At 42.2% G+C, this 239,059-nt stretch overlaps 2 protein-coding genes and 1 long non-coding RNA gene across 7 annotated transcripts; 1 reads left to right on the top strand and 2 right to left on the bottom strand.

Annotated features, from left to right (window-relative positions):
* Positions 1 to 43,488: 43,488 nt before the first annotated feature.
* LOC138918112 (uncharacterized) lies at positions 43,489 to 45,614 on the bottom strand. Its single transcript, XR_011427101.1, has 2 exons — positions 44,295 to 45,614; positions 43,489 to 43,870 (listed from the first exon to the last, which is right to left on the bottom strand). It is a non-coding gene; the product is annotated as an uncharacterized lncRNA (long non-coding RNA).
* A 36,075-nt stretch (positions 45,615 to 81,689) lies between these two features.
* On the bottom strand, positions 81,690 to 141,451 carry LOC138917981 (ATP-binding cassette sub-family D member 2-like). Of its 5 annotated transcripts, XM_070237095.1 has the most exons (13): positions 141,297 to 141,451; positions 138,659 to 138,878; positions 135,240 to 136,775; positions 133,523 to 133,703; positions 124,955 to 125,076; positions 121,425 to 121,593; positions 120,594 to 120,688; positions 97,873 to 98,015; positions 96,751 to 97,065; positions 88,376 to 88,479; positions 87,417 to 87,508; positions 85,125 to 85,238; positions 81,690 to 83,439 (listed from the first exon to the last, which is right to left on the bottom strand). In XM_070237095.1, exons 3-8 carry the CDS (start codon positions 136,446 to 136,448, stop codon positions 98,004 to 98,006), a joined length of 1,788 nt encoding a protein of 595 aa, XP_070093196.1. In that variant the 5' UTR covers positions 136,449 to 136,775; positions 138,659 to 138,878; positions 141,297 to 141,451; the 3' UTR covers positions 81,690 to 83,439; positions 85,125 to 85,238; positions 87,417 to 87,508; positions 88,376 to 88,479; positions 96,751 to 97,065; positions 97,873 to 98,003. The 5 variants fall into 5 exon arrangements, with proteins under 5 accessions (XP_070093196.1, XP_070093193.1, XP_070093194.1 ...); XM_070237092.1 differs by lacking the exons at positions 96,751 to 97,065; positions 97,873 to 98,015 and having other exon boundaries at positions 86,039 to 87,508; XM_070237093.1 differs by lacking the exons at positions 96,751 to 97,065; positions 97,873 to 98,015.
* A 46-nt stretch (positions 141,452 to 141,497) lies between these two features.
* Positions 141,498 to 215,815, top strand: LOC138918160 (regulator of DNA class I crossover intermediates 1-like). The gene is made up of 14 exons (XM_070238357.1): positions 141,498 to 141,648; positions 158,631 to 158,670; positions 167,495 to 167,633; positions 172,447 to 172,579; positions 172,981 to 173,029; positions 174,578 to 174,766; positions 176,602 to 176,621; positions 178,330 to 178,521; positions 189,803 to 190,332; positions 190,611 to 190,680; positions 191,732 to 191,792; positions 206,689 to 206,752; positions 210,294 to 210,376; positions 213,318 to 215,815. Exons 1-14 carry the CDS (start codon positions 141,626 to 141,628, stop codon positions 213,780 to 213,782), a joined length of 2,058 nt encoding a protein of 685 aa, XP_070094458.1. The 5' UTR covers positions 141,498 to 141,625; the 3' UTR covers positions 213,783 to 215,815.
* Positions 215,816 to 239,059: the final 23,244 nt, after the last annotated feature.

Genomic DNA, 239,059 nt, shown 5'->3' with positions numbered 1-239,059 from the left:
GCTCTGCACACAAATATTATGTGGCCCTCGACAGGCCCCTTCCCCTGAACCGGCCTGAGCTTCAGGCCCACGACAGGCTTCGTGAAAACCCCAACGGAACGCAGCCTCGAAAAGAGGGAGACCTGCACTCCTCAGAACGCCTCGAGACCAGTGTCCTTATCGACTTCGCGTCTGTCCTGCCAAGAAGCCGAGACCACGGGTGGCGCTTCAGCGCCCGACTCCCGGGCACCGCACGCCCAGGCTGGCCCCGTGCCCGGCACACACCGCCCGTCCCACGAACGCCTGAAGCGCACGAAGAGGCCCCCTCGCTCCCGGCGCCGCACAGCTGTCCCGCGACCTGACGGGCACCTCTCGGCGCACAAGCCTGTTCCTCAGGTACACGCTCGCCTCCCACCAGCCCCCAGGCCCACGCCCCCCAGGTACCTCTCTCAGATGGAATCCTCTTCGCAGGCGCCCTGGTCGTCCGTGTCCGGCGAGCAGGAAGAGCGCGAGCTGAAGGAGGGCCTCCTCAGGCTAGCGGCCGTGGCTGTGGAGGGCCCGGGCTGCTGTGCCCAGCGGGGACACGGAGCGGCGTCCACGGACGCCGGGGGAACGGACGAGCCCGGCCCGGGAGAGAGCAGCACAGCGTGGCCGGACTCCGCCGGGCTCGGCTCTGGGCAGGCGGGCGCGGCTCGCCGACGCCTCCCACGCCTCCCAGGACGGCGGCCCAGCAGCCGCGCGCTCCTCTCCTCTCCTCGCGCGCGCGCGCGCGCGCGCCGCCCAGACGCTGCCCGGCCGTTGCCCCGCCCCCCCTCCGGCGGTGGACTGCGGACAGCGACGGGGACACCCTCCTGGGAGAACTCCTGCGGCCCCGCCCACACGCTTCGGACCTTCGCGGAGCGGGAAGGTGCGCTGACAGGGACGCAGGGTCCCCGCTACGCTCGCTCTCGGGGAACTGCAGCCTCCTCCCTCGGCTTTCACTTGAAATGTCAGACCCGAAACCATGCAACGTCTACAAGCAAACATAGGCAGTGTGCTCTTTGACATCAGTCTTAGCAGCCTATTTTCAAGTACCACGTCTGACTGGGCAATGGAAACAAAATACAAAACGAACAAATGGGACTACATCAAAGTCAAAAAAAATCCTCTGCACCGCCAAGGAGACCATCCACAAAACCAAAACACAACCTAACAACTGGGAGAAGATTCTTGCAAACCGTATATCGGATAAGGGGTTAATATCCAAAACACAGAAAGAACTCATACATCTCAACAGCAAAAAAAATCAACAGCCCAATTAAAAAGGCGGGCAAAAGATCTGAGCAGTGATTTCTCCAAAGAAGGTATCCGGATGGCCAACAGGCATATGGAAAGGGACTCAACATCATTAGCGATCAGAGAAATGCAAATCACAACTACAGGGAGATGTCACCTTCCTCTGGTCAGAATGGCTCTAATTGACAAGACAAGAGACAAGGGTCGGAGAGGATGTGAAGAGAAGGGAACACTCCTGCACTGCTGGCGGGAGGGCAGACGGGTGCAGCCACTATGGAAAGCAGTATGGAGTATCCTCAGAAAACTAAGAATACATCTACCATATGTAGGATCCAGCTAGCCCACTGCTGGCTATTCATCCAAAGAACTTGAGAACACCAATGCAGAAAGACACATGCACCCCTAGGTTCACTGCAGCATTATTCACAACAGCCAGAACTTGGAAGCAACCTAGGTGCCCATCAAGGGAAGAATGGATAAAGAAGATGTGGTATGTATACACAATGGAATGCCACTCGGCCCTAAGAAATGATGAGATCCGGCCATTTGTGACAACGTGGATGGACCTTGAGGGTATTATGTGAAGTGAAATAGATCAGAGGGAGAAAGTCAAACACCGTGTGATCTCACTCATAAGGAGAAGATAAAGACAACGACAAACGCACACAGAGCAAAGGAGATTGGGTTGGTGGTTACCATAGGGGGAGGGGGGAGGGGAGAGAGCCAAAGGGGTGATGAGGCTCACATGTGAGGTGACGGACTATCATTAGTTTTCGGGTGGTGAACACGATGTAATCTACACAGAATTCAAAATATATTACAACGTACATCTGAAAGCTATATCATCTTAGGATCCACTGTTACTGCAATAAAATAAAATAAAATAAAATAAAATAAAATAAAATAAAAAAAAGTGTAGGAGCCTCAAGAGGCTAACAGGCTTTTGAAAAGTTATTCCAGGGAGTTTCATGGCTTAGCTCAGGGCGGCAGACACCAGCCTGAGACACAGCTGTGACACAGCCACTAACTTCAACTAAACTATATTCCGACTGGAGGGAAATCAAAACTACTGTCATCATAATTGATTGAAGGCTTCACTTTGTGCCAGATCCTGTGCCGACTGCTTTGCACCAACTGTCTCATTTCATCCTCACATCCCAAAGGTAGGTTACCGTTATTCTCCCCATTGTCAAGGTGAGGAGGCGGAAGCAGAAAGATGGCAATCTGCCTGGAATTCACAGAAGCATTCTCTAGGTAATGACATGACTTTTGGACAAGATTGCAAGGTTTAACACATTACAGTGGAGATGCAGATCCCAGTATCACAGAACGTGAAACACACCGAGTCCTGCCAAATGGATTAAAACACTAACTATGGATCCTCACAATCTCTTGGCCTGTTTTCTCAGATGAGGGAAAACCCAGCGTGAAAAACCGTTGAGGAGATGTCTGCAGAGGAGGACTACGTCTGGTCTTTAAAGCCGGGAACGATCCCAGTAGATTCTGAGTCAGTGGGTCCAGAGTAGGCCTTGAGCGTCTCTGTTCTTTTCAAAAGCCCCACAGGCTACACTTCCGTGCCCTTGGCGTTGGGAAGTACAGTCATGCCCTACATCGGGACGTTTCAGTCAACAACGGGGGTCCCATCAGATTAGTCCCATATGGCCTAGGTGTGTAGGAGGCCCTGCCATCCAGGTTGAGGAACTCTGTGGTGTTTGCACAGTCTCGAGATTGCCTGACCATGACACACTCCTCAGAACTTATCCCCACTCTTAAGCAAAGCATGACTATACTGCCTTGGATTCTCCGCGGTCCCAGACCCTGCACTGTTTAGATGACTGCACACGCACAGGGCACCTCGTCTGAGGCAGAGAGCCGCTGGAATCACAAAAGCTCTCGACAGAGAGTCAAGGAAAGGCGTGCTCTGCTTACACGACTCTCTACTTTTCTCTGGGTCTGAACCATTTCATAGCTAATCTGCTTTTTTGAACCGAGCAGCTTCGCCGAAAAAAAAAAAAAAAAAAAAAAAAAAAACGGTTACCAACAAACACTAGACAAACCAATATAGAGAATACATATTAAATAAGCCTAACCCTACTATACTACTGGCTTTTATTTCCCTGGCATAATTTGGACAGCATTAGATGGTTTTACTAAGAGCAGCCCAGTCGAGGGAGATTACTTCTAATTCCACAGTGCTGCAGATGCGGTCAGTAGCAACCGCAAGCCGGAAAGGAAGCAAAACAAAGTTGGGTGTAATCCACTCAAGTTCACACGTTTCACCAGGGACAGCCTCCAAGCCTTTAAGACTTAGGTATGCATTTATCCATTTCTTTAATCAACCACTACTAACGCCTACTAAAGGCCAGACACTGCTCTAAGTACTTTACGGATATGAAATATCCTCTCACCTTTACACTCACCTATGGAGGGTGTATGATAATCACCCCCGTTTTACAGATCAGGAAACTGACACACAGAACGGTACAGTAACTTGCCCAAGTTCACACAGCCCGTAGGTGGCAGAGCCAGGACCCATATGACAGAGTCTGGCTCCAGAGGCCACGTTCTGAATCACCACGCTTAGTCTCCAAAAACCTAGAGAAAGCGCCAGCCTCAATCGAAAAGTTTTGTTTTCCCCACCCTACAGTCCCTACGCGGCGGCCCCAGTCTCCAGGGCATTCTTTCAGCTCCTCTGACAGGCCATACTCCTCCCTTGGCCTGTCCCAACACTCTCCCGCACAAGTCCTCCTTGTCTTTTAGGCATCTGCTCTCAGCTTCAACATCACTGCCTAAGTCACAAAGTCTAACAGTAAAATGCCGTATTTCTCAACACTCAACACAAAATTGCCTTTACGTATCTCCTAGGTAATTGGTTGCTGCCTCTCTGTCCTTTCCAACCAGGCTGTGAGGTCCAGTACGTCAAACACCCTGTCAGTCTTGCTCACCAAGTGTCCAGGCCACCGAACACGCACCGACCAGAGGAAAGGAAGGACTTGTCCCAAAGTCAACTCTCCAGACTTTCTGTGCAAGGAGGGAACGAACGGAGCACCCTCCAGCCTCACGCTTTCTTTTCCAGACTTTCAAGTGTGGGGCACATACCTGTGCTCACAACGCTCCCCGGACAGCCCCCACTGCACCCCTAACAGGTAGACTTCTGCACAGCCAAGGGCTTTGGAAAGCACTGGCTCTGCACACAAATATTATGTGGCCCTCGACAGGCCCCTTCCCCTGAACCGGCCTGAGCTTCAGGCCCACGACAGGCTTCGTGAAAACCCCAACGGAACGCAGCCTCGAAAAGAGGGAGACCTGCACTCCTCAGAACGCCTCGAGACCAGTGTCCTTATCGACTTCGCGTCTGTCCTGCCAAGAAGCCGAGACCACGGGTGGCGCTTCAGCGCCCGACTCCCGGGCACCGCACGCCCAGGCTGGCCCCGTGCCCGGCACACACCGCCCGTCCCACGAACGCCTGAAGCGCACGAAGAGGCCCCCTCGCTCCCGGCGCCGCACAGCTGTCCCGCGACCTGACGGGCACCTCTCGGCGCACAAGCCTGTTCCTCAGGTACACGCTCGCCTCCCACCAGCCCCCAGGCCCACGCCCCCCAGGTACCTCTCTCAGATGGAATCCTCTTCGCAGGCGCCCTGGTCGTCCGTGTCCGGCGAGCAGGAAGAGCGCGAGCTGAAGGAGGGCCTCCTCAGGCTAGCGGCCGTGGCTGTGGAGGGCCCGGGCTGCTGTGCCCAGCGGGGACACGGAGCGGCGTCCACGGACGCCGGGGGAACGGACGAGCCCGGCCCGGGAGAGAGCAGCACAGCGTGGCCGGACTCCGCCGGGCTCGGCTCTGGGCAGGCGGGCGCGGCTCGCCGACGCCTCCCACGCCTCCCAGGACGGCGGCCCAGCAGCCGCGCGCTCCTCTCCTCTCCTCGCGCGCGCGCGCGCGCGCGCCGCCCAGACGCTGCCCGGCCGTTGCCCCGCCCCCCCTCCGGCGGTGGACTGCGGACAGCGACGGGGACACCCTCCTGGGAGAACTCCTGCGGCCCCGCCCACACGCTTCGGACCTTCGCGGAGCGGGAAGGTGCGCTGACAGGGACGCAGGGTCCCCGCTACGCTCGCTCTCGGGGAACTGCAGCCTCCTCCCTCGGCTTTCACTTGAAATGTCAGACCCGAAACCATGCAACGTCTACAAGCAAACATAGGCAGTGTGCTCTTTGACATCAGTCTTAGCAGCCTATTTTCAAGTACCACGTCTGACTGGGCAATGGAAACAAAATACAAAACGAACAAATGGGACTACATCAAAGTCAAAAAAAATCCTCTGCACCGCCAAGGAGACCATCCACAAAACCAAAACACAACCTAACAACTGGGAGAAGATTCTTGCAAACCGTATATCGGATAAGGGGTTAATATCCAAAACACAGAAAGAACTCATACATCTCAACAGCAAAAAAAATCAACAGCCCAATTAAAAAGGCGGGCAAAAGATCTGAGCAGTGATTTCTCCAAAGAAGGTATCCGGATGGCCAACAGGCATATGGAAAGGGACTCAACATCATTAGCGATCAGAGAAATGCAAATCACAACTACAGGGAGATGTCACCTTCCTCTGGTCAGAATGGCTCTAATTGACAAGACAAGAGACAAGGGTCGGAGAGGATGTGCAGAGAAGGGAACTCTCCTGCACTGCTGGCGGGAGGGCAGACGGGTGCAGCCACTATGGAAAGCAGTATGGAGTATCCTCAGAAAACTAAGAATACATCTACCATATGTAGGATCCAGCTAGCCCACTGCTGGCTATTCATCCAAAGAACTTGAGAACACCAATGCAGAAAGACACATGCACCCCTAGGTTCACTGCAGCATTATTCACAACAGCCAGAACTTGGAAGCAACCTAGGTGCCCATCAAGGGAAGAATGGATAAAGAAGATGTGGTATGTATACACAATGGAATGCCACTCGGCCCTAAGAAATGATGAGATCCGGCCATTTGTGACAACGTGGATGGACCTTGAGGGTATTATGTGAAGTGAAATAGATCAGAGGGAGAAAGTCAAACACCGTGTGATCTCACTCATAAGGAGAAGATAAAGACAACGACAAACGCACACAGAGCAAAGGAGATTGGGTTGGTGGTTACCATAGGGGGAGGGGGGAGGGGAGAGAGCCAAAGGGGTGATGAGGCTCACATGTGAGGTGACGGACTATCATTAGTTTTCGGGTGGTGAACACGATGTAATCTACACAGAATTCAAAATATATTACAACGTACATCTGAAAGCTATATCATCTTAGGATCCACTGTTACTGCAATAAAATAAAATAAAATAAAATAAAATAAAATAAAAAAGTGTAGGAGCCTCAAGAGGCTAACAGGCTTTTGAAAAGTTATTCCAGGGAGTTTCATGGCTTAGCTCAGGGCGGCAGACACCAGCCTGAGACACAGCTGTGACACAGCCACTAACTTCAACTAAACTATATTCCGACTGGAGGGAAATCAAAACTACTGTCATCATAATTGATTGAAGGCTTCACTTTGTGCCAGATCCTGTGCCGACTGCTTTGCACCAACTGTCTCATTTCATCCTCACATCCCAAAGGTAGGTTACCGTTATTCTCCCCATTGTCAAGGTGAGGAGGCGGAAGCAGAAAGATGGCAATCTGCCTGGAATTCACAGAAGCATTCTCTAGGTAATGACATGACTTTTGGACAAGATTGCAAGGTTTAACACATTACAGTGGAGATGCAGATCCCAGTATCACAGAACGTGAAACACACCGAGTCCTGCCAAATGGATTAAAACACTAACTATGGATCCTCACAATCTCTTGGCCTGTTTTCTCAGATGAGGGAAAACCCAGCGTGAAAAACCGTTGAGGAGATGTCTGCAGAGGAGGACTACGTCTGGTCTTTAAAGCCGGGAACGATCCCAGTAGATTCTGAGTCAGTGGGTCCAGAGTAGGCCTTGAGCGTCTCTGTTCTTTTCAAAAGCCCCACAGGCTACACTTCCGTGCCCTTGGCGTTGGGAAGTACAGTCATGCCCTACATCGGGACGTTTCAGTCAACAACGGGGGTCCCATCAGATTAGTCCCATATGGCCTAGGTGTGTAGGAGGCCCTGCCATCCAGGTTGAGGAACTCTGTGGTGTTTGCACAGTCTCGAGATTGCCTGACCATGACACACTCCTCAGAACTTATCCCCACTCTTAAGCAAAGCATGACTATACTGCCTTGGATTCTCCGCGGTCCCAGACCCTGCACTGTTTAGATGACTGCACACGCACAGGGCACCTCGTCTGAGGCAGAGAGCCGCTGGAATCACAAAAGCTCTCGACAGAGAGTCAAGGAAAGGCGTGCTCTGCTTACACGACTCTCTACTTTTCTCTGGGTCTGAACCATTTCATAGCTAATCTGCTTTTTTGAACCGAGCAGCTTCGCCGAAAAAAAAAAAAAAAAACGGTTACCAACAAACACTAGACAAACCAATATAGAGAATACATATTAAATAAGCCTAACCCTACTATACTACTGGCTTTTATTTCCCTGGCATAATTTGGACAGCATTAGATGGTTTTACTAAGAGCAGCCCAGTCGAGGGAGATTACTTCTAATTCCACAGTGCTGCAGATGCGGTCAGTAGCAACCGCAAGCCGGAAAGGAAGCAAAACAAAGTTGGGTGTAATCCACTCAAGTTCACACGTTTCACCAGGGACAGCCTCCAAGCCTTTAAGACTTAGGTATGCATTTATCCATTTCTTTAATCAACCACTACTAACGCCTACTAAAGGCCAGACACTGCTCTAAGTACTTTACGGATATGAAATATCCTCTCACCTTTACACTCACCTATGGAGGGTGTATGATAATCACCCCCGTTTTACAGATCAGGAAACTGACACACAGAACGGTACAGTAACTTGCCCAAGTTCACACAGCCCGTAGGTGGCAGAGCCAGGACCCATATGACAGAGTCTGGCTCCAGAGGCCACGTTCTGAATCACCACGCTTAGTCTCCAAAAACCTAGAGAAAGCGCCAGCCTCAATCGAAAAGTTTTGTTTTCCCCACCCTACAGTCCCTACGCGGCGGCCCCAGTCTCCAGGGCATTCTTTCAGCTCCTCTGACAGGCCATACTCCTCCCTTGGCCTGTCCCAACACTCTCCCGCACAAGTCCTCCTTGTCTTTTAGGCATCTGCTCTCAGCTTCAACATCACTGCCTAAGTCACAAAGTCTAACAGTAAAATGCCGTATTTCTCAACACTCAACACAAAATTGCCTTTACGTATCTCCTAGGTAATTGGTTGCTGCCTCTCTGTCCTTTCCAACCAGGCTGTGAGGTCCAGTACGTCAAACACCCTGTCAGTCTTGCTCACCAAGTGTCCAGGCCACCGAACACGCACCGACCAGAGGAAAGGAAGGACTTGTCCCAAAGTCAACTCTCCAGACTTTCTGTGCAAGGAGGGAACGAACGGAGCACCCTCCAGCCTCACGCTTTCTTTTCCAGACTTTCAAGTGTGGGGCACATACCTGTGCTCACAACGCTCCCCGGACAGCCCCCACTGCACCCCTAACAGGTAGACTTCTGCACAGCCAAGGGCTTTGGAAAGCACTGGCTCTGCACACAAATATTATGTGGCCCTCGACAGGCCCCTTCCCCTGAACCGGCCTGAGCTTCAGGCCCACGACAGGCTTCGTGAAAACCCCAACGGAACGCAGCCTCGAAAAGAGGGAGACCTGCACTCCTCAGAACGCCTCGAGACCAGTGTCCTTATCGACTTCGCGTCTGTCCTGCCAAGAAGCCGAGACCACGGGTGGCGCTTCAGCGCCCGACTCCCGGGCACCGCACGCCCAGGCTGGCCCCGTGCCCGGCACACACCGCCCGTCCCACGAACGCCTGAAGCGCACGAAGAGGCCCCCTCGCTCCCGGCGCCGCACAGCTGTCCCGCGACCTGACGGGCACCTCTCGGCGCACAAGCCTGTTCCTCAGGTACACGCTCGCCTCCCACCAGCCCCCAGGCCCACGCCCCCCAGGTACCTCTCTCAGATGGAATCCTCTTCGCAGGCGCCCTGGTCGTCCGTGTCCGGCGAGCAGGAAGAGCGCGAGCTGAAGGAGGGCCTCCTCAGGCTAGCGGCCGTGGCTGTGGAGGGCCCGGGCTGCTGTGCCCAGCGGGGACACGGAGCGGCGTCCACGGACGCCGGGGGAACGGACGAGCCCGGCCCGGGAGAGAGCAGCACAGCGTGGCCGGACTCCGCCGGGCTCGGCTCTGGGCAGGCGGGCGCGGCTCGCCGACGCCTCCCACGCCTCCCAGGACGGCGGCCCAGCAGCCGCGCGCTCCTCTCCTCTCCTCGCGCGCGCGCGCGCGCGCGCCGCCCAGACGCTGCCCGGCCGTTGCCCCGCCCCCCCTCCGGCGGTGGACTGCGGACAGCGACGGGGACACCCTCCTGGGAGAACTCCTGCGGCCCCGCCCACACGCTTCGGACCTTCGCGGAGCGGGAAGGTGCGCTGACAGGGACGCAGGGTCCCCGCTACGCTCGCTCTCGGGGAACTGCAGCCTCCTCCCTCGGCTTTCACTTGAAATGTCAGACCCGAAACCATGCAACGTCTACAAGCAAACATAGGCAGTGTGCTCTTTGACATCAGTCTTAGCAGCCTATTTTCAAGTACCACGTCTGACTGGGCAATGGAAACAAAATACAAAACGAACAAATGGGACTACATCAAAGTCAAAAAAAATCCTCTGCACCGCCAAGGAGACCATCCACAAAACCAAAACACAACCTAACAACTGGGAGAAGATTCTTGCAAACCGTATATCGGATAAGGGGTTAATATCCAAAACACAGAAAGAACTCATACATCTCAACAGCAAAAAAAATCAACAGCCCAATTAAAAAGGCGGGCAAAAGATCTGAGCAGTGATTTCTCCAAAGAAGGTATCCGGATGGCCAACAGGCATATGGAAAGGGACTCAACATCATTAGCGATCAGAGAAATGCAAATCACAACTACAGGGAGATGTCACCTTCCTCTGGTCAGAATGGCTCTAATTGACAAGACAAGAGACAAGGGTCGGAGAGGATGTGCAGAGAAGGGAACTCTCCTGCACTGCTGGCGGGAGGGCAGACGGGTGCAGCCACTATGGAAAGCAGTATGGAGTATCCTCAGAAAACTAAGAATACATCTACCATATGTAGGATCCAGCTAGCCCACTGCTGGCTATTCATCCAAAGAACTTGAGAACACCAATGCAGAAAGACACATGCACCCCTAGGTTCACTGCAGCATTATTCACAACAGCCAGAACTTGGAAGCAACCTAGGTGCCCATCAAGGGAAGAATGGATAAAGAAGATGTGGTATGTATACACAATGGAATGCCACTCGGCCCTAAGAAATGATGAGATCCGGCCATTTGTGACAACGTGGATGGACCTTGAGGGTATTATGTGAAGTGAAATAGATCAGAGGGAGAAAGTCAAACACCGTGTGATCTCACTCATAAGGAGAAGATAAAGACAACGACAAACGCACACAGAGCAAAGGAGATTGGGTTGGTGGTTACCATAGGGGGAGGGGGGAGGGGAGAGAGCCAAAGGGGTGATGAGGCTCACATGTGAGGTGACGGACTATCATTAGTTTTCGGGTGGTGAACACGATGTAATCTACACAGAATTCAAAATATATTACAACGTACATCTGAAAGCTATATCATCTTAGGATCCACTGTTACTGCAATAAAATAAAATAAAATAAAATAAAATAAAATAAAAAAGTGTAGGAGCCTCAAGAGGCTAACAGGCTTTTGAAAAGTTATTCCAGGGAGTTTCATGGCTTAGCTCAGGGCGGCAGACACCAGCCTGAGACACAGCTGTGACACAGCCACTAACTTCAACTAAACTATATTCCGACTGGAGGGAAATCAAAACTACTGTCATCATAATTGATTGAAGGCTTCACTTTGTGCCAGATCCTGTGCCGACTGCTTTGCACCAACTGTCTCATTTCATCCTCACATCCCAAAGGTAGGTTACCGTTATTCTCCCCATTGTCAAGGTGAGGAGGCGGAAGCAGAAAGATGGCAATCTGCCTGGAATTCACAGAAGCATTCTCTAGGTAATGACATGACTTTTGGACAAGATTGCAAGGTTTAACACATTACAGTGGAGATGCAGATCCCAGTATCACAGAACGTGAAACACACCGAGTCCTGCCAAATGGATTAAAACACTAACTATGGATCCTCACAATCTCTTGGCCTGTTTTCTCAGATGAGGGAAAACCCAGCGTGAAAAACCGTTGAGGAGATGTCTGCAGAGGAGGACTACGTCTGGTCTTTAAAGCCGGGAACGATCCCAGTAGATTCTGAGTCAGTGGGTCCAGAGTAGGCCTTGAGCGTCTCTGTTCTTTTCAAAAGCCCCACAGGCTACACTTCCGTGCCCTTGGCGTTGGGAAGTACAGTCATGCCCTACATCGGGACGTTTCAGTCAACAACGGGGGTCCCATCAGATTAGTCCCATATGGCCTAGGTGTGTAGGAGGCCCTGCCATCCAGGTTGAGGAACTCTGTGGTGTTTGCACAGTCTCGAGATTGCCTGACCATGACACACTCCTCAGAACTTATCCCCACTCTTAAGCAAAGCATGACTATACTGCCTTGGATTCTCCGCGGTCCCAGACCCTGCACTGTTTAGATGACTGCACACGCACAGGGCACCTCGTCTGAGGCAGAGAGCCGCTGGAATCACAAAAGCTCTCGACAGAGAGTCAAGGAAAGGCGTGCTCTGCTTACACGACTCTCTACTTTTCTCTGGGTCTGAACCATTTCATAGCTAATCTGCTTTTTTGAACCGAGCAGCTTCGCCGAAAAAAAAAAAAAAAAACGGTTACCAACAAACACTAGACAAACCAATATAGAGAATACATATTAAATAAGCCTAACCCTACTATACTACTGGCTTTTATTTCCCTGGCATAATTTGGACAGCATTAGATGGTTTTACTAAGAGCAGCCCAGTCGAGGGAGATTACTTCTAATTCCACAGTGCTGCAGATGCGGTCAGTAGCAACCGCAAGCCGGAAAGGAAGCAAAACAAAGTTGGGTGTAATCCACTCAAGTTCACACGTTTCACCAGGGACAGCCTCCAAGCCTTTAAGACTTAGGTATGCATTTATCCATTTCTTTAATCAACCACTACTAACGCCTACTAAAGGCCAGACACTGCTCTAAGTACTTTACGGATATGAAATATCCTCTCACCTTTACACTCACCTATGGAGGGTGTATGATAATCACCCCCGTTTTACAGATCAGGAAACTGACACACAGAACGGTACAGTAACTTGCCCAAGTTCACACAGCCCGTAGGTGGCAGAGCCAGGACCCATATGACAGAGTCTGGCTCCAGAGGCCACGTTCTGAATCACCACGCTTAGTCTCCAAAAACCTAGAGAAAGCGCCAGCCTCAATCGAAAAGTTTTGTTTTCCCCACCCTACAGTCCCTACGCGGCGGCCCCAGTCTCCAGGGCATTCTTTCAGCTCCTCTGACAGGCCATACTCCTCCCTTGGCCTGTCCCAACACTCTCCCGCACAAGTCCTCCTTGTCTTTTAGGCATCTGCTCTCAGCTTCAACATCACTGCCTAAGTCACAAAGTCTAACAGTAAAATGCCGTATTTCTCAACACTCAACACAAAATTGCCTTTACGTATCTCCTAGGTAATTGGTTGCTGCCTCTCTGTCCTTTCCAACCAGGCTGTGAGGTCCAGTACGTCAAACACCCTGTCAGTCTTGCTCACCAAGTGTCCAGGCCACCGAACACGCACCGACCAGAGGAAAGGAAGGACTTGTCCCAAAGTCAACTCTCCAGACTTTCTGTGCAAGGAGGGAACGAACGGAGCACCCTCCAGCCTCACGCTTTCTTTTCCAGACTTTCAAGTGTGGGGCACATACCTGTGCTCACAACGCTCCCCGGACAGCCCCCACTGCACCCCTAACAGGTAGACTTCTGCACAGCCAAGGGCTTTGGAAAGCACTGGCTCTGCACACAAATATTATGTGGCCCTCGACAGGCCCCTTCCCCTGAACCGGCCTGAGCTTCAGGCCCACGACAGGCTTCGTGAAAACCCCAACGGAACGCAGCCTCGAAAAGAGGGAGACCTGCACTCCTCAGAACGCCTCGAGACCAGTGTCCTTATCGACTTCGCGTCTGTCCTGCCAAGAAGCCGAGACCACGGGTGGCGCTTCAGCGCCCGACTCCCGGGCACCGCACGCCCAGGCTGGCCCCGTGCCCGGCACACACCGCCCGTCCCACGAACGCCTGAAGCGCACGAAGAGGCCCCCTCGCTCCCGGCGCCGCACAGCTGTCCCGCGACCTGACGGGCACCTCTCGGCGCACAAGCCTGTTCCTCAGGTACACGCTCGCCTCCCACCAGCCCCCAGGCCCACGCCCCCCAGGTACCTCTCTCAGATGGAATCCTCTTCGCAGGCGCCCTGGTCGTCCGTGTCCGGCGAGCAGGAAGAGCGCGAGCTGAAGGAGGGCCTCCTCAGGCTAGCGGCCGTGGCTGTGGAGGGCCCGGGCTGCTGTGCCCAGCGGGGACACGGAGCGGCGTCCACGGACGCCGGGGGAACGGACGAGCCCGGCCCGGGAGAGAGCAGCACAGCGTGGCCGGACTCCGCCGGGCTCGGCTCTGGGCAGGCGGGCGCGGCTCGCCGACGCCTCCCACGCCTCCCAGGACGGCGGCCCAGCAGCCGCGCGCTCCTCTCCTCTCCTCGCGCGCGCGCGCGCGCGCGCCGCCCAGACGCTGCCCGGCCGTTGCCCCGCCCCCCCTCCGGCGGTGGACTGCGGACAGCGACGGGGACACCCTCCTGGGAGAACTCCTGCGGCCCCGCCCACACGCTTCGGACCTTCGCGGAGCGGGAAGGTGCGCTGACAGGGACGCAGGGTCCCCGCTACGCTCGCTCTCGGGGAACTGCAGCCTCCTCCCTCGGCTTTCACTTGAAATGTCAGACCCGAAACCATGCAACGTCTACAAGCAAACATAGGCAGTGTGCTCTTTGACATCAGTCTTAGCAGCCTATTTTCAAGTACCACGTCTGACTGGGCAATGGAAACAAAATACAAAACGAACAAATGGGACTACATCAAAGTCAAAAAAAATCCTCTGCACCGCCAAGGAGACCATCCACAAAACCAAAACACAACCTAACAACTGGGAGAAGATTCTTGCAAACCGTATATCGGATAAGGGGTTAATATCCAAAACACAGAAAGAACTCATACATCTCAACAGCAAAAAAAATCAACAGCCCAATTAAAAAGGCGGGCAAAAGATCTGAGCAGTGATTTCTCCAAAGAAGGTATCCGGATGGCCAACAGGCATATGGAAAGGGACTCAACATCATTAGCGATCAGAGAAATGCAAATCACAACTACAGGGAGATGTCACCTTCCTCTGGTCAGAATGGCTCTAATTGACAAGACAAGAGACAAGGGTCGGAGAGGATGTGCAGAGAAGGGAACTCTCCTGCACTGCTGGCGGGAGGGCAGACGGGTGCAGCCACTATGGAAAGCAGTATGGAGTATCCTCAGAAAACTAAGAATACATCTACCATATGTAGGATCCAGCTAGCCCACTGCTGGCTATTCATCCAAAGAACTTGAGAACACCAATGCAGAAAGACACATGCACCCCTAGGTTCACTGCAGCATTATTCACAACAGCCAGAACTTGGAAGCAACCTAGGTGCCCATCAAGGGAAGAATGGATAAAGAAGATGTGGTATGTATACACAATGGAATGCCACTCGGCCCTAAGAAATGATGAGATCCGGCCATTTGTGACAACGTGGATGGACCTTGAGGGTATTATGTGAAGTGAAATAGATCAGAGGGAGAAAGTCAAACACCGTGTGATCTCACTCATAAGGAGAAGATAAAGACAACGACAAACGCACACAGAGCAAAGGAGATTGGGTTGGTGGTTACCATAGGGGGAGGGGGGAGGGGAGAGAGCCAAAGGGGTGATGAGGCTCACATGTGAGGTGACGGACTATCATTAGTTTTCGGGTGGTGAACACGATGTAATCTACACAGAATTCAAAATATATTACAACGTACATCTGAAAGCTATATCATCTTAGGATCCACTGTTACTGCAATAAAATAAAATAAAATAAAATAAAATAAAATAAAAAAGTGTAGGAGCCTCAAGAGGCTAACAGGCTTTTGAAAAGTTATTCCAGGGAGTTTCATGGCTTAGCTCAGGGCGGCAGACACCAGCCTGAGACACAGCTGTGACACAGCCACTAACTTCAACTAAACTATATTCCGACTGGAGGGAAATCAAAACTACTGTCATCATAATTGATTGAAGGCTTCACTTTGTGCCAGATCCTGTGCCGACTGCTTTGCACCAACTGTCTCATTTCATCCTCACATCCCAAAGGTAGGTTACCGTTATTCTCCCCATTGTCAAGGTGAGGAGGCGGAAGCAGAAAGATGGCAATCTGCCTGGAATTCACAGAAGCATTCTCTAGGTAATGACATGACTTTTGGACAAGATTGCAAGGTTTAACACATTACAGTGGAGATGCAGATCCCAGTATCACAGAACGTGAAACACACCGAGTCCTGCCAAATGGATTAAAACACTAACTATGGATCCTCACAATCTCTTGGCCTGTTTTCTCAGATGAGGGAAAACCCAGCGTGAAAAACCGTTGAGGAGATGTCTGCAGAGGAGGACTACGTCTGGTCTTTAAAGCCGGGAACGATCCCAGTAGATTCTGAGTCAGTGGGTCCAGAGTAGGCCTTGAGCGTCTCTGTTCTTTTCAAAAGCCCCACAGGCTACACTTCCGTGCCCTTGGCGTTGGGAAGTACAGTCATGCCCTACATCGGGACGTTTCAGTCAACAACGGGGGTCCCATCAGATTAGTCCCATATGGCCTAGGTGTGTAGGAGGCCCTGCCATCCAGGTTGAGGAACTCTGTGGTGTTTGCACAGTCTCGAGATTGCCTGACCATGACACACTCCTCAGAACTTATCCCCACTCTTAAGCAAAGCATGACTATACTGCCTTGGATTCTCCGCGGTCCCAGACCCTGCACTGTTTAGATGACTGCACACGCACAGGGCACCTCGTCTGAGGCAGAGAGCCGCTGGAATCACAAAAGCTCTCGACAGAGAGTCAAGGAAAGGCGTGCTCTGCTTACACGACTCTCTACTTTTCTCTGGGTCTGAACCATTTCATAGCTAATCTGCTTTTTTGAACCGAGCAGCTTCGCCGAAAAAAAAAAAAAAAAACGGTTACCAACAAACACTAGACAAACCAATATAGAGAATACATATTAAATAAGCCTAACCCTACTATACTACTGGCTTTTATTTCCCTGGCATAATTTGGACAGCATTAGATGGTTTTACTAAGAGCAGCCCAGTCGAGGGAGATTACTTCTAATTCCACAGTGCTGCAGATGCGGTCAGTAGCAACCGCAAGCCGGAAAGGAAGCAAAACAAAGTTGGGTGTAATCCACTCAAGTTCACACGTTTCACCAGGGACAGCCTCCAAGCCTTTAAGACTTAGGTATGCATTTATCCATTTCTTTAATCAACCACTACTAACGCCTACTAAAGGCCAGACACTGCTCTAAGTACTTTACGGATATGAAATATCCTCTCACCTTTACACTCACCTATGGAGGGTGTATGATAATCACCCCCGTTTTACAGATCAGGAAACTGACACACAGAACGGTACAGTAACTTGCCCAAGTTCACACAGCCCGTAGGTGGCAGAGCCAGGACCCATATGACAGAGTCTGGCTCCAGAGGCCACGTTCTGAATCACCACGCTTAGTCTCCAAAAACCTAGAGAAAGCGCCAGCCTCAATCGAAAAGTTTTGTTTTCCCCACCCTACAGTCCCTACGCGGCGGCCCCAGTCTCCAGGGCATTCTTTCAGCTCCTCTGACAGGCCATACTCCTCCCTTGGCCTGTCCCAACACTCTCCCGCACAAGTCCTCCTTGTCTTTTAGGCATCTGCTCTCAGCTTCAACATCACTGCCTAAGTCACAAAGTCTAACAGTAAAATGCCGTATTTCTCAACACTCAACACAAAATTGCCTTTACGTATCTCCTAGGTAATTGGTTGCTGCCTCTCTGTCCTTTCCAACCAGGCTGTGAGGTCCAGTACGTCAAACACCCTGTCAGTCTTGCTCACCAAGTGTCCAGGCCACCGAACACGCACCGACCAGAGGAAAGGAAGGACTTGTCCCAAAGTCAACTCTCCAGACTTTCTGTGCAAGGAGGGAACGAACGGAGCACCCTCCAGCCTCACGCTTTCTTTTCCAGACTTTCAAGTGTGGGGCACATACCTGTGCTCACAACGCTCCCCGGACAGCCCCCACTGCACCCCTAACAGGTAGACTTCTGCACAGCCAAGGGCTTTGGAAAGCACTGGCTCTGCACACAAATATTATGTGGCCCTCGACAGGCCCCTTCCCCTGAACCGGCCTGAGCTTCAGGCCCACGACAGGCTTCGTGAAAACCCCAACGGAACGCAGCCTCGAAAAGAGGGAGACCTGCACTCCTCAGAACGCCTCGAGACCAGTGTCCTTATCGACTTCGCGTCTGTCCTGCCAAGAAGCCGAGACCACGGGTGGCGCTTCAGCGCCCGACTCCCGGGCACCGCACGCCCAGGCTGGCCCCGTGCCCGGCACACACCGCCCGTCCCACGAACGCCTGAAGCGCACGAAGAGGCCCCCTCGCTCCCGGCGCCGCACAGCTGTCCCGCGACCTGACGGGCACCTCTCGGCGCACAAGCCTGTTCCTCAGGTACACGCTCGCCTCCCACCAGCCCCCAGGCCCACGCCCCCCAGGTACCTCTCTCAGATGGAATCCTCTTCGCAGGCGCCCTGGTCGTCCGTGTCCGGCGAGCAGGAAGAGCGCGAGCTGAAGGAGGGCCTCCTCAGGCTAGCGGCCGTGGCTGTGGAGGGCCCGGGCTGCTGTGCCCAGCGGGGACACGGAGCGGCGTCCACGGACGCCGGGGGAACGGACGAGCCCGGCCCGGGAGAGAGCAGCACAGCGTGGCCGGACTCCGCCGGGCTCGGCTCTGGGCAGGCGGGCGCGGCTCGCCGACGCCTCCCACGCCTCCCAGGACGGCGGCCCAGCAGCCGCGCGCTCCTCTCCTCTCCTCGCGCGCGCGCGCGCGCGCGCCGCCCAGACGCTGCCCGGCCGTTGCCCCGCCCCCCCTCCGGCGGTGGACTGCGGACAGCGACGGGGACACCCTCCTGGGAGAACTCCTGCGGCCCCGCCCACACGCTTCGGACCTTCGCGGAGCGGGAAGGTGCGCTGACAGGGACGCAGGGTCCCCGCTACGCTCGCTCTCGGGGAACTGCAGCCTCCTCCCTCGGCTTTCACTTGAAATGTCAGACCCGAAACCATGCAACGTCTACAAGCAAACATAGGCAGTGTGCTCTTTGACATCAGTCTTAGCAGCCTATTTTCAAGTACCACGTCTGACTGGGCAATGGAAACAAAATACAAAACGAACAAATGGGACTACATCAAAGTCAAAAAAAATCCTCTGCACCGCCAAGGAGACCATCCACAAAACCAAAACACAACCTAACAACTGGGAGAAGATTCTTGCAAACCGTATATCGGATAAGGGGTTAATATCCAAAACACAGAAAGAACTCATACATCTCAACAGCAAAAAAAATCAACAGCCCAATTAAAAAGGCGGGCAAAAGATCTGAGCAGTGATTTCTCCAAAGAAGGTATCCGGATGGCCAACAGGCATATGGAAAGGGACTCAACATCATTAGCGATCAGAGAAATGCAAATCACAACTACAGGGAGATGTCACCTTCCTCTGGTCAGAATGGCTCTAATTGACAAGACAAGAGACAAGGGTCGGAGAGGATGTGCAGAGAAGGGAACTCTCCTGCACTGCTGGCGGGAGGGCAGACGGGTGCAGCCACTATGGAAAGCAGTATGGAGTATCCTCAGAAAACTAAGAATACATCTACCATATGTAGGATCCAGCTAGCCCACTGCTGGCTATTCATCCAAAGAACTTGAGAACACCAATGCAGAAAGACACATGCACCCCTAGGTTCACTGCAGCATTATTCACAACAGCCAGAACTTGGAAGCAACCTAGGTGCCCATCAAGGGAAGAATGGATAAAGAAGATGTGGTATGTATACACAATGGAATGCCACTCGGCCCTAAGAAATGATGAGATCCGGCCATTTGTGACAACGTGGATGGACCTTGAGGGTATTATGTGAAGTGAAATAGATCAGAGGGAGAAAGTCAAACACCGTGTGATCTCACTCATAAGGAGAAGATAAAGACAACGACAAACGCACACAGAGCAAAGGAGATTGGGTTGGTGGTTACCATAGGGGGAGGGGGGAGGGGAGAGAGCCAAAGGGGTGATGAGGCTCACATGTGAGGTGACGGACTATCATTAGTTTTCGGGTGGTGAACACGATGTAATCTACACAGAATTCAAAATATATTACAACGTACATCTGAAAGCTATATCATCTTAGGATCCACTGTTACTGCAATAAAATAAAATAAAATAAAATAAAATAAAATAAAAAAGTGTAGGAGCCTCAAGAGGCTAACAGGCTTTTGAAAAGTTATTCCAGGGAGTTTCATGGCTTAGCTCAGGGCGGCAGACACCAGCCTGAGACACAGCTGTGACACAGCCACTAACTTCAACTAAACTATATTCCGACTGGAGGGAAATCAAAACTACTGTCATCATAATTGATTGAAGGCTTCACTTTGTGCCAGATCCTGTGCCGACTGCTTTGCACCAACTGTCTCATTTCATCCTCACATCCCAAAGGTAGGTTACCGTTATTCTCCCCATTGTCAAGGTGAGGAGGCGGAAGCAGAAAGATGGCAATCTGCCTGGAATTCACAGAAGCATTCTCTAGGTAATGACATGACTTTTGGACAAGATTGCAAGGTTTAACACATTACAGTGGAGATGCAGATCCCAGTATCACAGAACGTGAAACACACCGAGTCCTGCCAAATGGATTAAAACACTAACTATGGATCCTCACAATCTCTTGGCCTGTTTTCTCAGATGAGGGAAAACCCAGCGTGAAAAACCGTTGAGGAGATGTCTGCAGAGGAGGACTACGTCTGGTCTTTAAAGCCGGGAACGATCCCAGTAGATTCTGAGTCAGTGGGTCCAGAGTAGGCCTTGAGCGTCTCTGTTCTTTTCAAAAGCCCCACAGGCTACACTTCCGTGCCCTTGGCGTTGGGAAGTACAGTCATGCCCTACATCGGGACGTTTCAGTCAACAACGGGGGTCCCATCAGATTAGTCCCATATGGCCTAGGTGTGTAGGAGGCCCTGCCATCCAGGTTGAGGAACTCTGTGGTGTTTGCACAGTCTCGAGATTGCCTGACCATGACACACTCCTCAGAACTTATCCCCACTCTTAAGCAAAGCATGACTATACTGCCTTGGATTCTCCGCGGTCCCAGACCCTGCACTGTTTAGATGACTGCACACGCACAGGGCACCTCGTCTGAGGCAGAGAGCCGCTGGAATCACAAAAGCTCTCGACAGAGAGTCAAGGAAAGGCGTGCTCTGCTTACACGACTCTCTACTTTTCTCTGGGTCTGAACCATTTCATAGCTAATCTGCTTTTTTGAACCGAGCAGCTTCGCCGAAAAAAAAAAAAAAATAAAAAATAAAAACGGTTACCAACAAACACTAGACAAACCAATATAAAGAATACATATTAAATAAGCCTAACCCTACTATACTACTGGCTTTTATTTCCCTGGCATAATTTGGACAGCATTAGATGGTTTTACTAAGAGCAGCCCAGTCGAGGGAGATTACTTCTAATTCCACAGTGCTGCAGATGCGGTCAGTAGCAACCGCAAGCCGGAAAGGAAGCAAAACAAAGTTGGGTGTAATCCACTCAAGTTCACACGTTTCACCAGGGACAGCCTCCAAGCCTTTAAGACTTAGGTATGCATTTATCCATTTCTTTAATCAACCACTACTAACGCCTACTAAAGGCCAGACACTGCTCTAAGTACTTTACGGATATGAAATATCCTCTCACCTTTACACTCACCTATGGAGGGTGTATGATAATCACCCCCGTTTTACAGATCAGGAAACTGACACACAGAACGGTACAGTAACTTGCCCAAGTTCACACAGCCCGTAGGTGGCAGAGCCAGGACCCATATGACAGAGTCTGGCTCCAGAGGCCACGTTCTGAATCACCACGCTTAGTCTCCAAAAACCTAGAGAAAGCGCCAGCCTCAATCGAAAAGTTTTGTTTTCCCCACCCTACAGTCCCTACGCGGCGGCCCCAGTCTCCAGGGCATTCTTTCAGCTCCTCTGACAGGCCATACTCCTCCCTTGGCCTGTCCCAACACTCTCCCGCACAAGTCCTCCTTGTCTTTTAGGCATCTGCTCTCAGCTTCAACATCACTGCCTAAGTCACAAAGTCTAACAGTAAAATGCCGTATTTCTCAACACTCAACACAAAATTGCCTTTACGTATCTCCTAGGTAATTGGTTGCTGCCTCTCTGTCCTTTCCAACCAGGCTGTGAGGTCCAGTACGTCAAACACCCTGTCAGTCTTGCTCACCAAGTGTCCAGGCCACCGAACACGCACCGACCAGAGGAAAGGAAGGACTTGTCCCAAAGTCAACTCTCCAGACTTTCTGTGCAAGGAGGGAACGAACGGAGCACCCTCCAGCCTCACGCTTTCTTTTCCAGACTTTCAAGTGTGGGGCACATACCTGTGCTCACAACGCTCCCCGGACAGCCCCCACTGCACCCCTAACAGGTAGACTTCTGCACAGCCAAGGGCTTTGGAAAGCACTGGCTCTGCACACAAATATTATGTGGCCCTCGACAGGCCCCTTCCCCTGAACCGGCCTGAGCTTCAGGCCCACGACAGGCTTCGTGAAAACCCCAACGGAACGCAGCCTCGAAAAGAGGGAGACCTGCACTCCTCAGAACGCCTCGAGACCAGTGTCCTTATCGACTTCGCGTCTGTCCTGCCAAGAAGCCGAGACCACGGGTGGCGCTTCAGCGCCCGACTCCCGGGCACCGCACGCCCAGGCTGGCCCCGTGCCCGGCACACACCGCCCGTCCCACGAACGCCTGAAGCGCACGAAGAGGCCCCCTCGCTCCCGGCGCCGCACAGCTGTCCCGCGACCTGACGGGCACCTCTCGGCGCACAAGCCTGTTCCTCAGGTACACGCTCGCCTCCCACCAGCCCCCAGGCCCACGCCCCCCAGGTACCTCTCTCAGATGGAATCCTCTTCGCAGGCGCCCTGGTCGTCCGTGTCCGGCGAGCAGGAAGAGCGCGAGCTGAAGGAGGGCCTCCTCAGGCTAGCGGCCGTGGCTGTGGAGGGCCCGGGCTGCTGTGCCCAGCGGGGACACGGAGCGGCGTCCACGGACGCCGGGGGAACGGACGAGCCCGGCCCGGGAGAGAGCAGCACAGCGTGGCCGGACTCCGCCGGGCTCGGCTCTGGGCAGGCGGGCGCGGCTCGCCGACGCCTCCCACGCCTCCCAGGACGGCGGCCCAGCAGCCGCGCGCTCCTCTCCTCTCCTCGCGCGCGCGCGCGCGCCGCCGCCCAGACGCTGCCCGGCCGTTGCCCCGCCCCCCCTCCGGCGGTGGACTGCGGACAGCGACGGGGACACCCTCCTGGGAGAACTCCTGCGGCCCCGCCCACACGCTTCGGACCTTCGCGGAGCGGGAAGGTGCGCTGACAGGGACGCAGGGTCCCCGCTACGCTCGCTCTCGGGGAACTGCAGCCTCCTCCCTCGGCTTTCACTTGAAATGTCAGACCCGAAACCATGCAACGTCTACAAGCAAACATAGGCAGTGTGCTCTTTGACATCAGTCTTAGCAGCCTATTTTCAAGTACCACGTCTGACTGGGCAATGGAAACAAAATACAAAACGAACAAATGGGACTACATCAAAGTCAAAAAAAATCCTCTGCACCGCCAAGGAGACCATCCACAAAACCAAAACACAACCTAACAACTGGGAGAAGATTCTTGCAAACCGTATATCGGATAAGGGGTTAATATCCAAAACACAGAAAGAACTCATACATCTCAACAGCAAAAAAAATCAACAGCCCAATTAAAAAGGCGGGCAAAAGATCTGAGCAGTGATTTCTCCAAAGAAGGTATCCGGATGGCCAACAGGCATATGGAAAGGGACTCAACATCATTAGCGATCAGAGAAATGCAAATCACAACTACAGGGAGATGTCACCTTCCTCTGGTCAGAATGGCTCTAATTGACAAGACAAGAGACAAGGGTCGGAGAGGATGTGCAGAGAAGGGAACTCTCCTGCACTGCTGGCGGGAGGGCAGACGGGTGCAGCCACTATGGAAAGCAGTATGGAGTATCCTCAGAAAACTAAGAATACATCTACCATATGTAGGATCCAGCTAGCCCACTGCTGGCTATTCATCCAAAGAACTTGAGAACACCAATGCAGAAAGACACATGCACCCCTAGGTTCACTGCAGCATTATTCACAACAGCCAGAACTTGGAAGCAACCTAGGTGCCCATCAAGGGAAGAATGGATAAAGAAGATGTGGTATGTATACACAATGGAATGCCACTCGGCCCTAAGAAATGATGAGATCCGGCCATTTGTGACAACGTGGATGGACCTTGAGGGTATTATGTGAAGTGAAATAGATCAGAGGGAGAAAGTCAAACACCGTGTGATCTCACTCATAAGGAGAAGATAAAGACAACGACAAACGCACACAGAGCAAAGGAGATTGGGTTGGTGGTTACCATAGGGGGAGGGGGGAGGGGAGAGAGCCAAAGGGGTGATGAGGCTCACATGTGAGGTGACGGACTATCATTAGTTTTCGGGTGGTGAACACGATGTAATCTACACAGAATTCAAAATATATTACAACGTACATCTGAAAGCTATATCATCTTAGGATCCACTGTTACTGCAATAAAATAAAATAAAATAAAATAAAATAAAATAAAATAAAAAAAAGTGTAGGAGCCTCAAGAGGCTAACAGGCTTTTGAAAAGTTATTCCAGGGAGTTTCATGGCTTAGCTCAGGGCGGCAGACACCAGCCTGAGACACAGCTGTGACACAGCCACTAACTTCAACTAAACTATATTCCGACTGGAGGGAAATCAAAACTACTGTCATCATAATTGATTGAAGGCTTCACTTTGTGCCAGATCCTGTGCCGACTGCTTTGCACCAACTGTCTCATTTCATCCTCACATCCCAAAGGTAGGTTACCGTTATTCTCCCCATTGTCAAGGTGAGGAGGCGGAAGCAGAAAGATGGCAATCTGCCTGGAATTCACAGAAGCATTCTCTAGGTAATGACATGACTTTTGGACAAGATTGCAAGGTTTAACACATTACAGTGGAGATGCAGATCCCAGTATCACAGAACGTGAAACACACCGAGTCCTGCCAAATGGATTAAAACACTAACTATGGATCCTCACAATCTCTTGGCCTGTTTTCTCAGATGAGGGAAAACCCAGCGTGAAAAACCGTTGAGGAGATGTCTGCAGAGGAGGACTACGTCTGGTCTTTAAAGCCGGGAACGATCCCAGTAGATTCTGAGTCAGTGGGTCCAGAGTAGGCCTTGAGCGTCTCTGTTCTTTTCAAAAGCCCCACAGGCTACACTTCCGTGCCCTTGGCGTTGGGAAGTACAGTCATGCCCTACATCGGGACGTTTCAGTCAACAACGGGGGTCCCATCAGATTAGTCCCATATGGCCTAGGTGTGTAGGAGGCCCTGCCATCCAGGTTGAGGAACTCTGTGGTGTTTGCACAGTCTCGAGATTGCCTGACCATGACACACTCCTCAGAACTTATCCCCACTCTTAAGCAAAGCATGACTATACTGCCTTGGATTCTCCGCGGTCCCAGACCCTGCACTGTTTAGATGACTGCACACGCACAGGGCACCTCGTCTGAGGCAGAGAGCCGCTGGAATCACAAAAGCTCTCGACAGAGAGTCAAGGAAAGGCGTGCTCTGCTTACACGACTCTCTACTTTTCTCTGGGTCTGAACCATTTCATAGCTAATCTGCTTTTTTGAACCGAGCAGCTTCGCCGAAAAAAAAAAAAAAAAAAAAAAAAAAACGGTTACCAACAAACACTAGACAAACCAATATAAAGAATACATATTAAATAAGCCTAACCCTACTATACTACTGGCTTTTATTTCCCTGGCATAATTTGGACAGCATTAGATGGTTTTACTAAGAGCAGCCCAGTCGAGGGAGATTACTTCTAATTCCACAGTGCTGCAGATGCGGTCAGTAGCAACCGCAAGCCGGAAAGGAAGCAAAACAAAGTTGGGTGTAATCCACTCAAGTTCACACGTTTCACCAGGGACAGCCTCCAAACCTTTAAGACTTAGGTATGCATTTATCCATTTCTTTAATCAACCACTACTAACGCCTACTAAAGGCCAGACACTGCTCTAAGTACTTTACGGATATGAAATATCCTCTCACCTTTACACTCACCTATGGAGGGTGTATGATAATCACCCCCGTTTTACAGATCAGGAAACTGACACACAGAACGGTACAGTAACTTGCCCAAGTTCACACAGCCCGTAGGTGGCAGAGCCAGGACCCATATGACAGAGTCTGGCTCCAGAGGCCACGTTCTGAATCACCACGCTTAGTCTCCAAAAACCTAGAGAAAGCGCCAGCCTCAATCGAAAAGTTTTGTTTTCCCCACCCTACAGTCCCTACGCGGCGGCCCCAGTCTCCAGGGCATTCTTTCAGCTCCTCTGACAGGCCATACTCCTCCCTTGGCCTGTCCCAACACTCTCCCGCACAAGTCCTCCTTGTCTTTTAGGCATCTGCTCTCAGCTTCAACATCACTGCCTAAGTCACAAAGTCTAACAGTAAAATGCCGTATTTCTCAACACTCAACACAAAATTGCCTTTACGTATCTCCTAGGTAATTGGTTGCTGCCTCTCTGTCCTTTCCAACCAGGCTGTGAGGTCCAGTACGTCAAACACCCTGTCAGTCTTGCTCACCAAGTGTCCAGGCCACCGAACACGCACCGACCAGAGGAAAGGAAGGACTTGTCCCAAAGTCAACTCTCCAGACTTTCTGTGCAAGGAGGGAACGAACGGAGCACCCTCCAGCCTCACGCTTTCTTTTCCAGACTTTCAAGTGTGGGGCACATACCTGTGCTCACAACGCTCCCCGGACAGCCCCCACTGCACCCCTAACAGGTAGACTTCTGCACAGCCAAGGGCTTTGGAAAGCACTGGCTCTGCACACAAATATTATGTGGCCCTCGACAGGCCCCTTCCCCTGAACCGGCCTGAGCTTCAGGCCCACGACAGGCTTCGTGAAAACCCCAACGGAACGCAGCCTCGAAAAGAGGGAGACCTGCACTCCTCAGAACGCCTCGAGACCAGTGTCCTTATCGACTTCGCGTCTGTCCTGCCAAGAAGCCGAGACCACGGGTGGCGCTTCAGCGCCCGACTCCCGGGCACCGCACGCCCAGGCTGGCCCCGTGCCCGGCACACACCGCCCGTCCCACGAACGCCTGAAGCGCACGAAGAGGCCCCCTCGCTCCCGGCGCCGCACAGCTGTCCCGCGACCTGACGGGCACCTCTCGGCGCACAAGCCTGTTCCTCAGGTACACGCTCGCCTCCCACCAGCGCCCAGGCCCACGCCCCCCAGGTACCTCTCTCAGATGGAATCCTCTTCGCAGGCGCCCTGGTCGTCCGTGTCCGGCGAGCAGGAAGAGCGCGAGCTGAAGGAGGGCCTCCTCAGGCTAGCGGCCGTGGCTGTGGAGGGCCCGGGCTGCTGTGCCCAGCGGGGACACGGAGCGGCGTCCACGGACGCCGGGGGAACGGACGAGCCCGGCCCGGGAGAGAGCAGCACAGCGTGGCCGGACTCCGCCGGGCTCGGCTCTGGGCAGGCGGGCGCGGCTCGCCGACGCCTCCCACGCCTCCCAGGACGGCGGCCCAGCAGCCGCGCGCTCCTCTCCTCTCCTCGCGCGCGCGCGCGCGCGCGCCGCCCAGACGCTGCCCGGCCGTTGCCCCGCCCCCCCTCCGGCGGTGGACTGCGGACAGCGACGGGGACACCCTCCTGGGAGAACTCCTGCGGCCCCGCCCACACGCTTCGGACCTTCGCGGAGCGGGAAGGTGCGCTGACAGGGACGCAGGGTCCCCGCTACGCTCGCTCTCGGGGAACTGCAGCCTCCTCCCTCGGCTTTCACTTGAAATGTCAGACCCGAAACCATGCAACGTCTACAAGCAAACATAGGCAGTGTGCTCTTTGACATCAGTCTTAGCAGCCTATTTTCAAGTACCACGTCTGACTGGGCAATGGAAACAAAATACAAAACGAACAAATGGGACTACATCAAAGTCAAAAAAAATCCTCTGCACCGCCAAGGAGACCATCCACAAAACCAAAACACAACCTAACAACTGGGAGAAGATTCTTGCAAACCGTATATCGGATAAGGGGTTAATATCCAAAACACAGAAAGAACTCATACATCTCAACAGCAAAAAAAATCAACAGCCCAATTAAAAAGGCGGGCAAAAGATCTGAGCAGTGATTTCTCCAAAGAAGGTATCCGGATGGCCAACAGGCATATGGAAAGGGACTCAACATCATTAGCGATCAGAGAAATGCAAATCACAACTACAGGGAGATGTCACCTTCCTCTGGTCAGAATGGCTCTAATTGACAAGACAAGAGACAAGGGTCGGAGAGGATGTGCAGAGAAGGGAACTCTCCTGCACTGCTGGCGGGAGGGCAGACGGGTGCAGCCACTATGGAAAGCAGTATGGAGTATCCTCAGAAAACTAAGAATACATCTACCATATGTAGGATCCAGCTAGCCCACTGCTGGCTATTCATCCAAAGAACTTGAGAACACCAATGCAGAAAGACACATGCACCCCTAGGTTCACTGCAGCATTATTCACAACAGCCAGAACTTGGAAGCAACCTAGGTGCCCATCAAGGGAAGAATGGATAAAGAAGATGTGGTATGTATACACAATGGAATGCCACTCGGCCCTAAGAAATGATGAGATCCGGCCATTTGTGACAACGTGGATGGACCTTGAGGGTATTATGTGAAGTGAAATAGATCAGAGGGAGAAAGTCAAACACCGTGTGATCTCACTCATAAGGAGAAGATAAAGACAACGACAAACGCACACAGAGCAAAGGAGATTGGGTTGGTGGTTACCATAGGGGGAGGGGGGAGGGGAGAGAGCCAAAGGGGTGATGAGGCTCACATGTGAGGTGACGGACTATCATTAGTTTTCGGGTGGTGAACACGATGTAATCTACACAGAATTCAAAATATATTACAACGTACATCTGAAAGCTATATCATCTTAGGATCCACTGTTACTGCAATAAAATAAAATAAAATAAAATAAAATAAAATAAAATAAAAAAGTGTAGGAGCCTCAAGAGGCTAACAGGCTTTTGAAAAGTTATTCCAGGGAGTTTCATGGCTTAGCTCAGGGCGGCAGACACCAGCCTGAGACACAGCTGTGACACAGCCACTAACTTCAACTAAACTATATTCCGACTGGAGGGAAATCAAAACTACTGTCATCATAATTGATTGAAGGCTTCACTTTGTGCCAGATCCTGTGCCGACTGCTTTGCACCAACTGTCTCATTTCATCCTCACATCCCAAAGGTAGGTTACCGTTATTCTCCCCATTGTCAAGGTGAGGAGGCGGAAGCAGAAAGATGGCAATCTGCCTGGAATTCACAGAAGCATTCTCTAGGTAATGACATGACTTTTGGACAAGATTGCAAGGTTTAACACATTACAGTGGAGATGCAGATCCCAGTATCACAGAACGTGAAACACACCGAGTCCTGCCAAATGGATTAAAACACTAACTATGGATCCTCACAATCTCTTGGCCTGTTTTCTCAGATGAGGGAAAACCCAGCGTGAAAAACCGTTGAGGAGATGTCTGCAGAGGAGGACTACGTCTGGTCTTTAAAGCCGGGAACGATCCCAGTAGATTCTGAGTCAGTGGGTCCAGAGTAGGCCTTGAGCGTCTCTGTTCTTTTCAAAAGCCCCACAGGCTACACTTCCGTGCCCTTGGCGTTGGGAAGTACAGTCATGCCCTACATCGGGACGTTTCAGTCAACAACGGGGGTCCCATCAGATTAGTCCCATATGGCCTAGGTGTGTAGGAGGCCCTGCCATCCAGGTTGAGGAACTCTGTGGTGTTTGCACAGTCTCGAGATTGCCTGACCATGACACACTCCTCAGAACTCATCCCCACTCTTAAGCAAAGCATGACTATACTGCCTTGGATTCTCCGCGGTCCCAGACCCTGCACTGTTTAGATGACTGCACACGCACAGGGCACCTCGTCTGAGGCAGAGAGCCGCTGGAATCACAAAAGCTCTCGACAGAGAGTCAAGGAAAGGCGTGCTCTGCTTACACGACTCTCTACTTTTCTCTGGGTCTGAACCATTTCATAGCTAATCTGCTTTTTTGAACCGAGCAGCTTCGCCGAAAAAAAAAAAAAAAAACGGTTACCAACAAACACTAGACAAACCAATATAGAGAATACATATTAAATAAGCCTAACCCTACTATACTACTGGCTTTTATTTCCCTGGCATAATTTGGACAGCATTAGATGGTTTTACTAAGAGCAGCCCAGTCGAGGGAGATTACTTCTAATTCCACAGTGCTGCAGATGCGGTCAGTAGCAACCGCAAGCCGGAAAGGAAGCAAAACAAAGTTGGGTGTAATCCACTCAAGTTCACACGTTTCACCAGGGACAGCCTCCAAGCCTTTAAGACTTAGGTATGCATTTATCCATTTCTTTAATCAACCACTACTAACGCCTACTAAAGGCCAGACACTGCTCTAAGTACTTTACGGATATGAAATATCCTCTCACCTTTACACTCACCTATGGAGGGTGTATGATAATCACCCCCGTTTTACAGATCAGGAAACTGACACACAGAACGGTACAGTAACTTGCCCAAGTTCACACAGCCCGTAGGTGGCAGAGCCAGGACCCATATGACAGAGTCTGGCTCCAGAGGCCACGTTCTGAATCACCACGCTTAGTCTCCAAAAACCTAGAGAAAGCGCCAGCCTCAATCGAAAAGTTTTGTTTTCCCCACCCTACAGTCCCTACGCGGCGGCCCCAGTCTCCAGGGCATTCTTTCAGCTCCTCTGACAGGCCATACTCCTCCCTTGGCCTGTCCCAACACTCTCCCGCACAAGTCCTCCTTGTCTTTTAGGCATCTGCTCTCAGCTTCAACATCACTGCCTAAGTCACAAAGTCTAACAGTAAAATGCCGTATTTCTCAACACTCAACACAAAATTGCCTTTACGTATCTCCTAGGTAATTGGTTGCTGCCTCTCTGTCCTTTCCAACCAGGCTGTGAGGTCCAGTACGTCAAACACCCTGTCAGTCTTGCTCACCAAGTGTCCAGGCCACCGAACACGCACCGACCAGAGGAAAGGAAGGACTTGTCCCAAAGTCAACTCTCCAGACTTTCTGTGCAAGGAGGGAACGAACGGAGCACCCTCCAGCCTCACGCTTTCTTTTCCAGACTTTCAAGTGTGGGGCACATACCTGTGCTCACAACGCTCCCCGGACAGCCCCCACTGCACCCCTAACAGGTAGACTTCTGCACAGCCAAGGGCTTTGGAAAGCACTGGCTCTGCACACAAATATTATGTGGCCCTCGACAGGCCCCTTCCCCTGAACCGGCCTGAGCTTCAGGCCCACGACAGGCTTCGTGAAAACGTAGCCTGGAAAAGAGGGAGACCCGCACTCCTCAGAACGCCTCGAGACCAGTGTCCTTATCGACTTCGCGTCTGTCCTGCCAAGAAGCCGAGACCACGGGTGGCGCTTCAGCGCCCGACTCCCGGGCACCGCACGCCCAGGCTGGCCCCGTGCCCGGCACACACCGCCCGTCCCACGAACGCCTGAAGCGCACGAAGAGGCCCCCTCGCTCCCGGCGCCGCACAGCTGTCCCGCGACCTGACGGGCACCTCTCGGCGCACAAGCCTGTTCCTCAGGTACACGCTCGCCTCCCACCAGCGCCCAGGCCCACGCCCCCCAGGTACCTCTCTCAGATGGAATCCTCTTCGCAGGCGCCCTGGTCGTCCGTGTCCGGCGAGCAGGAAGAGCGCGAGCTGAAGGAGGGCCTCCTCAGGCTAGCGGCCGTGGCTGTGGAGGGCCCGGGCTGCTGTGCCCAGCGGGGACACGGAGCGGCGTCCACGGACGCCGGGGGAACGGACGAGCCCGGCCCGGGAGAGAGCAGCACAGCGTGGCCGGACTCCGCCGGGCTCGGCTCTGGGCAGGCGGGCGCGGCTCGCCGACGCCTCCCACGCCTCCCAGGACGGCGGCCCAGCAGCCGCGCGCTCCTCTCCTCTCCTCGCGCGCGCGCGCGCGCGCGCCGCCCAGACGCTGCCCGGCCGTTGCCCCGCCCCCCCTCCGGCGGTGGACTGCGGACAGCGACGGGGACACCCTCCTGGGAGAACTCCTGCGGCCCCGCCCACACGCTTCGGACCTTCGCGGAGCGGGAAGGTGCGCTGACAGGGACGCAGGGTCCCCGCTACGCTCGCTCTCGGGGAACTGCAGCCTCCTCCCTCGGCTTTCACTTGAAATGTCAGACCCGAAACCATGCAACGTCTACAAGCAAACATAGGCAGTGTGCTCTTTGACATCAGTCTTAGCAGCCTATTTTCAAGTACCACGTCTGACTGGGCAATGGAAACAAAATACAAAACGAACAAATGGGACTACATCAAAGTCAAAAAAAATCCTCTGCACCGCCAAGGAGACCATCCACAAAACCAAAACACAACCTAACAACTGGGAGAAGATTCTTGCAAACCGTATATCGGATAAGGGGTTAATATCCAAAACACAGAAAGAACTCATACATCTCAACAGCAAAAAAAATCAACAGCCCAATTAAAAAGGCGGGCAAAAGATCTGAGCAGTGATTTCTCCAAAGAAGGTATCCGGATGGCCAACAGGCATATGGAAAGGGACTCAACATCATTAGCGATCAGAGAAATGCAAATCACAACTACAGGGAGATGTCACCTTCCTCTGGTCAGAATGGCTCTAATTGACAAGACAAGAGACAAGGGTCGGAGAGGATGTGCAGAGAAGGGAACTCTCCTGCACTGCTGGCGGGAGGGCAGACGGGTGCAGCCACTATGGAAAGCAGTATGGAGTATCCTCAGAAAACTAAGAATACATCTACCATATGTAGGATCCAGCTAGCCCACTGCTGGCTATTCATCCAAAGAACTTGAGAACACCAATGCAGAAAGACACATGCACCCCTAGGTTCACTGCAGCATTATTCACAACAGCCAGAACTTGGAAGCAACCTAGGTGCCCATCAAGGGAAGAATGGATAAAGAAGATGTGGTATGTATACACAATGGAATGCCACTCGGCCCTAAGAAATGATGAGATCCGGCCATTTGTGACAACGTGGATGGACCTTGAGGGTATTATGTGAAGTGAAATAGATCAGAGGGAGAAAGTCAAACACCGTGTGATCTCACTCATAAGGAGAAGATAAAGACAACGACAAACGCACACAGAGCAAAGGAGATTGGGTTGGTGGTTACCATAGGGGGAGGGGGGAGGGGAGAGAGCCAAAGGGGTGATGAGGCTCACATGTGAGGTGACGGACTATCATTAGTTTTCGGGTGGTGAACACGATGTAATCTACACAGAATTCAAAATATATTACAACGTACATCTGAAAGCTATATCATCTTAGGATCCACTGTTACTGCAATAAAATAAAATAAAATAAAATAAAATAAAATAAAATAAAAAAAAGTGTAGGAGCCTCAAGAGGCTAACAGGCTTTTGAAAAGTTATTCCAGGGAGTTTCATGGCTTAGCTCAGGGCGGCAGACACCAGCCTGAGACACAGCTGTGACACAGCCACTAACTTCAACTAAACTATATTCCGACTGGAGGGAAATCAAAACTACTGTCATCATAATTGATTGAAGGCTTCACTTTGTGCCAGATCCTGTGCCGACTGCTTTGCACCAACTGTCTCATTTCATCCTCACATCCCAAAGGTAGGTTACCGTTATTCTCCCCATTGTCAAGGTGAGGAGGCGGAAGCAGAAAGATGGCAATCTGCCTGGAATTCACAGAAGCATTCTCTAGGTAATGACATGACTTTTGGACAAGATTGCAAGGTTTAACACATTACAGTGGAGATGCAGATCCCAGTATCACAGAACGTGAAACACACCGAGTCCTGCCAAATGGATTAAAACACTAACTATGGATCCTCACAATCTCTTGGCCTGTTTTCTCAGATGAGGGAAAACCCAGCGTGAAAAACCGTTGAGGAGATGTCTGCAGAGGAGGACTACGTCTGGTCTTTAAAGCCGGGAACGATCCCAGTAGATTCTGAGTCAGTGGGTCCAGAGTAGGCCTTGAGCGTCTCTGTTCTTTTCAAAAGCCCCACAGGCTACACTTCCGTGCCCTTGGCGTTGGGAAGTACAGTCATGCCCTACATCGGGACGTTTCAGTCAACAACGGGGGTCCCATCAGATTAGTCCCATATGGCCTAGGTGTGTAGGAGGCCCTGCCATCCAGGTTGAGGAACTCTGTGGTGTTTGCACAGTCTCGAGATTGCCTGACCATGACACACTCCTCAGAACTCATCCCCACTCTTAAGCAAAGCATGACTATACTGCCTTGGATTCTCCGCGGTCCCAGACCCTGCACTGTTTAGATGACTGCACACGCACAGGGCACCTCGTCTGAGGCAGAGAGCCGCTGGAATCACAAAAGCTCTCGACAGAGAGTCAAGGAAAGGCGTGCTCTGCTTACACGACTCTCTACTTTTCTCTGGGTCTGAACCATTTCATAGCTAATCTGCTTTTTTGAACCGAGCAGCTTCGCCGAAAAAAAAAAAAAAAAACGGTTACCAACAAACACTAGACAAACCAATATAGAGAATACATATTAAATAAGCCTAACCCTACTATACTACTGGCTTTTATTTCCCTGGCATAATTTGGACAGCATTAGATGGTTTTACTAAGAGCAGCCCAGTCGAGGGAGATTACTTCTAATTCCACAGTGCTGCAGATGCGGTCAGTAGCAACCGCAAGCCGGAAAGGAAGCAAAACAAAGTTGGGTGTAATCCACTCAAGTTCACACGTTTCACCAGGGACAGCCTCCAAGCCTTTAAGACTTAGGTATGCATTTATCCATTTCTTTAATCAACCACTACTAACGCCTACTAAAGGCCAGACACTGCTCTAAGTACTTTACGGATATGAAATATCCTCTCACCTTTACACTCACCTATGGAGGGTGTATGATAATCACCCCCGTTTTACAGATCAGGAAACTGACACACAGAACGGTACAGTAACTTGCCCAAGTTCACACAGCCCGTAGGTGGCAGAGCCAGGACCCATATGACAGAGTCTGGCTCCAGAGGCCACGTTCTGAATCACCACGCTTAGTCTCCAAAAACCTAGAGAAAGCGCCAGCCTCAATCGAAAAGTTTTGTTTTCCCCACCCTACAGTCCCTACGCGGCGGCCCCAGTCTCCAGGGCATTCTTTCAGCTCCTCTGACAGGCCATACTCCTCCCTTGGCCTGTCCCAACACTCTCCCGCACAAGTCCTCCTTGTCTTTTAGGCATCTGCTCTCAGCTTCAACATCACTGCCTAAGTCACAAAGTCTAACAGTAAAATGCCGTATTTCTCAACACTCAACACAAAATTGCCTTTACGTATCTCCTAGGTAATTGGTTGCTGCCTCTCTGTCCTTTCCAACCAGGCTGTGAGGTCCAGTACGTCAAACACCCTGTCAGTCTTGCTCACCAAGTGTCCAGGCCACCGAACACGCACCGACCAGAGGAAAGGAAGGACTTGTCCCAAAGTCAACTCTCCAGACTTTCTGTGCAAGGAGGGAACGAACGGAGCACCCTCCAGCCTCACGCTTTCTTTTCCAGACTTTCAAGTGTGGGGCACATACCTGTGCTCACAACGCTCCCCGGACAGCCCCCACTGCACCCCTAACAGGTAGACTTCTGCACAGCCAAGGGCTTTGGAAAGCACTGGCTCTGCACACAAATATTATGTGGCCCTCGACAGGCCCCTTCCCCTGAACCGGCCTGAGCTTCAGGCCCACGACAGGCTTCGTGAAAACGTAGCCTGGAAAAGAGGGAGACCCGCACTCCTCAGAACGCCTCGAGACCAGTGTCCTTATCGACTTCGCGTCTGTCCTGCCAAGAAGCCGAGACCACGGGTGGCGCTTCAGCGCCCGACTCCCGGGCACCGCACGCCCAGGCTGGCCCCGTGCCCGGCACACACCGCCCGTCCCACGAACGCCTGAAGCGCACGAAGAGGCCCCCTCGCTCCCGGCGCCGCACAGCTGTCCCGCGACCTGACGGGCACCTCTCGGCGCACAAGCCTGTTCCTCAGGTACACGCTCGCCTCCCACCAGCCCCCAGGCCCACGCCCCCCAGGTACCTCTCTCAGATGGAATCCTCTTCGCAGGCGCCCTGGTCGTCCGTGTCCGGCGAGCAGGAAGAGCGCGAGCTGAAGGAGGGCCTCCTCAGGCTAGCGGCCGTGGCTGTGGAGGGCCCGGGCTGCTGTGCCCAGCGGGGACACGGAGCGGCGTCCACGGACGCCGGGGGAACGGACGAGCCCGGCCCGGGAGAGAGCAGCACAGCGCGGCCGGACTCCGCCGGGCTCGGCTCTGGGCAGGCGGGCGCGGCTCGCCGACGCCTCCCACGCCTCCCAGGACAGCGGCCCAGCAGCCGCGCGCTCCTCTCCTCTCCTCGCGCGCGCGCGCGCCGCGGCCCAGACGCTGCGGGGCTTTTGCCCTGTCCCACCTCTGGTGATGAACGTGGACGCCAGCATACCAACCAACCACAACAACAGAAACCCATCACTACTGTCTCCCTCGGGATGAGATCAGATATTAAAAGCTTGCTTCCTCTTCATTCAGTTGTGGACCCAATGGGTGTCACTGATAAGCAAAGTAGAAATGACCTTGAGAGAGGCTGAGGTGGGCAGTTTATCCAAGGGGAGAGGTTAGGAGATGAAATACACCACTTTCTTTGACTCATCCTCAGCCTAGAGGGTATTGCACGCCACTTAACATGCATAGTCGTCGGGCTCAGCAGCATACACAGTCCACACGTGTGTGTGGGTAAGAAGTGTCAACGACACACAGTAGAAGGTGTAGATCCCATCGGTCTAGATGAGGAGGCTGAGGGGGACTGGAAGATGGTGGAGGCAGATGCACCAATACACCTCTGTTGATCGATGAGCAAAGAATTCTTGTGTTCTTTGCTGAGCCTCTGATTCAGAAAAACTGGTGATTCAGAGGACTCTGGTCAGTTTTTCATTGTGGGGCCACCCCAAAGGCTTCCCTCAGGCAGGGCCAGCTCATTCCATTTAAGCTCCTGATCAAGGGGCTGAAACTTTAGGACATAGCAGTAGAGTCTGGAAATGGTGAGCTTAACCATCTCAAGCTGCATGATGCTTCCAAGTTTGCGACTGTACTGGGGGAGCCATGAACAATGTTCCAGCCAGAGAAGGTGGCTGCTGGCTAATCTGCCTCCTCTGACAAAGTCAAGAAAAGAGAAACTGGAGTTTCGATCCCTGTGAACACTAATATTGGGAGAAAAAGCTGGGCATGAACCATGGCCTTTCTCCCCAAGAGGCTCAAGTGGACATTTGCTGCCTTGGCTGTCCAGGATTGCTTTCTTCTCGAACAACAGCTAGAGTTTATTCTGAAGAACTAAACTCTCCTTTCAGTCCACTTGTATCACATGAGGCTCCATGCTTGGCACAGGGGGCAGAACCTTACCACGGCCTGGCAATGATACCCAGAACACCCCAGTGATACTTTAGGAGTGTGTGTATGTGTGTGTTGGGGCAGGGGAGGGCGGTGACCAGGTGGGTCCCATCTGAACGAATCCAAGGAGTTGAACCAAACCAGGAGTTACTAAGTCTGGAAGAGCTCTCTTTTTGGCCAGACTTGAACCTGGGAGGATGTACCTTTCAAGCTACTGAGAGCCATCTTGCCATCTCATATAACCTGAGAATGATGCTAATGGGGAGGCTAACGGAGTCTGGGGCACCATATACACAATTAGTGGTGACCTGAGTTTGGAGTGTAGTAGCTGACGGGAAAATCACCAGCGCCTGTGGAAATAGTCAGTTAGAAGCAGCTAAATTCAGAAAGATGAAATAAGCTGTCATTGGGTAGTTGCAACTTTACTCCTGAGCTAGGCGCCAACTATCCCTCCCTTTCCATCACCACCTGGTATACCTCAGTCAACCATTTTCTTCCTTCCCTGTGTTTCCGTTTGCCTAAGTTTTGACCTGTGATTTGCTCCCAAGCCTTAAGTAGCTCTAGTCTCTTGGAAGACCAACTTTCTTCCATTGAACTGCTGTTGCTCCTTTGTCAAAAATCAGTGGGGCATATTTGTTGGGGCTATATCTGGGTTCTTTGTTCAGTTCCATTGATCTATGTGTCAATCCCTCTGCAAATATTACACAGTCTTGCTTACGGTACCTGTATAATAAGTTATGAAACTGGGTAGCTCAATTACTCCCACTTCCTCCTTGTCAGAGTTGTTTAAGCTATTTTAATTCCTTTCTCTTTCCGTATAGATTTTGGAATTACTTTGTCTCTAGCTACAAAACCAATTTACTGGATTTTGATTGCATTAAATCTGTATAACAGTTACGGAGAATTGACATCTTTACTATATTTTGTCTTCCAATTCAGGAACATGGTATCTTTCTCCACTTATTTAGCTGTTTCATTGCTATTGTCAGTGTTGTGTAGAGTTTGCCATACAAGTCCTGGACAAGTTTTGTTGGATTTACACCTAAGTCTTTTATTTTTATTAGTGATCCCAAGTGCACTGTTAATTTTGTTATCCTGTGCACATGTTCATTGCTAGTATGTAGAAATACAACTGACTTTTACATGTTTATTTTCTATCCTAGCATATTGCTGAACTATATTATCATTTCTAGGAAGAATTACTTATTAATTGAATTTTCTTTTTTGAGGAAGATTGGACCTGAGCTAACATCTGTGACCATCTTCTTCCACTTGATATGTGGCGCACCTGCCACAGTATGGCTTGATAAGCGATGCATAGGTCTGTGTCTGGGATCCGAACTGCTGAATTCTGAGCCACCGAAGTGGAGTGCACCAACTTAACCTCTATACCACCGGGCCAGAGCCAAGAATTATTTTTAATAACTTCTTGTGGCATAAAGCATGAAATTAAGATTCAATATTCTGACCTGTCTTGACATCTGATAAATCAAGGGGACTTCAAATGGCCTAACTGCAATTCCCGACTCCTCTTCCCCCTATTCTCCCACAGATAAGGTCCCCTGGCCAAACACCCCTTCTCATCACAGGGAGCAGACACAGCGCCTGCTTGTTCCTGACCTCAGGCTTCAGTTCCCTATCACAGAATCATTCCAACAAGCCCACCACACCCTCCTGTGGGAACCAGGGCTCACCTCACCCTCTTGTTACCACACAGTCCTGTTCCTACCCAAACCTCTGCTTGTTCCATCTGTTCCCAAGTGCAGTCCCCGTGTGGCCCTGCATGGTGTGTGATGTCCTCCTCCTGGGGCTGTGAGAATATGTGATAAACTTATAAACTGCTGTCCATTCCACCTGTCCACTGTTGAGTGTACTGTGTTTAGCCACCCCCATGAGTCTAGGCTGGAAAACTCCCTCTCACCAATGGAGTGAAGTGACTAAAACAGTTGGCATCACAAGGAGGATGGCCCAACCTCACCTGAGGACACCTGGGCAGTGCTCACTAACTACTCCTTTGCTAACTATCGGGGTCGTTGGCAGCAGTTACTATCTGGGGAGTGAGGGCCCATTGCTGGCCAGCTTGGGCTTTAGCTCATGTTCTGTTCTCTCAAGTGGATGCTGCCATCTCTTCCCCACCCCAGTGTCTCATTCTTCCCCAGAAAGTGAGACCTATTCTTAGTTGACTCTATCCCAGAGTAAGGTGCCATCAGGTGTGGCCTGTGTCTGGCAGGTGGTCTCCCAGCCTCCCACCAGAGGGCAGCGACAACACAACCTCCTAACTGGTGGATGCTTGAGTTCCATTTCCTGAATCTCAGGCTGAGGCTCCTTAGTCACTGTGTCTCGTCTGATGACCATCAGTGGCTGCTTGGGGCGGTCACAGAGACACTGTTTGGGAAAGTGTCCCCCCAGCACAGTCCTGGGGATGACCCCTTGTTTGGCTTGAGGAAAGGAGAAGGCCATGACCCCAGAAAGATTTCAGAATGACTCCCTGGTTCCCTCCAGAGTCGGGGCTGTTCAGGCAAAGGCAGTGAGCTCACCCATCTCCTGTGCTGCTGCTCATGATGCTGCTGTCAGGGGCTCTCCAGACCCATAAGGATTTCGAGGTCCACGAGCATGGGAGCCCATGGCCCAGCACAGATCGAAAAGAACAAGTGCCTATGGGGGAGCATGTGGTGTTCTACTTCTCTCCCAATGCGAAACTCTGAACGAGCACACTTGGGCTGTGCTTAGCTTTGTTCCTGACCAGCATGCCAAAGGACTAATCTGGTCATCAAGGGGCTCGAGGCCCCCACCTTGGCCATAGACAAAATGACCTCCTGGATGTGGACTTCAACACTGGGGAGATTGACCGGCATTCCTGGAGGGAAAGAACACTTGTCTTTGAGGCCTGACACCTGGTTCCTTTCCACATAACCACCCTGAAGGTCTGTCCACATGTCATCCGATGGAGAAACACAAACCCTGTGACTCTCCAGGCAAAAATATCCCGAGGGAATAAGTACAGAGAGAAGGTGGGGGGAGGGAAGCAGTGCCCAGCGGGGAGAAGGTAGGGCTGCAGCAGAAGATGGCTTCCACCCCTCAACGTCTGCATGGTGGGGGCCGTGGGCTCCTCCAATGCACTCTGTCACCTAAGCCGGGGTGGCACAAAACTCTGATCCTCAGGGTTATGAGGAAAACAATGCACAGCACCCCTGTGGCACAGTGAAGGTGTTAATTCGAACCTGATTTAAATACAACCATTGCTGTGAGAGAGGCCCTAACCCTGATGCTCCCGACCTGAGCTTCTCTGGATGGAAAACTGATAAACAAGAGCAGAGCAGAAAGACAATCCCCCAGCCCCAAGTGCATCCTGTGACCATCAGACCAATCAAAAGATAAATACAGGACAGAAACCTGGATACGTGCGGAGGAAGCAATCACACAAAAGAACTAATTCCAGAAAGGTTCACAATTTGGCCCAATTAGCAATTGAACATTTACTAGACTAATTTATATGGCAAAAAGATAAAGGGTTCTGACTGGCCTTTGTGCCTCCACAACATAGTTTCTGAACTAACCTTAACATTTGCTAACATGCCCTAGTTCGTAAACCTTCATGGACTTTACACAAGGGCTGAAATTATGGTTATACCTAGTGAAATGAGTATGTTTTCTAGTTTCTGTATTTAAGGCTTTGACATCTGAGGCCTCGGCAACCTTGGAGGAACTGCCCTGCCAGGGTTAACTAGTTGCTACAGACAGTAAATGACTCCTCTGAGCAATCCTTTCATACGTAATCATCTAGAGTCAACACCCTCAACCCCCTCCTCTCTGAGGCTCTTCCACTCTGGGCCACTCTTCCCTTGCCCTCGTCACCCCAGGGACGGGGACCAGACAACCAGGGACACTGCTGTGCCCTGAGCCCACTGAAATGATTCAAACCAGCCAAGCCAACACCTGCTCACCCTGCCTCACTCCTTCCTTCCCGTGGAATCCACACGAAAGGCTCTCGCCCACGTTTTCCCCTCACTCCTTCTGTCTCCTGACCGACCCTGGTGCTGCCCTGTGTGGCCCTCCATGGTGTGCCCTGCCTTCTGTTGCTCAGAATCTGTGAGGAGAGAAAACTTCTTCCTTCGTGACAGTTATTTCTGTATCTTTGTGTCTGACTGTACCTGATGGAAATAAATCCTGGTACACTTAAACCTCCTGGGCACAATTACATTTACACGTGGCTGAATATTTTGCTATTATAGATTTGGTTAATATGCTCTGTTCAGAGCCTGTTTCAACATCCTCCCAGCCACAGTTTGCCATCACCTCTGAGGGGACATGTTTTTGCCTTGTTACCCACAGGGACTAAGCCGTTCTGCTCTCACAGGCAGTCTTTGCAGACAAGACCTTCACCGGATCCCCCTTTCTCCAGGAGTACAGGCATGACATGACTTTTGTGACCTCCTTCGAGGACATTTGTTTGACACACTTGTGAAGGATGTACAATCCAATATCATGTAATCCCTTTTTGCTTCTGGAGGCAATATAGTCGTTGTCTACAAATTTTACTTAAGGCCATTTATGCTGTGACTTATAAATGAGCCCAGCTTCAGTGGGGACCCCCTCCAACAAAGGACTCTAGGAGCTGTCCAAATTAAAATCAACAGTCCCTCCCACTAGAGCCCTCGGAGACTCTTGTGGGGAAGAGGCTTCGGCAACCTCCTCTCAGGCTTCCTGGAGTCTCTGGAAAACGCAGGATGTGCGTAAGTTGTCTGTGGGTTCCTGATGCAAGAAGCCCGCCTCCTTGGCCCTGCATTCTGCCATATTAGAGCAGCAATTACTGGCCACGCACTGGCCTCTTCTGGAAACAGAATCTCTCCCAGATGCTGAGCCTCCATCCCCAGCTGCCTATTATCACTTTAGTCCTGGAAGTAGCATCCAACAAGTGCGGGAAGATGGGGCCGGCCCGGTGGCACAGCAGTTATGTGCACACGTTCTGCTTCAGCGACCCGGGGTTCGCCAGTTCGGATCCACGGTGGGGACATGGCCCTGCTTGGCATGCCATGCTGTGATAGGGGTCCCACATATAAAATGGAGGAATATGGGCACGGATGTTAGCTCAGGGTCAACCTTCCTCAGCAAAAAGAGGAAGATTGGCGGCAGTTAGCTCAGGGCTAATGTTCCTCAAAAACAAAACTAAACAAAACAAAACCAAGTGCGGGAAGGTTACCAAGGCTTCCTTGCAACAGGATGGATCCAAACCTGGGCCCTGTGGCATGTGCGACCTGCCAGATGGGGTGCCCTCCCCTGTCCTCCCTCCATTGCCAAATATGATGGAGCTGCAGGATGTCACCTCTCCCACAGAACCTTTGGCTGCTTGGGAATTCTCTTGGGATCAAGCGAGTGAACATCAATGAAAGTTCATACACTCAAGGTTGTCGATGACCCCCTCACCCTCCTGGTCTAGTGCCAACATTGTTTCCCAGGGAAGCATTTTTCCTCCTCCCTAAATGTCTCAGATATCACCAGGGTGTAAGACGATGTCAAGGCATGAGAGAGACAACTGTACTGTGAAGCCTGAGATGAAGATTCAATATGAAGTGTTGCTTTGAAACCTGGTAAACGAAGAGGGCCTCAAATGGCCTACCTGCAAGTTTCCCTCCTCCACAGCTCCCAGAGATAAGATCCCCTCGCCAAACAACCCCTTCATCACAGGGAGCAGGCATGGGTGCTCCCCAAGTAGTGGTCTCAAGTTTCCTGCTCACCTGTGAAATTATTCAAATGAGCCAGTCCCACCTTCCTGTGGGAACCAGGGAACACCGCACCTCTCCTGTGGCTACAAAGACTGTCCCCCACCGCCTTGCGTATTTACTCTCTCCCCAAGTGCACTTTCCTATGTGGCTCCATATGGTGTAGAGTGTGGTCCCATAGGCTGCCTGTGTAAATAAATAAGAAATTGCCATTGAACTCACCTGTTCAGTGTTCGGAAATCCCCATCAACCTAAGGTGCATAGGAATCCATCCCTCGCCATCTAGGTCAGGCAGAGGAAAATTAAAGACTTCCAGTGTGCACTGGATTGAAGGAGTTACCCTGCCACCATGAGGCTCCTGGGCTTGAAGTCATATGACTCAGAACCTGTTTGGGGTCTGCAGAGAGTCTCACGTGGTGGGAGGGTGGCCCGCGTGTGGGTGAGGAGCAGGGAGGAAGGCTGCAGGGGCGAGGCCTTGGAGAGTCTGCTCCAGTTTGGCCTGCAGGCAGTGGAGAACCCTGGATTCCTTTCAAGCAGGGAAGCGATGGGACCACACACAAACTCAGGTCCGGGTACCCGATTTCGCAGCCAAGCCAATCAGTGAGACGTTAGGGTTGCAGCAAGGAAAGAAGTTTATGATCAAGAGGCAGCGAGACAAGGAGGTGGGAGTAAAACTCAAACCCGCCTCCTCAAAGGGAAAACAAAATGTTGGGGCATTTATCTGGGGTTCAGGGTAGGGGTGGGACCAGGAGAGTGCTGGGGGTGAAGCTTGAAGAGTCCTCTGCTCAGGTGCGACTGTCGCTCGTATTTCTTCGTGGGTCACAAGTGCGAAGTCAGTGGGGTTCGACGTGTTGCACGCCGAGGATCTCTGTCCGTGACGCGGAAAGTGGGCGATCCGTCATTTCAGCTGGTCCAAGCCTCTGCATGACGTCCGGTTGGGCGGGGGCCGGGGGGCTGCCATCAAGCTGCTCTCTGATCTGCCGTCTTCCTGTTGTTCTGCAAAACAACCTCAGAAACTTTGGTTACTTTCTTGCCCACGTCCACCCCTGTGGGGGCCGGGCACCGTGGTGTCAGTAAGGGCAGGGTTTTCCTCTTGGGTCACCCTCCCAACAGTGTGAAGGATGGATTCAAGTGGGGAGGGGGGGGCAGTGTGCCAGGAGGCCAGCCGGCAAGATCAGTAAGGAGTCTACTGGGCTGGTTGCGTGCAAGAGACAGGAAGGCATGCGGCAGAGCAGCGGGGACAGCAAAGAAGCGAAGGCACTTGGCCCCCCTTTGGGAGTCGGTAGGCTGCGAAGCGGGTGAGACAGAGAGCTCAAGCATGGCCCTGAGGCCTCTCGCTCTTGGGTGATGAGATGGGCAGAGGTTTTCTGAGGTGATGAAAGGAAGGTAAGAGGAGGGGGAGGGTTTTGTTGGAGGATACCGGGCTCCCTTTTGGACGTGTCGGTTTTGAGAAGCCTTTGGACATCCTGAGAGGTGCGTCCAGCAGACAGTTAGAGAAAGCAGCGTGGAGTCAGGGGCAGGGTGACGTCAGTCGTACGCACTCAGAAGCCCTGGGCATCCGGGGGCGAGTCGAATCGTAGGAGCACATGAGCTTGCTCTGAGACCCGAGTCGTTCCTGTTCCCTGAAGACCGTGCCTTCGAGAACAGAACCCTTTGAGAAGTGGTCAGGAGGAGAAGCCGCAGAGGAAAGTGAGACAGAAGGGTCTGAGGTTAGGAAGGGCACCTGGGGAGGGGGCCATCCCCCAGAGAAAGAGGGTGGAGAGAACTTGCAGAGACTGAAGACGTGGGCAGCATTCCTCACACACCACAGAGAGTTTAGGAAGACGAAGGAAACGAAGGGCGTGCCCTGGCCTCTTGCTAGGTCGTGACGGCGACGAGATTTGGGGAGTCTTTCGAGGAGCTGCTGAGAGACAAGGCAATGACTAGATGGCTGACGAGGAGTCGAGGTCTTTTGGCAGCAGCTTAGCCGTGACAGGTAGAGAGAGAAGGCGGTGGTGGAGGAGCAGAAAGGAGAGGTGTGGATGCTGGGAGAGACTTGGGTGTGCTCAGCGGCTTAAGGAAAGAGATGGGTCGAAGAGAAAGCAGCTGGCAAACTGAGGGAACGAGATCTTTGGGGGAGGCTGAGCAGATGGTTCCCAGGGCACCCCACGTGGAGCCAGGACCCTGGAACTGCCAAGCTGAATCCCTCTTCCTGGAAAACCAAAGGGAAAGGGGAGGGGTGGGTGGAGAGAAGTAGAGGGACGTTCAAACGGGGGTGGGGGGGTGAGGGAAACGGAGAGTTCTTGACTAGCTGGCCTCTGATCTCTTTGGGTACCGAACGGTATGAGGACGATCCCGCTTGAGGCAGGCGATGGAGATTTGGAGGGGCTGTTGAGGAAACGGGGTGGGGGGGGTTGACCACAGCCCTCTGATGGGCTTGGGGGCAGAAGCGGCTTCCATGACCATCGCGAGGCACCGGTTCAGTCAGTCGGTGTCCATCCGGACCACAGACCACAGACCCCTGCTTTGGAAAACAACAAGATGCAGTTCGTAAACCCTTGCAAAGATCTCTGACGTCTGGTGACTGGCTTTTCAACCAAAAGCGAGTCAGGGAATAAGATCCTCCCGTGCTTAGGAGTTTTCCTGTCTGTCCCAGAGGCCGGAGAGCACCCGAGGGCGGTTTCCCAGGCAGTGGAAAGAGGAGGAGGACCGAGCCGGGGGAAACCAAGCTTTCCTTGTGAAGTTTGGATGCCCCTTGCACGTTGGTGCCCTTCCCCTTTCTTCCTACTGTCCTGGGAGTGGGCGCCCTCTCGCGCTTTCTGATTCTGCAGCACTAAGGCAAGTTAGGTTCCCGCTCCCCGAGGGAAAGCTCAATAAACGCCCCCCTCCCCCCACCCCCACCCTTCCCACCCACCCACCCGCCCGCAACCCCCCCACCTCCCAGACCCACCCCCCACCCCCCACCCCACGCCCCCCAGCTCCTCGGAGACAGTGACAGCGTGACAAACAGAATCAGAAGAGTCCTTGGCCCACAGCCTGCGATCCCACCGGTGCTGCGCCTGCTCTCCAGAGAAGTGACGTCCGCTTTAAATTGGGTGACTACCTGCAGCGACACCCTTTTGAAAGCGTGAACCACAGCTGTTTCTTTGAAAGCTCCAGTAAAGCCACAGAGAAACCTGTGACCTTTAGCACAAGGCCACTTTGTGCTAAGGAACCCGCAGCGAGGGACCGGCTTTCCTGAAAGCGCCGTCGTCTCCTCTGCGGCTTGGGGAGCCTCTAGGGCTTGGACAGGCCTTGGAGCAGCCCGGCAGCACTCTTGGCGGGTGGCAGCAGCCAAGGTGTGCCCGTGCGCACGACGTCGGTCACAGCGTCTAAGAGAAGGTGCCCAGACCCTCCGGTTCCGGGGCCGGGTGGGTCGATGAGAGACACGGCTGGGGAGCAGGGATTCCCGTCTGATCTTCTGGGGGTGGCTGCGAGGGTGGTTCTCAGAAGAGCTGGCACGTTCTTAGCCAGTCTCTTCCTTGTGGGTGCTTCGGGACGCTTCCTGGGCTGAGCGGGGAGCTGTCGAGGTGGAGAAGCTCCCTGAGACTCAGCTTCTAGAAAATTCACAAAAAGCTCTGAGAAGGAAGTCTTGAGCTCGGATTGCTGGTTGGGTCTCCGAGGCGTGTCGGGGGCACTGCGGGATCCGAGCCACCCGGTCACCCATCCGGTAAGGCCGCCCTGCTCTTCCTGCAGCAACTGCTCCATTTCCTCCCTTTCCACACCCAGGGTGCTTCCCATCTGTCGGAACGCTTCCCGGCGTTCGTGTCTGGTGCTTTGCAAGGCGTCCGTGAAGAGCTTTCTCAGGAGGGCCTTGTCTGCTTTTCCTTCCAGGGTGCTCACTAAGTCGGTCCACTTCTTTTGGACGTCCTCCAGCACTTCCTGTCGGGCCTCGTCTTGTCGCTGCAGTTCTCCGATCTGTTCCTCCTGCAGGCGCGAGGCAGCTTGCGCTCTCTCCAGCCGTCCCTGCAGCGACCTCAGCTTCCCTTCCAGACCGTCTGCCTTTTGCATCCATTCGGCCAGGACCACCTTCAGGTTGGCCAGGGCTCCGGCGTGCTGCTTCTCTGCTTCCCGGGAGGCGGACAGCTGGAGGGCAGTCTCCTCTTTCTGCTCGGTGACGGCAGTCAGTTGTTCCTGCAGGGACCCGACCCGGGCAGCGGCCCGCTGGCTCGCCTTCTGCATGGCGTGGGAAGATGACAGGAGCCTCTCCTCTAGCGCTGTGACCTTCCTCCTGAGTTGAGCCGCTCTGTCTTCTGCCAGCCGCGCTGCCCGGAGATGCCAGTCTTCGCATTCTGAAGCCTGCGTCCGAGACCTCCCCAGCTCCTGGCCTAAGCGTGCTTCCTTGTCCCGCAAAAGGTGAACCTCCTCCCGCAGGGCGCAGTTTTCCACTCGTTCCTGTCTCAGCGTCAGCGCCACCTCATCTCTCTCCTGTTGAAAGAGAATGCTCTTTTCCTGCATGGAGGTCACTGCATTGAAAAGCTGGCTGAATTCCCCAGCCCGGCCCTGTTCTTTTTCTCTCAGGAGGCACTCAAAAGCCAGAGCCTTCTTCTTCACGGAGAGGCATTCGAATTCCTTCTCCCTCAGCATCATAGAGAGGCGCATGTTCGTCTCTTGTAAGGCTTGGTTTTCGGTGTCCTTCTCCCTGGACCTTTCCAGCAGCTTTGCATTTTCCTGTTTGACTTGGCACGCATCCACTTCCAGATGGACTATTCTCTCCTTCAGGTTTGTCACCGCCTGCCTCAAAAGTTCGTTTTCGCTCGCTTGGGTCGTGAGGTTTTCCCTCAGAGAGAGGAATTCCTCCCTCTGCGCCTCGATTAAGAGCTCTCTGTCCTCCAGCGTGTTCTGTAAAGCCTCTTGTTTCTCCTTGAGCCGCTGAATTTCGGAATCCGTCTGTGCGTGTCGTTCTCTCTCCAGTTCCGAGGTGGCGGCCATCGCCTCGGACAGTCTCTGAGTCTCCTCCTGGAGGCTTCTGATGGCTGCGTCTTTTTCCTCCGTGGCTCTCCTTAAGGCTTCCACCTCTGCTGGCGGCCCTTTCGAAGACTCGCCCAGCGCCTCGGACTTAATTGCCTCCTGAGAGCCGGCTGCCTCGCAAGTCCGCGACGATATGGCGGGCGGCTGTGATGACGTGAGGTCGGGTGGACCCAAAAGAACCTCCTTGGCATTGCAGAGCTGCTCTAGGCTGAGCTGCATCTGTGCCAGTCTCTTCCCCAAGAGCCGGAGTTGGGTCGCATCCCCTTGAGGACGGGGGAACGGGGCGGCAGAGTGCATCTGTCGCCGACACTTCTCCTCGCTGTCCACTAAGGCCCGCGCCTCGAGTGGTGGGAGTTCTTTCTGAAGTTGGGATGACTCCCGCTGCAGATTGTGCACCTCGGTCAGCACCAGCCGCTGCCACTCCTCCAGCACGTTGACCCGCTGCTTCAACGTGTCCCGTTCCCGGAGAAGCTCCTCCAGCTGATTCGCGTCCATGCCCCGAACCTCATGGCCAGCGTTGGACGTTTGCCAGATGGTCAGTAAAGTCTGACATTTCTGGCTCAAGGCATCGATTTCAATGTCTTTGGCTCGGACGAGGCGTGATAAGTGCCAGATCGCTTCTTGAAACATGTCCTCACCGCCGCTGTCAGATCGAGGGCGCCGTGTCTGATTTTCGCCTCGCAGCTTCCCGAGCTCTGCTTCTTTGGCCACCAGCAGGTTCATCATTGTGTGATACGCCCTTTTCAGGTGGCTGTTTTCCCTCACCTTCTCGTCGAAAACGGCCAACACTCGTTCCCTTTCCAAAGCATATGCTTGCAGTTGCTGCTGGAGACCCCCCGCGTCCTGGACGGAGGCAGCCGAAGCTAGGCGAGCGGGAAGGCCCTGGCTCTCCCAGTCTTGCGCCTGGATCGTCTGAGTTCGTGGACCGGTCGCATCTTCGTCCGGCTCATCAAGCTGCTCGGTCAGAGGGATCGTCTTTTCGGTCCTAAGTTTCATCTCCCCTTCTGCCGCTTCTCTCCCTTTTCCTAAAGGTTCGGTTTCAGCTTTGGCCCCATCATGCTTTTCACTTCCGTTTGGCCGACGAAGACCCGCCGCTCTCGCTCCTTGACAAATCTCAGCAGGTATTGTCTGCACGGGCTGGGTCTTCTCGGGCGACGGGGTTTGGATGTGTTCTGTGGTGTTCTGCGCGGTCTCGCTTTCCTCCTCCTCGGCTGAAGAGAGCTGAGCGCGTTTTCTAGGCATGGGCTCGGGCGCCTCCTTAAGATCGCCCACTTGCCGTTTCTGCTCTTGGCAAGATGGAAGGCGTTGTGCCTTCCTCTGCTTTTGCTCTTCAGTGGTCCTTGGAGGATGCTGGGTTTCCTCCTCCAGGTGACCTTCGATCCCTTTCAGTGGAGACACCTCAGATTCTAGTTGTGTCCCGGCGTCGAGGGTGTTCGGGTCAACCACAGGAGCGGCTCGAGCCCGTTGTCTCCGTGGCTCCAGTTCTTCCCTCAGGTGACTGCCTTCTTCTTGCAGGGAGGCGAGCCCCGTGTCTCCTTCCTCGAGGGTTTCCCGCAGAGTTGCGGTGTCTCTCTGAGCTGGAGTTGCCGGTCTCTCCTTCTCGGGTTGTCCGGTCGCCTGAATGGCTTCCGTCTCCTTTCTCCCCGAGTCGGGGAAGTCTGGCAGCTTTTGCGTCCCCTTCCTCAGCACACCTCTGGTGAAGTCAGAGAGGTGTGCGGGGAGGGAAGCCACACTGCCGCCCCCTCGCCCCAGGGAATGGCCTAAGCCGGAGCCGAGGCCGAGGCGGCCAAACCAGGAGGCCATCGCTGCGGGTCACAGCACTGACCTGGTGCGCTCCGCGAAGAGCGTCCAGCCCAGTCGGACAGTCCCGCCAAGTGTCAGGGCCCCGGTGGCTGCGCGAGGCTAAGAGTCAAATCACAGCCAGGCGTTGCTAGGCAACGGCGGGCTGGCGGCCTGGGGGCGGGGCCTGGGCGGGGCCTGGGCGGGCCGCGGGCTCCAACCGTTGGGCTCGGGCTCCGGGAGGGGAGGGGAGGGGCTGCCCGCAACCGCGAGGCCGGCCGCCTGGCCCTCACCCATGGCCACCTCCTGACCCGCGTGGCCCGCTCCTCTCCCCCCACCCCCCACCGCCAGCCCCGTGGGCCTCCGCTCAGCCCCAGGGCTTCCCACCGCGGCGGTGGGCCCCCTTCTCCCTCTGATTCAGTGCCGCCCCCGGGGGCCAGGCGGCCCTCCTGCCCCCTGGGGCCGCCCGCCAGGACCGCCGCGCTGAAGGCCGCCATCCCCACACCACCGCCACCTGTGCGCGTGGCAGCGCGTGTGGGCAGAAAGGACCCAGGGCTCTGACTGCCGCCAAGCGCCTCCCATGCTCCCTCCTGTCCTGCAGCCGGGGATTTTCCCAGCCGGCTTGGAGAACCCTCTGAGGGCCAAGGTACGTGGGGACCCGCCTCCACCTGCAGAGTTCCGACGAGTGTGTTTGGACACACGTCAGCCCCCTGCGCGGAAGCACGACCCTCCTGAGCACCCTGACCATTGCCATCCCCCACACAGTCGCCGCGGTCCTTGCCCCGCCGCCTCGCCCCCCTCTTCCTGCTGCCCTGCCTGGAGAAGCGGTCCCCGGGAAGAGTCTGGGGGCTCTCGGGCGCCACAGGCGGGCTGTGGCACACCGCGTGCACGCTGTGCGCCCGCTTCTGTCAGCGCGGGGCGGACTCTCGTAGGGAAGGAAGTCTTCCCCATGCATCGAGCGGGCGGTGGAGCGGGGAAAGGACCCAGAGGTGCTCGTGGAGCGCGCGGCCCCCAGCCCCGCTGAGCCCGGCGGAACGTCGTCCTCGGGGCCCGACTCGAGGCCGGCGGCCGAGGCCCGGCTGCGCGCCATGCCCTGGGCCTGCCGTGCGCTCCTGCCCTGGCGTGAGACGCGGGGGCAGCGCGGCTGGCCCCGCCGGCCTGGGGACCCGCCGTCGCAGCGGCCAGAAAGTCCCGGTCAGCCAGCCCCGAGCTCCGCGGGCCTGGGAGCCGGGCGCCGCCGCCGCCGCCTCGACTTGGCCAGGCGGGAGCAGCCGCCAGGCCGGCCCGGTGCGCGCGCCACGAGCCCCGCAGGCCAGGGGAGCCGCCGCCGCCGCCAGGTAGTGACCGTTGCACTGCGGGAGGCCGCGGGCCCACCAGAGCGTGGGCAGGTGAGGGCCCGGGTAGGCAGCCTCCCTCCGTGCACCCGTCGGGGTCTCCACCGCCCGGGCCCCGCCCCCGGGAGCAGGGACCTGCGCCTTCTCCTGTCCTGCCGGCGACCCTGGCGCCCGTGCTGGCTGCATGGGGCCACGAGTCCCATTCCTGGGGCGCGTGCCGCAGCACCGGCGATGGTGGCGCTGGGGGGGGGGGGGCGCGGGGCGGGGCGCGGCGGGGTGGCGGGTGCTGGGACCGGATTCTCAGCCTTGGGCTCCAGCGGGGCGGCGGGGGGCGGCGAGGAAGGAGTGGCGTGGGGTGGTCGTGCGGGCAGGGCGCGCCGCGCAGACCCTTGAGGTCCAAGTGCAGACAGAGGAAATCAGTAAAGGGGCTTCCAGCCTGTGGGATCCCCTCGGTGCGTGCGTTTCCCTTGGGCCTTCAGGGAAGCGGGAGGCGGTGCTGCCTCCAGCCCAGGGAGAGGAGGAAGTAGCGGTGCCAGTTGTTGACCCCGCGAAATTTGGAATCAGGAGCAGGATGCAGGCGCCGGGCGCCAGTGAAAGGATAAAGGGTTCTCCCGATCCTCTTCCTCAGTTAAAGGGATTGTCTTTTGAATTTGAAGTTTCATCTCCCATTCTTGCTCCTTTCTTTCTGTTTCTAATCTTTTACTTTCAGCTTTACAGAAACTATGCTTTTCACTTCCACTTGCTATGCAAGACGCTGAACTTTTGTTTTTAAAAAAATCTCAGAATGTTCTGTTTGAATGTCCTGGGGTTTTTCAGGCAATTGTGTTTTGATTTGTTCTGTGGTGTTTTGCAAGCTGTCCATTTCCTCATGTTTGGCTCAATAGACTTGTGTGTGTTTCCTATGCATTTGCTTGTGCTGGTATGTCAGATCATCCTTTTCCTGTTTCTGCTCTAGGAAAGACGGAAGTCGTTGTGTCTTCCTCTGCTTTTGCTCTTCGGTTATCTTTTGACCATGTTTTGTTTGCTCCTCCATATGACCTTTTATCACATTCGACTCAGAGCCCTCAGATGGTAGTGGTGTAACAGCATCCAGCAGTTTAGGATCAACCACAGGTGAGGCTGGAGCCTGTTCTCTCAGTCGCTCCAGTTCTTCTTTCTGGTGACTGTTTTGTTCTTCCAGGGAGGGAAGCCTTGTGTCTTCTTCCTCTAGGGTTTCCTATAAAGTTTTGGTGTCTCTCAAAGCTGGAGTTTCCAGTCTCTCCTTCTCAGGTGGTACAGTTGCCTGAATGGCTTCCGTCTCCTTTCTCCCTGAGTCAGGGAATTCTTCCACCTCTTGCATCCCCTTTCTCAGCACATCTTTGGTGAAGTTAGTGATGTGTTTGGTGAGGGAAGCCACACTGCTGCCCACTTGCCCAAGGGACTGGCCTAAGCTGGAACCGAGGCCACCAAACCAGAAGGCCATCACTGTGGTTCACAGCACTGACCTGGTGCACTTCTCAAAGAGTGTTCAGCCCAGTCGGACAGTCCCACCAGGTGTCAGGTCACTGGTGACTGCATGTGGCTACGAGTCAAAGCACTATGAGGCATTCTCAGCCAATGCCAGCTTGTGGGAGGGCCCTCCAACAGGGAGGGTGTGGCTGTAAACTCTGAGGCCTTACCTGGGACCTTACTAATGCCTCATCTACAGTCACCCATCCCTCCAGGTGCCTCTGTTCTTCCAGAAGACTTCTTCCAACCACCGTGGTTGGGGCTCTTCTCCCTCTGCTTCAGTGACTTTCCCAGTGCCAGGTGCCACTCCTGCCACTTCACTGTCAGCTGCCATGATAGCTGCTCTAAAGGCTGTCATCTCCAACCTACCTCCACCTGTACATGTGTGTGCAGGTGTGCTAATAGAAAGTACCCATTGCCTCTGAGCTTTTTACTATGTGTTCCATACCGTCCACATTGTCCTTCAGCTGCTTATCTTCATGCCACAGTTTTTTTTTCAATTTTCATTAAATTGTACATAGTGATGCACATCCGCCTTAAGATTGCATCTCAGTACGCTTTGACAAATATCTATACCTGCGGATAAGCACAACCCTAGTGAAGACACTGAACATTTCCGGTGTGAAATAGGAAACCAAACAGGTCACTTATGTCTAAGGGCTTTAAAATGGAGCCAGAAACCCATTATGGAAATGGGTCTTATGCACGTCCTCATTGGGCAGAATATGATCTTTTGAACTCAGTCAAGACTCAAATATTCTGAGAATCCTGCAATAAACCTGCAACTTGTCACAGTGACAGACTTTTACCTCTTTGTAGTCAGCCTTAGCAATTAATTATGTTTAGTCAAAATTAAGTTTCTGTCACCGACTCCAATTAACGTTCTTTGTAATGCAAATCTCCCTCTTTTGCCTTTAAAAGCCCTGGTTTCTTAGTCCCAGTGGGATGCTATTTCCAGTTGCTTCTCAAATCTGTGTACCCCTAATTGTAATTCTTTGAACCCAAAATGAACGCCTTTCTGCCTCTCAGTTTGGCTCTTTGCTTTGATGTTAACATACACGTGCCAGGAGTAGGACCTGAAGCAATCTCCCCTTTGTGGACCGGCATCCTCAGGAACCGGATATGGTACCTACACGAGCCCCTTGTGCTGACGGTTTCCAGGGACCTGTGGCTCCTGCAATTGGGAGCCCTCCCACGTTCTGACCTCCTTCCACTTGGTTGAGTTCAGTGTCTTTTTGGGGATGGTTGACTGCCTATGAGACAATTGTCTCAGTGCCAGTGTGGCTTTTTTGGCTCAAGGTCATTGCCCCAGGAAGGACTTCCCTTGCAGAGTTTTCTCCCCTCTGCTTGGTGAGCACTCTGACATAATTGATGGGTTTCCCTATTGTCATTCTTACTGTTTTGTTTGCCCCCTTTTCTTTAACATGGGACTTTTATTTCCTGAAGTTCCTTGAGAAGTTCCTCCCTCAGGATCTCCAGCTGGTTTTCTGTTGAAAACATATGGTCCCTTCTCTTGTAAATTTTAATCCCAGTGAACCAAGATTACTAAGGATGATTTGCAATTACAACTGGCAATAGAAGGAACATCCTGATTTGATACTATCATTTGATACTATCATTTAAAAGTGCATGCAGTTAAAAGCAAAGGCTTCAAAATTCCACAATAGTTTTATTGAAAGTTTGGTTGTGTAGGTACCTGAAATTGGCCACCCCAAGATATGTCTCTTTGGCATCAGGATTATTTGAAGCTGATTGCTTTTGATAAACTGGGAGAGGGAAGAAGGCTCTGAGGAACGGAACTTGCCCTTTGTTAGGACACGTTTACATTTGTAAGGTAAATCTCCATCTGTAAAATGTGCCTCCCTCTCTGTACCAGGAAGGAGAAAGGAGATGCCCTTCTCTCTAGAAACTCTTACAATATCAAAGGCAAGGACCTAAATCTGCATTTTATTGTGCTAGTCTGGTAACCTCCTGTAACTGACTTCCCTCCCCCTCCCAATGTTGACATTTCTTTAAGGATTAAGCATCTTTCCTTAGGCTAGGAACTGATTGCTGCACTCACCTGTGACCACCCAGCTCCAGACACTAGACTTGCCTCCGGCTACACCCACCGAGATAGCAGACCCACTACCTGCTGTGTCCATCAAGTGCCGACAGGGCAATCTTGCGACTATTGTGGGAGGGACATTTCAATCATATGTGAAACACCCTGTTTGGGGGTATATAACCACTATGTGCACCCCACTTTTTCGGTGCCCTTTCTTCCTTCAGGAAGAAAGGCCCTGGGCCATGGTTCCTTATAAAGCTTTGTTTAATTTTCTCTTGCTTTTCTGTCTCATGTGAATTTAATTCGTTCTCTGGCCAGACGAACCCACATTTGGGAAGAGGAAATGTCTTCCTCCCCTACAGTTTTGGCGTAGTCGGCAGTATAAAATTTCACTGGCTGAACACTGCTTGCTCCTGGACTGCTGCGGCTGAGAGATCCCGGACCCCTGACAAGAGCCGGCAAGAGGTAAGAGTTCTTACCACGTCAGTCTCCCAGATCTCTGCCTACAGACTCCAATGGAAGCAAGAGTGGTGAGCTTTTTGCTCTTCTAAATTTAGATTAGCAGGAGAAAATGTTGGTGAGGCTAGTGACAAATAAAAATGGCAAGTAATAGGACATATTGGAATATATGAGGAAGCCATTTGGTGTAAACCTAATTAGGCCTGACCTTGTCTTTCCAAAAGGGCCTGACCTAGGCCGTTGAGCATGCATTGTATATCTACTTTAGAGATTCACTATGGCAAAAGCAAAGGCCCTTGAGATAAAGGTGCAACTTCCCTTCCCGTCCCAATGTTGGCGTCTCCTTAAGGATTAAGTATCTTTCCTTAGGCTAGAAACTGATTGCTGTGCTCACCTGTGACCGCCCAGCTTGAGACGATAGACTTGCCTCCTGCTATGCCCACCAAGATAGCAGACCCACTACCTGCTGTGTCCATCAAGTGCTGTGCCGACAGGGCAATCTTGTGACTATTGTGGGAGGGACATTTCAATCATATGTGAAACACCCTCTTTGAGGGTATATAACTGCCCTGTGTACCCCCACTTCTTTGGAGTGCTCTCTTCCTTTGTGGAAAGACTCTGCCAGGTTATAATCCTAAGATTTAAGCTCAGAATAAACTCACCCAAATTTTCACTTATAGATTGGTTATGGATTATTTTCATCAACATGAGTCACTAATAAGGGTAGGAGACCTGTGATTTATTCTGTGAACTGTCCTGCTGAGGTTGTGTGCCCAGCATAGGAACTGTTGTGTGACTCTTATCTTGATAAGCCTGTGGAAGAGGCCGTGAGGGCGACGTCTGATCTCTTCTTTTCTTTGTCTGTTTTGCTCATCATCTCTTCTGTTGTCACCAAGTCGAGGTTAAGTTCAGGCTGGACCTGACCAGAACCTGGACCTTCTGTAAAATCGAAAACTTGGGTTTCTCTGTGCCTTTGTGATGCAGTTGGACAGGTAGATCAACCTAGAATGTAATTTGAGTTACAACCCAGTTTCTGGGAAATCAAGAGCAACTGTGCTTAGAAAATCCTTGCAAGACTGGAAATACTGCTCTAGAGGCAGTTTAGATTCCACCCAGTTCCTTTATCTCGAAAAGGATTATCATCTCCCCTCTCCAGGAACTACTACCTAGCCAATCATTAATTCCTAAGACTGAAGAAAAAAAAAGGGGAGGGGAAGAAAAAACAGCTTCCAAATTCTTTTTGGTAGCAATCTTGAGTTCTGCTAAGTTAAGTGATAAAAATCTGAGTATCTGGGTAATTTTTGGATTGGATAGAACAAACGTTGCTAAACATCTAAGTTTATCTGCTTTTGGTTTTTATTGCAGAGATGCTAAAAGTCTTTGGGCCTTTTACTGTAAAGTGATGTGTTCCTAGAAATTATGAAGTGTTTAGAATGCTGATATAAAAGACAATTCATAATTGCTTACCTTTTTAGTGTTTACTAGGGTCTGTTAATGGTTAAAAGTTCTAGTTAACATATATAATTAAAGCTATTGGAAATTAATAAGGAAAACAGCTCTGCATTCAAGGAAAGGAAGTTTTCAGTAAAGGTATAAAGAATGGAAATATTTTTGTTTGGTTGGTTAAGAAAGATAAATTTGTCCTAATGTACTAGAAGGGAAGAAAGAAAGCTTGGGACAAATTCTGAAGGCAAAAAGAAAGTTATAGGAGGTTTGTGAAAGAAATTCTGAAAGAGTTTTGTACCTGGTCAAGTTGGTTAAGATTGAAATGAATCTGATTAAGTAAATGGGTTTTAATATGAAAAAAGGTAAACTGGTACAAAAATTAGAATTTGGCTCTCTCTTAAAAGGATAATTTTCTTAAACTCTTAGTCTGCTCTTGATAACGAGATTATAAAAGGTTTTTCCTTCTGAGTAAGTTTACAAAAGATCTATGTTTTGTTGTATCTATGTTTATGTTTCCTAGGTGCAAAAGACAGAGGTCTCTCTATTGTGGCTTTTTTTTTTTTTTTTTTTTTTTTTGCTGTTGATACCTAAGCATTGTTTCACAGTGAGCATTGTTTAAATAAGTGTTTTAAAAACCTTTTGATATTTTTGCCAAGCTTCTCTCTCAAAAAAAAAATTATTCAAGTCCTAAATAAAGGTTTTCCTTTGACCTGAATGAAGGAAGAGAATTTCTCTGAGGATTTTCAGAGGGCCCCTGAGATTCTCAAAGAAATTTGCTCTCTCTTCCTATAAGGTGAAAAATACTAAACTACTTAGGCTTATTTAGTATGTTAATTTACATTGGAAGCATTATCAGATAAGCGATGATAATCTTTCTTAAGTGGTATTATGTGGGTAAATGCTATTGATATAGATGTCTTAAAATTATATAGCATTCTTGAAATTCTGATCTGTCCTGGTTATCGGTCATAACTCCAGTTATTATCTTAAAGTGTTGCACGTCACAGAAGTAGCCAAGTTTCTTTGTCAATTGCCCTTTTGAGTCTTTTGTCCACTTACAGATAGTTGCTGTTTTACTCTGATGCTTTTTGCTTTTGCAAATATGTCTTATCTTCAGAGACATTCATGGAAAAGACTCCGACACTTACTCTGGATTACAGTTTTCTGATAAACTTTCAGATTGTAAAACTGAACTGGGTAAGAAATTACAGAAATCTAAAGGAGAAACTGATGACCTGGTAAAACTGCTAATAGAAGATTAAGATCAAGAACAGATTGTACAGGACTGAATGAACTGAGGGTGATAATTTTTGTGACTCTTACTTGAAATATTGTTGATTTTTTGATGTTTTGCTTTGTTTTCTCAGATTCAAGAAAATCTTTTTCTCTTTTCTCTTATGCTAGCTATGACTTATAGCAATTTAGTGAAATTGAGTGAAGTTATACCTTTGTTAGCAAAACTGAGACATTTATCTTTTTCTCCCTACCTGATCCCTCGAGAGTTTGGAAACTCTTTGTGAGTATGGTTATTTCATGGCAATATAGTTATTTGCATACGTTCAATAAGAATCTGTTCTCCTTATAACAGGACATTGGTTATCTTGCCAAGCTTTGACTGGAATGTCATATTTGAGAAAAACATACAGACTTGGATATGGCAATACTGCGTTTGAGGAATAAGGTTGACTTTCTGGAAATAAAGCCACTTGGAAAAATGAGCCTGGTACCTTGCTTTACAGAGAGATTCCAGCAATCTTACCTGATAAGTAAGGAAGCTTGCTTATCTGGCAGGTGCAAGGAACCTCGGAATATTTGGGGGACCTCAAGAAGAGAGGAATTCACCCAAACCTAAGGTATTGCAGGCAAGGCCTGATGGCACAAATCCTTGGCTTGGCTTTCCCGGCCTCAAGAGGTCTTTACAGTTCAATCTGAGATTCCTCATAAAAATTCCAGCAAAGCAAATTTAAGAGCCTATCTGATCAATTGCTATTCTTGCTGCACTTATGTAAATAATTGGGCCAAGTTTCATGAAACTAAACTTATATTGCAAACCAATTAGTCTTCATTTGACTATCTTTGGTAAAAATGAGGGTGATTTTAGAGAGAAGAATTATGTTTCAGTGAAAAAACTATAATGCACATTTGTGGATATTAGATCCTAGTTCTGTTAATTGTCTTTGAGGCTTTTTCTACCTGTGAGCTGGACTGGATCCTGAATTCTTCTACTGAAATATCTGGTTACAAACCTCCAAACTAATGTTTTCAATTTTTCCCTCATTTTCTTCTGGAATCATTGAGAATTGAACATGCTCTTTTTCCTGAAACCTTGCAAACTGAAGCTGAACGACGTGATAGAAACTTAAGAGAGATTCCTGTCTGTTGCTGTGTAAGCTGGAAGCCACTCACAAAGATACCTGAATGCCCGATGACGTCATCAGAGACCTTTCAAGCTACAAAAAGATGCTTTGACTCTGACAGCTAGAAGGTTTCTTGACTGCCTGCCCCCTGGAGGCAGGAACTAATTTATAATTTGCTCCAACCAATAACCTTGTTACCTTGCTTCCAACATCACAAGGGAGAGAAGACCACGACTGCATTCTATTGTTTAATTTGGTTTACAAATGAGTCTTACTTCAATGATAAGTGAGGATGTTACACTGTCTAACCTCAAGAATGCCTGCTACTTTCTGTTAACTCTGCTAACCCAGTAAAAGATTTCCTTCTACAGGCTCAAGAAATTGCCACGGAACAAGAGAAACAGATATGGCAGTCAAAAGGGGGAATTATTGACACCCCCTCGCAGATGTGGTTCGGGCCCAATAAGAAACCCACTCCATGGGTCACAAGGCCACTTTCCCCTTCCCAAGGGACCCTTTGAGGTATGGCAACTGGACTTTGTCCAAATGCCACCATCTCAAGGATATAAATACATCTTGGTAATGATTTGCATGTTTTCACATTGGATTGAGGCCTTTCCCTGCAGAAGAGCAATGGCTTTAACAGTAGGTAAATTACTATTAGAGAGAATAATTCCTGTTTGGGGAATTCCTACTGAGTTACATAGTGACTAGGGAACTCAAATCTGTTTGTAATGTTTGGCCAATATTGCAGCATTTCCACTGTGCTTACCATCCTCAATCCTCAGGATTGGTAAAAGGAACTAACGGCACAACCAAAACTTAATTGGCAAGCTTTCAGAAACATTTACTCTCTCACGGCCAAAAGCTCTTGTGCTAGCGCTCTTTAATCTTAGATCTATACTTTTTGTAAACATCGGCTGTCTCATTTTGAAATAATAGTAAAACAGCCTATGCAATTGGATGAAGAAATATATGAACCAGCTTTGCTTAAGGGATGTATTACATTGTTTTCATGGTCTTATTGTGGTGCTTAAAAGAAATGAAAGATTTGTAGCTGATTCTTTCACAGAGAAGTCCCAGAACTTAAGGATCATGGACTGTAACCGGAAGAATTTATGTATTGAAAGAGACATCAAATAAGTCTCTTTGCAGCCCTATTGGAAAGGACCATACGAGGAGGAGAAGAAGACGACATCTGTTTTAGACAGCTGTCCCAAGACTCCGGACCAGGCCTGTATTGCCAACCTTATATCTCCTTATTTAAACATTTGTTATGCTTAAACTGTATACCTATTTTATAATTTGTTTGGAATGCTATCATACTTAAAGTGATTAATTTGGAACAGACTGATCTTGAAGGCCAGGAATTTATCGAGTGACTCCTAATGGAACTCAATGGTTATGTGGAACAAATCTTTGGCCTTGGCTACTGCCTGGATGGCTAAGACACTGCACCCTGAGCTTCCTTTAAAAGCAGGGAAGGAGTCAGGCTGAGTTAAAACCTGATGTCAATCTCCCTTTCTTAAGGCCAGATGGGCTTGTTCAGTGTTACACTGGTATGGCTATATTTGCAGCTATATTTGCTTCTTCTTTGCAATTAAAAGATGTCATTATTACATTTGGAATCTCTGACTAAATTTACTCAAGAAGCCCTTAATGATAGTCAAGCAGGAATAACCTTATTCAAATACTGAAATGTCTTTAATGAGAAGGGCTGTCCTTCCAAACAGAATGCCTTTAGATATTCTTACTGCATCCCAAGGTGGTACATAGACAATCACTCAGACTGAATGCTGTGCTTTTATACGTCATGAATCTTCCAATGTGTCATCTCTGCTAAAGTACATGAAGAAGCAGGTGGATACCTTATGCGATCCTGCACCTAGCTTGATTTGTTTCGTTGGCTCCCTTTTCAGTATCAGTTCCCTTTTTTGATCCGGATTGGAATTCCTATTTCTATTATTTATTGGAATCCTTGTACTGGTCATAATATTCAAACTAATTGTTGTTTTCTTTACTCAGGGTTGTAAGAGTAGCATACAAACTCAAGTAATGATTGCTCAACGGCTTGCGATGGTCGATCTGTCTTATAACCCTGGACAAATGTCCTTTTCTGATAGGGACTATGACTAAGAATTCATTTCAGACTAATCCTTTCAAATACGTTGAGTTATTATTGTTACTGTACTTGTTCTATAATCATATACAATGTAAATGTGAACTGTCATAGAAAAGCACATATACAGTGTTTGTGCAACAATCTAAAATTAATTGGAAATTACATGACATGAAATACTTCCTCTGTTAATATATATATAACTCTATGCTTGTCCACTATTTCCCCCCAACGTGGTCGGCTAGGCAAATAAATGAGCTCAAAGCCTAGCACCGAGGGACATGATGGACCCAGGGCAGGCAGCAACCACCCTGGCGCCGAGGAATAATATTTTGATCATAAATGCTTTCTATCGAAAGATTAGAGATGAAAAGGGGGAAATGACAAATAAAAATGGCAAGCAATAGGGTATATTGGAGTATATGAGGAAGACATTTGGTATAAACCTAATTTGGCCTGACTTTGCTTTTTCCAAAAAGGCCTGACTGTGGCTGTTGAGCACACATTGTATATCTGCTCAGACATTTCCTGTGACCAGAACAAAGGCCCTTGAGAAAAAGTTGCATCTTCACCCCCACATTAGCATTTCCTTAGGGATAAGCATTTTTCCTTAGGCTAGGCACTGATTGCTGCACTCACCTTTGACCACCCAGCTCACCTGTGACCACTCAGCTGGAGACAACAGACTGCCACCCTGCTGTGTTCACTGAGACAGAAGACCTACCTGCTGTTTCCATCAATCGCTGTGCCGACAGAGCAGTCTCGCGACTATTGTGAAAGGGACATTTCAATCCTATGTGAAACATCCTGTCTGGGGGTATATAACCAGTCTGTGCACCCCACTTCTTTGGTGCCCTTTCTTCCTTTGGGAAGAAAGGCCCCAGGTTATAATCCTCAGATTTAAGCTCAGAATAACTCACCCAAATTTTCATTTATAGATTGGTTATGGATTATTTTTCATCGACAATAGAAACTAATCTAAATGTTTGTCAAGTTAATGTGATATAAAATAATCTTTGGTAAATAAAAGCTTGTCTAAGTTTGTTGAGTTAATTAAAATAGGCATGTCCTGAGAGTTCCCAGCATAAAATAGTAAACTTGTTGTACCTAGCTTTACTAAAAATCAAACAAGTTTACATTATCTCTGCTACAAAATTTGTCAGCAGAAAAGTGACGGCTGCCTTTGTCTAATGTCTCGTGAAGTTTTTGTAGGTAATGTAAACAACATTATTAGGAACAAGTAAAGTAAATGATGTAAGTAAGATAAAAGTTTTTAGCTGAACTTTTTAATAATAGTCATGTGTTATGGTGTAAGTACTTAAAAATAACTTCAAAACCTCTTGGTAACTTGAAACCTCAGAGTTTTACTAAATTAAGCTAAATGCTAGAAATTTATTGAGTATCTTGACCATTTCTAGATAAGATAAAATATTAAAACATTAATTACTAAACATAGGTTTATCTACTTTCAGCTTCTGATTAAAAACAAAAAACCTAAAAGATGTTTGGGTCTATTAGTAAACATGTCTTGTGCCACACTGAAAAATGTATGCTAAAGGAAATGTATGTTTTCAGTAAAAGAAGGTATAAGGAATGGAGATGCTTTAAGAAAGTAAATTGGTCCTAAAGTCAAAGTGGTTATGGGAAAGAGGAAAGAACAAACTCTGAATATGAGTAAGAAAGTCACTGAAGGTTTGTGGAAAAGGAACCCCGAGAAAAGAAGTTTTCCGCCTAGTCAAGCTGGCAAAGATTGAAGGAATTTAATTAAGTCAGCGTTTCTAAGACCAAAAGTAAGCTGGTGCAAAATTAGAAACTTGGCTTTCTCACTGTTATAAGGATGAGGTTTTCTTGGGCTTCTAGTCTGCTCTTGATGAAGAGATTATGAAAGGCTTCTCTTTACATTTGATAGTCTGCCTAAAAGGCAAAAAAGGGATTTTATGTTTTCAAAATCATTTCCCGTGTTGCTTTTATCAGGTCTTTGATTGCGAGAGCTAAGGGTTTTCTTACGGCCATTTAACTTTCTCTATTTGTCTGAAAGTCTTTGTCACATGGTCGAAGGCATAACTGAGTATTAGCTCACAGTGACCTATGATCCTATTTGACCAAGGGTTTTAAAACTGATTTGAGATTTTTTGATGAACTTCTGAAAATCAAATTCTAAATGAAGTCTTTTTCGACCTCTAGTTAACTTTGGGATTTTTCAGAGGATCCCTGCAACATCTTAAGGACTCGTTCTCTCTCCTTATAAAAAGAGGGATATGATACTAATTAGGCTTATTCAATAAGTTAAATTACATGGGAGGCATTTTCAAATAAGAAATAACATTTAGGCTTCTTTATGTTGTATTTCCATAGGTATATAAATATTCTAGAAATTATGTGAAATTCCTACAAATCTGATATGTCCTGATAGAATGTTATCAGTCATAACTCTAATTATTATCTTAAAATGTTGTATGTCACAGAAATGACCAAATTCCTTTCTTAACTGCTGTATAATGAACCCTTTTTAAGTTCTTTCTCAGTTAGAGTTACTCTGACAATGGTTCATAGAAAGGAAACTCATCAGACTTAACTGGGTCTCTGTCATCAAAATTGAGGCCCCCCTGCGAGGACTGAATCTGAGCATCAGGAAAATGCCCTAGCTGACTTTCGTGCAAAGGCAGCAACATCAGAATCTGTAGAGACTGGCATGTGTGGATGAAGTCTACTCTGTCTCTGCAAAGAATAGCCCCTCATTGCCAGACTTTCATTATCCTGACGTGTTCTTGTAACACGGCAACTGTCTGGTCCTGAATCAGAGGAATTAAAGTGTGTAAATAGTGGCTGTACATAAACAAACAGTCAGGGCTATGGGAAACCCCAAACAGCTGCTTGGTTCTGGCTTCCTGGCAAACCCCACTTTTGGGTTTTTGCATTCCTTTCCCCACCATAGTGCATTAAGCAAAACTCTATCCCTAGAGGCCTCACATCTCCTCCCCCTGGCCCGTTTGAGTACTTGCAGCTGGATTTCATTCAGCTGATGCTTAATATGGGTTAGCAGCGTGTTCTGGAGTGGAAAGAAATCTGGGATCTTTGCAGCTCCTTCTGATCCGATCTTCCCGGGCCTTTTATGTACTTGACATATTGTGAAGTCCTAGAATATCAAACAGGGGATGTATAGGCAAGGGAAAACCCACTTTTACTGAGAAATAAATGAATCCTAAAAGGATGTGGTCATACAGCATCATTCTTATATGTGAAGGCAGCATGTGTCTCTAACCTGGAATTCCCTTTGTGGCTGCCGTTCCCACTGTGGGCATGGCAGACCCTTCAGGGACTGGACGTTCGGGCACAGGGTCCTAGGATCAGTATGTGCACCTCACATTCCTGTCAGACTACAGATGATTTGAATACATCATTCTATTTATGTTTCTCACATATTGGTAGATGCCACAGTAATTAATCCACTGAAAATTCATTTAAAACTATTATTGCACTCTGTCTGCCTTGCGTGTTCGTGTGTGTGCATTTTCTCCAGCACAGATAGTAAAAGGACAACAGGCCCACAGTCCCTTATCTAACGTCGTTGGGGTCAGATGAGTTTCAGAATTCAGAATTTTTCAGATTATGGAAAAGTAATAATGTGTACATGTCGTTTTTATATAATGTCTCCAGCTGGGTCTGGGGCAGCAGCCCTTAGCCAAACATGTTAGCATTTCTGTAGCAAAATATATGAATGTATCTCACACCGAATGGAATACATAGAGATGATAAATAGCTTCATGTCACTTCAGGTCCAGTTTCGCTGCCTAGTGACGTATAAAAAGAACTTGTCCTTTAGATTTCAAAATGCTGGATAAGGGAGATGGACCCGTCTTACTTTCAGTAATGTTCCAATAGACAGAGCCTGTGAACTTTTTAGACTTTTAGTGCTGTTTCCCATACTCCAGGAAGTTGGAAGCCACAATTACATTCTGTAAGCAGGGGTCACAGACTCAAGTGCCAGGGCAGGTAAAATTAAGAAGCCAAGTGGGCGGTTGGTTACAAGACAGTAGTGAGTGTGAGGACTGTGATGAGCTAGTGGGTCCGTGTCCATCTGCAGGAGCTGGCTGCTCTCAGCTCTAGCCACTTGTTGCCGTGGGGAATGTTCACACAGTGTAGCCACATCTTCCCATGTTCACCGATCCCCCAGAATGCTGATTTCCACGTAAAGTTTCTTGACATTTAAATGTTGTCAACTAAAAAGAAAAATCCCCTGTGGAGGCCAAAGAAAACATATCTGCAAGCTTTCTCTGGCCTTGGGCTGCCTGCTTTGACCTCTGCTCTGGAGACTAATTCTCCCGAGGTGAAAGGCTGGACGGTCGTGTTTAGGTAATGAGCTGCTTCTTGAGATGGGGATGGGACGTGTGTTTTATCGTGATTCATCGTACTTTGCATATAGGTTAGAAGTTTTTGAGTGTAAAAGACTTCACAGTAAAAAGAAAACATGAAAAAGTCGATAGACACTTTGCTTTAGAATTGCCTTATTTTCTAGCCAGTGGGAAGTTTTCTTTTTCACTTGTGAATCTGAAACTTTCAAGTTACTTATCTTGGAAAAGGGAATGAAAGCCCCAAGTTAAAAAGGAGCATCTTTGTACAAAGTTTGAGTTGAGGGAGTTTAGACTATAACGTCCCTGCCTTTCCAGGGCCCTCGTGATGGGAAGTGATATTGCGTATCCACCCTTGTATTGGGACAGGGAAGTGTCCTTGGTCTCCTCTCTTTTCAGACCACACCCCTAGGTGATGTCAGCCCCATAACACCACCTCGTGGCTGATGGCTCCCAGTTTTCTGCCTCCAGTCCTGGCACTTCTTCATCCTTACATTGATCTCTGCCTTGGACGTCTCCCTTAAATGTCCTGCTATCATTGAACTCCTGAACTTCATCCTGAAATGGGCCTCCTTTCCCGGTATTCTCTGGTTTATATGTCGGCCACCTTTGGCCTGTTGCCTTTTCTATGAAAAAGGTTTATTGGTGCCCCGTCCAGCACTAAGCCGCACAATTGAGTAGTTGTCACGGGGACCGTATGGCCCGCAGAACCTATGCTATGTACTGTCAGGCCCTTTACAGAAAGAGTTGCCGACACTTGCCCTAGTGCATTGTGTGCCCCAGTGCCCACTAGTGCACTGAATGTCACCACACCTCCTGGGTCACCTGTCAGGCAAATAAATGTTCAGAACTGCACAGAAATTCTTCTAAGCACCTACCAGGTACCTGTCTACTGTCAGTGTGAACATTTGTAAATCAGCCAGCTTGGATTTCACGTGGTCATTGGATACTCGCAGATGCACGGGCTGGAGTGGCCGCTTGAACCCCTGCCCAGCTGTTCCTTGAGGAAATTCATCAAAGTGTTCTGCTCTGCTAGATCTGGTGAGGGCTAGCATAGAGGGAGCCGGGCACAGGCACGGGGTCTCTGAGATGTGCTTGGGGCTCAGGGAAGGCTTCTCTGACATGTGACACTTGGGCAATCTTGCTAACAGGCAGGTAGAGATGCGGGGCGATAGAGAATTCCAAGAGGGAAGAAAAATTCTTAGGGGACACCTAACACACTGGCAGTTTTATCCTTTAACTTAACATTTTTTGTCTATGGATTGGAAAAACACAATATCTGATTCTTAGCAGCAGAAAAACTCTACCCAGCTTTTATTTTTAAGTTAGGTAGTGAATGGCTGTGTATAGATCCACATGTTCTCGAGTCCAGAGTGACTGTGGTGTTTAACTCAGAAGCCCCTGGATGCATTTCCATCCAATAGAAGGAGTAGGTTGGTTCTTCAAAGCTTTAAAAAACTTTAAAAGCAGCACACTCAACTTGTTTTGCTTAGCGTAAACTCATGGCCATCTTTCCCCAAAATAGACAGTTTTGTTGTAGGACGTTGAAAATCTCTTGAGGCATCATTTCCCACACCGTTACTTGTAAGTTCTTTAATTTTCATTATACTTGTTCATCTTCTCTTACAATCTTTTCAAAACTCTGACTGCTTTTGCATTTTTGGACATGCTAGGATTCATAATACTCCCCAAACCACCACAAGATGGCAGGACACAAATATATGACCACCACTGACTGTGAAGACCAACTGTTGGAGACAGGCAGCATTGACTGGCTTTGTTCTCATATGGGCAAGACCATCATTCGAAAGCTTCTGTGCAAGTTTGGGGGGATCACAGCTGGAGGACCACTGCAGTAGAATTTGGGGAGCCCTTCTAGGCAGAAACCTGAGAAAACTGGTGCTTTAGGAAGACAAGTCTGGGGGAAGGTGGAGTGAGGATTGTGGAGGAAGGGAAAGAGGAGAAGGTGAAAGGAGACCAGTGAGGAAGCTAGTGCAACAGGGTAAGAGAGAGGACGACAGCCAGAGCGAAGACAATGGCATTGGAGACTCATTGGAAAAAGTATTTAACACCATATGTAGTGTTGAGGACAAAGAAGAAAGAAAGAGACCAGTCGAGGAGATTCAGGTTATGGTTGGATGTTATTTGTTGAAAAGGTAACAGTGGTTCTTCATTCTTCCATTGTTTTAAAATGCTTCTGTTTTTAAACTTATAGTTCCTATATCTACCTTTTTGCTGGCTTCCTCTTCCAATGACATGACATTGTGTGTGTGTGTGTGTGTGTGTGTGAGTTTCAAGACCACCCTGTGTGAGTATCTGCGGATCTGTAAAGTGGTTTAAATCTGGGAGAGCTGCTGTCCTTCAGCTTTTCTTTTTCAGTTATTCTCGCCTATTTTCACGTCAAAATGAATTTAGGTATCACTTCTTTTCTAGTTCTTAGAAAAATTCGTTCATAATTTTGGTTGGTTTGGAGCTCATTCATCCAAATATTTATTGGGTTTTTGCTAGGGGCTAGGTCCTGAGGATACAAAAATAACTAAAACTCAGGCATTTATGGTTTAGTAAATCTGTGAACTAAGCCTTGGGGAGAATGGACATCTTTACAACATGACACATCTCTTTATAGACACAAAGCTTTTATGTGGTTCATAAGTTTTGTTGTTATTGTTGAGAATAGTACCTAATTAGGTTAGCTGGTGAACATGGGTGATATTAACGTTTGTATATATTTATTTACTTTACAACGTATTTAACTCATATTGATAATTTTGTTACTTCTTTGAATTTCTATGTATATTATCTATGCTACGTTTTTATTTCTTCTTTTCCTATTATTTATTTCAGTGCCTTCTTTTTCATTCCTTCTTTAATTGGTTAGACTCTCCAAACAAATGTGTAGCATATATTTGTTTGTAGCAATATTGTATAAAGGGCATGTGATTGCCCCCCTATTGGGCATTCCAGAAAAGTGATGAGGACTGTGTAAGTCCTGCTGAAATGCAAATGTCTCATCTGAATGGTTCCCTATGCAAATCTACAGGCATTTTTCCTCTTTTTTGGGCCACATCCCTTTTAGTATGTCTGAAATTTGAACCTCATCCTGTGTCAGTCATAAGATTGGCAGGTGATCTTAAAGGCAGAATACTGAATTTCTAGTCATCCAACTCTATGGAGAAAATAGTGCAGTGGACTCAGATGAGGAAGGAATTGGAAGAGAAAGTTGAGAAATGGTGAGAGGAGTTTAAATGGCGCATATGTGGCAATATGTTCAGATAACTTCTAAAGAGGTGGTCAGCAGGTCACACGGCAGTGGACTTCTTTGGAGTCTTTGAATCTTAGAGCCGTCTTTAGGAATAGAAACCTTGTTTCCCGCTGATTTAGATGGAGCTCTGACAACCCTCTCCCCAGAAACAATCATCTACACTCAGAAATTGGCATATCATTTTATGGACTTCCTAGACACCCTCAAGCCCATGGACAAGAACCCCAGGGTCAAAGAAAATCCATTTACGTGTTTGGGATCTCAAGAAGCCTACTCGTTATCGGAGATGCTTAGCTACAGTCCCTATGCTGGGAACTGGTCTCTAGAGATATGCTGTTTATGGACGTGTACGTCCCACGTCTCTGTGTGTGTTGTCCTCTAGCCTCCAAAACACACACTTGAGGTCAATATGAGAGCCTTCCCCCAAAACACAGAAAAGCAATGGACCACATATACTGTGGTGTTCCCCTAAGATTAGTACCATATAGCCTAGGTGTGTAGTAGGCTATACCATCTAGGTTTGTGTAAGTGCACTCTATGATGTTCACATAACGACGAAATAACCTAAAGGCACATTTCTCAGAATGTGTGCCTGTCATTAAGCGACGCATGACAGTATATAGTGAGATCGTAGTGAGAAGATGGATCCTATATGACCACTAAAGAGAGCACACTAAGGAGATCCCGGGTCACTTCAACCACTGTAACGTACAAATACAGAGAGCACACCACCGTGCATTTGCTCTGGAGCCTCTGATGCCGTCTGCACACAGTAGCTGACTATGCCGCAGTCAAACCAAGAGCTCAGGTGAGCCCAGCAGTGTCACCTGAGCTGTATCTCTTGGGCAGGAAGATCAGAAGGTACACGGGTCCTACAAACATTTGGGATCATATCTAAGAAATCTGAATTTAGTTGCCAGCTAGGGCCGCTGCTGGGAAATGACAGCTTCCATCACCTGGACATCTTGAGAACTCCTGATCTGGTGGGAATTAGAGTTCAGGCAAAACTCCATTTATCAGCGGTGACTGGGGCATCATCGCAGACTGACAATCTGAAGAATGTGTCCAGCCTCACTCATCAGGCTGTCCTGATTCCTTAAAGCTTTAAATGACATCTCCTTCCTCTCGGATCAAAGCCGAAGTCCCTTGCATCACACACTAGGCTTGGCAAGAGCTGGTTCCTTCTCCTTGTTCACTAGGTTCCAGCCGTACCAGCCTCCTTTCCATTTCTTGAAAACGTCAGGACCCTTCCTGCCTCCAGGCCTTTGCACACTCTGTGCCCTCTGCCAGGGGCTCAGAAGGGCTTTGGCTAACCTAACTCCTCTTCGCTCTTCAGATAGCAACTCAGATGTCATTCTTCTGGGAAATGTCTCCACACACCTAAAGGAAAATTTTTCTTTAAGAAAAGTTTTCTTGTTAGTACCTATCGCTTGTCTCCACAGCAGTGAAGTATCTTTATCGGTGTCGTCCTCTTGCCTGTTTATGATCTGCCCCCACCGCTAGCCTGTAATCTCCAAGAGGGAAGCAGCTGTCCAGGATGCTTCCTCTGCTGTGGTATCCCTAGTGTTACACACAGTCCTCGGAATATAAAAGTACTCAACAAATATTTGCAAAATGTCTGAATGAACCTTCAGAACACGCTTGCTCACGTTAAAACTAATCATCGATGAAACTGGAGCAGCTCAGTCCAACTCGACCCATCGCTGGCCCATAGCCAGGGCTCAATGAATATTTGTTGACCAACTGGCCAGTGTGGAAGGAAGTAATGGGAGATGTTGTCCAGACAGGCTTATTGCCCTTGGTATCTCCTTTCCAGTCCACCTCCTCAGCCGCAAGCATCCCATAAACATCTGCAACCTATGGTCCTCTGGGATGCTCTCCAAATTCTGCCTCCAGGACACACCAGCTTTGTTTGGCTTTCTCCATGTTGCTGATTATCTACTTTAGTTCCCCTTCCTTCTCCTTGTATGCTTGGTGGACCTGACGATTCTATTGCTGTTCCTTCGCTCTGCACTCTGCCACTGGAAACAAGTCCACCATCCTCTGGGACTCTGATATCAGTTCTTTTCTCTGTGTTCTGAAGCCCTGGACTAGTCCCGCTTTCTTGCTCGACTGGTCTTTAGAGACCACAGTCCAGACCAGAGAGTTCAAACATCACTCACAGGAGGGGAAGTCAGATGGTCATCATCTGCTGTGATTCCTATTGCTATTTTGGACATTTAACTGGTCATCAATTAACTTATAAAACCAGAAAACAGACTGGCCTACTTTATAAGTGTGCATCCAGGCAGAGCACTCAAGCCAGGCCTCTTTGTCTGGCCAGATGGGTTTTTGTGGATGGGTTACCTTGGCCAAGGGCCGCTGCAGGCATTGGCCGGTTATCATCCTCCAAGTGGCCAAGTGTGGTGTTGGCTTCATTTCCCGACAGGGACTTGTCTGTGGGAAGAATTGTGAAGTGCCGGGGAAACCAATGGCCGTGGCTTCCTGGGACCCGGGAAAGAGTTAGGGCTCCTGCCCCCATTGCCTCTCGGCACTTCCTCCTGGGCACATGGGCTGCTGTGCAGGCACGGTGGCTTCAGGCATATGCAACCCCCAATCCCAGGCATTAGCTGCAAGCACCTCTTTGTTTTCAAAAAGCACATTCCTATTTCTCCAGTTTGGACAAAATACACAGAAGAACCTGATGTGAACTTCTAGGGCAACGGGCTTCAACCTTCACTGCATATTAGAACCGACCGAGAAGACTGAAAAATTCCGGAGCTCAGCCCCATTTAGGCCAATGAAAAGCGACTCCAGGCCTCAGTGTCTGGACGGCTCCTCAGGTGATTCCAGTGCCCACCAAGTTGGAGCCCTGCTGACCCAGGCAGCGCCTCTACCAGTCGCTTGTGCATAAGAATCCTCCACAGGATGCATTACAACACAGCTTCTGAAGCCCCAGCCCCAGAATGTGGAGTCAGTGTTTCCAGGGCTGGGCCTGAGAGGAGGCGTTGTTAACGAGCCCCAGGTGATGCTGCTGCTGCCTGTCCACGGACCACACACTGAGCAGCTCTGTTCCAGAGCTTTGCTACTCAGTGCGCAGTCCGTGGAGCAGGAGCTCGGGCATCACCCAGGAACTCATTAGAAATTAAAAATCTTGAGCTGTCCCAGACCTGTTACATCAGCATCCGTGTTTTAAAAAGGGCTCTAGGAAATCTAGTTGCACAGCAAGGATCGAAAAGCATTATCACGTAGGGTGCAGACGTGCAGACCCTGGGCCAAAGTTAGCTAGCAGATGTATACCACCTGGCTTGCACAGTACTTTTAAAATTTGGAATTAATTTACACTTTAAAATTGGGATTTCTGACTTCTCTTGAAAAACTGGAAGATCTAGCAATACTGGGCGTCTGTTCTCACGTGGTGACAACTGGAGACAGAATGGACGTGCTCCAAGCTGCTGCAGAATGACTTCGTTCACTCAGGGTGTCTGCAGGGCCTCTGCTGGCCCTGACATCTGCAGCTCCTGGTTCATGCCCTCCCCTCCCCGGTCCCTCCCCAGCCGGATGACTGCTCCCAAGCATTTTTTCTTGAGCCCACCTACTTTATCTCTTTGTACTTCACTCTACTCATCTGTAAAATGGATCGATAGCACCTATTCAGGGTTCTGATCTGGATGAAATGGAGATGGAGGTCACGCTTTAAGGTCCATACCTCTGTTTTACACACGAGTTGTTCCTATAACCAGAGTTTCCCGGAGCAAGATCCCTGGACCAGCAGCACTAACATCAGTGGGGGAACTAGTTAGAAATACAAACTTTCAGGCCCCACTCTAGACCCAAACGCTTGATGAATTACCAGGCATTTCAGGAGAGAGTGGAATTCTGCGTGGATTTCACCAGGATCAAAATCCCATCATGAGCTCCATAATTATGTGGAGAAAGTTCAACCAAGATCCATGGGTGACTGATGTTTTGCAGGTGAGAGAGACCAAGGGAAAAGGCTAGTGTGTGTGGGATGGAGCCTCCACAGCTTACTTCCTCCGGCAGCCCGACACCTCCCAGCTGCAGGCTCACCTCTGCACCCATCCTGAGCCAATGAGCTGGGCTGAGACTTGGTGTCTGGATAACCCACCCTGAGTCTGGGCGTTCACAGGCTCATAAGACAGACTGCTGCTAGTTTCACCACATCAGCCCAATCCACATAAAGCGTCTTCTGCCTCAGTTTCCCTAGCAGGCATTTGAGATCTGAATAGACAGATCCACAGCCAATGCCATTGCCATCTGCCTGTGCTGACTTTGGGTACTGCCTGCTGCCTGGGCTCCCCTGATCTCACTCTCTCCATTGGATTGGGCTCCTCAGGTCACGCTATTTCCTCAGCGGAGCCTGAAACTGCCGCCCCCGTTGAATCACTGTACATTTGGGACTGGGCCAGCTCTAGAGTGAGGTCAGTTTCCTTGACCCCTGCCTCTCCCTGTCTACACTGGCTGAATTCCTGGTGTCCCAAGATGCCTATGACCAGAGCCTGCCCAAGTAATAGCAGAGAACTGGGGACATATGGCCTTTGGAAGGGAAACTGTGATGTGACCACACACTATTCTTATGGTAAGAGACGTGGCTGCACAGAAAGTTCACACCAAGATCTTCTTTTTCTTGGTCAGGAGCAGAACATGCATAGAAACAGCAGTGAAAGCGAGGCTGGGAGAGAAAATGGTTTCCTAAAGGTGACGATAGGTCCGTGTTGGGCTGGATTGCAGAAGGATTCCTCAGGAACTGTTGCTCTGGCAGTTTTTAAAGAGTGAGTCAGCAAGAATGACTCTGCCTCCTGGGATTCATTAGGTTTAATACTGATGAAAACAGGGCTGGACTATGTAATTTTTCAGAATTACTTCTAAGCAGAGGAGTCAGGCAATAATGATATTAATAATAATAGCAGGATCATCTTTTGAGTGACAGACACTCTTCTAGGTTGTTTCTATACATTCTCAGGGCTCAGCAAACTTCTGCCATAAAGGGCCAGAGAGTAAATATTTTAGGTTTTGTGGGCTACATGGTCTCAGTTGTAATGACTCAAGTCTGCCCTCGAGACACAAAAGCAGCCACAGATAATAAGTAAAAAGATGCAGGTGCCTGTGTTCCAATAAAACTTTATTTATAAAAACAGATTTGGCACACGAGCTGTATTTGCTAACTCCTGCATTATCTATTGACTCCATGATACTGTGAAGTAGGTACTTTTACTATTCCTCGTTTTGCAGGTAAAGGAACTGAGTCTCAGAGAGATGAGGTAACTCGCATGAGATCCCAGAGCAAAAAGTGGTTTCCAACTCAGTATTCCAACTCAAGATTTCCTACACTATCATGGCTGGGTGAACACTTTCATGCCCAGAGGAGTTTCATCATTCTGGCTCCTCATGTCCCAAGTTCAGTTCTTCAGTTATTTCACAATTATCGGGCAGCCTCGACACAACTCTCATGGTCTATCATTTCATTTAACTATCAGGATGGCTGCAGGAGGTAGTTCCCATTTTCCCATTTCGAGCCTGTGGTCCCCAGAGGATAAGGCAGGATTGTCAAGGTCCACCCTAAGAGAGCAGCTGAGCTTGGAGTCAGACTCGGGGCTGTCTGAGCCTAAGTTCAGTGATCTTCCCTCCAGACCTGTTGTCTCCAGATTTTTAAAATCTTTCACAGTTTGTGAATTATCAAGTTGTACATGCCTTTTGTACAGGAATTGGAGTGATCATAAAGTTACTGACAAAAAATCACTCATGATCCACCACCCCAAAAATAACCTTTGCTACTAATCTGACGCTTTTTCTCTATCTTGATCCATGCTCATTCTCCCACACGATGACATACTAAATGAAACATTTCATATAATTGTTACTTATCACATAAGATTGGGGGCATTTTCTTATGTTATAAAATTTTAAGAAAATCACCATTTTAATGATCACATATTTTTTCATCATTGGATATAAGAATTTTTTAACAATTTAGATACTTTCTATTTTTCTTATCATAAATGCTTTGATAACATTCTTGTACAAAAGACTATGAATCTCCAATTATTTCCCCAATTTAAATTCATAAAAGGAGAATTATTGTTCCAAAGGGTATTATGCTTTAGAAGTTCTTTATACATTATTGCAGATTGGATTGTTTAGAAATTTGTGCTCATTTAGAGTCCCATCAGTAGGTCAGATATATCTAAGCCCAAATCAACAATTTTTTTAAATTAGATAATTTTGTGGGCTAAACTATTACAGTTCTAGTTTGATTTTTATTAAGTAATGAGGCTTTGGGGTTTCTTATTGATTTGTCAGAGTTCTTTATATATTAAGGACTTGTTTTTCTGGCAAATATTACTCCCAGGTTTTTATTCGCCTTTAAAATAAAAATAAACTCATCTCTATTAACTTGTCACCTTATTCACTGCAAAGCATACTCAGATCATTAGCATTCAACACATTCAGCAGCAAGAGGAGTAGGAACAACAAAGGTTTCTTCTGTGAGTAGAATTTGCCAGGCGGCTGGGAATCGCAAGCAGAGGCTTAGCTGCAACCCCCATCTCTCTGGTACAGACCGCAGACTTGCCGGGCTGTGCTTCCACACGTGTGACTCCAGGGTAGGAATCAGCCAGGACAGGAGGCAGCTCGGAGACACAGAGAGGACCTTTGAGGCTCATTATAAGCAGTGAGCAAGGAGCTGTCTATGTTCAAAGAACAGCCGCAAGGCACTGAGCACCTCACCATTCTTTCAAATAAGGACAAGGAGGAGAAGAACAATGTCATGAAAACCTCTTTTAGAAGACTATGAAACTGAAGGCTGGCGAGAACTTCATTTTCATACTCTTGGGTGAAGGGAGAGAAAAAAATGCTTTCAGGCCTGCCGTTTTCTCCCCTCAATCCTCAAGATTATTTTGAGGAAAAATAGTCCTTCATGTCCGGTAAATCCCTTCTTTGTGAACAATAATATTTCACTTTATGTTAGACTGGGCTAGGGTGGCATTTCCAATCTTAGCACTAATGACAATTGGGGCTGGATGATTATTTGTTCCTGGAAACGAAAGAATGAATAAGTGAGTGATCTAATAGTTTGTACTTAAATATTTGAAGAATTGTGATATGAGAATTCACCTTTTGTCCCCCTTGTCGGTGCCTACAGCTGAATTAATTACAGGGAGAAAGATACTGGGATCCGTGTGAGGAGTCTCTGCCATAATGACAACTAGGCAACAACGGAATGGTCTCACTCCAGGATGAATAAGCTCGTGCTCACTGGAGGCAGTCAAGGAGAGGCTGGATTGTTCTCAGGCAACATGCTGTGCAAGACACTCACACAAAAGATGGGGAGTTCACAGTTCAAGGGCATTTTCTATCCCTGAGAATCTATAAATCTGTGTTTCCTGCCATCTTTCTTTTTTAATATTTCATATTCAGGTATTATTTCCCCTACAGGAACTTATGTCTTTTAAAACAGAAGATAAACTTTTCTAGAGTGCTCAAAAATCATCACACACACTGCAAAAACTGGCTTTTTGGGAGCTCCACAGAGAAAACATGCTTGAAGAAGTAGAGTGAGGGATTTTCTGCAAAAAGTGACTGCATTTCCCCTAGCCGAGGACGGGAAGATTTTCATGGTCCCTCTCAGATACCGTGGGGTTGACAATGGGCAATGGAGCCGGTTCACTAGGGGGAAGGGCGCAGCAAGTGTGTGGGGGGGTATACCGCCCTCCTAGACAGCGTCCACAATCAGTGCTGCAGATCTTTGTTGACATTCCAGGCCTACCCCGAACTGAGGTCTAGCTTCCTGGAGCCCTGCATCTTCTGAAGGGCTGGCTCCTTTTCCTCTTCCCTCCAGAAGCCATGGTGACCAGAGGCATGGCTTAGCAGGAGCTATGTTTCAGCAAAGGACATGAGTCAGCAGAAGATGTAAGTCAGCAGGACCCATGGATGAGCAGGAGCAAAGGGTCAGAAAGAACCGTGGATCTCTAGAAACCATGAGTCAGCACGAGCCATGAGTCAGCAGAGGCCACAGGTCAAAAGGAGACAGGTTTCAGTAGGAACTTTTGTTCATCAGGAGCCATGGGTCCATAGGAACTACTGTCAGCAGGAACCGTACATCAGCCAGAGACAGTCAGCAGTTGGTGGTGAGGTAGAGGATAATAGACACACAGGAAGAGGGCAGCACTAGACTTTGAGGTGGCTGATGCCATAAGCAAAAGCTACAGGGTACCAAGCAGCTCAGGAGAGAGCATTTAGTAACAATAGGATCGATAAAATGTAGAGAGTCAGTCAGTCACCGTTATGACGAGGTGGGGAGCAATGTGTTTCAGAGCAAGGCAGCATAGCCTACTGTCTGTAGGAGCATGGAATCCTGGATGAGCTGAGCTTAAACAACATTCTAGTCTCTGTGAGAACTGGCAGCTTGGCAATTGAGGTTCTTGTCTTTCCTAATTTCCCAGGTATCCTTAGCATAAACCCCTATTACTAAGTATGTCTTTAGGTTGGATGCTAAAAAGGGAAATTCTTGAGACAAAGTATAAAGAGTTATTTTTTTAAGGTTCTTAGTATATATTGCTAAACGACTTTTCAAGGATTTGTATAAATTTGCTTTCTCCCACCTTCTAATTAAAATACTTATAAAAATGTATTCCGAAAGGTATGAAATTTTAAGGCAGGCTGAAAGCTGTTAGTATAGTTATCTATCAGGAGAAATTTCGAGTATAAAAAGTTCAGGTAGATGCTTGACGTAGAGCGAGAGGGCAAAGGAGACTGATATTTGCCATTGTGACTGTGCCTCTCTACCATGTGAGTCAGAACTCTGGAGTTTCAAGGGAAAGAATCCAATTCAATTAAGACTGGCTTAATTCAATAAAATAATTTCTAAGGGCTTGTAGCTTGCACATCTAGACAGTAGTGGGGTAGATTTCAGGTGCAGCTGGATCCAGGAGCTTGAAGATGTCAGTCACGACAAACACATCAACTCTTTATGATCTGCCCCAGCTCTGATGGTTGAAAGCCCTGACTGGCCAGGTCAGGCCCCTGTCATGTGCCCACTCTTGGAGCCAGATAGATGTTGAGGGAATTCCTGACCCCCATGCCACTCCAAGCTACATGACTTGGAATAGATGGTTTTTAAATGGAGATCAAATAGGCGAATCAAAACAGATGACCACAGGCCCATCTTACGGACATGGGGTCTTCAGGGCACCCTTCAACTGGGGAGAAGCTGCATTTGAAAATGTTCAGAATGACTTGAACCTTCCCATCAGTTATTTCCATTTCATGTACCTTCTAGAATCTAGGCTATCATTTTCAATGTTACAATGTTACAGGCTGGGGAAGGAGGGGATGTACTTGCCTGTTACATCCAAGATGTGGAGGCCACAGAGATAACAGCCTGTGCCTGGAACAGCCATAGGAACAATGCGTGGAAACTTCTTTGAAGCGTCATTTTAAATAACAGCATAATAGTCTGGTACTTTTTAAAGATTTTATTTTTCCTTTTTTCTCCCCAAAGCCCCCAGGTACACAGTCGTGTATTTTTAGTTGTGGGTCCTTCTAGTTGTGGCATGTGGGATGCCGGCTCAGCATGGTCTGATGAGCGGTGCCATGTCTGTGCCCAGGATTCAAAGTGGCGAAACCCTGGGCCACCAAAGCAGAGTGTGCGAACTTAACCTCTCGGCCACGGGGCTGGCCCCATTCCTTTTGTAACTTAATAAGAATGTTTGCCTCCTTTATGTATTCAACTACATAAGTCTAACATTTTTTTACCAAATGATTAAGCAATTATCTGCAAATTATTCTCCCCACAAACGTGAAATGCCACTTTTATCCGATTCTAAACTTCCGTATCATTATCTTTGATCTAATTCTAGACTCTCCAGTCTGTTCCATTGATCTGTGTATTCCTACGTCACCGGTTTGCTGTTGTAGAATACACAGCAGTATCTATTCAAAGCTCCTTCCCCCTCATTTTCCCCTCAAAATTCTCCTGTTTCTGGCATAACATTCGCACAGATGACAATTAGGAACTTGTCATCCGGGTCCAGAAAGTCCTATTGGGATTAAGATTGGAGAGGATGAAGACTTTCCATCCAGGATTTGGATATCTATTTTTTATTTATTCAAGTTTTTGCACACCTGTCAGGAAAATTTTATAACCTCATTAAAGAACAAAGAAAAAACTATTCTTCTGAAGTTCAGGTCATTCAACTCTGACCGCCTATTCTTTGCATATCCCTTTCATCGGATGACATTCTAGACTTTGCCTGGTTATTTATTTAATTCTTGGCACACATTTTTCCTCTCCGTCCCAGCCCCGTCGTCATCTGGGCTGGTTTCACTGGCCATGCCATGCATCTCAGACCTGGGACTCCCTCATCTCCAGTAACCTGACCCTCCACTCCAGCTCAGCCATCCACTGACCAAAGCAGCCTCCAGCTGGTCATCACGCTCACACTCTTCCACTCTAAGTTACTAATTCAAGCACACAAACTTCCTAAGCTTCCAATTCACTGCCTCAAATATTTTTATTACTATGCTCTTTCACTTCTTAGGTACCACCAGTTCAGTGTTTCCTGGAGCCCTCAGGGCCCATTCAAGAGAAAGAAATCACACAACTTATTTGAACAGAAACAATTTAATACTAAAAAGTGTTAACTGGTATTGAGAAAGGAACAGGCAAAATTCTAACCTTAAGGGAGGGTGCAACTGCAGGAAGCAGCTAGTACCACTAGAAAGGGGAAAACAAAGGGAAGAAGTTGGGCGTGTTGAATCATGGAAGCTTGGAGGAGGGCCCATGGGCCCAGGGCCCAAATCTCAGAGGAGGGGCACTGCTGGCTGCTGCGGCTGCCTTGGAGAGGGTGCCATGAAGCTGCTTCTGAGAGGCTGGAAGAGCTGCAAACTGGACTCAACTGCAGCTTCCAGAAGGAAGCGTCACTGACAACATGGTGAAGCATTGCAAGGGGGATGGTCACAGCAACAATGGGAACACGGGAATGAGCAAGGCCCTTCTCCCACCTTCAGCCTTGCAATCATCCTCTAGTGTTCTCTGTCTCTCTCTCTCCCTCTCTCTCTCTCTCTATTGGGACAGTCTAATAAGAAACCGGCTGGCCATGCAGAAATGTCATTTTCAGATTACCAGTCCCAGCTCCAGGTGAGTTTGAAGCTGGGGCAAGAACTTAATAATGAACCAACTCTGACTTTCTTTCCATCCATCATCCCGGCCTGCCTTCACTTGCTTGTCTGTCCAGCCTGGATTAACCGTCCAGCACTTCAGTTTACTCTCTGGCTGGTATCATAAACTCATTAGCTTCCAGAGAGCAGACTGGTATCACCGATCACCAGCCCAACACTGCCCGACATCTTACCACATTTCTCCAGGCAGCTCGTTTCCCTGCACTCTGCAGACTGCTTTAAATCTCTGCTCTTCTCAAACTTCCACCTCCCCTTTTTTCTTTTGCTAGCTTCTGCCTCAAAGATAGAAACTTCTTCTCAACTCTCTGCTAACAAGCCAATAACTGCACCCACCCCCACCCATCCTGTCTCCTCTCTCAGAAAGGTGGTGCTCTTCTGTGTGAGGCCATCACCTGCTCCTCTTTACTGCATCCCATTTGCTTCTTTCTGGGAATTTGAAGATTCACCTTTCCCCACTTGATTCTGTATCTTTGCTCTCTCCCTGTTTACCAGGTCCTTGCCTTTGGTGTTTCATAAATTTTAACTTTAGTCACTAATTTTTGAACAAATTACACTCAGCAAAATGGTAAAGCCACTTTAGAAAATAATTCGGGAGTTATTGTAAAAATAAACATACCATTATAATATAATTCAGCAACCCCACTCCTGGCTCTTTACCCCAGACAAAGGAGAACACGTACACACAGAAATCTGCGTGTGAATGTTGATTGCAGCTCTCTCTTCACAATCGTCAAAAACTGGAAATGATACAAGTGCCCTTTGGTGAATGCATAAAGAAACTGGTACGTCCATACAGGGGGGATACTGCTCAGCAATAAAAAGGAATGAATCGTTGAGACACACAACAATGTGGAGTAATCTGAAATGCATTTTGCCAAGGAAAAGAAGACAGACTCGGAAAGGGATTTACTGTGTGATTCCATTTACACGACATTTTGGAAAAGGTGACATTATAAGGACAGAAAAAAGATCAGCAATTGCTATCAGGAATTCTTTTGAAATTAGGTAGATAAGCCTTTTCCACTAAAAAAATGCTCACAAAAGGCTCTTTCGGATCTTACCCTCCCCTGCACGCTACTGCCACTGTGACTCTGACTTTCATAGCAAATTTTATCCAAACAGTTTGTCTACACCCATCTTTTCCACTCCCTCTCTTTCCATTCACTCCTCAAGCAACCTCACTCTTGCTCCAGCATTGTCAAACTCACTGAGCATTTCTCTGTACTCGTCTCTCTCATCCTTGCTCAGTAGCAGCCCCAAACAGTTGACTCTCCCCTCTTCACTCAGTTTAGGGAAGAGGCTTCCTGCCTAGACGGGGCAAAGTCAGACTCTACCCTTGAGTCGGCTCTGTCACTGCCCCAGCGTCTGCCACAGTTCATGCCACAGGCTAGGAATGAACCAGTGAACATTTCTGGAAAGGAGCTTTGGGACAAGTAACTAGAAAAGGTGGCACTATCCCAAGTTTTCAGAAAAATTCTGTTATCTCCACTGCCTTGCACTTTATGTTTCCTTGTAAAGACCTTCCTACCGTGTATCCTCAACCATGGAAGAACAAGACAAAAATGAATTGTAATTGCACAAAAACTCACAAGGGTCTCTTATATATTTATTTAAATTTTCCCCTCTAAATACATTTCCCAGAAGGATGGACTTCTTCTATTGAACCTTGAAGGAGACGCCTTTTCGTCCCTGGGACGGGTTCAGATTCTGGATTTGTTGCACGTTCTGTGTATCTTCTTTGAAACATTGGTGCTGAACCACCGAGCAGCAACATTACTCATTATCCTCAGGGTGTAAAGCAGTCGAAGAGTCATTAAGGACTCTCCATTTGGAAAGCAGCCACTGCCCAACAAAGGGCCTCTTCTTGCCTCAGCCAGGAGGAGAGGCACAGTCAGGGCCCTGGGGCCCTCTCTGACTCGAACCCGAGCATCACTGATGTCCTGGAGACTCCACTAAAGCAGGCGTACCCCTAATCTCACCCAGTGACAAAGCTGAAGCAGAAGTCTGCTGAAGTGCCAACAGTTTATTTTTATCTTTTCTTTAATAAGAACTTGGTAGGCTTTTCTTTGTTTTAGGACATGGGGCTACTATAGGGCAAGAAGGTGGAATTGGCTTAATCATGCAGCAGAGCCAATGGGATTTAAGGGACCTAAATATCCCCCCATCAGCCTATCTTCCATGCCTAAAATTCCACTGTGGAATATACATTAAGTACCTTATGACATTAAGGAGTTGTGACCTAAGAAAAACAATGAGAGGGAGGGAAAATTCATTGAACCTGACATACTAACTAGATCATACATGCAAAGTGCTCAGTACAGTGTCTGAAGGATAAAAAGGAGTCATAAATAGTAGCTGTTATTTCTATTACTAATAACTGCTGGACCGTTCACTAAGCCAATGTTTCTTGACCATCTACTTGGTGTTAGGATACCTTGCTAGATGTTGATAAATTGCCAGAATCTCTGTCTCAAAAGGCTCCTGTGATCAGGGCAAGAAACCCCTCAGATAAACAATTAGAATTCACCCTCACATGTGCTCTCTCTAATAGGACATTGAGTACCAGGTGGGAGTGCAGGAGGGAGCAGCCTGCGCTGCTTGTGCAGATGGGACACTGTGCAAGAGAGACGGGTCAGGAGGAACATTTAGGGCGCTGCCAGGTGAGAATGAGGGGAAGGGTGTACTGGGCTAAGACTGCATGCAAAAGGCAAGATGACATGAAAAAAAAGAAGGCAGGAAAACAGAGGAACAATAATGAGTTCAATGTGTTCAGAGCACAGATTTCATCAAGGGCTAGAGAAGAAAATGGGATTGGAAAAATATCCTAAAGGAGGAAGTGCTATGCCTGGTGAACGGACTTAACCCAGTAAGAAACATGGGTCCAAGTGCAGATTTTTAAGCAAGAACACAATAAAATCTACTGTTTGGAAAGACACATTCATTGATATCAAAGGACGGGGGTCAGCAAACTATGGCCTATGTGCCTAGTCCAGTCCTTTGTCATTTTATTTTCCAGCTCATGAGCTAAGGATGATTTTTGCATTTTCACACGGTCGAAAACCAATCAAAAGAATGTATTATGGCACAGGAAAATTAAATGCAATTTAAATTTCAGTGTCATCCATAAAGTTTTAGTGGAACACGGCCATGCTCATTTGTTTACACCTTGTCTATGGCCACTTTTGTGCTAAACAGCAGAGATCATTAAAAGTATTTACCATCTACCCTGCACAGAAGATGTCTGCCAGCCTCGGGTTAAAGGATATAGCTTAGAGCAGAGAGAGAAGAGAAGGCAGGGAAGCCAGCGTGAAGGGCAGAGGGAGAAGCTTCAGCCATGTTTCTCCAACCTGAGTCATGTACAAATCCCCCTCTGAAACTGCTCCAGGAGCTCTAGTGTCACTGGAATTACTTTTATTCAAACATAAATTAAATATTTACAAACAGACATCCTGGTAAAACTTCCTTATTCTTTTAGCTCTTACACAACTCTAAAACCAAAACAAACTTAAAAATCAAGTATAAACAAAACTACAAGACCAGTCCATTTCACGTTAACGTCCTTAATTTAAGGTGAGGGACGATGTCTTTCGGCTGCAACCAGATGTCTGCGTCGAGGTCCCAGGCCAGCCCCAGATTCATCTGAGTGTGAGTGCAGGTATCTGCTACCACGTCTGGGTGATGACAACGATCTCACAACCTTCTCTGGGTGCAAGCACTCCACATGCCTTCATTCACGTAGAATGGCGTTGGCAACATTTCTGTAAAGGGTCAGATAAACATTTTAGGCTTTGCAGGCCCCTGCTACAACCACTCAATTCGCCATCATAGCTCAAAAGCCCTCACAGACAGGCCATAAACGGGTGAGCACGGGTGTGCTCCAGTCAAACTTTACTGACAGAACAAGCAGTGACCAGAATTAGCTCAGAGGCTCTGGGTCAACCTTTGTTCCAGGGCAAAGTGGAAAACTGGTGGGATTTCTGTTCAGCTGTGGACACACCCTCGACAGGCCAGGAGACCGCTGTGGAAGGAGGAGTCACTGCCACAGCCACCCATCGGATGTATTCACAATGACAGGCTACACGCTGGACTGGGGCCACAAGCCTGGACAGCAGACAGAGTCACAGCACTATCACCTCTTCACTTCACATCTGTATTCAAACCAGCTCACAGCAAGAATGACTATCTTGCCACTTCCCTTGGCCCAGAATGGGGTTTCCACCCACCGGCCCTCAACCTCAGGAGGCTCAGAGATGCCTGCAGGTCCTCACCACTTGGTTCCTGCTGGGACATCCAGAAGGGCTGGGTAATTATGGACTTTGCACATTAGCCACCAGAGTCCAATGCATACTGACAGAGTCTGAGCGCCATGCCGTTATAGTGCTGAAACTCAAAACGCAGTAAGAAAGGAAACTTGGCAACAGTCTTTTTAATTTGGTACCTTTTTACCCACACTGCGAGGCATTTGGGATCAGAGTTCTGATTCTCTTTATGAAGCTCTTCTATATACAGAATCACAGCCTACCTTTAACTTGGAGCCTGACACTCTAGAGAATTTTATTATTATTATTACGCTTCAATTTTAGACAAAAAACACATTTTGAAAGAAAAAAGTGCCAAGAAATACTATAACTTGGATAAGAAACAGTTTCATTTATTAGAGTCTTTCTTGTAGGGAAGAAACCTTCCCCACACATGTCCCCTTACATGGCTACTCTTCTCTTCCCAAGACAGTCAATTCAGGGAAAAAAGAGGAATAAAATCTAACTCTGGGGGCCAGCCTAGTGGCATAGTGGTTAAGTTTGTGCACTCTCCTTCAGCAGCCTGGGGTTCACAGGTTCAGATCCCAGGAATGGACCTCCACATTGCTCACCAAGCCATACTGTGGCAGTGTCCCACATACAAAAAATGGAGGAAGACTGCCACAGATGTTAGCTCAGCGACAGTCTTCCTCAAGCAAAAAAGAGGAAGACTGGCAACAGATGTTAGCTCAGAGCTAGTCGTCCTCACAAAAAAAAAGAAAGAAAGAAAAGAAAAGGAAAAATCTGATTCTGGTGTGGGCGTATAAACTCGTCATCCTGGTGAACGGATGGATGGGTGGCTATTTACCAACCAGATGAGGAGGCTGAGTCCTCCAGTGAGGCTTCGGGTGTGTTCTCCTGGGTGTTCCTGGACAAACTGCACTCCATTGCTCACGACCATCCTTACACAGGCCAGGCTCTATGCCAGGCACTGGTTAATTAGAATGGAAGACAAGAGGGGCCTTGCCCTCAAGGAGATGGCACTGGAGTGGGCACCACCAGAGTCTTAGTTTTAGTTACATGCTTACTGTGTGCCAAGCACCATGCCAAGCGCTATACACACAATTTCTCTGGGAATACTAATGACACCCCCATTGAACAGACATGATCATCTTGTCTTTACAGATAAGAAAACTGAGACTCACAGAGGTTAAGTGACCTGATGAAGGACAGACAGCCAGTCAGCGGCAGAAGCAGGTTTCGACCCTGTGTGGCCTAATCTCGGAGCTTCTGTACTTCCTCCTGCAGAAGCTGGACACCTAAACAGACAATTCCACAACATCCATTATCCTACAGCAGGGAGAGCTGAAGCAGGGGCTCTGGGGGCAGGGGACTTGTGAGGGTGGTGGGCTATTTAGAGTACTCTAGAACAAACTGATTAGGACACATGACTCATGGTTGGGACCTGAGCAAAGCCCAGCTTCTGAACCCAGTGGAGCACTTTGCTAAACATCCCACTTTAGAGCACTCGGGACTGTCTTGGAGGGAAATAAAACCACCAACCAGGCTTTCCTTCCAGAGATCCCCGTGGCTAACTGCCTCACCTCTTTCAAATCTGCTTTCAAACATCATCTTCACAAGAAGCTACTCAACCACCTTATTTAAGCTGTACCCTGACCCCTCACCATCGCTCGGATCTCTTTCCCTGCCCTCCTATTTCTCTGTTGCACTGTTTTCACCTTCCAACCTATGGTACTATGTAACTCACTTATTCACTACGTTTACTGCTTATTCTTATTGTTTACTACTCGAATCCTTTCTTTAGAACATAATGTCAACGACAGGAGGAACTGGTGTCTGTTTTGTTCACCACCAGATCCCAAGTCCCTAGAAGAGTGCCGTGTATACAGCAGGTGCCAATAATATTTGTTAAATTAATAAACGAGTGAAGGAGTGTTGAAAAACAGACTGCGGATGTAAGACTGGGCTGAATGAGTTTGGCAGCCCTTCCCAGCCCTGGCGTTCGGCTCCCACATACAGGAAAAGCATCCTTCCATTTGGGATTCAGGGACACTGGAAGCAAGTTCTCACCCGTCTAGATACATGACTGAGGTCTCACCGGGATTGTGCTTTCGAATGTGGATGAGACCTTCATGTTCAGTAAACTCTCATCCTTGGTCTCCCGTGCTTGTCTTCATTCTAGTCTTGTGCTCTCGTGACATGGGCAGTTAAAGAAGAGAATTTAGGGGTTGCCCTTTGACTGAGTGGTTAAGTTCATGTGCTCTGCCTTGGCAGCCCAGGGCTTCACCGGTTCAGATCCTGGGTGCGAACATAGCCCTGCTCATCAAGCCATGCTGAGGTGGCGTCGCACATGCCACAACAAGGGCTCAAACTAAAACATACAACTACGTACTGGGGGGCTTTGGGGAGAAGAAGGAAATAAATAAGTAAAAGAAGAAGACGAGAATTTAGTGCACACAGCAAAATCCCCCACATCTCAATGGCAGGCAGAACAAACTCTGTGATTTGAGTATTTTTGTGAAAATTCATAGGAGTGTCTTTGTGTCTGAATTAATATAATCTTAAAATTTACAAGAATCCAGTTTCCTTTTTATAAGGTTTCTATAACACATGTGTCAAGTGTCTAGTTTTGAAAGGACCTCCTAATTATTTCACTTACAACTTCCTCTGGGTTAATTATGGGAGTCTAAGAGTTGGACGAGGGGACAAGAGTAATACAGTTCTTGACATGCCATCTGAATGCAGGCTGAATGCGGTCTGTAACAAAGCCTTCCGGTTTTCCTTTTACTTATTATGTTGTCTTGTCCCCTTATCAGGGTGAGGAACACTCCACTTCTTTACAGGTTCAAACTGAATTCCAAATTCTGTCTGGAGCACATTTGGGTTTCTACCAGGCCCACTTTCTATTTCAATCCGAGGGGTGGGAGAGATGGAGGGTACCAAAATTTATTCCTGTGTGCTCAAATGTGATCAAACCTCGAGCTCTCACTTGACAGTTAATGTCAAAGAACAACTTTAGCGTCGTCTCTTTCGGTATTCATTCCTTTTTAACGCACATCCCTCTGGTTTCCAAAGCCAGAAAAATCTGCGGTTCATTCTAGATTATTCCCCCTGCCCTAACCCCTTCCCTGGCTATCATTTTGTCCTCAAGTTCTGCCAGTTTACATCTAAATATTTCTTGAATCCGTCCATTTCTCTCCATCCTCACTATGGCTGCCTCGATTATGGCTGCCACACTGTTCTGCTGCTAAGGTCCAAAATCTTGAATGAGGCCTGTAAATAGGGTGACCAATTCATCCAGGTTTGCCTGGGACTGTCCCAGTGTTAAATCTGAAAGTCTTACACGCCAGGACCCTCCCCCTGGTCCTGGCCAAACTGACACTGTTGGCACCCTCCCTGTAAGTCTTGGCAACTCTCTGCTTCCTCTGTTCACTGCAGCCCCACTCACCTTCTTCCAGTGACTTGGACTTTCTTACCTCAAGACCTTCACACGGGCTGGTTCTCTCCCTGGATTGCTTCTGCAGTCACTCTTTGTCTGGTTAACTCATCCTCCTCTCCCAGATGCTGGCTGAAATGCCACATCTTCAGATAGCCTTTCACGACCCAGCACCCAATCCCAAGTTAATTTCTGACCTTGCTCCAGCCTCTCGCTGTATTCTTTACTTTGCCTTCACATATCACAATTAGTGGATTATATTTTGTCTGTGTAGTTACATGTTTAAAGAAGCACTTTCTTCGTTAAAATTCAGCTCCTCAAAGGCAGACAACGTGTCTGTCTATACAGCTGTTTGTCCCCAACACCTTGCCCAGGACCTGGGAAGTATCGAGCCCTCTATAAATACACTTTCAATACATTTACTTTGTACATGTTTTCCTTTTCCCCTGATTAAACTTACAAGACCTCTTTCTATCCTCCCTCCATCCCTTCTTGCCTTTCTGGTCTCTTGCTGTCTCTCCTTTCTTGCTCTTTCTTTCTTTTCAAGAAACAACTCTTGGAATTAAGTGTTAATGCTACTGTTTTTATGATTTCTTGAACCAATATTTTCTGCTTTTATCAGTATTATTTCCTTCATCTAATTTTCTTAGGTATATTCTTTATTTTACTTTTTGAGCTCTCAGGCCCATTTGCCAGCTTTCTCTTCCTCCCACCTGCTTTAGCTAGACTGAGCCTGCACTTTTCCTCAAGAGACAGAGCTGTGTCACTTCGTCACTCTTTTGTCACCCGTTGTTTTCTCTGTGGGATATGCCCTTCGTTTACTAATCTAACAAATATTTAATGGCTACCTCCCCACCTTGTCTACTGAACTAATAATTCTTTAAGATCCAGCTCAGCTGTTCCTTGACTGTAACCCTTTCCTGCCTCCACCCCCACTGAGTTCATCCGCTGCTCTGTGCCACACCCGTACCTGGAGTGGACATCCGTTATAGTACTTACATTGCGTTGTAACACTTTATTCATACTCCATCTTTCCCACTGAGCTCTGAGCTCCAGGATGACAGTGTCCGACCTCTGTGTCTATTTTGGAGGAGGCTGAGATTCTGGAGGAAAGGGACACACATAATTAGCATGGCTCTCTCTACAGCTTCATCCTCCTAAGAACTAAACAGACCTTCTAAAAAAAATACATAGAATAAGTCAACAGGAAAATAAGCAAGGAGATGAAGAGACAGAAAAAAATACTGAGTCAGGGACCATGTACATTTTCAACTTGATTAGATAATACCAAGGGAAATTTCTTTATTGGAGGAAAGAAGAAAAACAAGAGAGGGGCAAATACAAAAATGAATTTGATGTAGATAAGAGAGATTTTGAGAAAACTCACACTGATGGACTTGGTCCCCACAAAACATGATTTTGCCGAGTTTGGCAGTGGGGATGGAATACGGACCTTGATCAGAGTGGAACAGGTTTGGAGTACTTTAAGAATATGTTGTGGTCAACCAGTGAAGGATTGAGGACATCAGAACCATCAAAGGGCCAACTAGATAAAGAGCAAATAACTCTTGTGATTTTATTCGGTGCGGCCTCACATTCTAGATATTGAAGGGGGTCATGAGTGGCATGGCTGAGGATGGGAAGGCAGGGGTCATGGAAGTTCACAGAGGCAAGGGCATCAGGGATGCTCACGAGAACCAGCAAAGTGGCTAACCTTGGGGTGAAATAAGCAAGGCCAGAGAGGTGTGAGCACGGAGATCCTGAGCTAGACAGACAATAGGTTCCAGGGGAAAACAGAGCTGAAGAGGTGGAAGGAGAAGTCACTGTGATCAGTCGTGAGGATTTCAGAATTCACACTAGGTTTAGGGTAGGTCCACATCAGGGTTTCATCCTCTCGCTGGCCAATGACATGCTTTCATGCCATTTGATGGAAATGAAATACAAACTATGAGATAGTAAAAGAAGAAAACCGGCTAAAGAGTTTTTCAGTCCCTGCAGTGTCTATCAAATCCAATGCCAAGTACTATTCAGGTCTTATAACCTCCCTTGTTCCTGTGTTCTGGCTCCAGTCAGGACACCCCTGGGCCCAGAGCTCCTGAGGTTCATCTGGTGATGGGGCAGGTGTCAGAGCGACTGTCCTAGCTTTCACGGGAGCCTTTGTTCAGGGGCAGCAGGGAGAGAGGGGCCCCTCCTCTTTAATGGTGCTATCAGAACATAGGCTTCTTTGATCTTGTCTGGAATACTGATGGATAAAACTCTCTATGCATTTTATAGGAATATAAAACACAAACAAGAATGATTTTTAAACACATGAAGCTTTAAGCTACAGATTTGCAGACACATTTTCCCCTTCCTTATTGCCTATCTCTAGCCTTTCTGGGAGGAAACACACATCTTGGTGTTGCTTTCTTTAAAACAAGAGAAAGGAGTCAAAACAGTTAATCTCACATGCTTCCCATGATAGGGAAAAGGCAGCACACGCTGCTGTAGGGGAGACCTTGGGAGCAGAGCCAAAGTAGAGGATTTTCCCAATGGGTCCCCATAATGATGCTCTTGGAGGAGGAGAGACTCAGAGTCACCCAAAGGTCCAAGGCGAGGCCAGGCCCATGAAGGATTCAAGTGGATGGAAGTCATGGTCACATCCCATGAGGAGCCCAAGGAATCATAGCCAGAAGATAAGGGGTGGAGGTGGCCCTGAGGTTAATGACAGGAGAAGACATAAGAAGGATAAACGTACAGGGGCCTACGGTCAAGGTTGGAAACTTCAGCAACTAAGATGGTGGTGTCATAAACAGAAAAGAAAGATGCAGAGAGAAAAGCAAACCTGCACTGGAAATAAGGAATCGGCGGAACTAGTCTGCCTGAGACTATCAGGACACGGCTTCTTCAACTGCGGGTGCGAGAAGCTGGGAAAATCAGAGAGGGGATCACAACCCTGATCACCTTCAAATTCCAATTTAACAGAACCCAAGCTCCATCTTCTTCCTAAGACAGCACATCAGTGCCTCTGTATCCTTAATTGTGCATCTGGAAAATAGATTCTAAAGCAGCCATTGTGGTGGCTGACATGGAGGGCCTACAGTAATCATGTGACAGCTGTGAGAGCTTTGGTCTTGCAGACCCTCAAACACCTGCCATGTCTTTCCCCCACCTCTGCCCTTCTGTTGGGCAACATTCACAGTTGGAAAGATTTAAATCCCTTCATGTGAGTTACTGCACACATGCCAAGTAGATGCTCAGTGGTCACCTCGTTCACTCACCATCTGCCAACTTTGTAGGATGTGTGAGTTGAGTTCATGCCTCAAGAAAATGTCACAATTGTTAAATCTCAAGAGTCGCCTCCAGATAATCTAAATTTTAAGTATTAAATGTGTAAGTGACACAGGACTGGTGTTTAAAAACATTTGCATAGGAACTTAATTCGAAACCATCCTGTGGGGCTCAGGCCATTGAGTCAATGTCTCCAGAAGCTCTGGCTCTTCAAACATGAATTCCTCCTGTTTCATTAGTTTGTGCTATTGCTGTGGCTCCCAAGGGGTTACCTTTGGGACAAGAGACTTAACCATGGCATTGAGCTTTCAACTGTGTAGGAAATAAACTCAGAAACACCCATCCTTAACCAAATTTGTTTCACTTCAGGGAAAGAACAGATATGGGGTTCTTAAAAATTAACGAGCGGCATTGATATTGAATTTTAGATTAAATGATTTTACTAAAGCCTCTAAAAAATACCCCTTTTTAGCAGGTCAAAGAGCTCTGCTTCAGAAATGACAGCACAGCCTCCCGGTGAACTGCTTGTGTGCAGTGTCTCTTTTTCTTCTTCCCCTTCCACCTCCTAGAGAAGCTCTTCAGGAGCCTCAGACGGGGGGCTGCTGTGCGGCCAGTTCTAGGGGGACTATTCACATCCGAGTCCATTCACGTGAGTCTCCATCACTATTAGAGGTGCAGGGGTCAGAGAGAAAACTTGTCCTCGCTGTGTAAAAACACAGACAAACCTCTTAAAGAAAGCTTTCTCAGTGTCTTAGGTCAGGCTTCCCAGAAGCAGGGCCTGAGACAGTGATTCTGGTGAAAAGGATTTATTGGAGGAGGGCTCTCTGGAGGGGGTGCAGTGTGAGGGAAGCAGCAGACAGGAGAAGAAAACTAAGCAAAGGGGCTGTCTCAGCTGGAGACTAACTTCTCCCTCGTATCCCAGAAGGCTCTGGTCCACCTTGAGGCCAGGCTTCCGGCTTTTTGTGCCCCAGTCAATCATTGGCCACTGACTGTCCTCTGCGGCCAGGAGTAACCTACCAGGCAAGGCAGCTCCATTTGAGCAATGAATACTCACAGCAACTGAGGAAAGAGTGTGCCACCAGTGAAGGGGACCCGGGCAGGGCACCAGCAGCATCCACTAGACTTGGGGAAGGAAGGGAAGATCAGAAAAGCAGAGACGGCCTCTCCGAGCAAGCAGCATATAAGCTGAGTCCAGAAGGATAAGTAAGAGCCAGGGTAAGTAAGAGACTTGGAGGAAAAAAGCACGGAGAATGGTGAAGGGAACAGCACTCGCAATGGCCCTGGGGTAGAAAAGAGAATATGGACCTCCTTTCCTCTTCATCCAAGGTGCTCTGGCCTCTGATTCTGGGTTGGAGGGAAGTGTGTAGTGGTATTCCTGTAAGGGAAATGCAGGGCAGGCAAAGAGTTTTGTAATTTGGGCTTCTGCAAAGGACCCAACAGATTTGTGGAAGAAAACATTATGAGTAAGCACTGGGCCCTGAAGATTGCTGGTCTCACCTTTCACGTGCTCTCATCTCTGTACAAAAGTATATTTATCTGTTTTAGGGAGATAAGTGAAGATTTCTTGCCTGGAAACTTTACAAACGTCCAGGAAGGCCAAGCTCTTGGTCTGCAAGGGTGTAGCGTCTCCTGTTCTCAAAAGGGTAACATGGGCCATCCCTCCCAGGTATGACATCCTATGTGCCATCTAATGATTTGTGGCACCCAAAACTCAATGAAGATAGAACATAGACAGACAGATAGATGGAAGACCAGGGTGTTCAAATACAGTTTTCTGGCATATGAATTCTGAGACATCAAAACCTCCCTAGGAAAGGAAACTCCTGAAGTGTCTAATGAAGTGGAAGGCACTGGGAAGAACCGACCCTGTGTCCCCTCAGTGTCCCAGCAGGGGGTGTTTGGATGAGCGTATTCAACTCACCAGGAACCGAGCAAGGCAAGTGGCTGCAAAGGGGCAACTGGTAGGTGAGAAGGGCCTCCATTTTGTTTGCAGATAAAAGCTTCCCAGGACATATTTCTTGGATAGTGAATAAAGAGCCCATTGAGGGCTGGCCTCTCACCAGCCACTGTAAAGACAAGCTGAGAAGAGAAGAAACAGAGAAAAAGATAGGATAACAAAGGGGGATAGATCGATTTATGGGCTTAGAGCTCCAAATTTAAACATGAGATATGAGAATTTCAACTAAAGATGGTGATTTGGAGACTAACATATACGAAGGTCCTTAAAAATGCCCCCAAAAACCATCTTGTATTTTAAAAAGAATGAATCCGTGGTAATGCTAGTAAACTGGAATGGCAGTCAGCTGGAGGACATCTTGAAGAAATCCGAGAAGACAGAAAGCAGATAGATCTGACTGATGAAAACAGATCACAGAAAGATGTAGACCAAAACGCTGGAGAAAAGAGGGACCCTTCCCACAGGGGTCCTTTGAGAGCTCCAAGCTCCTAGTCCACAAACATCAAGGACAGAGATGAGACAGGGCACAAGCATGAAGGTAACTGAAATTAATCACAGGCCAAGTCCTCCCCCAAGGTCTGTTTCCTGACTTCACATCTTTCCCCTCTCTCTCTCCTTTGCTCACCAACTCCAGCTTCATTGACCTTCTTTATGTCCTTTTAACACGTGAAGTATCTCCCCAGCTCACTGCCTGTTCACTTGCTGTTTCCTGTCTGGAACAGTCTACCTCCAGACTTTCACATGGTTGGCTTTTCCCTGTCATTCAGGTCTTGGCTCAAACTTTAGCTGCTCAAAGCATTCTTCTCTGATCACAGTATCTAAATGAGATCCCAACCCCAGCCAGTCACATCACCCTGCTTGCTTTCCTTCAGAGCATGTGTGAATCTCTGAAGTTGTCTGACTCATTTATTTCTTTGTTTCTCGTCACCTGAGGACAGAGGCCTTATCTACTTTGTTTATCAGAGTATCTACAGTAGCTGGAACATCAATACAATGCGGTGTTTGTATCAGATAGCTCTTGCTGGGTGATAAACTACCCCAAAACTTAGTGGTCTCAAACAACAACTGCTTATTTAGTTCATGATTTAGATCAGTTAGGCAGTTCTTATCTGCGTGAACTCAGCACAACTCTCCCAGGCTCTGTATCCCAGGCATCCATGGTCAGCTGTAGATTGGCTGCTGGTTGGATAATCTAGGGAAGTCTTTGTCACATGCTATGTGTCTGGCAGGCTGTTGGTCAGAGCAACAGAAGCAAATGGGCCACATGTCTCTTGTCATCCTCTTGGGCTTCTTCACAGGAGTGTTACTTTTTTTTTTTTGAGGAAGATTAGCCCTAACTGCTGCCAATCCTCCTCTTTTTGCTGAGGAAGACTGGCCCTGAGCTAACATCCGTGCCCAGCTTCCTCTACTTTATATGTGGGACGACTACCACAGCATGGCTTGCCAAGCAGTGCCATGTCCGCACCTGGGATCCGAATCGGCGAACCCTGGGCCACCAAAGCGGAACGTACACACTTAACTGCTGAGCCACCGGGCTGGCCCCCAGGACTGTTACTTCTGATAGCTCAGAATTCATATGGAAAAAAATGTATTTTTAACTTTCCTGTCTTTTACTTATTTTGGGTTTCTTTTGAGCAAGATTATCCCTATGCTAACATCAGCCACCAATCCTCCTTTTCTTGCTGAGGAAGACTGGCCCTGAGCTAACATACATGCCCATCTTCCTCCACTTTATATATGGGATGCCTGCCATAGCATGGCTTGATAAGCAGTGCGTAGGTCCACCCCCAGGATCCAAACTGGCAAACCCAGGCCACTGATGTGGAGTGCACGAACTTAACAGCTATGCCGCCAAGCTGGCCCCTTACCTATCTTCTTTATAAGGGCAGCAAGAGACAGCAAGTCCAGTGTGCAAGCGGTTTTCAAGTCTCTCCTTCAGGTCACTGTTCTAGAATCCCAATGAACAAACTAAGCCACAGGGCCAAGCCAGATTCAAGGAGATGGAGAAACAAATGCCACCTCTTGCTAGGAGGGGCTCCAAAGTCACATTGCAGAGGGGCATGGACACAGGATAGACAGAATTTTCAGCCATTTTGGCACTCTTATCATACTGCTCAATATATGTGTGTGTATATATGTGTGTGTGTGTGTGTGTGTATATATATCTATATATATATATGTATGTATGTATATATGATGAATATTTTTGATTTAAAAGACTGCATCTGGGAAAGCTGGGCTAGTTGGACCACATCTCTCTTCCCTGCCCTCCTCCCAAATATATACAGCAGACAGCAGAGGCTTTTGGCCCCCACATAAAAATCCAAGCTGTGCAGGCTAAAGAAAGTGACCTGCTTACATGCAGATGCCTCATCATTTGAGTGTAGGACCATGAATGGGAAGCAAAGCAGAGTTTAAGGAAACTCTGGAACATCCAGCAGGCACCTTAATGAAAAAGGAGAGGCAACACAGCTTTTCTCAAGAAGGAACACATCAAGATAATTCACTGCTCAAGTCAAGTCCTCCCTTTTTTGACTTGCTCTCCACAGCCGCTGACCCCCACAACTCTGAACTGTCATTTTCCAGTTATGACACCAGACCCACCAGTACAGGCTCATCCAGGGAGCAGTTTCTTGGCAGAGAGATCTACACAAATCCAAATGGAACTCCCACCGCTTAACAGCCTAGATCTTTATTCACAAACAAGAACTAACAGCCAAGGGTCAACAAATGTGAAGAGAAAAAATCACATACGTGACTCACATTAAGATTAACAAGTAAAATAATTGTGTTTTTAGGAAATAAAGATCATTCAGGAAACAAAACAATGTTAAAAGAGTAAGAAATGACTCTAATGAGATAGGAAAGATGGCACATACAAAAGTAAGAACAGACTGCTGCTGCAAAAAAGGAGTAATCAGAGGATGAAAACGAGTGTCTGGGAATTAAAAATATGTTTGACACTAAAACAATTCAGTGGACAGACTGACTAAGAGAATGGGGATGGTTAACAACATGTCAGTGATCTGGTGATAAAGTCAGTGGAATCTTGCAGACCAGAGCCAAAGGCAGAATGATGGCACGTAGGAGAGAAATGTGAAGCAGCATACATGTCTGCCCTTTCTTTTATCGGGGTTCTGGAGGCAGAGAACAGAGGTAATAAAAGGGAGGAAAAATTCAGTAGAAGATAATTTCCGTGAGACAAAGGCTACAGGGGTTTCTGAAGGCCCCCTCCTTTTTTTTTAAGGAAGATTAGCCCTGAGCTAACATCTGCTGCCAATCCTCCTCTTTTTGCTGAGGAAGGCTGGCCTTCAGCTAACATCCATGCCCATCTTCCTCTACTTTATATGTGTGATGCCTACCACAGCATGGCTTGCCATCGGTGCCATGTCTGCACGCAGGATCCAAATGGGTGCATCCCAGGCCACCGAAGTGGAACATGTGCCCTTAACCACTGTGCCACCAGGTCGGCCCAGAAGCCCCTTTTATACGGGCACTAATCCCATTCCTCAGGGCTCTGCCCTCATGACCTAATCACCTCCCAAAGGCCCTACCTCCTAATACCATCCCATTGGGCCTTAGGATTTAACAAAGGAATTTTGGGGAGACACAACAGTTAGGCCACAGCAACGGGGCCAAAGAAAATGGTGTCATGAACTTTGCTTTGGGCATCAGAAATACTAGAAAAAGGAGGTGCTATTTCTGTTCCACTGTGAAGGACAAATATCAATTCCCACTGAGAGGCAAGGCATTACAGGCAGAAGGAAGAGAATATGAGCAGAAGTAGAAAGGTCTGAAATTTCCTGACAGGTTTGGAGAAAGAGATCAATAGTTTAGTGTGGCAAGAGTCTGAGATCTATGGCAGGAAGTGAATACACATGAATCTGAAATGATAGGATTGTACCAGATTGTAAAGAGCTCACATGCTATTCTGAGAGGCTTTTCTACCTGACACTATACATAGTTGGGAACCCTTGGAGAATTTTATGCAGCAGAGCGACATATTCACAGTCTACTTAGCTCAGAATCATGAATAGCAAGTGGGTACTTTCTGATGAGCCATTCCCCAGACTCACCTAGATGTAAAAACTCAAGAGTAGACAGAGAATTTCAATAGCACTAGGAACCAGAAATATTTCACCATTACCTGCTAGAAAACCGGAAGATCTTCCATGAGTTAAACCTTTAAAGCTTACAGTAGACTGGTGGAACCATTCATGGTAAAATATTTCAAGAAATGTCACAAACATAGACTTTCTTTCATCAGAGCGAAGGAATTCAAATTTCCCTCAGTATGGAAACTATTTAGTAGAGGATTCAGAGTCTTTAACACCCTCATCCAGCATCAGTCGTGAGCTGAAACGTGCACGTGGAAGGAAAGGAGCTGTGGGGCGGCCATGGTGAAGTTGTAGCTTTTAGCCACGAATGCAGAAACAGCCCATCCAGGAATGAGTTTTAAATACTGTACAAAGACAATAAGGTAGTGGTATCTCAATATCTCTTCTTAGACATCAGGTGATTATTTTAAAGAATGAGTGACTTTTTAAACTAGAAAGTTTCATGACACTTGGCTTAAACTAGATATCTGGCGGCCAGCCCCAGTGGCCTAGTGCTTAAAGTTTGGCACACTTTGCTTCGGTGGCCCAGGTTCGGTTCCCAGGTATGGACCTACACCACCCATCTGCCATGCTAATGGCAGCTCACATACACACCCACAAAAAACCAGTGACATCCGTCATCATGGTGGAGTGAGCTCTTCCCTTAGACTCCCTCCCGAAGACACAATGCAAAGGACATTCATAAACCAACAGAGAACATTCAGACAACACAACAGACGTCTGAGAGACCCAGGCAGCCATACATTTGAAGGTGGAGATGCTGTACCCCCAGGAGGAAGTGGAAGGAGGTAAGGGGATCTCATCTTCCTCCTTGATGGTGATCTAGGGCACAGGACTGCATGTGGCTCTGTGAGGAGAGCGGGGAGGGGAAGCTCTCCGCAGGAATACCTTTACTCTTGGAGCTGCCTACAGCTGTGGGAAAGCCCCACACAGAGGAGGCCAAGGAATTGCAGGGGCATCTTTCTCAAGCAAGCACCCCAGGGGGGGAGACAGCAAGGGCAGAGCAGAATGCCCCCAGGATTCTGCATGCAAAACAAAGCACCTCTCCCTCCACCTGACACACCAGCTCAGCCAGAGGAAGGGACTCCTACCAGAGTGCATGCACATACATTTCTAAAGCAGCAGCAGTGAGTGGGCAATGGCAGACATACCCAGTCAGCATAGATTCCAAAGGACAGGCACAGATGCCAGGGATCGCAGTGGGCTCAGAATACACAGCTCTTGCCCCTCCCACTGGTAGCACGTAGAATCTGCGATCAGATACTTCCACTAAGGGGAAGCACTAATCCACCCCCTGAAATAGTACAAAAAGACACTTTAATACTCCAGACCAGAAGGAAAATGACAAGCACCCAGAAATCAATCTTGTCCTGAAGGCACAAAAATTTACAATCTAAATGAAAGACAATTCAAAATAGCTATCATTAAAAAACTCAATGAGTTACAAGAAAACTTGGGAAAGCAGTTCAATGAAATCAGGAACAAAATTTAATGAACAGACAGAATTCTTCACAAAAGAGACTGAAACTATAAATAAAAACCCATCAGAAATGTTGGAGATGAAAGACACAATGAATGAGATAAAGAAAAATCTGGAGTCCTTGAATAACAGGGCTGATTTATGGAACACAGAAGCAGCAGCTTGGAGGACAGAAATATAGAAATGCTTCAGAAGAAGGAGGTGGAACTATGATAAAAAAGAAATGAAAAAATTCTCCCAGAATTATCTGACTCAATTAGGAAATGCAACAGAAGGATTATAGGTATGCCAGAGGAAGAAGGGAGGGAGAAAGGAACAGAAAGCTTGTTCAAAGAAATAATAGCTGAGAACTTCTCAAACCTGGGGAAGAAACTGGATTTACAAGTAAAAGAAGCTAACCGAGGGGCTGGCCCCATGGCCGAGTGGTTAAGTTCGCGCGCTCCGCTGCAGGTGGCCCAGTGTTTGGTTGGTTTGAATCTTGGGTGCGGACATGGCACAGCTCATCAAAACCACGATGAGGCGGTGTCCCACATGCCACAACTAGAAGGACCCACAACTAAGAATATACAACTATGTACTAGGGGCCTTTGGGGAGAAAAAGGAAAAAAATAAAATCTTAAAAAAAAAAAAAAAGCAGCTAACCGAACTCCTAATTGTATCAATGTAAAAACACCTTCTCCAAGGCATATGTTAGTGAAACTGGCAAAAGTAAATGACAAAGAAAAAATATTAAGGGTAGCAAGGCAGGAGAAAATAACCTACAAAGGAACCCCTAGCAGGCTTTCACCGAATTTCCCAGCAGAAACCTTACAGGCTACGAGAGAACAGAACAATATCCTCAAAATTCTGAAAAACAGAAACTTTCAGCCAAGAAGACTCTATCCATCGAAATTATCCTTCAGATATGATGGAGAAATAAAAACTTTCCCAGATAAACAAAAGCAGAGGGATTCATTGCCACAAGACTCCCTCATACAAGAAATGATCAAGAAGGCCCTCATATCAGAAAGAAAAAGAAAGGGTTTAAAAAGCCTTGAGCAAAGAGATAAATAGGCAGATAAAATCAGAAAACTGCAGTTCTCTATCAGGACAGGATAGCAACCAATTATAATATTGAAGATAAAGGAAAGGAACACCTCAAAAATAACTGTAATCTCATCATTTTAATCACAAACTCACATCAGAAAACGGAAGTTACAACAAAAGCAACTTAGAAGGGGATGAAGAAAGGAATGGAACCTGCTTTAGACTAAGGAAAGAAGAGGCCATCAGGAAATGGAGATTTTTTAGATAAACCTCATGGCGACCACTAAACAAACAATCAGAACAGAGACACAAAGGATACATACGGAGAAAATCATCCTAGAGAACTACCAAACTAAACTGGTAGTCTGAAATACAAAGGACAAGAAACAAGGGAAATACAGAACGACCAGAAAACAAGTGATAAAATGGCAGCAGTAAGCCCTCATAGATCAATCATCACTCTAAATGTAAATGGATTGAATTCTCCAATCAAAAGAGAGAGAGTGTAGGCCCGGGCCAGTGGCTCAGCAGTTAAATGCACATGTTCTGCTTTGGCGGTCCAGGGTTCGCCAGTTAGGATCCCAGGTGTGGACATGGCACAGCTTGGCAAGCCATGCTGTGGTAGGTGTCCCACATATAAAGCAGAGGAAGATGGGCACGGATGTTAGCTCAGGGCCAGTCTTCCTCAGCAAAAAGAGGAGGATTGGCAGCAGATGTTAGCTCAGGGTTAATCTTCCTCAAAAAAAAAAAAGAGAGAGAGAGAGAGTGGTGGGATGGATTAAAAAATAAGACCCAACATTATGTTGCCTCCAGAAAACAGATCTCAGCTCTAAAGACAAACAAAGGCTCAGAGTGAACTGATGGAAGATGAGACTCCAAGCTAATGGCAAACAAAAGAAGCAGGTGTTGCCGTCCTTAGACAAAACCGACTTCAAGATTAAACAAGCAATGGAGTGACATCAGCATCATGGTGGAGTGAGCTTGCCCAGCACTCTCTCCCCTCCAAGATACAATAAAAAGGAGCAACCCTATTCCAAAAGAAAATCCCCTAAAAGCACAAAAATCCTCGGAGAGTCACGGCAGCCACACGACAGAGGGTGGAGAGTCTGGAGCCCTGCCTCAGAGGAGCTGGCACAGGATAAGAGAGAACTCTGCTCCCTCCCCTAAAGACCGTGGTCACTGCCAGGGAGGCTCCATGACAGAAGGAGTGGGGGAGGGGTTGCGCGTCTGTGGAATCACCCAGGACTCCCTAGGGCCCTTGCGGCCTAAAGGGAAGCCCTTTAACAGGGCAAAAGCTTTCACTCAGGGGTGACCTCATCAAGCCAAGACCACAGGAGACGAGATAGCAAGAGCTGATCGGGAAACCCTGGACTGCATGCAGGAAAAAGTGCCCTGCCCCTGACCCGCACTGCGCGGGGCCATCTCCGCTGAAGGTGGAGGGCTCAGAATACACGGCTCTCGACCCCCATCCATTGGCAACATGCTGTAACTGCAACAAAATACTATCACAATGGGAAAAAGACTCATCCTTCCAGCATCAGGCAATTCATCAAATCTCCAGACCAGAGAGAAAATAAGCACCCAGAATTCAGTCCTGAGGATGCAGAAATAAGTAAACTAAGCAACAATGAATTCAAAAGAGCTATTGTCAAAAAACTCAATGAGGTAAAAGAGAATACAGAGAAACAATTCAACGAGTTCAGGAGCTAGTCCACAAAACAGATTGACACTATAAAGAAGAATCAATCAGAAATATTAGAGATGAAAGACACAATGGAAGCTATAAAACAAAATACAGATTCCCTGAATGCTCGTGTGGACACCACAGAGGAGCGACATGTTGAAATGCTCCAGACAGAGGAGGAGAGAGAACTGAGACTAAAAAGAAATGAAGAAAGTCTCTGAGAAATATCCAACTCAATGAGAAAATACAACATAAGAATTATAGGTATTGAAGAAGGTGAAGATAAGGAGAATAGAGCAGAAAGCGTGCTCACAGAAATAACAGCAGACAACTTCCCAAATCTAGACAATGAGAGGGAAACCTGTCTGGAGGAAGCCTTCAGATCTCCTAGATGTGTCCAAGTAAAAAGACCTACTGCAAGGCATATAGTAGTAAAAGTGGCAAAAATGAATGACAAAGAAAGAATACTCAGGGCAGCAAGGCAGAAGAAAATACCCTACAAAGGAACCCCTATCAGATAAGCAGACTTCTCTGCAGAAACCTCACAAGCTAGAAGAGAATGGAATGACATATCCAAAATTTTAACAGATAAAAATCTTCAGCCAAGTATACTCTAGCCAGCAAAAACATCCTTCAGATATGAGGGAGAAATTAAAACTTTCCCAGACAAACAATGCTAAGGGACTTTGTAGCCATGAGACCCATCCTCCCACACCAAGAAATCCTCAAGAAGGCCCTCATACCTGAAAAAAATGACAAAGGGGAGAGGGGGGGTCACAAAACACAGAGTAAGGAGACCAACAGATAGACAGGATCAGAACAGGATAGCAAATATTCAACTACAGCATTAGGCTAAAGGGAAGGAATACATCAAAAACAAAGACAATCTTGTCACTTGAACCACAAACTCATGACACAAGTTGGAATAAGATATGAGAATAATAACTTAGGAGGCGAGGTGGAAAGGGACTGAATCAGTTTAGACCAAGGAAATAAGAGGTCATCAGAAAAGGGACTATGTTATGCACGAGATTCTGAATACAAACTTCAGGGCAGCCACTAAACTAAAAAGCAGAACAGAGACACAAAAAAGAAATAAGGAAAAAACAAAGACATACAGCATAAAAAACGGCATAATTCAATGGGTAGACCAAAACGCACAGGATGAGAAACAAAGGAAATGCAGGAAAACTGGAAAACGAGTGATATAATGACAGCATTAAACCGTCATACATCAATAATCACCTTCAATGTAAATGGACTGAACTCTCCAATAAAAAGACACAGAGTGGCAAGAGGGATTAAAGAACAAGATCCAATAATTTGTCGCCTCCACAAAACTCATCTCGGCTCCAATGACAAGTACAGGCTCAGAGTGAAGAAGTGGAAGACGAGACTCCAAGCTAACAGCAAACAAAAGAAAGCAGATGTCGCAATACTTACATCAGGCAAAGTAGACTTCAAGACAAGGCAGGTAAAGAGTACAAAGAGGGGCAGTATACAATGATCAAAGGGACATTCCATCAAGAAGAATAATAACACTTATAAATATCTATGCACCCAACACAGGAGCAGCAAAGTCCGTAAAGCAACTGTTAACAAACCTAAAAGAAGATATTAAAAATAACACAAGGGAGGATGGAAGACTTCCTAACACATTCTACAAGGCCAGCATCACTCTGATACCAAAGCCTGAAAGGGACAGCACAAAAAAGGGGAACTACAGGCTAATATGGCTGATGAACATAGATGCAAAAATTCTCAACAAAATTTTGGCAACCTGAATTCAGCAATACGTCAAAAGGATCATACATCATGATCAAGTGGGATTCATACCAGGGACACAGGGATGGTTCAACATCCGCAAAGCAATCAATGTGATACACCACATCAACAAATTGAAGAATAAAAACCACATGATCATCTCAATAGATGCAGAGAAAGCACTTGACAAGATCCAATAGCCATTTATGATAAAAACTATGAAAAAAAATAGGGATACAAGGAAATTACCTCAACATAATAAAGGCCATATATGACAAATCCACAGCCAATATCATACTCAATGGGCAAAAGCTGAGCGCCATCCCCCTGAGAACAGGAACGAGACAAGGATGCCCACTATCATCACTCTTATTCAACATAGTAATGGAGGTTTTGGCCAGAGCAATTAGGCAAGAGAAAAGAATAAATGGAATCCAAATAGGTAGTGAAGAAGTGAAACTCTCACTGTTTGCACATGACATGAGCTTGTATATAGAAAACCCCCCAAAATCCACTGGAAAACTAATACAAATAATTAACAACTACAGTAAATTTGCAGGGTACAGAGTCAACTTACAAAATTCAGTTGCTTTTCTATATTCCAACAACAAACTTACAGAAAGGGAACTCAAAAATATAATTCCATTTGCCAGCGTACCTAAAAAAATTAAGTACCTAGGAATAAATTTAACCAAGGAAGTGAAGGACTTATACAAAGAAAACTATAAGACATGAGTGAGAGAAATTGATAGTGACTTAAAGAGATGTTAAGAGACTCCTTGCTCATGGATTGGAAGAATAAACATAGGTAAAACGTCCATACTACACAAAGCAATCTACAGATTCAATGCAATCCCTATCAGCATCCCACTGACATTCTTGACGGAAACAGAGCAAGGGATACTAAAATTCATACGGGGCAAAGATCTCGAATTGCTAAGGCAATCCTAAGAAAAAAGAACAAAGCTGGAGGTATCACAATCCCTGACTTCAAAATGTACTACAAAGCCATAGTGACCAAAATGGCATGGTACTGGTACAAAAACTGGCACACAGATCAATGGAACAGAACTGAAAGCCCAGAAATAAAACCACACATCTATGGTCAGCTAATCTTTGACAAAGGTGCCAAGAACATACAATGGAGAAAAGACAGTCTCTTCACTACTATCTCATGACTACGTACTTAAGCAAAGAACTGGAAATCAATGATTCAGAGAGACTTATGTACCCCTATGTTCCTTGCAGCATTATTCACAACAACCAAGACACGGAAGCAAACCAAGTGCCCATCAACTGACAACTGGATAAAGATGTCATATACGTGCATACACACACACACATATATATATTTATACACACACACACACACACAATGCAATACTACGCAGCCATAAAAAAAGACAAACTTGTCCCATTCACAACAACGTGGCTGGAACTTGAGGGTGTTATGTTAAGTGAAATAAGCCAGACAGAGAAAGGCAAACACCATGTGATTTCACTCATCCGTGGAAGGTAAACACACGAACAAAGAGAACGGTTTACTGGTTACCAGAGGGGAAGATGGGAGGGAGCTGGGTACAGGGGTAAAGGGGCACACTGATATGGTGATGAACAAATTATAACGGACCACTGACATTTCACAATGTTATAAACCCTTTTGACCTCAATTAGAAAAAAAGAGGAAGATTGGCATCGGATGTTAGCTCTTCATCAGCAGAAAGAAATAAAAATAAAAAAAATAAACTAGAAATGTGGCTCAAGGCTGTGCACATCACCGAGTTCTCCAACGTCAGAGCAGGAACAAGGAAAAGATCACACAGCAACCTGATAGGAACTAAGTAGAAATTACGTCTAACTAATAGGAAAAGGCTGTCCATTTCTCGCTCCTCCATGAATACGCCGACATGGAAATCAGAACATATATCTCAGCCATATGTCTTTGTCTTATTTTTCTTCAAGACTGTACAGCATGAACATAGAAATGTTCAGCTGAAGAGTCCTTGAAAGACTTCTATTTGAGGAAACAGAACTATATTTTAGAAAGTTTCTGCTGTGTTTGTGTTCTCAGGAAAATTCAGGAAACTGTTTGCTCTATGAAGCAAGAAACGAAAACTTGTATAAGTTGAGGGACTGAGATGTAAAGGGACAGGGTGGCAAGGGAGAAATAGACAAAAAGATAAAGAGGAAGTATTTGGGAAAGAATAAAATTTCCCTTGAGATTACATGCAGCTTAGAAACAATCAAGATCAGTTTTTACATCACTGGGAATTGAATCAATGATGTTGAAGCCATTCTTGAGAAACTCTCTCAGAAAGAAGGAGATAAAGGAAAAGAGAGAAAATAAGAAGAAGATTCCAGAGATGGAAAAATATTTTCAATAGAAGAATGATTGGCATGTCTGAGGGAGAGAGCAGAGCAGATGAGAAAAATAATCTTTAAACACATCTCAGAAAAAACTTTCTGCAACTCAAGGAGGGCCCCGATCATCAAAAGGAACACATCAGATATGAGGACAAATTCATGAGAAAAAAATATGACCATAACACATATTGAGAAAGTTTTGGAACTTCAAGAATAAATAAAATTCTCTAGGGATTTAGGAAGAAAGAGAAAAAAAGGTCACATTGGAATCAGACTGCTCATCTGCAATTCTAGGATACATGGAGCAATGAGTGTGGACAGAGATGAGGGACAAAACTGTGTGAGATAAGCATTCGATACCCAATCTCTCACCCATGAGCGAAGACAAAAACAAAAGGATTTACACTAATGTGCAAAGACTCCCAAGATACACTATTCCATCTAGCAACAATACTAGAAACACAGTTAAAAGATGAGTCAGACTCAGAAAAAATATGAGCAACACGTAAAATAGACAAATGGTTAATATCCACACTGAAGAAGGAGCTCCCAAAACCCAACTAAGAAATTGCTAAGGGGTAGGAATAAATAATTGACTGAGAAAGAAATACAGATGACCAATAGGCAGCAAGGACACAATCCATCAATTAAAAATGAAACTGGCATCGAAATACCATCGGATCAAGAAAACAACAGAAAGAACATCACGTGTGGGAAAGGCCTGTGAAAATCAATACCGGGAAGAACTCTGGGAGAGCCTTCAGGGTCTGGAAGATCAAGACAGCTCCCTGAATCCAAAACTCTCCACAGTCATACAATCGACCTCCTCCAAATCATACAGTCAACAAGGAGAACCAACGAAGCCACATAGAAGCAAGCCTGTAGTGTCACAAGATGACCAAGACGACCACAACCTTCAAATGACCTGCAAGTTCAGAAAGAAATGCCGACTTCCAGCCCAGCTCCGACCACGACTGAAAGCCTTTGGCAGAGTGGAGGATTGCAAGGTTTAAGACTCCATGGAAAGGACAAGGTCATGGAGGAATCAGATAAAACACATCAAACCACCCTCAAAAGAGGAAGTCCAACACTACCTGCTGAAATACGCAACACAGGCGAAGGACTCGGTAGTCCTGGGCACTGGTCACGAGCACGCTGCTGCAAGGGGAAAGGCTCTGGAGGTGGCAGCCTTGGAGAAGCACTGCTTCCAAGGGAGAACCAGAAATTGGCAAAAGAGGCGGTGCTCCTCCGAGACGGGGCCATAAGGAAAGAGGATGGAAGGAAAGAAAAAAGAAATAGGAAGGATTTTGCACAAAGGAAAGAGAAACAAAATATACCCCTTAATTCCCGATTGCGTTATGTTTAAAGAAACTGCGCTTCACCATCCTGACAGAAGTGGGCTCTCTCACACTAGGAACCCTGTCCATACAACATCCAGGAACAGGAAAAAAAAATTCCATACAAAGTTACTGTAAGAAGAAAAACTGAATCATAACATTTCAGTCGTTCAAAATTTCTCCTCTGCTCCTCCAAAAACATGAAGGAGAAAAAATACAGCACAACACTCCACATTCAATTATTTCAAACACGCATTGGAAGATGTTAAAAAAAGAAAAACAAACATCTAGAATTAGAAAGCCACATATTAAGGCAGAAACGGACACAGCACAGAAATACCGTGAGATCCGATCAATTTCTTTTAAAAGGCAACAACAAATAAACTAAAACTAGAAGGTGCCTTAACAATCCCGTACAAGAGGGAGAGCTGCACTCCTCAGAACCCATCGAGACCAACGTTACTCTCCTTCACGTCTGTCCTTCCAGCAAGACTTGGTTCCAAGGAGCCAAGACCATGTGTGCCGCTTCAGCGCCCGACTCCCGGGCACCGCATCCCCGGGCTGGCCCCGTGCCCGGCACACACCGCACGTTCGATGAACGTGAGCGCACGAAGAGACCCCTCGCTCCGCGCGCCCCACAGCTGTCGCGCGACCTGACGGGCACCTCTTGGCGCAGAAGCCTATTCCTCAGATACAGGCTAGGCTCGCCTCGCCTCCCACCAGCCCCCAGGCCCACGCCCCACGCCCCCAGGCACCTCTCCCAGATGGAGTCATCTTCACAGGCGCCCTGGTCGTCTGTGTCGAGCGAGGAGGAAGACCCGGAGCTGAAGGAGGGCCTCCTCAGGCTAGCGGCCGTGGCCGTGGAGGGCCCGGGCTGCTGTGCCCACCGGGGACACGGAGCGGTGTCCACGGACGCCGGCGGAACGGACGAGCCCAGCCCCGGAGAGAGTAGCGGAGCGCGACCGGACTCCGCTGGGCTCGGCTCGCAGGTGCGGCTCACGGACGCCTCCCAAGACGGCGGCCCAGCAGCAGCGTGCTCCTGGGCGCCGCGGCCCAGATGCTCCCAGGCCGTTGCCCCGCCCCCTCTGGCAGTGGACTGTGGACAGGGACACCCTCCTGGCAGAACTCCTGGGGCCCCGTCCACACGTTTCTGACCTTCGCGGAGTGGGAAGGTGCGCTGACAGGGACGCAGGGTCCCCGCTACGCTTGTTCTCAGGGAACTGCAGCCTCGGGTTCCTCCAGAGGCCGCGGAGATTCTTACGGCTGACCAAGAACTTTTAGACAGAAAAGCATGAAACAGTATGTCTGAATTACAACTGAGCTGATGACCACCAAGGCAATGCAGAGAGTGTCATGAGGACATATAACAGGGGCAAGATCTTGACTGCAGGTGTCAGAAAGGCCTCCTTGAGGGATCCATATCTGAGAGAAACCAAAAAACCATGGAGTCATCTTTGACTCCTCAGTCTCCCCCACATCCAGTCAGCACATAATATCAGCTCATTTGCTCTTCAAAATGGACCCAGAATCTGACGGACTCTCAGAACTTGCTCTGCTACCATCCTGATCCAAGCCACAACATCTCTGACTTGGAATATTCCAGTACCACTCACTCATCTCCCTTTTCTAGCCTTGTCTCCTACAGTCTATTCTCCACAGAGAAGCTGACGTGATCCTGTGAAAACTCAAGTCACGTCACCTCCTTCTCCAGTTCAAAATCCTCCAATGGTGCCTACCTCAGAGGAAAAGTTAGGGCCTTACAAGAGCCTACAGCATCTGTACCCACGGCCACCCAGATTCCATCTGCTACTCTTCTCCATCTCACTCAGGCTGGCCTTGTGGCTCCTGGAACAGGGGAGGCCAGCTCCTGCCTCAGGGCCTTTCTGCTCTCTGTTCTCTCTGCCTGGACACCATTACCCCATATATCCACAGGACTCACTCCCTCACCCTCCACAAGTCTTTCCCCAGCATTAACTTCATTGGGGCCTTCCCTGGCCATCCCATCTCCAGTCACAACTCCTTCCAACACTCCTACTGCATCTATCACCACCTGACATGCCAAATATTTTCCTTATTGTCTTTCTGGCTGTCTCCCTCCTGGAATAAATGCTGCCTAAGAGCTCCAGTTTTGTCTGTTTTGTTCACTTCTGTATCCATGCTAGAACACTGTCTCCAGAAACTGAGTAGGCACTCAAAAAAGAGTGTTGAGTGGCTGCCTCCATCTGAGAGATGACGTGGAAGCACTGCGGCAGGGAGGGTGGGAGAAAGCATTGCGGGAAGAGGGAACAGTGTGCTGACAGGCGCCAAGGGAGGCAGGAACAGGGCACATTTGAAGAACAGAAAGGATCCCTTAGGGAAGGGGGGAGTGGTGTGAAGGGAGGCTGGAGAAGTAGGACAGAGCAGGCAGGGCTGTGGAGACCACATAAGGAACTTTGGTCTTTTTACAGCAGCCACAAGAAACTAGTAAACTAGGGAGTGACAGGATAAAATATACCCTCTACAAACCTCTGGATTCACTATGAGATATGGGTTTGGAGGAGGGAAGAGTGACTCGGGTCCTCAGTCACCAGACTAGTGCCATAGCTCAGACCACAGGTGATCTTAGCTTGAACTGAGATGGCGGAAGCACAGGTGGAGAAAAGGAGGTAGGTTCCAGAAATATCGAACAAATAAAATCAACAGGTCTGGGTGACTGATCACATAAGGTGGTACACCAAAGGGCAGTTCCAAGCTGACTCCTACATTTGGTCCTTGGGAACTGAATGAACAACGGCCCCATTCACTGGGTTTTGGGGTGGGGTAACAAGGAGGAGAACACGTGAAGATGATGTGAGAGCACAGTTTTGGAAATCATGAATTGGAGATCATTCTGAGACATCCTAACGGATCTTCCCAACTGGCAGTGGGTATCCAGGTGGCATGATCAGATGATGAAAGGTGTGGTGTGTCATGCAATGTCCTGTAGGCTTTTACCTCATGGCTGATGGGGCATCAAAGGTTATAACTGACAAAGTGATAGGATAAGATTTGTGATTCTGCTAAATCACCCTGGCCACAGCATGATCACTGGGGTGGGGGAGGGGGTTAGACCAGAAGCAGGTCCAACACCAAGGCCGTGGTGCAATAGAGCAGGTGAGAGAACAGACCTGAGCAAGGGCTGCAGCGGTGGGCAAGGGAAAGAGCACAGACCTTCCCTCTGTCACCGCCCCATCTCCCCTGCAGCTGCTGGGAGTTTCCTACAACACACCCCAGATCATGTCAGTTCTTCCACTTAAAACCCCTCACGACCTTCCATTAGCCTTGACACCTTCTACATCTCATTCTCTGACAACCTCAATGGAATTCTCTCTTGCCACCCATTCCCCCACCCGATGTCAACGTCTCCTGACACACTATTCTGCTTCAATCTGCATCCTGTTTAGCTCATGCTGTTTTCTCCTGCCTGGCAAACACCTATTTATCTTTTTAAAACTCACTTCCTCCTCTGTGAAAAGAAGAAAAGCAGTGCTGACATCCAGGAGCTGGTCCGGTACCATGAGCCAGGCTTTCCTGTTGTTAGAAGCTGGCCTCGTGCTCACACAAGCCATGCTGTTCACCTGTTGGACATAAACTTCTCACAGACACCAGCACAAGGTCACGCTGCGACAGGGATGACGTGAGACAAAACAAGACCACTTCATCATTTTGCCTAAACAGACAAACACAAGGCCGTCGTGCCATCCAGAAAATACCAAACATCCCTCTCTCCTGACTGCAGCGAGCAACTGTGGCTTCTTTATGAATTACGGCGTTTGTCTCACTCTAGTCACAACTCCTTCTAGAAAGGATTGATTGAGCTACACGATCACAGAATTGTCCCTGCCTCCTCTCAGCACCCAGTCCAGAGCAAATCCCTGCTTCCTTGAACCCTCCCCAAACTATCCAACCAAAGCCCAAATCCTGTAAGTTCTTTCTAACGCCCTCATCCTGATAGGCTCCAGAGTTCCCTATGATGTGAGGCCTCCCTCATTACAAAGAGTAATTAAACCCAACTGGTTTACCTACTGATGTGCTTCTGGTGGTCTTTGCTGGAGGACATGGCAACTCTAACAGTAGGATAGGTTGGTTAAGTTTCTTGGAGGAAGCGAATGGAGTTCCAATCTGAAGGCTTCTATTTTCTATGTTAAGCGTACTCAAAACATCACCCATATTATTTTGAGAATGAAGGGTTGGGGGGAATAAATCAGAAGTTTGTGGAAAACGTCTGAATTATATATTCTGGAGCATGGGAGAGTGACTTGACAAGAGAATCCTACTAGAATGGTCAGGCTCTGTGAGGGCATAGGTGAGGTGGGGTGATATGAACTCAAAGTAGTACCCAGCTTCCCCGCTCTGAGTCCTAGCTCCAGTACTCAAGACAAAAACGGGTAGTTTGGTTTTGGGTTTACTGGGACTGAAGGGCAAGGGAGAGGAAGGCATTGCCAAGAGAACTAATCATGGATAGACTATGAAGTCCAAGCTCAACTGAGAGGTAACAGCATAGAGGAAGCATCTAAAGGATAGAGTACACCATGGAGGGCCTGAGGAAAAATATGCTGAGGGCCTAGCTGAATTAAGTGACCAAGCAAGCTGGAAAGAAGAGATCAGGGCTGGAGGGTGCTGCACTGCTCATGTGTGAGGTGGTGCAGCATCAGGATGCAAATCCAGGGTATTATGGTGGGAGTGGGGACAGGTGGATGAGAAGAGGTCAGCAGTACAGATGAGGTATTGAAGAAAATGAGTACCCCGTGTGCAGGCTCAGTCCTCCGCATGCACACTGAAGTCAACTAGGATGACAGCAAGAATTGAGGCAGAGAGGAAAGCTGTGGGCCAGGAGATCAAGTCTTCAATGAAATAGGGGACTAATTAGGCAGAAAAGAGTAATGAGGAGGAGAGGATGATCCAGCTGGGGACTATGGATCTCAAAGAAATGGTGTGGGAGGACAAAGAGCAGAGAGGACATAAATCTCGTACCCCCTAATCCTGAGATCTGCAGGCACCACTTGACGGGGCTTCAAGAAAAGGATATTCCGTAGGAAGGGCCAGGGCCAAGGCAAAGAGAGGGAGGGAAGGGCTAAGAAGAGGCTGAGGAAATAGAGGAGGCTGGCGATTATGGAGTGGTAATTTCGAGGACAATGTGAGGCTTTGGGGGGTCAGTGTTAAAAAAATTAAAAGAGTGGAGAGCTGACTTAGGGTCGCAGCATGATGGGAAGATAAGGAGACGAGAGAATGGGAAGTGGGGAGAATTTAGCTATCATGGTAAGCACTCAACAGATATCTGCTGAAACAAGTGGAATTATTAGGCATAAATCTAGTGTATCCAATCTGAAGAGTCCTAACTATCAGACTGTAGGAGTGACAGCACGAGGTCATGATGATGATGACGGTGATGGTGATGGCGACGGTGACGGTTTGAGGATGATGGGGGTGGTGGTCATGACAATAACTACCAAACTTGAACACCTACTGTGTGCCAAGTACTGTTGGAAGCACTCCACATTTAATCCTCACAACCCCCATGAAACAGATGACCTCAATAGGGTCCCCAGATGGGCTCTGTACCAAAGGAGGGATAAAATGAAAACAGAAGTAACAGAAGTGTAGAAGTGGCGGATCTTGTCAAGATGGCGGTGTAAGCAGACTCTGAACTCATCTCCTCCCATGAACGCAACCAGGTTACAATTATTTTTGGAAAAATTACCCTGTATAGAAAACTGAAAACTGGATAAAAAGAACCCCCACAACAAGGGACAGTCCTGACAAAGGCAGAAGGGCCAGAAATTCCAGCTGGAGAGAAAAAAGTCACCTTTGGGAGCAGTGGAGTTTCTCAGCTGGCCAGGAGAGAGCCACCCTAGGGTATGCAGCCCTCCCGGGAGGGGTGAGGTCCAAAGCAGGGGCCAATACTACTAAAAGCATCCTTTAGACTCAGCACAACTGAGACGAGGGTCTTAGTATCTGGCTTCGCTGGCTATTAACTGCAGCAGGGAATACCCCCAGAAAAGCTATCAGATGAAAACTGAAAAGACTCGGGTCTTAAAGGGCCCATGCACAAACTCACCCGTCTCAGCAAACTAAAATCACCAGAGAGAAGGCTGACAGTCCTTTGGTGAAAACAGACTCACCTGGTGGGCTCTGTGGGCATCCCGGTGAAAGGAGAGACCTCTCCTGAGACTGAGACATTGGTGGGGGCTATTGTTCTGACATGGTCCAGGCATGCTAACTCAGACCCCAGCAGACACCACTGAGGTTCTTCCCCTGGCCTGTTAGCCCAGGGGGCTGCCATACCCACTAGAGCACAGATTTAATCCAGTTCAGCCAGGGCAGGCAGGCAGCCCTAGGGACCTGCCCCACCCAACAGCAAACCCTCAGGCTACTTGTCAGCCTGCATTGGCTGAGTGTCTTGATCCCCTACAGGCAAAAAATCGGTTGTGTTTCTATACGCTAACACGAAGTAGCAGAAAGAGAAATTAAGAATACAATCCCATTTACAATTGCAACAAAAATAATAAAATACTTAGGAATAAACTTAACCAAAGAGGTGAAAGATCTGTACACCGAAAACTGTAAAACATTGTTGGAAGAAATCAAAGAAGACGCAAAGAAATGGAAAGATATTCTGTGCTCTTGGGTTGGAAGAATTAACATAGTTAAAATGTCCATACTTCCTAAAGCAATCTACAGATTCAACACAATCCCTATCAAAGTTACAGCAGTTTTTACAGAAATAGAACAAAGAATCCTACAATTTATATGGAACAACAAAAGACCCCGAATAGCCAAAGGATTCCTGAGAAAAAAGAACAAAGCTGGAGGTATCACACTCCCTGATTTCAACATATACTAAGAAGCTCTAGTAACCAAAACAGCATAGTACTGGCACAAAAACAGACACACAGATCAATGGAACGGAACTGAGAGTGCAGAAATAAACCCACATGTGTATGGACAGCTAATATTCGACAAAGGAGCCAAGAGCATACAATAGAGCAAGGAGAGTCTCTTCAATAAGTGGTGTTGGGAAAACCGGAGAGCCACATGCAAAAGAATGAAAGTAGACCATTAACTTACACCATGCACAAAAATCAACTGAAAATGAATTAAACAGGATCCTTGGCCCCGGCGTGAAGGACAGAGAATGCAGCCTGGGGAACCAAGCGTCGCTGTTAACAGTCAGTCTGGGTTCAGTTCCATTCAACAAATGTTGACTGAGCGCTGACTCAAGGAGGGAACTGTGCTGCGGGCTTCGCACACCTGCTCGCCTTTGTTGTGAAGCAAGGAATGTGCGGAAAACTAGGGAGCGGTGAAAATGGACTAGAGCTACCGGTTACAAGCATCAGCGGCTGAATTTCAGGAACAGCATATTCGGTGAAAGAAAGAAATAGGACATTCTGGTAAAGTTCAAACCAAGCAACAAAAACGTCGTTTAGAGAAACATACATCTACGGAGGAAAAATACTATAGAGAAAAGGAAAGGAATGAGGGGGAATAAACAGCAATGAGGATCTGTCACCTTGAGGAAGTGGGGAGGGTAGGACACTGGCTGAGCGAAAAACGGGAATGGGGAAGGAGTACAGAGACACCCCAGTGATTTCTCCAGTTGGGCTCTGATCACTTGTGTTTGTTTCACAATTCTGCATACTGAAGATGTTCACAACGCATTTTGTACTGGACTTACAGTAAAATAGTTCTAAATAAATAAAAGAAGTATGCTTGTGCATTTCATTTCGCATTGGGTACCAGGGAACGCACAGACTTAGAGTTGAAGAACCTGAGATCACGCACACACGCAGGCAAAACCACCAACCAAGCAACCAACCAAGCAACCAACCACAACTTGAACGTCAGACCTGAAACCATGAAACTTCTACAAGAAAACATAGGCAGTATGCTCTGTGACATCAGTCTTAGCAGGCTATGTTCAAGTACCACGTGTGACTGGGCAATGGAAACAAAGTACAAAATGAACAAATGGGACTACATCAAAGAAAAAAAATATTCTGCACCGCAAAGGAAACCATCCACAAAACCAAAACACAACCTAAAAACTGGGAGAAGATAGTTGCAAACCGTATATCGGATAAGGGGTTAATACGCAAAATACAGAAAGAACTCATACAGCTCAACAACAAAAAAAATCAACAACCCAATGAAAAAAACGGTCAAAAGAACTGAGCAGTGACTTCTCCAAAGAAGATATCAGGATTCCCAACAGGCATATGGAGAGATGCTCAAGATCATTAGCTATCAGAGAAATGCAAATCAAAACTACAAGGAGATGTCACCTTACTCTGGTCAGAATGGCTCTAATTAACAAGACAAGAGACAAGTGTTGGAGAGGATGTGGAGAGAAGGGAACTTTCCTGACTGCTGGTGGGAGTGCAGACTGGTGCAGCCACTATGGAAAGCAGTATGGAGTAGCCTCAGAAAACTAAGAATACATGTACCCTATGATCCAGCTAGGCCACTGCTCAGTATACATGCAAAGAACTTGAAAACACAAATGCAGAAAGACACAGGCACCCCTAGGTTCACTGCAGCATTATTTACAACAGCCAAAACTTGGAAGCAACCTAGGTGCCCATCAAGGATGGAATGGATAAAGAAGACGTGGTATATAGACACAATGGAATACTACTCGGCCATAAGAAATGATGAAACCCGGCCATTTGTGACAACGTGGATGGACCCTGAGGGAATTATGTGAAGTGAAATAAATCAGAAGGAGAAAGGGAAACACCGTGTGATCTCCCTCATGAACAGAAGACAAAAACAATGACAAACACAAACAGAGCAACGGATGTTGGATTGGTGGTTACTGTAGGGGAAGGGGGGAGGGGAGAGAGCAAAAGGGGCAATGAGGCTCACATCTGAGGTGACAGACTATAATTAGTTTTCGGGTGGTGAACACGATGTAATCTACACAGAATTCGAAATATATTACAACGTACATCTGAAAGCTATATCATCTGAGAATCCACTGTTACTACAATAAAATAAAACAAAATAAAATAAAATAAAATAAATTAAAATAAATTAAACTAAAGAAGTGTAGGAGGCTCAAGAGACTGACAGGCTTTTGAAAAGTTATTCTAGGGATGTTTATGGCTTAGCTCAGGGCGGCAGACACCAGCCTGAGACACAGCTGGGACACAGCCACTAACTTCAACTCAACTACATTCCGACTGGAGGGAAATCAAAACTACTGTAATCATAATTGATTGAAGGCTTCACTTTGTGCCAGATCCTGTGCCGACTGCTTTGCACCAACTGTCTCATTTAATACTCACATCCAAAAGGTGGGTTACCGTTATTCTCCCCATTTTAAAGGTGAGCAGGCGGAAGCAGAAAGATGGCAATCTGCCTGGAATTCACATAAGGATTCTCTAGGTAATGACATGACTTTTGGACAAGATTTCAAGGTTTAACACATGACAGTGGAGACGCAGATCCCAGTATCACAGAACATGAAAAACACTGAGTCCTGCCAAATGTATCAAAACACTAATTATGGATCCTCACAATCTCTTGGCCTGTTTTCTCAGATGAGGGAAAACTCAGCGTGAAAAACCGCTGATGAGATGTCTGCAGAGGAGGAATACATCTGGTCTTTAAAGCCGGGAACTATCCCAGTAGATTCTGAGTCAGTGGGTCCAGAGTAGGCCTTGAGCGTCTCTGTTCTTTTCCAAAGCCCCACAGGCTACACTTCCGTGCCCTTGGAGTTGGGAAGTACAGTCATGCCCTACATCAGGACGTTTCAGTCAACAACGGGGGTCCCATCAGATTAGTCCCATATGGCCTAGGTATGTAGGAGGCTCTGCCATCCAGGTTTAGGAACTCCGTGGTGTTTGCACAGTCTCGAGATTGCCTGCCCATGACACACTCCTTAGAACTTATCCCCACTGTTAAGCAAAGCATGACTATACTGCCTTGGATGCTCCACGGTCCCAGACCCTGCACTGTTTAGATGACAGCACACGCAGAGGGCACCGTGTCTGAGGCAGAGAGCAGCTGGAATCACAAAAGCTCTCGACAGAGAGTCAAGGAAAGGCGTGCTCTGCTTACACGACTCTCTACTTTTCTCTGGGTCTGAACCATTTCCTAGCTAATCTGCTTTTTTTAACCGAGCAGCTTTGCAAAAAAAAAAAAAAAAAAAGGTTACCAAGAAACACTAAACAAACCAATATAAACAATACATATTAAATAAGCCTAACCCTACTATGCTACTGAAAAGGCTTTTATTTCCCTGGGATAATTTGGACAGCATTAGATTGTTTTACCAAGAGCAGCCAAGTCGAGGCAGATTATTTCTAATTCCACAGTGCTGCAGATGCGCTCAGTAGCAACTGCAAGCTGGACAGGAAACAAAACAAAGTTGGGTGTAATCCATTCAATTTCACACATTTCACCAGGGACAGCCTCCAAGCCTTTAATACTTAGGTATGCATTTATCCATTTCTTTAATCAACCACTACTAACGCCTACTAAAGGCCAGACACTGCTCTAAGTACTTTACGGATAGGATAGGAAATATCCTCTAACCTTTACACTCACCTATGGAGTGTGTATGATAATCAACCCCGTTTTACAGATCAGGAAACTGACACACAGAATGGTACAGCAACTTGCCCAAGTTCACACAGCCCATAGGTGGCAGAGCCAGGACCCATTTGACAGAGTCTGGCTCCAGAGGCCACGTTCTGAATCACCGCGCTTGGTCTCCAAAAACCTATAGAAAGCGCCAGCCTCAATCGAAAAGTTTTGTTTTCCCCACCCTACAGTCCCTATGCGGAGGACCCAGTCTCCAGGGCATTCTTTCAGCTCCTCTGACAGGCCCTACTGCTGCCTTGCCCTGTCCCAATACTCCCCCGCACAAGTCCTCCTTTTCTTTTAGGCATCTGCTCTCAGCTTCAACATCACTGCCTAAGTCACAAAGTCTAACAGGAAATGCCGTCTTTCTCAACACTCAACACAAAATTGCTTTTACGTATCTTCTAGGTAATTGGTTGCTGCCTGTCTGTCCTTTCCAACCAGGCTGTGAGGGCCAGTATGTCAAACACCCTGTCAGTCTTGCTCGCCAAGTGTCCAGGCCACTGAACACGCACCGACCAGAGAAAAGGAAGGACTTGTCCCAAAGTCAACTCTCCAGACTTTCTGTGGAAGGAGGGAACGAACAGGGCACCCTCCAGCCTCACGCTTTCTTTTCCAGACTTTCAAGTGTGGGGCACACACCTGTGCTCACAATGCTCCCCGGACAGCCCACACTGCACCCCTAATAGGTAGACTTCTGCACAGTCACGGGCTTTGGAAAGCACTGGCTCTGCACACAAATATTATGTGGCCCTCGACAGGCCACTTCCCCTGAACCGGCCTGAGCTTCAGGGCCACAACAGGCTTCATGGAAACCCCAACGGAACGTAGCCTCGAAAAGAGGGAGACCTGCACTCCTCAGAACGCCTCGAGACCAGTGTCGTTACCGACTTCGCATCTGTCCTTCCAAGAAGCCAAGACCACAGGTGCCGCTTCAGCGCCCGACTCCCGGGCACCGCATCCCAAAGCTGGCCCCTGGGCAGGTGCCCGGCACACGCCGCCCGTTCCACGAACGTGTGAAGCGCACGAAGAGACCCCCTCGCTGCCCGCGCCGCACAGCAGTCCCTCGACCCGACGGGCACCTCTTGGTGCACAAGCCTATTCCTCAGGGACACGCTCGCCTCCCACCAGCCCCCAGGCCCACGCCCCTAGGTACCTCTCCCAGATGGAATCATCTTCGCAGGCGCCCTGGTCGGCCGTGTCCGGCGAGCAGGAAGAGCGGGAGCTGAAGGACGGCCTCCTCAGGCTAGCGGCCGTGGCCGTGGAGGGCCCGGGCTGCTGTGCCCAGCGGGGACACGGAGCGGCGTCCACGGACACCGGGGGAACGGACGAGCCCGGCCCGGGAGAGAGCAGCACAGCGCGGCCGGACTCAGCCGGGCTCGGCTCTGGGCTGGTAGGCGCGGCTCGCCGACGCCTCCCACGCCTCCCAGGACGGCGGCCCAGCAGCCGCGCGCTCCTCAAGCGCGCACGCTTGTGCCGCTGCCCAGACGCTGCCAGGCCGCTGCCCCGCCCCCCCCTCTGGCGGTGGACTGTGGACAGCGACAGGGACACCCTCCTGGCACAACTCCTGCGGCCCCGCCCACACGCTCGCTCTTGGGGAACTGCAGCCTCCTCGGGTCTGACTTGAACGTCAGACCCGAAACCATGCAACGTCTAGAAGAAAACATGGGCAGTATGCCCTTTGACATCAGTCTTAGCAGCCTATTTTCAATTACCATGTCTGACTGGGCAATGGAAACAAAATACAAAATGAACAAACGGGACTACATAAAAGTAAAAAAAAAGCTTCTGCACGGCAAAGGAAACCATCCACAAAACCAAAACACAACCTAACAACTGGCAGAAGATACTTGCAAACCATGTATCGGATAAGGGGTTTATATCCAAAATACAGAAAGAACTCACACAGCTCAACAACAACAAAAATCAACAACCCATTTAAAAAGGCGGGCAAAAGATCTGAGCAGTGATTTCTCCAAAGAAGGTATACGGATGGCCAACAGGCATATGGAAAGGGGCTCAACATCATTAGCGATCAGAGAGATGCAAATCACAACTACAAGGAGATGTCACCTTCCTCTGTTCAGAATGGCTCTAATTAACAAGACAGGAGACAAGTGTCAGAGAGGATGTGGAGAGAAGGGAACTCTCCTACACTGCTGGTGGGAGGGCAGACTGGTGCAGCCACTATGGAAAGCAGTATGGAGTATCCTCGGAAAACTAAGAATACCTCTACCATATATATGATCCAGCTAGCCCACTGCTGGGTATTTATCCAAACAACTTGAAAACACCAATGCAGAAAGACACAGGCACCCCTAGGTTCACTGCAGCATTATTCACAACAGCCAAAACTTGGAAGCAACCTAGGTGCCCATCAAGGGAAGTATGGATAGAGAAGATGTGGTATGTATACACAATGGAATGCTACTCAGCCCTGAGAAACGCTGAGATCCGGCCATTTGTGACAACGTGGATGGACCTTGAGGGTATTATGTGAAGTGAAAGAAATCAGAGGGAGAAAGTCAAACACTGTGTGATCTCACTCATAAGTACATGAGAAAAACAATGACGACCACGCACAGAGCAACGGAGATTGGATTGGTGGTTACCATAGGGGTAGGGGGGAGGGGGAGAGAGCAAAAGGGGCGATGAGGCTCACATGTGAGGTGACGGACTATCATTAGTTTTTGGGTGGTGAACACGACGTAATCTACACAGAATTCGAAATGTATTACAACGTACATCTGAAAGCTACGTGATGTTAGAATCCACTGTTACTGCAATCAAGTAAAATAAAATAAAATAAAATAAAACAAAATAAAGAAGTGTAGGAGCCTCAAGAGGCTAACAGGCTTTTGCAAAGTTATTCTAGGGATTTTTACGGCTTAGCTCAGGGCGGCAGACACCAGCCTGAGACACAGCTGGGACACAGCCACTAACTTCAACTCAACTATATTCCGACTGGAGGGAAATCAAAACTACTGTCATCTTAATTGATTGAAGGCTTCACTTTGTGCCAGATCCTGTGCCGACTGCTTTGCACCAACTGTCTCATTTAATCCTCACATCCAAAAGGTAGGTTACCGTTATTCTCCCCATTTTAAAGGGGAGGAGGCGGAAGCAGAAAGATGGCAACCTGCCTGGAATTCACATAAGGATTCTCTAGGTAATGACATGACTTTTGGACAAGATTTCAAGGTTTAACACATGACAGTGATGACGCAGATCCCAGTATCACAGATCATGAAAAACACTGAGTCCTGCCAAATGTATTAAAACACTAATTATGGATCCTCACAATCTCTTGGCCTGTTTTTTCAGGTGAGGGAAAACCCGGTGTGGAAAACCGTTTAGGAACCTTGTATAGGCTCTCAGTGATCTGTAAGTTTAATTTTCAACCTGGCAATAAAGCAGTAGACATCAAATTTCTCTTTATTTCTGCTTTGTGAGGAAGTAACTGCTTCTGTAATTTAGCCACTGTGCATACCTTTCTTGATTTCCCCTCCTTTCCATATGCTCCTCCAAGTATTTAACAAATGTACATGAATTCTGTGTTGTTTTGTATTAGTGTGATGGCAACAATCAGAAGATTTTTGAATATCATCTTACTTTGAAGTTTAGCCTGGAAGCCACCACTTCTCCCGTTGGTGTAATTATGGGAACATTTTCACAAATAATTCCACGATCCACATCAATAACTTTTCCTATAAGTTAAGGAACGACTTAAGTTACAAAAGCTATCACACGTTATTGTTAATTACGTAAATAACTTAAAGTATAATGCAACATAGATAAATTCGTTATAAAGATAATTCACAGTAACAAATCAGAAAACCAAGTGAAATATAGATATCTATATCTAAAGAAAAGTTCAGTGTAAATTTGGACATTTTGACACATCTACTTGGAAAATCTTTCTCAGAAACATTACTTACCAATAATCTCATGTCAACATCATAATGAGAGCAAAGCTAAACTCTATCTGATATAACCCAGCCATACTCTTTACAACTACTTGTTTCTCTAAATTAACCTTTCTTACAGAAAAAACACGGTGCCCCAAAAAGGGAATTAAGACATTTATATATAATTTTTAAAAATATGATAACCAAATAAGTTTAAAAACATAGGATGATGAAGAACAATATGACATTAGTTCTAATTCTGTTATTTGATTTTTAAAAGCAAACAATTCATTCTGCCATATGTGCAGTTTCCAAAAATAATTCTAGAAATTTTGTTCTAAATAAAGGTAACAATTTTTTTTAATGGTAATGTTAGTCACCACTCCTCAAACGGCAATACTAAGTTTAGGAATAACTATTTAAATAAATAAATGTTGGTTTCTTTTATCTGTTAAAGACTAGCTTCTAAAAAACTTTAGTTCTGTTGATAAACACTTAAATACAGGAAAAATACAAAAACATTTGAGTCTAATACCTTTGATTTCCAACATATCACTGAGGGATAATTCTATGTTAGCTCCATTCTTGCTATGGTTTTCAGACTCTTGCATGACAGCAGTTCTCTTATAAATGCCTCTTTTCACTTCATCAAAGACCCAAAACATATTGTACGCTCGAGCAGTATAGCCTGCTAATTCAGTGATCTAAAACCAACACAGAGAAATAAAATAGAGTTAATATACTCAAGACAGACTTAAAAAAATATGCAATCATATAAGCTTTTTGATTTAATGTTAAAGATCCTATTTTATTATACATGAAAAATAAATAACATATCTGATAACTAAAACAAGTAACGGTACAAAGCTTATCAAGAGAGCAACATAGCAACGTGTCAATGTAAGTTTGATTGGGATTATAAAACACATAAAAAATTATTCATTCAAGTCAGGGTTAAAAACGAAATGTAAAGATTTCAGAATATTAGTGAGACTTAAAAATCTTTGGTCAAGGGGCTGGCCCCACGGCCAAGTGGTTAAGTTTTCACGCTCCACTTCAGCGGCCCAGGATTTTGCTGGTTTGGATCCTGGGTGCAGACCTAGCACCGCTCATCAAGCCGTGCTGAGGTAGCATCGCACATAGCAGAACCAGAAGGACCTACAACTAGAATATACACTATGTACTGGGGGACTTTGGAGAGAAGGGGAAAAAAAGATTGGCAGATGTTCGCTCAGGTACCGATCTTAAAAAAAACAAATCTTTTGGGGCCAGCCTCGGGGCCGAGTGGTTAAGTTTGTGCGCTCTGCTTCAGCGGCCTAGGGTTCACCAGTTGGAATCCTGGGCACAGACACGGCACTGCTCATGAAGCCATGCTGAGGCAGCCTTCCACATAGCACAACTAGAAGGACCCACAACTGAAAATACACAACTATGTACGGGGGGCTTTGGGCAGAAAAAGGAAAAAATAAAATCTTCATAAATAAATAAATCTTTAGTCAAATTTCTGATTTGACTCGTTTAAATGACAGATTTCATTTCCAGAAAATTAGAAATTTTGTGAAAAGCTTAAGTTCATTCAATGAAATTATGATCCTTTATTTTGATATCTTTTTTCAATTTAAAATAGGTTTTAAATAGAAGAAAAATACATTATTTTCTTATTAGAAATGAATGTTTCTGAGTCAAATTGATTGTCAAAATTCCTAAGCTTGGCAGAGAAAATATCCCTGCTAGAGGATACCAAAATTGGGAGTGAGCTCAGTGAAAAGCTTCAACTCCTTTTCAGTCCAAATTCCACAATTCAGCTTCTTTTCAAGCCAAACATGATTTATATGCCCAAAGAAAAACATTAAATATGACTTTTTTCTAGGTGAGATTAAAGATAAGATGAGATAAATCTCTGCTTTAGTCCATAAGGCTCAATAGAGTGGTACCTTGCTCCTATCCTGCCAGTGATCCAATTTAGGCTGAATCTCCTGCTGTTTTTCTATTAAAAGAACACCTTGTTGTCAGGGTACTGTGAAAGGTGACTCATCTCCTGTCAAGACCATCTTTCTCAGTGAAAAGGAAAGCACAAAAACCATTCCCTTACAGAAATGCTTACTAGGAAACTGGTACCAATAAGCGAGGCAGGTCACTAGTAAATGTCTCTTAAACAATAAATTGTGGAATAATACAACAATGCTGACATTTGTGTAAGATTTTTGTGTGTGCAAAACAAGCAGTAAAAGAGTGCATATTACTGTCAAAAGCTTTCTACCGTGTTTCGACTGTGTGAGAGGTCTGTAGCTGGATTAGTATCGCATTTCTATATGTTAATGTTATAGCTATTTAAAGGGTAATTTCTCAAATGTTATCCACAAAAATCTCCTGAGTTCTCAAGCAGAGGAAAACAGAGCTAAGGATTAACAAAATATGGATTCAAAAGAAACCTGGCTAAATATATTTGCATAAAAAAATAAAAAGTCCAAAACCAAATGTAGAGGTCAATTAAAGAAAAGCAGGAGGCAAGGAGTTAGTAGACCAGGATGCAGGGTGGAGTGGGCCAAGAGTGTCTGAAAAAACCTGAGAATGTGACTGTAGACAAATTACTTTGGGATATAAGACAGGGGGTTTGCCCTTGAACTCTAACTCTAAAAAGGACCCTTGCTCCCTCTGGAGCTAGCAGAGAATGCATGATGCTTTCATGTGCTGTCATAGCAGCAATAAGATTCTTTAGAAGTGAACATTCTGTGATTCAAAGCACAGTCAGCCAAAATAAAGCAAAATGCAATCAGTTTTTGTGTCGGAGACAATGTAGAAAAACTAATTGATATTCTTTCTGTGACTTAGATACCAAAGTATTTTAATGTGAGATGGCTAAAATTTTGATTTGTCATTTAATTTTAATAAGTAATTTATTAATCAAAAAACCTATCCTCAAAACTGTGTCTTCAGATTATCAAAATTACTATTTGAAAAATTTTTTTAAATTGAGTTGGTTTGGTACGTGGCCCTAAACAACTGGTTTTACTTTTATTTTTTTAACCCAATTCAAGAAATCAGTTGTTGAATGAGACTGAAAAGTTTTGTGGGTAAATCACAAACTTTGTAACTCTTTTATATGGCTTATTCGAGGCTGATTTAATAGGCAGCTAAATTTATAAAGATGCTCTGGCAATTTATATTGATACAAAAGCCACAAGAGTAATTAATAGTGAGAATGTCTGTCCATGGGAATATTATGTAACATCTGAACTGAATAAAATGATTTCCAGTCTTAACACTGTGATATCTGCAGGTCTTATTACCATTCTTTCAGCAAGTATTTATCGACCACGTACAACATTCCAAGCATTAAAATGGATATTAAGAATGTAAAGCTGAGTAAGACAGTTCCTGCTTTCCACTCAGGGCCTGGTGCAGGGGATAGTCAATTACAATGTGGTAAAGCACCAGGTGTATTGTGAACACAGAGAAGGTAGAGCCAGACTCTGCAACGAAGGCGGGAAGAAGGTGGAATCACAAGAGGGTTTTAGAGGTGGTTGCTGAGGCTTGACTTGTCATGAAGGATGAGTAAAAGTTTGCAAGGTATATAAGTAATATTATTGGCTAACATTTAGTGACTGCTTAATATGTATTGTTTTAAACATTCTACATGTATTAACTCACAACAACCCTACAAAGTCAATGCTATCATTATCCTTATTTCACAGATGATGAAACAGACACAGACAGGTTAAGGAATTTGAGTAAGTTCATATAATTTGTAAATACTGGAGCAAGAATTTAAATTTAGGCACTCTGGCTCCAGAATCCACACCTAGGGGTGTGGTTTTTTTTTTAATTAAAAACAAATATGTCATACTATAGACAGAAAAAGAGGAGTTATAATTGAAAGTGTAAAAATTAAAGGGTATTAGCAGCAATATACTTGGGAGGGCTGCCTTTTATCTTGATTATACTCTTAGCAATGTTTGGTAGAGAAAAATGTTTCCAAAATACTAAGTATATCTTGTAATTTACATTTTGCTTGATTTTCATATATCTTATTTTAATCAAATTGATGACGAGAAATGCAAGTACCTCTTTGTATGAAGACATAATCCTTTCAATAGCATCAGCTCCAGAGGCCAATAAATTTCGAGCAGTAGTAAAGGCTTCTGTCCGTTCACTAACCATAGCTTGTTTGGGGCCATCCTCTAGATCTAAAAGCAAATTACAAAACTATTGAGTTTTTTCAAGTAACTAAATGTTTTATTTTATACAGATGAAATTGTGGCCAAAACAACCACATGTAAATTTTTCATTAGTACCAGCAATTTCCTAGAAACTTAATGAATTATTGAAAATACAATATTTGTACTAGATTTTATTTAAAGCTTTCTTTTGTTTCATTATTTTTTTAGAAGGAGACTTGGAACAAAAGTAAGTCTATAGGAATTATGACTATTTTCATTTAGCATTCTTTTAACTTTTTCCAAATTCAACTCCCTGCCCTTATTACAGCTAGGCAATCAAATACTATGGATTTGGTCAATAAAATACTACTAATAGGAATACAAGCAAATATTTCTAGTGTAGTTCCTTTAATAGAAATGCAAGTTAGCTGACCCTCATAATCCAGCCTCTGTCTACCTGTTTCAACCAACCCTCACTCTACAGTCTAGCGGCAGCCCAAACATGCAATACTCTATTTATCCTCTGCTATTTGCATACATGATTTCTTCTGACTTCAATATACTTCTCTTCCTTCTTTGTCTAGCTCTTTCTTCAAGAGTTAACTCTTTAGTAAAGGTTTCCCTAGAAACTTTTGCTGGCCTTTCCAATGGACTTTAAGTTTCTTAAGGGTCAAGAATGTGTGTTCTATTCTTTATTCCTAGTACTCAGCAGAGTCTCCAGCACATAGTACTCCTTAATGTGTATTGAATGGATGCATGGATGCATGGATGGGATGGACAGATGAATGAACATCCTAAATTACTGTCAATGCAGAAATACGGTTAAGAGGAGTCAGACTAGGTTTGAATCCAGGCTTTACTACTTATTGGCAGGTAGTAAGGTAAGTAGAACTTGCCACTTATCCTCTCCATGCCTATTTTCTCATTTGTAAATGAAGGAGACAATAATACTATCTCAAACAATTCTATCTCAAAGAGTTGTTTTAAGGTGAAATACAAATGAAGTGTTAGTCTAATCTATGGCCTATAATAAGTTCTCTAAATGTTAGCTGTTATTATTTTCTCTAGTTATTATCGCATATCTATTTAATTTAGTCTCATTCTTCAAAATTATTCTCTCCAAGTCATTACTTTAATCTTTCCAACAATTTGAGTCTCTATCTGGCCCGTCTATAGATTATTTCCAAAGTTCTAAATTAAATGCTGAAAATTAATGAAGAAATTAGAGTGATATAGATAGTCATAGTCTAACTTTGATATTTATTGTTCTCTGATTTATCTCAGTGCAAAGGTTTTTTTTCTCCATATCAGTGCAAATATTTAACTTGTGCCCTATTAAGACTACCAGATAATTTCATATTTACTTGCTCACAGACAGCTCAGCTGGGTTTGAAAGAGATCCACGCATAATATAAGGTAAAATGCACTCAGCAGATATTTACTGAACACCTAGATATGCAAGAAATTAGGCAAGGTGCTATAGGACATGCAAGGATAAATGTGATTTTCAGACTCTTTCCTTAGGGAGCCTATAGTTTGGTAGGAGAGAGAAGATAAGTTCCCAAATAACTATGCAGGGCAGCCTATGAAGAGAGTTAATGGGAGGTGTTTAGAGGAGGCAAAGATCATTTCTTGCTGCAAGAGACAGGAAATGCTTCATGGAGGAGTAGACTGTGAGTGAGGCCTTGAAGAGCACATATAATTTCAATAGATCATAAGTATAGTATAAGCAACAGGACAGAGAAGGGAAACTTCAAGCAATGCCAACTGAATGATAAACAGTCTGATCAAGTTACAGCATGGGTTGGTGTCAGGCACTGATTTCACCCGAGTACGAGAATCACCATGAGTTCATGGGGTCCTTTTACAATAGTCTAGGGGCCACCCGGTGGCCGAGTGGTTAAGTTCCTGAGCTCCACTTTGGCAGCCCAGGGTTTTGCTGGTTGGCATCCTGGGCGCGGACACGGCACTGCTCAGCAGGCCACGCTGAGGTGGTGTCCCACATAGCACAGCCAGAGTCACTCACAACTAGAATATACAACTATGTACTGGGGGGTTTTGCGGAGGAGAAGAAGAAGAAGGAAAAAAAGAAGATTGGCAACAGTTGTTAGCTCAGGTGCCAATCTTTAAAAAAAAAAAAGAGGACAAATAGTCCAATGTGGTTCCTCCTAGCCCTACTGTTGTCACTGCTCTAGAGGACTCCTGTTAGCCCCCTTGAAGTGAGTGAGTTTCCCTGAGGAATGAAAAAAGAAAGGCTTTGAGTGCTGGTATAAGTGAGGAGTAAAAAATGTGATTGAATAAATAGACTGGAAACAGAATGTAGATATTCTTACATTTAAATGTGTGACAAAATTTAGATAGACACAAAAAAATTACCGAAAGATTCTCAGCAAGCTACCAAAATAGTGAATTGCTGAATGAGTTAAAGCACTAAGAATAGTTTTGGCTCATAGAGAATCTGGCTGGTGATCTAAAATAATCATGGGATTTTATGAATTTGGGTTAAAAGCAGTTTAAATAGTAGCTTTTACTGACAGTCTCTGTCAAGAAGTAAAAACACTAGCACAGATGAACTGGTGTTTGACATGGCATGGTACTTTCCACGTCGCTTTAGCAGATTAATGCCTATTGGGTTTTCTTCGTGCTTTTAGCAACAAAATTACAAATAGCTCTGGACAGATTTCATTTGACTTTTATTCTACGGATTGTTCTTTGGAAAGTACTGTGAGAGCAGTGCCAGTAGTATTTTGCCATGCACACAACAGCCAACTGCATAACCTCTGTGAGAAGGGTAGATTCCTCAGTGTCAGAGATATAAATTCATGACCTAAAGCACTCACCTATTTTGTATCCCAGATCAACACATTTTATCTTCCTCACCAAATATTTTGAATACGTTGTCAAAAGTGCCTCACTTAAGGATTTAATATTTAACATTATATCTTCTCATTTTACTGCTATTTTCAGCTCTGCTAATAAAAGGATATATTGAAACACGGTCACATCTGTTGCTATTTCACTGAAAAGGTGAGAAAGGATTTAAAACTAAGGTTATGTAATACATTTGTCAAAACCCATAGAACTGTATAATACAAAGAGTGAATCCTAATGTAAACTATGGACTTCAGTTACTAATGTATAAATATTGGTTCATCAATTATAACAAAGGTATCACATTAATACAAGATGTAAATAACAGGGAAATTATGGGAGGAGGGGAAATTTGGGAACTGAACACTTTCTGCTCAATTTTTCTGTAAACCTAAAACTATTCTAAAGAAAATTGTCTATTAATTTTTTAAAAATTAAAAAAGCAGGCTACCCTTCTGTACTTTTTTCTTTGGACTTACAATCTGAGTTTATTTCTTGTCATTTATGTTTTATCTTTGCCACCTTGACAAATCTCAATCTTACCCTACCTCATACCATATATAAACATCAATTCTAACTGATGATCTTAATGTGAAATGAAAACCCAATAAATTTCTAGAAGATAAAATAGGAGAGGCCTGGCCCAGTGGTGCAGCGGTTAAGTTGGCACGTTCTGCTTCTCGATGGCCTGGGGTTCGCTGGTTCGGATCCCGGGTGCAGACATGGCACCGCTTGGCAAACGCCATGCTGTGGTAGGCGTCCCATGTATAAAGTAGAGGAAGATGGGCATGGATGTTAGCTCAGGGCTAGTCTTCCTCAGAAAAAAAAAGAGGAGGATTGGCAGTAGTTAGCTCAGGGCTAATCTTCCTCAAAAAAAAAAAAAATAGGAGAATAACTCTATGACCTTGGGTTAGGCAAATATTTCTTAACCAGGACAAAAAAAGCACTAACAACAAAGAAAACGATTGATAAATTGAACTATATTAAAATTATGAACTTCTCTTAGATTAGACACTTAAGAGACTGAAAAGGCAAGAATAGAGGGGGAAAAGAGATTTGAGTGTGTGTGTGTGTGTGTGTGTGCGTATCTGACAAACTACTCATTACAGAATACACAAGAGCTTTACAAATGAACAAGCAAAAACCAGATAAGCCAGTTTAAAAATGAAGAAAAAACTTATCAGTACTTCATAAAAAAGGCTATCCAAGTAGCCAATAAACAAATGAAAAGTGCTTAACCTCCTCAGTCATCAGAGAAATGCAAATTAAGACTACAATGAAGCACGCTTACACACTCATAAGAATGCCTAAAAGGAAAAAGACTCACATCAAACATTGACAAAGATGTGGAGCAACTAAAACTCTCATACGTACTGCATGATACTATTTATATAAGGCTCAAAACCCAGCAAATACTAATGAATGATCGGTAAAATGCCTGCCTTTGCTGTGGCATGGGGGCAGGGGCAGGAGGAAGTGGGGATGGGGGTAGGAGATGAGGATAAGACTGGGAAGGGGTTTCTGGGATGGGAGCTTCTATGATGAAGGTAAGGTTCTGTTTCTTCTCAGTGGTGCTTACGTGTATGGGTTGACTTTGTGACAGTTCACTGAGTGGTACACTAATGATTGTGCCGTTGTGGGCATGTATGTTATACTTTAAAAATTATAGCTCCTGACACGAATAGCTAATTACAGCTAAAAAGTATGTCTTTGATATGTACTGATAATTACTGTGACAATAATTGGTCAACAAGAGAGTAGTCATATGTAAACTGACCCAAATACAAAATTATATTTCAACAATTTGGCATTTGAATATGAGACATACTCCTGCAGCAGGAGCTATGGAGATCATCTTGTTGGAAGTACATTTTAGGAATAAACTATCACCCATGTTATGAGGGTTATGGTAGAGTTCAATTCCATTCCTAAGAGTGCTTTCAGTTGCTACTTCTGATGTGCCACCTCACGTTAGCAGATCACCAACATGTGGACGCTACTGGCAGTGCTGGTGGCTTAGGTGCTCTCTTCACTGCCTGTCAGGTGTCTGTGATAAGGTCTGGCAGAAGGGACCTATAAGTAGCTTTCCCTGGCCTTGCCCAGAACTGCTTTTGATATGAAGAGAAGAAAAGTGGCCTATAACATTAAAAAATTGAGATACAGCTCCCAGGTAACTATTTTCTTGACATAATTTCAGTCTTTCTCTTAATACAAAGCAAAGAAAGGGGTAATGTCCTCTAAGAAAATACAATAGAAACTATATATAATTAACTATTTCAATGCCTCTATTTCAAGCATTAGCTCCCACGATTGCTTGGTCTCAAACTAAGTTAAGTCCCTTATAGACTAAGTTCCAATATAGCTAAATGGAGGTAGCGTGATGAAGGTAAGAAAAGTAACACACTAGGAATCACATAATGTCTTCTATCCTTAGTGCTTCCACTAACCATCTGTGTGCCCTGAGGCAAAGCTGGGACTCCAGACTAGATCACCTCTAAGCTCCTCATATGAGTGAAAATGGCATGATTCCACATGCAATTTTGTAATGTGAACTTGAATATAAACATAATCCTGTCCTAACCATAAGATTTCACTTGAAGTTGTAGGTGGGTGGTATAACAAATCTACTACAAAACTATTTTTCTTTTCTCCTCCAAAAAAACTATGCAGGCTCTTCCTCCTATCTGCACTTTTACCTCTGACTTCCTAATCACTTTTAAATGTCTTGCTCTCTTAACAACAATAATCGTGCCAGCAAATGTCTATTGAGCATTTTCGATGAAGCAGGCATTGTTCTAAGTTTTACACATGTACTCTTCTTTAATCCTCCTAACAACCCTGCTATGATTTCTCCCATTTCAGAAATGAGGAAATTGAAGCACAAGAAGGTTAAATGACTTGCCCATAGTCATAGCCTAGTAAGCAAAAGAGTAAGCATTTGAACCCAGGCAATCTGATGCCAGAGCCCACATGGTAAGAATAGAATAAATATTAACAATGATCCACCTAAATTCTTACTACTTGCTGAGAATTGTTTCAAAGCACATTAAATACATTACATACAATTTCATAATTCTGTAAGATATATATTACTATACCTATGGTTAAGAGAGGAAAACTGAGGCATATAAAGTTTATGCAAATTTCTCAAGGATGGACAACTACTAAATAGCTGAGTGAAGATCTGAACAGTGGCCTGCTTCTTTATTGTATTGTCTATTTTTCCTCTATCCTACTTTTTCTCCCTTTTCTCTTTGCCATTCTTCTCTCATTCACCCACTTTTTCCACCTATTTTTGCTTTAAAATATACAGTATCATGTATTTAATTCATCTCTAACATAAGGGACAACTCAGGGCATAAGTGTAAATTAAGACTGAAGATTAGATTAGAATATATGATATGTAATTCCAAGACCTAAAGCCTCAAAGATATATCATTATTTAGAAAAAATAATTTTGTATGAGTAAAACGCTAACAATATTTTCATGTGTTAAATCATTGTAGGTCAAATGTCTTTAGTAAATACGTACAAACATTATAAGCGTATATATAGTAACATTAGAAATTACAGAAGATATTGAAGCACCTTCTCATAATAATGCTGTCATATCAATTTATTTTTTTCTTCTATGAAATTCTTATACTGCTTCTCTTTGTATAAAATCCTCTTTTGAAAAGAAGCTTTAAGAATTACTTTATTTTACTTGCATCACTGTGATTATCATAATTTCAATCTGAAATTTTAATGTTGTTTCTTTAATTTAATATGATATTTTCAGGATTTATTTTTAAATATCTTATTACATCACCCATAGAAATAAGATTGTTAGATTCTTTGCATACACTGTTTACTTCTTACTGGTCTCTATGGGGTTAATTTGTCACCATTAATAGCTGCATTTTTTCTGCTCTATGTTGAATACTCTGGGGTTTTGTAATAAGACCAGTGCTTCCAAGGACTAAGAGAACTACACCATGATCTTGTCATTGGTGTTGTCTCTATACGTTATATATGAAACTTTTAAAACATCCATATACTTAGATCCACTATGAATATCTGATCATTTTGTTGTGTCTTACTAAAACTAATCTCAAGACCATAAATTTTTGTGTCATTTTTTTCTCCAATACTTTTTTGAAAAAGCAATTTATTTTATCTTATAATGAAAGGATTATGTCTAAAAATACTATTACTAACAACGCCTTATTCAATATAAACTTTTTAAATGATTTTTTTAAAAAATAAAACTTTGAAAACATAAAAATAGATAAAATTCAGTTTCCCAGTGGTCTAAACACAGTATTAGACAGTTGAGTTGTGGAGTATATTTGGTATATCTATAGTCTTATCACATGGGATTGACAAATTCCAATTTACTAAAATGAACAATTTTAGGTTAAGAAAGACTCAAATTTGACAAGTTTTTTTGTAATAATTGGTTAAAGCATTGAAGCACTGTTTCAAAATATTAGAGTATAGGGTAATTTTTTTACTTGTTTTTATTAAATGACTTCAAACAAATAACTTAATTCTTAATTCTACATCAAAAATAGCCGTAAAATAGTGTGAATTCTGTTACCTTATTCTCAGTGTTGCCTTTTGTTTCCTGGGTAATAATTGTCACTCTGTATCAAGAACGTCAAGAGCATGCTCTGTACTTTATAAACATTATTCTGTTAAATCCTCCCAACAGTCCTCTGAAGCAGCCTTTCCAATTCTCGTTTTACAGATGAGGAAATGGAGGTTCAGAGTTTAATTAACATGACTAAGAGGATACAGGCAGGAAGAGGGAAAGCCAAGAGTTGAGCAAAGCTCTGTCTTACTACAAAGCCCATGCTTTTATTTAGTTACTTCAACACTAAGGCCAATTTTGACCAAGTGGTTTTTAAAGAGAAGGGGGAACGTTTTATTTTGGAGGAAGAGAAGAAAATGCTGCTACTTTAATTAACACCCCTTTGTCTCTGCCCATTAAGACCCAAACTCCCATCTCAAGTATTACAGAACGTTTTAATATTGTTCTTGTTGTCCCTATCTTTCTTAGTTATCCCAAAGATGAAAAATGTTGGTAAAAACCACTGGGGTGGTGATAGCTAGAATTAGACAGGGGCAGCTTGACAACCCCTACCCCCACAATGCCACCAAATCATGCTACATAGGAGGTTTATCTGTGTTACCTACAAGTAGAGGAGATCTTATTCCATGGTGTGAAGCACTTCCTAAAACAATATTCCTAGTTGCCTAATGTAGTCAACCAACTCTTCAAATCACAAAACAGGGCAGATCCAGTTATAGAATATTTATAGACTAAACACATGGGATGTGCAGAACTGAAGTTTAAAACACATGGAGAGAACTTACACTGCTTTTCAAGATATTAATTTGAAATATCTCACAACTGGAAAGGACTTTTGAGCCACTTATCTCCTTTCACATTGCAGGTATTATTATTGGATGTTGCAAAGTCTGCCTTTGTTTCTGACCATTAATGACCACAGAAAAATGGCTACATATTCAGTTTCACTCACACAAAACCAGCAGTGACACCTTCAAGAGAAATAATCCTAAACATATATTGAAGATTAAGCATAAATGTCATTACCACCATCTGCAAAGCCAGTTGCAGTGATAATAGGTACAGCCACCATAATCAGTCCACTGCTGCTCCAAACATACTTCGTCAAGCACTGCTCTATCATGATGTACCACAAACGTTTGGATAAAATGAGGTTCATCTGATCGGCTAAAGCTTTGTAACTTTTCTGTAGTTGCTTCATTTCCACCTATAGAGGGAAAAAGAGGCAAGAACCCAGCATGAGTTATAAAAGTAAATATTGTATGTCTGAAGGCTTTCTTTAAAGATAGGTACACATTATTTTGTTTTACTTAGTATAGTATGATCTATGATTCTAACAACTAAAAAATACAGATTAATATAAGAATGAGTCATTATTATTTAATTTGGTCACACCTATATTATTGAAAAAAACCCATGATACTTAGTAAATATAAAGTACATGTCAGTGATTTACAATTTTTATTTCAAAATTACATGCATGAGGTTAAAATTAAACGATATTCTATAAGACATGAGTAAACAATGTTAGAACTTTATCCTTCTTGATCACACCAAAAATATTTGAAAATAAACACGACACACATATGTGTAATTAGATTCCATTTTCGAACTAACTCAATTTGCTGGATTTTGTCTTAAATGCCGGAAGCCTACAGCATGCTATAAATCACTGAGTTCAATGATTCAAGAAGAATCACAAGTCAATATGACTAATACAACATATAAGGCCAATTTTCAAGGGGGAGTAGAAGTCCTAAATTTGCTTTAAATTTTCTTCTTCAGATTCCTACTACTGTAAACATTTGTCTTGATAACTAATGATGCTTCAAAAAGTAAAGAATTCTGCTTGGGAATTAAAATACCATTTCAACTTAAGAATACCTGAATATTTCATTTGTACTAAGTCATTTGTATTAAGATTTCAGATGCATCACCTTAAAAAATTTGGTCATATTTAATATTCTGAGGTTACTTCAATGCTCTGGAAGTTTATGTAATTAGGCTAACTATTTTAGGGATCTGCTTAATGTCGAAAATCTTTAGTATTCAGAAATAACATTCTGAAATTCCTTTTCTCCTCCTCATTTCTTCTCTAATCTTAGCTTTTCTCTCAAAGCCAGACAAAATTTCATTTCACTGCCTCTTTTTATTTGTGTCAAACATGGTGCTGAACATTAACTAAGAGTTGGAAATGCCATTTGTGAGACACACTCTCCTGCACTTCTTAGGACTGAGGACCCTCCAATGCTGACCAGACATGCAAAATTGTTAAACTTGTCTTTCATGTAAAAGGACAGGGTTTTTTTTCCTCTTAAAAACAAAGGGCCCTCAATAATAACAACAAGAGAATACCAGCTTAAATTTTCCATCTCAATGGACATGTGTTTACTCAGTTTCCAAACACATTTTCTTCTAATGTTCTACAACCAATTAGGATTTAAGTTTTAAGAAAATGCTTCAGAGATAATTCTGAGCATGTTTGGGTAACTGAGGCTAAGTAGACTGAGTGCTGAAAATTTTATTCTCATGAAACTTTAGAAAAGTTTGCACTCTATAATTCTTTAACAACTTGTGAGTAAAAAGGGTAAGGAAGCATACATTCTAGTACAGGTTTAGATGTCATCGGAGTCTAAAACGCTAAAGAAGTGGGTCCATCAACAGTACAACAGATGGTATCTAGCACTGCAGTGGCAGCTCGAACAGTCTCACATTTCACCCATCATTTTAATTTCTATCTTACCTTATGTCCTCTGTAAAAGGCAATTTCTTCAACATTGGCTATAATTCTGGAGTGCACATACCGCAAATAGCCTTTTCTATGAGCTTCTTCAGCCACCAATTTACCAAATTTGGGAGAGCAGGCTTTCAGCACTTTAGCAGTGGCATATACCACAAGCCCTGCTAATAGGGTGGGCCCAATTGGGCTAGCTCCTCTGGATGGAGCAGTCTGGATGAGCGTATAGGAGGTCAGGATTACATCTAAAATAGGTTTGGTCAGATTAGAATACAAGTGAGCCACAGATTGGGAGAACATCATAATATCCTCAGTAAGAGACTGGTCAGGGTTTGCCAGCCTCCCATCCATATTGATCACCTTATAAGAAGTCTGATTTGTAAAACAGGTTTCATAGGCATGGCCTACTAGGCGAGTTCTGAAGGCCAAAGCCAGTTTGCACTCCAGGTACCTTATCGCACTGTTCACAGAGGCAGCAGGGATGGCAATCATAAGCCACTTGAGTAATTTGATGATGAAAGCCAGTTTGCACTCCAGGTACCTTATCGCACTGTTCACAGAGGTAGCAGGGATGGCAATCATAAGCCACTTGAGTAATTTGATGATGAAAGCCAGTTTGCACTCCAGGTACCTTATCGCACTGTTCACAGAGGTAGCAGGGATGGCAATCATAAGCCACTTGAGTAATTTGATGATGAAAGCCAGTTTGCACTCCAGGTACCTTATCGCACTGTTCACAGAGGTAGCAGGGATGGCAATCATAAGCCACTTGAGTAATTTGATGATGAAAGTCCGAGGCTTCTTTTCCACAATGCTTTTCACGATGTTTCCATCCAGACCAGCCACATAGATAGACAGAAATGTTCTCGAGATCAGAGCCACCGAGTGGAGGCAGAGCCACCCTGTTTCAGTGGTCACAAGATTTGGAAAGAGAATTTTCCGAAGTTCTAGTAGCTGTTTGAAAACATCTGCATTCACTCCAGGCGAAGAATTTTTACAAGTGGTCTCGGTGTAATGCAGTATTTCTCTGTTCTCTGCAGTCGGGTAAGCTGCTTCTTTTCTCTTCCTGTGGCCAGATTGCTTTAAACGCTTGCTAATGATGGGATAGAGGGTTTTCAGAGCATATGCCGCAGCCACCAGGCAGGCAGCCCTTTTAGCAGCGCTCGATCTGGTCCATTTCACTCGACCAGCTGCTGCATTTAGCATATGTGTCATTTTCCCAATTATCCAAACCGGCTTCAAAAAGAATTGGTTTTAAAAGATCATGGTCCACCGGAATCCCCAGCAAATGTTTCAGAAAGTCCTACAGCGTTCCATAGTCCGCAGCATTTCTTCTCTTCTTTTTTTAAATTTTGCTTTTGTTTTTTTCAATTTTGTTCTGCTGTGACAGATGCAGCGGAGCTCAGACTCCACCGCACCTACTGGGGATGATTCCCTCAGAAGCTCAAGCTGCACTAAGCCGCCCCAAGCTCCTCCCTCACAGGCCCCTCATTGGCTGTGAGGATGGTGGGACCTTGGAATCCTCGCCGCTTCCCTTTGAACCTTGAAAACGAGGAGAAAGCAAAGCGAATTACATCCTTAGGCAGGAGTCCAAAGAGTTAAATGTCTATTTTGGGAAAGGTCGAATCAGGGCAGCTGCGAGCGACAAAACCTGCCCCAGCTACTGAGCATGCTCAGCGTCACTTAGAAACGCACAGAAGTTTCAGAATATACATCACTCCTCTAAGGTTTTAGTAGATACCACAAGGGGAAGAGCAGAAAGAAAAGGAAATTTCCAAGCGCTATAAAACGAGATGAGGGAGAAGGAGCTAGGGAGATGAGGGAGGAGGGGCAAGAGGACCAACATGAAATGAACATGAAAAGGATATGGAATGAATGTGAAAGGGTATGGACTGAATCTGAAAGGGAGAGAGAGGAAAGGGACAAGCGGGAGGGACACTGGAGAAAACAAACTATCAAGTACTTAGATCTGTTTTTCAGTCCCATTTTATTTTATTTTTTTCTGTCTGTGTTTCTCATGAAGTCCCAGAATCTATCAGACAAGTCGTAATTGAGGGCATATTTTGTAAATAAATAGGAGAGAAGTCTTCTGCATTATAGAAAATAGTTCTTTGCTATATCTCCATCTCTATGTTTACTTGTCCTTACAATAAACATCTTCCAGCCCCACAACTGCTATTTTTAGCAATGGAGATCTGATGCACTGGTATTTATTTACAAGGTGACTATTGAATAAAAAAGAGCAGTGTTTCACTTCTACCACCCTCTTGTGTCCTTTAGATAGTTGTTACTTGGAGGTGTGTGACTTTATAACCTAAAGTTAACCATTTGGGAATCCAACTGGAGTTAGATGGTGGAAATAGCTTCTCTGGGACCTTACTTCATTTTTTGAGAGTTCTTTGTCTTTTGCAAACTTTTGTTTTGCTTGTTTTGTTTAGGCTTAGAGATAATCTATTGGCTACTTCCCACTTTGGTTATTTGATTCAAACAAAGAGTGTTAAAAAAATTTTCCCTACATCCCTAATGGAGGACTTAAACTGCTAAACAGTCAAGCAAAATTCTGCATACTTTTAAATATGTAAAATGTTTAGGTAAGGATGAGTGTGTTTTCGAATATGCAAAAACATTTTTGCTTCCCCACACCCACCACCCCCCACAACATACATACACATTTCTAGTCAACTGGAAGCCTGAGAAGATATGCATTAAATTAGAACAGAGGTTGGCAAATTATAACCCAACCAGTGGGCCAAATTTGGCCTGCCACCTATTTTTTTATGGCCCTTGAGATAAGAACAGTTTTTACATTTTAAAATGGTTGAAAACACATCACAAGAATAATAATATTTTGTGGTGCATGAAAATTACATGAAATTTTTATTTCAGTGTCCATAAATAAAGTTTTATTGGAACACAGCCACACCCATTTATTTATTTACTTATTTTCTATGGCTTTCAAGCCACAGAGCCAGAGCTGGATAGATGAAACAGAGCCTAAAATATTCACTATCTGGCCCTCTTCAGAAGAAGTTTGCCAACCCTTGTGCTAGAATATAAAACCTGTTTCAGTGTTGAATGATCTTCATTATTCAGTTTACTGTGAATAAAGAACTATTCTCCTTTTCATAAGTAACAATAGCCTTAAACTTTTAAAACTCCTTTCCCATGTACCTATATGAATTTCAAGAATCATCACAGGTCTCTTTTCATTTGTTTGCATTCAATTCAGCAGATTGACTAATACATGAGTGGCAAATTCATGCAAATTTCTTTTATAGCTGGCCATATTAGCAGCAAAATCTATGATTCATTCCATTGAGACTTTCTAAGTCTGTATGTAGAGATCATAGTGTTATAGTGGTTATTTTCAAAATCTTTTATTCCTAATCTCACGTTTCTCATGTGTCAAAGTAAGGATCTCTTACCCTTATAAACTTTAATTCTTTATGTCACATCTCCTGACTGTGATAAGACAGGTGGAGGGCCAGGGTAAACTTAGCTGGGGGTGATAGGAGGATGTTCAGCCAGGCAGAACACGTACACAGAGGGTTGCACCGGTCAGCAAGCAGCTGGCAGTCGAGGCAAGTGGCCTGCATCACTGGCATAGGACAGCCACATCAGGGGAGGAGCAGGGCAGTGGGAAATCTAGAAGCAAAAAAGGTTAGAGATCAAATCAGGCCTGCACTTAGTTGTAGGTAGGTCAGTTTATCAACTGATAATGAAGCTAGGGTATAGGAACAAGCTTTTATTGGCTTGAGTGAAAGACTTGTTAGAATGAGGAAAATAATCAAGATAGAAAGACAGAAATTTGGTTACCGGAATTGTGGTGCAGGGAAGGTTGGAGGCCAGTTACTAGAACTGGGGAAAAGGTTAATGTGAGATTTGACCTAATGATGAGCCACTTAAGTACAGATGTAACTATCACCATTTTAATTCCACTCCCACCCTTCACTCTACCCTACCCCCAAGAGTCAGGGTTGGTCCTAGCATCTGAAACCAAGCTCAAGACTTCAGGGAAGGCAGAGGAAGAATTCAAGATGATAGGAAAACAGATACATAATTCCAGTGGGAAATATATGCCATTTAAGTAAGAAACTAAGAGTGTCAATGTACTTCTTTCATTTTTTATATTGCCATGCAATTAAAGCAGAAAGAATGCTAATTTAGTTTGAATTTCAAACTAGGTGAGAAAAAAAGAGTGAAAAAAAGTCACTTGTTACTATAGTAAACATAATTCAGCCTAATTTCCACTCAATCTTCTCAACTTTACATGTGTTTATATCGGAAAGCATAAAAATTTTCTTAAGAGAGGAGAAATAATCTTAAAAAAAGATCTTGAAAATGAATGAAAGTTAAAAAATAAGCAATAATTATCAAATCACTCTGTTCTCAAGTGTGATACTCTCAATGTCAGTGTCACAGTGGACATTACCAACAACCATGGAAGAGCAGGATTAGACTTTATATATATATTAGAGACTATATATATACACATATATTAGGAAAACTACATGCTTTATAAACAGTAAAACATCAGAAATAAATTTTTATAATAAAGAGACCTACATATATAAGTATATGAATAAAAATGTATAATGCAGATAATATGTATTATGTGTTTAGATAGTAAATCACCAGAGAGTAAATAATTTTTAGCAATAAAGATAAATTAAGGTTTAAGATTTGGGATGCATTTCCTTCTCAGCAAATGCTAAGTAGTATTTTATCTGTGCTGTATTCCTTTCTTGAACTGTTTCCTGACCCAAGAGATTACCTAATTGCCCTACTGGCCCTAAAATAGCACAGCATTTGACTCATTATCTACCAGTCATGCTAGCCTTATTCATGTGAGCCACAAACACAATGAAGATGAGATCTTAGGTCAATATTTCATCTGTTACAAATAACCACCTAATAACTGGTTCATAATGAAATGTCTTTTGCTGTGAAGGAAAACCCAGCAAATATCTTGTCTGAGGATGTATCTCATAGATTAATCTTTCCTTAGCCTAATTTACCACTTCCACTGCCTCTCTGTGACTGGAAGGAAAGCAGTGACTCTAGTCAGAGAGAAGACACGGTTCTATCCAGCTCCCACTTCTTGACTCTTCTCAACAGATTGGTCAACCTGTCCTTTATGTCTCTACCTATAGAATATATTTTAAAAGGTCAGTCAATCCTCTATAAAATTATTTTCCCCTTCTAGTTAATTTAGTTAATTTGTACCTGTTTCAAAATGTTGAAAGTAGGAAAGGCTAACGCACTGGGCCATTGCTTCTGACTCGACTGTATGGTTTAGTTACTGAAAAACGATGAGCTACTCCATGACGAAGACTAATTTGTTCTGAAATGCTATACTCACTTGGTTTAATTCAAACCAATGATAGATATACTTTGGTGAATTTTTGTGACAAAAATCAGTATTTATATGATTAAACAATGTCTACCAGGGCACCTAATCCTATTTTAGGCAACTATATTTTAGGCACTATTTCCCAAAGAGTTAACAGAAAATGTAGCATATTTGAAAATGAGAGATTGCCCAGGTTAAAAATCTGGAAAACAATCATGACAATTGGGGAAAAAAACCATTTTGTGCATTTGTTTGGTACAGATTTCTAGTTTCTAACCAAAATATCATAGAACAGTGTGTAAGATAAACATTTTGTGAGGATATACAAACATAACACAGAAACGATCAGTAAAATCCAACTTTCGTTTTGAGATTTTTTTCGGTAAGGTGTTTAAAGTCTTTGGGTCTTTACAGCTAAACCCAGTTTTGATCAAGCTCTCTAAGAAACCCACAAAATGGTAAGTTACTACAGCGCAATATTTCTAATAAACAACTGTGTACTGAATATTGAAACTGCACATGAAAGATATTTAAAGGATTTGGATATGGAGTGATGTGGGAATGGAAACATCATCTTGAGGATTACGGATCCATATCTTTCTTCTTGCCTTCTTTTTCTCCCCTCAGTCTGTTCTTTGACCTAAAAAAAAAAGGCTGAGACCTACAGCAAAGTAAATAAAACTACGGTGGGGGTGGTTTGAAACACTAACCCTGCGGCCACAGCCCGACACTTCATTTCTTGAGGGTTCCTTCGCCCGACCGGTTGAAACTGCTGTGTTCTTCCTCCTTCGGACGCGCTGCTTTCGCACGGCGTCCCCTGCGGCCCTATCAGGACAGCGTCGCCGCAGAAACCGCAGAGGCTGCCGGGAGACCCGGAAGGAGCCAAACCAGGCCGCAAAGGCTGTAGGGAGGCTGGGCTCTAGGCCCGTGGGCCGGAGAGGAGCGGGCTGAAACCGAGGAAGCTGTGGCTTAGCACTGAACGGAGCCGTCTGAAGTGCAGCTGTCAGAACCCCAGTGTCTTCTCAGAAGTTTTGGGGAGATGAACTGGGTCGGGGGCTCCCGGTGAGTCGTGCTGCTGGAGCTTGAGACTGTAGCCTTGCGTCCCTGGACGTGCATTCCCGTCATGGCGCCTCTTTCCTAGGCCTCGGAGGGGAGGGCACAGCCTTGCCTGGGGGCAACTTGCTAGGAGAGGTCTTTTAATCTTCCCCAAGCCGGGGGACCCTAGCACCATGTCTCTGCTCTTAAACCGAAAGCAGCTCAGCTTTTCCCCCACTGCCTTTCCAAAAGCTTCACATGTGGGGCCCGCCGTGGGTGAGGTTCTCTGCTCTCCCTCCCCCGCCTCCCGGGTCCTCCTCCTCTAATGAGACCTCTGAGCAGCTGAGGCCTCTTCTCGCCCCTGCTTCTCCCTTTTCGAAGGGATTTCTTTGCATCAATATATCATCTTTGCACAAATTTGTAAGGCGTTATGGAAGAGGCCATTCCCTGCTGCCCTTAAATCCATTGGTGGGGGCTCGTATCCACCATAAATCCAATTTAGTTTGTTTTTGCAAGGGAGGGAAAGTGAAGCGTTTTTTTGCTTTAACTTACAAGAGAATTTACAATTTGTTTTGTATTTAGAATTAATCACATAAAGGAGGATGAGTTGACAGTTTAGCTTTAGGTAACCTGTTCATTGCTGTTGACCTTCAAGTCCACTAGGATGGAAATCATGTGGGCCTGTAATTTCGTTTGATCAAATTCCCTGACAAAAAGAATTGTTTTGATTGAAACATTAAGCCATTAAATACAATTTTTGTCACAAGTAGACCCAGGACAGTGATGATATGGTTAGAATATAACACATTTAAATTCTTAGGAATTTTATAAGAGGAAAGACAGCTTTTGTGTTCAAGTATTGTAACGATGTCTGACAATTTTAGCAATAGCATTTATCCTGTTGAAGATATGTTAGCATCGTATTTTAGAAGTTTATCTGATTTATTCCTAGCTAATGTTCTAGCATCATGCTTCCACTTTGGAGAAAAGTGAAAACTCACTTACAAACGTCACACAGTTTAGTTGATACATGATTATAATTTGATGTTTTTGAATTCTTTAAAATGTGAATATTAAATGAGATACAAAATCATCTTACAAATGCTTAAGCAGTATTAAAATATAGGTGCTATTATTATTCTGTCATATATCTTCTGGTTATTCAGGGAGTAGTATTTTGGTTGCTAGTGGGAGGATGCAAAAGCAATGTACTGCAGGAAACATGTAGTCTAGGATTGTGTTTCTCAAAATGAGGTAGTGCTGCACCTGGAGATATTAGGTACCAGGGGGTTAAGAAACCACAGAAGAAACGTGACACATCTCCCTGGAGCATCAGTTTTATTCACAGATCGGAGGAAAATATATTTTTTAATTTAAGTAAACATGGATATGTTATAGAGTAAAAGGCAAAACTTGTGTGAAGTTGTAAGAGAAAATATGGAATTTTAAATAAATTTTCTTGGGGAGGTTGGGCTCGTTAGGGTCAAACTCCAGATTGGTAATGAAAAAATGAGTGTGTCCACTTTATACTATCCCAGCAAACAAAGGTAGACAAGATTAGTTGATCATGGCGCTCTGACCATGAGGCCGTAAGGGCCTCAGAATCTGAGACAGTGCTTAGTAATCACTAGCAGTTGATTGGAGCTGCTATAGAGTAGAAGTTTTAATCCTTGTCTCAGACCATCCTTGAGTACTTGTTTATTTCCCTCTGTTGTAGGATTAGTTTTTGTTTGAAAATTTTGAGAACTGTTAGGAACTTAAAATATAGACGAGTAACTAGAGAACATTTACAAAGCTCTCTCAGAGCTGCTCCATCAGAGAATTCGGCATTAATTAATTCAACAAATACGTTTTTACTTGCCTCCCTGTTTAGGGCATTGTCAAGCTGTATAGTGGGATTCAAAAGAGAAAAAGATAAAACTTTGGACCACCAAAAGAATTTATGGTAGAATGGTGAGATTTGAATTAGGTGAATAATTTTAAGACTAGATAGTTAAATGGTACTTAATATATAACAAATGCTGTTCTAAGAACTTTTTGTACATTAGCTCATTTACTCTTAAGAAGAACCCTATGAGGTATGTACAAATGTTATCCTCATTTTACTGATAGGGAAACTGAGGCACTGTTAATGTTAAGTGGCTTGCCCAAGGTCACCCAGCTAATCAATGACAGTTATTTGAGAACCATATGCTTAATGGCTATGCTATGCTATGCAATGTAGAAATACGAGTATTGTGAAAGTGGCACATGTAAAGGGCTATGGATATTTAGAGAACAGAGAAATTACCTTAAACCTTGAAGGATAACAGTGTTGCACAGAACAAGCGCTACAGAGAAACAATGAAACACAGGTTCTTAAAAGCTGAAAAGGAAGTGAGATAAATAATTATCAAATTGGAGACCTAGTTTTTACCAAGGCTTCTTAGAAGAGATGGGTTGGGAGGGCAGTATTAAAGAACCTGAAAGGATTATTTGGCAGACAGTAGATAGGTCTGCATTAAGACAGGAAAACACTTGCAAAGAGGCTTTATACCTTTTTTCCAAGGAAATGAATGAAGCAGGCTACAGCAAGTTTATATTTTGGTTGTAGCAACCTGATTGTATACACTAAATCAAACCAGGGTATTCTTGTTGTGTATTATAGGGACCTGATATACAGTTTAATTGCGGAATCATTTGATAGGAGCGTCTTTACAATTGCAAAGGTCTTTGCAAGTTTTCTTGGCATAAAAGAAACTTGGCATTTAACTTTTTGCTGCTCTTCTGTTTGGGGAGTCTACCAGTCACATGTAAGATTTTTTTTTGTGAGGGAAGGGACTGGTGGCTAGGGAAGAAATAAGCTTTCCTTATTTTGATTTTTAAATTACTTGGTTTGGCTTTAGTGTTATGCTTTGTGGACGTCTTTGAAGATATAACATTTCATTTCAAACAAAGTCTCATTTAGGGTAAAGAGATTTGGTCTAAGCTGAAACTAATTGACATATCTATGATAGTTCCCAGTCTACTGTCCCTGAAACTTGCTAATCAGCCATAATGTCAGATTTTTCAATTTAATGGGTTCTTTCTTTTTTTCCTAAAATTATATTCTTTTTTTGACTTAAAATGCCCCTCCCATTTTAAGTCCTTTCTTTTTTTCTCCCCCTGCTTTTTCTTCCCAAATCCCCCCAGTACATATTTTAGTTGTGGCATGTGGGACGCCACCTCAGTGTGACCTGATGAGCGGTGCCATGTCCATGCCCGGGATCTGAACCAGTGAAACGCTGGGCCACCTAAGCAGAGGACGCGAACTTAACCACTCGGCCACGGGGCTGGTCCCAAGTCCTTTCTTGACAAAATTAAAAATATGAATCATTTGTCAGTCTTACCAATTAAATAATTTTGTTTTTTTTTAGTTGTCTGGGAATCATTGACCTAGAACTCTAATCTTTGTTTTGTACTTTTACGTCAGCACTGAGACCCTGTGTTTTCCTAGTCACATTGAGGTGTAAATTTGAAAGAGGACAGGTATAAGCACTGATCTTTTTAATTTGGAAAAGATTCTCTTTTATTTTCAGTATTTGGTGATTGATGACTTGTTTCACCAGATTCATAGCCACCTCAGACATGAAGGTGGTAGGAAGAGAAGAGAGAAAGGAGAAGATAAAGATGTGACCAGTCTTTGGGCCTCGATATGCTATTCAGAATGGGATCAACTATAGATCTGAAATACAGCACTATACATGCAGTGTAAGAAGACTTTTTGTTTTAATTAGAGGAGGTTTATTTTTATAACTTAGATTGAAGAATGCAACCCGTGTCATAAGAAAGACACAGATAAAATCCTGTTTGAATTTAGGTGAAGGAGAGGTTTGCATTTGTAAATGTAGGCCTAGAATATTCACCTGTGCAAAGTATTTAGTGAGTGCTATGTACCAGGCACTGTGCCAGGTCAGAGTATAAAGTAACTGAAATTTAGTCTCTTTCTGAGAGATTTATAGCTTATTGGGGAGGGGGGAATATGACATTCCATAAAGTTTGAAAATGTTGAAAGATCAGGGGCCAAAATATATGATTTAAAAAAAAACAGTGTGAACAATAGTAGAACATAGGAAAGTTTTAGCTGAGAGTTTGGCAAATCAGAAACAAGGCTAAAGGAAAGTTTGATGGAGAAAAAGAATAAAATAAATGTTATGTAAATAGTTGGAGATAAGATTACTTATTTAAATACTTAAAAATGTGTATATGTGTCTGCGTGATGGTGAGGTTGAAAACCAGACTGAGAAGTTGAAATTTGATCTGTTGGATATTGAGGAGTCATTCAAATTCAGAAGTACCACAGTGAAAGTGGTATTCTATGACTGTTTGTTTGTGGTGCTAGTGGTGTGTAGTTTGGAATATAGTGGTGAAAGACTCCAAGACAGTGATACCAGTTAGGATTCTTCTGGGGAAAAATAATCAATACTATTTTTCCATTTTCTTGTATGACTATATATTTTCCAGATCAAATCAAAACCAGTCCTAGGGCTGGCGCGGTGGCCGAGTGGTTAAGTTCGTGCGCTCTGCTTCGGCGGCCCGGGGTTTCGCCAGTTCGAATCCTGGGCGCGGACATAGCACTGCTCATCAGACTATGCTGAGGTGGTGTCCCACATGCCACAGCTGGAAGGACCCACAACTAAAAATACACAGCGATGTACTGGGGGTCTTTGGGAGAAAAAGGAAAAATAAAATCTTTAAAAACAAAACAACCCCCAAAAAAGCAAGCAAAAAAAACCAGTCCTATGTGAATTTGGGTTAATTATTAAACCTCTCTGTATAGGAGCAGATCAGGTTGTGAGGGACCTTCATAATGGAAAAAAGAATACAAAATTGTGACTACAAAATTAGGTATAGGGCTTGGAAGGGGAATATGCAGATGAAGGGCTCTGAACTTAAGTTTAATTAGCTTTACAATAAATTCTCTTTACTGTGAATTAGCCTCTGTCCCTGCATCTCTTTCTTCATCTGTTAAATGGGGATAACACTTAAATGTACGGTGAACATCATCCCAGTTTGCCTAGGACAGTCATGGTTTATGCCTGTGATCCTAGTGGCACGCCCAGTTTAGCATTTGTTTTCGGAGTTTTTGTTTTTTAATTAAATATAAGCTACCATTAATGGTTCCGTTAAAATGAACCCAGATAGATTCAGTGAACATCCTTTTTTTTTTTTTAACCTCTGCCATGGTCTGTATTAGTGCATGAGCAACGTGTGCAGTGAAGAACGTTCTCACTTTAACATGTGGTTAAATCTGAAGACATCCAATGACAACCCAGGCCTGACACTTTCCAGATAGAAAGTAACTAACAGCTTCTTTTAAAGATAGCATGAAGGGCACTTGCTGATAAAGTGTGCTGAGACATGAGTGGCTGGGTACAACTAACTTGCTGGATGGGACGGGAGAAGTATTTAATGCTGCTGTCTGCTAGCCACTTGCACCAGCTAGTTGTAACATTGCATTCTAAGGTCTGAGAGATTTGTATAGCCGCCATGCCTGGGAGTGGGGTCAATAGGAAACATGGAAAATTTTAGATTAGGTGTAAGTGAAATATTTGCTAGGAATAGAGGCTAATCAGTCCTGTCAGAGTGCCTACAAAGAGTAGTAGGAATGTTGTTGCTACAGTGGTTTTGTCAACAACCGTTTCCTTTTTCATAGGGTTTAGTAATGCTTTTGTAACCTTTTGGCAGCAGGGAGCTCAAATAAAGGAAAATTAATGCTTAATGATAAATACTGATGTTTTGTTTTTTATTTGAGTTGATGAATCTATAACTAGTACACAAAATGTTTGCCAGCATTTAGCATCTCTCATGGTCACATGACAATCTGAATGCACAAATCTGCTGAAAAAGCATCAGGAGTTACTTTCAGATTTGGTAGTTATTTTAAGGAGATTATAGCTGCAGACAATAGTTTGACACATGTAACTGCAGAACATTAAAGATAAAATTATTTCTGCAATGATAATATAAATAGAAATTTGATGGATCATAGCATCTTGGGTAAAACAGGACTCTTACTAAATTATGTAACCTGTGTAGCCAAGATACACTTGGAATTGGTTGTAGTTCATGTATATTTCACAGTTGTAGTCAAAGAGGCTTGATATTTTACTGAACAAAGCTACAGTTGTCAAAATTTTCAATTTTTTATATGCACAGTTAATGTAACTGAATTACAGTGTTTTTGAGACAATACTGATGTTGAATCCAAAAAAGAATACTTTGGCGTGTTGTTATAAGCTTGCTTTCTTTGTTGCCTTTTATTAATTGGATTTCATAAACATTTGACTCTTTGAAGAGTTACTTGATAAATCAATCTATGTATCGTGCATTGTTATTGAACATTTTTGCAAGCAAGTCCTCTAAATTTTGATGACATTTTATTCAAAAACAGTTGAAAATATTTATTCAAAATATCCCATAAATGGAGTGAAAAACTTCAACTTTAGAAGCTTTTAGTGAATTATAATTGTTGAAATAAAGTTTTTAAGATTTAATTGTGAATAACCTGAAATACACATCTGTGTTGGGCTATCATTCACAATCTAAGATCTCTTCCATTGTATGACCCAGGAGATGGCTGTTCATGTTTATCAATACAGCCTGTAACTATGAAACAATATTTTCCATGTGAAAGTACTATAAGAATTCAATCTCTAAGAACTTATTTTAATTAGGCTCTGTATTCTGAATATTAGGTGGATTTCTGCCTTATCGATTGACACTTTTTTTCTCAATACCATACCTTTTGTAATTCATATTACTCTAAAAACTTCTTCTTGTATTGCAAGAGAAGAATTTATATGAAAGCCATAGCATTCTAATGTATATCAATACTATTCCTGACACATCAGGTGGACCTGCTTTAGTTTTCTGGAAAACCAACCTAAGTACTTTTTCTAGGCTAGTTACTGTCCTGAATCTTAATAAGTCTGCTAGCTAACAATGTTAACATTATGATGTCTTAGGTTAATATTAATTTCACTGTGACACAAGCCATAAAATAATTTTTTCAATTGTTAGTTATTGCTTTATTAATTTTATTTACATTTTTCACTTTGAATCACACTTAAGATGTTACTACAAGATTGTAACAATCTGGAAACGGTTTCTTTTGCATGGCACCTCGCCACTAAAAAGATAAACTAAGCAGCAAAATAAAAAGCAAAACAAAATAAACAAAAAAGAAAATTCAAGACTAGCTGACAGTTAAGATATGTGACACCCATAGTATTTAATCCCTAATGTAGTTTCAACATCTCCTGTGTACTCCATGTAAAATGTACGTTCGTGTTGTTCTTGATGTTTCTTTGACCACATTACTGCCTGTCTTTTTTTTTTAAAGAAAGTATTTCTTTAGCGTTTTCCTTTAAATCTTTGCTTACTAGAAAGAATGGCAAGGGGCAGAATGCCCTGTTATATTTTTGTAGTCAGTATGGTTTTATTTCTTCCTTTCTCTCTCTCTTCTTTCCTTCTCCCCTTCCCTCCCTTCTCTTCTCTTCTTTCCCTTTCTTAACCTCTTTGCACTTTTCTATTTTACTTTATTCTTTCTATCTTAATGAAGAATAAGTTAGTGTAATCTATATCCCTGCTTCCCACAATTGATAACTTGTGGAGTGTTCTATGAAGAAGTTATGGCCTTTTGATTTTATTTTCAGTATGTAGCTATAATGGCAACTAATATTGTTCACTTAAACTTTTACTGAAAGAGATGGTTGCAATATATTTCTTTAAAAATCCATTTTCTAGAATAACATAGTAATTACTGTTAAAGAGATGAGCTTCATTCCCACCTCCCCACCCCTAAATCTCTGGTAATTTAAATTTCAGGACAAAAATTAGAGAAACTCTTAAAATTGTTTTTTATAAAGTGCATATAAATTTCATGAAGAAACTGATGTTTGAATGGGGTCTTGAAGGTATTGAAAGTTTTGAGTACGAAATATGGTGGGAGGAGTCTCCATATATGGAGAAGAAAAACTATATTTTCATTTGGTTGGGTGTTGGAATACATGAAACGCAGGAATGGAAAACAAAGTTGAAACCTAAGTTGGGGCAGGCAAAGGAAGTCACGTCCCTAAGTGATAATCAGAGCTGTGTTTTATTGCTATTACCAATGTAGTAAGAAATATAGGAGAACATTTGCATAAAATCAAGGAGACTCTTTAAAGTATAATTATGGTAGCTAGCTACATACTTAATATTGCAGTAGTCAAAGTAGCAAATGACTTCTGAGGATTCACAGTTTATATATAGCAAGCTATTTTAATTATCTGCACGTTTTTCTTTTTCTCAGATATAAAATTCCATCTAGTTTACCCCATTATTTGGGGATATATTCATTTGTTCTCCCGTCTTTTCTATCTTATTTTTTTCTACCTTTATTGAGGTATAATTGACAAATAAAATTGTAAGATATTTAAAGTATATCATGTGATGGTTTGATATATGCATACATTGTGAAAGTTAATTAACACATCCATCACCTCAGATATTTCTCTTTTTTGGTGAGAACATTTAAGTTCTACTCTCTTAACAGATTTCAATTATACAATACAATGTTATTTTGTATTAACAAATGGTATGGTTACCATGTTATCCTCAGAACTTATTCATCTTATAACTTAAAGTTTGTATGCTTTTACCAACCTCTCCCTATTTACCTGACCCCCCAGCAACCACTTGTCTGTTCTCTGTTTCTATGATTTTAACTTTTTTTTAGATTCCACATATAAGTGGTACCATGTCCTATTTGTCTCTGTCTGACTTAATTATCTAATGCCTTCCAGGTTCATCCATCTTATCACAAATGACAGGATTTCTTTCTTTTTTTTGTGAGGAAGATTGGCCCAGAGCTAACATCTGTTGCCAATCTCTCTCTTTTTGCTTGAGAAGATTGTTGCTGAGTTAATATCTGTGCCAGTCTTCTTCTACTTTATGTGGGATGCAGCCACAGCATGGCTTGACACGTGGTGCTAGGTCTGTGCCTGGGATCTGAACCTGCGAACCCCGGGCTGCCAAAGTACAGCATGCGAACTTGACCACTATGCTGCTGGGCTGGCCCAGGATTTCTTTCTTTTAAAAGGGTGAATGATATTCCATGATGTATATATATATACCAAATATTCTTGATCCATTCATCCATTGATGTACTCTTAATCTGCTTCATACCTTGGTTGTTGTGAATAAGGCTCCTATGAACATGGGAGTACAGATATCTGTTTGAGATGTTGATTTCTCTTTGGATATATACCCAGAAGTGGTACTGCTCGATCAAATGGTAGTTCTTTTAATTTCTTGAAGAACCTCCATGCTGTCTTCCATAATGGCTGCACCAATTTATATTCCCACCAATAGTGCACAAGGGTTCCCTTTTCTTCACATCCTAATATTTGTTCTCTCTTTTCTTTTTGATGCAAGTCATCCTAAAGGACATGAGGTGATAAATCATTGTGGTTTTGATTTGCATTTCCCTGAGCGTTAGTGATATTGAGCACCTTTTCCTGTACCTGTTGATCATTTGCATGTCTCTTTTGAAAAATGCCTATTTACGTCCTTTGCCCATATTTTAACTAGGTTATTTGTTTTTTGCTGTTGAGTAGTATGAGTTCCTCATATTGTGGATATTAAACTCTTATCAGATATAAGATTTGCAAATATTTTCTCCAATTCCATAGGTTCCCTTTTCATTTTGTTGATGGTTTCCTTTGCTGTGCAGAAGCTTTGTAGTTTGATGTAGTCCCACTTTTTAATTTTTGCTTTTGGTGTCCAATCCAAAAAATCATTGCCGAAACCAATTTCAAGGAGCTTACCCCCTGTGTTTGCTTCTAGGAATTTTATGGTTTCAGGTCTTATATTCAAGTCTTTAATCCATTTAGAGTTGATTTTTGTGTACAGTGTAAGATAACGGTTACAGTTTCATTCTTTTGCATGTGACTGTCTAGTTTTCCCAACACTATTTATTGAAGAAACTGACCTTTCCCCACTGTGTATTCTTGGTTCCTTTGTGATACATTGAATGACCATATATTTCTGGCTTATTTCTGGATATTCTATTCCATTGGTCTGTCTGGCTGTTTCTATGCCAATACCATACTGTTTGATTACTGTCACTTTGTAATATAGTTTGAAATCAGGAAGTATGATGCCTCCAGCTTTCTTTCTCAATTATGCCTTGGCTATTTGGGATCTTTTGTGGTTCCATACAAATAATAGGGTTGTCTGTTTTATTTTTGTGAAAAATGCCACTAGAATTTTGATAGGGATTGCATTGAATCTGATATGTCATTTGATTTCTGGGCTTTCAATTCTGTTCCATTGATCTGTAGGTCTGTTTTTTTACCAGTACCATCCTGTTTTGATTACTATAGCTTTGTAGTATATTTTGAAATCAGGGATTGTGATGCCTCCAGCTTTATTCTTTTTTCTCAGGATTGCTTTAGCTGTTTGGGGTCTTTTGTTGCCCCATATGAATTTTAGGATCCTTTGTTCTATTTCTGTGAAGAATGTCATTGGGATTCTGATTGGGATTGTATTGAATCTGCAGATTGCTTTAGGGAGTATGGACATTTTAACTGTATTTATTCTTCCGATCCATGTGCACGGAATATCTTTCCATTTCTTTATGTCTTTATCAATTTCTTTCAATAAAGCCTTAATAGTTTTCATTGTATAGGTCTTTCACCTTCTTGGTTAAATTTATTCCTAGAAATTTTATTCTTTTTGTTGTGATTGCAAATAGTATTTTATTCTTGAGTTCTCTTTCTCTTAGTTTGTAATTAGAGTACAGAAATGCAAATGATTTTTGCAAGTTCATTTTGTACCCTGCCATTTTTCTGTTATTGTTGATTATTTCTAATAGCTTTCCAATGGATTCTTTAGGGTTTTCTATATATAAAATCATGTCGTTTGCAAACAGTGAGCATTTCACTTCTTCATTACCTATTTGGATACCCTTTACTTCTTTTTCTTGCCTAATTGCTCTGGCTATACCTCCAGTACTATTTTGAATACGAGTGGTGAGGGTGCGCACCCTTGTCCTGTTTCTGTTCTCAGAGGGATGGCTTTTAGTTTTTCCCCGTTGAGTATGATGTTGGCTTGGGTTTGTCATATATGGCCTGTATTATGTTGAGATACTTTCCTTCTATACCCATTTTATTGAGAGTTTTCATCATAAATGGATGTTAGATCTTGTGAAATGCTTTCTCTGCATCTGAGATGATCACGTTTTTTATTCCTCATTTTGTTAATTTGGTGTATCACATTGATGGATTTGTGGATGTTGAACCATCCCTGTGTCCCTGGTATAAATCCCACTTGATCATGGTGTATGGTCCTTTTAAGATTTTGCTGTATTCGGTTTGCCAGTATTTTGTTGAGGAGTTTTGTATCTCTGTTCATCAGCAAAATTGGCCCGTAATTTTCTTTTTTTGTGTTATCCTTGTCTGGCTTTGGTATCAGCTTGATGTTGGCCTTGTAGAATGACTTACGAAGTATGCAGTCTTTTTAAATTTTTTGAAATAGTTTGAGAAGGATAGGTATTAAATCTTTGAATGTTTGGTAGAATTCTTAAGAGAAGCCATCTGGTCCTGGACTTTTATTTTTTGGGAGGATTTTGATTACTGTTTCAATCTCTTTACTTGTGATTGGTCTTTTTAATTCTCTATTTCTTCTTGATTCAGCTTTGGCAGATTGTATGAGTCTAAGAATTTATCCATTTCTTCTGGATTTTGCAATTTGTTGGCATATAGTTTTCATAGCGTTCTCTTATGATCCTTTGTATTTCTGTGGTATCGGTTAATTTCTCCTCTTTCATTTCTAATTTTATTTGAGCCTCCTCTCTTTTTTCCTTAGTGAGTCTGGCTAAGGGTTTGTCAATTTTATCTTCTCAAGGAACCAGCACTTGGTCGTTGATCCTTTCTACCATTTTTGTGGCTTCAATTTCATTTATTTTTGCTCTAATTGTTATTATTTCCCTCCTTCTGCTAACTTTGGGTTTTGTTTGTTCTTCTTTTTCTATTTCTGTTACGTGCAGTTTAAAAGTGCTTACTTGAGATTTTTCTTGTTTTTTAAGGTGAGCCTGTGTTGCTATGGTTTTCCCTCCTAGGACCACTTTTGCTGCATCCCATGAGTTGGTGTGGTATAATGTATTTTCATTTTCATTTGTCTCCAGATATCTTTTGATTTCTCCTGTAATTTCTTCAATGACCCATTGGTTGTGCAGTACTATGTTGTTTAGCCTCCACGTATCTGTCACTTTCGTAGCTTTTTTCTTGTAGTTGGTTTCTAGTTTCATAGCATTATGGTCACAAAAGATGCTTGATATGATTTCAGTCTTCTTAAATTTATTAAGGCTTGCCTTCTTTCCCAACATATGGTCTATCTTTGAGAATGTTCCATGTGCACTTGAGAAGAATGTGTATTCTGCTGTTTTTATATATGTTCTATTAAGTCCATCTGGTCTAGTTTTTCATTTAATTCCATTATTTCCTTGTTGACTTTCTGTCTAGATGATCTATCCATTGATCTAAGTGGGGTTTTAGGTCCCCTACTATTATTATGTAGTAGTTCACTTCTCCTTTTAGGTTTGTTAATAGTTACTTTATGTACTTTGGTGCTCCTATGTTGGTTGCATCCAAATATGTATTTTTATTGTAAATTACAATATCACAATGATCAATCTGTTGTTCAAAGTGGGGTTTTGAAGTCCCCTGCTATTATTTATTGCTGCCCATTTCTCCTTTTAGTTCTGTTTATATTTGCTTTATATATTTAGGTGCTCCAATGTTGGGTGCATAAATATTTACAGTTCTTGTATCCTTTTGATGAATTGACTCCTTTATCATTTTGTAATGGCCTTTGCTGTCTCTTGTTACAGTCTTTGTCTTCAAGTCTATTTTGTCTGAGAATTATGCTACCCTAGCTTTTGGTTTCCCTTTGCATGTAATATCTTTTTCCATCCCTTCACTTTCAGTCTGTTTGTGTCCGTAATCCTGAGATGAGTCTCTTGTAGGCAACATATATTTGGGTCATGTTTTTCAATCCATTCAGCCAAAAATCATTTACATTTAAAGTAATTATTTACATGGATGGACTTACCATGGCCGTTTGGTTGTTTTCTGGTTGTTTTGTAATTCTTCTATTCCTTTCTTCCTCTCTTGTTCTCTTCCTGTGTGATTTGATGATTTTCTCTATGGTATACTTTGATAACTTTCTCTTTATCTTGTATATCTCCTCTAGCCTTTTACTTTGTGGTTACCATGAGGCTCACTTAAAACATACTTGCCTGCTCACTCCATGTTGAACCCTGAGGGGATAGCTCTGGTGAGTGCTGCATTCCTGTTAAGAATGCTTATTTATTTGCCATAGTCTTGTGGGTCTTGTGGACACAAGCCCATTGGCTTTCAGAGCTAGGTGTTTTGGGAGTCTGTCTGTTTGGTGAGAGTCTTAAAATTTGGAGCACTAGATGTGGAGGTCAAACCCTTTGCTCCTCAGGGAGAAGGTGGAGTTGGGGATTTCCTTCTGACTGTATGGCATTGTGGCAGGGGTGGGGTTTATGATGAGAGTGTGTCTCAGCCTTTCCTACCTGTTTCAACCTGGGTATTTTTGCATTTGTCCCGTGTGTACGAGTCGCTAGTCTAGTTTCTGGATCTCTTTCAGAGAGAATGCTCCAAGTGTAGCTGTACATTTGGTGTGTCTGTGGGAAGAGGGGAGCTCAAGATCCTCCTATATCATCATCTTGGTCAACCCTTGGGGGAGAAAAAAAACAACTTTACAGTACAGTTTTATTTTAAGTTAGCCTAAGCAAAACTGTTAGAAGCAACTATTAGGAATATATATATATATATATATATATATATATATATATATATATATTTTTTTTTTTTTTTTCCACTGACATAGCCAAGTAAAAAGTCACTTGGATTGTCAACTAGTTTAATTTTAATCTACATCTCTTTAGTGGACATTTGTACTCACTGGCAGCCAAGCATCTGAGCCCCTTATCTATGCGTGGGGGTATTTCCTACCTTATGAGTTTTGGTGATAGGCACAGACCACCTGCCTATGTGGAATCTTGGGGAAAAAACCCAGACATTTGTTTCACTATGCTTTGCAGCTAGCAAATAGGCATGTGACCTAAGCTGAGACTTAGATGCACTTGTCCTGTACTTTGAATTAGAAGCTAGTAACACAAAGAAGTAGGGACTACAGAGCTTCTATTGTAGTTGGAAGCAGTTGCAAGAGCTGCAGCAGGATTGAATTTTAATGCCAGTGATGCCAGGGGGTGGTGTTCACTGTCCAGGAGTGGAACTGGTGCAGTCAGTGGTGTTTAGTGTTCACCAGTGCTGGCAGTGGTGTCCTTAGGAGACTAATTATGGCTTGATTTTGACTATGATGCCACAGCTCCCTAGACTTCCTTGTTCTTGCCAGGTGCCAAACGTGCTTCCTCAGCCTTGTTGACATGTTTGTTGGTTACCCGATTTTCTTTTAATAAATTTATTTTCTGTTTAAATTAACCAAAGGAGCTTTCAATTTCTTGTAACTTAAGAATCCTAACTGATGCAGTTTTCTTTTCTAGTGCAGGTAATTGAGAGTGACTATATTTGGTAAAACATTTAGACATATAGTACTATTTCGTAGCATTGGTTGCCTTAATAATAATTTAAAATGTTCTTTTTATGAAATTGCCTTTGACTTATACGTTAGGATCTTTTTTCACTTTCACTGTGGTCTAATATTAGTAGGCTAATCTAGCAATTGGTCTTGAAATCCTAATTAATTTTTTCTTAGGCACATAGGAATAGGGATTATGGAGTACATAGAATTTGGTGAGAGCCATAAGAGTGTCCTGGATAATGGAAAATCAGCCTGGAGTAAAATCACTTGATTTATACATATATGAAGACTGTATTTAGGCTTTGGCTAGTCCCTAATTCTATTGATCTTTATAATGTGGGAACTTCTTATAGAATTGATTTTTCTTCCTACTCTCTCTGTAATCTAGATTGTTTAATACTGCTGGCTCTGTCATACTTCTTATATTTCGGAACTTTGAAAAGTCACTTTGCTTTCTCTTTTTTTGAGGAAGATTAGCTCTGAGCTAACTGCTGCCAATCCTCCTCTTTTTGTTGAGGAAGACTGGCCCTGAGCTAACATCTGTGCACATCTTCCTCTACTTTATACGTGGGACGCCTACCACGGCATGGCTTGCCAGGCGGTTCCATGTCCACCCCTGGGATCTGAACTGGCGAAACCCAGGCCGCCAAAGCGGAATATGCACACTTAACTGCTGCACCACCGGTCCAGCCCCCACTTTGCTTTCTTTGCCTTAAGTTTTAAAATGATGGAGAATAAACTAATCTCTAATGTCCTCTCTAGCCTTAGCATTTGATGGGTCAATGAAATGTGATTTATTTCCTTTTTCTTTTCTAAAGTTTGAATGCCAGCAGTGCACTTATGCTGCGTGGATCTGGACAGATCGAATTCTTTGCGCAGTGAACTCAAAATGGTCAATTAAGACATAGCTATTGGGAAGTATGTTAAAGTACAAGTTCAGTAAGTACCAAAGTCTGGGGGTATTCAGTAACTGTCATTCATGTAGTTTATGAAAATCATTTGGAAAATGAACAGCTTTGTATATTCACAGTTGAAATTCTTGGAAGACAGTATAATATCTGGTTGAAAACTTCAAAACCAGAATGCTTAGGTTTCAGTCTGGCTCTACCATTTATTAGCAGTGTGACCTTGGGCAAGTTACTTAACCTCTCTGCATCTTAGTTTCTTCCTCAGTAAAATGGGGATAAAAATAGAACCTACCTTACAGAGTTCCTGTGAAGATTAAATGAGTTTGTACATGTAAAGTATCTGAAGTGTCTAGAAAGGTGCAAGACATATGGTACTCATCATTAGCAATTATTATTTTCATGTTATTATATAATCTCATGTAGCTAAAATACATTTTGTCATTTTACTTATAATTCTTGTACAAATCTTGAATTTGAGATCATAGTTTCATGTATATCCAAAAGATTTATTGTGCATATGTGCTTATCTTGTCATGAATGTTTTATGGCATTCTACTATTATTAATAGAGCAAATAATTTATAACCATTAAATATTGCAGTATCATGGGATTCGTTGCAGTGTTTGGCACAGAGATCATAGGTGTGAAGCACATCCATAAAAGCTAGCTGTGTTTTAAAGAAGTTATGAGATTTCAAGTATGCATAGCTGATATAGTAATGTAACTGAATTGCTCTAATAATAAACTTAACATTTCTTTCAATCCTATATAGATTTTGGTCCTTTCTCTACTTCCTGTTGATAGAAGTAGAATATTGAAATACAAGGAAAATTAAAATGGCAGCATTGACCAAGAATATTGCTATCATCTGAGAATGTTTCAGTGGTACCTCCTTGCCAATGCATTGATTTCTCTTTGCTTATCTTGATTTTATAATTCAGATGTATTTTATGCTTCATTATTAATGATAGGTGTAGAGTCTTTCTTATTAGTTCTTGGATTTTCTATCTAAGAAAATTTTGTGAAACAGTATATACTATAACATTTGAGAACATTTTCATAGTTTCTTTTCATAAAATAGCATAATTATCACTATACTTTTAGATTTTAATTCCAAATCTTTAATTCAACTAAAATGACATCATTTTATTTTATTTATGTATTTATTTTGGTGAGGAAGATTGGCCCTGAGCTAATATCTGGTTCCCATCTTCCTCTTTTTGCTTGAGGAACATTGTCCCTGAGCTAACATCTGTGCCAATCTTCCTCTATTTTGTATGTGGGATACTGCCACAGCATGGCATGATGAGCAGCGTGTAGGGCCGTGCCTGGGATCTGAACCCAGGAACCCTGGGCCACCAAGGTGGAGCATGTGAACTTAACCAGTTTGCCACCAGGCTGGCTCAACAATCATTTTAGAGACCATTTCTTTAATCATTGTGTTTTTTATCCTGTTTCCTTTTTCAGGACCAGGGTTCTGATCAAGCAGGAAAGGAGAAAGCAAAAGGTAAAGAGAATATGTTTATTTGTGTTAGCTTTATGAAAAAAGTGATCTTCTGAAGCATTTTTCCAAGGGTAATAACTAAGTGAAATTGGAAGACTCTCTTCCTTTAGTCTTCTCAACCTTGTAGATAGGTTGATAACCAACCATTTTGCTTAGGCGGAGACTTAAGGACCTTGTTGATTCTTGTTGTCATTCTAGTTCCAAGATGTATCCCAAGTCTGATAACTTCTCACTACCTATACTATTAGCACCCTGATTCAAATCATCATCATTTATTGCCTAGAGTAGTATAATGGCCTTATAACCTACCACCTTTTTTTGTTTTTTAATTACATTGATCATTACACAGTAAAGTTGAGCATGTATGTACATTACAGCTCAGCAGTATATATCTGAGTGAAACTCTTCCACTTGTGAACTTTGAGACATGTACAAGCTTGTTTGGACATTGTTGTTGTTAAGTAGCAAACAAAAAAAAGAGAGAGAAGGAGGAGAAAGAGAGAAAGAAGGACAGGGGAGGAGGAAGGAAAGGGGACCACCCAAATGTCCATTAGCAGAAAATGGTTAAGCAAATAGTGGCATACCCAAGTAATGATGGAGCAGTGAAAATGTTTCAACTACGTGTAATTAGTGTGGATGAATCTCAAAAACATAAAGTTGGATAAAGAAAGCAACTCACAAAAGAATACAAGCAGTAAGATTCCATGTACGAAAAGTTCCAAAACAGAAAAAATATGTTCGAAGGTAGTAAAATTTAAAGAAAAGCAAGGGAGTGATTATTATGAAAGCAGGATAGTTGTTAACTCAGTGAATTGATGCTTCATTGTAAATTTAACTTGTATTTCCTTGATTACTAATGAGACTGACTATCTTGTCATTCAGGTTTCCTCTTTTGTCAGGTACTTTTCCAAGTAGTTTTTTCATTTTTTATTTGAGTTGTTTGTCTTTTTCTTATTGTGTCTATGTATTTAGGAATTATTTGTCAGGTGTATTTGTCCTTTGGCTTTTAATTTTAGTTTTTCAATCCTGTCTTTGAAGAAAAGTTCTTAATTTTAATGTAATTGAATTTATCACTGTTTTTCTGCTTTATCTTTTACTCCTTTGTAGTCTGTGACACAGTGGTTAGTATGATCTTTTAAAGGCACAAATCAGAATTTATCATTCCCCAGCTTAAAAGCCTCAATTGCTTTTCATTGCTCTTAGAATGAAATCTGATTTTACCAAAGTCTAAAAGAACCAGAAGGATCTGCACCCTGCCTGCCTCTCTGACCTTGTTTCTTACTACTTGTCCTATTCATTTTATTTCAGCCACACTGACCTTCTTTCTGCCACTGTTCTTTGTCTGGAATAGTCTCCCTCGAGATATTTGCATGTCTGGCTTGTCAACATTTGAGTCTCAGCTAAAGTATGTCCTCTTAGATTGGCCTTCTCTGATCACTACATCTAAATAGCTCCCTGCCCTCCAAATGCTGTCTCTCCTTTACCCTCTTTAATTGGTCACTCTTTCATAATCCTATATTTTCTTAGAAATTTGTTTATTCTGTCCCCCCATTAAAATATCTTCATGAGAAGAAGGATTTTACCACGTTTGTTCATTTTCTATCTCCTGTGCCTTGAACTGTCTCTAGCAATAACATAGACACTCAATAATAAATAAACTATGAATGAAGGCTGTCCCAAGACTATTTTTAAAAAGTAATCTAACTCTATCTGGATCATTCTTTTGAATATTTATCAGAAAGGGAAAGACACATGGCTCTTCCCAAGGTGTTGATCTCTAATCGTGTCACTTTTCTCTTCTTTGAAAATTTCATACCTTCCTTTACCTCCCCAAACCTCTCTTTCCCAACACTATTCTTTATCACTTCATGCTCGTTAAATGACCTTGTATCATAGTTCAGAGGAAATAGAAGCTATCAGATGAGAATTATCTCAAATTTCTACCACCAGTTCTATAAACCACCTTCCTTCTTCATCCATCTTCTCTTTCCCTCCTCTAACTACAGAAGTAATTCCCTCTGATCAAAGGAAGGTCTCTCTGTCTGTGATCTGGATTCCATTTACTTCCGCTTTCCATTGATATTTACACATACTGAATTTTCTCTTATTAGACAAGTAAAGGTGTCTCTGGGTCCTTTCTCTTTCCTGCTATGCCCTTTCACTCTCATCTTCCATTTGTTCCTTAGTCCACTCACTGTACAGCTCTGACTAGTGTCAAAATTGAACTTTATAAATCATACAGACAGAAAATCAATAAGGAAATATTGGTCTTAAATGACACATTAGACCAGATGGACTTACTAGATATATGCAGAGCATTCTATCCCAAAACAGCAGAATACACATCTTTTCAAGTCGGTCGGAACATTTTCCAGGATAGAGCATATGTTAGGCCACAAAACAAGTCTCAGTAAATTGAAGAAGATTGAAATCATATTAAACATCTTTTCTGACCACCATGGTATGAGACTCGAAATCAACTACAAGAAGAAAACTGGAAATAACAAAACATGGAGTCTAAACAACATGCTGCTCAACAACCAGTGTGTCATTGAAGAAATCAAAGAGCAAGTAAATGATACATGTCTACCTAAGGAAGTAAGAAAAATCTCAGATAAACAGTCTAATCTTACAACTAAAGGAACTAGAAAAGGAAGAACAAACAAAACCCAAAGTTAGTAGAAGGAAGGAAATGTAAAGATCAGAGCAGAAGTAAATAGAAACTGAAAAAATACCATAGAAAAGATCAATGAAACTAAGAGCTGGTTCTTTGAAAAGGTAATTGATAAACCTTTAGCCAGACTCGTCTAGAAAAAAAGAGAGGCCCCAAATAAGTAAAATCAGAAATGAAAGAGAAGTTATGTCTGACACCTCAGAAATGCAAATATCATGATATTACTATGAGCAATTAGATGCCAGCAAATTATACAACCTAAAAGAAATAGATAAATTCCTAGAAACATACAGTCTTCTAAGACTGAATCAGGAAGAAATAGAACATCTGAACAGACTGATTACTAATAATAAATTGACTCAGTAGTCAAAAAACTCCCAAGAAACAGAAGTCTAGGACCAGATGGTTCCACAGGTGAATTCTGCCAAACATTTAAAGAATTAATACCTGTCCTTCTCAAACTATTTCAAAAAATTGAAGAGGGAGGAATGCTTCCAAACTCATTCTATGAGGCCGACATTACCCTGATACCAAAACCAGACAAAGACACTACAAAAAGAGAAAATTATAGGCCAATATCCCTGATGAATGTAGATGCAAAAATCCTCAGCAAAATATTAGCAGACTAAAATCAACAATACATTAAAAGGATCATACACCATGATTAAGTGGGATTTTTCCTAGGCATGCAAGGATGGTCAGTATGCACACATTAGTCATTGTGATATGCCACATAAACAAAGCAAAGAATAAAAATTGTATGATTATCTCAATAGATGCAGAAATAGCTTTTGACAAAATTCAACATCCATTTATGATAAAAATTCTCAACAACGTGGGTATAGAGAGAACCTACCTCAACATAGTAAAGGCTGTATGTGACAAACCCACAGCTAATATCATATTCGATGGTGTAAAGCTGAAAGCATTTCTTCTAAGATCAGAAACAAGACAAGGATGCCCACTCTCACTACTTTTATTATATTGGAAGTCCTAACACAGCAGTTAGTAGGAAAAATAAAAGCCAGCCTGATTGGAAAGGAATAAGTAAAACTGTCACTGTTTACTGATGACATGATACTTTATACTAAATATATATATATATACTTTTTATTTTATATATATTGTTTATATATATATACACACACACACTAAAACCTCCACCAAAAATTATTAGGATAAATGAATTCAGTGAAGTTTCAGGATACAAAATTAATATACAGAAATCTGTTGGGTTTCTATACACTAATAACGATCTATCAGAAAGAGAAATTAAGAAAACCCTGCCATGACAATTGCATCAAAAACAATAAAATACATAGGAATAAATTTAACCAAGGAGATGAAAGACCTATACTCTGAAAGCTATAAGACATGGATGAAAGAAACCGAAGACAAATAAATGGAAAGATGTATTGTGCTCACGAATTAATACTGTTAAAGTGTCCGTACTACCCAAAGCAATCTACAGATTCAATGCAACCCCTATGAAAATACCATTGGTATGTTTCACAAAACTAGAACAAATAATCCTAAAATTTGTATAGAACCACAAAAGACCCCAAATAGCCAAGCAATCTTGAGAGAGAAGAAAGCTGGAGGTATCACATTTCCAGATGTCAAACTGTACTACAAAGCTGTAATAATCAAAACATGATACTGGCACAAAAACAAATGCAGAGATAATGTAACAGAATAGAAAGCCCAGAAATAAACCCACAAATATATCGTCAATTAATCTACAACAAAGGAGGCAAGAATATTCAGTGGGGAAAAGACAGCTGTTTCAATAAATGGTATTCGGAAGACTGGACAGCTCTAGGCAAAAGAATGAAACTGGACTACTTTCTTTCGGTATGTGTAAAAATAAACTCAAAATGGATTAAAGACTTAAACGTAAGACCTGAAACCATAAAACTCCTAGAAGAAAACTTAGGCAGTAAAGTCTTTGACATCAGTCTTAATAATTTTTTGGATCTGTCTCCTCAGGCAAGGGCAGCAAAAGCAAAAATAAACAAATGAGACTACGTCACACTAAAAGGCTTTTACACAGCAAAGGAAACCATCAGCAAAATGAAAAGGCAATTTACCAAATGGGAGAATATACTTGCAAATGATATATCTGATAAAGGGTTAATGTCCAAAATGTATAAAGAGCTCATACAACTCAATATCAAAAAAAAATAATTCAATAAAAAAATGAGAGGAACTGAATAGACATTTTTCCAAAGACATTTACAGATGCCCAACAGACATGTAAAAAGATGCTCAACATCACTAATCCTAAGGGAAATGCAAATCAAAACCATCAAAAGACAATAAATGTCAAGTGTTAGTGAGGATGTGGAGAAAAGGGAGCCCTCGTGCACTTTTGGTGGGAATGTATACTGTTGCAGCTACTATGGAGAACAGTATGGAGGCTTCTAAAAGCATTAAAAACTAACATATGACCCAGCAGTTTCACTTCTGGGTATTACCTGAAGAAAACAAAAACACTAATTTGAAAAGAAATATGCACCCTTATGTTCATTGCAGCATTATTTGCAATAGCCGAGATGTGGAAGCAGCCTAAGTGTCCATCGGTGGATATATTGGTAAAGAAGATGTGGCATATATTTATTCAGTGGAATATTAGTCGTAAAAAAGAATGAAATCTTGTCATTTGTAGCAACATGGATGGATATAGAGGGTGTTATTCCAAGTGAAATATGTCAGACAGAGAAAGATAAATATCATCTGATTTCACTTATATGTGGAATCTAAAAAACAAAACAAATGAACAAACAAAAGAGAAACAGACTCATAGACACAGAGAACAGGCTGGTCATTGCCAGTGGTGAAGCTGGTGGTAGGTTGGGCAAAATAGGTGAAGGGGATTAAGAAGTACAAACTTTCAGTGATAAAGTAAACAAACCATGGGGGTGTAATATACAATGTAGGGAATATAGTCAATAATATTATAATGACTTTGGTGACAGATTGTTGGTAGAATCATTGTAGTGATTATTTCGTAATGTGTGTAAATGTCAAATAACTATGTGTACACCTGAAACTAACATAATGTTCTATGTTAACTAAAATTCAGTAAAAAAATTTGAACTTTATGTTATTCAATTCCAAAGATATTTTTCGTATACTTTAATGTGTCATCTGCTTTTCCATACCTTCATCGTTTTTGTTTTGGTGATACAAACTTCATTTAACACTTCATGAAGTGAACAGTCTTCTTTCAGAGAGCTGCTGCCCGTTCCCTTCATCTTGAAACAAGCTCTTCCCTTGCTTCCTTTGACACATTCTTAAGATTTTATTTGTCTCCCTGGCAGCTCCTTTTAAATGTCTATTTTCAATTTAAAATTTGATTGTCTTCTGGAAGTTTTCTATTTATCTTCTAATTATTTTTTACTTGTCTCTACCAAATGAGACTTGTTAAAAAAAGTTGAGCCTAACAACAAAAAATCAAACAACCCAGTCAAAAGATGGGCCGAGGACATGAACAGACATTTCTCCAAAGAAGATATACGGATGGCCAATAGACATGAAAAGATGCTTATCATCACTCATCATCAGGGAAATGCAAATCAAAACTACACTAAGATATCACTTTACACCTGTTAGAATGGCAAAAATAACCAAAACAAAAAGTGACAAATGTTGGAGAGGTTGTGGAGAAAAAGGAACCCTCATACACTGTTGGAGGGAATGCAAACTGGTGCAGCCACTATGGAAAACAGTACGGAGATTCTTCAAAAAATTAAAAATAGAAATACCTTATGAACCAGCCATCCCACTACTGGGTATCTATCCAAAGAGCTTGAAGTCAGCAATTCCAAAAGTCCCATGCACCCCTCTGTTCATCACAGCATTATTTACAATAGCCAAGATGTGGAAGCAACCTAAGTGCCCATCAACTGATGGGTGGATAAAGAAAATATGGTATATATATGTATACACACACACGCGCGCGCGCGCGCGCGCAATGGAATACTACTCAGCCATAAAGACGGATAAAATCGTCCCATTCACAACAACATGGATGGACCTTGAGGGTATTATGTGAAGTGAAATAAGCCAGATAGAGAAAGACGAACTCTGTATGACTCCACTGATAGGTGGAAGTTAAACATATAGACAAAGAGAACTGATTGTTGGTTACCAGGGGAAAGGGGGGGTGAGGGGAGTGCACAAAGGGTGAAGTGGTGCACCTACAACATGACTAACAATAATGTGCAACTGAAATTTCACAAGGTTGTAAACTATCATAATCTTAATAAAAAGTTAAAATACCACACAAAAAATATTTAGAAATAAACTTGATATCCTATAATATGAAATATGTCACCAAAAGCCATTGGAAGTCATAACTATACATATAACATATTTTAAATATTTTAACAATCTGTCTTTTATACTCATGCTTTAGTACATTTTTTCACTAAATAAAGATTTGCTTGTCTTAGATATCCCCATAGGAATTGTATGTGGAGGTCTAACTGTCCTAACAACTTTGTTAATGTGCTAAAGAGATTGGAAATGTGTTTTGAATTTATTGTTTATTTGATATTAAATAATAAAATAGTGAAATTGTCTGCAAAAGTTAGCCCCCCCAAAAAAGTTGAGCCTAACCTTGTCAGTTAAATTAGTTACATACCTTTGTTCTCTCTAGGAAAAGAAAGATTAGAGGTTATCATGATGGATATATTATGAGGGTTCAACCTCTTCAGCCGTGTCCCCTGGAGTAAAGGCTTGCTCCCTTCATACACAGTGTTTGTACTGTTGTTCTTCATTCCTGGAACATTATCTTCCCACACTCTGGCTAACTCTGACTCATCCATCTTAGAAGTCATTTTCTAAGAAAGCTTCCCTCTCCTCCTGCCCTCCCTCTGCCAACTCTCCCCACATCTACTAGTAGTTTACATACTCCTGATGCTCAGTTGTAATTGTGTCATTCTCTTTCTCATTATGGTCTTATCCTTCACAGAGTACAGTGCCTTAGGAAATAATATCTTAATTCCAAGACACTGTCAATTATAAGATCCAGAGTCATGTTTTTCAAAGGGGAAAAATATTTACATCCTGAAGGTTCTGTCATTTCATTGCTGACCATAGTGTGATCTTTTTAAAGAAGCCCCAATGTGGAGTTGCACATCACTCAAACAAAACACTTTTTTATCTGTGGTTAAGTTTGCATAAAAATGCAGCATTTACTTTTTTGCTTGATAGCTGGCAAGTCTCTTACAGTTCTTATGTTTTTTAGAATCTTAAAAGTGTATTATAATTAATATTCTGAAATATTAATGTGATAAAACCTTAACTTCTTGGAAAAATGATACTTCCTCTTGCATTAAATTTTTTACCATCTTGGACTTTTTTCACTTTTTATATCTCACATTTATAATCACGTTTATGCCATTGTGTTATGAGTTATATAGTGAAGAAGATGTTTTCACAATTTGTTATAGTGTCTAATACATAATAGTTGCTCAATAAACAAATTTTGAACAAATGCCTTTGAACTTCTTAAATTAAGGATGTAATCTGAGAGAAAAAGAATGAAAATAAGAATAATTCTGCTCAATCAGAAATAAATACTGAATGAAAAATGATAATTATTTACAAGTCTGGTTTAAAAGAAAATCTAGGAGTCATGGGGAGATAACAGAATTAAGTTAGCTTTGGCTGCAGATAAGTTCTCACATAGCTTCTTTTTGTTTTTCTCTTCTCATTTCAGTTGACATTTATTGGCACACAGCTATGCGTATCTTTAGGCTTTTTATATCTGTGGTATAGCATACTTTGCAGAAAAACAAGTTTTTAGCCTATCAGATTTGTTTTATCAGGTTTTTAAAAACATTCCACATTCAGATAATGTTTTTTTCATCTTTTGATACCTGGGAATGGCTTTATATAGTTCTGTTTTAAAGGCATTACGCTTAACAAAAGAAAGATTATAAGAAGCTGTAATTTAGAGTCTTTGGGCAAACTACAAGTTATCATGATTCATTTTAATTTATATGTAAACATGTAAAGGAGGTGTCACAGAAATATAAAAAATATCAAGTCAATTATTTAATAGCATTATTGCTTTTTATTATTGATGATTCTGCCTGAAACTATATGGTTGCTAGAATAACTTTTTATTTTTAATTTTTTTAGGAATATTTTGAAAAGAAAAGGTTAAAATCAAAAATGAAATTACGGGGAGTTTTATCCCCTGTCAAGAATTCTGCTGTCAGTTTAGACCTCCTTAACCTGTATATGGTGAATCAGGTATCTTGCCAGAAGAAAAGACCTGGTAAGTAAGCCTCTCCAGTAACATTTTGCTTTGAGTCTGATGTGATCATAATGTTTCGTTTTCCAATAATTTTGTAATTTTAGAACTCAAAGGATGTGGAAAGTAATTTTAAAACTTGATTGCCCTCTTAAATTAGAAGCTTTGTTAGTCTCTGCTTAAAATGTTTTATTGTTTAATCCATTTATTTTTTTTTTAGGTGGTGTGTTATATAAAATTAATTTTATAAGGTATGGTTAAACTTATAGCGCTGTTGTTTCAATTATTATGTTATTTTGTCTAGGCAGATAGTTACCAAAGTTTGGCTAAAGAGCAGGGAATAAATATCTTTACTGTCTTATCCTATTTGGAGAATTTGTTTGAAAGGAAGAGCTGAACAAGTTTTTGCCTCAATGATTAGTTTCCTATCTCATAACTTGAATTTCTTAGACATTCTTGGGATGTTAACTATAGTAGTCTAATACTTCAAAATAAAGTTCATTTTGGCCTGCACTTTGATTCTTCAAGTAAATAAAAAGTTTAATCAGAATATTTTTTTCTCTCTCAAGGAAACTTGTGTCTGATATTTAATTTTTAAAACAAGTGCTAAAATGAGAGCTTAAGAACTGAGTTCATAAAAAAGGGATTGAAATTGATCACAGTATTGTTAGTGTCTCCTCTTTTCCTTTCTGTGCTATTTTTGTTTCTCCACAGATGACAGTTGTCACAAGTAAATGTAGTCACACTTTAGTAGAAGTAAATACATTATTAATAAACTTTAGGAATAAAAGTTTCTGTTGTAAATATATTTGCTATATTTAGTTCTTTTTCTTCATTTGTGTAATAGTGTTATCAGCTATTGTCACCATGTCTTACATTAGATCCTCGGATCTTATTCATCATTTTGCTGAAAGTTAGTACCCTTTTCCCAACCTTTCCCTATCCCCCAGTCGCCAGATCCTGGCAACCACTTTTCTATTCTCTGTTTCTATGAGTTTGACTTTTTTTTTTTTTTAGATTCCACATGTAAGTGATACCATGCAGTATTTGTCTTTCTCAGTCTGGCTTATTTCACTTAGCATAATGCCTTCTAGCTCCGTCCATGTTGTCACACATGGCAGGATTTCATTCTTTCTCATGGCTCAGGAATATTCCATTGTATATATACACACACACACATATACACACCACACCATCTTTATCCATTCATCCATTGATGGACGCTGAGGTTGTTTCCATATTTTGGCTCTGTGAATAATGCTGCTGTGAACTTGGGAGTGCAGATATCTCTTTGAGATCTTGTTTTCATTTTATTTGGATATATACCCAGAAGTGGGATTGCTGAATCATATGATAGTTCTATTTTTAAGTTTTTGAGGAACCTCTATATTGTTCTCCATAGGGCTTGCCCCAATTTACATTCCCACCAACCATGCGCAAGGGTTCCCTTTTGTCCACATCCTTGCAAACACTTCTTACCTCTTGTCTTTTTTTTTTTTTACTTTTTGTGAGGAAGATTGGCCCTCAGCTAATATCTGTTGCCAGTCTTCTTCTTTTTCTTTCTTTCTCTCCCCAAAGCCCCAGTACATAGTTGTATATCCTAGTTGCAGGTCATTCTAGTTTTTCTATGTTGGATGCTGCCACAGCATGGCTAGATGAGCAGTATATAGCTCTGTGCACAGGGTCTGGACTGGCGGACCCTGGGCCACTGAACTGGAGCACACAAACAACTATTCGGCCACGTGGTCAGCCCCCTCTCTTGTCTTTTCGATGATAGTCATTCTAACAGGTGTGAGGTGATATCTCATTGTGGTTTTGAATGCATTCCCCTGAGGATTAGTGATGTTGAACACCTTTTCATGTACCTGTTGCTCAGTTGTATGTTGTCTTTGGAAAAATGTCTGTTCAGAGGGTCCTCTGCTCATTTTTTAATCGATTGTTGTTTTTTGATATTGAGTTGTATGAGCTCTTTATGTATTTTGAATATTAATCCCTTATCAGACAATATGATTTGCAAGTATTTTCTCCCATTCTTTAGATTGCATTTTCATTTTGTTGGTGGTTTCCTTTGCTATACAGAAGCTTTTTGGTTTGATGTAGGACCAGTTGTTTATTTTTGCTTTTATTCCTTTTACTTTTGGTGTCAAATCCAGAAAATCATCATGAAGACTGATGTCACGGAGCTTATTCCTTATGTTTTCTTCTAGGAGTTTTATGGTTTCAGGTCTTGTATTTAAGTCTTTAATCCATTTTGAGTTGACTTTTGTGTATGGTGTAAGATAGGGTTCCAGTTTAATTCTTTTACATGTGGCTGTCCAGTGATGTATTTAACTTTATGTATTTCCTTTCTCCCTCACTCTGTTTTCATTCATACTTTGAACATATGTTTTTTGAGTACTTACCCTAAGTATTGTATTGGATTCTGGAAGTAGAACAGAAAATAACAGGGGCAGGACATGCTGCTGTAGGGGAGGAAGAGAATTCCTCTATCTCTTGTAGGTTCTTCTGGCTGGGCTATGAATTAAATTGACATGAGACAGAATAAAAGGAGAAAATCAAACAAAGCTTTGTAACATGTATACATGGGGAAAACTCCAGGAAACCTGGTTAACTCCCAGACTGGCTAAGGTTGTCATCTTAAATACCGTCTTTGGCTAAAGACAAAGGAGCATGTTGGGGGTGGGAGGGAGTCAGTTATGGGAGATTACCAGAAAAGGACAGTAAACAAGAGAAGGGTTATTATGCGGATTTAAGTCCTTGCCTTCTGCCTTGATAGGAGTTTCTGGACATAAGGACATCCCCCCTCTTCCTGGTACAGAGAGGGAGTTACCTTTACAAATGGAGATTTCCCTTGTGTTTTACAGAGGGTAGCTTCTACTTTTCAGAGCTTCTCGCTTGTCTGCCGTTTCTTAAAAGTAATCAGCCCCAAATAATCCTCATGCCAAAGAGACACATTTTGGGGTGGCCAATTCTGATCCCCCACACTACCAAAAAATAAGGCACCTTGGCATATTGAATATTTTGAGCTGAGGAATTTGAGGAAGCAGTATGTGCAGGAAGGATTTTCATGTGAGAGGTGCCCTCGCTATGCCCCGAGAAAAGGAACGTTGTTATCTCCAACACAGAGGGAACACCGAGAGGAATCTAATGAACAGACCTTGCTGTTTCCCTCAGTTTACTACACTTAGCTGATACCCCTTTTTGTCGTGTCCCGTTTCCCCAGGACATTCTGCTCTTCGTCAAACCTAGCTTAAAAATGCTCAGGTTTAACCACTTTGGGTCTTCATTTCCTTACAAAGTTTTCCACATAAAACTTATATTAAATAAATTTGTATGCTTTTTCTCTTGTTAATCTGTCTTTTGTTACAGGCCCCCAGCTGATAATTTAGAAGGGTAGAGAGAAAAGATTTTTCCTCCTCTACCAAAGCAAGATTTTATTAGTTAGGACTCATGACTGCAAATTACAGAAACTTAAAAAATATATATTTACTTACTTAATGTTGTGGACTGAATGTTTGTGTGCCCCCAAAATTCATATGTTGATGTGATATTAGGAGGTTGGGCCTTTAGGAGGTGATTGGGTCATGAGAGTGGACCCTGATGAATGGAATTAGTGCCCTGGTAAAAGAGACCCCAGAGAGTTTTCTCACCACTACCACTGTGTGAGGACACAGGGAGAAGACAGCTGTCTGTGAACCAGGAAGCGAGCCCTCACCAGACAGCGAATCTGCCAGCACTTTGATCTTGGACTGCCCAGCCTCCAAACTGAGAAATAAATTTCTATTTTGTATAGTTCACCCAGTCTATGGTAGTCCGTTATAGCAGCCTGAACGGACTAAGACACTTAACTAAAAGGAAGGGTAGTGGTGCATCTGGGCCTCAGAGACTGCTTGAGTCAGGAAATTGAATACTACCAAGATTCTTTTTCACTTCAGATACTAGTTTTATTCTCTCAGACTGTCTTCATCAATGAAGCTTAAAATGTGACATTAAAAAACTAACATTGACAACTAGAAGCTATGTATCAGGGGGCTTTGGGGAGAAAAAGGAAAAATAAAATCCAAAAAAACCCCACTATGAACTAACATTGCTCATCTCTCCAATTTCACCACCAGGGAAATACTGAGAGCTGCTTCTCTGATTCTGAATTTTTTAATTCCGCTGGAAGGATGTTGCCTTGCTCTGCTGGTGTCAGGTCTCAGCGCTGGAACAATGACTTATAACCAGAGGGGTGTAATACCATTATTGAGTGCAGGTAGTTGCCACTAAACCAATTATTTTTTCCAGGGAAGCAGGGTTATATAAGAAGATAGAAGCTCTCCACTGCAACTCTGTAGTTTGTGCATGTGAAAAAAGCATTTCCTGGAAAAGGAGCATAATTAAAAGTACTAAGCGGTCAAAATAGTTATATCGTCTATAAGGAGAGACAAGGCTGCTGCATCTAAAGTTTAAAAATCTGGTGAGGGAGATAGAGTTAATCAAGTACAGTAAACTATGGTAGGTGCTATAACAGAGAACATATGTAGTGCTATGGGAGTGTGTAATATAGCAACTGATACAGTCTAGGGGTTAGGGAAGTTTTGAAGGAATCAAAAAATAAAGCAAAATTTGTAGGGCCCCTTTCATGAGGAGAATGTAAGATGATGAAGAAAAGGATGATTTGAATTATCTGTGATAGTTGCTAGTACTGTAATGTCTTCTATCATGTATAGAATATAGGTGGTTTTAGTAAATATCTAAGATGTACATTTACTTAATGACCATGGTATATCAACCAATGCTTTTAAAAGATTTTATTATTCATTCTTAATTTTTAATTGCAACTTTTTCATTATAGAAACTGTGAGAAAACCGATCCATGTGAATATGAATAGAGACATAAAAATGCCCCTGAGAAAACATGATTTAGAACTTCCAATGTCACCTCATCTTGTCCCGTCTAACCTCTGCATTGATGATATGGAAAACAAGTAGGTTTTAGCTAGGTTGTATATTATTAGGTATTTGAAAGAGTCATTATCAACTCTGTTTTATTCATTGGAAAATGTATAAAGGGATTATCCTAGCTCCAGTGTTTGTTTGTTTGACTGTTAGCAGTATTATTCAACTATTAAGACCTTTGTCAATGAACTAATATCCATGCTAAGTGTTTTTTGGATGCATAGTTTGACTTTCCTTATCATAAAAATCTCTCTCTAGTAATAATATAATTTTTATAAAACACAGTAATATTATAAACCTGGAATGATTTACTTAAGAGTTCCATATGTTTTCATATTTGTATAGAACAGTATGAATTTTAAATATTTATAAAAGATAATCAATTTTATTGCCACCTATGTGTTTAACTGTTACATTTTCTTTTCATTAGTTTACACTATCAAAGACAAGGCAGCAAGGAAGAACTTGGCCCAGTTAAGGTGAGAGTTAAACAAAAATTTTTTTAAGTTATTTTAACAATTGTGACATGCCACTGTTACCCAACCAGGTTCATTTTTGCCCGCCGCCCAGAAAGCCAAACACTGAGATGACGAGATAGCAGCAGAGAGAGGGTTTACTCACAAGGTAGCCATGTGAGGAAGCGAGCTCATGAGCCTGAAATTTGCTTCCCCGAAAACAGAGACTCAGGGATACATATGGGCCGGGGTCAACGTGGTCTGACATGTGGAGAGAGGTGATTGGAGGTGAGGAGAGGTGAGGTAATGATGAGCTGCACAAGCGTAGTCAGACTTGATGCCTCTTCATAGGACCCATGTTCACAAAATGGCGACATCAGCATGATCTGAGGGGAGAGTTTTTAGCCCCTTCAAGTTAAAAGGTCGCCTGTCGGACATCTCCGTGGGCCCAGTTGATGAGTTGGTGGTCTCAACTGGCCTGAAGTGGACAAGGAGTTCTAATTCCTGAAAAACAGCTCACACACGCATTACCATGGTGATGCAGGCACCAGGAAGATGTTACCTATAGGAGCCTAGCGGGAGTCAGCATATTGCCTAAACAGCACAATTAACAATGAGTGGGTTAAGCAGCTAAAAGCTATAATCAGTAATTGCAAAAGGGAAAAAAACTTTAGTTCCTAGCTACTTAATCATCAGTGGCTCACTTTCTGCCAGTTTCATCATCAAGTGATATAAATTTTTTGAGAATCAGAGAAAATTAGTTATCCTTTAAAAAAATTTTTAGTCTTTAAAATTGTTCTTTTAGAAGTTTTTAATGTAAGAAACCTATACCTTAAGAATATTTTAACGATTGCTTATGAGAAACCCTTTGGAGTTCTGGTAATGTAGACTAGGCCTTTGTGTGCAAAGCATTTGATTCTGCCTGTCACTGAAGAGCTGCAAAGGATAATTCATTTGGGGAGTTCTCCTTTGGGTTCATGTGATCATTGAGCGATTCATGTTTTCAAACGTGGTGACCCGACTATTTTATTTTATATCAAATTGTGATTTTCAATATTCATGTTGATCCCAAGATTATTTTTCTTTCAAAGTATATTTCAAATAATTATTTTTTAGCAAATAAGACTTTAATCAATTAGAAAACACATAGATTGTGATTAAAGCTTGAAATGTGAAAGTCCAATGCCATATTATTAATTATTCTTTCCTTTGAATAGCCAAAGTTAAGCTACGTCAGAAAGATAATGGCAGTGATACTAAAATCTCTTGGAAATCTTTCACCTGAATTGTAGATAAATGAAACTTAGATTTCCTGTCATTAGGAGATGACCTGCAGGAATGGAGCTTGAGGGTAGAGGGGACCATCGGTGAGAAAGGCAGATGGAAAGGAGCTCAAGTATAATCTTAGTTGATAACCTCTCTTGTCTTAGTAAGGACTGTCAGTTACTGATGACTTGCCTTTACTTGGGACTTTTTCTCTAACTCGTGACCTTTTTCACTTTTATTTGAACTTTCCTCGTCTCTAGTTTATATATTTTGGCAAATCAAATGATTGTATCTTCTTTCCTATAGTCCTCACAAGTCATGGACTCATATACAATGTTCGAACCTCAATTGAGCAGAATAGAAAACTGCAGCTTCACACCACCATCTTTGTCAGCAGAATTAGCTTCTAACAGAGATATTACAAGACAAAATTTTATTCCCAGAATAGTGCCTAGTCCTCAGAAAGTTGCATATGAAAAAAAGCAGAATGAACAGGTACCTTTCTTTTTTTAAATAAAAGTCTTTATTGAGTTAGATAGGTTACAATCTTGTGAAATTTCATTTGTACATTATTGTTTGTCAGTTGTGTTGTAGGTGCACCCCTTCACCCTTTGTGCCCAACCCCCACCCCATCTTTCCCCTGGTAGCCACTAATCTGTTCTCTTTGTCTACATTTTTAAATTCCTCATATAAGTGGAGTCATACAGAAATTGTCCTCCTCTATCTGGCTTATTTCACTTAACATAATTCCCTCAAGGTCCATCCATGTTGTTGCAAATGGGACGATTTTGTTCTTTTCTATGGCTGAGTAGTATATCCAGTCATCTGTTGATGGGCACTTAGGTTTCTTCCATGTCTTGGCTATTGTAAATAATGCTGCAGTGGACATTGGGGTGCATGGGACTTTTGGAATTGTTGACTTCAAGCTCTTTGGATAGATACCCAGTAGTGGGATGGCTGAGTCATAAGGTGTTTCTATTTTTAATTTTTTGAGGAATATCCGTACTGTTTTCCATAGTAGCTGCACCAGTTTGCATTCCCACCAGCAGTGTATGAGGGTTCCTTTTTCTCCACAACCTCTCCAACATTTGTTACTATTTGTTTTAGTTATTTGTGTCATTCTAATGGGTGTAAGGTGATAGCTTAGTGTAGTTTTGATTTGCATTTCCCTGATGATCAGCGATGATGAACTTCTTTTCATGTGTCTATTTGGCCATCCGTATATCTTCTTTGGAGAAATGTCTGTTCATGTCTCCTGCCCATTTTTTGATCGGGTTGTTTGATTTTTTTGTTGTTGAGTTGTGTGAGTTCTTTATATATTATGGATATTAAGCCTTTGTCAGATATATGACTTGCAAATATTTTTTCCCAGTTAGTGGGTTGGTTGTTTGTGAACAGGTCCCTTTCAATCACTAGTTCTTAGCATTTTATATTTTTGTGATATGCTCTTTTTGTCTTTTTATGGATTGAAAAAATATTAGTTGTGGGTTGCTATAGATATAGCCAAATTAGGAGAGAAATTAAGTATAATAATTCTTCTTAGGTCAAAAACTTAATTCTCTGGGCTGTAGAAGATTATGAATCCCAAAACTGGAATGTTCTTTAAAAGTCTTTGAAATCATCATCTTTTTATAAAATTATTGATAGTAAAATTGACCATAGTTCAATGTGTTATGTAATACTTGATTGTAATCACAGTAAAGGAGTAGTTGGTGATGTCATGATGGCCCAGTATACATGATATGGAAAGGATCCTGTGAATAGCAGTACATAATCTCAGTGATGTCATAGTAATCTGTTAAAGTATAAGTTGTGATGGCTTGATTCTTCCTATGACTTGAAAGATAGCTGGTTATATGCACTTCCATCCAAGACTATGCACATATATGTATATAGATAGAGATATTTAGTGCTAAAATGTTCAATCGTTGTAGTCTCTATAGTTAAAATTATAAAAACATCCAAATTTTTGAAGTTTGAAATATATATGCCATAGAACATACCAAGAAATGATCTTTTACTAAGTTTACATAGAGTTAAAAAATATAAAATTATTAAAGGTTACTATACTAATATATAATGGTAGTGAGTAAAATGGTTATGTAAACACTCTATCTTGTTAACAAGGTTAACAAGAATATTTAGTTTTGAATCTCTCCCATTTTTAGCATGAGGTGGTTTTATGTCATATTTGTGTATTATTTCTAAATTAATTTATAATTAGCAAATTTATAATCATTTATAAATTATAGTTATATATTACAGTATTATAGTTATATACAATATGTAATGATATTCAATTTTATTGAAGTATATTTTCTGCTTTTCAGAGAAGGGAAAATGAAGTATTGTGCTAGGCTTATTAATTTAAGGACCCAATAATTTTTTGTTGTTGCTTTGGTGAGGAAGATTGGCCCTGAGCCAACATCTGTTGCCAGTCTTCCTCTTTTTGTTTGAGGAATATTGTTGCTGAGCTAACACCTGTGGCCCTCTTCCTCCATTTTGTATATGGGTTGCTGCCACAGCATGGTTTGTTGAGTGGTATGTAGGTCTGTGCCCAGGATCTGAACCAGTGAACCCTAGGCCGCCGAAGCATAGTGTGGGAACTTAACCACTATGCCCCTGGGCTGGCCCCCCAATAATTTTCGAGTGATGCAATGAAAAACATTCAGTTACCCGTTCCATTTGTATTTTATAAGACTAAAACTTGCATCCTACATCAGCTTTAACTCATCCTTGCTTTGTTAAATAGTTTATAGGATAGAGAATGAGACCCTGTGTAATCTATACTTGAATAATCTTCTACTTAGAGACTGCAGGTTAGTGATTATCTCCAAAGGGGTAAATAATGTTGTACTTCATATGGCAGAAGAGAGAAAAGAGAAGCTAACGTCCCTGGTAAGCTGTGGTGTCACATTGTGAAGTATTAGGGAATTTATTTATTTGGATATATATTTGGAGAGATTTCAGGAAAATTAAAATGAGACTATAAATTACATAAGAAAATGAGTTGAAAAACAGGTTAGAATAAAAAGTGGTCTGGGGCTTACTAGTCCCTGGAGAAGTAGTATTGAGCCAATATATAATATTCTCTTCTGTTTTGATTTATTTGTGTGTTTCTCCCTGCACCATTGACACTGTCTCTCTGAGGCTGAGATGAGATGTGTTATCAGACTTTATTTTCAGCTTTTCTTGATTTTAGACCTTTTTTTAAAAAAAGACTTTTAGTATCTCTTTTTGCCTGCACGTCTTTTTTTTTCTGACTCTTTCTGTCATTGCTTGTCTTTGGACGTCTCGTTTCTGTGTTTCATGGCTTATACATAAAATATACTACAGATATGAATTATTATTGCTGGATAGATTAGTGTTGGGCCATTATAATATCTTTATATGGTACCTTCCTCATTAACAAATGGGTTATCACATCTGCTTTTCACAAGAGTCTTTCCATACTTTCCCCGTTTGGCACTCAGTGGTAGCGATATTCAGAAAGATTAAAGTAGCAGAGGCTGGCCCTGTGGCCAAGTGGTTAAGTTCACGCGCTCCACTATGGCGGCCCAGGGTTGTGCTGGTTCGAATCCTGGACGTGGACATGGCACAGCTCGTCAGGCCATGCTAAGTTGGTGTCCCACATGCCACAGCTAGAAGGACCCACAACTAAAAATACACAACTATGTAACGGGAGGTTTTGGGGAGAAAGAAGAAAGATAAAATCTTTTTTTTAAAAAAAGGTTAAAGTAGCAGTCTAAAATTACTTAGTAAATGGAGGAACTGAGATAAGTGCAGTTGTTTCCTTGGGAGAAATCATTATTTTCTGTCAGTGATATTTAACTTTTATTTACTCAAGATCTTGGTGTTCCGGGTCTTTTTTTTTTTAATCTTTTTTTACCTCTGAGAAAATGGTTAGCTCACCATAGATCAACCCTGTTATTTTAGCAGTCATTCAAATACTGACACTGCTTTCATTATTAGAACAGTATTTATTTTGTTTTCAATAAGGACACTTTCTTTTAGACTAAAAAATACATTTTTAAACTATAGATGTCTACTTAAATGAGGTTTTACGGTAAATTATTTAAATTGTATATATGTACATTTACCCTTTTGGCAGGTTCTTCCTTTTTTTTTTTTCACCTCAGTAATGTTAATTATTCTAATTCCGTGATTTCCAAATTAAACAAAAATCAAGATGCTTTCAGTCCATCATATAAAACAGCACAATTTGGAACATTATTTGAAAGATTAAAAAGGTAAGCAAAGATGTTGAAGGAAATAAAGAACCTGTAGCATGCTTTCTTTGAGTTATTAATTTGATTTTACTGGACAGAAGTATTTTTAGTTAGAAACGTGAACAGACCTAAGTAAAACTTCTAAGGAAGAAAAAACACTGTAAGGAAAATGTAGCATTTAATTAAAGTAGTTATAAGTAACAATTTTCTGATGTACATATCTACCTTTCATTTATTTATTTTAAAAAATATTTTGGGCCAAGGTGCTTTGCGTCTGTTTTATAATCCCTGTTTTATGAATTACTACTTTCTTTTTCTTTATCATAAACATAATTTTTTTTTCATATTTATGGTAGTTGATCAGTGCCCCATTTTTATTTTCTAGGTGTCTGTATTTAAACTCTGGTTCGTTGTTTTAAAAGACATTAAACTTGTAAAACCAGTTTGAATCACTCTTGGTAATCATAGTGAGAAACTTTGACTCTGTAATTCTGTCTCAGTCTTCCTCATTTTAGTAAATGGCACCACTATTCACTCAGTTGCTTAAGCTAAAAAAAAGTTGTACCTGATTCCTTCCTTTCCTTCAGCTCCCAATATCTGTTTCACAAAGTATTGTCAATTCTGTATTCTAATAAACTTTAAAGTTATCTACTCATTTCTCCATCTCTACAGGTTCCATTTCAGTCTAAGCCACCACTGCCTCTTGCCTAGAATTGTAATAGCCATATAACAGTTCTTTTTGTTTCCTCTTTGTCCTTAGGTCTATTTTTTTTCACACTTTATTAATGTATAATCAACATACCATAAACTGAACTTATCTAAAATGTGCACTTTGGTAAGTTGTGACATATGTCAAAAATAATGACCATTCATCATCCCCAGTAGTTTCTTTGGGCACCTTTGTAATCCCTTCCTCTGGCTACTTTACATCCCTTACTCCCATCCCAAGGCAACTGCTGATCTGCTTTCTATCACTGTTGATTAGTTTGTATTTTCTAGAATTTTATATAAATTGCATTAATACAGTATGTTTTCCTTGTTTTGGTCTAGCTTCTTTGACCTAGCATAATTTGAGATTCATCTATGTCGTTGGTTGTGTATATCAATGGTTCATTCCTTTTTATTGCTGAGTAGTATTCCATTGTATGGCCATAGCACAGTTTATTCATCTGTTGATGACCATTTGGCTTTTTTCTCCAAGTTTTTGCTCTTCCAAATAAAGCTGCTATGAAAGTTCATATAGAAGTCTTTGTTTAGACATATGCTTTCATTTCACTTGGGGAAACATCTATGAGTGGAATGGCTGGGTCATATGGTAGGTATATGATTAAATTTTTAAGAAACTGACAAACTGTTTTCTAAAGTGATTTGTACCATTTTACATCGCATCAGCAGTGTATGAGAGTTCCAGTTGCAGCATACCTTTGACAACACTTGGTAAAGTCAGTCTTTTAAAATATACGCCATTCTAGTCAATATGTAATAGTATCTTACTTTGGTTTTAATTTTGCATTTCCCTAATGACTAATGATGTTGGCATCTTTTCATGTGCTTATCAGCCATTTGTGTATCTTTGGTGAAATGCTTACCTTTTTCCTTTCCTTAGTGGTGTCTTTTTGAAGTAAAAAAGGGTTTAATTTTGATGAAATACAGTTTATTAATTTTTTCATTTAGAAATTGTTTGTGTGTTGTCATAGCTAACAAGTCTTTGACTAAGCCAGGGCCGTGAAGATTTTTTCCTATGTTTTTTTCTGTCTTGTAGTTTTAGATCTTACATTTAGGTCTATGATCTGTTTTGAGTTAACTCTTATGTATTGTGTGAGGTAAGGGTCTAAATTCACCATTTGCATTTGTGGAAAGGAAAGAATATCTTTTCCCCACTGAATTGCTTTGGCACCTTTGTTGAAAATCGATTGACCAAAAATGTAAGTTGTTTTTCTTTTCCCCCAGGAATCTCAGTTCTGTTCCATCGGTTAATTATGTCTATCTTTATGTCAGTGCCACACTGTCCTGATTACTATAGCTTTACTGTATGTTTTGAAATTGAGAACTGTATTAGTCTTCCAGTTTGTTGTTCTTTTTTGAAAATGTTTTGGCTTTTCTTAGTCCTTTGCATTTCCATATAAATTTTAGCATCAACCTGTCAGTTTCTGGAAATAAAAAAAGCCTACTTGGATTTTGATAGGGATTCTATTGAATTTGTAGATCAATTTGGGGAAAATTGCCATCTTAACAATAGTGATTTTTCCAATCCATGAACATGAAATGTTTCTCCTATTCATTTTTTTTTGAATGTCGTAACAGCTTTATTCATAGTAGTCCCAAATTTGAACTAACCTAGATGTCCATTAAGAATAGAATATTATGGGGCTGGCCTGGTGGCATAGTGGTTAAGTTTGCATGCTCCACTTCGGTCGCCTAGGGTTTGCAAGTTTGGATCCCAGGTGCAGACCTAGCACCACTTGTCAACCCGCACTGTGGTGGCATCCCACATAAAATAGAGGAAGATTGACATAGAGATTAGCTCACTGACAATCTTCCTCAAGCAAAAAGAGGAAGATAGGCAACAGATGTTAGCTCAGGGCCAGTCTCCCTCACACACACACAAAAGAATAGAATATTATATTATATTCATGCAGTGAAATAATACACAGAAATGAAAAAAAATAAACTGCTGATACATGCAGTAACAAGCATCTCCATGGAAGAATCTCAACACAAAAAGAGGACCATTGTGTAATTCCATTTATGTGGAGTTCAGACCCTGGCTGAATTAATGAATGGTGATAGCACTCAGAATGGTGGTTACTGTTGGGAGGTGTGGACTTGGAGGGGCATGAGAGAACCTTCCAGTGTGTTTGAAGAGTTTTATTTTTCCAGATTTATTGAGATATAATTGACAAATAAAAATTGTATATATTTAAGATGTTCAAGATGATGATTTGCTATACATATACATTGTGAAATGATTACCACAGTCAAGCTAATTAACACATTCATCACCTCAAATAGTTACCATTTTTGGGTATGTGATCAGACCACTTAAGATCTGCTCTATTAACAAATATGCAATTTACAAGTATATGACTATAGTCATCATCTTGTACATTAGATCCCCAGAACTTACGCATCTTATAACTGGAAGTTTGTACCCTTTGACTAATATCTCATTTCCCCTACTCCCCAGCATCTGGCAGCCACCATTCTATTCTCTGCTTCGAGTGTGACGTTTTAGATTCCATGTATGGGTGAAATCATATAGTATTTGTCTTTCTGTGTCTGACTTATTTCACTTAGCATAATGCTCTCCCTCTTCATCTATGTTGTCACAAATGGCAAGATTTCCTTTTTTATGGCTGAACCATATTACATTGTGTTTGATCTTCTTTAATTTCTCTGAGTAATGTATTTTTTTTTTTTTAAAGATTGGTACCTGAGCTAACAACTGTTGCCAATCCTTTTTTTTTTGTCCTGCTTTTTCTCCGCAAATCCCCCCAGTACACAGCTATATATTCTAGTTGTGGGTCCTTCTACTTGTAGCATGTGGGATACTGCCTCAATGTGGCCTGATGAGTGGTGCCATGTCCGCGTCCAGGATCCGAACCGGCAAAACCTTGGGCCGCTGAAGCGGAGCGTGTGAACTTAACCACTTGGCCACTGGGCTGGCCCCTCAGTAATGTATTGTAGTTTTCAATATATAAGCAGTGTGCTGCTTTTGTTAAATTTATTTCTAAGTATCTTATTCTTTTTATGCTGTTGTGAATTGAATTATTTTCTTAATTTCATTTTTGGATTGTTCATTGCTAGTGTATAGAAATACAATTAATTTTTGTATATTGATCTTGTATCCTTCAACTTTGCTGAGATCATTATTAGTTCTAGTAGTATTTTTGTGGATTCTTTAGGAGTGTCACCATACTGGATTATGTTGTCTATAAATAAAGGTGTTTTTATCTCTCCTTTTTCAATCTGGTTGCCTTTTACTTGTTTTTCTTGCCTGAGTGACTACAGCCTCTAGTACAGTGTTGAATAGCAGTGACAAGAGTGGCCATGCTTGCATTTTTCCCACTCTTAGGGAAAAAGCATTTAGCCTTCACTATTAAGTATGATATTAGCTGTAGGTTTTTGTGTAGGTGCCCTTTATCAGGTTGAGGAAAGTCCCTTCTATTCCTAGTTCATTGAATGTTTTTATCATGGATTTTGTCAAATGCTCTTTCTGTGTCCCTTGAGATTATCATCTAGTTTTTCCCTTTATTCTATTAACATGTAATATATTACCGTATTTTGAAGTATTAAACTACCTTGCACTCCTGGGTTAAAAGCTGCTTGGTCATTATATATAAACCTCTTCATGTAATGCTGGATTTGGTTTGCTAATATTTTGTTTATGATTTTTGCATCCATATTCATTAGGAAAATTGGTCTGAATTTTTCTTTTCTTCTTATGTTTTTTGTCTGGCTTTCATATCAGAATAATACTGGCCTCATATAATAAAGTGTAAAGTGTTTGCTCTATTTAATAGAAGAATTTGTGGATTCTTTAGATGTTTTTGCATCAGGGCTATTCTTAGTGGGAAGGCTTTTTACTAATTTTTTTTACTTGTGTAAAGATCTATTCAGATTTTCTAATTTCTTCTTGAATCAGTTGTAGTAATATGTGTTTTTCTAGGAATTAATCCACTTCATCTAAGTTGTATGATTTTTAGCATAAGGTGATTTATAGTATTCCCTTGAAACCCTTTCAGTTTCTGTCAGGTTGGTGTTGATGTCCCTTTTTGAGTTCTAGATCTGTGTCTTTTCTCCTGTTTTTCTTGGTTAGTGTAGCTGAAGATTTGCTAATTTTATTGGTCTTTTTAAAGAACTAAGTTTAGGGTTTTATCAATTTTCTCTATTTTTCTGTTTTTCATTCCATTGATCTCTGCCCTAATGTTTATGATTTCCTTTTTCTGCTTGCTTTTGGCTTAGTTTGCCTGTCTTTTTTTAGTTTCTTAAAGTGCAAGCTTAACTTACTGATTTGATATATTTCTTCTCTTCTAATACAGGCATTAAAAGGTATAAATTTCCCTCTAAGCAGTGCTTAGAGGCCAACCAATGATTAGTTGGAGGTTGTGTTTACGTACCTTCGGCTATCAAGGCTTCCTCCCTTGCACAAGACCTTACACTCAGCTAGGGATGAGTAGATACCTGTAGCTCTTTCTGGTCTCTCCTGAGTCTGCACTCAGCCTTACACGTGTATGCAACCTTCTAGACCACCAGGAGGGTCTGGGAGTTTATCAAAGCCTCTTGTACCTTTTTGTTTTCTGGATCTCTCTATGAAATTTCTGGATGGTTTTTGCTTGCTGCAAATATCTCAGCCTCAGGCAGCTGCAATTTTGGGCTTCTTTGATAGTTTGCCACCAAGACAATGATTATTTTTGACAAATTCCCTGGGCATGAGTCTCCCACCTTCCCGACCCTCTCCAGACAAGCTCAGCCTTGGTAGGCTACCAGCCATGGAGTTGGGGGTGGAGGGATGGTGGCAGCCTAAGGCTAAAATTCCACAGGCTCCCACTGGTTCTACAAAGGTTGAGTAGTTTTTCTTGAAGTACTGCTTCACAGTTTATTGGATGCCATTGGTCACTCCCCATATTTGAGATGATTTTTTTGGTGAGTGTTATCTGGTTCTGTTACTGCTCTTAGGGGACAAGATTTGCCAGGTTTCTCAGTCTCTCATTCCAGAAGTCTGGCCCCACAATTGATTAATTTTGAATGTTAAACCAACCTTGTATTCCTGAGATAAACCCTACTTGGTCACAATGTGCTAACCTTGTTATGCATTCATTGGATTTGATTTGCCAAAATTTTGTTAGGGATTTTTACATTAGTCTTCATGAGGGAGATTACTTTCTAGTAATATCTTAGTCTGGTTTTGATATCAGCCTAATGTTGGTGTCATAGAATGAGTTGAGAAGTATTCCCTCCTGTGTAATTTTCTGAAAGAGTTTGTGTAGGATTGGTACATTTCTTCCTGAAATGTCTGGTAGAGTTCATCAGTGAAGTCAGTTGGTATGAAGTTCTTTTTGTGGGAAGGTTTTTTTTTTTTTACTATAATTTCCATTTTTTACTAGATAGGAGGCTAGTTGGATTATTATTTTTTTAGTGAGCTTTGGTAGTTTGTGTCATACAAAAAATGTATCCATTTTATCTATGTTGTAAAATTTATTGACAAAGTTATTCATAATATCTCCTTATTATGCGTATGAAATCTTTAACTTCTGTAGTGATGTCTTTTCTCCCAGTACTAATATGGGTAAGTTGTTTCTTCTCCCCTTTTTCCCAGTGATTATCCTGATTACAGACTTGCCAATTTTATTTATTTTCTCACAGAATTATCTTTCAGTTTCACGTATTTCTTACTTTTGTTTTTATTTCATTGAATTCTGCTCTTATCTTTATTTCCTTTTGTCTGTTTACTTTGGATTTAATTTACTCCTTTTTTCCTGATTTCTTAAGGTGAAAGCTGAGGTCATTGACTTGAGACTATTTTTCTTTTCTAATGCACGTGTTTAGTGCTGTAAATTTTCCATAACTGCTGCTTTGCTGCATCCTACAAATTTTGATATGTTTTGTTTTATTTTCATTCAGTTAAAAAACTTTCTAATTTTCCTTTTGATTTCTTCTTCACTCCATGAGATATTAAGAAATTTGTTATTTGGTTCCTAAAATTCCCAAGACTTTTCTGTTATCTTTCTAAATTAATTCCATTGTGGACAGGGAACATCCTTTGTGTGATTTGAATCCTTTCAAATTTATTGAGACTTGTATTATGGTTATGAATATAGTTTACATTTAGTGCAACAATTGATATATGATTGGATTTGTCTGTTCTCTTGCTATTTATTTTTTATTTCTCCCATATAATCTTTGTTCCCTTTCCCTCTTTTCTGCCTTTATTTGATTTTAGTCTTTTTTATGACTTAATTTATCCTTTTGTTGGCTTGTTATCTATAACTCTGTTTTGTTTTTCAGTGGTTTCTTTAGAATTTATTGTATATATTTTAATTTATCACAGACTATATTCTAGTTATGTTATACTACTTCAAGTATTGTGTAAGAACCCTGTAATGGTATGCTTCTCTTTCTCCCCTCTGGCCTTTGTGGTGTTGTATTCATACATTCACTTATATAAATGTTATAAATCCAATAATATATTATTGTTCTTTTTGCTTTAAAGAGAGTTAAAAATTAAGAAAATATGTTTTTTATACTTAAGCACAAATTTATCATTTTTGGTGGTCTTTGTTATTTTGTGTAGATCTAGATTTCCATGTGGTGATATTTTCCTTATGTTTGAAAGACTTTTGTTAACATTTCTTATAGTGTGGGGCTGCTAGTAATTAATTCTTTCAGCTTCTGTGTATTTGTAAGTTTTTATTCTTTTCTTTTTGAAAGATATCTTTTGCATTGTTTCCTACTAGAAGTTGCTGTCATTCTTATCTTAATATCTATATATCTAATATATAATTTTTCTCTGTTGCTAAGATTTTTCTATCATAGATTCTCCATGGTGGATTTTCTATCATAGATTTCTATCCATTGATTAGGATGTTCCTTTTCTTTTTATTTCTTGTCTTTGAGCTGCATTGAGCATCTTGGATCTGTGAACTTAGTTTTTATCGAATGTGGAAAATTCAGCCATTGATTTTTTGGATGTTTTTTATTCCTCTCCTCTCTTCTTTGGGGACCTTAATAACATGTAAGTTAGTCCATTTGAAGTTGTGTCACAGTTTATTGATGCTCTGTTTATTTATTTTCATCTGTTTTTCTCTCATTGTTTCATTTTATATAGATTATATTGCTTTTTCTTCAGATTCTCTAGTTGTATCTTCTTTGGTGTCTAATCTCTATGTAAATCTATTCAGTATATTTTTTATCTCTAGAAGTTTGTTTTAACTCTTCTTTATATCTTCCATGTTTCTATTCAACATCCTCAGTCTTTCGTCTATCTTTTTGGATGAAGGGAATATAGTTCTGATAACTATTTTAATGTCCTTGTCTACGAATTCTATCATTTGTGTCATTTCTTGGTCTATTTCTAATAATTGATTTTTCTCTTCATTATGGGTTGTAACTTTCTACTTTTTTGCATTCCTAATAATTTTTTTTTAGATTGTATACATTATGAATTTCATCTTTTTGGTCTGGAAATTTTTGTATTCCTATAAATTTTCCTAAGGTTTTTCTGGGATTTTAGTTGCTTGGAAATAGTATGATCTTATTAAGGCTTGCTTTAAACTTTGTTAAACAGGACCAGATACACCTTCACTCTGTGGCTAATTTTGCCCCCTGCTAAGGCAATATCCTTCTTGTATTCTTGGAGTTCCTTTGAATTAAGAGGTTTTCCACTCTAACTGGTGGAAACACAAAATTTTCTCATTTCTGTTTGAGTTCCTGGAATTGTTCACTCTTCTCATCTTGGGTGTTGCTTTTCCCAGCCTTGGGTAATTACTTCATACGCATGTGCTGATCAGTACTTAGCTGAAGATTTGAGAACTTTCTGTAGATCTCTGGAGCCCTCTCTCTTTGAAGCACTCTCCTTCATGGTACTCTGCCCTGCATACTCTGTTCTCTGCAGTCTTCCTGACCTTCCAGTGCTGTTTCCTCAACAAAGGGAATCTGTGGGCTCCAACTGGATTTCCCCTCTCTGTTCTGTGGCTTGGATACTCTCTCCAAGCAATAAGCTAGGAGCAGTCATAGAATTCACCTTACTTGTTTTCTCTCTGTCAGGGATCGTTATCCTATTCTATCCAATGGCCCAAGTCTGAAAGCCATTGTCTCATACAGTTTGTCCAGTTTTATAATTCTGTCAGTCAATTAGGCTAAATCTTGTTTCTCTAGCTTCATTTTGGCCAGATAGAAATCAGGATATTCGCATTCACCCAGCAGTCAGACTGATAGTTTTTAAGGCAAAAAGCAAGAGAGTTTTACTTTTGTACTTAGCAATTTTCAATATTTCTTATTGCTCTTTTCAAAAATAAAGCTCTACATGATCTGGGCCCTTTTGTACCTTTTAAGCCTTAGGCCGTAAGTTTTCTTTCACTGATTCTATTCTAGCTTTACTCCTCTTCTTTTTGTTTCTCACATGTGCTGCAAATCTTGTATTTGTGTTTATTCCATCCCCCTGCAGTATGCATACTCCTCTCTTTATATGTCTAATCATTCTGTATCTTTAGCTTATTTATCACTTCTTTGCTAGGAACTTTCCTGACCAGCTATCTGAAAAGGACCTCCAACACAAGTTGTTCCATCGTCTGATCTTGTAGCACCTATAAAGCTGCTGTAATTATCTTTTTTATTTGTTTATTTCTTTTATCCATTGTACTTATTAATGGTTAGTTATTTATTTGTTATTATCTTCCTTCACTAGAATATAAGCTGTATTATCTCCCTACCACATGGCAGGCATACATTAAATATCTATTTAATGCACATAAAAGGCTTATTTAGATAATGAATTTATCCATATTGTAGTCCGTAAATGAATGAACTTTTATCTATAGGAAAAAGTGTTAAAGAAGTTGGATCGATTTATCTTAGTAATGATTTTATATTTTTAGCATCATTTCTCTCTGTCAATCTTTACAAGTAGCAATCCTTCCCAACATTCAGTCCCCAACTCAAATGCCACCTACTTGATTTTTCTCAAGTAAAAGCATTTCTTTTATTTACTGTCGTAAGACTGTAGAATAGCACTTATCACTTTCTAGTTTTTCTCTCCCCTTCCAGACTATTTCCTGTGAGCAATAACTGTGCATTATACATTTCTCTGTTCTCCAGATCTCTCAGTGAGTGATTCTTCTGAGTCAGAATGCTTAAAATGCTGTTTAAAAATGATTATTTACATTTGTAGTGTGCTTTCTAATTTATGAAGTGCTTTTACATTTATTTTCTCATTTAAAGTAATACAGTTTCTCTGGTGTGAATGGCGTATATTATTGCGTGCTATAGGTTATGCCTTTGATATCACAGAATAACATTATTCTGCTCAAAACACCACTAAGACCCGTATTGAGAAACAGTGTAGGATCACGGTCTATGAACATTCCTGGACAAAATCTCTCTCTCTCTTTAATGCCAAACTGAATTCTTTTCTCTCTCTGTCCCCAATACGTGGCATAGTGCCTGGAACACGGCAGGTGGACCTGCTCATTAGATGTTTAATGAATAACTTAAAAAATAAAATTGGAAATCAATCAGTTTTAGCAGTCTGTGTTTCTTTTCTAAATTTCTTTGGTACCTCCAATCTCTGGAGGAGCCCACCCTTAAGTAAATTTGTGGATAGTCAATGGCAACAAAATCCAGAGTATCTTGATTTTTTTTTTGTTAGATTGGCACCTGAGCTAACATCTGTTGCCAATCTTTATTTATTTCTGTTTTTCTTCTTACCCCCAAACCCCCCCAGTACATAGTTGTATATTCTGGCTTTAGGTCCTTCTGCTTCTGCTATATGGGACGCCATGTCAGCATGGCTTAATGAGCAGTGTGCTAGGTCCGCACCCAGGATCTGAACTGGAGAAACCCTGGGCTTCCGAAGTGGAACGTGTGAACTTAACCTGTCTGCCACAGGGCCAGCCCCAGAATATCTTGATTTTTAATTATTTCGTATAATAGCTTTGATTCTTTTATACAAGTTGGACATAACTTAGAATTATGATTTGTACATTAGAAGGGAACTTATAAATTATCTAGGCTAACCTTTTCATCTAATTCATCTTATCTCTTGGCTTTATTACATATATATGCATTTGTATCTGTATTGCTCTCCCTTGGGAACTTCAGAGTTGTTTTTATATCCTTGTTAGGTTGAGAGATATCTGTTATAGTGTTCTGATAACTCTGATTTGATGTTTAAACACTGGGGATAATTTTTCCCTGCAGTGTGTTCAAAATATCTTTCTCTGATTAAACAGAGCAGCAGTTACATGCAGTGGTTGTCTAGGGTATTCACTAGACCTTATTACAGAAGACATGATATAGGTTGGTCATATTTTGTTAATACAACAGTGAATTGAACCACATAATACTTCATTTCAACACTTTTTTTTGTGTTGAAAAACAAAACTAAGTGTAGATTATTTTCATACTCACTGAGGCACATTAGACAAATTTCCACCCAAAACAGTAATATTTATTCAAATGAAAAACTGAAAACATAGTCCAGGTAAATGTTAGTAGCTACTCAGTATGTTCTCTAAGTATTTAAGTTTCTAAATGAAAATTTTCTATGCTTTTCTTGTTAAATATGTTTTTATTTATCTCAAAGTCCAGGAAATCGGAATTTCCTTACTGAAAGACCTGATATAGTTACAGGTGAAGATTGTGGAACCATGGATGAGAGAAGACAGTCAGACTTCATTATTGAAAAACAGTCAGTACAACATATTTTGGAAGAAAATAGGAAAGAGGTTTCAAATTTTCTTGAAGATGCGAACCAGCCAACACCCAGCCTTCTGTCAGAGAATTGTGACTCTTTTATTAGTGAAAATGTGATCAATTTATTAAACATAGATCAGTGGAGTATAAAGAAAACCTTTGACAAGTGTGGTTTTGACAGTATGGGAGATATTTGTGCAGTCACTAGTTCTGATAAAAACCATTCCACTGAGAGATGCATTAGAAGTATTTTTACAAATCCAGAGTTGACTTTTAGTAATTCTACTTTTAATAAAACAAGTTACCCAGAAAAGTGTCAGCCAAACAAGAACTATCAGAAAGAGTATAACGATCATGAAAGAAATAATCTTAGTACATCTTTTGAGAAGGATAGTTTCCCAGCCAGCTCTGAAAAAAAAGGTTGGTGTTATACATGAGAAGGGTAATAATCTATTGGTCTTTTTGTTTTTAGTACATATTTATATATAATATAGATGTGTGTGTGTGTGTGTGTGTGTGTGTGTGTGTGTGTGTATTTGGAGGAGTATAAAATTGAAAATAGAGTGACATTCTATTATGTGACATTGTGTGGACCAGTGATTTCGTTCCATATGAGTCATGCTAATAAGCTTCCAATTTAAAAAAAAGAACTAGTCTGTGCTAGAGTTTTAGTTCAATGCATACTTTTATTTTTAAAGGAAAATTTGAAAGTGATTACCAAGAGAAGGCACCACAGAAGACAATCCAGATATATCCAGTGAACCATTTGTAAGTTTTCAGGTAAATCTGGGGAATGCAATTCAGCATCTAGTATAATGCGTATTGAAGGGTTGAATTGAGGCAATGTGTGGTAGGGGTGTTGCTGTCTCAGAGTGGGCATACTGGCCTCTACAAAGGCTTGCCAGTTGTCAGAATCTTAGTAATATCACCCTAGTTGAGAGTATGGCGCTCGTATTTGCCAGCACAAAGCCGTCAACTTATCTGAATCTTAGTGTTAATTAGATTTGAGAAAACTGACTTATGTGTTCAAGAAACTTACACACTCACCAGAATGTCAATTTATTAATTTACAGTAAGAAATAGAAGGGTTACTTATATAGGAATGTTTACTGGCATGATGAGCATGTTTTCTAATTTTTGGCAGCTCTCCATGGGAAGGTGGCTTGGTTAGTATAGAATCAGAACAAGGGAGTAATAGAATTCAGATGCTAATGGCATAAGCAAACATATCAAGAGTTTATGGGACTGCAGTTATACTTAATTAAAGAAAACTTGTAGTTTCAGAATAGTCCTAACTTTCTTGGTAATCATTGTGGTTTAGTCAAATCTTGGTAATTAACAATCATGAATTAGAATAGGTTTTTATTTTAGAAGTACTTTCTTATGGAAATATTTAAAATATCTATTTGTAAAAAGAATACCTATATGCCATTTTTATGGGATTGGCACAACGAATAAAACATTCACAACTTATTTAATAAAATAAAAAAATTAGGTTCTTTGCTGTCAAACTTCCAGGTATTCAGAAACTTATGAATAAAAACTAGCATGTTAGACCTTGAATTTTAAAATGTACTTTATGAAAGTGATTTTAGAACATGGTTCTCAAAGCTGGGTGCAGAACTGAATCACTCAAGGGGGTGATTTTAAAATACAAAATACCAAGTTTGACCCACACCCTTAGGATGGAGCTTATTTATTTTTTAAAAAGCTTCCCTTATAATTCTGATCTGCAGCCAACTTTGGGAACCATAATTTAGAACAATAATTTTCAGAGAGAATAAATCAAACTTTAATACTGTCTTATTTGTGACCCTAGGGGTAATATCCCTTTGAAAGAATTGCCTTCTAAGCAGTCGTGGAACTTTGGACTTGGTGAGGTAAAGTACATTTTACATTATCTTTCCAATTAAGTCAGTTGATAATTCATGTCATATTTTAGTATTTGCAGTGCACTTTCATTTAAGGTTAGCTTTTATTGAAAAATTTCTTTTTAGGCTACTTTTCTTACTCTGGAGAAATTATAGTTTAGGTCTAGAAATAAAATTATTGCCTTTTCAGAAACTATAATGTGTTTATTTGAGAAAAACCAATCTAGATGCATTTATTTCTTTATTTCTTTAAATTTTTATTTTTTTCAGATGTACATCGTATTTCGAATTCTGTGTACATTACATCATGTTCCCCACCCGAACACTAATTATAGTGCATCCCCTCACATGTGAGCCTAATCACTCCTTTTGCCCTCCTGCCTCCCCCAGTGGTAACCACCAGTCCAATCTCCAATGCTATGTGTTTTTTTTTCTTTTTGTCGTTTTTAATCTTCTACTTATGAGTGAGATCATATGGTATTTGACTTTCTCCCTCTGACTTATTTCACTCAGCATAATACCCTCAAGGTCCATCCATGTTGTCACAAATGGCCGGATTTCGTCATTTCTTATGGCTGAGTAGTAGTCCATCGTGTATAAATACCACATCTTCTTTATCCATTCGTCCCTTGATGGGCACCTAGGTGGCTTCCAAGTCTTGGCTATTGTGTATAATGCCGCAATGAACATAGGGGTGCAAGGATCTTTATCCCTTTGTGTTTTCAAGTTCTTTGGATAAATACCTAGCAGTGGAATAGCTGGATCGTATGGTAGATCTATCCTTAATTTTCTGAGGATACTCCATCCTGCTTTCCATAGTGGCTGCACCAGCTTGCACTGCCACCAGCAGTGAACAAGGGTTCCCTTCTCTCCACACTCTTTCCAACATTTGTTGTTTCCTGTGTTCTTATTTATAGCCATTCTGACCGGAGTGAGGTGATACCTCATTGTAGTTTTGATTTGCATTTCCCTGATAGCTAATGATGTTGAGCATCTTTTCATATGCCTGTTGGCCATCTGGATATCTTTGGAGAAATCTCTGTTCAGATCTTTTGCCCATTTTCTAATTGGATTGTTGGTTTTTTTGTTGTTGATCTATATAAGTTCTTTGTATATTTTGGATATTAACCCCTTATTTGATATATGGTTTGCAAATAGCTTCTCCCAATTGTTAGGTGCTCTTTTCATTTTGTTGATGGTTTCCTTTGCTGTGCAGAAGCTTTTTAGTTTGATGTACTCCCATTTGTTCATTTTTTCTTTTGTTTCCCTTGCCCGGTCAGACATGGGACTTGAAAATATGCTGCTCAGACCAATGTCATAGAGCATACTGCCTATGTTTTCTTCTAGAAGTCTCATGGTTTCGGGTCTTACATTCAAGTCTTTAATCCATTTTGAGTTGATTTTTGTGCATGGTGTAAGGGAATGGTGTACTTTCATTCTTTTGCATGTGGCTGTCCAGTTTTCCCAACACCATTTATTGAAGAGACTCTCCTTTCTCCATCGTATGCTCTTGGCTCCCTTGTCGAATATTAGCTGTCCATAAACGTGTGGGTTTACTTCTGGGCTCTCAATTTTGTTCCATTGATTTGTGTGTCTGTTTTTGTGCTAGTACCATGCTGTTTTGGTTACTATGGCTTTGTAGTACAATTTGAAATCGGGGAGTGTGATACCTCCAGCTTTGTTCTTTTTTCTCAGGAATCCTTTGGCTATTCGGGGTCTTTTGTTGTTCCATATAACTTGTAGGATTCTTTGTTCTATTTTTGTAAAAAATGTTGTTGGAACTTTGATAGGGATTGTGTTGAATCTATAGATTGCTTTAGGAAGTATGGACATTTTAACGATGTTAATTCTTCCAATCCAAGAGCACGGAATATCTTTCCATTTCTTTGTGTCTTCTTCGATTTCTTTCAACAATGTTTTATAGTTTTCGGTGTGGAGATCTTTCACCTCTTTGGTTAAGTTTATTCATAGGTATTTTATTCTTTTTGTTGCAATTGTAAATGGGATTGTATTCTTAATTTCTCTTTTTGCTACTTCGTTGTTAGTGTATAGAAACGCAACTGAGTTTTGTACATTGATTTTGTATCCTGCAACTTGACTATATTCCTTTATTATTTCTGAAAGTTTTTTAGTGGACTCTCTAGGGGTTTCTAGATATAAAATCATGTCGTCTGCAAAGAGTGACAGTTTCACTTCTTCTTTTCCAATGTGGATCCCTTGTATTTCTTTTTCTTGCCTGATTGCTCTGGCTAGGACTTCCAATACTATGTTAAATAAGAGTGGTGACAGCGGGCATCCTTGTCTGGTTCCTGTTCTTAGAGGGATAGCTTTCAGTTTTTCTCCATTGAAAATGATATTTGCTGTGGGTTTGTCATATATGGCCTTTATTATGTTGAGGTATTCTATACGCATTTTATTTAGAGTTTTTATCATAAATGGATGCTGTATCTTGTCAAATGCTTTCTCTGCATCTGTTGAGATGATCATGTGATTTTTATTCTTCATTTTGTTAATGTGGTGTATCACGTTGTTAGATTTGCAGATGTTAAACCATCCCTGCATCCCCGGAATGAAACCCACTTAATCATATGTATGATCTTTTTAATGTATCGTTGTATTCGATTTGCTAGTATTTTGTTGAGGATTTTTGTGTCGATGGTCATCAGTGATATTGGCCTGTAATTTTCTTTTTTTGTGTTGTCCTTGTCTGGTTTTGGTATCAGGATAATGTTTGCTTCGTAGAAGGAGTTAGGAAGCCTCTCCTCCTCTTCAATTTTTTGGAAGAGTTTGAGAAGGATAGGTATTAACTCTTCTTTGAGTGTTTGGTAGAATTCACCCGGGAAGCCATCTGGTCCTGGACTTTTATTTTTTTGGGAGGTTTTTGATTGCTGTTTCGATCTCCTTACTGGTGATCGGTCTATTCAAATTTTCTACATCTTCTTGGTCCAGTTTTGGAAGGTTGTATGTTTCTAAGAATTTATCCATTTCTTCTAGATTATCCAATTTGTTGGCGTATAGCTTTTCATAGTATTCTCTTATTATCTTTTGTATTTCTGAGGTGTCCGTTGTAATCTCTGCTCTTTCATTTCTGATTTTATTTATTTGAGCCTTCTCTCTTTTTTTCTTGGTGAGTCTAGCTAAGGGTTTGTCAATTTTGTTTATCCTTTCGAAGAACCAGCTCTTGGTTTCATTAATTTTTTCTATTGTTTTCTTTAGTCTCTATTTCATTTATTTCTGCTCTGATTTTTATTATTTCCTTCCTTCTGATTTTGGGCTTTGTTTGTTGTTCTTTTTCCAGTACCTTTAGGTATGCTTTTAGATTGTCTATTTGGGATTTTTCTTCTTTGTTGAGGTAGGCCGGAATTGCTATAAACTTCCCTTGTAGAACCGCTTTTGCTGTATCCCACAGATTTTGGCGTGTCATGTTTTCATTTTCATTTGTCGCCAGGAATTTTTTGATATCTTCTTTGATTTCTTCATTGACCCAATCATTGTTCAGTAGCGTTTTGTTCAATCTCCACATTTTTGTGGCTTTTCTGGTTTTCTTTCTGTAGTTGATTTCCAGTTTCATACCTTTGTGGTCAGAAAAGATGCACGGTATTATTTCGATCTTCTTAAATTTATTGAGACTTGTTTTGTGGCCTAATATGTGATCAATCCTGGAGAATGTTCCATGGGCATTTGAAAAGAATGTGTATTCTGTGGTTTTTGAATGGAATGTTCTGTATATATCTACTAAGTCCATCTGGTCTAATGTGTCCTTTAAGGCGAGTGTTTCCTTATTGATCTTCTGTTTGGATGATCTATCCATTGGTGTAAGTGGAGTGTTAAAGTCCCCTACTATTATTGTGTTACTGTCTATTTCTCCTCTTATGTCTGTCAATAATTGCTTTATGTATTTAGGTGCTCCTATGTTGGGTGCGTAGATATTTACAAGTGTTATATTTTCTTGTTGGATTGTTCCCTTTATCTTTATGTAGTGCCCGTCTTTGTCTCTTATTACAGTTTTTGATTTAAAGTCTATTTTGTCTGATATAAGTATTGCTACCCCTGCTTTCTTTTCTTTGCCATTTGCATGGAATATCTTTTTCCATCCTTTCACTTTCAGTTTGTGAGTGTCTGTAGGTCTGAAGTGTGTCTCTTGTATGCAGCATATACATGGATCTTGTTTTTTTATCCAGTTGGCCACCCTATGGCATTTGATTAGAGCATTTAGTCCATTGACATTTAAAGTAGTTATTGATAAATATGTATTTATTGCCATTTTGTCACTTTCTCTTTTTTTGGGTGTTTTAGTAGTTCTTCTCAGTTCCTTTCTTTTTCTCTTGCTCTCTTCCCTTGTGGTTTGATGGTTATCTTTAGTAATATGTTTGATTTCTTTTGTCTTACTTTTTGTCCTGCTTGTTATAGGTTTCTGGTTTGTGGTTACCATGAGGATCCTATTTAATATACTGTGCATGTAACAGTCTATATTGAGTAGATAGACTCTTTAGCTTGACCTCTTTCTAAAAGCTCTACTTTTTCACTCCCCTCCTCCCACATTATGTTTTGCACATCATATATATTCTTGTGTTTAGTGTGTGTCTATCTATTACCCTCTTATCATTGAAATAGGTGATTTTAGTACATTTGTCTTTTAACCTTCATATTATCTTCACAGGTAGTTGATCTGCTGCCTTTACTGTCCTTTTACCTTACTAGTGATTTTATTGCCTGTCTTTTGCTGTTGTTGTTTTGGGTTTTTTTGATAATTTTTTTTTTATATCTCTATTTGTGGTTATTGCTTTCCCGCTTAAATAAGTCCCTTCAGCATTTCTTGCAGAACTGGTTTCTTGGTGATAAACTCCTTTAATTTTTGCTTGTCTGGGAAGCTGTTTATCTCTCCTTCCATTCTGAATGACAACCTTGATGGATAGAGTATTCTTGGTTGTAGGTTTTTTCCTTTTAGCCTTTAAATATGTCGTGCTATTCTCTTCTTGCCTGTAGGGTCTCGACTGAGAAGTCCACTGATAGTCTGATGGGCTTCCCTTTATATGTCACTTGCGGCCTTTCTCTTGCTGCTGTTAGGATTCTCTCTTTGTCTTTAATTTTAGACATTTTGATTATAATATGTCTTGGTGTGGGCCTCTTTGGGCTTCTCTTGTTTGGAGCTCTCTGTGCTTCCTGAAGTTGGATGTCTGTTTCCTTCCTCAGGTTAGGAAAATTTTCCTCTATTATTTCTACAAATAAACTTTCTGTCCCTTTGTCTCTCTCTTCTCCTTCTGGGACCCCTATAATCCGAATGTTAGCATGCTTGATATTGTCCCAGAGTTCCCTTACTCTCTTCTCATTCTGTCTAATTCTTTTTTCTCTTTTCTGTTCTGCTTGGGTGATTTCCTCTAGTCTTTCATCTAGTTCGCTGATCTGTTCTTCTCCTTCCTCTACTCTGTTATTGAGTCCCTTGAGTGAATTTCTCATTTTGAGTATTGTATTCTTCATTTCTGATTGTTTTTTTTTTTATATCTTCCAGTTCTTTGCTGATGTGCTCACTGTGTTCATCCATTCTTCTCCGCATATCTGTGAGCATCCTCATGATATTTTGTTTGAATTCTTTGTTGAGTAGGTCACTAGTTTCTGTTTCACTTAGTTCTAATCTACAAGAGCCAGATCCTGTAAGCTCTTCACAGCAAAAGAGACTCAAGTTCAGAAAGATTAAATAACTTGTTCACAGTTACACATTTGAGCCAGGATTCAAACTTTTGTCTTATCTGACTGTATATTTTCAACTATATTAATTGTTTTGTCTTTTTGTCTTCAGTATGTACATTGAGTACATATCATGAATTCATTTAATAGAATTTATTGTCGTTCTCCTGTATGCTAGACACTGAAGATTCAGTGGTGAAGAAACAGTTTTTGTTCTTATGAAGCTTATATTGTGTTATGCACTAGACTCTGCAAGGTACAGAGATGAAGGGACATGGGACCTGTTTTAAGGAAGCTATGGTCTAGTAGCTAGACAGAAACAGAAAAAAATATAATACATTTAGATAAATTGCTCCAATTGGGGTTTGTACAAAGGTCAGTGGGAGACAAGTAAAAAAAATTTCTAAGTTTCATGGCTAGTCAGGAGGAAGATGTAATAGAGGAGAAAACTTTTGATCCGGATATCAATTAATAAGTTTACCAAATGGACAAACTGCCTTCATACTATGAAGAAGAAGCAACATAGATAGAAACTAACAAGTGAGAGAGTATAGCTTATTTTAGAAGCTGCAAAGTAACTTCATTCCAGTTGTTATTGCTGCTACTATAGTGTAAATTACAAGTGATGGTGGAATGGCAAAAGAGAATTCTAGACAATATAAAGGGCTAGATCATAAAAGACTTTACATGACATATACCAGTTTTATTTTCTGTCACCAAACAGAGCCACTGAAAAAATTTTAGTAGAGGAGTTTGTTGGCATCTGAGTATTAAAAAGTTGACTCTAGCAACAATGAGAGATTTGAGAAGTGGCATGACTCAAGGCAGGGCAAAAAATAATGAGGGCTTGAAGTTGAGCAGTGTAAGTAAGGATGGAAATGAGGGAAGAGCTATCACAAAGATTTAGAAGATCTTGATTTGATAGTTGTTGTTGATTAGTTACGGGAGAAGGAAAACATTGAAGGAGACCTGGATTTATTATTTGGGTAAATGGGTAGTTGATGGGATAGTGCCATTCACCTAGATTGAAGCGTTAATGTTTTATTGAGGATTTTTGTATGTATGTTCATCAGGGATATTGTCCTGTGATTTTCTTTTCTTGTGGTGTCCTTGACTAGTTTGGATATCGGGGTAATGCTGGCCTCATAAAAGGAGTTTGGAAGAGTTGTCTCCTCTTCTCTTTTTTGAAATAGTTTGAGAAGGATAGGTATTAATTCTTCTTTGAATGTTTGGCAGCATTCACCAGTGGAAGCCATTGGTCCTAGACTTTTGACATTGGGAAGTTTTTGATTACTGGTTTGATATCTTTACTAGTAATAAGTCTATTCATATTTTCTATTGCTTCATGAATTAGTCTTGGTAGGTCGTATGTTTCTAGAAATTTATCTTTTTCTTCTAGATTGTCCAGTTTGTTGTTGTATAATTAATCATAATGGTGTCTTATGATGCTTTTTATTTCTGTGATATCAGTTGTAACGGCTTTCCTTTCATTTCTGATTTTATTTATTTGAGTCCTCTCTCTTTTTTCTTGTTAAGTCTAGCTAATGGTTTGTCAATTTTATCTTTTCAAAAAACCAGCTCTTAGTTTCATTGATCTTTTCTAGTGTCTTTTAGTGTCTATTTCATTTATTTTCACTCTGATCTTTGTTATTTCCGTCTTTTACTAACTAGGTTCAGTTTGTTCATTTTCTTGTTCCTTGAGGTGTAAAGCTGTGTTGTTTATTTGAGATCTTTCTTGTTTCTTAATGTGGGCATTTATCACCAGGAACTTCCATCTTAGAACTGCTCTTGTTGCATCCCATAAGTTTTGGTATGTTGTATTTCCATTTTCATTTGTCTCAAGATATTTTTTAATTTCTTTTTTGATTCTTCTTTGACCCATTAGTTGTTCAGGAGCATATTATTTAATATCCACATATTTGTGAATTTTCCAGTTTTCTTCTTGTAATTGATTTTGAGTTTCACGTCATTGCAGTTAGAAAACGTGTTTAATGTGATTTCAGTCTTCTTAAATTTATTAAGATTTGTTTTGTGGCCTAACATATGGTCTATCCTGGAGAATGTTCCTTGTGTGCTTGAGAAGAATGTGTATTCTGTTGCTTGTGGATGGAATGTTCTGTGTATGTATGTTTGGTCTATCTGGTCTAAAGTGCCATGTAAGGCCAATATGTTTTTATTGATTTTCTGACTGGATGATCTATCCTTTGATGAAAGTGGGGTATTAAAGTCCCCTACTGTTGTATTGTTGTATATTTTCTCTCTTTAGGTCTGTTAATATTTGTTTTATTTATTTTGGTGTTCCTGTGTTGAGTGCATAAATATTTACAAATGTCATCTCCTTTTGTTGGATTCACCCCTTTTTTATTATGCAGTCATGCATTGCTTAATGATGGGATACATTCTGAGAAATACGTCAGTAGGCGATTTCATCATTGTGAGAACCTCATAGAGCATACTAAAGGGGAACAAAATTTGCCATCCCAAAATGTGTCTCTTTAACGTGAGGATTGTTTTAGGCTGACTATTTCTGAGAAAAAAAGACTTAGAAAGTTTGTCTTGTAACCTACCCCTTAACTGCCTAAAAGAATTCAGATTAAAAAAAGCTGTCTGAGGAAGCAAGCTATCACCTTAGCATAACATGAATTAGGTGATAGACAGGAAGGCACCTAGAAAAGCCTGATTTTTGGACTCCCTTCTGTGTTTTTCTGTTTCTGTGGCCAAACACATGTTTTCTAAGCATTTGCTCCTTTTCACTTACCTGTGAATTGCCTTCTTTCCCTTTCAAGTCCCTGACTCTCTTCATCTCCAACATCTTATTTTGTCTTTACCTGAAGATGATATTTAAGGTGAAGGCTTTGGCTAGTTACTTGGTTTTATTGTGTTTCTCACATGTGTACATGTTATTAAACTTTTGTTTTTCTCCTGTTAATTTGTCTCGTGTCAATTTAATTTTTAGATCAGCCAGAAAAACCTAGAAGAGTAGAGGAAAATTTTTTCCTCTCTTACAGTACTTACACAAACCTCAGTGGTATAGCCTGCTACACACCTAGACTATATGTTACTTTTCTTAAAGGATCACTGTTGTATACACAGTCTGTTGTTGAATGAAACGTTTTTATGTGGTGCATGACTATATAATGACCTTCTTTGTCTCTTATTACTCTCTTTGTCTCCAAGTCTCTTTGTATTAAAGTCTATTTTGTGTGATATATGTATAGCTATGCCAGGTTTTTTTTTGGTTTTCATTTGCATGGAACATCTTTTTCTGTCCCTTTACTTTCAGACTGTGTGTGTCCTTACCTCTGAAGTGAGTTTCTTATAGGCAGCATATAGATGGATCTTGTTTTTTCAGTCTGTTTAGCCACTCCATATTTTTTGAGTGGAGAATTTAGTCCATTTACATTTAAAGTAATTATTAATAGGTGTGGACTTATTGCCATTTTGTTCATTTTTTTCTGACTGTTTTGTAATTCCTTTGTTTTTTCTTTTTTTCTTTCTTTGTGATTTGATGATTTTCTGTAATGGTGTGCTTAGGATTCCTTTTTCTTTATCTTTTGTGTATCTACTGTAGGTTTTTGCTTTGTGTTACCATGAGGCTTATGTAAAACAACTTATAACATTCTAAGTTCTTAAAAACTTAAGTTTGAATGCATTCTAAAGATCTAAATTTTTACTGCCCTCCCAAGTTTTATGTTTTTGATGTCACAACTTATATCTTTTTATCTTGTGTATTTATTAACAAATCATTGTAGTTGTTATTTTTAGTACTTTTGTCTTTTAACCTTCATACTAGCTTTATAAGTGATTAACCCATCACCTACAACATTAGATTATTCTGAATTTTACTATATAGTTACCTTTACCAGTAAGATTTATAATTTTATATGTTTTCCTGTTACTGATTTAGGGCCCTCTCGGTTTAGCTTAAAGTCCCTTTAACATTTCTTGTAAGGCCAGTCTAGTGATGATAAACTCTTTTAGCTTTTGGTTGTCTGGAAATCTTTTTATCTATCCTTCTATTCTGAAGGACAGCTTTGCTGGATAGGGTATTCTTGACTAGCAGTTTTTTCTTCCAGCACTTTGAATATGTTGTGCCACTCCCTTCTGGCCTGCAAAGTTTCTGCTTAAGATCTGCTAATAGTCTTATGAGGGTTTCCTTGGATGTAACAAGTTGTTTTTATCTTGCTGTTTTTAAGATTCTTTCCTTGTCTTTAACTTTTGATAATTTAATTATAATGTGTATTGGTGAGGTCTCTTTGAGTTCATCTCATTTGGAACTCTCTGGGCTTCCTGGATCTGGATGTCTGTTTCCTTCCCCACGTTAGGGAAGTTTCAGTCATAATTTCTCTAGATAAATTTTCTGCCCCTTTCTTCTTTTGGGACCCCTATAATACAAATATTGGTCCACTTGATGTTGTCAATAAGTTCCTTGTGCTATCTTCATTCTTTTTCATTCCTTTTTCTTTTTGCTCCTCTGATTGGGTAAAGTCCACTGCCCTGTCTTTTTGTTTGCTGATCCTTTCTTTGGCTTCATCTAGTCTTCTTTTGTACCTTTCCATTGTATTTTTCAGCTCTGTGATTTATTTTTGGTATTTTTCTTATACTTTCTACGCTATGTTCTCTTTGTTGAAATTCTCACTTTCTTCGTGTATTTTTCTCCTGACCTTGGTGAGCATCTTTATGATGGCTAATTTGAACTCTTTATCAGGTAAATCACTTATTTCATTAAGGTCTTTTTCTGAGGCTTTATCTTGTTCTTTCATATGGAATTTCTTCTTCTGTTTCTTTATTTTCCTTGATTCTCTGTGTTGGTTTCCATGCATTCTGTAAAACAGCCACCTCTCTAGTCTTGAAGAAGTGGCCTCGTGCAGGAGATGAACCTTATGTTTCAACCCTGCTGTAGCTCTTGGTTGTCTCTCAAACCTTTGTGGTTGTTCAAGCAGTCTACTTTATTTTTAGTGGCTCCCAGTATTTGAGGGTGTGCAAAAACCTGCCAGTGTCCCAATGGGGAAGATCTCAGTCAACATCTAGATTCAGTCTAATTGGAAACTGGACCCTGATGCAGCAGCTTTTGAAGTATGTAAATATACCTCATTCATGGGAAGACTTTGACATGAGCATTTCTGTGTGCTCATCTGCACTGAGCCCTGGTGTGATAGCCATATAAGAACTGTTTGTTTGCTGACATCCTGTTGAATCTATGAACACAAGCCCTGCTGGCCACCAGAGCCAGGCTATCAAGGGATGTGTCTTTTGGGCAGCTGACACAGAAACCCTGGTGCTAGATATGTGCACAATCTCCTTTCTTGGAGACATTAGCAACCTAGGGTGGGACAGATGGAGAGTGTGAAGATGGTAACTATTGGGCTTCCTGGTCTCTGGAGAGGATTGCAATTAGCCCCTAGGTCTGTGCTTAGTTAGAAGCTTGTCCCTCAGGCCACAGGTATGAAGATAAGCTAATAGGCTTCTTTCACAGAAAGACGGGCATTTCAGTCTGCTGCCTCACTGCTGTGCCCTGGACCGGTAGCTGGTTAGGAACTCTTTCTTTGTTCATTATAGTCCTGTGGGACCTGTGAACGTAAACTGTAGGGGAGGAAGACAATTCCTCTACCCTCTGGGTCCTTCTGGCTGGTCTAAGAATTAAATTGACATGAGACAGAATAACAGGAGAAAATCAAAGTTTGATAACATATGTACATGGGAGAAACCCAGGAAAATCTTGCTGGAGTGGCTGAAATTGCCACCTTAATACCATCTTCAGCTAAAGATAAAGGAGGATATTGGGGGTAGTGGTTTGGGACTTCAAAGGAGAGGAAGGCAATTTACATGACGATGGAAATGGAAATCTTTGATAAACAAGTGTTTGCTGGGCCATCTGTAGACAATGGGAACTGAAAGAGATCTTTTGATAAAATGGCCCTTGCTAGATGTCTTTCTGTCTACCACATCTAGAATCATCTATGGTGGTATCTCCTTCCTGGGACAGGCCCTTCTATCTTAAATTCTTTTAGGCAGTTAGGGGGAAGGTCAGAATTTCTTTCAAAGAGTCAAAGACTCTTTTGTCCTTAAAATAATCAAGGCAAAGAGACACATTTTGGGGTGGCAAATTCTTTTTTTTTTTTTTTCTGGGAAAGATTTGCCCTGAGCTAACATCTATTGCCAATCTTCTTCTCTCTTTCATTTTTTTTCCCCTCCCCAAAGCCTCAGTGCATGGTTGTATATTCTAGTTGTAAGTCTTAGTTCTTCTATGTGGTCTGCCGCCACAGCATGGCTGCTGACAGACGAGTCATGTGGTTCCATGCCCGGGAACCAAACCCAGGCCACCAAAGTGGAACACACCGAACTTCAACCACTAGGCCATCAGGGCTGGCTCAGATGGCCAATTCTGATCCCCTTCAAAGCCTTGCTGGCTACCAGAGCCAGCTGATCAAGGGGCATCCCATGGGTGGCAGCTGCGAAAACTGGGCCTCCAGACAATGTGCACAAGCTCTTTTCTGGGAGATACTGGTGACTTGGAGCAAGGCAGAGTTGGACTGTGAAGATGGTGCCCGCTGGGCTCTATGGTCTTTGGAGAATATTTCAGTAGGCCTGTAGATGTGTGTTAAATTAGAAGCCTGCTCCTTAGGCCAAAGATTTAAGATAAGCAAATAGGCTTCTCTCACAGAAGGATTGGGGTGCGATTCAATCTACTGTCTCTTTGCTTTGCCATGGAGGATAGCCAGTTAGGAACTCTTTCTCCATTTGTTACAGTCCTGTGGGACCCTCAAATGTAAGCTCCATTCTGCAAGGTACTGGTGACCATGAGCAAGGCAGCGGGAGAGTGGAAAGATGGTACCCAGCCTCCGAGTTCACTGGAGAGAATTACAGTCAGCCCTTAGATGTGAGTTTAATTAGAAGCCTGACTCTTAGTTTGCAGCTATGAGGATAAGCTAATAGGCTTGTTTCACAGAAAGACTGGATAGTCAGTGAGCTGCCTCTGCTCTAGGCCCTGAGGTGCAGCATGGTGAGCCTGTGCGAGCCCTTTAGGAACTGTTTTTCCGTTCCGTGTAGCCTTGTGGGTCTCATGGACACAAGCCCTGTTGGCTTTCAAAACTTGACGTTTTGGGGGCTTATCTCTTTGGTGAAGGTCTTAAAAGTTCAAGTACCAGATATGAGGGTCAAGCCATTCACTCCTTGGGGAGAAGCTCAGAGTTGTGGGTTCCCTCCTGGTTGTGGATCACCATGCCCAGGTGGGGTTTATGGTAAGATTGTGTCTCGGCCTCTCCTACCCATTTGTCTGTGGGTTTTTTCTCATTCCCCTGATGTATAGGAGTCTCTGAGCTTGTTTTGGGGTTTCTTTCAGAGGAAGTTGTTCTGTATGTAGCTGTAGATTTGGTGTGTCTGTGGGAGGAGGTGAGTTCAGGATCCTCCTACATTGCCGTCTTGAACTGGAACTTATTTAATTTTAAAGTAGTAGAGGAATAAGATTTAAATTATGGTTGTTACCAATGGGAAGGTAATCACTAGAGAAATAAAGACACATAGAAGATATTCAGAATTCAAGGGAGTGGGGATGTCACACTAGGAAACCTGATCAAGATGGGAAAGAATGAAATAACTTTTAGATAAATGGGAAAGGTAAAATGTAAGGAATGAAACCTGCTTAGCAATTAATATATGAAATATAAAGAGGTTGATTTTTCTTAACAAGATTCAAAGAATATCAAATTGAGAAGAAAAAAATAATCTTTATAGTTTTTCAAGAAACATGTAGAACATAATAATAGAGGTTAAAAATAAAAAGATGGCAAGATATATGTAAATAAAATATATATTATTGGAACAAGGAGAGTAAAAATTCAATGAAAAGCCCATTCAGAAAGGAGAAGAAGAGGTGATACAGAGTTACTGATCCATACAGATCATGAAATCCTGCTGGGCAGACATTGTGTGAAAATCTTGCTATCCTAGAGGATGGGGAAATTCCTTAAATAATTTAGTTTCTTCTCTTTGGGACCATTTTATTTGTCTGTTATCCTCTATGAACAGATCTGAAGTGGATATTGGAGTGTTTGCCTGTCTCGGGGGTCTATATAGCTTTCTCAGCTTGTGTCTTACTGGTGCAGGTTTGGGGCTTGAATATTCTAAGAGTTGAACGTACAAGGCTTTTTAAATGATTAAATAGTGAGGTTAGAAAAGAGGCTTTGCTCGACAAAGTTATTCAGGGCTCCAAGCTGGTAGGGACTCTGGTATCTTCAACTGGTAGGTTTCCAACTTGTTGATACTGGGTATAGCGGAAGGGAAAAGGAAGTGGAGGATTGTGGAGAAAATTTTTATGGGCCAGCACTGGCAGTGGTGTACACCACTTTGCCCATGACCAGAACTTAAATCACGTGTCCAAACCAACTCCAAGGGAGGGTAGGAAATGTGTTTTAGCTGTATGCTTAAAAGGAAAGGGAAACATGTTTGGTGAACAACTAGATGGTTTCTCCTTTATGCTACCTATTTATCAAAAACTGTATATCCCACCAACAGAGAATATATGTTTTCTATAAGTCCCTACTATATTTGCAAACATAATTCATGTAGTAAGCCACAAAGAAAGTCTAAGAGATTTATCTAAGGAGAGATTCATAGCCATATTCTCTAATAAAAAATTCATTAAATTAGAACTAAAGAAGAGGAAAAGAAGTTGCTTAACCTCCCTTATCTTCTTGAAAATTAAGAAACACTCTGGTTTTGAAAAAGAAAAAAAGAAAAGGAAATGAAAATAAATTACAAATTACATAGAAATTGATGAAAACCAAAACCAATGATGTATTCTGTAGAAAATTGATACCTCTAAGAGCTTTTACTATTTAAAAAACCTGAAAATAAATGAACTGATATCCAACTTAACAAATTAGAAAAAGAAAAACAGAATAAATCTCCAAATTGCTTTAGTATCTTTTCCTTTTTTCAGCTGCATTTGTTATGATTACCTGAATCCTTTCTTTTTTGTCAATTCATTTCTTATCAAGTGTCTCTTCTGTTGCTTGCTGTTTCTAAATGAATTTCAATTTTGTTTTGTTTTATTGTTTGTCATAGGCAAATTTTTCTTTGTGAGTTTAAAATTATCTTTGTGGAATTAAAGTAATATGAAGGAAGAGTACTGTAAAATGATTTGGTGGGGTGAAAAGGGAGCTATAAGTGGATATTATTGTGTATACTTAGGAGTTCTTAAATTTTATTTTTCTTTTAGATTCTGATGGAAAAAGGAGGAACGTGTTCTTTAAAAGGCAGGCCAACCTCTACTATGAAAGTCCGTCAGTATAAGTGAATTTTTTTCTTTTAAAAAAACTAACATTTAAGTGGAAATTGTTTTAAGTGCTTTTTTTTTTAGGTTTTTGCCAGCAAATATGTTTCCTAGATATCTTAGAATATACTAGTGATGCAATTGTCTTCAAAACTACTTTTATCTTTTATAAAATGTGTTATACATGATGAATATATGTAACATATATGTACATTTTAGCGAATAATAGTAAAATAGATACCCTTGTACTCACTTTGTAGCTTAAGAAATAATACGTAATCAGTACATTTGAAGATCTTCTCAATTGCATTTCCTATCCTGCCCCCTAGAGGTAACTATTATCCTGAATTTGTTTTTATGGTATCACACATAGACTTTTACATTGCTTGGTTTTGAACTGTTCACAGATTGAGGCAAATGCTGTATATTTTGCTGCAACTTGCTTTTCTTTGTTCACCCACTCTGATATTTGTGACTCTAATATACTTAATTATTTATTTACTGCTATGCAACCTTCTGTTGTGTGAATGTACCTCAATTTATACATTTTCTGGCATTGGTTATTTAGATTGTTTTGAATATTTTGCTATAATAAACAATGCTACTTGGACAATTCTTGACATTTCTCCTGGCACACATGTATAAAAAATTTCTCTTGAATATGAGTCAAGGAGTAGAATTGGCTAGTTCAAATGTTATGTGCATCTTCATCTATTCTAGGTAATACAAGATTGTTTTATAAAGTAGTTGTGCCAGTTTAAACTCCCACTTGCAGGAGCTAAGACTCTTAGTTGTTATATATTCTCACTAACACTGGATCAGCTTTTTATCATTGTTGGAATCTGGTATTTCATTGTAATTTTAATTTATATTTCCCATTATTAATTAGGTTGATTTGCCACCCCTGTTTATCTGTGAAATACTTTTCATGTCTATTGGTCACATTTCTTTTAGAAAGTTTGGCTTTCCTTATAGGATATATCTTTTCCATATGTAGATATATATGTATATATCCTATATATCTTTCATATATATATACTAGATTCTAATTGCTTGTAGGCTGCGTGTAGCAAATACTTCATATTTGAGTGGTCATTTTAGTCTATACTGTCTTTTTATGAAAAATAGTTTGTGGTACTTTTTAGATATTCTGTGATGGAATGATTCTTTCGGATATCTACTTTGCTAGGATACCTAGAAATCTTTATCAACTTTTTTCTTTTGGATTTAATTTAAATTTTTGAAGTGTAAACCAGTAGTCTGGTTTCTATCCTATCTTGTCTGCCCTATTTCCTTTTGCCTCATATGAGTAACTTTTTTATTGGTTTATGGTTTATCATTTTACTATGTTTTGTTGTGTTCTGTTTTTCTTCAAAATAAAGCCTAAGAATATATAAACACACATATTCACATGAGTCTTAGTTCTCCACTTTTCTCACTTAAATGTAGTATAGGATATTTTGTATAATATAGGATATTTTATAGATGAAATAAATGGATTCATTTATTTAGTAAGTTTCTTATAGATTTCTCCATCTTAGTACTAGCCATTTCTTCATCCCTTATTTATGACAATTTGGTAATCTATTATGTGGATGGGCTATAGTTTATTCAGTCATGCCCTGTTGGTGGACATTTGGCTTGTTTCCAGTATTGTGTTCTTATAAACAATGCTTGGTGAACAACTTTGTGTATATGTTTCTTAATTGTGGAGGTACATTTTCAGGATAATTTCTAGGAGTAGTATTGCTGTGTCAAAGGGGAGATACATTGTTTTTTTGTGTAGTTATTATTGCCAAAATTCAATTTTGATAGATATTACCAAATTCCCTGTTGCATCATTTGGCAATCTCACCAGAAATGTGCCTTTTTATTCCACAGCCTCACCAATAGGGATTGTGTTCAAACTTGGGAATTTTTGTGAGTTTTATAAAAATAGATAGGTAGACAGACGGATAGATGGCAGTTTAAGTTTGCTTTTCTTTTTCTATAAGTGAAGTTGAACGTCTTTTAAAAATATTTAATGTCTGTTTTCATTTCTTTTTCTTTAAAGTCTCCATTCATGTCTTTTGACCAATTGAATTTTTGGTATTTTTTTCTTGATATTTAAGAACTCTTTATATATTAAAGAGATTTAGGTCTTTGTGATATGTCACAAATATTTCCTCCTAGTTTATTATTGGTTTTAGATTTGTTTTGACTTTGCTTATGATATCTCCTGCTTTGCCAAAGGATTAATGTATTTTTTTATGTGGTTGATTTTATTCATCTTTTCTTTTATACTTCTGGATTTAATTAGAAAGACTCTACACTCCCAGGTTAAATGAATTCACTTAATGTTTTCTTCTAGTGTTAGTATGATTTTATATTTTTACGCTTAAATCTTTAATCCCTTTAGAGTTTATTGTGATTTAAGGTGTGAGATGTGTATTGATTCAGGTTTTTAAAATGCGTCTTTTCCCTAGGCATTTGTGATACCACCTTTTTTATGTACTAACTTTTCATATGTGCTGGGCTTTCTTTACTGTTCTACTGGTCTTTCCTAATCTTTGTGTGCTAATACTGTACTATTTTTATGGTAAGTGCTTTATAGTATGCTTAATTTCTAAAACAGTTACACCTCCCTTTGTACTTTTTAAAGAATTTTTCTGGCTAATTTTGATTATTTTTTATATAAACTTTAAAATCAACTTGTGTAGCTCCAAAGAAATATTTTAGTTTTATCAGGAAAATGCTAAGTGTATATATTGATTTAGTGTGGATTATCATACTAATGATGTTGAGTAGACCTATCTAAGAACAAGGGATGTCTTTTTGTTAATTCAGCCTAATTTTGTATCTTTAATAGTTGTTTAGAACACCTTTAAGCACTTTAAAGTTTTCCTCAAGTAGATTCTGCATGTCTCTTGTTAGATTTGGTGGTAGGTACTTTTTGTTGTTTTTGTTGCTACTTTAGTGTGAATGCACGTCCCTCTTGGTCTACAGTATTTATGCATTGTGAAGAGTCAAGACCTACTTCTCAGGCCTATTTTTAAACTTAACTTGCTATCATAAGAGAACACATTAAGCACATAATGAAAGAATATCGGACTGGATGCTTTGAGTTGATTTTTTAAATACAGCTTTTATTGTACAAGGAAGCTTCGTTTATTAGATTAGCAAATATCTGGTGCTTTGGACTTAATAAACTTGCCTTATTCCTCCTTCCTGTAGGTTGACACTTTAAATTATTATTTAAATTATTTGTTCATAAAACATTGTTCATATCTTAGAAAAAATCAATTGAATTTTCTCTGTTCTCCTTTCTTGCCTTATGTACCCTTATTTTACTTGTAGATGAAAAACTTTTAAGTGTAGAATAAACCCGTAATACTCTGTCAGAAATCCAAGATGCGGAGTTTCTCAAGTTTTAACTAGTTTTGGCACACTTTTAAAATGCTCTGCAGTATGTTAGCTAAACTTATGTTACCAGCTGATATCTGCTGCCTGTGTATATATTTAGTAGAGTATTAATAAATACCATTCCTCATGAGTTAAATGTTCGTTTTCAGATCTTGAGTCTTCACAGAGTAGTTCGTCTACCAGTTACTCTCCAAGGCCCACAGATAGTTGTTTCAGTTCTAGTTCAGAGATGGTAAGGTATGCTTTTCGTTTTTTTTGCTTATTAATATATGCTATACTAGTTTAGAATTCTTTGTATATCTCATAGTGTACGTTTACATTCTGAAACAAATAGTTGAGACAATAACTAGTGGAAATATAAATGTAAACAAAAAGTGAAAAATATTAAAAATGTAAGAACATAAACAGAAATATAAAATTAAAGTATAAATGAATGTGTTCATTATTATTGACAAAAGCCAATCTTATCAGGATATGTGTGTGTGTATATGATAAAGTTGTGTTTCTTTTAAAAGAATTTTTAAAAGAACCCACTCATAAGAATTGAAACCCTAAAACAACCAAAAATACATACAAAAAGAAAACCTTAAGGCTTATATGAAGAAAACACTAAAGTGTTACTGAAGACTGTCGTCTGAATAATTGGAATGACATGCTATGTTCTGAGTGGGAATGCTGCATTTCTCAGAAATCACATTTAATGGAATTCTCCTCCATCAATTCTTCCGTATTCATTTCGTCCACCTTTTGTCTCTCACTTTCCATCTGAACTGCTCTTGCTAAGGAAGGACCCCAGTGATTTCTATTTTGTCAAATACGTTGGACACTAAAGTTTTTATTTTACAAGAACTTTTAGTAATATTAATAGAAATTATGTTCTTTTTTTTTTGAAACATTTTCTTCTCTTTGCTTTTATGATAACACACTCTTTTGTTTTTTTCATACCTCTTTGAGTGCTGCTTTATGCCTTTGTCTACTTCTCTTCCACTCTTCCTCCTATATAAATGTCATAGTGTTTATGGTTTGCTGCAGGATCCTTTTCTTCTCTTAACCTACATTCCAAACTCTAGATGATGTTATGTGCTCCAATGACTTATATACTGTCTAGTTGATGACAGTTCTCAACTTTACGACTTTAGCCCAGATCCTTATTTAGATGTCCAGTTTCCTAGCGGATACCTCTTCTTGGATGTTTCACAAAAATCTCCTTATTTTTATTCCTCAAACTGAATTCCCCTGATCTTCTCCCCAAGTCAGTTTTATTGATATTTCCTATATTAGTGATACCTTTTTGTCCATTCAATTGCTCGCTCTGGAAACTTAGTAATTAACTGTCATCTCTTTCTGCCTCATCTGCCTTCCTTAACCACATTCATTCCATCACTTCATTCAGTCAACTGTACTTCCAAAATACTTGGCATATTTATCTACTTCCTCAACTTCTGGTGTCAATACCCTAGTTAAGGTACCATCATCTTGTTCTTGAACTATTGTGGTTGTTTCCTAAGAGATCTATTTTCCACTCTTGTTCCACTTTTTCTCCAGTTAGCAGTCATCGTGATCTTTTGAAAACTTAAATTGAATCATGTTATTCCTCTGAGTGGATTTCTATTTTACTTTATAGTCTGGCTACATCTTCAACTTCTGGTGTTCTCCCTCTCTCACCACACTCCGCACGTATGACATTTCACTTTCCTTACTTTATCAGTCTCTTTTCTGCTTCAGGGCATTTATTTATATATCCTGTTTCCTCTGCCTTACTGTTACTCATCCTTTAGGTCTTAGCGTAAATATGTCGCTACTTCTGAAAGCCCCTCTTTGGTTCCTCAATCTAAATTAGGCCCCTCAATTATCCTCTCAAGGTCCTTCATACTTGTTTTTCATAGTGCTTTTCTCATTCTGTCATTACATATGCACGCATGTGATTATTTGGTTAATGCCATTTCCACCAATGAGAACGTGTGCTTTAAGAGGGCAGCAACTGTGTCTGCTTCACTTGCATTGCAGATGCTAAAAAATACTTGTTTCTTGAATAAACAAATGTATTGAGCTTGTTTTCTCTAATTTGTGTGCAGCCAGTCTTAATGCTGTTTCTTGGGCTTACTTTTCCTATTTCAGTGCCAAACAACTGAGACGTATACCTCATTTTGGTTTTTAATGTTAACTCTGCCTTTTTTTTTTTTTTTTAGCTTGGCTAATCAGTACTTTTATATAAGATTTTCACTAAAAGAATATTTTGGTTAGTGCAGTAATTAAGAGATAAATTTTTTGTGAAGTTGAAAAATTCAAGCTAGTAAATTGAAATATAAACCTATTAAAAGTACTTAAAATTTGACTTTATGTAACAGTTGTGATATTTATTGCTGTTTAATTTTCCTTTTCTCTATTTGATTTTCTGTTAGCCGATACTCTCCTTAAGTTGTTTCTTTGATGAGACTGGGCCCATAAAAGATACAATATAGATATCTTTTGACTAAAGTCAATGAGTGAATAGTTGAACAAGTTATATGTGTCAACTGTTTCTTTCGAAGTTATTACTTCTACTCCATTCTTTTTAAGTGGTTGAAGAGTGTGGTGTATATCGTTTCCTCTGTGTGAAAGGGTAGGGGGATGATGTAGCCTGTGATTATAGAGACTGATAAGAGACAAAATTCCCCTTCTCTTTTTTAGCTCTTTTGCTTTCTTTCTTTTTTTTTGGTGAGGATGATTCTCTCTGAGCTAACATCGGTTGTTAATCTTCCTCTTTGTTTTTTTTTTGCTGAGGAAGATTAGCCCTGAGCTAACATCTGTGCCGATCTTCCTCTATTTTGTATATGGGTTGCCAAGACAGTATGGCTTGGCAGTAGTGTAGGTCCATGGGATCTGAACCCATGAACCTGGGCTGCTGAAGTGGAGCCCGCCTGACTTAACCACTACACTACAGGGCCGACCCTTTCTTTTGAATTTGTAATACAAGGATTGTCATTATCATTATTGTTCTTGTTATTTAAAAAATCCATAACCTCCATGATTTTTAAAAATCAAAAGTCCAGGTTGACTTGCCACCTGCCAAAGTCTCTTCTGTATTTTGAAATTTTCCATGATGTGAATTTAAGAATGTCTGCTTTGAAGTCATTGAATGATTTTTTAAAATTAAAGCATCATTTACAGCAAAATTACTAAATTTCTTTTAGCTGTCTGAAGATGAAGATCAAATATTGCAGCAAATTGAAGATTCAAATAGGAGATCCATCAAAACCAAAGAAACAACTAACAGTTTTTATTTAGAAAGGATGGCAACACTTCCACATGATAGGATTGCTAAAAACAATGCCAAAATTCATAAACAAAATGAGAATTTTCACCAGTTCTCACTTAAAGATAAGACAGGTCAGTTTCCACAGTCTCACTGTGATTCAGCACACATTGTGCAAAACAAAAGCAGTAATTGCACTGTACAAGTTGCAAGATGTGATGCATGGGTACAAACTGAGAGTGAACCTGTAATGAAAGAAAAGTTAGATGATGCCATACAGTGTGATATAATTTCAAAATGTAAATGTATAAGTGATGTGTCTTCTCTTTGTAATGTTGAAAGGTGCAGTGAAAATATTAAGGCAGATACCACTGGAGGGCAGGAAATCCTTAAGAACAACTAATATGCTAAGATCTCAGCCTGAGATTTAGCATTTCACTTAATGTTCAGAATTTCATTAACATAATAAGCAATGAGAAAATGCAGCTAAGCACAAGGTGGAAGTAGTCACAAGATATATTTATGGTTTATTTTTAAACATTTTAATATTATTAATTTATGCATTTGCTTTGCATAGATATTTCTTTAGTATCTTCAAGTTTTTAGAAAATAATATATATGTAAATTTGCTATCATTCTTATGGTGATTATTCATTATATTATGATATGCTGCTGTTTGTGGATTAAAAATATGTTTACTTGCTTTCTTGTCACATTTATTGTTAGATTTGGTGCATTTGCATGTTTTAGTCAAAATGTTCTCTTCCAAGATTTTAAGACACAAAATAATACTAAATATCAAATATGTTTTCTAACCTCATTATAAGATTTTCTTAGCTACTTACATTAAATATTATACCCTCAGTAAAAATTTCTGGCATTAAGTTTTAGATACAATATATTTTCTATTTTGTTTGGATAACTTTTTTTTTTTTTGATGAGGAAGATTGGCCCTGAGCTAACATGTGTTGCCACTATTCCTCTATTTTGTATGTGGGATGCTGCCATAGCATGGTGTGATGAGAGGTGTCTAGGTCCTTGCCCAGGATTTGAACCGGTGAACCCCGGGCTGCTGAAGCAGAGCTTGCAAACTTAACCACTATATCACTGGGTGGGCCCTGGATAACGCTTTTTGTAATACAAGTACCAACTTATATTAATTCAAAGGAAAGTGTTATTTTCTTCAAGATTAAAAAAATGTTTTCATGCTTTTATAAAAGAATTGTTCAACATTGGAAAAAATGATTTATGTTCACTAATTTTAACATTGTTAAGATTTGTTTCATAAATATTGCATCAAGATTTCTCATTTATAAAATACAAGTTTTGTTTCCAACATAACGTTTTTTGCAGTAAGATTTTAAACGTTCATACTCAGACATTTGTATGACTGTATTACAAAGTGCGCAACAGGGGGCATTCTCCTATCTAACGGAACCAAAAATAAAATTGTTAGGGAGTTTCTGTGCCTTTAAGGAAAAGAATGATTAGATACTGCATTTTTACATGCATGGATATCACTCAATAGTTTGTATTGCAGAGGGGATTTGAAGCGTAACAATTTATAAATACTAAAAGTTAGTGTTTAAACAGTAGCAATCTTCAGGTTTTTAGCTAGTTTTAGGAAGTTATCTTTGCTGCCTCAGAGAGAGAACAATGCGCTCCTAAGTAATTGTTTTCAAGTATAGTAATCATCTCATGAAAGGAAAATTTAACTATCTGATGTACAATTGATAGCTTTTCAAAAAGCCAGATTTTCATCCTGATATTAAAGAAAAGGTATTACATCATAGATTGATTATCCTCATTATTATTTTGCAAAATATGACATATATAGCAATGAAGACCAATACAGGCATACCTCAGAGAGATTGTGGGTTCAATTCCAGACCACTGCAGTAAAGCGAGTACTGCAGTAAAGTAAATACTCCAGTAAACCGATTCCCAGGAATTTTTTGGTTTCCCAGTGCATATAAAAGTTATGTTTACACTGTATTGTAGCCTATTAAGTGTGTAATAGCATTATGTCTAAAAAGACAGAGGGCTGGCCCTGTGGCCGAGTGGTTAAGTTCACACGCTTCTCTGGGCCGGCCCAGTGTTTTGTTGTTTTGGATCCTGGGTGCGGACATAGCACCACTCATCAGGCCATGCTGAGGCGGCATCCCACATGCCACAACTAGAAGGACCCACAACTAAAAAATATATATATACACAACTATGTACAGGGGGGCTTTGGGGAGGAAAAGGAAAAATAAAATCTTTTTTTTTTTGAGGAAGATTAGCCCTGAGCTAACTACTGCCAATCCTCCTCTTTTTGCTGAGGAAGACTGGCCCTGAGCTAACATCCATGTCCATCTTCCTCTACTTTATATGTGGGACGACTACCACAGCATGGGGTTTGCCAAGTGGTGCCATGTCCCCACCCGGGATACAAACCGGCGAACCCCGGGCCGCCGAGATGCAGAACGTGTGCACTATTTGCTGCGCCACCGGGCCTGCCCCAAATAAAATCTTTAAAAACAGCAACAAAAAATGTACATTCCTTAATTAAAAAATACTTCATCGCTAAAAAATGCTAACCATCGTTTGAGCCTTTAGCAAGTCGTAATCTTTTTGCTGGTGGAGGGTCTCGCAAAAACGTGGTATCTACAAAGTACAAGAAAGTGAAGCACAATAAAACAAGGTATGCCTATATATGGAAAAAGAAAACTCTCACTGATGATACTAGAATAAGATTGAGCTGTGAGTCTTGGGTGGGTTTCAAATAGCAAATAAACTGACTTTTTCCCAAATACTGATGAGAGTCTAGCAGTGTTGAAGCATGTATATTACAAAAGTCCACAAGTAGTTATATCTTTATCAATATCATAATGTGGCAGTTAAGCTCAAAAAGGTGAAGAAGAATGTCAGGGCTTTTTAGTGCAGTGACCACACACAATGAGAACAGAGTAAGGCACAGTGTAGTAGAGAATTTAAACTTGCCCAAAAAGAAATCTGGCCTGAGCTCTTGGCTTTTGGGAGGTAATTGCTAAGCCCTGGAATATCATGCCTGACAGAAATGTTTTTGTTTGCGGGGGGACCTTGGGCCAAGCCAGATAGTACCAGTGTGATTTAGGATGGTACTTAGAGTCAAGCGGTATCAGCTTGACTTCTTAAGGAGCTAGAAAATGACATCAGCCATGTGGGCAATCAGCCATGGGACTGTTACGGAGCCTCAATAAACGCTTTGGACACCAAGGCTCAGATGAGCTTCCTTGTTTGGCAGTACTCTGTGGGTGTTGTCACACATTGATACCATGAAAATAACACTGTCCATAGAAGAGGCCAACTGGAAGCTCCACACTTATTCCTTTCCTAGGCTCTGTCCTATGTGTTTCTAACCTAGGCTGATTTTAATCTATATCCGTTCCCCGTCATAAACTGTAACTGTGAGTACAACAGCTTTCAGTGAGTGCTTCCAGCATATTATGAAATCTGAGTGTGCACTTGAAACCACTGAAGTAAGGATAGTTTTGTGGACTGTTCCCTAACTTTGCAGTTGCTAACTCTTTAGATGCTTTAAGGAGATAAATATATTTAGGAAGGAAAGTGAGTATAGATTTACAAAATAAAAAAGACATAGAATAAATTATAACATACTTCTCAAAATACAATACTGCTTTAGGTTTTCTCTTGGTGAAACAATTTAATAAAAAAAAATAATTGAAGTAAATAAACATAGCTTGCTTTTCATATTTGCAATTTAAGGTTTATAAAACAAAGTAAATCTTAGCTAAGGTTTATCCAAATGAAACAAATGGAAAACTTAATAATAATTACGCACACATTTGTAGTGTAAACTGCCAATCACAGTGACTTCAAATAAGATACTGTGCATTCAGTAATGGCAGATGTATACGATACCGATCTGGAGTTGGTGTTTAACAGAGTTGTAAAAGTGCATTGTTTTGGTCAGCATCAACTACTCTAGGAGGTTGCCATCTGAAATAATATGAGGCTATCTTTAGTGGGAGCCTCATGTAATTTACTTTTATACCACTTATCATTGTAATTTATTTGTGTAATTTCTTGCTTAATGTGTATTTTCCCCATGACACTATACATAGCAGTGTAGCAAATGGTGTCAATGATCTGCTCACATTTCCTTGGCATTTTCCTTGTCAATACATGCCAAACTGATTTCAGCTGCCAGCACATGTGACTCATTTCCTGAGGGGTTTCTCTTGGCTGCAGACACCTGCTCTGCCAATGTTCAGTCAGGGAGGAAGTACCAGGGAATTAATGCTGTTTGAGAGCAGCCTTTTAAAACAATGACTGTTGGGAGTTGTTGGATAAATACCCCAGTTTCCTTGCCTCTTGGGCAAGATAACTCCCTCAGAAGTGTGTTCTATACTACTGCTTACTCAAAGTGTGATCCACTGACCTGTAGCATTAACATCACTACTGCCTGGGAGTTGGTTAGAAATACAAATTCTTAGAACTGTTGACCTTAAAAAACAAAAGAGCCTGTTATTTTACCAGCAAAATGAATGTATTTGGGAAGAGCGGAGGACTTGTAATTTGGGACATGCAAACTATGGCTAACCATAGGCAAGTCCAGAGAAGAGAGGAGAGGGGCTTGCTTTTACAGAGGAAAGATGAAAGCTGGGAGGGGCTGTTTTGAACAAAAGTCTTTTGGAGGAGACTGAGTTCATGGTGGTAATGACTTCTCATTGACTGAGTGTGATGGTTTCTCATTGGCCACGCTGTTGCTGGGCAAAGAGAAATTCTTCCTTCCTCCTGCTGGGGTGTGTCAAGTAAGCCTCTTCCTGTTGGGGATTGTGAGGTACGCTTTTTCCTGTTTGGGGTCTGTAAGGTATGGCAAGTGATAGTGCATGAAAGCTCCCCTTCAGGGCTCCCCAGCTCCATTTTAAATGAGGTTTCCTGTATTTATTTTCACAAAACCCACCCCAAAACTACTGAATCAGGATCTCTGGGAGTGAGGTCTAGGAATCTCTGCTTAAATAGGTGATGTTGTGCACTTTGAAGTTGGAGAAACACCATTCTTCCAGAGTTCTTCACAAGGATTAAGCTTCACTTGCTTACAGTGTTAACTTTCTTGATAATAAACCCTTTATTAACTTCCTTCCTTTCCTGTTTAACTTCTCTAATTCCAGGCCAGTGTGTCACCCCAAATAAACTACCTGCACTTGAATACTTGACTTAGGGTTTGCTCCTGGTGTAATCCATGTTGACAGGTTAGGAACCATGACAAATGGATGAATGAATTGTTTTTATAGGTATAAGTCAGATGCTAACATTGCTAATTTTTTCAGTTTTACAAGTCTCTAGTTCCAGTTTTCCATTTCTGCCACCTGCTGAAGACTCAATAAGTGGGTCTAGCAGCATATTAGACATAAATGAAGAAAGAATTAGTGAAATGAAATATACATCAGAATAAATTATCCAGAATGCAGGAGAGAAAAAGTAGTAGAAAATATGAGAGAGAGAGTTAATAAGGAGAATAGAGTAAGGAGCTCCAACACATATATTTAACTGAAATATCTGTGACCATACAAAGTTATTACAATATAATTGACTATATTGCCTATACATTATATGCCCATGACTTTATTTTATAAGTGAAAGTTTACACCTCTTAATCTCATTCACTTATTTCACCTACCCCCAACCCTCCTCCCTTCTGGCAACCACCAGTTTGTTTATAAGTCTGTTCCTCTTTTGTTTTGCTGGTTTGTTTGTTTTGTTTTTTAGATTCTGCTATAAGTGAAGTTGTAAAGGAATTATCTTTGTGTGACTTATTTCACTTAGCATAATACCTTCTGAGTCCATCCATGGTGTCACAAATGGTAAGATTTCATTCATTTTTATGGCTGCATAATATTTCTTTGTATATATACCACATCAACTTTATCCATTCATCTATCAATGGACATTTAGGTTGCTTTCGTATCTTGGCTATTGTAAATAATGCTGCAGTGAACATAGGGGTGCATATATCTTATCAAATTAATGTTTTTGTTTTCTAATAGATACCCAGCAGTGGAACTGCTGAATCATATAGTAGTTCTATTTTTAATTTTTTGAGGAACCTCCATATTGTTTTCCACAGTGGCTGCACCAATTTACATTTCCATTAACAGTGCATGAGGGTTTTCTTTCTCCACGTCCTTGCCAACACTTGTTATTTTTTGTCTTTTTGATGATAGCCATTGTAAAAGATGTGAGGTGATATCTCATTGTGGTTTTGATTTGCATTTCACTGAGGATTAGTGATGTTAAGCATCTTTTCATGTGCCTGTTAGCTGTCTGTGTGTCTTCTTTGGAAAAATGTTTTTTCAGGCCCTCTGCCCCTTTTTTGTTAAGTTGTTTGTGTTTTTGATATTAAGTTGTATAACTTCTTTATGTATTTTGGATATTAACCCATCAGATATATGATTTGCAAATATCTTCTCCCATTCAGTAGCTTGCCTTTTCATTTTGTTGATGGTTTCCTTCACTGTTTGAAAGCTTTTTAGTTGGATTTAGTCCTATTTGTTTATGTTTTCTTTGGTTGCCCTTGCCTGAGGAGACAGGTCTAAAAAATATTACTAATATTACTAAGACCGATGTCAAAGAGCATACTGCCTATGTTTTCTTCTAGGAGTTTAATGGTTTCAGGTCTTACATGCAAACTTTTAATCCATTTCAAATATATTTTTGTATATGGTGTAAGATAGTGGTCCAGTTTCTTTTTGTTTTGCATGTAGCTGTCCAGTTTTCCCAGCACCATTTATTGAAAAGGCTGTCTTTTCTTCATTATATATTCTTGCCTTCTTTGTCATAGATTAAATGACCATATACTCATGGGTTTATTTCTGGGTTCTCTGTTCTGTTGACCTAGGTACCTGTTTTTGTGCCAGTATCATACTATTTTGACTACTATAGCTTTGTAGTATACTTTGAAATCAAGGAGCTTGATACTTCCAGCTGTGTTCTTCTTTCTCAAGGTTGCTTTGGCTATTCGGGCTCTTTTGTGGTTCCATACAAATTTTAGGATTGTTTGTTCTAGTTCTGTGAAAAATGCCATTGGAATTTTGATAGGATTGCATTAAATCTGTAGATTGCATTGCATAGTATGGACATTTTAACAATATTAATCCTTCCAAACCATGAGCACGATATGTCTTTCCATTTATTTGTGTCATCTTCAATTTCTTTCATCAGTGTTTTATAGTTTTCAGAGTATACAGGTCTTTCACCTCCTTGGTTAAATTATCCTTAGTTACTATATTCTTTTTGATGCAAATGTAAATGGGATTATTTTCTTAATTTTTCTTTCTGATAATTCATTGCTAGTGTATAAAAGTACAACCAATTTTTGCATGTTGATTTTGTATTGTCCAACTTTACTGAATGTATTTATTAGCTCTAACAGTTTTTGATGGTGTCTTTAGGGTTTTCTATATGTAATATCATGTTATCTGCAAACAGAGGCAGTTTTACTTCTTTTCTGTTTGGATGCCTTCTATTTCTTTTCCTTACCTAATTGCTCTTGCTAGGACTGTCTTACTATGTTGAATAAAAGTGGCAAAAGTGGACATCCTTGTCTTCTTCCTGATCTTAGAGGAAAATCTTTCAGTTTTTCACTGTTGAATATGATGTTAGCTGTGGATTTGTCATATATGGCCTTTATTATGTGGAGGTACATTCTCTCTATACCCACTTGATTGAGAGTTTTTATCATAAGTAGATGTTAAATTTTGTTAAATGCTTTTCTGCATCTGTTGATATGATCGTATGAGTTTTATCCTATCACTTTGATTTCTGGATATTGAACCAGCCTTGCATTCTTGGCATAAATCCCACTGGATCTTGGTGTATAATCCATTTAATGTATTGTTGAATTTGGTTTTGCTAACATAATGTTTTGCATCTGTGTTCATCACAGATATTGGCCTGTAATTTTCTTTTTTTGTGATGTCTTTGTTTAGTTTTGGTATCAGGGTCATGTTGGCCTCATAAAATGAGTTTGGATGGGCCAGCCCTTTGGCTGAGTGGTTAAGTTCGTGCGCTCTGCTTCAGTGGCCTGGGGTTTCACTGGTTCGAATCCTGGGCACGGACATGGCACTGCTCAATAAGCCATGCTGATGTGGCATCCCACATACCACAACTAGAAGGACCCACAATTAAAAATACACAACTATGTACTTGGGGGCTTTGGGAATAAAAAGGAAAAATAAAATCTTTTAAAAAAATGAGTTTGGAAGCATTTCTTCCTCTTCCTCTATTTTTTGGAATAAATTGAGAAGGATAGGTATTAACTGTTCTTTAAGTCTTTGGTAGAATTCGCCTGTGAAACTGTCTGGACTTGTTTTTCTGAAAGTTTTTAAATTACTGATTGAATTTTGTTACTAGTAATTGGTCTATTCATTCATGATTCAATCTTGAAAGATGTGTGTTTGTAGGAATTTGTCCATTTCTTCTAGGTTATCCAATTTGTTGGTATATAATTGTTTATAGTAATCTCTGATGGTCTTTTGTATTTCTGTTGGTTGTAACTTCTCCTCTTTCCTTTCTAATTTTATTGATTTGGGTCCTCTCTTGATGAGTCTGGCTAGAGATTTATCAGTCTTGTTTATCTTTTCAAAGAACCAACTCTTAGTTTCACTGATCATCTTTATTGTTTTCTTCGTCTCTTTCATTTATTTCTGCTCTGAACTTTATTTTTTCTTCCCTTCTACTAACTTTGATCATTGTTTGTTCTTCCTTTTCTAGTTCCTTTAGGTGTAAAGTTAGATTGTTTATTCAAGATTTTTCTTCTTTCTTAATAGTCCTGTATTGCTATAAACTTCCATCTTATAACTGTTTTTGCTGCATCCCATAGATTTTAGAATGTTGTTTTGCCATTTTCATTTGTCTCAAGGTATTTTTTGATTTCCTCTTTATTTCTTTGTTAACCCGTTGGTTGTATAGTATCATATTGTTTAGTCTACATGTATTTGTGTTCTTTCTAGTTTTCTTCTTATAGTTGACTTCTAGTTTTACATTATTGTAGTCAGCAAAGATACCTGATATGATTTCAGTCTTCTTAAATTTCTGGAGACTTTTTTGTGGCCTAACATGTGATCTACCCTGGAGAATGTTCCATGCGCACTTGAAATGAATGTATGTTCTGCAGTTTTTGGATGGAATGTTCTTTATGTATCTATTAAGTCTTTCTGTTCTAGTGTGTTATTTAAGGCCAATGTTTTCATGTTGATTTTCTGTCTGGATGATCTATCGTTTGATGTAAGTGAGGTATTAAAGTCTCTACTATTATTGTATTACTTCAGTTTCTCTCTTTACATATTTGCTTTATTTATTTAGGTGCTCCTATGTTGGGTGCATAAATATTTACAAATGTTATATCCTCTTGTTGGATTGATCCCTTTGTCATTAGATATTGCCATTCTTTGTCTTTTGTTACAGTCTTTGTTTTAAAGTCTATTTTGCCTGATAGTAATATTGCTACCCCAGCTTTCTTTTTTTTCCATTTGTATGGCATATCTTCTTCCATCCCTTCATTTTCATTCTGTGTGTCTTTAGATCTGAAGTGAGTCTCTTAGACATAGCATATAGATGTGTCTTGTTTTTTGATCCATTCAGCCACCTTTTGTCTTTTGATTTGAAAATTTAGTAAATTTACATTTAAAGTAATTATTGATGGATATGTACTTATTGCAGTTTTACTAATTGTTTTCTGGTTGTTTCTGTAGTTTGTCTCTGTTCCTTTCTTCCCTTGTGGTTTGTTGACTTTCTTTATTGTTACATGTGAGTTCCTTTCTGTTTATTTTTTGTATATCTATTATAGGTTTTTGGTTTGTGGATACCGTGAGGTTCATATATAACAATCTCTATGTAGAGAGGTCTATTTAAGTTGAAAGTTCATGAAGTTCGAATGCATTCTAAAAGCTCTATATTTTTAAATCCCCCAGTTTATGTTTTTGATGTCATATTTTACAAGTTTTCATCATGTATCCCTTAACTACTTACTGTAACTACAGTTGATTTTACTACTTTTTTCCTTTAATTTTCATACTAGTTTTATAAGTTGTTGATCCACTACCTTTACTATATAGTTGCCTTTACCAGTGAGGTTTTTTCTTATGTATATGTTCTTATTTCTAGTTATGGCCCTTTTTTTTTCTGCTTAAAGAAGTCCCTTCAACATTTCTTATAAGGCTAGTTTAGTGGTGCTGAACTGTTTAGTGGTAGTGTCCCTGTCTGGGAAACTCTTCTTCAATTCTGAAGGATAACCTTGCCAGGTAGAGTATTCTAGGTTGTAAGTTTTTTCCTTTCAGCACTTTGAATATATCCTGTCATTCCCTTCTGGCCTATAAGCTTTCTCCTGAAAAATCATTTGATAGTCCCTTGTGTGTGACTAGTGGTTTTTCTCTCTTTATCTTTAACTTTTGCCATTTCACTTATGATATGTTTTGGTGTAGATCTCTTTGGGTTCATCTTGTTTGGGACTCTCTGTGCTTCCTGGACCTGAATCTCTGTTTCCTTAGCCAAGTTAGGGAAGTTTTCAACCATTATTTCTTCAAATAGGTTTTCTGCCCCTTTCTCTCTTTTTTCTCCTCTGGGACCCCCATAATGCAAATGTTAGTATCCTTGACCTTGCACCAGAGGTCCCTTAAATTTTCCTCATTTTTTAAATTCTTTTTTCTTTTTCTGTTCTAATTGGGTGATTTCCACTACCCTGTCTTCCAGCTCACTGATCCATACTTCTCTGTCATCTAATCAGCTATTGATTCCATCTAGTGTATTTTTCATTTCAGTTATTGCACTCTTCAGCTCTCACTGGTTCTTCTTATATTTTCTGTCTCTGTGTTGAATTTCTCACTCTGTTTATCCATTCTTCTCCCAAGTTCTGTGAGCATCCTTATGACCATTACTTTGAATTCTTTATCAGGTAGATTATTTATCTTTGTATCATTAAGGTCTTTTTTTGACGTTTTATCTTGTTCCTTTGTTTAGAGCATATTTCTTTGTTTTTTCATTTGCTTGGCTCTCTGTGTTTGTTTCTATGTATTAGGGAAAACTCCTACCTCTCTCAATCTTGAAAGTGTGGTCTTGTGTAGGTGATGGTCCTTCTCGTTCATCCCTACTCTAGTTTTCTCTCTAAACTTTTGTGTTTGTCTAGACTGTCTGATTTATTCTTGATGTGCCTCTGTTGTTGAGGGTGTGCCAAGACTTGTCAGTGTTCCAAGAGGACAGATCTCATTTAGCACCTAGTTTCAGGTTGAATGGAAGCCCTCTGGGGCTACAGTTGTAATCCCTACTGGCCTCCAGACTAGGAGATGTGGTTGTGTCCCCAGGGCAATAGTTGCAGATATTGGGGTTCCTGATGAGTCTGTAAGCTCCCTTCCGAGGAGTCTTGTTGAGCTGTAGTGAGGCCAAGGGGGTGTGCAAGGATAGTATCTCCTTTCTTGCATTCCCTGAGAGTGCCTCAGTAGCCTCTAGATGTGTGGGAAACCTGAAGCCTCTCCCTCAGGGTGAAGCTCCAGGCTAGGTAAATATGCCTTTTTTTATAGGAAGACGAGGTTTGTGTTTCAGCCTGCTGTTGGTGCAGTGCCCTGGGCGGGGGGGTGGTAGCCTGTTAACAACTGTCTTTCTGATTGTTACAGTTCCATGGACTTCAGGAACAACAGCTACCAGGGCCAGGCAGTCAGGGAGTGTCCCCTGTGTTGATTCCATTAGCCTCCTGGCTTTAGCCAGGAAGTTTGAGAGTGTAGGGTGCAGGGCTTGCTTTCTGGCTTCACAAGCAGGGGACGGGTTGACTTGAATGAGCATGCTCATGGGCTTTCACATTGCAGCTGGAATGTGCCCTGTCTTTGCTCTTGTGTGATGGTAGGCTCGGGGGATGTTGCTGGGAGTGAGAGGTTGTCGTGACTGATCGCTCTTGTGAGCCCCAGCCCAGGGGCAGGGGAATTCATTTCGGCTTTAGGCTGGGAGTGGGATAATGCCTCTGTCACTCATTCTTCAGTCACAGTGGCATGGGCTCTCAGACTTTAGCTAGGGTGCATGAGAATGCTGTGTCTGCTCACACCTGCATGACCTGCCAGAGAGCAGGGAATGCTGTAGCCACCTGTGTGGGCAGGTTAGGTGGGGAGCGCAGCAGTGGCCTCTGCCAGTGCCTCAATCCCCAGTGAGTGTTTTCACCATCCCCCACCCCTCTAGCTGCTGTTTTTAGATTCACAAATGACTCTCTTTCACATATAGTTTTAGCACTTTTCAGACTGCTGTTATTTTGCTGGGTCTCTAGGTGAGTGAGACTGCATGTTTGCTCTTTAAGAGGGGCTCTGTTTCCTTTAGCACTTTGGAACCCTTGGTTGTCAGCCCCGTTGGTTTTCTAAGCCGCATATTTTGGGAACTTGTCTCTCTGGTGCAGACCCCAGGGGCTGGACTGCCTGATGTGGGGAGCCCACCCCTCACTCTCTGGGAGAAGTGCCCATCTGGTGACATTCCTCTCTATTGTGTGCCACCATGCTGGGGATGGGGGTATTTGGGGCTATTTCTCTGCCTCTCCTACCCATCTTGATGTGGTCCTTTTTCTCCTTTGTTGTGGAGCAGGTGTTCCACTAGCTTCTAGTTTCTTTTCAGGGGGAATTGATCCATATGTAGCTGTACATTTGTTGTGAAAGTGGGAGGAGGTAAGATCAGGCTCTTCTTATGCTGCCATCTTCATCCCCCATAAACATCCTTTTGTTGTTTGAGGGAGGAAGAGGTCATGTAATTGCCAGTTATACCTATGTTATATTTATCAAGTGTGTTGATAAATGACCTCTAACATCTAGCAATAGAGGGCTTCTCTATTGGCACTTTCAGGTTACCTGAGATTTCTGATTAAACCTCAAATATAAAGGTAATTTATTTACTTTGGTTCCTAAAGGTACAGCTATCTTGGAGCTCAGGGATTTCCCTGATTGTAAACACCTCTAAAAAGGCTTCAGTGTCTTCTGATCACTTGTCCAGTAGTTCCTCTTAGTAGAAAAAGTGGCTCTTCAGTCATATAAAAAGTTGTCTACCTCAGCTGGAGTTTTTCAAATTGTATTTTACAGAGTTGAGGAAGCTTATTAGGTTTCCAGTCCAGCATGTAAGGATGTTGGAAGTTGGAGTTCATCCTAACAACAAGTAAAAAGCTGAACAAACTGAAAATCAGCAACTTCCATATGAGAAGTGAGGTCCCAGGGCACATTGCTGCCCCTGAACTTAAAGACAAGAGGACGCAGAAAATCACAACTTACCTAAGCAGAAAGTCTAGAGCAGAAACCTCCACAGGAACCAGTGCCAAGGTGAGAAACCTAAACTGTAATTGGTGGATTGCTGGGGGCTCAGTGTGGACAAGTTTGAGAGTTAAAAATTCCAGGAGGGTGCATTCGTAGTGAGGCTCCAATACTTTTTTTGAGTTTTATTTCCAAGAGCTCTGCCAGGTTCTAACAGCCAATACTGGAGAAAAATCCTCTCAGGCTTCTGGCAGGAGGAAGTAAAGGAATCATTTTGAAATAGTCCAGACCATTCTGTTCTTCTTAACAAGGCCTCAAGAGAAACTGTTACTAGAACCTGACCTGCTAGGGCTTTATCCAAGCCTGATGAAACTTGGATAAGGGAAATGTCCAACTCCAGCTCTCTCTAGCCATCCTGTCCTGCCCAAGGGGAAGAAAAAACTGAGAAGCACGTGTGAAGGGGCACAGGCTCACTAAAAACCTGAGACCTAATCCTAGGAATATAGAGCTCTTCCCTTCCTCCCACACCTTACAACTATATCACTAAAGGTCTATTTACTGGAGTTCCTTTTACCCAGTATATCATGTCTAGATTTCAACAAAAAATTACTAGGCATACTAAAATGCAAAAAGCACAGTTTGAAGAGACACAGTAAGCATCAGAACCACATTCAGGTGTGGCAAGGATGTTGAAATTATCAGACTATGCACTTAAAACAGCTATGATTAATATGCTAAGGGCTCTCATGGAAAAAGGAGACACCATGCAAGAACAGATGGGTAATGTAAGCAGAGAGATGAAAATTTGAAGAAAGAATCAAGATGAAATGCTACATGAAAAACATTGTAACAGAAATGAAGAATGCCTTTGGGTTCATTAGTAGACTGGACATGGCTCAGGAAAGAATCCATGACCTTGGGGATATGTCAATAGAAGCTTTCAAAACTGAAAAGCAAAGAGAAAAAAAGACTTAAAAAAATTGAACAGAATATCAAAGAACTGTGGGACAATTACAAATGATGTAGCATACATGTAATGGGATGGGAATAACAGAAGGAGAAGAAAGAGAGAAGGGAACAGATGAAATATTTGAAGCAATAATGACTAAGAATTTCCCCAAATTAAAGCCAGATAACAACCAAAGATCTAGGAAGCTCAAATAAGTGCCAAAAAACCTACACTTAGGCATGTCATTCACACTGTAGGATGAAAGATGGAAAAAATATTGAAGGAAGCCAGAGGTAAAAAACACCTTATAGAGGAAGAAAGATAAGAAATACATCTGACATCTTTTCAGAGATCAGGTGAGCAAGAAGAGAGTAGAGTGAAATATTTAGTATTGAGAGAAAAAAACCTCACCAACCTTGAATTCTGGATCCTGTGAAATTTTCCTTCAAAAGTGAAAGAGAAATAAAGACTTTCTCAGAAGAAAATTGAGGGAATTTGTTGCTTAGTAGACCTGCCTTGCAAGAAATGTTAAAAGAAATTCTTCAGGGGTAGGCCCTGTGGCTGAGTAGTTGGGTTTGCATGCTCTGCTTCGGTGGTCCAGGGTTTCACCAGTTTGGATCCTGGGCATGGATGTAACACCACTCATCAAGCCATGCTGGGGTGGCATCCCACATAGTACAGCCAGAAGCATTCATAACTAGAATATACAACTATGTACTGGGGGGCTTTGGGGAGAAGAAGAAGAAGAAGAAGAAGAAGAAGAAAGAAGATTGGCAACCCATGTTAGCTCAGGTGCCAATCTTAAAAAAGAAAAAATTCTTCAGAGACAAAATGATATAGGTCAGAAACTTGGATCTGCATCAAGAAAAGAGCATTAGAGAAGGAACGAGTGAAGGTAAGTTAAAAACTTTTATTTTTCTTATTCTTAATTGATTGAACAGGAAACAGTTTGTTCAAAATAATAATAGCAACAATGTATTCATTTTATAGCTTATGTACAAGTGAAATGAATAGCCATGATACAGGGGACAGGAAGGAAGAATTAGGGATATGTTGTTGTTAGAAGGTACTTACATTACCTGTGAAAGGGATACAGTGTTATTTGAAAGTGGACTTGTATTAGTTATGCTTGTACGTTGCAAACTCTAGGACAACCCCTAAAAAAAATGTAAAAAGAAGTATAATTGATATGCTAAGAAAAGAGAGGAATAGAATCATACAATATGCTCAATTAAAATCACAAAAGGCAGAAAAAGTAGAAATCAAAAATAGGAACAAAGAACAAAGGCAACAAGTGGAAAATAGTAACAGATATGGTAGCTATTACATCACTTTAAATGTCAGTGGTCTAAATATATTTTCTATATTCTAAGCATAAATTGAAAAACAGATTGTTGCAGTGGACAAAAAACAAGACCCAACTATATGTTGTCTTTAAGAAATCCACTTTAAATATGAAGACACATATTGATTTAAAAGTAAAGGGATGGAGAAAGATTTTACCATGCTAACACTAATCAAAAGAAAGCTGGAGTAGCTATATTAATTTCAGACAGAGCAGACTTCAGAGCAAGGAAGCTTGTTAGGATTCTATTGGATAATTCATAAATGTAAATTTTGGCATGTTTTTGGAAATTACTGATCATTTTAGACTTTAACTAAATACCAATCCTTTCACATTTCAGTTTTATCCAGTAGTTATGTTTTAGTTCCTAAATCCATAAACACTGACTCTGAGGGAGGAAAATACTACAAAAATTTTCAGGTAGAGGCAGTTATAAAATTTTCCATGATATAAAGCTCATTGTAAAAAAGAAATAATAAAGAATAGTGGTTAAAAATGCTTTGACATACACTGACCTGGGTCTAAGTTCAGACTTTATAAGCTGTGGTACTTGATATAAGTAACTTTACTTCCTGTGACTCAATTATTTACTCATCCATAAAATAGGGGTGATAATAGTTTAAAAAAATTTTCACTGAGGTCATTATAGTTGATAACATTGTGAAATTGCACGTGTTCATTACTATGTGTAAGTCACCATATATATGTGCCCCTTTACCTCTTGGGCCCACCCTTCAACCCCCTTCCCCCTGGTAACCACTAAACTGTTCTCTTTGTCCATGTGTTTGTTTATCTTCCACATATGAGTGAAATCATTTGGTATTTATCTTTCTGTCTGGCTTATGTCACGTAACATTATACTATCAAGGACCATCCGTGTTGTTGCAAATGGGATGATTTTGTGCTTTTCTATGGCTGAGTAGTATTCCATTGTATATATACACCACATCTTCTTTATCCATTCATCAGGTGATGGGCACTTGCGTTGCTTCCATGTTTTGGCTATTGGGAATAATGCTGCAGTGAACACAGGGGTGCATAAGTTTCTTTGAATTGCTGATTTCAAGTTCTTTGGATAAATACCAAGTAGTGGGATAGCTGGGTCATATAATATTTCTATTTTTAATTTTTGAGCTATCTCCGTACTGTTTTCTATACTGGCTGGACCAGTTTGCATTCCCACTAGCAGTGCGTGAGGGTTCCCTTTTCTCCACATCCTAACATTTCTTATGTTTTGTCTTGGTAATCACAGCCATTCTAACAGGTCTAAAGTGACATCTCATTGTAGTTTTGATTTGCGTTTCCCCTGATGATTAGTGATGTTGAACATCTTTTCATGTGCCTCTTGGCTATCTGTAGCTCTTCTTTGGAAAAATGTCTCTGCCCATTTTTTGATCAGGTTTGTTTGTTTTTCTGTTGTTGAGTTGTGTGAGTTCTTTATGTATTTTGGAGATTAACCCCTTGTCAGATACATGATTTGCAAATACTTTCTCCCAGTTGGTGGGTTGTCTTTTTGTTTCATTCCTGGTTTCCTTTGCCTTGCAGAAGCTCTTTAGTCTGATGTAGTCTCATCTGTTTATTTTTTATTTTGTTTCCCTTGCCTGAGTAGACATGGTATTTGAAAAGATGCTTCTAAACTCATGTCAAAGAGTGTACTGCCTATATTTTCTTCTAGGAGTTTTATGGTTTCATGTCTTACTTTGAAGTCTTTAGCCCATTTTGAGTTAATTTTTGAATATGGCATAAGATAATAGTCTAACTTTCATTCTTTTGCATGTGGCTGTCCAGTTTTCCCAACACCATTTGTTGAAAAGACTTTCCTTTCTCTGTTGTATGTTCTTGGCTCCTTTGTCAAAGATTAGCTGTCCGTAGATGTGCGGCTTTATTTCTGGGCTTTCAGTTCTATTCCATTGATCTGTGTGTCTGTTTTTGTACCAGTACCATGCTGATTTGATTACTGTAGCTTTGTAGGATATTTTGAAGTCGGGGATTGTGATCCCTTCAGCTTTGTTCTTTTTTCTCAAGATTGCTTTAGTTATTTGGGGTCTTTTTTTTTTTTTTTAAAGACTTCATTTTTCCTTTTTCTCCCCAAAGTCCCTGGTACATAGTTGTATATTTTTAGTTGTGGGTCCTTCTAGTTGTGGTATGTGGGATGCCACCTCAGCATAGCTTGATGAGCGGTGCCATGTCTGCGCCCAGGATCTGAACCAGTGAAACCCTGGGCCGCTGAAGCGGAACACGCAAACTTAACCACTCAACCATGGGGCTGACCCCTATTTGGGGTCTTTTGTTGCCCCATATCTTTATCCTATTTCCGTGAAGAATGTCATTGGGATTCTGATTGGGATTGCCATGAATCTGTAGATTGCTGTAAGTAATATGCACATTTTAACTATTTTTATTCTTTCAATCCATGTGCATGAAATATCTTTGCATTTCTTTATGTCATCATCGATTTCTTTCTATAATATCATTTAGTTTTCATTGTATAGGGCTTTCACCTCCTTGATTAAATTTATTCCTAGGTATTTTATTCTTTTTGTTGTGATTGTAAGTGGGATTGTATTCTTGAGTTCTCTTTCTGTTAGTTCATTATTAGAGGATAGAAATGGAACTGATTTTTCTAAGTTGATTTTGTGCCCTGCAACTTCGCCCTGGTTCTTGATTGCTCCCAATGGTTCTGATGGATTCTTTAGGGTTTTCTATATATAGATCATGTTGTCTGCCAACAGTGAGAGTTTCAGTTCATCTGTGCCAATTTGGATATATTTATTTCCTTTTCTTGCCTAATTGCTCTTGCCAAAACCTCCAGTACCAAGCTGAATAAGAGTGCCAAGAGTGGGCACTCCTGGCTTGTTCCTATTCTCAGAGGGATGGCTTTAGCTTTTCCCCATTGAGTATGATATTGGCTGTGGGTTTGTCATATAGGGCCTTTATTGTGTTGAGGTACTTTCCTTCTATACCCATTTTATTGAGAGTTTTTATCATAAGTGGATGTTGGATCTTGTCAAATGCTGTCTCTGCATCTATTGAGATGATCATGTGGTTTTTATTCCTTATTTTGTTAATGTGGTGTATTCCATTGATTGATTTGTGACTGTTGAACCATCCCTGTGTCCCTGGTTAAATCCCAGTAGATCATCTTGTATGATCCTTTTAATGTATTGCTGTATTCGGTTTGCCAATATTTTGTTGAGGATTTTTGCATCTCTGTTCATCAGTGATATGGCTTGTAATTTTCTTTCTTTGTGTTGTCCTTGTCTGGCTTTGGTATCAGGGTGATGTTGGCCTGGGAGAATGAGTTAGGAAATGTTGTGTCTTCAATTTTTTCGAATAGTTTGAGAAAGATAGGTGTTAAATCTTCTTTGAATGTTTGATAGAATTCTCAAGAGAAGCCATCTGGTCTTGGACTTTTATTTTTGCGAGATTTGGATTACTATTTCCATCTCTTTACTTATGATTGGTCTATTCAGATCTCTAGTTTTTCTTGATTCGGTCTTGGCAGGTTGTATGAGACTAAGAATTTATCCATTTCTTCTAGATTGTCTGATTTGTTGGTATATAGTTTTTTATTGTCTTGTAATACTTTGTATTTCTGTGGTGTCCATTTTAATTTCTCCTCTTTCAGTTCTAATTTTACTTACTTGAGTTTTCTCTCTTTTGTTCTTAGTAAGTCTGGCTAAGGGTTTGTCAGTTTTTTTATCTGCTCAAAGAACCAGCTCTTAGTTTCATTGATCCTTTCTACTGTCTTTCTGGTTTCTGTTTCTTTTATTTCTGCTCTAATTTTTATTTACCTCCTGCTGCCTTTTGGCTTCGTTTGTTCTTCTTTTTCTAGTTCTGTTAGGTGTAGGTTAATATTACTTTTTGAGATTTTTCTCTTTTGTTAAGGTAGGTTTATGTTGCTATGAATTTCCCTTTTAGGACCACTTTTTTTTTTTTTTTTTTTTTTAAATTTTTCTCCCCAAAGCCCCCCGGTACATAGTTGTATATTCTTCGTTGTGGGTCCTTCCAGTTGTGGTATGTGGGATGCCGCCTCAGTGTGGTTTGATGAGCAGTGCCATGTCCGCACCCAGGATTCAAACTGACGAAACAGTGGGCCGCCTGCAGCGGAGCACAGGAACTTAACCACTCGGCCACGGGACCAGCCCCCCTTTTAAGACCACTTTTGCTGCATCCCATTTGAACTTTTATGGTGTATTTTCATTTTCATTTGTCTTCAGATATTTTTTCATTTCTCCTTTATTTTCTTCATTGATCCATTGGTGGTTCAATAGCATCTTGTTTAGTCTCCACATATTTATCACTTTCCCAGCTTTTTTCTTGTAGTAGATTTCTAGTTTCATAGCAGTATGTTTGGAAAAGATGTTTGATATGATTTCAGTCTTCTTAAATTTATTGAGACTTGCCTTATTTCCAAACATATGGTCTATATTTGAGAATGTACCATGTGCACTTGAGAAGAATGTGTACTCTGTTGTTTTTGGATGGTGTGTTCTGTATATATCTGTTAAGTCCACTTGGTCTAGTTTTTCATTTAATTCCACTATTTCCTTCTTGACTTTTTGTCTGGATGGTCTATGCATTGATCTAAGTGGGGTGTTGAGGTCCCCTACTATTATTGTGTTGCTGTCAATTTCTTTCTTTAGGTCCGTTGATAGTTGCTTTATATACTTTGGTGCTCCTGTGGCAGGTGCATATATATTTACAACTGTTATGTCCTCTTTGTGAAGTGTCCTTTTTATCATTATACTGCCCCTCCTTGTCTCTCATTGCCTTTTTTATCTTGAAATCTACTTTGTCTGATATAAGTATGGCAATACCTGCTTTCTTTTGTTTGCCATTAGCTTGGAGTATCGTCTTCTCTCCCTTCCCTCTGAGCCCGTTTTTGTCTTTGGAGCTGAGATGTGTTTCCTGCAGGCAGCATATTGTTAGGTCTTGTTTTTTAATCCATCTAGCCACTCTGTGTCTTTTGTTGGAGAATTCAGTCCATTTATATTTAGAGTGATTATTGATATATGAGGGCTTAATACTGCCTTTTTATCACTTGTTTTCTGGTTGTTCTGTATTTCTCTTGTTTCTTGTCCTGTGTATTTCTCAGTATTTATTATTTGTGTCTCTGTCCTGACTTTTTTCTTCCTGCTTTTTCTCCCTCAACCCCCCAAGTACATAGTTGTATATTTTAGTCGTGGGTCCTGTCCTGACTTTTTATTTAGTGGTTCCCATGAGGTTTGTATTAATGATCTCGTAGATGAGATACTCCATTTTCTGGTAGCCTCTTATCACCATTAGCCTAATCTGGTTCCATCTCTTTCCTCTTCCCTGTCTAAGTTATTGTTGTCACAAATTACTCCATTTTGTGTTGTGTTTGTGATTTAAATGAAGTGCTTATAATTATTTTTGATCCTTCCTTCCCTTTATCTTTAATGTTATGATTAAGTGTTTGCTAACCTGTTCTGATAGCTGTAATTTTCTGATTTTATCTGTCTCTTTGTCTTCTTGCTCAAGGCTTTGTACACTCTTTCTTTTTTTCCCCAGGTATGAGGACCTTCTTGTTCATTTCTTGTAATGGGGGTGGGGGGTCTTGCCATGATACACTCTCTCAGCTTTTGTTTATCTGGGGAAGTTTTTATTTCTCGATCGTATCCAAAGGACATTTTCACTGGATAGAATAATCTTTGCTGAAAGTTTTTGTCTTCAGTATTTTGAATTTATCATTCTACTCTCTCCTAGCTCGTAGGTTTCCACTAAAAATCCGCTGAAACCCTGATAGGGGTTCCTTTGTAGGTTATTTTCTTCTGCCTTGCTGCCCTTAATATTTTTTCTTTGTCATTGACTTTTGCCAGTTTTACTAATATATACCTTGGAGAAGTTCTTTTTATATTAATGTAATTAGGAGTTCTATTAGCTTCTTTTACTTGTAATTCCAGCTGCTTCCCCAGGTTTTGGATGTTCTTGGCTATTATTTCTTTGAACAAGCTCTCTGCTCCATTCTACCTCTCTTTTTCCTCTGGAATACCTATAATCCTTATGTTGCATTTCCTAATTGAGTCAGAAATTTCTCAGAGAATTTCTTCATTTCTTTTAGTCTCTCTCCACCTCTGCCTGAAGGATTTCTGTATTTCTGCCCTCTAAATTACTAGTTATTTCCTCCATAATATCAGCTCTGTGTTTTAAGGATTCCATATTTTTTTTCATCCCATTCATTGTATTCTTCATCTCCAACATTTCTGATGTTTTTTTTTTAGTTTCAATCTCTTTTGTTAAGGAATTCCCTCTGCTCATTAATTTTATTCCTAAGTTCATTGAACTGTCTGTCTGAATTTTCTTGTAACTTGTTGAGTTTCTTTATGATAACTATTTTGAGTGAATTATCTGTCATTTAGAGTGTAAATTTCTTTGGCTCAGGATTGATTTCTGGGTACTTGTCATTTTCCTTCTGGTCTGGCATATTAATAATTTTTTTCATGTTGTTTGATGGGGTGGACTTTTGCTGTCACATAGTGGTAGTATCTGGTTGTAGATTCCACCTGCCACCACTGGGGCGGGTTCAGGAGCTGTGTTTTCTGAGCCTTCCACAACCCGTCTGTTGTGCCCATCCATTGGAAGCTGTGCCAAAAGGGCTTTCTGCATTTTGCTGCCACTGCTTTACACAGGTAGGTACAGGCACTCTGGTTGGGATCCTCCGCTCTGGCCAACTGGCTAAGCTTATGAACCAGGTGATGTGGGGGCCAAGGGGCACCTTCTTTCCCACCTGTGCTCCTTGCTCTGCACTCACTGGCTGCCTGCCTTGGCTGCTCAGCTTGGTGAGGGCAGCCCTGTGGTTGCTTACCCACCTTGGTGTGGAGCATTCCTGCAGAGGGCTGCCTTTTTCTCCTTCTCCTCTCAGAGTCAGCTGTCACACGAGGGCCCATGTCCTAGATCACTGCCACTGGGGAGGGAGAGGAGATCCACTTACCTTCTTCCATTGCCTCCTGGGGTTCCAGCACCCCCACCTTTAGACATATGGCTATGTGGATCTCTCAGATGTCTGTCGTGTTGTGTGAGTGTCCCCTATTGGTTTATGAATGTCCTTTTCATTACATTTTAGGGGGAGAGACTAAGGGAAGAGCTTACTCTGCCATCATGCTGATGTCATTCCTCAATAGTTTTTGTGAGGATAGAATGAAATGATATGTATAAAGTATCTGCCATATAATAAGCGTGAGTTGTTGGTTTATAAAGAAAATGTAGAAATAGAAGGATTTATTAAAAAACATGTAAATTTGGGGCTGGCCCCGTGTCTGAGTGGTTAAGTTCGCACGCTCTGCTGCAGGTGGCCCAGTGTTTCATTGGTTCGAATCCTGGGCGTGGATATGGCACTGCTCCTCAAGCAGTGAGGCAGCGTCCCATATGCCACAACTGGAAGGACCCACAACCAAGAATATACAACAATGTACTGGGGGGCTTTGGGGAGAAAAAGGAAAAAATAAAATCTTAAAAAAAAAAAATGTAAATTCCATCCTAACGTTGCTATCCTAATATTTAATGATATTTGTCATTAGATTTCCCCTCTTTTAACAAGAATCATAAGAAAACAAATTTATCATCCAAATGAGTTTATATGAATATACACATATTCATATACCAAATGGAATTTGCTATTGGATTAAAACATCTTTGCTATACAGAGGTTCATTTACAAAGCATGCTCTTTGATAATGGCCTGGTGCCATGTGGAATTTTAATCATCTTTTTCCAGTCTGTGAAAAACTTCCACTGCTCCTTTGTGGGCCACAGGAGCACCTGCAATGCATGCGTCCATTCAGTCTTTAAATATTTATTGAGAACATACTATGTGCTAGGCACTGTATGAGGTGCTGGAGAGTCAGTAGTCTATAATACAAGTTCCCTGCTGTCATGCAGTGTATATTCTAGTTGAAGAAACAGACAAGAAATGAGAAAGATAATTTTCAAATAGTGATAAATACTAGGAGGATAATAAAACAAGGTGACATGATAATATATTGGGGAGGAAGGAGGTGATTAAATTGTATAGGCAAGGCAGGCTCAGAGGAGATGATTTTGAGTTGATATCTGAATGACAAGAGGGATCTAGATACATAAAGCATAGAGTGACAAGCATACCAGGCAGAGGTAACACCACGTGCAAAGCCCCTGAGGTGGAAATGACTTAGCTTTATGAATTCCTAAGTAACTTGCATATAAATCCACTCAGTTTATTATTTGCTAGATGAGCTCACCATTTGAAAGAAAATGCTGCTGATTCCTTTTTTTTTAAAGACTGGTGCCTAACAGCTTTGCCAATATATATTTTTTTCTGCTTTTTCTCCCCAAATCCCCCCAGTTCATAGCTGCATATTTTAGTTGTGAGTCCTTCTAGTTGTAGCATGTGGGATGCTGCCTCAGCACAGCCTGACGAGTGGTGCCATGTCCACGCCCAGGATCCAAACCGGTGAAACCCTGGGCTGCCAAAGCGGAGCGTGTGAACTTAACCACTTGGCCATGGGGCCAGCCCCTGCTGATTCCTTTTTGAAATGATTTCAAAATTCTAATGCAGTAGTTCTAACGCTATCATGTGTGTAAGAATAACCTGAAGAGTTTGCTAAAATGTAGATCATGATGTAAAAAAGCTGAACTTGTAAAAACAGAGAGTAGAATGGTGGTTACCAGAGGCTGGGGGTTGGGAGAATTGGAGATATGTTGTTTAAGGGTACAAACTTGGAGCTAGTAGACAAGTAAGTCCTGGAGAGCTAATGAACAGCATAGTGATTACAGACAATAGTGCATTATAAACTTCTAAGTTGCTAAGAGACTAGATCTTAATTGTTCCCACCACAAAGAAGAAATGATAATTATGTGAACTGATAGAGGTGTTAGCTAACACTATGGTGGTAGTCATATTGCAATTTATCAACATGTTGTATACCTTAAACTTATATGTTATATATCAACTATATTTCAAAGAAAAAAACCCCAGTTTCCTGGGTTACATCCTTAGAGATTCTGATTCAGTAGGTCGGGTGAGGCCCACAGATTTGCATTTGTAACAAACTCACGGGTGATGCCAGTGCTGCTAATCTGAGGACCATACTTTGAGAACTACTGCTTTAACAAATCTATTTTGTGAGTTTAGTATCCATTTGCTAAAAGTAAAGCATGCCAATATTTTCTTTCATGTAAAAAATGAACTTATTTGGCATGCTCATCATCTGAAATTAATTTTTGTAACTGTAGTGGAAAAGTGCATGAAATGTGAAAGACAAAAAAAGACCATAAATATTTCATGTTGAATTCATAGCATCTATAATTGTATGAGTTTAATTTCAATATAACCATTAGTGAAGAGTTAATAGTTTCATTTGGAGAGGATTTCAAGGATTATTTTTTAAATGCTGAAAGGAATTTAAATGATAGAGTACTTAAAGATTTTATAAAATTATTTTTGTTTCTTGACTGAGAGATCACATAAATAGAAATTTGCACATTAAATCCTGATAATCTGGAGAATATGAGAAGGTCATGCTTCCCATCAACTGTGCGATTCAGGAGGATACGCATGGAAAAGAGATGGAGAAAGGTAGAGCTCAAAGCATTCTGGTCAGCAGGGAGCCTGGCTGCTGCAGTCACACAGACTGTATGACATATGTCAAAGAAGCCCATGTGCTCCTGTCCCTAGCAGTTGTTCCCAGGAAGGGAATTTATAAGAATATTGTTTGTTCCTTGGGCATCATGACCTTAGCGGCATCAGGGATGGTATATGGATGGTGATACTAAGAACAGCCAACAGTTACCCAGCACTTTCCACATTCCATTGCTCTAAATGTTTTATGTGATTAACTGATGTAACCCCCAGAACACATCTATGGGGTAGATAGTGACAACATCTCCATTTTATAGACAAGAAAATGAGTAATTTAGGTTACCAGGCACTAAGCAGAAAAGCTCAGATTAAAACCTAGACGATTTGTGTTCAGTCTGATCTGTTAAAACATTTTACTGTATACTGCTTCATATTTGGAGAAGAATCCTGAAATCAAAGGTTTTCAGGATTTGTGTCTATACCTCAGGTTAAAATGAGGTATCTGATTCTTTTTCTGCACACCATTTAAGTTATTACACAGGAATTCCACAATGTC

Source organism: Equus caballus, chromosome 16 (genome assembly GCF_041296265.1).
Source record: "Equus caballus isolate H_3958 breed thoroughbred chromosome 16, TB-T2T, whole genome shotgun sequence".
Classification (NCBI taxonomy): domain Eukaryota; kingdom Metazoa; phylum Chordata; class Mammalia; order Perissodactyla; family Equidae; genus Equus; species Equus caballus.
This window is presented reverse-complemented; position numbering and strand designations above follow the sequence as displayed.

Excerpts from the sequence above, each read along its gene's own strand:
- LOC138917981 (XM_070237091.1), bottom strand. The coding sequence starts at position 136,448 with ATGACACATATGCTAAATGCAGCAGCTGGTCGAGTGAAATGGACCAGA. Across the intron at positions 125,077-133,522 it reads AACTGGCTTTGCAGATGGTG|ATCTAGAGGATGGCCCCAAA; the intron begins GTAATGACATTT and ends ATTTGCTTTTAG. Across the intron at positions 88,480-120,593 it reads CTTCCAGGCTAAACTTCAAA|AATCTCAGCCTCCTCCAAAA; the intron begins GTAAGATGATAT and ends CCTTTCCTCCAG.
- LOC138918160 (XM_070238357.1), top strand. The coding sequence starts at position 141,626 with ATGAACTGGGTCGGGGGCTCCCG. Across the intron at positions 174,767-176,601 it reads AAAAAAAGCAGAATGAACAG|AGAAGGGAAAATGAAGTATT; the intron begins GTACCTTTCTTT and ends TCTGCTTTTCAG. Across the intron at positions 190,333-190,610 it reads AGCCAGCTCTGAAAAAAAAG|GAAAATTTGAAAGTGATTAC; the intron begins GTTGGTGTTATA and ends TTATTTTTAAAG.